The sequence below is a fragment of the Cryptomeria japonica genome, chromosome 10, assembly GCF_030272615.1.
Source record: "Cryptomeria japonica chromosome 10, Sugi_1.0, whole genome shotgun sequence".
Taxonomy (NCBI): Eukaryota; Viridiplantae; Streptophyta; class Pinopsida; order Cupressales; family Cupressaceae; genus Cryptomeria; species Cryptomeria japonica.
Genome location: NC_081414.1, coordinates 710,054,277 through 710,342,634, shown reverse-complemented (window position 1 = coordinate 710,342,634; position 288,358 = coordinate 710,054,277). Strand labels below are relative to the sequence as shown.

General features: G+C 37.0%; 2 protein-coding genes across 6 annotated transcripts; both read right to left on the bottom strand.

Annotated features, from left to right (window-relative positions):
• Window positions 1-25,492: 25,492 nt before the first annotated feature.
• Window positions 25,493-27,688, bottom strand: LOC131029283 (leucoanthocyanidin reductase). Its single transcript, XM_057959707.2, has 5 exons — window positions 27,345-27,688; window positions 26,705-26,839; window positions 26,381-26,618; window positions 26,032-26,235; window positions 25,493-25,860 (listed from the first exon to the last, which is right to left on the bottom strand). Exons 1-5 carry the CDS (start codon window positions 27,645-27,647, stop codon window positions 25,694-25,696), a joined length of 1,047 nt encoding a protein of 348 aa, XP_057815690.1. The 5' UTR covers window positions 27,648-27,688; the 3' UTR covers window positions 25,493-25,693.
• Window positions 27,689-124,026: 96,338 nt separating this feature from the next.
• LOC131029311 (peptidyl-prolyl cis-trans isomerase ppi1) lies at window positions 124,027-272,444 on the bottom strand. 5 transcript variants are annotated; one of them, XM_057959748.2, is made up of 9 exons: window positions 272,094-272,444; window positions 270,087-270,127; window positions 252,151-252,207; window positions 217,751-217,848; window positions 217,193-217,301; window positions 216,844-216,915; window positions 162,797-162,913; window positions 124,350-124,487; window positions 124,027-124,120 (listed from the first exon to the last, which is right to left on the bottom strand). In XM_057959748.2, exons 1-8 carry the CDS (start codon window positions 272,236-272,238, stop codon window positions 124,371-124,373), a joined length of 756 nt encoding a protein of 251 aa, XP_057815731.2. In that variant the 5' UTR covers window positions 272,239-272,444; the 3' UTR covers window positions 124,027-124,120; window positions 124,350-124,370. The 5 variants fall into 5 exon arrangements, with proteins under 5 accessions (XP_057815731.2, XP_057815732.2, XP_057815735.1 ...); XM_057959749.2 differs by lacking the exon at window positions 124,027-124,120 and having other exon boundaries at window positions 124,326-124,487; window positions 217,217-217,301; XM_057959751.2 differs by lacking the exons at window positions 124,027-124,120; window positions 124,350-124,487 and adding an exon at window positions 150,819-150,964.
• Between the last annotated feature and the right edge of the window lie 15,914 nt (window positions 272,445-288,358).

The following is a 288,358-nucleotide window of genomic DNA, read 5'->3' as shown; positions in this document are numbered from 1 at the left end:
ATGCTTCTATTTTTTCCCCCCACTTGGTCGAATGCTCGGGGTCATATCCTATCAACATCGTACCTTGAGTACCTTAAGTGCTAAAACTTGTCAAACTTTGATGGCACCTAAATCAGAATCAGTGGCACTCACAAACAATCACTTTGAACCTACAAGGCCATGAGAGGGGTCCCTAAAAAATCGTATCTCAATTTTTTAATTTTCCCTATGGTTTTATTAGGGCAACATTTTTCGGTTGGCAAAAAATTGTTAGTCTCATTCAATCAAATGTTGTCGCTTGGCCAATTTCTCATTCTTCTCATCATGATAATGAACCATTGGCTCTGACATGTCCAGTTAGGCATTATTACCCTATGCATGCTCCTATTCTTCCCTCCCACTTGGTCGAATGCTCAGGGTCATACCCTACCGACGTTGTCCCTTGAGCACCCTAAGTGCTAAAAATTGTCAAACTTTGACGAGACCTAACTCGGAATCCATGGCACCTTTAAATGATTCATTTGAACCTACGAGGCCACAAGAGGGGTCCCTACAAAATCCTATCTCAGAATCTGTGGCCCTAACTTGTTCAATAAAAAATCTAGATAAACAAGCATTACACTGTAGACACATAATGATCATCAATATTTCCATGTATTGTATACACATAATTACCATTACACTTGCATGTGACATCCATGAAGGGATATGAAAACATGGTTTTTTTCATTATCAATACAACTACACCAGTGTACTCATGTACATATACATTGTATATCATCAATATAACTAAACCAATTTTCTCATGGATATTGTATATCATCATAACAAAGTTACATCAATTCACACCCATATACAAATACAACATCCCACTTCATCTGCATCAAACATCCTCATGTCCTAAGAGAAAAGATTACGTACAGCAATGCTTACATATAAATGAAGACCAAAATAAGTACCCTTTTTATGTGAAATGAATGTGAGCTATAAGAAACAAATTATAACACTTAATACAAATTAGTTTGTCAAATTATAAATAGATCATTTGAAACATTTTTAAGACATACAAGATTGTATAATGATGAAACTTACCAGTTTCTCTACAAAGTATACAAGAATAACTTTAAAGAAAGATGCATGTTGATTAAAGCCCTTCTCACTATATTTCTTTGCATGGTTGAAGAGGATGGTAGATATGATCATTTCTAAATAGAAAAACATTCACTTGACTTAATGTTTATGCACAAAATTTAATCTCATTAATGCATAAAGGAATATGTACCATCACCAAGAGAGGGTCTATTCAATGATGAATGATCTAGCATGAACCTGTATTTTTAAGAATTGTTAGTCTACACATAAAATGCATGGATGAACATAAAGGCGTTATGATAATCACTTCAATTAAAATGCATGAAAATAAATGAAAAGGTAGGATTATATACCATAAAAATACATCCCTTCGAATTATATCAACAAAACCCACTATATTGATGCAAAAATCATAATGTGATACTATTGTATATCATCAAAAATGACTACATGAGCATAAAGGTTATGCAATAATTATATCATCAAAAATTGTCAAATAGTGTTGTCTAATAACAAAAATTGTAAATATCATCAAATGCATGATAATAAGTCGTGTTGCAAAAATATGTCCCTTCCAATTATATCGAGTGTACCCACTATGTGCATGCAAAACCCGTGTTGCCAAAAAAAATGTTCATCAATAGACCTACATTTTGAACACATCCTTAATATACACATAACAAACCTGAACATTAAGGTTTAATGATCATTGTTTGAAATGAAATGCATGATAAAAGAAATAAGGCACCATTAAAGGCCTACTACTCAAGTATGCCTAAAGGGTCATCTCTTTGCTTAAGAGTATCCAGTATTGCTTCATGATCAACAATAGTCATTGTCCATAGCTCTTTAGTCTTCAGTTTTTCTTGATGCTTCAACAACTTGACATTTGTAGATATAATAAGGTGTGAATACATTATAATTCTTTTGTGTCTCTCATAGTCTTCAAATGTAGGTATTCCATTCTTTCTAGTCATGTATGTTCGCAACCAAGTTCCAACAACAACAACTAAACTTGTAGGATATCTGAACTCATCATCATCTGTCACTAGTTGTGTTAGCTTTTGTTTTCCCTGTACACATCATGCCAACCAATATTTTGATCTCTCTTCATTCTCTTGCAGTGCAACAACTGCAAAAACATGTCCTGGTTGTACAAGATCTAATAGATGGTCATACTCAAGTGAAATTTCCATGTCATCATTTAACAAGGATATTGTTTGAGATAAAGGACTTAGATGTTGGGGAACCCACATATCAACCCACTCACTTGACTCACACTGATCCCAATCACACCGAACACAACTCTAACAAAAATAAGCCAACGCTCGTGTCCAAATGGTCAATGTACTTGCATATGAGATTTTGAAATGGATACATCTTTGAAGAATCTTTAATTGTTTTTCAATCCAATCTATCTCCGACTGTGCCCTCCTCAACCAACCAAAAGAATCTGGTCACTGGTGAATCAAGAGTACCTCCACATGACAATGTTCAACTACACCAATCAAAAATAGAATGTGCATAAAAGAAATTTGCACCTGAAATCCTCAATTTCTCTTTAACTAGAGATCTCTTCAAACATGCACCTGCTCCATCATGCTCCCCCTTCCCATGCCCTACCTCAAAAAAAACCAAATATGAGGTATATGCCTCTCTACATGCATTCTACTCATCCAATAAAACATACAGTCATTCTTGAAATGACCCGTACGGTTATCTGACCATATGATATGTCGATCAATTGCAATATATTTCTCGTGCAAGAACTCAAAAAAATTCTCGAAAGAATGTTGCACATACTCAAAGGAGTGTGATCTATCATCACTCATATAAAAATGATACTCCCTAATTATCTTCATGTCCTCTTCTATATTATTAGGAGCATGTCTATATATAATGTGCAAAAAAAATAGCAATCTAAATTGAATTGTAGGACTGAGACTATACCTCATTTTGTGGTTGCAATGTATAGGTGTCTGCAAAATCAACCACCGATACAATAGTGCCAATTGGGAAAGAGTTCTTACACATCCTGAATTGTTGATCCAACCACTGAGACCTATGGGTGTGCCTTGCATACTTGTAGAAAATATTTTCCTTAAAATCCAAAATAAAATCAGCAATACTCACTTCTCTTGAGACTAATTTGCACCTAGAACCTTCAACTCCACTCTTCAAAGTATATTTCACTATCTCATATCTTTTTTCCTCAACATAATTCTTTCCAAACTCATGTTCGCTGCCCTCATGAAAACATGAAACAAAATTTGGCAACCCACCATATTCTAAGCACTTCTCATTCAAACAATCATTTCTATAGAAATATCAGCCATCATCTCTAGGGCATAAAAATAGATCTTGCAAGTCTCTTGATGATCTCGGAAATATCATTGCACCACACTTCCATAGCATCTCATTAGTATGCATCATAGAATGAATATGACATAAAAGTTCATGGTACATTGAAAAATCCACATGGTACTTGCAACAAGTATTATGAATCTTAAGAGGAACACAATAAAATGGCTTCAAAGATTCAAAGGCCCTTTGTGATATTTGCAAAGTTGGATGTACTTCACAAAAAAAATTTTACAACATTGTTTGGATTAATTCCAAGAAATGTTTGGGATGCGGTGTGAGTCTCAGTTGTTGATTCTTAATTTCAAAACGTCCTTTACATTGGATGACACTCTAGAATTAGAGTGCCAAAATTGTTGAATCTCCTTCTTCACATTGTCATTCAACTTTATATCAATATGTGGAAGCCTCCCAACAAAATCCCATGTATCTTGTTGAAGTGGATCGTCAAGTATTTATCTTCGTGTAAGTACTCTATCCAAAGTTTTACCGTTTATGTTAAAATCAACACAAGTTTGTTTCATTTGATGAGCCTTCCTCAATTTATGGGCTACTAAGGAGGTTGTAATAACTCTTAGAGCGGCTCTCTTATCTCTTTCTTTCGTATTCTTTCCAATAGAATTGAGAGCGTCAAATAGATTTTTGGCAATAATAGAATTTCTCTCCATCTTCTTGTTCATACGAATGTTCAATTTGTTTAGCAATGGTCTCATCTTTATCATCTTTAGCAATTGAACAAAGAGTTGGCATTTCTCGGTCAATGTCTTATTTCTAAAATTTTGGTCGAAAAGTTGTATAGCCCACAACCGAATGGTTCTTGTTGACCTCTTGCCTTCAAGATTCGCAATAATGTTCTAATCGATTTCAAGTAAGCATTTTGGAGTTCTTGAAGGTCTTGGATTTGGAATTTGTCTTTCATCCATGAGAGGGTCTTCATTTCTAAATTAATTAGGTGTTACATATGGTTCCTTTGGTTGAGCAATTCCACCTTCAATGTCAAGTTTTTCCACATTTTCACCTCCAATGTCAAAATTTTCCTCATGTTCACCTCCAATGTCAAAATTATCCACATGTTCACCTCCTATGTCAAAATTTTGCACATGTTGAGAATTTTCATTGTCACTTTCAACATTTTCAACATTTTCAAAATTTTCACTTTCAAAATCTACATTTCCATTTTCAATAACTTGTGACACATTTTCAAATTCAATTTCCTCTTCACTTGAAGTAACATTACCAATATTTAACATACCCAATCTTATCCTCCTATGACCTTCTCTATCTCTTTCTCTATACACTTCAATTTGGTCATTTGAAAGTTTTCTTTTGTGTTTAGACTTCTGACGACTACTACTCCCCATTTACCTCCACAAAGATGCTCCTAAATGATTGACAATGTAAGATTTGACTTTAAGAATCTCTCAAAAGAACAAATTTGTCTCAAATTGTTTGAAAACTTGTGATCGTCGATAGAAAACAGAATATCTAGACTGTGGGCCATTGGAATCCACAAAATGGCCCACACGACTCTTTTTTATTTACAAAAATTGGATATTTGATAAAATCAGATATCCGATTTTAATGTATAAATTTGTGGTCCCAATTTTTTTCTCATTGCCACCTTTTTTTTAACTATTCCCATATTAATGGCAATGAAAGATATTGGATATCTGATAAAATTCAATATCCGATTTTATTACTCATATTTTAGAGAGAGAGAGAGAGAGGAGAGGGAAAGAGGAGAGAGAGAGAGAGAGAGAGAGAGAGAGAAAGAGAGAGAGAGAGAGATACAAAGAGAGATAGATAAAGAGAGAGAGAGAGAATATGTTGTCCTTAGGGGTCATATGGTGTCCCATGACCCCTTAGGACACAATATGACCCATAACGACACAATTTTGTGTCTTAAGGGGTCATATGGTGTCCCATGACCCCTTAGGACACCATATGACCCCTAATGACACCATATGGTGTCATAAGGGGTCCTATGGTGTCTATAGGGGTCATATGGTGTCCTATGACCCCCTAGGAAACCATATGACCCCTTAAGACACCAAATTGTGTTGTTAGGGGACATATGGTGTCCTAAAGCGTTGTAGGACACAATATGACCCTTAACGACAACATATGACCCCTTATGACACCATATTGGGTCATTATGGGTCCTATGGTATCCTAAGGGGTCATATTATGTCCTACGACCCCTTAGGACACCATATAACCCCTCACGACACAATTTGGTGTCTTAAGGGGTCATATGGTGTCCTAAGGGGTCATATTATGCCCTACAACCCCTTAGGACACCATATGACCCCTAATGACACCATATGGTGTCATAAGGGGTCATATGTTGTCCTTAGGGGTCATATGGTATCCCATGACCCCTTAGGACACAATATGACCCAAACGACATAATGGGTCATATGGTGTCCTGAGGGGTCATAATGGGTCATATGGTGTCCTAAGGGGTCATAAGGGGTCATATGGTGTCCTAAGGGGTCATAAGGGGTCATGGGATACCATATGACCCCTAAAGACAACATACAACCTTTTATGACACCATATTGGGTCGTTATGGGTCTAGTGGTGTCCATAGGGGTCAAATAGTGTCCTACGACCCCAGGGGTCAAATAGTGTCCTACGATCCCTTAGGACACCATATGACCCCTGTAGACACCCAAAATTGTCATGTCTAATTAAATAAATATTTTATTTATTTAATTATCTAAGCTTACTTCTTCTATTAATTAAATAAATCTTTATTTATTTAATTAATTCATTTATCCTCTTCTAGCCTTATTTCTCATTTAAATAAATACATTTATTTATTTAAATTATCCTTTTTCTAAATTAAATAAATATTTAATTTATTTAATTGATCCCACTTCTTCTATTAATTAATTCATTCATTAGCCTTTTCTACCCATGACACATGTCATTCATCTCTTAATTCATACACTACCTACCCCTTTCATTATTTTATTATTTTCTTTACCTACCCTCTAATCATAGCCGACCTCCTTTTACACCTCTCAATCTTATCCCTCCATTTCATATAGTGTCTTCTATATAAGGAGATGTTTCCTTCATTATCAAAGCCTAATGAGCTGATCAATCATTCTAATCAATTTATGTACTTGACTACACTACGATCCTACTTGCAACCACATTCTGTTCTTTGTTGAGTTCTTGTGCACATAAAATCTGAGAGCAAATACATCAAGCAAGATCAATGGAGATAGGAAGAATGGAGATCCAAACCCTATTGGACATGTGATGGTATAATCTTTGTGATTTCGTTTGATTTGCATTGTCTTAGGTAATCTTCATATGTTATGGTGGATCTTTGTTGTTGTTAGGCTAGGGTTTTGTGGTTGAATTCGTTTAGCCTTTCAATATCGTTATTATTGTTATCCATTTTCACCATATACATTTTGGCACGCCCGGTGGGACTCTTGTCCCTTTTGCATTTAACTTCTTTGTTGCAAATTTTGTATTTTGAAGTTGCAGATCTGACGTTTTCGACAGCATTTTGATATTTCCATGTCTGCGTACTTTCGGATCGCGTTTTTGATTTTCTGGCGCATCTGTGACATCTGGAGTCGTGTCTGTGTTATTGGCAATATTTTATTTTGTAGGTTCCAGGAAAGCGTGTCTGTGTTATAAAGTCGCGTCTGCGATGTTTTTAGCCGCGTTTGTGTCACCCAGTCGCATCTGTGTTGATGATAATCGCGTCTGTGTTTACCAGTTTCAAATTTTGGGTTTTTATTGATTCAGTTTTTCGGATTTTGTATTTAGGGTTTCAGATCTAGTTTATTTTGAGCTAACATTTTCAGATCTAGCTAACGAAATTGGTGCAGCTTGTCTTGAAGGCTAAATCGTTTGGTTGAAGGCCCCTATTTTCACAAAGTCTTTTGGGTTTAAAATTTACCTAACTTGTGTGCTTGCAAGAAGGGGTAATCATTTGAAACAATCCAAACTACTAACAACTCTTTGTTGCACGTCCTTGGCAAGGATTTTTGGATTTTTTTTCTATTGTGTGCCTTGTTTTCATAGACTAGCAAACACTTCAATTGGTGCACTAAAATTGAATCATTGTCTTTTGTGTCTTGAGCAATAGGCTCTTTTTGTTTAATCTTTAGAGGGTCTATCTTCCCATGTGGTCATTAGGACTACTAGTGAGAAGAGAACGACCCAAGTGGTAGCGAGGAAAACCCACCTCTTCCGAACCACTATAAACAAATGTATTCATGGTGAAAACTATGGATAACATGTGCTAATTAGTTCATACCAACACTATGTCTCCCCATAAACCCATTTGATCAAATTTATTTGATCAATTGTAGGGCATAACCCCTACCGGCTGGGAGCCTTCTGTATTTACAGAGCTGAAAGTGCCGCATGTATGGCCACACGAGCGGATGCCCTTACTATCACCTTTTTGTTTTAGAAGCCCAAATCCTTCTAGTTGTTGGGGCAGGAGGTCGGACCTCTGGTAGTGGCCCACACACATATGGTTCTTAGTAGAGATACAAAGTTTGCCACAAGGAGTTTTCGTGGGGACTGATGCTTGGCTGACCTGAGAAGTGAGTGCCGAGGGTGCAGCCAGTGAGGTCAAGCATCTAAGTATCCGCTCTGAATAGCATAGCCTTGGGGGTAAAACCCCATTTGGGATCAACAACTATTGTCTTGGCTAGCCATAAGAATTGTGCTTGACTTATTTTAAACATTCAAAACATTCAAGACCAAACAACAAAACATTGTGTCTTTTGTGTCTTCAAGTGTATGCAAAACATTTTTACATCAAACAACACACTTTTTTTTTTTTTTTGGAGTCATTTTGAGTCTAGACACCTGCAAACATTGAGTCCTCATCAACACTGTGTCCTCTTGTCATGAAAAACAGTCAAATAGTCAGATTTGGTCACAACAAAAATGACTTCACAGATTGGAAAAAATTGCACAAATTTTATAGAAACGCGTCTGTGTCAACATTACACTTTGCAAAAAAATCTCAGAAACGCGTCTGTGTTAAATAGAGCCATGTCTACGTCAGGAAACCGCGTCTGTGAAGTATACAGGCGCGTATGTGTTCAAATTTGAAAAATTGTTACAGTCCAGCAAACAAACATAGTCAGTTTTGGAATTCTTGAGCTTCCTAGGTCATTTCTCAAGGGTTTCATTTAGCATTCAACCTGTCTTTGGATCTCACAAAATCCATCATTGCTTCACATTTAGCTGTACATTCACACTTGTCTAAACTTGAGTCAAAAGGTCACTTGCTTGTCCTCACTATACTTTGTCAACACACTACATACAACAACACTTCGCTAAGTGGTCCCTCATCAAGGTTTCTTACCTTTGGGTCTCATTTGGTCCTACTTAGAGTCAAGGTCAACTTACCTCATCAAGAGAAACTATCCTCTCTTTGGAAGTCACACCTACTCTACTACATACATACTTGGTCTTACACTTTGGACATTTCAAGTACACTTCAGATTCATTTACATTCCATCCAACTCTTGGTCTTCCATGCTCTTTTCCATTTTCATCTAGTCACACATCTCGATCAATACATAGTTCATGGTTGAAACCCGTCTTCAAAAATGTAGGAGAGAAACTAAAGAGGCTCAAGAGTCCGTAAACATGAGTTCTTATGAGTATGATAATGATATCTCTTTCAATTCCGATCATACTACATTACCTGACATGGATGCCTATAGAAACATTCCAAATGTTGAGAACATGGACACTACAAACAACAATGCTACACACAATGACAATGTGGACAACTTTTCCGTACATTCAACAGATGTGGAATAATCCATTATGAATCCCCATTTCAATCGATTGGTTGAGGAAATAATGAGGAGGGATAGACAATACATTTTACAAATGATGGCACAAAGTGGAGCTAAGATACCTCATGATTTTGACATGTCTCAAATAATGGAAAATCGACCTTTGCAAAAACCTCACTCCAATATGGATCAAAGGAGACCTAATAGTGGAGGAAATAGAGGACCACACATGGTACCTGAATCACCATCAGCTTTGCTTCAAAAACCAGAGGTCCCACATACACATGGTCAAGCATATGATACTCACCTTCGTAGACCATTATGGAAGTCTTATGCAAACAGATATACTCAATCACATACCAATGCTAAGGATCAACCACCAAAGCAATTGGATATTCAAAGGCATGCTCAAAATTTGGACACAAGGAAACCCTGTGTCAAATTTGGGGGCAACACATTAGAACATGACATGCCTGTAGAGTATGGTATATATGCACAAAATAGATATGGTGCTCCTCAACATGAATCTATACCAAGTGGTCCATATACACAACATTACTATAGACCTCCTCCATATGAACATGTGTATGATCAATATCATCCATATATGCAACATGCTCCTCCTCCATTTGGTGCCTCAAACATAGGGTATGGTCCAAGAAGTCGATATCCACCTAAGAGCAATTTGGAGCAACAAATCAGGGACTTACAAAAGAAAATGGAGGACATAAATACACTGAAGCCAACATACACAATGAGAGACATATGTCCTTATCCATTTGACAAGAGCATTCCAATGCCTCCTTTTCCTACACACTTTGTGACGCCTAAATTTGATAAGTATAGAGAAAAAGGAAATCCTAAGGCACACATAAGACAATTTTTCACAGCTTGCATTGAGGTAGTAGCAGAAGAGACATATTTGATGAGATTATTCCCACAAAGCTTAGGTGATCAAGCTATGGAATGGTTCTCCCAACTTCCACCTGGAATTAAGTCATGGGGTGACTTAGCAGAGGCATTTATTCAACATTTCTCCTACAACATAGAGACAGACATATCAGTCACTACTTTGTGCAACACCAAGCAAAAGGAGGGAGAATCTTTTGCATCATTCTTACAAAGATGGAGAAATCTAGCCAACAGATGCTCTTGTGAAATTCCACAAAAACAAATGGTAGAAATGTTCACCCAAAATGTTAACAAAGACATTGGTTATGATCTAAGAAAATCTTGTTTGTCCACCTTCAAGGACATTATTGAAAAAGGCTTAGCAACAGAAAAGGTCCTAATTGAACAAGGAGTCATCAAGATATTCAAGGAAAACAAAGATGACTTTAAAGGAAAAGACAAGCCAAGATTTTGGAATAAAAACAAAAACATAGTCAATGATGGTGTTGTTGATGCCAACACAATGCAACCCAAATTCATCTTTTCAAGATCTAGTTCTACAAACAATCAAGTGAATACTCAAACAATTTCTAAATCACGAAGGAAGTACACCCCATTAGGAGAACCACTTGAGTCAGTTTTCAAGAAGCTACTGGCAAACAAGGTAATTACAGTTCCAGATTTTCCTCCATATGAACCAAAGGTTAAGCCAAATTGGTGGAATGATGATGAATATTGTGAATTTCATAAGAGAAAGGGTCATAAGACAAGAAATTGTCATCGACTGAAGAACATCATACAAGATCTCATTGATAGAGGTGACATTGAGATTGAGGGACACTCATCCAATCAAGAACATGAGATGTTTAAGGAACCATTCCCAAAGCATGACAAGGGAAAAGCTAAAGCCACAGATGACTAGACCAACTATACCAGAGCATCCTACAACTATGATTCAACTATCAATCACATCTTGATGAATAATTATGTCTCTACCATTATCATCAAGGACAAAGCATCTAAGAATTCTACTCGGAGACCAAAGATTGTCCTAAAAGGTGTTGGATCTTCTTCTGAACCTACCTCTGAATGTCATGTTACAACTTGTCAAGGTAAAATCACTTTGCAAGGTGCTCCAACTAAAAACACCACTTCTTCATCAACCAAACCTGAGTATGACCTTGTAGAATAGTTAGGGAAGACACCTGCGCTCATCTCCATCCTTGAGCTGTTACGCATATCTCCCATGCATAAAGCCATTCTTGACAAAATCTTGAGAGATGTTGTTGTTCCTACTGATTTGAATGTGGACCAATTTCAAGCCATGGTGGGATACCTTTCCATTCCACACTCCCTTACTTTCACAGAAGCCGATGACACCTCCGTAAGTCAGCCACATAATGCACCATTACATATTGAAGCCTTCATATACAAACATCGAATAAAAAGAGTCCTAATAGATGGAGGAGCAGGTCTAAACATTTGCACATTGAACACTATTACACAATTGGGATATTCTGATAAAGCTGTGAATTCTACAAATCAAATCACCATTAAGGCATATGATGACAAAGAGCGTTCATCCAAGGGCACAGTCACCTTACCTCTTAGAGTTGGGCCAGTTACAAAGGATGTGGTTTGTCAAGTCCTAGACCTAGATCTCACTTATAATATATTGCTAGGACATCCTTGGATTCATGAAATGAGGGCAGTCCCATCCACATATCACCAATGCATTAAGCTTCCTCATAATGGAGTGGAAGTAACAGTTAACGGTGATCCTAATCCATTCATATATTGCAATAACCTAAAATCAAAAACTGAGACCATCATTCCCAATAATCATGAAGTTGTTCCTTCATCGGCATACATTGATCCTGAGTCATTAAAACCTTCGACCTCAAAACAAGGTGAGCTTAAAACCAAGTTTCAGGACAAAGGCATGGGGGAATATACTTTGAATCAAACCATGTACCTACGACAAGTCATGAGTTCCCCAAAAGAATATGGAATACCACATCCTAACAAGCAAGTATCCATCACGATGCTCAAATGGGACCCTACTACCTTTCAAAGATGGGGTGAACTAGAAGAGGAAGATTTATACCAAATGCTTTTCAAAGACAATGAAGAGGAAACACAAGATCACATCAATTTGCCATGTGAGAAATATGGCAAAGGCTTCAAAATTCTACAAAAATTTGAGTATGATGGAAAAAGCCCTCTAGGGTTATGAAAGAAAGGCATCATTGAACCTTTACAACCTGAATTGACTTTCAAGAAGGAACGCTCGAAAGGACTTGGTTTCTTAACTTCCAAGGTCCACACCCAAAAGAAAGAGGAAGCCTTACAAATCAAAGCTATCAAAATTCAATAAGAGGATTGCTATTCCACATATTCTAATGAATGGGAATGGGGTTCAGACAAGTCTTCCAGTGACTATGAGCTCACTGAGATATTCAGAGAGCCAGATGAACCCACAAAAGAAGAGGAATTTTATAACAAATTCATAGTTGGTCAAGAAACAACCTAGGAGGATTCCACACGGTCCATGTCTCAAGGTTATAGGTTGAAATCACATAGGATGAGAACACCTGTCCCAGAATGCGCTACTAGTGATGATAATTTGGATTCGCTCACAATCAAGACTGATGAGGAGAGTGCCATCGATGACCTTGATAATTACCTTGACATACCTGAATATAACTACATCTTCACTCTTAGCTCTGCTAACTTCGAAGACATTAATGGCCTTCCCATTGTCCACCACCAACTCATTGACTGGGATCATGAAGGACCTACATAGTTTGACACATTCCAAAATGATGAAGCTTTTATAGACTATCTGGGGATACGGGCTGATCTTCCTCCTGGAGACCATAAAGCGGGATACACTATAGAACTCAATAGTGTGGCATATTTTGGTGAGGGTGTCAGACCTTCCAGTCGCAAAAATGTGAAAATAAGAACAAATCAAGGGTCTTATGGCGAAAACCACACTGTGGCGCTCTCAGACCCCAAAAAAGTAAAAAGAAAGGACATATCTAAGGGCAAAAACCTCTCTGAGGCACCTGAAGATGGAAGGCTCGACATTCTCCCAGCATCATATGAGGAAAAGTCATCCATGTTGGTAGAAGAGACTATCAAAACAAACATTGGTACAGAAGAGGTTCCACACAACATATTCCTAGCTCAATCATTGACAGAGTCCGAAAGGTCAAAATTCATAAGTTTCTTCAAAGAATGACAAATCAACTTTGCCTGGTCATACGCTGATATGCCTAGATTAGATCCAAATTTGGTAATGCATCATTTGATAGTCAAACCGGGGGCAAAAATAGTATAATAGAAATTAAGAAAAATGCATCCACAAGTGGCATTACTAGTTCTTGAGAAATTACTCGATGTCGGATTCATATGCCCAATTGATTATCCCGAATGGATCTCCAACTTGGTACCTATTAGTAAACTAGATCGTAGCATCAGAATTTGCACAGATTTCAAAGACATCAACAAAGCTGTTCCAAAGGATGACTTCCCATTGCCAAATATTGACTTGATTGTTGATCTCTCTGCAGGTCATGAAATGTTAGCATTGATGGATGGATTCTCTAGTTATAATCAAATAAAGATCGCACCCAAGGATCAACACAAAACATCATTTACTTGTCCGTGGGGAACTTTCTACTAGAATGTCATGCCTTTCAGGCTAAAGAATGCAGGTGCTACATATCAAAGAGCCATGACCACTATCTTTCATGATCTCATGCACGTAACCGTGGAAGATTATGTTGATGACCTCTTGGGCAAATCCATAGACAGAAATACACATTTGGACATACTTTCAGTCGTCTTTGATCGGTTGGAAAAATACAAAGTAAGATTAAACCCCAAGAAATGTGTCTTTGGAGTAACCTCCAGGAAGCTCCTAGGATTCATTGTATCCAAAAGGGGAATTGAAGCTGATCAAGCAAAAGTCAAGGCCATCTTGGAAATGCAACCACCAAGAAATATCAGTCAACTTCAATCCCTACAAGGCAGACTCTAGTCCATTCGAAGATTCATAGCACAACTGGCAGATAAGTGTAATCCTTTTCAACATCTACTACATAAAAACATCAAATTCGAATGGGATGATAACTGTCAACAGGCTTTCCAGATGCTCAAAGATTATCTTCTAAATCGGCCAGTTCTGATGCCACCAGTTCCAGATCAACCACTGTTACTATACATATTAGCTACTCCAATAGCACTGGGGCACTCTTAGCACAACAAATTGCTGAGGGCAAAGAAAAAGCAGTATACTATATCAGTCACACATTGGTGGGATATGAGCTAAACTACACACCAATTGAGCGTGCATGTCTCGTCGTGGTCTTTGCTTCGCAGAAATTACAACATTACATGCTCACTCATAAGACTAAGTTAGTTGCAAGGATAGACCCATTGAAATACCTTCTCAATAAAGCCACACTTACTGGGCGACTGGCCAAATGGATAATGATCCTGAGTGAATTTGACATCAAGTATGTGGACAGAAAAGCAATAAAAGGACAAGCCATTGCAGATCAATTACCAGATGCTCCCATGATAGATGATGTTCCTCTAAGTTCCAAATTTCCAGATGAATCCATTTTGACAATGTCACATGCAAAGCCATGGCAACTATACTTCAACAGCTCATACACACAGCATGGGACAGGAGCTGGCATCCTCTTTATAACTCCTCAAGGGAATTCTATACCAAAATCATACCACTTATCATTTCCTTGCACTAACAATATAGCGGAATATGAGGCATTAACAACATGATTACGAATTGCAGTTCAATGGAAGATCTAGGAACTTTGTGTTTTTGGGGACTCCCAACTTGTCATCCGTCAAGCAACTGATGATTACCAAACAAAAGATGAAAAATTAATGCCTTATAAACAAATGGTGGATGACCTGAAACAACACTTCACAAAGATAGACTTTGAGCAGATACCAAGAGAGCAGAATCGCGCCGCAAATGCCATGGCTACAATTGCTTCCCTGATTGATTTACCTCCAAACAAGACCTGCTATGAGTTCTTGGTGGATAACCTTTTGGTTCCTTCATATGAGATCATGCCTACTAAGATGATATGCATTGTCGATCCCGAATCCCAGTTATATGGTTCCATTTTCACATACCTACGTGACAATACTCTACCTCCTGATCTATCAAATAACCAACGTCGCACTTTCATTCGCCAATCTTCTTGATATGTCATTTTAGCTGATATCCTATACCGGCAAGGTCTAGATGGCACTCTTCTTAGATGTTTAGAAAGTGACGAAGCTCAAATTGCATTACGGGAAGTGCATGAAGGGATATGTGGTCCACATGCTAGTGGTCCTACCTTGGCCAAGAAACTCATCAGGACTGGATATTACTGTCCCAATATAGAAAAAGATTCATATCAGTTTGTCAAGAAATGTAAGCAATGCCAAATTCATGGAGACCTCATACATGCGCCAGCACAAGAACTTCAATCACTTGTGTCTCCTTGGCCCTTTTGTCAGTGGGGACTCGATCTCATAGGCAAGATTCACCCTCCTTCTTCCAATGGTCATAAATTCATTATCACTGCCACATAATATTTTACAAAATGGATTGAAGCCATGCCTTTCACACAAGTCATAGGAAAATAGATTGCTACATTCATCCTCAACTATATCATTTGCCGATACGGTATTCCTGTTTCCATTATCACTGATAACGGGCGTCCCTTCAAAAATCAGGATGTTTGTGAACTCTGTGACCGCTTCCATATTTCCCATCGTTTATCCACACCATATTACCCCCAGGGTAATGGCCAAGCTGAGGCATCTAACAAAACAATCCTTAAAATCCTAAAGAAGATAGCCGATGATGCTAGTCGTAATTGGCATATCCAACTTAATCCTGCACTTTGGGCCTACCACACAAATGTCCGCACACCTATAGGAGCTACACCCTATTCACTTGTCTATGGCGCTGAAGCTATCTTGCCTATTGAGGTTGAGTTACCCTCTTTATGGGTCTCTTTGCAAAAAATCATCAGTGATGAAGACTATAGGGTCTTTCGCTTACAAGAGCTAGAACTACTGGATGAATGAAGACAAACTGCTTTTAATCATCTCAAGGCTTACCAATAACGAATGAGTCATAGCTACAATCACAAGGTCAAGCCTCGCACATTTGAGGTAGGGGACTTAGTTCTCAGAGAAAATCCTAAAAATCAACAAGATAGAGAGAAGAAGGGCAAGTTCGAACCAAATTGGCTTGGTCCTTACATCATTACAGCAGCATACAGATCTGGGGCATATCAGCTCTCAACTACAGAAGGTGAACCTTTGGAGGATCCTATCAGTAGCATGAACCTTCGCCAGTTCTACACATAGCTCTTCAGAATATCCTAATTCAAAAATACAAAAAAATTAAAAAACAAAAAAATCGTTACTTGGTGAAAACCTGACAAATGAGCGCCTTGTGACACAAAAAACATTGAAAAATCGAAAAAAGTAAAGAGAAATATTTTCGTCCAATGGTGAAAACCACTTCGGTGGTGCCCTGGTCAAGTACCATGGTGAAAACTGGCTCACCAGCACCATGCGTAGAGACATTGCTCCTCCCTCCTTCAGGATTCTCTTTCATCACTTCACTTTGCACACACTCCCGACCAATTCATCCATAATAAACTTACCCATTCCCATCATGGCTTGTTATTGATCTACCCAAGATTGGTTAACCATTCATAATAAACATTCCTTTTCATCCCTTTCCATCCATAATAAATTAGATCCTATCTGTGGCTAAGGCAAATCCTACGTCTAGTGATGGGTGTGGAACTGAGACCATCACATGTTTCGAGGAGTACAGTTTCTTCTAGCTTCCTTCAGTCTATCTGCGCACAATCCACAATAAAGCAACATCTGCATTGCCAATCCGCAATAAAGTTTCATCTTCTCCGCAATAAAGTATCAGTTTCATGGATTCAGTCAGTTTCAGATGAGACACAACAACAACAATGGGTTTCAACAAATCAAATCTTTCAACAGACTCAGACAACATTATGGTTTAGTGCTATCTATCCTTTTTGTGAAAGTAAACATTGTGACCACAATCAAATAAGACTTATACAAATGACAAGAGACACTAAACTTGAGGACTACAGTGGATGTTGGTGTCGAGTCTTGGTTTTCTTTTGATTTTATCTTTTGGTGACATGTCTTTTAGCTTTTCCAGGATGTCTCTGACTAGAGATTCTATCTCCAGGATGTCTTTGACTAGAAAGGTGAGGATGGGGTATGGTCACCTATTTTTCTTTGTTGTCTGTGGATTGTCTCTTAGTAATGCTATGACTTGTCCAAGGGTATGAGGACACTAAGAGTCTAGTATGAACTGGGGCATTCCTTGTTTGTGACTGTCTTATCTCCATGCAAACAGGTACAATGACTTTCTGGGTCAAACATATGCCTCAATTGTCATAACCTACTTGTCATAATAAAGCTCAATGATGATAACACACAAGAAGCTCTTTCACTCTCATATCTTCTATCTTCCATCCCCCTTTCTTGATTGACTTCCATCATCCTTCTCGAGTCCGCATAGCCTGCTATCACATGACTGAGTATAATGACACACCAAAAATATCTGCATTGTATGTAGTTGCACCTGCATTACTGCATATAAGCATTTCATACATACATATAGATATCATAACTGCATCACATCCTGCACACAATACACGTTAGCACAATTTACATTTGCATTATCATATTTATCTGCATTACATACATTCACATTTGCATCATGCATACACATTTAAAACATAAAAGAACAAAAATATTGCATTACATTATATACATATTTGCATCCATCACATAGAAACATACATCATGAAACATCCCATCACATAGGTACACATGCATATAGTTGCCGCAAAGATGAATCATTTCATATATATATATATAGTGTCATGATACAATGATGTCAAAATCATATGGCTACAAAAGCACCCACAGGTGTCTACATCATCATACAAAAATGGTACAATACTGATACATAGGGGGCCCTCTATGGCTATGATGAACTCCCTCCCTCGGAGCCGCCTGGCCTCGATGGAATCTGAGCCCCTGAAGGACCCGCCCTAGGATCATCCTGCCTATCTCCTCTATCTGGTGGTGGTGGAGGACCCATAACCCCACCACTCGATGCCTGTCTCCTCCGGCTCCCTCCCGTAGTTGTCGTTGTACGCAATAGTCTATGGAAGCTCCTCGCCCGCTGATCTGTTGGCACTGTACCATAGTAGAGATCTCGCCAGTAGGAAATCTCCTCCCCTGCCCGCAGGACATAAGTATATCCTGCCCCTGTGTCCTCCACTGCCTGTCTCCCGGCCCTCAGTGCTATCTCAGCCTCTGTATAGCACTGAATAGCCTGATCTCTCTCCTGCTCAGTATCTCTAAGCCTCATCCTGAGCTAATCCCTCTCCCTCTCCAGCTCCTGGATCTCATCTGCCTGGCCCTGGCAGATCTCCCTCAGCTCTATAAGCTCATCCTCCTCTGGGTCAGCCCCCTCCACCTCTGCCTGTGGCTCCCCCTGTACAGGTGCCTGCCCCTGTACCTGTACTGGTGCCTGTACTGGTACTTGTCTCTGTCCCTGTCCTTGCACCTGTACTTGTCTGGGACCCTGTGCTGCTAGCACCTGTAGCGGCAATCCACCGCGACCCCTCACCACCCGAGCCTATCTCTCCTCACCACCCTCCCTCCGAGGTGCAACCCTCCTCTCTCCAACTGCTCCCCTCCTCCTCCGTCAGCCTCTGCCCCCATCACCTCCACCATCATCATCATCCCCACCCCCATCTCCCTCCAATGGTTCTCCTGGATCTGTCAAGCGTGGGAAGGGATGCTCTGCCCAGTATGCTATGTACTTGATATCCATGTCGGCATCCTCAATCTCTGGCCACATGTCCTAGGGTAGGGGCATCATCTCTACCAGCTGTGTAACTGCTTGATCATATGACAGTAAGGGCCCAAACTGTGCCTGATCTCTGACCGTCCGAGCATACATGCCTAAGCCCCGGGGCATCCTCTGAATCTTGCCAAACTATCAACCAACCCTGTCCACTAGCTGCCTCTCTAGCACATAGGGCATCCGCCCAATTAGGTACCTACTCCAAAAAGTGTAAGGCAGCTCAATTGCATCATCCTCCCACTACTCACATCCCAGATATGGCCTCCATATGACCACATCAATGTCATCTATCACTCGCCGCCAGTGCTCCAACCTACCAATCTGTGGCTGCGACGTGATCATATCATATAAATGCACAAAGCTGCGTCCATGTCCCTTGCCTCTGAAGTGTATCGGCCTCGTCACTGGTAGATGCTCATAAGCCCATACTTGCAGCAATGTCACCCCACAGCCCAATCCCACTAATCCATGATACACGAACTGATGTAGCTCATAATAGAGGTGTGCCAGCATGCACGGTCCCCAAGCATATCTGGTGTGTTGTGTCACCAATGTCTCCAGTGCTCCTCCCCAACCCATAGACAACCCCCATGTCACCCTATCTAGACACAGGAACCCACTGATCACTTCTCCTACCACTACCGGCAGCGCTAGCCCTGTGGCTGTCATAGTATCCCATGCCACATGTCCTGCCCTCATCTCCAGTCCTGGGTCCTGGAATACTCGTCTCAGGGCCTCCCTGTCTCCATCTCGATCATATGGGATCAGCTCCCCATCAATCGGTATCCTCAGTATCCTATATACATCCTCCAGGGTGACTGTCATCTCACCCATCGGCAAATGAAATGTACATGTCTCGGAGTGCCATCTCTTCGCCAGCGCAGTCAACAGTCCCATGTTCACCTAAAACTCAAGCACATATAGAACATGTCTCAATCCCATCTCCTCAATGGCAGCTCTGTCCTCGAATGACAACTCAGGTCGCAACCTCTGAGTCGATGGGAATCTCTCCCATGACTCCAACATCGGCAAATACTCCTGCAGTCAAACAAATCACTCATGTCAATCATAGTGGCATTCACTGTTCATCACAAAATGCTACTTTTTATCCAAATGCATATGGAATTTTTCACTAGTGACACTCACTGTTCATCACAAAGTGTTGCTCACATTTGCACTCCCTGTTCATCACAAAGTGTTGCTCATATTTTAGTACTCCCTGTTCATCACAAAGTACTCTATCTTGGTACTCACTGTTCATCACAAAGTGTCTTGATCTATCCTAGTCTTCCCTAGAGGACCTTCTTGAGTGTATCCTCTCAACAGCTTATCCAATCGATAGTGTATGTTCATCACAGAACTGCCGATTCGACCTAGGAGACAAATTCACTTTTTAAAACACAAACGCGCTTACCTGACATAAACGCGCTTAAAGACTGCACAGACACGCCTAAAAAACACAGACGTGCCTGACAAACATAGACGTGCCTATGCTCTGCACAGACGTGCCTGGGTGACACAGATGTGCCTTTTTGGCACAAACGCGCTTGTACATCACAGACGCGTCCGCATTTGACATAGATGCGGGTTCAAACGCAGATGCACCTGGCACAAACACAGACGCGCCTCGCGAGCACAGACGCGCCTAGACATTTTTGGACACTTTTTGGACCCTAGTCTAAGTGCATTTATTGCTCTATCTACCATACATTAATGACAAAATTAAATGCGTCAAAGTACGAGGAGGTTTGGTGGTACTTACCGGCTCTCTTGCCTCTGCTGGCCTCTGAAATCGGCGAACACGGTCGAATTTGTGAATGAAGGCCATCGCTGCTGACTGCTGCTGCTCTATTTTCGCTCTGCAATCTGCTCTCGTGGATGTGTAGATGACAATGAAGATGTATTTCCCCCCATGGTCTATCTTATAGCCTACCCTAGCCCTCGCCTTCATTTCCTGAGTCAGTCTTCATTATCCCGTGACTTTGTCACTTTATCCGGCCATTCCATTCTAGCCTTTCTTTCTTATTGAGAGATTGTCTGCAATCTTTTTAGACATTTTCATCCAATCTCTCGAGAGGGCATATCATTCCCATCCTGGGGCAACTCTGTATCAGTTCATCTTATCTTCTTTGAAACAACGCGACAAGCCGCATTGTCTCAAAGAGGGGCAAAATGTAGACACCCAAAATTGTCATGTCTAATTAAATAAATATTTTATTTATTTAATTATCTAAGCTTAATTCTTCTATTAATTAAATAAATCTTTATTTATTTAATTAATTCATTTATCCTCTTCTAGCCTTATTTCTCATTTAAATAAATACATTTATTTATTTAAATTATCCTTTTTCTAAATTAAATAATTATTTTATTTATTTAATTGATCCCACTTCTTCTATTAATTAATTCATTAGCCTTTTCTACCCATGACACATGTCATTCATCTCTTAATTCATACACTACCTACCCCTTTCATTATTTTATTATTTTCTTTACCTACCCTCTAATAATAGCCGACCTCCTTTTACACCTCTCAATCTTATCCCGCCATTTCATATAGTGTCTTCTATATAAGGAGATGCTTCCTTCATTATCAAAGCCTAATGAGCTAATCAATCATTCTAATCAATTTATGCACTTGACTACACTACGATCCTACTTGCAACCACATTCTGTTCTTTGTTGAGCTCTTGTGCACATAAAATCTGAGAGCAAATATATCAAGCAAGATCAATGGAGATAGGAAGAATGGAGATCCAAACCCTATTGGACATGTGATGGTATAATCTTTATGATTTCATTTGATTTGCATTGTCTTAAGTAATCTTCATATGTTATGGTGGATCTTTATTGTTGTTAGGCTAGGGTTTTGTGGTTGAATTCGTTTAGCCTTTCAATATCGTTATTATTGTTATCCATTTTCATTATTGTTATCCATTGTGGTCTTGTGGTGTCCATAGGGGTCAAATTGTGTCCTACGACCCCTTAGGACACCATATGACCCCTTAAGACACCAAATTATATGATTATGGGTCATATTGTGTCCTAAGGGGTTGTAGGACACCATATGACCCCTAAGGAAAACATATGACCTCTTATGACAACATATTGGGTTGTTGTGGGTCCTATGGTGTCCATAGGGGTCATATTGTGTTCACGACCCCTTAGGACACTATATGATCCCTTAGGACATAATATGACCCCTTAGAACATGGTAGGACCCATAAAGACCCAATATGGTGTCATAAGGGGCTTTATGTTGTTCTTAAGGGTCATATTCTGTCCTATTACCCCTTAGGACACCATATGACCTCTAATGACACAATTTGGTGTCTTAAGGGGTCATATGGTGTCTTAAGGGGTTGTAGGACACAATATGACCCCTATGGACACCGTAGAACCCATAAAGACCCAATATGGTGTCATAAGAGGTCGTTTATTATCTTTAGGGGTCATATGGTGTCCCATGACCCCTTAGGACACAATATGACCCATAACGACACAATTTTGTGTCTTAAGGGGTCATATGGTGTTCTAAGGGATCCTAGAACACAATATGACCCCTTAGGTCACCATATGACCCCTAACAACACCAAATGGTGTCATAAGGGGTCGTATATTGTCCTTAGGGGTCATATGGTGTCCCATGACCCCTTATGACCCCTTAGGACACCATACGACCCCTAACGACACCATATGGTGTCATAAGGGGTCCTATGTTATCTAAGGGTCATATGGTGTCCTACGACCCCTTAGGACACCATATGACCCCTTAAGACATGAAATTGTGTTGTTAGGGGTCATATGGTGTCCTATGAGGTTGTAGGACACAATATGACCCCTTAGCACACCCTATGACCCCTTAAGACACCAAATGGTGCCGTTGGGGGTCATATGGTGTCCTAAGGGGTCATAGGACATAATATGACCCCTTAGGACACTATAGGACCCATAACAATCAAATATGGTGTCATAAGGGGCTGTATGTTGTCTTTAGGGGTCATATTATGTCCTACGACCCCTTAGGACAACATATGACTCATAACGATATAATTTGGTGTCTTAAGGATTCATATGGTGTCCTAAAGGGTTGTAGGACACAATATGACCCCTATAGACACCATAGGACCAATAACGACCCAATATGGTGTCATAAGAGGTTTTATGTTGTCCTTAAGGGTCATATGGTGTCCCATGACCCCTTAGAACACAATATGACCCACAACAACACAATTTGGTGTGTTAAGGGGTCATATGGTGTCCTAAGGGATCATAAGGGGTCATGGGGCACCATATGACCCCTAAGGATAATATAAAACCCCTTATGGCACCATATGGTGTTGTTATGGGTCAAATGGTGTCCTAAGGGGTTGTAGGACATAATATGACCCCTTAGGACAACATATGACCCCTTAAGACACCAAATTGTGTTGTTAGGGGTCATATTATGTCCTAAGCTATCATAGGACACAATACGACCCCTTAGGACACCATAGGACCCATAACAACTCAATATGGTGTCATAAGAGGTTGTATGTTTTCCTTGGGAGTCATATGGTGTCCTACAACCCCTTAAGATGTCATTTGACCCCTAACAACACAATTTGGTGTCTTAAGGGATCATCTGGAGTCCTAAGAAGTTATAGGACACAATATGACCCCTATGGACACCATAAGACCCATTACAACCCAATATGGTGTCATAAGAGGTTGTATGTTGTCATTAGGGGTCAGATGGTTTTCTATGACCCCTTAGGACACCATATGACCCTTAATGACACAATTTAGTGTCTTCTGGGATCATATTGTGTCATAAGAGGTTGTATGTTGTCCTTAGGGGTCATATGGTATCCTACAACCCCTTAGGACAACATATGACCCCTAACAACATGGTTTGGTGTATTCAGGGATCATATGGTGTTCTAAGGGGTCGTAGGACACAATATGACCCCTATGTACACCATAGGACCCATAATAACCCAATATGGTGTCATAAGAGGTCGTATTTTGTCCTTACAGGTCATATGGTGTCCCATGACCCCTTAGGACATAATATGACCCATAATGACACAATTTAGTGTTTTAAGTGGTCATACATTGTCCTAAGGGGTCGTAGGACACAATATGACCCCTTAGGACACCTCGTGACCCCTAACGACACTATATGGTGTCATAAGGGGTTGTATGTTGTCTTTAGGGGTCATTTGGTATCCCTTGACCTCTTATGACCCCTTAGGAAACCATACGACACCTTATGATACCATATTCATTTGTTATGTGTCCTATGGTGTCCTAAGGGGTCACATTATGTCCTATGACCCCTTAGGACACCATAAGACCCCTAATGACATAATTTGTTGTCTTAAGGGATCATATTGTGTCCTCAGACCGCTAAGAACACCATATGACCCCTAATGACATAATTCAGTGTCTTAAGGGGTCATATGGTGTCCAGGGGTTGTAGGACACCATATGACCCCTATAGACACCATAGGACCCCTTATGACACCATATGGTGTCGTTAGGGGTCATACAGTGTCCTACGGGGTCATAAGGGGTCATGGGATACCATATTACCCCTTAAGACACAAAATTGTGTCGTTAAGGGTCATATTGTGTCCTATGGGGTCATGGGACACCATATGACCCCTAAGGACAGCATACAACCCCTTATGACACCATGTTGGGTTGTTATGGGTCCTATGGTGTCCTAAGTGGTTATATTGTGTCCAACGACCCCTTAAGACACCATATTTGGTCGTTATGGGTCTTATAGTGTCCTAAGGGATCATATTGTTTCCTACAACCCCTTAGGGTCCTACAACCCCTTAGGACACCATATGACCCCTTAAGACACCAAATTGTGTCATTATGGGTCATATTGTGTCCTTATGGGTCATATTGTGTCATATAACCCCTTTAAGACATCATATGACCCCTTAGGACACAATATGACCCCTTATGACACCATATTGGGTCGCTATGGGTCCTATGGTGTCCTAAGGGGTCATATTGTGTCCTACAACCCCTTAAGACACCATATGACCCATAACGACACAATTTTGTATCTTAATCTCTCTCTCCCCCTCTCCCCTAATCCCTCTCTCTCTCTCCACTAATTTATTCTTTGTTAGATAATAAAATGAATAGAAATTTTTTTCTCTATAAATATAACCCATATTGAATAAAAAACATTAGATATATTATAAATTATTAATTTATATTTTATTCTACATTATAATTGATATTATTTATTTCAAAATTATCATCTATAAAAACTACAATGAAAGACTACCTATACTAAATTATCTTTCCTTGCCATTAGATGGAAAAGAAAAGAATGGTGAAGGATACAGTCAATGAAATATTTTTGTATTTCTGACAACAATAATTGATTCGATCTTTAAAAAAGAGATTTTTTCATTCTAATTAAGACATTGATGAACAAACTATAAAAATAAGCTGACCTTCCTTGGATTTTTTGAGATTTTTTTGACGTTCACACTGCACTACCTAACTGTAGACACAAAACATTCCAATAACTTTATTCAATGCTCCGTGAGCTGTATTGAATAGTTGATTACACTGATATTCAAAGGTACCCATCGAAGAAATCATGGACTGTAGTGTAGAGAATCTCTGGATAAAGCTCACAAACTTCCACGTCTTTGCGCTCTTCCATTTTAAAAGTGTATTGACACCCATTAATGAAGATGTCATGTGTCAGGGAAGCCACAATGCTCTCTGGAATATTGTTGGCTGCACAGAAAAAAACCAAAAAGCAAATAAATCCACAAAAGATTGTGGAATAAATGTGTAAGCCAAATTGGTTGTTAATGGAGTTTTCTGATCTCTATCCCTTCATATTCTGTTTTTTTTAATGGTAGTAAATTAGTAATGATTATGTTGAAAGCTGGCATGGTAATATACCTTTGGCTAAGTCCAAGAGATCTTGTTCTGAGATACAAACCCGAGGAAGAGTTTTTCCAATCTTCTTCTCCCAAATTGCTGCAAGCTCATTCAGTGTGAGAAAATTCTTGGGTGGTCTGAAATGCACAATTTTGTTAACAGTCCGGACATCCTCCACAGCCTTTATGGTGTACTTTCCAATGTCTTCTCCAGTCACAAAGTATGCTGTTATCCATAGAGACTAGTAGTATTAGATTTTCAACAATTTTATATCAATATTTCGGATCACAATTTACAATCTATTAATATAATCAAAAATACATTCTATGATATTATTGTGTATCCATGTTGATAATATTTAATACTTTACCCTTGATGTTTCCATCTCCGTAGATTTCAAATTGATCTTGGGGAGGAGGAAGCTCAGAGGGATGGGTATGATAAAAGTAAGGCCACCCAGCAATGGAATTGCAGCAGATGTAAGTGTATGGAATGTTGGCTGCCTCTACTGCCCTCCTAATAAGTCTCTTTTCTTTGTAAAAGCTTAGCCCTGGCTCCACTGGATTGGCTCTGTCTATATCATGCCCAAATTCTGAAGGAAGAAACCTCTGCATCAAAGTTGCTCAACAATTCTTGTGTCAGTTACAGCTGAAAAGCATTAAAAATAAATAATGTTTGGGTCCTAAGTCCTGACCTTAACCGTGCCAATTTCTTTAATGGCGTCTACAATCTTGAGCTGATCTGTAAGTTGACCGCCCCCTACAACAGAAATAACAACATCGATGTCTTGCATGGCCTTTACCATTGAACTGTGATCGTTTAAATCTCCCTGCAGAACACCCATTATAACACAGTGTATCTTAATAAGGCCCATTACAAATTCCATAAGACCTATAACAGTGTACTTTAATAAGACCCATTACAGCACATAGTGTACGTTAAAAATCCCATTATAACATAGTGTACGTTAATAGGACCCATTATAGCACACAGAGATGTTAATAATACCCATTTCAAAATGTGTAAGACCCATTGCAACACACATTTACAATTGTAAGACAGCTCTTTATCCCAACCAAATTAGACCCTACGGAGAGTAACTGAACAACCCTTCTAAAAATTAATAAGACCCATTACAGCACACCCACTTTGTCATAGTGTACGTTGATAAGACCCATTATAATGGTCAAACCAGCAAAGCTTAATTATATATTCTAAACTCATATAATCAATCAAAACAATCTATGGCCTCTATAAAAACAATATTCTAAACAACTATACGCACTGGCCAATACTACAAAAATCATTTCTCTATGACAGAATTTGTGACATACATAGACAATGTTAACACCAGAATCTTTCAATTCATGGAGGCACTTTTCTTTGGCAGCATCAAAGGCAGTCATGGGTCTTATAAGAGCATAAGTAGGATGGCCTGCAGCTACAACTGCAAGAGCAACAAAGCGACCAATATAACCAGTGGCTCCAATCACTAGTATTTTACTACTACTAATACTTTTCTCTTCCTTCACAATATGGTCACATGAGGCCATGGTTGATACCAAATTTTCCTCCAATATTTGAGTATGAAGGCAGAGATCGAAAGAATGAGGGAATGCAGCAGCACTTGCAGCCATTTTTATTTCCAAAAAACTTAACAACTCTTACCCAACCTAGGAATTTGGAGGAAAAACGTTGGTGTGGGCAATGTACGCAAACACGCAATATATATAGACGACCGGAATGTAACGCACGTGGACGATTTGCTGTTGATCGACAGCTAGACTTAACCTTTTTAACCATATCAAACATGATCACACCTAAAATAAAAAATAGGTACCAAAAAAAAATCAAAATAGTTACAAAATGTTGGTTCGCTGGTCTCATTTTAATTCTTTATCTTAGTTTTCATACTAAGTTACAAAATGTTGGTTGGTTGGACTCCCTCGCAATTGATCTATCACTTCTATTGTTTGCACTTGTCTATCACCTTTGTGAATCTTAAATTACATTATGTTATTGTTTACTTTACATTCATATTTTCTTTGTTTCAGTTTCACATACAACTTAATGTTTTGTAGATACTATTTGATTATATGTTATTGAAGGTTAATACATTATGAAGTCAAGTTGTCCCAAGGCCTATACAACATCATAACTTTCCAATGATTTTTTTGTGTTGATAATCACATACTAGAATGAATTAACATTAGATTATCTTAAGATTTTCTAACCAACAATCATATTAAGTTTGATTTAGTTTAATTTCTTCCATCATATCTCAGCATTTTTTATAAAGTTAATTATTAACTAAAATAAATATTATTTTAATATTAAAAATAATTGAGAAAAATGTTTAAAATCTTCTTAAAATTTTAAGAAAATAAATATTTAAAATTGTTAAAATTATAAAATATCCAAAATAATTAAATAAATATTTTATATAAATTCAAATAAAAGCTCATAATATAATTATTCTACAATAATAAAATTTAATAGAATAAAATAAATTATAAATCAAGCTATTTCTAATAGCGCTATTATTATTGCTATTTCACGAAATAGACATAAGCAATAAATATAATTTCAAATTTAAACATAAATAAAATTTAAAATAGAGAAAACAACCACGCAAAGTCAAATTATATAAAATTAAAATACTAATAAATATAATAATTAAAAAATAAATAAAATTAATAATAGAAATAATAGTAGCCTTATTATATAATAGGTTTATTGTGTTAATAAATAATTAAATAAAAAAATATTAATATTTTATTTTAGTAGAATTTAAATATAAATATAATATGTATTAAAACTATAATTAATATCAAATAATGTAAACATTGGGGAGAGATTTGCACGCGGTCTGTAACTTGAGAGAAAAGGACAATTGAAGGCCAATCTTCGCACGAGCCTCGGCCCGAGCGGAGGCGGCCTTTAGGGGTAGTTTCAAGTTCGCAGTTAATGCGATTTCTCTCGCACATCGTTGTAATTCTTCTTGTTTATGGGTGATGGAAACCACTTGGACACTCATTCTTCCTCTTTGGCGGCGAAGGGTAGCGGTTCTTTCCTGCAAGCGGTTGTGGGGGTCAACTTCGCTCTTGAAGGTGTCGGCTTTGAAGGCGTCCTGTCGCCCGCGAATGGAGAGGATCCAGGAGGAACCAGAGGAAGTAAGTCATCTTCTAATGCCTCTCTTATCATTATGCCTAATTCTAAAATGAACAGTGTTGTCTGAGGAATGTAACAGACTTAGGGATCTCACCATATTTTTTGCCGTTGTCGACCCATCTAAAATCCCTGCTAGAAGTTTTTTGAATAATTGGCTTCAATCTCTGTGGGTCAATAAATTAGGGTTTCAATTTCAGTTCTATCGAATGGTTCAAAGAGGTAAAGGGCTTAAAAAAGGAAGTGCTCAAAAAAGAATTATGGACCATAGGTAAAGGGCGTTTCAGGGCTATTGGGTAGGAACCGAAAGCTATCCATGAAAAAATCCTTGCTCTTTCATGTCCTAGATGGGTCTCTGTCAAGAATGTCCCTCCCATCATGTGGAAATGGCTTCCTAAAGCCGTCGAATCAATTGGAAATATTGTGAGAATGGACAATTCCTCCACTTTGCTTCCACACATGGATGTCAGACTCCTAATTTCTATTAAACCCGGTATTGATATTCTAAATGAGATTAAATTTGAACTTGAAGAGGAAGTTTTTGTGTGCCCTATTGAACTATTGGGCGAAATTAATGCATGTTTTATTTGCAAAAAGGAAGGGCATGTTCATAAAAATTGTCATCTACTTAAGAATGGGTCTTCCAAAACTACCAATGTCAGTCCGGCCAATGGCCTTTATCTCTCCAAGGCCAATCCCCTCTAGCATTCGAACCATGCTTTCCACAATCTCGTTCAACCTTCCACTTCCCTTGAGACCACTCCTCCCTCGGACACTATCCTGACTGTTGTTAATTCCCCAACTAGGGATATGAAATGTGATAACTTTAATAGGGTTCTAGAAGGTTCCTCCTAGGAGAATATTGCTTCCAAGCTTGATTCCCTTCATGTTGCAATTAAAGTTGCATCCTAAGAGTCTCACCCCCCCTGTCTAACCTGGAGTCTAAAGGGAAGACACCGGAAGATCTTCGTTCCAAACACAAGACTATGAATGCCCAACAAATTGTTCTAGAAAAACTTAGAAACCTCAGAGAGACTCAAAAAAGAATTGAGGCTCAGATTAATGACTTTGATGTTGTGGTTATTCCTGTCATACCTGAGAATGACATTCTAACTAATGTGCTCCCCATCCCTAAGATGGTGTAGGCAAAGGTTATTAAGAAAGGGATTTTGGGGACCATCGCTTTAGAGAGGGAATCATTGCCCTTCTCGCATATTCAAGGCTTGAATCCAAACATGATTAATATCCCCCCCTCCTCTTCTCCTAGCACCTCTTCCCAGGCACTGGTTAGGGATGAGGTTGGGATTAGCTTTAGTGTTGTTCTAGAGGATGATGAGATCGATACAGAATGTGCTAAGATGGGGGACTCTGAGCATGATAGTTATGGGAAAGAAGAAGACAAGAGTCTAGCATGGGCCATTATTCCTTACTTAGGAACCTTGGAGAATATCATTTTACAGCAAGCCATGAAGGCCTACAATGTGAACCAAGCTAAATCTAAACCACACAAAAAGAAAGAAGCTAGCAAGAAGAAGTTAGCCCCGCCCTCATTAGGTGCTGAGGAAATTTTTGAGTTCAAAAGGCCAAGAGGCAGACCTAAGGGTTCAGATCTGAGTACATCTAGTCCCTCTAGTAAAAACAAGAGTTTCCCTAAATGTTATAAGTCATTTAGGGTTCCAATGGACATGTCTTCATAGTCTAGATGGAGTTAAGTTGTGTGTCATGGAATTTCAAGGGACTATAATCCCCTGACAGAAAATATGTGGTTAAGATGTTCCTTAGGCAGCACAAGGATGTGGATGTCCTCATGATATAGGAGATTAAGGTAGTCTAGTTCACTCTAGAAGTTAATCTTAAGTGTATATGGAGAGATGCCATATCATTCTCTACCAATCATCAAAAGGGTAGAGGGGAAGTGGCCATTCTACTGAGCAATAAATGGAATGGGGTTGTACATAGATGGGGCTCCTCCCCCTATAACAAGATGGTTTGGCTTGTTCTTAAGGTGTAGGATTCAGAGTTCGGGATAGGTTCTTTTTATGCCTCCAATGACTATAGAGAGAGATCAGAAATTTGGAAGTGGATGTCGCAACTAGAAGAGATTCCCTGGTTGTTTGGTGGAGATTTCAATCTGATTGAGAGATATTCATATAAACTTGGAGGGGGCAGGTTTGAATGGAAAGGGGATGAGAGGTTCTATTGGAATAGGATGATCAATCATCTTAAGCTCTTTGAGCCCCTTGCTGGGAAAAAAGATGATTTTAAGGACATCTGGTTCTCTTGGTGTAACTATCAACAAGGACACAAGAGGATCTACAATAGGTTGGACAGGTTCTATGCTAATAGAGAGGAAGTGAAATTTAAGAGGAACAATGTTGGTTGTTGTGTGAAGGTAACTCCATGCACTCTCTCTAATCATCATCCAGTGTTAGCTACCTTGACACTAGGCCTCCCTCCTTCTGTCCCCTCCCCGAGAAGCTCTAATTTTTGCCTTAATTATAATATATTGTTAGATGAGGATGTCAATCAAGCTACCTTTATCATCAAGCTCTTCAATGACTATAACAATTCTCTAACAACTGAGAGGGCTATATGGAACCAAAATGTAGTACATTGGAGAATGCTCTTCCAAACAGTGGGAAAGAAGAAGGTTAAGGATGCAAGGAGGATAGAATCTACTCTCCATGATAAGTTGGTTGTAGCTGAATCTAAAATCCAAAACAACCCCAGGAGTGACAGTGCCCGTGAGGCCTTATGGAAGGCTAAAGATACTCCCAGGAGGGTGTAGAATTACAAGATCCAAGGACTGAAAACCAAGGCTAGAATGAACTGGCTAGAACATGGTGACAAGGGTTCTAAATTTTTTTCCAGTGTTTTAAAACATAAGGAGGCTCAGGAAAGGATTGGTGGTATAAGGAACGGAGAGGTTTTCATTGAAGACTCTAGAGGAATACTTAATTCTTTTGTTAAGTTCTACTCTACCCTGTTCAAATCAAGGGATGGAGATCCCATAAAGACCCAAGTGAGAGCTAAAATAAAGTCCATTATTCTAAAAAAAGTGTGTAAATGGTATGTGGATATTCTAAGTAAGGTAATATGAGTGCAAGAAGTTAATAATGTTATTGCCACTCTAAACAATGACAGAGCCCTAGGGCCAGATGGGCTCACAGTTGACTTTTTCAAGAAATATCAGGATTGGATTAGTGAGGCTCTATGGAAAGTCTAAATAGAAGCTTTTGGGGTAGGAACGTTAGGGGAGGAAATCAAGAGTGGGCTTATTAAATTACTCCCCAAGGAGGGGGATAGGACTTTGGTCAAAAATTGGAGCCCTACCACCCTCCTTAACATTTCATATAAGATCTTAGCTAAACTATTGGCCAGAAGAGTGGAGGATATCCTACCTAAAATCATATCACATACTCAAACAGGCTTTGTAAAGGGGAGATACATTCTAGAGAACCTTCTTACTTGTTGGGAAACCATTTTTTGAGCCAAAGAGTCCAATCGGCAACCTGCCATGCCACTACTTGATTTTGAAAAGGACTATGACAAGATTGAGTGGAGTTTTGTCTTCATGATGTTAGAACGATTAGGGTTTCCTAGATATTTCTGCAGAATGATTGAGACCATGTTGACTAATGCTAATGCGAGCATCAAAATTAATGGTGTCAGATCGGATAAGATCTCTCTCTTTAGATCTATTAGATAGGGGTGCCCCTTAGCCCCTGCCTTATTTGTTATAGTTGTTGGTGCCCTACACTATATTCTAAGGGATGGGTCACTATTCAGCAGGGCGTTAGGGGTATTCCTACCTAACCAGGAGGAACATTCGAATGTAAAATTTGTCGATGATACTGCTATCATACTGAAATTGGAGGAAAATAACCTAATATCCCTAATGAACAAATTGGATATATTTTTTGTGGCCTTTGGGAGCAAGATCTCTCTGTCCAAATCAATTATGCTTGGCTAGGAAAATAGCCCTCCTCCTTGGTTTAGTAAATATTCTTTATTATGGGGGGGGTGAGTTTAAAACCAAATACTTGGGTGTTCTCTTCTCTATCAATCCCAATACTAAGGAAATGTGGCTATGGATCAAATAAAAAATAAACAAAAAGATTGGAAAATGGGATAAACACTATCTCTCATTGGCAGGCAGAATTAAGGTATGTCAGAAGATTATATCTTCTTATAATATATATTATGCATTGGCCTGATTATTTAGCAACTAGCAATGGAATCATATTCAAAAATAGGTTAGGAACTTTTTATGGTCTGATGGCAAAGGGAATAAGAAGATGTATATGGTTAAATGGAAATGGTTCTCTATGAGTAAGCTCAAGGGAGGGCTAGGTCTCAAAGATATCAGAGTGCAAGGGTTTTCCTTGGCGGCTAAATGGATCTTCAGGGCTCTAGAAGGGGAGGAGCCTAGGAAAATCCTTATTAGACACAACATCTCTCAATCTATTCCTAAACAGGGTAAAACTTGAAATCATCTGCCAATCAATGATCTAATAGCCGAGAACTTTGCATTCAAGCCCAAGGGATCTGCAGTATTCAAAACCCTATGGAAGGCATGTGAGGAGATCAGACATCTGATCTCTAATAATAGCATCATAAGCAATTATGGCAAGATCTATGAAGAACGATCAATCTAGTGGAACCTCCATCACAAGGGTAAAACCTTAGCTCTTATACATGGGTGCTTGGCAAAGTATTGGGCAGCAAGAGGCATCAAATGCTTATGTGATATCATCAAGGATGGGTATCTGATCTCATGGTTGTATATTAGTGAGAACTTTAAAATCCCTCAGTCTCAATGGAGCACATATAATATTATTTTTTCTACTCTTTCTGCCCTTGGCCTTCCTAGAGATTGGGATTGCAATGATCAGAGATGTATTATGTACAAATGGCCCAATTGTGTACATATTAGAAAAATTAAAGCCAAAGACATTTACTCTCAATTGATGGACAATAATGAGGTCTTTGACCACCTAAACACCTACTGGAACACTTCCTACAGTGAGCCCACTTCGGTAAAATCTATTAAGGTCTTCTCTAGAACAGTCCTGTCGAGCAGAAAATTAAATATTTTTTGTGGTGTCTTATATTGCATAGACTCCCTATCCCCCATTATGATGGTCTCCCTAGTCTGTGTAAATGTTGCAGGGTCCTTGAGACTGTGATGCATATTTTCTTTGACTGTTTCTTTTCTAGGGAGGTGTGGAAACTTTTTGGTGTTCATATTAATGGCAATGTCTTCAGGTTGGAATGTGTTACTAGCTATGTGTCGGCTCTACCAAAGTATGTCAATATCTTTTGTTCTCTCCTTTCCTCAACAATCCTGTGGTTTATTTGGAAAATTAGAAATAATGATGTTTTTAATGGCATTAAAAGGTTGCTTACTGAGTCTCTCAGGAGGCTCATAACCTTGAATGTTTCCATGTAGGTAACGGTGGTGATGAGGATTTCAAAGAAATTTTTTGAAAGACTCCTCAGCGATGGGCATGCATCTATGTTCACATGGGAGATATCCCATGGATTCACATGGAAGAGATGGTTAGAGGAATGAACCCAGTTTGAGACTTCCCTCAACAAATTCATGGTGAAGTTGGAGAAAAAGAGAAAGGTGTATCCCCATCCCATTTCTTCTCTTCCATTGACCACTGTCCTACCATACTACTCCTATGAAATTCCTGAAGCCATCCCCCTTGTTGGCCTAGTGCCCAGAAGACTTGTCTGGATGGACGGGCAGTGAGGGTGGACTGTGTGGGTGGAAGAAGATAATGTATCATGATTCTTGTTATTGTCTTGATCACTCTTTACTACTATTTTTTCCTTTTTGTGTCAACTCTAGATGATGTATAATAGCAGATCTATGTAGCTACTAATCTTTGTTTAGACTCTTCGAGGTTAAAACAACTTATTATCTATGATGTGTATCCTTTATCTTTAATAGAAAAAAAAATAATGTAAACATTTATATAAAGATAAACTCAATAAAATTAAATCAAGCTTGAATATTTGACTATGGTCATTGCTTTGATCTCTCCACCTTGGAATCATGTCCTCTATGTCCCCTTACTATATGCCTTTGAAGGATGATCTTTCTTGCATGGTTGTGCAAATAAGGAGGAGAGGTTTTCCTAAGCATAGTCATACCTCTCAATCCTCATCCAAGGGTTCTCCTGGTGGTTGGAAGGATCCAAGGATGGTTTAGTTTCCATCTCTTTGGTTTGTCCTTCAATATTTTGTAGAGGTTTTTGAGTGCCCTTCAAAACCCACTTATTTATTTTGACTTATTGGTTGGCTTATGTTTGTCTTTTGTTTGTGTTTTATATTTTTGCAGTATTTCATAAGTGGGCTTTGAATCCAAAAAAAAATCATTCGTACAAGTTTCAGATCCCTTCAAAACCTACTTTACTACTAATCAAAAACTCAATACTTGACAATATAATTTAAAATATTATATTTATATGGATAATGAAAAATGGCAAGCAATAAAAAAGAGCAGAAAAGATAAGATACAAAATTGCAAAAAATATAGGAGTAAATCAAGGGAAGATAAAGTAAAAATTCATTTCCCTATCTAGAATATTGACTTGTCCAATGAAGCTATCAAAGATATTAGTTTGTTGGAAGAATCTACAATGACCAATATTTGATATGAAAATGGTGAAGGAATGACTAGAAACCCAAGATAATTCTAAAATTTCTCCCTAAAGGATTTTCCATCACCATCTTTGTGTTTGAGGAGGAAAGAGATAAGGTTCTCCAGAGAGGTTTATGCAAAATGGGGAATTACCCATTATACATGTAGAAATGGTACCCAATTTTTAATCCAACCAAATTATCTTTGTATAACCGACCTATCTAGATTCGATTGTACAATCTACCAATAGAGTATTGGTTAAAAGGTTTTTTTGAAAAAATCAAACACTCCCTCGACACTGTAATGGACATTGACATCAACATAATTAACGAAGACTCGTATGTGTTCTACAACTAGACATATCCCAAGTGAGATCAAAATGTGTGTTGATGATAATTATTGTTTGCAAAAGGTTAAAATTGAAGAGTAAAAATACTATTGTTTGAATTATCATAGTTGAATGCATAATGAAAAGGATTGCAAGTGACAACCTAAACCTAAAATGATATGGAAAAACCCCTTCCCAAAGAAATCGATAAAAACATGTTCCCAATAGGAGAGATCAATCTGGAATAGAAAAAGGTAATGTGTGGATACATTAGAGAAAAAAGATAATCGGTAGGAAGAGAAAGAAAATCCTACTAAATGTACCACTGATATTTATTTGGAGGATGTTTTCACATTATCAATAAGAATGTTATGAAGGAAAACAATGTGAGATGCTACGATGGGGAGAACATATTGGAAAATAATGATGAACAATCGAATGCTTGAGGGGAGTCAAATCATGATGACCTAGATATCATTTATTAGTGATGTATTAGCCAGACCTCCTTTAGAGCTCTAATTAGATTGAAATATAGCAAGTAGTAAAGGTAGGAAAACAAGAAAGAAAAAAAATAGAAGAAGAGGCAATAGAAAAGGGTTTTACCAATATTAAAAAATTCATGACTATATCCAAGGGAGGAAATCCCTCTCTTAGATGGAAATGAAGATAACAACATGGAATTTCAAGGGCTTAAATGCCCTTAACAAATGACACTTGATTAAGTGTCACCTAGATTGGACTTTAGCAGATATTATCATGTTCCAAAAGACCAAATTAGACAACTCAAAGGCAACAATTTTTATCAAATTTTGCATATCCTGGTCAGTATGATTTTAAAATGCAAATGGTATAGCAAGTGGACTGGGTATCCTCTAGACTAATGAATATACTGTAACCAAAATACTATAATCTCATGCTACTTGAATGATCTGGAAGATATATAGCTACAATCGTAATTGTCACTTTTTTCTATTCAACATTTATGGACCAATTGAAATAGAAGATAAATTATGTACATGGAGATTAATAAATGAAAAAACTTATATTGCATGGTCCTAGGAGCAAGAAGATGTCTCCTAATACTATTCACAACACTTTTCAAACTTATTCAAAGTAAATTCACCACCTCTATCAGATCTCAATTAAACATTCTATCTTAGCATATATTTCATGCTTAACCATGGATTTAAAAGATTCAAACTTATCTGGGGCTTATAATTTTTCTCTCAAAAATGTAACCCATGTCATTCTAGAATAATCATCAACAAGAAACTTAAAGTACCTTTCACCATTGATTCCTTCCATCAAGTATGGCCCACATAGGTTAATGTGTCTCATCTCTAGAGGTTTTGCAGTGGAATACTCCTTGTTCTTGAATCTTGTCTGTCTTATTTCCAACGAAACATGGATGTAATTCTACTCTAACAAGAAAACAATTTATGATAAGATAATTGAGAATACATGAAAGGCTACAATGCACTGCATCGTCTTGCACACCTCTGTAAAACTCCACGTCATTGATCTCTCAAGCCAGACTATTTTTCTCATGAGGAAACACCTTCACTATAATAATTGGATAGAATACATAATTACATTTAATTTTTAAAAATATCATGTAATGTTTTCTATATATTAGGTTAAATAAATTAACTGATAAAGTATTATTGATAGAGATTTTAGTAATTAATTAGAAATCAATAATTATAATAAATTTATAGTGAAAAAATAAATAAGATGGATTAGATATAAAAAGATTTAGAATTACAATGAATAATAATGTATGGAGTGCTTTATATAATCATTTAAACATAGAAAATAGATAGTTTTGTTGTATTATCTATTTACAACTATAATAATCACATAAATTTACGTCAAATCTATACTTGTTTGATTGGGCATGTAATTTATGAAAATATCATGATGTGGGAAACTATTATGTAATCTAGACAAGATCAATCTAGGTGATTATGGATTGTTGTAACCTATGCCACCTCAAATTCTAATGTTCAATTTAGTGTATAAGGGATAATAGTATTGAAAAATACCTTGAGAGGACTATCATATTATAAGGTTTGTGGTATTCTAAAGCAAATTTCCCTTGAGTAATAAAGCTTTAAGTCATGGATAAATATTGAAGCCAAAATTCTAACACATATAGATGCTCTAGATGATTTTGATGCGAAATTTGGTTATGCATAATGCTCCTAATCAAATATTCTTAGAAAGAATTATATTTTAATGTGTAAAAGTTCTAGATGTTTCTTCCATACACATTGAATTCCCTTGAATATAAAGAGATGGAAACAAATCATGCAAATATTTACCAAGACAGCTCATAAAAACTATAAATATGTGAAATTTGTCAAATTTTAAAATGTAGAGGTCAATGCCATGTGGAATGTGATAAAATCTCAAATTAGGGAATAAATATTAACATGAGAAATGAGAATATGAATTTGAGTTCAATGATAAGCATAATAAATGAGTAGAAATAAATATATATATATATATATAGGAGTAAGTAAAAATAGGTATATGATAAGGTTGAATATGTGGAAGCAAGTGTAAATGGAGGTGGATAAAAAATCAATAAATGAGCCCAACTTTGTACTAGAGTGAACCATTTCTATAAAAAAAATTACTACTATTAAGATACTACATTAAAATTGCATCCAAATCCTAAATTTGAATAATCCTGGATATGAAAATCTCAAAATTACATTTTTTTGTTGAAAAACAAGATCAAATTAAACTACAATATGAACTTTAGAACTTGATTGAATAAGATTAATAAATTAAATAATATGTTATTGTGCATTCAATAAAGGCATAAAATCAACAATACCATAACTGACACCAAATTTACATAGAGAAACCATTTCAAGAAAAAAATCCCACACAAGAAAGAGGGAAAGTAAATTCTTAATTTCCAACTACGACTATATAGAGATACATTTCACTTCACTTCTCTAAGAAATCTAGCAGAACCTATTCAACTATAAAACTCAACATAAAAATAATATCCCGTAGCTCCAATTTATAGAAATTTGTGGAAGGGAAACAATTGTGGTAACCTAAAACAAGAAAAAACAACCCATGAAACCGAAGCCTGGCAAATTGGGAAACCAATAAATATTTTAATGGAATAGTTAACTTCACATGGCTCACACATGGGCATCTGTACCATAGCCAATCAAAACTATAACTCCCTAGGTGATCAATAACTTCCCACTAGCTATGACAATTCCACAAATAGACAATGCAACAATATGCACACTTGGGTGCCCCACTTAGGATAACATACAAATAAAAAAAATCCAACATGCACTTCCATGCAAGACAAGATCATGTCACTCCAAAAAAGGATGCCTAAGAAGAATATTCTTTCTTTATTCTTTGTAACCACCATCGACATGTGTTCACCTCTAAGGAATGTAATTATAATTTATCATTTCACCTAAAATGCTTTTCAAATAATGTGGAGACATAAAAATTACTTCATGAATTCAAGGCTAATACCATCGATCTTAACATTCTCTCACTTCACACTATGCATTGCAATTACATCCATGAGATACATAAAAATAATTAAGTGTAATGACCAATGCTCGTGGCTTTCCTATATTAAGAGAACTTATTTGTGATCCCTAGCTTCATAAGAGAAATTGTAACATTATTTAAAGTCTCAACTTTTTCAATCAAGACCCTACCATTCTCAATAATTTCTTGCACAAAGTGATACAAAATATCAACATTCTTATTACGAGAAAAGAAATTATAAGATTTTTGGTCAAATATATGGCACTCTAACTATCACATCTAATCCTCACAATTATATAATAAAAAGACAATTGTAAGTTGTCTTTTACTCATCCAACTCATTGAACCTCCAAACATAGTATTCACATAGCCAATAATGGATATTCAACTATCCAAGTCACCTATCCAATCTACATCAACAAAACCATGTATATCCAACAACATGACCATGTTAGACACAAAGCACCATTGAGAGGGGGAGGGGGTGAATCAGTGGTTCTTAAACTTTTCCCTTTAGCAATCCTTTGTGAGCATACCGGTTAATAGATCTAACTCGATGCAGACTTACCAGTTAGTGGGGAGACCAACACAAATTCAATCATACAGGGGACATCACATAACACCAATATATACAAGGAAAACCCAAGATGGGAAAAACCTCAGTGAGCAATGTTGTTGGAGACTACTGCTCCAATCCAGCCTCATAATGAACTTTGTTACAATGTTTTGGGAACCAACCCAAGGAGCACCAACCCCTGCATCGAGCTACAACTCAGTGTTCACAATAAAACACCAATTACAAGACTAGTTGTCCTATTACAAGTGAATCTTGCAACCATTTCATATTCCTTACTCTGTCGGTGAGATACCTTCTTTGCTACACCAACTCACTCTTTTGTTGCTCTCTTTTGTAGCTTAACTGCCTTGAAAAACTACTGGTACGCCTCTTCTCTTCTTCTCTACTGGATCTCCACCTTACTTTCTGCTCTTCACTGGTATAACACTTTGTCGGTTCTCTGTCTACCTTCTTTGCAGCCTCCTTCACTTATGCTCTGTCGGTATGGTCCCTACCAGTTCTGCTCTGCTCCTGGTTGAACACTTCAACCTGATTCTCACTCACGCTCACTCTCTTTTGAGATACTCATTGAACACTTAGTTGATTTGCTCTTACATGCAAAAGTAACACACTTCGTAGTAGCACAACATTCTTCTATACAGCAGTAGCAAACAATGTCTTTGGCCTACATATATATAGCCAGGTTTTCCCTCCAAAAGCTAATTCAAAATCTAGGCGGTTAGGTTTTCCTCATCATCCTCGAGGCAAATCAAATCCAATCAAATCTTTCTCAATCTGATCTCCCTGATGGCCAACTGTACATCTCTACTATTACCATGCCTTCTTGATCACGCCTTCTATCTTTGGCAATCTTCGTTTACCCTATCAATTGATCTCTTGGTCAAACACCAAGATTTGTCTTGTTGTTTCCTTCATCCACCTAGATCTTCTTAAGCACTCTTAGCTGGCTCGTAGTTGTCCTCCAAACATTGAGTTGCAAACCTCTGCAAGGACTTTGCAATAGGTCCCGTGATTTATGGGATCTTCCATTAATATTGACTAGCTCTACAACTACTCTGCTGGTGTACATTCCTTCTTCATCCGAATGCAGGTTCACCACCTTGACTCCATGTGGCATTCATGTCAACCATCTTCCAACTTGGCTCTTCAAGTCGGTCCAGATAGGATCATCGACCAAATCCTCTATCGGTTCCCCTTTCTTGCCGGTTTATAAACCCTATCAGTATTCCACATTCTACTGCTTAACACCTCATGTCTGCACTTGTTAAACTGTCGGTGGAACACCTAAGCCGGTCTTCAGACATGTCTATCCCAATCATGCACATTCCCACAAAGTGAGAGGACATCTGCATTTGCACCTTGCCCATATTGTTGGTGGACTTACATATCGGTAAACACTCTTTATCTATATCGGCATCTCAATCATGCCTTCTTAATCGGTTCAGTGCATATCCCTGATTTTGTGCACTTGAAGCACACTTATTCTTCCTTATCTCACAACACTATGATGCACACAATGTATAATAGGAGATAAGTTCCTCTTACCGATGGAGTGACACCTTATCTTTTGCATCCTGCAATGTACTCATGTGACTTCCCTGTTTGTGCAGCATATCTTCAGAGAGGCACATGTGATCCAGTGTGGGCACATTCATTGTCAGTCATTTCTTCATATGGTCACTACATTCTTTATCTGGTGGGAGTCTTGTTGTCCTGCAACCTTACAATATACCTATGTTCGGTTTATTCTTTCTCCTCTAGTGTTGATGTGATTTAGGTAACATTCTACCTCTTCATCACAAACAACATCCAACCACCTTGGACCTTTTGCTTGTACACTGATCATGACCTTTGCAGACTAACAACCATTCACTTGGTTGATCTGACTTCTCCATGTCAACACATCACTTACCAGTTGACATCCTTTCCTTACCGGTGATGCATTGTACTGGTACTGATCACTTTCCCAACTCATCCACACAAGTTAGGCACTAACTTGTGTACTGGTGACTCCTGGGGTACTCTTCCTTGAAAATTTTTCACATACACCTCTTCTACCAGTGGACATCTCATATCGGTTGACATCAATGACAACCCAATGCCAACAGACCAATTATCAATTCCATGATAAACCAAACAATAATCAAGAGCTCCTCACAAATATATAGATACCCTTTTAACAAAATTCCAATGCTCCAAAATACCACTTGGTTATATCTAGCCTTTTACAAACCATTGCGCACATCAAACTACCAACACTAGCATAAGGAACCCTCTACATCTCTTCAAAATCATTTCTAGAGTTGGGACAATTGTCTAAACTCAACTTCTAGTATCAATCAAATTAGTGATCAAGAAAACTAGTTTTACATCTGCCAAATGCATTTAATTGAAAGTGTCTAAAATATTTTTTACATATTTTGCATTGATTGTGATCATGAGACTTCAACATCTGACAAATTTTGCTTTATGATTTGATAAAATGTTCATGCTCTAAATAAAATCTCACACTATAGGCTGCAAAGTAGTTGGCAAAGCTTATACCAAAAGTGATGTGAGAGAGAGAATGAAAACAATACTTATGCCCATATTTCCAAAGTTATAATCTCCAATATGGATTTGAAGAGTAGTACCACTCAGAGCCCAAACACACAAAAACTAAAATCCAAATATCTTTTTTTTGGTTGGTGTTGATTGCGGACTTCCCTAAGTGCTCCTGCACCAGACACGTTGCATAGGAAAAATTTTGTGAACTTAGAAATCAAAAAATGGAGCTAGGTAATAGGATTATCCTTCTAGGTTGTAAATAAATTACAGTGAACTCCATCGCTATGTCAAGCACATGAAATCACCTATTTTTCCACCACCTCTTCTAGCACTTAGTTGGGATACTTTTCATCCTTCTCCACCAAAGGCACTCTCCTCTACTCTCCTCTCCTCCTTCATGGGATCCAGTGCACCATAGATCGACCACCTCCACCAATATCCTATAGCATCCTTTTAACACTATCTACATGCAAACACCCAGCACCCATATGTGAATATGCAATTGCATTCTCCCCTATTTTCAACCTTGCTAACAAAGGCAAACTAAACTCAAAATTTACATTATTATCTTTCACTTCCCCAAAACCCTCTTCATTGTCATCATTATCATTTTCATTCTTTTCACATTCCACCACTACAGTTACATTTTCTTCATTCTTTTTAGTTACTATTGCTACAAATTTCTTTGTTGATGCACTAAACAAGTGTTCAATCCTCTCAATCTCTTCCTCAAGCAACTCTCACTCTTCATCAAGTTCCTCATCTAATACTAGATATTTATGCATTACTGGACACTTTATCTCAATTGTATGCTCATTTGTTGCCTCCACATGCTCCAAATGATATTTCTCTACTACTACAAATTTTCCCTTTCTCATCTCCCACTCTATCTCCTTCAAGGCATCTCACACCTCATGCCTCAATTTCTACACTTCCCTGTCAAATAGAGTCATCAATCTCTTTTTTTTCTCTTCTCTGCCAAAGGGATCATCAAGACCCAACCTATCACAAACTCTCGCTTCGTCTTTCTTTTCTCCATCAATAGCTTCAAGTCTTTTCAACTCTCACCATTGCAGGACTCCACACCTGTACCAGTACTAGTCTCTCAAGCTCCTCTCAAATTCTTACCACTTCACTCCCTTCCCACTTGCAGGTCCTTACATAGACTACCTCATGTTCGATGCTTTACCTCTACACTCAAAACCTCTAGATTTGATACCAATTGATGCAAGACAAATGTCCTCTTATCTACACCTGCAAACTCAAAACAAAAACAAGCAAATATTTTCTATTTTCAAATTAATAAATGGATTGTGTCTATTTGTCCATTTGTATTTCCTTACCTATTTTCGTTGTAATTGACTTGTTAGGTATTGGTCACTAATTAGGAACCATCATATTTTATTATTGTTTCAAGAACAATGGGAATATTCTTGTCACTTTCTTTTCTATATCCTCTCTTTATTAATATTTTATACTATTGACATTCTGTTGGAAATTCCTTATTGACTAGGAACCTCTCAATGTTCTTATTTTCTTTTTTAACATTCTTCCTTCAACTCCTATTTCTATCTTTGATTCCCTAGTTCTCTCCACTTATTTTTCATGCTATAGCATTGTAAATTGCTAGTGGGCCAATTTACACCTCATGTTTGTCCCCCTACTTTAGCATGTCTCTCTCTCATCTCCTATCTAGGTTCATTTAGTTCCTTAAATCCAATTCTGATGCCATGTACACCTACTAACTGATTTCTTGGAGGGATGTCCTTCTCCATGGGGCTAAATTATGGTCCCTGACTAAGCAAGACTAGGGCGCTAGCATCCTAGTCCCCTTTAGTTAGGCCCTATTTTGAAATATGAGATGGGTCCTATCTCTCCGACAGGAAATGAAATTGGTGACTCTACATGACCGTTGGAGGTCAACCTAATCATAAATTGACCTTGAATCTCATATATAAAGACATCAATCAATTCATTTCAATCTAAATCTCCATCTCCAAGCAATCAATCGTCCTTATATTTGTGAAGCATTCATCATCAAGCATTTTTAGAGGTCTTAAGGCCTGCATAATATTCATTCATCCATTATGGATAAAAATTACATCATTTATATGCAAGCATGTGTATGTGTGATTAGATTTTTATTATGTTCATGTCATTTCATAAAACATATGTAATTACATTCAAGAAGAAAAGCATCATCATCAACAATTGCATATTTGGGGTATACCTTTCCATTAATTATTTTAGTATTTACAGTATTTCATTCAAGGTTAATTCCTAAATTGGGGTTTGACTTAGGAAAACCCCTATTATCAACCATTTTCCCCTTCTTTTTGTGTGTAGGAAATAGCTGAGAAGTTGTGATTCTCGGGATTGACATTATTTACAAAGACAAATAGGTTCCCCTTTAGACGGTGAAAAGTGTGGAGGACAAGAGAAATGGGCATTCTGGTCTTGAAAAATCAGGTTCTCCTTCTGGGAACAAGTTTGAATACTCTTATATTACTCAGATCCAGGTTCATGGCTCGATTCAATGACCATAGCTCACTGTTCACACATAATCTCTTCAATTCCAACTCATTTACCATAATTTCAGCATTTCAACAATTCAACTTAATAGAGGGTAATTTATCTTAAATTCCAGTGAATCTAATAGAATTTATCATCCCTATCCTTATTAGTTTGAGGCTAGATCTATCAAGTTCACCCCTCTTTAATGTAATGATCCCTAAGCCTAAAATTAGGTATTTTTACCTTAATGGTGGAAACCTTAATTTTTTGACATTAAATTTTGGTGAACCCAACATCTTACACCTTTATTTCTAATTTATGTTCTCAGATCTAAGTGTCTATGCAATTTAAAATTCAAAATTACATTTACAATTTTAATTTCCAATTGAGTTTCTAAAATTTAGAGGTTAAATTCACAAATACTCTAATTTTTAATTCTAAAATTAAGCTTGTTAGTTGTCTAATTTGGATTAATTGTTTCAAATCTGATTTGTGAACATTTTCAATTTTCAATTTTGCATTATAGATCTTATTTTAATCAAATTACACAAATTTAGAGGTTTAGATCACAAAAACCCTAATTTATTTTGGTTAAATTGATTTGTGGGTTGCATATTTGGTCAAATCAATTTTTTAGATCTAATTTTACAACAATGGCACTTAATAGATCTAATTTATTTGCTATTTCACATATAATTACATTTCTTTTCACTTACATTTGTCATAATCATGTATTTGATAATGGTTTCTTTCATTTCACATTGCTTCTTTTCATTCATAGCACTTTGGCATATTGCATTTTTAGGATTTCCAAATTGCTTCATTTCAACCAATTAGATATCAAAACTTTTATCCATAGTGCATATTGTTTTATGGTGATATTTTTAGGGAAATGTATTACATATGTAGATCACATTAAAGCTTTTGTAGATCCAAATCCAAGAGATGCTAATGGAAAACCTAATACTTGTACCTCACTTAGGGTATCTAATGTGAATGAAGAAAGAGATAATACTCCTATGAATGATCTCTCTAATGGAGAGAAAGCACTAAACAGCAACATGGCACCATCTTTTTCTCATACACAAACCCTAGCGCAAGGGGGTAAGATCAAAATATTGGTGTTCCCATTTCTCCAAATCCTTCTTATTCTCCTAGAGCCTATCTTAATCATCAAAACATTTGTATATAATATGATGTTATGTATTTCATTCATGATCTATCTCCCCACATAACATTAAGTAAAGATAAGGCCTTAGATGATAAGGATCTTCCTTCCCAACCTATCAAAGAGGATATGCATGATGATAGAAAGGAGAATCACCCTACACAAGATATTCCTTCTTCATCTACCTTTCCCTTTGCTCATTCTAGATATACTTACACAACAAATTTCAAATAAATTCATTATAATGTTCCTCCTCCTTCTCAATTAAGAAATTGTTATAGGAGTGGTTATTGTAGACACCTAAAATTGTCATGTCTTGATTAAATAAATATTTTATTTATTTAATTATTTTATCCTAATCCTTCTATTAATTAAATAGATTTTTATTTAATTAATTAATTCACTAAGCCTTTTCTAGCCTTTCCTTATTTAAATAAATATTTTTATTTATTTAAATTATCGTTTCCTTAAATTAAATAAATATTTTATTAATTTAATTGGTCCCACTTCCTGTATTAATTAAATGATTTTTTATTTATTTAATTAATTAATTAGATTTTTTCCTCCATGACACTTGTCATTTATCTCTTGATTTTATCCTAACTGTGAGGAATTGCATGCAAAAAATATCAATTAAATACAAATAAAGATTAAACAAAGGAATGTAAAACATAAAAATAATAACAATGAGGAGACAATTTTTAACGTGGTTCACCCAAACTCGGGCTACATTTACCAAATAGAAAGTCCAATATTATTATCTAGCAAATCGAACCAATTACAACCAGTAATTCCTTGCAAATAAATACCACTGCAAAATGCTACAAAATTCTCTACCGAAAACCCTAACCCTTAGCCATTTTATCAAGGCTTATGTCAGTTACAAAAAATAGGGTTAGAATATTTCATCCAATAGAAAAATAACTCCCAACGCCTTTATAAAATAATAAAAGTCGTTTGGGGGCTCGCAAGGCACTGCCCCTCAACCCCACCCTATATCGTGATAGGAAGCGTGCTAGGGGTGCTACCCCTTGACCCCACCTTGGGGGTGCTACCCCCAAACCCCCATTAAATAATTTCAGGGGAAACTACGTCGATAGAAGGGAAAATTTAACCTCTGAGCCTAATAAGGCTCCATATAAAAACACTAACCACCTTTCTAATATTTTATCCTTTTCCCTTCCTACCCTTTAATCCTAGTTGACCATTTATCCTTTCACCACTTAATCCTATCCCTCCATTTCTAAGGTGTCTTCTATATAAGAGGATTCCTTCATCCTTTCATAACCCTAATCTAGTAGCCTAACTAATCAGCAATCAGTCAATCTTCATGCGATCAAATGACTTCACAGCCACAATCCGTTATTTGTTGAGCTCTTGTGCACAAATAAAATTTGAAAGAAATCATATCAAACAAGATCAATGGAGATAGGAAACAATTGATATAAAACTCTACCAAGCATGTGAATGGTATAATCTTTCTATTTTATTGGGATTTGCATGTTTTAGGTTCTTAATTGGTGTATGATAGATTCTTAATTGTAGAACTAGGTTTTATGTGGTTGGATCTTTGTTGGTTTTATAATAGTTTTAATCATTCCATTTTCACCATATACAATCATAATATAATATCAAAACAAAGTTTTAGAGGACAAGGACTTGGGAAATTTGAACAAGGAATTAGAGCCCCTATAAACCCGCCTACACAAACTAGCACCGAAGGTCTAGGATTTTATCATGATTCACCTTTGGATGATCTCCTTAGAATTAAAAAAGTTAAATATTATCTTGCAAGGCATAAGACTTATCGTCCATCTAAGGGTGCTTATTCTTCAAAAATTCCTTCTTGCTTACATCATCAAACTAGTTATCATGATACCAATGATTATCCAGATTTTCAAAATGGAATGCAAGGACTCATTGATAGGGGCATAGTTAAAATCATAGATGGAAATCCTTCTTCTTCTAACAACCCTTGTCCTACATCACAAGAGATAAGACCTAATCCTATTGATGAACAAGAGAAATTAGCTACTAGAATCTTTTGGAGATTAAAGTATGATAAGAATGTGGTCTTTACTTTTATTAAAATAAATAACAAGCATAAGAAAGGTGATGAGCATTATCTTTTTCATTGTAGTTAATGTCATTCTCTTGGAAAATGTAAAGCATTTAGAATATGTGTTCAAGAACAATATGATAGGGCTCGTATAGCTCTTACAACCGATCTTGCACTCTTCCTTGGTGAAGAGGTAGTGCCTTAGCACTCCATTTATCTTCCATGTTTCTCCTTACCCTATGGCACAAGTAGTTAAGTTCACTAGGGATTTTTGTCATAAGAGGTGATTCTTTTTCAATTAAAAACATTTTGGGTCAGAAACATCATTCATTCTTGTCTCTATCTTATTTCTTTTCTCTCTAAAGTTCACTATTCTCTTTGGGGGTTGCATTTTCTATTTTTTGATATCCTTTCTTTCATGGAATGGGGTGTTTCTTATGATTAATCTCTCCTTATGGGAGTATGTGATCCTTCATCTTACTTTTTTCTTTCCTTCTCTCTTTGCAAATTACCTCTTCTTTAGAGTTGCATTTTACATATATTAATGTCTTTTCTTCAATTGAATATCCCTTCATATGATTACATTGTGCATTTGCTTATGTTTCATCTCTCCTTAGAGGTTGTGTAATTCTTCTCATTGTCCCAATATTGTGGGGGCATTTATATCTCTCTCTTATCCTTTTTAAGGATCCACTTTTCCTTTGTTGAGTGGTGTTTTCTTATGATTTGATGTCATTCCTTGTGTGATGTTGTTTGTTTGCTCAAGGATTATCTCTTCTTCAAGAGGTGTGTATCCTTGACTACAACCTATTTTTCACTTGTAAATGTATATCTATTGTAAACTCACCCCTAACATTGGGTCAAAAGTGTGTCATCCTTCATCAAGAATCCCTTTCACCTAGCAATAGGGGGAAGGTGTGCATTCTTATTATCCTTCCCTTCTTTTGGCAGAAGATGTTATGTTTATTCAAGAAAATCCTCTTGGAGGTAGATGTCTTTTCAGTAAAGATCTTGATCTGGGGAAAAGCATGGAGCTATGTCACACTTTGGGCCAACTGAGGGTAGTCTGGTCGGACTACCCTCGGGCCACATGGCGCCTGTGTGGCGCCGAAATGGCACCATGAGTCCAGCTGGACTCAGTTCAGCCAGACTCCCCTTCATTCAAATGCTCCCATTCAAAAAAAAAAATGTTATAACTAAGGTTAGTCCGGCCGAACTAGCCTATGTGTCATGTCATGTGGCACAAAAATGGTGAAAAACTCTGTATTTCTCAAACTTCTCACTTCTGCTCAACTTTTCTTCAAGCTAAATTTTTTTTTACAAAAATCTAAAAATACCATTTTGTAGAGATCGAAGTCACGAATCCGATCATATAATTTTTTTACTATTTTAATAATTTTTAATATTTTTTATTAATTAAACATTGTGAGTAGCTTTTTAATGTTAAAAAAGAGGCTGATTAGAAATTAAAAAATAAATATTGAATGAAATTAAAAAAGTTAAAAATTATTTTACACTAGATGAGAGAATCTTCTCGAAAAGGGTTTTTTTTTTTGGATAATTTTAAATTTAATAGTCAAAAGGTGACATCGAAAGAAAATTGTCAAATTTAGCTATGTTGGACTTCAAAATATTATAACGAGAAAAATATACATCAAATTTATATAAAAAAAAAAATTAACATTGCATATATATGTTCTCTATTTGGAAAAAAATCCGAAAAAAAATAAGTCCATTTTCTTTTTTTTTGGTTGCACCGACTAGAACCCCTGATTTTCAGCATTTTTCAGCAATGAAAAATTTGTCTTTGAATTTATAAAAAAAAATATCAATTTTTTTCCGAAAAAAATTTTAAAATAACAAACACAAATTTCGTTAATAATTCTACATCTGATCAATTTACATCATTTCAAAATTCAATTTAGAAATGTCACTTAAATGCTGTCGAAATTAAACAGTTTTAGTTTTGTTGGCCAGTGCCTTTATAAAAGTGTGACACAGGTTTGTGCTTTTACCCATCTCTTCTCCTCCAAGGATCCTCTTTACACTTGTTGCAAGATATATCTATTTCAACTTTCTTATCCTTGTGTAAAGCGGAAAAATCAAACCCTAGTCGTTCTCCCCTCCCCAACTCCAAGGAGAGAGAAGGGAGAGTCACTAGGGTCGATGGTTTTCACTTAGGGGAGACTTTACATTCAAAAGAGGGGTTGAAACCCACAAGATCCAATCCCATGCAATGCAAGATTGGATTCTATATGAGTTTCAAGGGTTGTGATAGCAAGGATACCCTCTATTGTAAAGAATGTAGATAGAAAGATTGAACTAGGAATGCATGTAAAGTAGGAAAGATTCGCTTATAAACAGAGATAGGGATATGGGATGAAGCTGCGGACCTGGAATTAGCAGTAAAATGTCGAGACAGTGTTGTTCTACAAATTTGAGCAAAAGTTGACAGGACGATGGCGCCCAGCGTGCACACGGTCCTCCGAAAAATCCACGAAACGAAGGTGGATCTGTTCGTCTCTACACAAGGATTCCAGATCTTCAATTACAGCCGCGTACCTGCAACCTACACACAGAAAAGAGAGGACGATTGGGGGGTTAGGGATGAGGGGTTTGCCTTTAGGTCAAACCCCGGTTTTGGAATTAACCAAGAAATGAGAATGCTGTAAATATAAATGTTTGTAATGTAAACAAGTACTGATACCTTGTTGTAAGAATCTTTGTATTCTTACATGCGAAGGTGTAATGTATGTAGTATGTTGTATGTTGTATGTGATCTCCTCTTCAATGGTTGAATCCTTGTCTTGAATGCAACACTTAGCCTTGAATGGAGACTTAGAATGCTCAATTGCTTGAAGGAATGCTTGAATGCTTGAATGCTTGAATGTTTGAATATCGTTTCCGCCTTTTTTCCATCTACCAAAATGGGAGAGGAAATGTAGTTTATATACTTGTCAATTAGGGCTGATAGACTGATTTTCTTGACCTTAGGCTGACCAGGAAATATTATTTTCCAATTTGCAAACTTAAAGACCCGAAGCCCCATAAGAGACCGGGCCCAAAATAGGGCCAGGGACCAGGGCGCTGGGCACCATGGTCCCACCTCCTGGGACAGCAGGGTGCAAGGAGGATCAGGCCAGGGTGCTGAAAAATGCAGTTTTTGGTGTCATGAACAAGTTTCGGGGTCTCCATTCAGGTTCAGTGTTGCGCCGCCATCGTGAAGACCCAAATGTAGTCGAAATTGCAAGTGTCACAATTTTAGGACACTACATTTAGCCCCCACTTTAGCGGGAGTATAAGCGTACGCTCATACTTCTGGTAAAGTACAAGGAAACAACATTGAAAAACTTTCACCACGTCAAGGAGGCAAGATACACCAAGCCCCCAATGGACTAAGGATCTTATGACTTTGATTGACAAAGTAAAAGGGAAGATCACGAGGGAGAACCATGACTGTCAGTAGTAAGGTTCCCTCACTATGAGTCATGCAAGAAAGATATCAAAAAATTTCAAGGCAAAGCTAAATTTGTCAAGAAATTTTCAAGTATCTTGAAAAGATATGAACGGGATGTATGCCCCCTACGTTAAAGAAATCGCACACGCCTCACCGGGGGTGATTGCTTTAAGGTAGTGATACATATAAGAAATGAGAAAGGAGCACGTTATCACAAGGATTTAGCCCCCAAGTGTGAGATAAGCCCAAGGATAATAGACACAAAACACAAAGCACAAGGTGACTTCGCTTTCCTCGGGGTCAGTATGTTGTATGATAATTCATGTATATCATATGTATGTATGCATAATTGTTCTTCATTCCCCAATCAAGGAAGGTCACCTAGAAGAAGGGAACACATGTGTCTTTTGAGTCAACATGAGAGAGACCAAAAGAGATCTCAATGTTTTGCATCGTCCTCAAGTAGACAACACTAAGGACAACAAATAGAAGAATGAGAATAACACATAGAAGAAGTAACAAAAGAGATCAAGAGAGGAGGAGAGAGTCTGCTATGCTAATGAAACTAGTCCAGCACGTCATCTACCCCCTGATCTTGCTGATCAATATTTCGGGAAGGCAGGAAACACACTAGAGGAGGAACATTCAACACAGCAGATGGAGCTATCACAAGATCCAAACAAGGGCTATGTTCATACCCCAAGCCATGGTGTTCTTGTCTAGGAGCTAGGATAAGTGCTTTAGAAAATTCGTTAGATAGGTGGTTATCAACATCAACATATTCATACTCACTATCAGAATGAACAGGAGTAACATTTTCATCATGAATAATATTTTCATCATGAATAACATTTTCATCTATATCATCATCAAGATTTATAAAAATAGGATCTTTAACTCGCACAGGATCAAGGCCATCATGCATCTTATGTTTAGGAGATTTTGGCTCAATCGTCGGCTGAGGAGAAAATGGAATAATATTGGCTGAAGGTGTTTTGGGGGATTGCAAAGTTTGAGAAGCAGCTACCTGAGCTCTAAGACGATGCTTTCGTCGGCATTCACGTGCAGAACGATTTCGTCTAGTCTTAGTAGGAAGTTGAGAAGATTGAGGAGGAGGAATGTTCTCATCCTTTTCACTTGGGTGTTTAGGTTGTGGTCTCTTAGGTTGCATTATAGGAGAAGAGGAAGGTCTCTTCTCTCCATAAGAGGAAGGAGGAGGAACTGCTCCATATAAAGGAGGAATATTTGGTTTAGGAAGGAGACCAAGTCCATCATGACAAGGAGGGATAGGTCTACTTTTAGGAAGTTTATTAATCATAGGCATAGTCACATCCATAGGGATGGGTTGGGAATCTTCTTGAGGAAAGACATTAGTTTTATCTTTCAAAGGAAGAACTTCCTTCTCAAGAACAATAGGAATGTCAAGTTTGGGTGTTCTAGGTTCACTTAGAGATAGGATCATATCTTTCTTCCACTTTTGATAAGATTTGAAAAGATGATCACTTCGCGGAGGAAGAGATTGGAATTGTTTAGGCCAAAAATAATCAATAGGAATGCTAGAAGTTCTTTCAGCTGGTTTAAAGAGACTATGATTGACAGTAACAACTTCACCATTATGGGGAAATTTCAAACACTTGGGAATAGGAGAAGCAATAGCTTTCATGGAAGATAGCCAAGGATAGCCTAGCTTCACATGAAATTGTTCGGACGATGGAATAATAGCAAAGTCCACATCAAGGGATTTGTTATGGACCTCAATAGGTAATGTAATAGAACCAATTGTAGGAGAAGAAAATGCATCAAATAGTTTCACAACCACATTTGTTTCGTCATAGATCACTTGATTCAGTTGCAAAGTAAAAAGAAATTCTTCAGTAATGATATTAACCATACAAGATGGATCAATAAGCACTCCACGGCAAGGTGTATTCTTGACTTTTGCAACTATATATAAAGGACCATCAGGTGCCCTGATAGTTTCACTAGAATCAAAGGTGATGGAAGGTTCTTTAGGGATTTTCTGCTGCTCTACAAAGTTAATCACATTCGGAGTCATGGACACAAGATCATCAGGTGAGACAGAGGAATCAGTAGTATCAATCGCATTAGAGGTATAAGAAGGCAATGGATCAGTAAAAATCTGAAGATTTTGGTTAGGAGGAGCTACAGATGTGTTGCCTTTATCATTCACACCAGAAACAGAGATAGTATTATTATCAATCAAATCTTGAATTTTTCCCTTTAAAGCAAAACATTTTTCAGTATCATGCCCAGGATGACGATGAAATTGACAAAAAGATTTGTTATCAAAATAGGGTGAGTTAATCTTTGCAGGATCTATTTGCCTTATAGGAGGAAGAGTAAGCACATTTTGTTCCAATAACTTATTCATAATACTATGCAATGATTCATTCAAAGGAGTGAACTTTCTTTCTTTCCTGAAAAACTTAGAAATAGGAGGCACACCTGATGCCGCATTCACATTGTTGTTGATAATGTTTTCATTGAATTTAATGGACTCTCTGTTCGGTTTAAACTTCCCAAATGGTTGTTGACTACTATCACCCTTATCACTCAGAGCCATAGGATTTGCTTGTTCCATTTGACTCACAGTCAGTTGATAATTGTGAAGAGTTGCGCACAACTGTTGGAAAGAAGTAAACTCAGAAAACAAGAGTTTTTCTCTAATATCTTTTTGTAAATTAGAAATAAAGATTCTTTGAATGTCATTGTCAGGTACTGGAAAAGAAATTTGAGCGTACAAATGCTTATATCTACCAATGAAATCAGTCACTTTTTCTTTAACACCTTGTTTACAATGCATTAAATCAATCAAAGTAACTTTAGGACTTATATTATTTTGAAATTGTTGAATAAAAGCATTTGCAAGTTGTTCGAAAGAAGTAATAGAATAGGAAGGCAATGAGCAATACCATTGTAGGGCTTTATCTCTTAATGTTCTAGTAAATAGTTTTACAAGCAACCTTTGGTCATAAGCAAAATCAGTACATATTGTTTGAAAGGTCTTAACATGTGTTAGAGGATCACCCTTACCATTATAAAGCTCCAAATGCGGAATTTCAACATGTTTAGGGGGGATAGCTCGAACAATGTCAAGAGAAAGTGGGCTCGCAACATCAAATGTGGGCACACTAAACTTAGATTGATTCATAGAGGCAATTTGTTGCTGTAAAGAAGAGACAGTTTGTGCAAGATTGTTAATGGTCACTTCAGTCGAAGAGTTCATATTAGACGTGTTAGATTGTGATGGAGGTGTTATGTTATTGAAAGAAGGTAGAGAGTAAGGTGGTGGGACACTATGATAGTTAGTCATAGGAGATGATTGGAAAGGAGGAACACTACCAGGAGGAATGGAAGGGTTAAATGAATTGCCCCCTTGCGTCATGTTCATTTGTGGAGATATAATAGGAACACTCATTGAAGGAATGAATGAAGAAGTCGGATTGAATGAAGGAAGAGGGTTGATTGAAGAAGAAGGATTGCCCCCATGACTAGTGATCATGGGAGGAATGTCTTGTATTGAAGTAGTCATTATGTTTGATGTAAAAGTAGGTATACTAGAAATGGAAGTTTTCAAAGGAATAGAATGATTAACTTGAGTAGGAGGTTGTGTATAACCTAAGGTTTCGGCACAACTTTTCATAGGCATCACATTCGAATCCACAATGTGTGCAATACCACGCAAAATATCAATTCCATTCTTATTACTTTGAACCATACGTTTTAGACCCTCAATTAATGAAAGAGCTTGACTATCAGGGTATTCTTGAGACATCCATTGTCGAAAATCATCAAATTGGTTATCCAATTTTGAAAGTTGTTCTACAGAAACCTCATGGAGAGCTTCTTCATCATTAAGAGGATTAGAGGAATTACCCATGTCCTCGTTAAAAAGGCCATTCAAATTAGGTTCCATCTCCTCGGTAATTACACCTTGGAAAGACTTAATTCTAAGGCTTCGTCTAACGGGAATAGTGTAAGTAGGGCTTATTGTTGTAAAACTCATGCACTAAAGAGAGAGAAAAGATTTTGAATTTTAGAGGTAGCAAATTTCAATAAAATCAGCCAATCTCCTAGATTTAAGCTGTTAAATGCAATCAGGACAATCTCCCGAAATTTCGGAAAAAATGTCCGAGACCGTGGCGAACGGAGTGCACACGGTCCTCGCAACTTTTTTTGAAATTTTCAGGGATGAAAGTTATGATGATTTTAAAGCTAATCTGAAAAAATTGAGTGATTTTACGATCTGTAGATAGGCCAAATTAAAGTTGCAATCTCAAAATTGAACCCTACCAAGATTGTTGAAAAATGCAAATTTTGAATTTTGAAAAAGAGGGGGAAACTGAAATTTTGAATTTTATGATTTTAGAGGGAATGCTGAAATCAATGCAAGTTTTGAAATTTAAAAGTTGACTCGATTTCATGCAAAATTCGAATTTGAAAGTGGAAATCAGAGTTGTTGCAATTAAACACTTAATTTCAAAAGTCACAAATTGTAAAGATTTGAATAAAGCACTGAAATTTTGAATGAATGCTAACACATTTTTCAGATTTAGGACTGTAAGAAACACAATTTTGATATGAATTTTAATTTCAACAATTTTTGAATGATTAGAAGCCTCAATCCAAGCAATTGCTAGACCAACTTTGACTTTAATTTTGAAAGTGTTAAAATTGATAAAATCAGCCAAAATTCTAGATTTTAGCAGAAAAATACAGTAAGATCTAGCTCCCGAAATTTTGGAAAAAATGTCGGGGACGAGGGCGCTCGGGGTGCACACGGTCCTCGCAACTTTTTTCCAAATTTTCAGGGATGAAAGATATTGTGATTTTGTTGCGGAATCCAAAATTACAGCCGATTTGGAGGCGTTTTGATTAGTGAAATTATCAGTCAAAGGTTGAATCAAGAAGGTCTTAAAAATTAGGGTTTTGACACTTAACCACTTAATTTTCAGAATTAAAGCACAAATATGAATTGACAATTTGCAATAGAAGGGTAGATCTGAAACAAGCATTAACAATTAAACATTTCACAAGTTTAATTACTTAAAAAGAAAATTTTAGGGTTTTTAAGCAATTAACCTCTAAAATTTGCAAAAGATCAAACATGGAAATGTAATTAGGAAAGAAAAATTTTCAGATCTAACCATGAATAATCAGAATGAGGATGTTCACGTCGGGTTCACCAAAATATAAAGCGGAAAAATCGAACCCTAGTCGTTCTCCCCTCCCCAACTCCAAGGAGAGAGAAGGGAGAGTCACTAGGGTCGATGGTTTTCACTTAGGGGAGACTTTACATTCAAACGAGGGGTTGAAACCCACAAGATCCAATCCCATGCAAGGCAAGATTGGATTCTATATGAGTTTCAAGGGTTGTGATAGCAAGGATACCCTCTTTTGTAAAGAATGTAGATAGAAAGATTGAACTAGGAATGCATGTAAAGTAGGAAAGATTCGCTTATAAACAGAGATAGGGATATGGGATGAAGCTGCGGACCTGGAATTAGTAGTAAAATGTCGAGACGGTGTTGTTCTGCAAATTTGAGCAAAAGTTGACAGGACGATGGTGCCCGGCATGCACACAGTCCTCCGAAAAATCCGCGAAACGAAGGTGGATCTGTTCGTCTCTGCACAAGGATTCCAGATCTTCAATTACAGCCACGTACCTACAACCTACACACAGAAAAGAGAGGATGATTGGGGGGTTAGGGATGAGGGGTTTGCCTTTAGGTCAAACCCCGATTTTGGAATTAACCAAGAAATGAGAATGTTGTAAATGTAAATGTTTGTAATGTAAACAAGTATTGATACCTTGTTGTAAGAATGTTTGTATTCTTACATGCGAAGGTGTAATGTATGTAGTATGTTGTATGTTGTATGTGATCTCCTCTTCAATGGTTGAATCCTTGTCTTGAATGCAACACTTAGCCTTGAATGGAGACTTAGAATGCTCAATTGCTTGAAGGAATGCTTGAATGCTTGAATGCTTGAATGTTTGAATATCGTTTCCACCTTTTTTCCATCTACCAAAATGGGAGAGGAAATGTAGTTTATATACTTGTCAATTAGGGCTGATAGACTGATTTTCCCGACCTTAGGCCGACCAGGAAATATTATTTTCCAATTTGCAAACTTAAAGACCCGAAGCCCCATAAGAGACCGGGTCCAAAATAGGGCCAGGGACCAGGGCGCTAGGCGCCATGGTCCCACCTCCTAGGACAGCAAGGTGCAAGGAGGATCAGGCCAGGGTGCTGAAAAATGCAGTTTTTGGTGTCATGAACAAGTTTCGAGGTCTCCATTCAGGTTCAGTGTTGTGCCACCATCGTGAAGACCCAAATGTAGTCGAAATTGCAAGTGTCACAATTTTAGGACGCTACACCTTGCTTATAATAGTATTCCCTCTTTAGCTTGGATTTATGAACATTGTTGCCTAAAAGGATATCTCCTTAGTGTTGAAGGTGGGTATCCTTATTTCTAGCTTCCTTAAGACATCAACATAGGGCTATGTTGACATCTTAAGGGGGAAGCATACATATCGCCCTCTTTCTACCATATTGTACTATATTTTTTGCATGTCTTAAATGAGGTGTATGTCATTGAAACTTGAGAAAACAAAATCTTACATGAGATGCTTCATGCCCAAAACTAGATGTAGCATTGATATATGTCTTAGATGGGGTGTACATTTATGAAACTAGAGAAAAAAACCTCTTACATGGGATGCCCTTGAAACCAGACATATATTTATCTTAAATAAGGTTTTAGATTCTCAAAACTAGAGAAAACAAACTCTTATACGAGATGTTCTTGAAACCAGGCATTCACCCCTTAGCATTTTGGTGTAGGAGCACCTACCTACGAAGACATGGACCAAGAACAAGATGATTTTCTATTAGCCTAGAAGGAATGTAATAAGACCCTATGGGTCCTTTTTGTAATTCAATGTCCTAGGAGTGTGACAAGTTTGTCCATGTTTGGGTCAAATTGCCATCTAGGGTCTTGTAGAACAAATTGAGTCAATAAGGGTCACAATAGTCTAAATTGAAGGATCAAGACACCCCAAGTCTATTTGAGTCATTTTTTGTGTTTTATAATAAAATGTAATCATTTTGGGGGACTATGATAGTCAGGAGTCTAAGTTGGTTGAATTATGCAAAAGTTGTCATTTTGTCAATTTGTTGTCATGACAATTTTGCATCTTTTGTAATTCGTGATTCTCCAACGGTCAGTTTCAATTTGAAAAATAGTTGGAGGGGGTTGTGGTCATTTGGGAAATACCTTTAAAGGCCCCAAACACTAAAGGATATATGTTGGTTGATTTGGAAAGAAATTTGAAGCATCAAGAACTGTTGGAAACTCGGAAAACCATCTATTTTTGTTGATTGCATAATGAAGGTGGATTGGTAAGAATGCTCATGACATAGAACTTGCAACTAGATTGTTTTATCTTTGTTTTTCATTTGGTGTTAAGTCTTGAAGTGGTCGTTTCTCCATTCTACAAGGAAATATTTACTAGGTAGCTTAAAACCCTTAAACCCCTAGGGTTTGACTGCAATAATGGGTTTTGACCTGTCAATCCTTAACTAAACACTCTATCGTTATAGGAGATGATAGGCCACTATATCATATGTCAGTTTAAAAATCCATTAAGGGAAAACAACAAGGAGAAGAGAATGGAGAACTAACCCTAGGTCTGGCATCCCTATGTGACAGGCCAGTTTGATGAGTTTGGTGCGTGAGAATTTAGTGGTAGAGCACTGGAAAAGGGGTTTGAATGTGGTAGAAGAGTACTTTGGAGGTTTATATGGTATTTCATGGTCAATGATGATCACCCATTAGAAGAACCAAACCATTTTGTGGAAGGTGTTAAGTCAAATAGGTCTAATAGCCCTATTAGGTCTGTTAGCACAGTATTGGTTGGAATATTTGCAAGTTGGTCTGGTACCGAAAATGGAGATAATGTTGAGAACTCCCAAAAGGGTATTTGAAAATATAATTTTTTTTCCTAGAACCTTAGGGTGTCAAAAGTTATCACCGGATTCCTTCAAATGGAGGCCTAATTGCAACCGGTTCTGTTTGTGGGCAAGTGAGACAAAATTGGTGTTCTGGTGGGTCTAAACCATGAAATCTGGTTTCATTTGTGTTAAGGTGATGTGAGAACACCCCTCCAAGTTTTTTTTTATGGGATTGGTCAAGCGGGCCTTTCAAACCCCTAAAGCTTAGTAGTAGCCCACTTGTGTATGCAAGGGCCTATGTAGTTACACAAGACTTGAGAGTGTTAGTTGTTTGTAAGTGGACATAGTGGAGCCTTTGGGTTTTCGAAGATTTTTTTTAGTGTCATTGAACCAATGCTTGACCCGGTGTTGTGTAAGGATCTTTGGAATGAGGGATTTTGGTTGAGTTTGTGAGCCTTAGCGATTGGTTGGTTTAAGGTTATCCTTCTAGTATGTTGCCTCCTCATCATATTGGTATCAGAGCAGGATTTTGAAGATCACTTGGGTGGTGTGGTCTTAGTGTAAGTCAGAGGAAGAGATTGAAATAGGGGCTGATAAAATGCCTCCTCAGAGTATGTCACAAGATGCGGTGAAGAAGTTGATTGAAGAGATGCTTGAGTCCAAGCTTGAAGAATTTAAAAAGACTAGGGATAAAGAAGATGGAAGTGACACTGATGAAGAAGGGGATAAAGAAGATAGGGAATCCTCTAAGAGGGTAGAGGAGATACCTGCAGATCAGAAGGCATTTGTAGATGCCTTGAGGTTAGTTAATAGGGACACCATTAATGGGTTGCCTATATATAGTGGAAGTATGGAAGCAGAAGAGGTGATAGATTGGATTGAGGCATTGACTAGTCATTTTGAGTACAAGGAAATCCCTGAAGATAAGAGAGTTAAGTTGGCAAAAGAAAGTTTGAAGGGGTCTTCTCATACATGGTGGAACTATGTACAAGGGGAGAGAGGTAAGGAGGGAAAAAGTATGATAACCTCCTGGGAAAGGATGAAAGCTAAAGTCAAGGAAGAATTCATGTCGATTGACTATAAAGTGCAGATGTATAGAAAATTGCAAAACCTCAGATAGAGAGACCTCGATGTGAATGCATATACCAAGGAGTTTCATAAACTCAGTCTTAGATCAAAGAGAAAAGAAGAGGAGTCAAAGAAAGTGGCCAGGTACTTGAATAGCCTAAGAATGAACATCCTAGATGAGATCAACATCTTGGCACCGGAGACAGTGAACAAGTGTTTTCAATTGGCCCTAAGGGCAGAAGAGAAACTAAAGAGAAGAAGTGAGTAGGGTAATAGAGGTAAAGGAGGGAGAAGTTTTAGAGGAAGAGGTAGTTTTGGAGGAACAAGTCCTAACCAAAGGTCTGGTGGTGAGTTTAGCCAAGGAGAGAAAGTTGGGGACTCAAGTAGCAGAGGAGGCTACCATGGGAGAAAACCTAATGGAAGAGGTGGGACAAATGGATCAGGGAGAGGATCCAAGTTCTCCAGTATGAGATGCTATAAATGCAATCAGATGGGGCACCTGACCTACAATTGTCCAGAGAAGGCCTCAACTTCTCATGGTGGTGAGAGGAGAACCACTTTAAATCAAGAAGATGCAAGGAATGTGACATCTCCTAAAGTAAATTTGACATCAGAGCTGGGACAAAACTTGATGATCAAAAGGACACTGCTAAAGGAACCGGTGAAGACTAAGCCACCACAAAGAAAGGCTTTGTTTAGAGTCAACTGCAAGATTGAAGGTAAGGTTTGTAAATTCAGGGTCTACTGATAACATTGTATCTTTAGAAGAAGTAAACAATTTGAACTTGGAGAGAATTCCCCTTAGTTGTCCATATAGGGTCAGTTGGTTGAACAAGGGGCAGAACATACTCATCAATGAACAAGCATGGGTAGAGTTCAGTATTGGGGGGTATAAGGATAAAATTTTGTGTGACATCCTTCCAATGGATTCTTTCTATCTTTTGCTTGGCAGACCATGGCAGTTTGATAGAAAGGCTCATCATGATGGAGAAAAGAATGCTTACTCTTTTTAAAAGGATGGTGTGACCTTTAGGATATAGTCAGTGGTAGAAAGGGATCCATGGCATGTAGGATCTAGTGTGATGATGGTGGGACAAAAAGAGTTCCTAAATACACTAAAGGAGGAAGGTGGGGTAGGCTTTGCTTTGATTTTGAAGCCCAAGGAAGAAAGGAAGAAGGGTGTGAGTGAGGTAGGACCTAAGGAGGTCAGGGAACTGCTAGACTGGTACAAAGGAGTGGTTGCGGAAGACATACCTGATTCCCTGACACCTATCAAAGATATTAGTCATCAAATTGACCTCATATCAGGAGTAGTACTTCCTAACAAGGTGGCATATTAATGGTCCCACAGTAGAATGAAGAGATAGCAAGGAAAATCCAAGAGCTCCTAGATAAAGGGTTGGTAAGAAAGAGCCTTAGCCCGTGTGCAGTACCTACTGTTTTAGCCCCAAAGAAGGATGGGAAATGGAGGCTTTGTACTGATTCTAGGGCTATCAATAGGATAACCATCAGATATAGGTTTCCTATTCCTAGGATAGAGGACCTAATGGATTATTTAAGGGGAGCTACCTATTTCTCCAAGAATGACCTCAAGAGTGGGTACAATCAGATAAGGATAAGAGAGGGGGATGAATGGAAGACTACATTTAAAACTAATGAAGGGTTGTATGAGTGGCTTGTGATGCCTTTTGGTCTTACAAATGCCCCTCACCTTTATACGACTAATGAATGAAGTGTTGCAGGATTTTATAGGGAAATTTGTGGTAGTATACCTTGATGACATATTGGTGTTCAGTAACAGCAAGGAGGAGCACTTGAAACACTTGGAGATAGTCTTGAAGCGGCTGCAGGAGTATAAGTTGACAATAAATTTAGAAAAGTGAGTTCATGAAGCAGGAGTTTGTGTACTTGGGCTTTTTCATCTCTAAGGGTGACTTGAAGATGGATTCTTCCAAGGTAGAGGCTATTTTGAACTAGCCTACACCTAAGACAGCAGGAGAGGTAAGAAGTTTTCCTGGTTTGGCAACATTTTATAGGAAATTCATTAGGAATTATAGTGATATTTTTGCACCTATGTTAGAAACCATCAAGGATGGTGGTAAGGTGAAGTTTGTGTGGACCAAAGAAGAAAATAAGAGTTTTGAGTGTTTAAAATAGAAGGTTGCCAAGTACCCAGTCCTAGTATTGTTTGATTTCAGTAAGGTCTTCACCATTTAATGTGATTGAAGTGGATTGGCTATAGGAGCACTATTGAGACAAGAGGGGAGACCGGTGGCCTTTTTCAATGAGAAAATAAATGAAGACAAGAGGAATTATTCCTCATATGATTTAGAATTGTATGCCATGGCACAAGCTCTAAAAAAATGGAGGCACTACTTACTTCCTAAGGAATTTATTGTGTATACTGACAATCATGCTCTTAGTTTTTTGAATGGACAAGAGAAGCTCAGTCATAGGCATATGAAATGGGTTGAAAGTCTTCAAGAATATACCTTCATCATCAAGCACAAGAAAGGGGTAGCCAATAAGGTTGCAGATGCTCTAAGTAGGAGGGTGTTGACAGTGCAAGAAGTGCAGTTGTAGAGTATGGGTGTTGAAGCACTCAAAGGATTGTATGAAGAGGACCAAGATTTCAAGGAGGTATATAAGGTGTGTTGTGAGTTTGTAAATGCTTTTCATGGAGAATTTTATGACTACACCTTGCAGGATGGTCTTTTATTCAAGGGGTATCAGTTATGTATCCCTAGGTGTTCAATGAGGGATAATGTAGTAAAGGAGAAACATAGTGGTGGTTTAGGAGGTCACTTTGGGCTAAATAAGACTTTGGACCTAGCTAGGAGATTTAACTTTTGGCCAAGATGCAGACTGATATCAGAAAGTTTGTGGAGAGTTGTATTGTGTGTCAGAGAGCAAAGGGTGTCTCAAGCAATGTAGGGTTGTACCAACCTTTGCCTATACCAAGTAGACCATGGGAAAGTTTGAGTATGGACTTTGTGATGGGATTACCCAAGACAAAGACAGGTCATGATAGTGTGTTTGTTGTGGTAGACAGGTTCAACAAAATGGCTCACTTTATTCCTTGTAAAACCACAAATGATGCTAGCTCTATTGCAGGATTGTTCTTCAAAGAGATTGTTAGAATCCATGGGTTGCCTTTGAGTATTGTTACTGACCGGGACAGTAAGTTTGTAGGGGATTTTTGGAGAACCTTGTGGAAAAGGTTGGGTACACATTTGTCTTTTAGCTCAGCCTATCACCCTTGGGCTGATGGCCAAACTAAGGTTGTGAATAGGTCATTGGGAAATATTCTTAGATGTTTGACAAAGGATCATGGAAGTAGTTGGGATGTGGTGATACCTCAGCCAAAGTATGCCTATATTGATTCAACAAAAAGAAGTACAAGTCTGAGCCCTTTTGAGATTGTGGCTGGTAGTCATCCAAGAGGATTTTTTGAATTGAGAGATGTCCAGGGGTTGGACAAGAGGAGCGGATATGTTGATGAATTTGTAGAGGCTATGAAATAGGTGCACCAACAAGTCAGAGATACCTTATAGAAGAATAGTCAAAAGGTTAAAGAAAGAGTGAATCAGAGAAGGAGAGATGTGCAGTACCAAGTGGGTGACATGGTCATGTTTCATCTTAGCAAGGATAGGTTTCCCAAGGGAAGCCATAGCTAGTTGATGATGAGAAGGATTGGACCTTGCAAAATTTTGGATAAATATGGTCCTAATGCTTACAAAATGGAACTCCTTGATGATATTTCTATTTCACCTATATTTAATGTTTTTGATCTCACCTTGTATAGGAGTCCTACTGCAAGAGAAAGTACAGGTGAATTTGTTCAGGAAAATGGGGAATGGATAAAATATTTACCACCTAAGGAACCACCTAAGATGGAGTGCATTTTGGATAGCAAGGAAGCCAAGAAAACAAGGTACAAAACCTATTGTGACAACTTAGTTAAATGGTAGGGCCTTCCTAACTCATGAGCTACATGGATGCCAGAAGAAGATATCAAAAAGCAGGGTGGTGATTTACAGCAGTTGGTCTCTAAGAGGACTTGAGAAAATTTCACTCAAGGAGTATGGTGCAGGATCACCTACCTACGAAGACATGAACCAAGAACAAGATGGTTTTCTATTAGCCTAGAAGGAATGTAATAAGACCCTATGGGTCCTTTTTTTAATTAAATGTCCTAGGAGTGTGACAAGTTTGTCCATGTTTGGGTCAAATTGTCATCTAGGATCTTGGAGAGCAAATTGAGTCAATAAGGGTCACAATGGTCTAAATTGAGGGATCAAGTCACCCCAAGTCTATTTGAGTCATTTTTTATGTTTTAGAATCAAATGTAATCATTTTGAGGGACTATGATAGTCAGGAGTCTAAGTTGGTTGAATTATGCAAAAGTTGTCATTTTGTCAATTTGTTGTCATGACAATTTTGCATCTTTTATAATTTGTGATTCTCCAATGGTCAGTTTTAATTTCAAAACTAGTTGAAGGGGGTTGTGTTCATTTGGGAAACACCTTTAAAGGCCCCAAACACTGAAGGATGTATGTTGATTGATTTGGAAATAAATTTGAAGCATCAAGAATTGTTGGAAACTTGAAAAACCGTTTAATTTATGTTGGTTGCATACTGAAGGTGGATTGGTAAGAATTCTCATGACATAGATCCTGCAACTAGATTGTTTTATCTTTTTTTTTCATTCGGTGTGAAGTCTTGAAGTGATCTCTGCTCCATTCTACAAGCAAATCTTTGTCAGGAAGCCTAAAACCCTTAAATCCCTAGGGTTTGACTGCAATAATGGGTTTTGGCCTATCAATCCTTAACTGAACACTTTGTCATTATAGGAGATGATAAGCCATTATATCATATGTCATGATAGGCCACTACATCATATGTAAGTTCCAAAAGCCACTAAGGGAAAATAGCAGGGCGAAGAGAATGGAGAACTAACCCTAGGCCTGGCATCCCTATGTGACAGACCGGTTTGATGAGCATGGTGCATGAGAATTGAGTGGTAGAGCACTAGAAAAGGGGTTTGAATGTGGTAGAAGAGTACTTTGGAGGTTTATATGAAATTTAATGGTCAGTGATGATAACCCATTAGAAGAACCAAACCAGTTTGTGGAAGGTGTTCAGTCAAATAGGTCTAAGAGGTCTGTTAGCACAGTATTGGTTGGAATATCTGCAAGTTGGTCCATTATCAAAAACAAAGGTATTGTTGAGAACTCCCAAATGGGTATCTGAAAACATAATTTTTTTTCCTAGAACCTTAGGGTGTCAAAATTTATCACCCGATTCCTTCAAATGGAGGCCTAATTGCAACCGGTTCTATTTGTGGGCAAGTGAAACAAAATTGGTGTTCTAGTGGGTCTAAACCATGAAATCTAGTTTCATTTGTGTTAAGGTGATTTGAGAAAACCCCTCCAAGGGTTTTTGTATGGGATTGGCCAAGTGGGCCTTTCAAACCCCTAAAGTCTAGTAGTAGCCCACTTATGTATGCAAGGGCATGTGTAGTCACACAAGACTTGAGAGTGTTAGTTATTTGTAAGTGGACATAGTGAATCCTTTGGGTCTTCCAAGGTGTTTTTTAGTGTCATTAAACCAATGCTTGACTTGGTGTTGTGTAAGGATCTTTGGAATGAGGGATTTTTGTTGAGTTTGTGAGCCTTAGCGATTGGTTGGTTCAAGGTTATCCTTCTGGTATGTTGCATCCTCATCACATTTGCATTTTCATTACATGTCTTAAACAATTTGTAGCACACTTTAAGCCAATGAAAATAAATTATTATATGGGGTTCTATAGATGACTTAAAACTAGATATCACTTTCACACACGCATGAGGATGAATGGAACTAGCAAAACATAGCTAGACTATTCCTACTCTCCTCCTCAATATGGATCACCTAGAAAAACACATAGATGGAATGTGTATCCATGTCCTCTCTCATTCTTATTCTCATGGATCACCTAGAAAAACATGTATCTAGAATGTGTATCCATGCATTCTCCTCATTCTTCTCATGAATTCATAGCTTTTCTATTTGTAGTTCATTGATGAAGCATGCTTTTCTCTTTTATATCATCACTTGTGTTCTTGAGATGGAATTTTTGAAGAATGATATTTGTTTGAGACATTTTGATATTGAGGTCTCTTCGGCTAGTTGACTTGAGGTCTTGTTTTTGGTTTTTATCTTTTTGTGTGTCCTTTTGCCTTTTGTCTTTCTTTATCTTTGTTTCCCTTTTTATTTTTTTCTTGTTATGTGTGTCCTTGCATGCATTTGAGTGAGATAAGATCATAAGATTGGGGGCTTGGTTCCTTGAAATTAGTGATGTCTTATACTCCTTGTGATTATGCTCCTAGTTGCTCCTCTCTTTCATCTCTTTCATCTACTTTACTGCAAGTATTTGCATATCCTCATACTCTTGTTAAAGTGGGGGCTAAATGTAGCATCGTAAATTTTCACCGAGCTAATTTACACCTCATTATTGTGCCCCTACTTTAGCACGTCTCCCTCTTATCTCCTATCTGGGCCTATTCGATACCCTAAATCCAATTTTGATGCTGTGTACACCTACCAACTGATTTCCTGGAGGGATGTCCTTCTCCCTAGGGCTAAATTATGGTCCCAAACTAAGGAGGACCAAGGCACTAGCGCCCTAGTCCCCCTTAGTTAGGCCCCATTTTGAAATATGAGATGGGTCATATCTCTTCAGCAGGAAATAAAATTGGTGGCTCTACATGACCTTTGGAGGTCAGCCTAATAGATAAATTGACCTAGAATCTCATATATAAAGACATCAATCAATTCATTTGAAATCTAAGTCTCCAGCTCCAAGAATCAAGCATCCTTACATTAATGAATCATTCATCATCAAGCATTTTCAGAGGTCTTTAGGGCTGCATATGCTTCATTCAACCATTATGGATCAAAATTACATCATTCATATGCAAGCATGTGTGTGTGATTAGGGTTTTTTCATGTTCACAACAATTCATACAACATATATGATTACATTCAAGAAGAAAATAATCATCATCAACAATTATAGATCTGAGGTATACCTTTCCATTATTTATTTTAATATTTGTCATATTTCATTCAAGGTTAATTCCTAAACTGGGGTTTGACTTAGGAAAACCCCTATTCCCAACCATTTCCCCCTTCTTTTTGTGTGTAGGAAATAGGCATGAAGTTGTGATTCTCAAGATCAACATTATTTATAGAGACAAACAGGTTCCCCTTTGGACGGAGAAAAGTGTGAACGACCCAAGCGATGGGCATTATGGTCTTGACAAATTAGTAGCTCCTTCTAAGAACAAGTCTGAATACTCTTATATTACTCAGATCCAATTTTGTGGCTTGATCTAACAACTGTAGCTCACTGTTCATATATTATCTCTTCAATTCTAGCTCATTTACCCTAATTTCAACAATTCAACTTAAAAGAGGGTAATTAATCCTAGATCCCTATGATTCTAATAGAATTTCTCAACCTTGTTCTTGTTGTTTGAGGCTAGATCTATAAGGGTCACCTCTCTTTAATTTATTGGTCCCTAAGCCTAAAATTAGTGGCTTTAACCTTAATGGTGGAAACCCGAATTTTTGACCATTACACATACCTTTCCTCTATCAAGTCCCAACCAAGAACTAAGAACTTCATCAAAGGTTCCCATGGTTCCAAGAACCATGGTAACCTTTGATGATTCATTTTTTTTTTTTTTCAGTGCATGTCCTTGCATTCTCTCTCCACCACCTACTACTTTAGTTTTTATTTTTTCAAAGAAAAAATTGGGGAGCAGGAACCTTGTCTCTAAGGGTTTTCATAGTTATTGGAACCATGGGAAACTTTGACAACTATCTTTTTTTTCTTTTTATCAGCCACTCTCACCTTATCTTTGCTCTATTGGGCATCAAACCTCAAACCTATCATGTATCACTTGTTATCAGACCTTGATAAGAGCATGTTTGATTCCAATGACCCAACGAGACAATTCTTTGTTGGAGATCAAGAATTGTACATACACCTTGATGCATTCCAACAAGGAAGGGTAGAATTAGGGACACCAAAATTTTGACCTTAGATGAAGGGTCAAGCCTCATGGAAATGAAGAATGGATGCAATGTAAGAAGGTATGTGAAACCTCCAAATTTTAATGGAAGGATTTCAATGATTGAAAAGAGTGAAGGGAAAGAATCAAGAGTTAGGGAATGGAAAGAAATCTTACCTCTTCCAAAATGGGATGAAGGTAAGGGGAATCCAAAATATCAAACTTTTATAAAAAAAAAGGAATTTTTAAAGAACTTGGACTATCCCATTGACCACAAGTTACACAATATAATGAGTTCAACTTAGTCTATATTGTTTTAAATTGTAGTTGTAGGGAAATCATTTTCTTTCTCCTTATGCATTAGAGAATTCATTCTAGACATGTCCATATTTTTAACAATATAAACACCATATCTCTTTAGATTTATTTCCTTTTTCTCTATCCATGTTATCACTCTGTAGTGTCAATTGTTCTACTACCTCCTATAATTTGTCAAGGGCCTCTTTCTATGCATCTTTATCTGGTTTGCAACATGATTAGGCCTCAATGTGGTAGGCCATAGTGACAGAATCCATATATGTGTCAAAAATTCTTACATCCAATACCACTTTGATATCTTTCTATAGTCCAGAGACAATCCAACCAATCTTTTTGTGTTCAATAAAAGGATCTTCTAGTTTCTAGCATACCTCCAATAGTTTATCATATGCTTTTTATGGACTCATCTTCTTTCTAAACTAGGTCCCTCATTTTTCTTACACTCTATAGAGATTTCCAGAGTATCAAAATTTGTTAGGAAGTCCTTCTTGACTTCTTTCTAGTGTTTCACATGCTTGGGATATGTCCTTTATACTAGTCTAGTGTGTCTTTTACTAAGGAAGTCACAAATTCTATTAACTTAACCTTGTCCTCTTCATTATCTTGTCTTTCCCAAAGTTATTCTAATAAAAATATATTCTTTGTTGCTTCTATAGTGTCATTCATAAACACTTGTAGTTTAATAGATGACTCCATTTTGGTTCCTTCTTCTCTATTTTTAGTCTCTAAAGTGGTGGGCTACATGTTTTCTCTTTTTGATGCTTTGCACTATGTGGGTCTTATTTATCTACCCTTATCTCTTGCTAATTTAAACTTAAAGTATTATTTTCTTCTCAGTCTACTACCTTGTCTTCTCTCTTACTTGTCTTTTCTTTTTTTGGTACTCCCTCCACTAAAATTCTAATAATCTTATATGACATTGGGGATGGATCCTAGTTTAGAGGTTGAAGCAATCACGGTGGGAGAGTCCTCAAGGAGAACAATTTGAACTGTGCAACAAGAGTAAACAAAAAAGAAGCAACACAATGTGCTAGAGGTAATTCAAAATCAAAATTATATTATATCATGGAATTCAAGTACAAATTGGGTCGGCAACATATGGGCTATCAGATTCAGCACACGGGCCTAATTACAAACATGCTCAAAATATTGTATCTGAGCTCAAGCAAGAATGTGAGCCAACTCCAGATATCCTAATCTTCTATATTCTATCATCTCTAAATATTTGTATTCCCTATAGTTAATTACATCGATTTATATGATATTCAGGGCTTTAGGATGATCCGCATCAGCCCAAGATGAAATAAAACGCCAATGAAGAAAGATGTATGTGAAGAACATCTAAGTCAATCTCTGCCAAAAGGATTCCTTTGGAAACAATATGGAATGAAGTGCGGACCTAGGGGAAGGTTGGCCACAAACCAAGGAACATTGGAGGATATGAAATTAGGCTCCGCAAGCTATAAAATTGATTCACAAGATTGTCCATTAGTAATAGGTCCAAGTGCCTTCGGTGCACAGGCCAGAAAATTGCCCCACATTCTAGAAGTGATAACTTGCCCAAAAAAATCCAAACAACTCGTGGACCTAGGATAAGATAGATGAACATATTCACAAATAAAATATAGCTCCGCAAGATTCGGTGAGCAAATATGGCAAAATGCAAAATGAAATGCTAAAACTACAAAGCCAAACTAAGCAGAGAACAAACTAAAATTAAAAAGTTTTTGGCTGGTACAAGATTTCCAAGAACCAGGGATGCTCCTATTGGATATTGGTTGATATGTTATCATTGATGTGTTGTCGTTGATGTCAACATATATGGAGATTATTGATGAAGAGATTGTTGGAAAGTTTTTTGTGCAGTTGGATTGGATGAGTTGGTTTAGCCTGTGTATTACAGATGAGCCGATGCGGTTTAAAGGGTTTCTCATATGTTTTCTATAGATGGTTCATCCCCATTTGCAAAGGTCCGCATCATGCTTTGATAGAGTTATGAGATCCAGTATTCACGACATTATGCAGTTGCTCATATTATCTGGTATTCTGGTTTGTGCTTTGTATTTGACTGGAATTGATATATCTTTGGTTGTGGATGTGTGGAATGTGTTATGGATGTTAATGTGTGTCCTCAGTTAGCTTGGTTCATGATTTGGATATCCACAAGTGAATCTTTCAAGTTGACAGACAGTTATGTTGATGTTATTGAGCTTCGTTAGAAAGATGATGATGATTCTGGTGATCTGAGTTGTTGCGGTTGTTGTGATGAAATTCATGTTGCTTGTGAATATATTTTAATCGTTTTCTATGCATATTGGTGGTCTGCATTGATTATTACGTGCATTATTGAATATTTTCCTTGTCTGGTGACATTCTTTGTCTTATGCAATATTCCTGGTGGTTGTAGTGTGTTGCAGATGATCGAGGCGGGATTGTTGGAGGTGTTGTGTGTTTGTAGTATTGATTTGGGTCCAGACTGTGTCTTAGCCAGCATTGTTTTGGTCCACATGTATTGTTGTAGCATGAGAGGATATTATTTTGTAATTTGTATTGAGGGTTTAGCCGACCTTGAAATATAGGTTGAAGGGTTTGTATAAATATATGTAATAATCATGTAAGATGAGTGTCTATGAGTGGTTTCATTGTATATGCGAGTGAATGATCAAGTTAGAAATGTGAAAAAGTAATTTGATCTTTTGCAAGTGTGAAAGAGAAGAGAAGTTTTGCAAAGCAGACTGTGTTCTTAATCAAAACTGTACTCAAGTGTATGGAGATACTATTTTCACAATTCATATGATCCAGATTGTAGTCCAAATATTTTTGTAAGTTAGTGAGACTTCCTATCCTATAAGGTATCGATCCTTCCCTTAAGGTTGTAGTCTTTTTGGGTTTCTTATTTTGAGTAGTGAGCTCTAGGCAGTGTGTCTAAATGCATATGCATATATTCACATTTACTCCTAATAGGGTATTATCTCATTGTGGGTATGTTCCCACCGTGTTTTTTCCCTTAACTAGGTTTTCCATGTCAAAAATCTTGGTGTTATGTGTGTTATTGATGTGGTGTTGATTAATCCTTTGTGTTAATTACCATATGTATTTTATGGTTTAAGTTGTTGTATTTTTTTGTGCAAACTAATTCACCCCCCCTCTTAGTTTGTTGCATTGTTGCCAGCAATTGGTATAAGAGCTAGATCCTTTGAAAGAAGCTTGACCGCTTGAGGAGATCCAAGATGGCAACCTTTTCTTTCAAAAAGGATAGTCTGAGATTTGATGGAACAAAATACACTCTCTGAAAGAGCCAAATGTAAGTACATTTGAGATGCATTGAAGAAGAGTATTGGAACATCACTAACAATGTCTATAATGTTCCACAAAATGGCCCTACTACTCCGGATAAGTTAAAGGAATTAGAATACAATATTAGAGCCAAGGAAGCATTATTGAGTGCCTTGTTAGATTATGAAATGACTAATGTGATGGATCTTGAAATCGCTCATGAGATTTGGGTAAATTTGGAGACCTTGCATGAAGGTGATAGTCATGTGAAAGTTGCTAAGTTGCGGAATTTGAAAGGAAAGTATGAGAACCTGAAGATGGGTGAATATGAGAATATTACTTCTTTTATGCAGAAAGTGAATGATCGTGTGTGGAATCAGATGTGTCGGTGGAGTCCTTGAAGAGTCTGAAATTGTTAATAAAGTGTTGAGATCCTTTCCCCCTACTTACAAGCATAAAGCTACTGTTATTGATGAGATACGGACTGTGACAAATGTGACAAGAGATATGTTGGCTAGGAAGCTTGCTTCTTTTGAGTTGAGTGAGTTTGGATAGCCTCTTCCTAAGACTGTATCTTCCTTCAAAGCTACTATTTATGGGAAACAGGGATATGATGTAGGAGAAAGTTATACAAGAGTATATGAGAAAGAGATGAAAAAGATGGAAGATGAAGAAAGAGAGTTTGAGGAGCTTGTAACACTTATTGCCAAAATATTTCCAAAAGGTTTTGGTAAGTATGAAGGGAAATTACCTCTTAAATTTTTTTGATGTAATAAGATAGGAGGTTTCGCATCAAGGTGCCCAGAAAGGGAGAGAAATCCTCATAAGCCATTTAAGCCATATAATCCTAAATATTAGAAGAAGTGTTATTATGTTGCTGATGAAGGTGTGATAGATGATGAATTGGATAAGGGTAATTTAGGAGATGAATTTGAGTTCATTTCTATCAAGGAAGATGATCCTATAACTACAGATTCTACAAGATGCACTAATGAAGAGAAAGATTTAGCTGCTAAAGATGAGGAGAAAGATGAATGGGTAATTGACAGTGGTTTCTCTCATCATATGACAGGTGATAAGAGTAAATTTGTGAACTTGGAAAGGTATGATGGTGGTATAGTAAGATTTGGAAATAACGAATCTTATGTAATCCATGGTAGAGGTTATATTTCTCTTGATGGTAAGAATAATATTGATGATGTGTTGTATGTTGAAGGTTTAAAGAATAAGCTTTGGATTGTTGTTCAAATGGTTGATAAGGGATATAACTTGCAATTCAAGAATGGCAAATGTGAGATCTTGAGTAGATCTGGAACTAAGATTGCATCAGGTACAAAGACTAAAGGTAATATCTTTCACTTGAATGCCTGTGGTACAAGTTGTCTAATTGCTCAGATTGATAAAAGTTGGTTATGACATAAAAGGATGTGTCATGTACATTTTGACTGCATGGTTAAGATAAGTTCTACTCAGACAATAAGAGATCTAGTGGAGTTAATAAAGCCTTCTAATCTGGTATGTAAGGAATGTCTATTAGGGAAGCAGACAAGAGTTACTTATAAGAGAAAATAGTATAATTCTAATGGATCTTGTGCATACTAATCTATGTGGTCCTTCTAGAGTGAGAACCTTGCAGGGTGATAAGTATTTCATGTTGTTGATTGATGGCTATTCAATAATGATGTGGGTTACTTTCTTCAGGGAGAAGTCTGAAGCATTGGAGAAGTTCAAGATTTTCAAAGCTAGAATTGAAACTGAGACTGGAATGAAACTGAACTTTCTAAGATCTAATAGAGGTGGAGAATTCACTTCCAGTGAGTTTAATGCATATTGTAAAGCAAATGATGTTAAGAGACAGTTGTCTAGTCCTAGGACACCGCAATAGAATGGTGTTGTGTAGAGGAAGAATAGAACAATTCAAGAAGTTGCTAGAACCATGATGATTGAAGGAAATGTCTCACATATATTTTGGAGAGAAGCTATGAGTACTATTTTATACACTCTTAACCGAATAAATGTCAAAGGTTATACTAGTAAGACTCCTTACGAGTTATGTTTTGGTCATGCCCCTACCGTTAGATATTTCAGAATTTTTGGTAGTAAATGCTATATCAAAAGAGATGAATATCTTCGAAAGTTTGATATTATATGTGATGAAGGAATCTTTCTTGGTTATTCTACTAAAAGTAAAGCCTATCAATGTTATAATAAAAGATTGAGAAATATGGTTGAAAGTGCTAATGTGAACATTCATGAAGGTGATATAAGACATATTGGATCCTCTGGATATGACTCTAATGATCAGGATGCTAGTTCAGATAAAGGAAAGCAAATATAAAACCTAAGTCAAGTTCAAGTTGATCCGGAAAAGACATAGAATCAAGGAGAAATTGTAGATGTTAATGCAAAATAAAGAGTCCAAGAACCTAGAATTCAAGAAAATCCTAAAACTCCCAAGTATGTAAGATTGAATCATTTAGAAAATTAGATTATTGGTGATAAGAATAAAGGTGTGATGACTAGAAGAAGACTTGTTGAAGAAATTTGTTTGATTTCTAAGATTGAGCCTTATAATGTTGATGAAGCTTGCAAAGATGAAAATTGGATTAAAGCTATGGAAGAAGAATTGAATCAGATTGAGAAGAATAATACATGGGTTCTTGTTCCTAGACCTAAGGGTAAAAATGTAATTGGAACTAAATTGGTATTCTAGAATAAGTTGAATGAACAGGGTGAAGTTGTTCGAAATAAAGCTAGACTTGTTTGTAAAGGTTATTCACAGATGGAAGGAATTGATTATGAGGAGATTTTTGCTCAAGTGGCTAGAATTGAAGCTGTTAGATTATTTTTCACCTATGTTGCTTACAAAGATTTCAAGGTTTATCAGATGGATGTCAATTCAGCCTTTATTAATGGAGAATTGGAAGAAAAAGTCTACATTGAGCAACCAGATGGATTTCAGTGGACAAATGAAAAGGACATGGTTTTATGGTTGAAGAAAGCATTGTATGGATTGAAGCAAGCCTCTAGAGCCTAGTATGCCAGATTGCATAAGTATTTGATGAATCTTGGATTCAATAAAGGGACTACAGATAGTAATCTTTATTTCAAGATTGATCAAAATGATATTTTGATTGTTGGAGTTTTTGTTGATGACATTATCTTTGTAGGAAATGACTGCCTATGTAAGAAATTTGCTAAAGAGATGTAAAATGAATTTGAGATGTCTATGATAGGTGAAATGAAATTCTTTTTGGGATTACAAATTACTCAGTTAGACAAAGGTATTTTCATATCTCAGTCTAAGTATGTGAAGGAACTACTGAAGAAATTTGGTTTTGAGGATTTCAAACCTGTTGGTACACCTATGGTGACCAGATGTAAGTTGATAAAGGATGATGACTCTCTGAAAGCTAATCAGACTAGATATAAATATATGATTGGTGATTTGTTGTTTTTGACATAGACTAGACCTGATATAATGATTGGTGTGTGTCATGTTGCTAGATTTCAAGCTGATCCTAAGGAATCACATGTTACTTCTATAAAAAGGATATTCAGATATTTGAAAGGAACGGTTAGTTTTGGTTTGTGGTATTCTAAGAATGATGACTTTACTTTGAGTACTTTTATAGATACTAATTGGGAAAGTGATGTTGATGAACAGAAGAGCACTACTAGTGGTGCATTCTTTTTGGGTAAGAAGTTAGTTTCTTGGGCAACTAAGAAGCAGAATGTTATTTCATTATCTATTATTGAAGATGAATACATTGTTGCTACTAGCAAATGTACTCAGGTAATTTGGATGAAGTGGATGTTGAAGGATATAAGAGTTATTTATGATGAGCCTATTGCTATATACTATGCCAATTCAAGTGCTATCAATATTTCAAAGAATACATTGTTGCATTCCAAGACAAAGCATATATCAATCAAGTTTCATTTTTTGAGAGAGAAGGCGAATGAGAAAGAAGTCAAATTGGAATATGTATCTACAAAGGAACGGATTATAGATATCTTTACAAAGTTTAGTGTCATAAAATTGTGACCCTAGCAATTTTTTACTACATTAGGGTCCTCACGCACATGAGATTGAATCCTCTAGCCTGATCAGTAATCAGATATTGCTCAACCCTCAGAAATAGCTTCTTTCTTGGCCTCTGCATCACCCTGCCTGCACTCTTCCCTTGAGAAAGGGGTAGGACAAGGGCATGGCGCCACTGTCCCCCCAGGAAAGGGGCATGGTGCCCCTATCCCTACCCTATTTTGGGGTAGGATCCTTCCTAGGGTTGCATTGTTGGTTGTGCATTGACCAGGAAACTCCCCCGATGTCGACTCGTGACAAAAATCAAATCCAATAACATGTATTTAAGGGGCATTTGTCCTCTCATTTGCATAAGGGGGAACTTTGATAAGGTCATGTTGCATAAGTGATCAAGCATTCAAGAGTCTTCAAGCATTCTTTTCCAGCATTGAGCATTCTCAACTCTCCCTTCAAGGCTAGGTGGTGCATTCAAGTCAAGCATTAAACCATTGAAGAGGAGATTGATTACAACATTCAATTCCACACAATAATTTCTATCAACACTGGTACCACAACCTCCCTTGAGGCGATTTACAATTCATCTTTCATTTACATCCACTTGCAAGTGTTTTATTTCATTACTTGGTTAATTCCAAAACTGGGGTTTGACCTAAAGGCAAACCCCCAATCCCAACCCATTTTCCTCTCTTTTCTGTGTGTAGGTTGTAGGTGCATAGCTGTACTTTTAGATTCGGACTCCATTTGTAGAGGCAAAAAAACCCTTTTCATTTTGCGGATTTTTCGAAGGACCGTCTATGTTCCCGCCATGGTCCAGGAAAATTTTCCTCAAATTCACAGGGTGACTTCATCTCGACATATTATTGTCAGATCCAAGTGCATAGCTTCATCCCATATTCTGATCTCAAGTTATAATCAGTTCTTTGTCACTTTTGCACTACATAATTCAATCAATTCCTATACATTTCAAATAAGGAAGAGGGGATCAACTTATCATTCCCATTTCATTCAGAATTCAATCTATCATATTCTTGTGGAGAGATTGAATCTAGTGAATCCTCCTCTCCTCTTCTAAATTTAATTTGATGAAAAGTGTTTGAAGGGTAATCAATAGTGAAACTCTCATCTCCCTTTGAGGGAAAGGGTAGTTTTCCTCTTGATCTCATCATTCACCATTTTTTCCACATTACATTTTGGTGAACCCGACGTCTTGCATGCTTTCTTTTAAGAAAAATTGCATACTTTTCATTTACAAGTTTCACATTTCTACAAACTTAGTGGTTAAATCATTGAAAACCCTAGTTTTTAAATTTAAAATTGAACTTGTAATTTGTAAAAAATTGCTTGTAGTTATCTTAGATCTGAAAATTGTTTTTATTATCAAATTCAATTTCCTCATTATCTTGTTCAATTTTGTAATTAAAATTTATAAAATTAAGAGGTTACTTGGTCAAACCCTAATTTTCAAACATCATCTTGAATTTGTGCAAAAACTGGATTTCCATTTAATTTTCAGATCTCTGATTGTTCTCAGATTTGTCTTCAATCCTACAATTCAAATTTTCAATTTCCCCCCTTTTTCCCAAAATTCAAATTTTAGAATTAAGTGGTTAGGTCATAAAACCCTAATTTTCAAATTTAATTGGATTTTGTGCAAATTTCAAATCAATTTCATTCCAATTAAGATTTCTAAACATTTTTCAAGGTGTCCCTATCCATTAGGTTTGACCTTTTTCAAATTTGCAATTCAATTCCTCTTTTTCTTCAAAACCCTAATAGGGTCCTATTTTCACATTTGCGCCTTCATTTCGCCCATCTAGAGTTCGTAAAATTTATCAATTTTTTGGTGTTAGCTTTAAAATCATCGTAATATCCATCCCTGAAAAATTTCAAAAAAAGTTGGTCGGACCATGTGCGTTCCCGCCACGGTCCTTGGCATTTTTCTCAAAATTTTGGGAGACTATTATGACTGTATTTAATAGCTTAAATCTAGAAGATTGGCCAATTTTGTCAATTTTTTATCCCTCTAGAATAGGAAATACCTTTAAAATTCAACATTTAAAATTTCAAGAATTTTTTTTAAATTAAGAGGTCAATTATAGTCTTCCCTAATTTTAAAATTAAGTGGTGTTCCCTTGGCCCTAATTTTAAAATTTCAATTTCCTTTCATTTTTGCAAATTGTGTCATCCTCTTCCCCTAACAATGTTCAAATTGTGTAATCATTATCTTCTTAAATTTTGCATTAATCAATTTTGTAAGCTTTGTTCCAAAATTCAAAATTCAAATTTTCCCTCTAGTGCATGAGTTTTACCACTATTAGTCCTACCTATCCTATCCCTGTTAGATGAAGCATTAGAATTAAGGCTTCACAAGGTTTAATTACCAAGTAAATGGAGCCTAATTTGGGTGACTTCTTTAATGAGGATCATGCTAATTATTCCCATCCTAATCATGTCCCTATTCACCCCATTAATGAATCTCATGATGAAGAAGAAGCTTTAACCAGGGTTTCTTTAGATCAACTTTCCACATTGGACAATCAATTTGATAACTTTCAATAATGGATGTCCCAAGAATACCCTAATAGTGAAGATCTTCCATTAATTGAAGGCCTTAAGTGCATGGTTCAAAGTGATAAGAATGGAATTGATATATTGCATGGAATCGCACATATTGTTGATTCTAATGTCATGCCTATCAAGAGTTGTATTGAAACCCTAGATTATTCACAGCCTTCAACACATGTCAATCCTTTTATTCCTTTGACTACTCTTATGACTAGTATTCCTACTTTTACTTCCAACATCATGGCTACTTCAACTCAAGGTGTCATTCCTACAAATATTGGTCATGGGGGAAATCCCTCTTCTTCATTTAATCCTCCATCTTTACCTGTCTTCCATAAGTATTCCTATTATCCCTCAACCAATCAATGTGACACAAGGGGGCAATTCCTTCAACAACTTTGTTCCTCCTTAGAGTGTCCCTGTTCCTACCCAATCATCACCTACGCCTACTTATCATAATGTCCCACCACCTTATTCTCAGTCCATGTCTTCATTCAATAACATCACACCACCTTCTCAATCAACTATGTCTAACATCCATTCTTCTACTGAAATGACAATCAACAATCTTGCTCAAAATTTATCTTCCTTACAACAACAAATTGCTTCTGTGAGTCAATCCAAGTTTAGTGTACCCACCTTTGATGTTGCGATCCCACATTCTCCTGATATTGTTAAAGTTGTGCCACCTAAATATGTCGATATCCCTCAATTAAAAATTTGTAATGGAAAAGATGATCCTCTTACACGTATCAAAACATTTCAAACCTTGTGTACTGATTTTGCTTATGATCAAAGATTGCTTGCAAAATTGTTTACAAGAACACTAAGAGATAAGGCTTTACAATGGTATTTCTCTTTGCCTTCTTGTTCAGTCACTTATTTTCAATAATTAGCAAATTCTTTCATCCAACAATTTCAAAACAACATTGTTCCTAAAATCACTTTGACTGATTTAATGCATTATAAACAAGGTGTTAAAGAAAAAGTGACTGATTTCATTGGTAGATATAATAATTTGTGTGCTCAAATTTCTTTTCATGTACTTGATAATGATATTCAAAGAATTTTCATTTCTAATTTACAAAAAGATATCAGGGAAAAGCTTCTTTTGTCTGAGTTTACTTCCTTCCCACAGTTGTGCGCAACACTCCACAACTATCAACTAGTTGTGAGTCAAATGGAGTAATCTACTCCTATGGCTCCAAGTGATAAGGGGTAGAGTGCTCAACAACAATTTACGAATTTCAAACCAAAAAAAATCTTCATCAAGTTTGATGATACAATCAACAACCACAATGTGAATGCTACAATAGTTGTGCCTTCTATTTCTAAACTTTTCCAAAGAGAAAGACAATTTACTTCTTTGAATGAATATTTACATAGTATTATGTCTCAGTTGTTGCATTGAATGTTATCAAACTTCCTCCTATAAAAAAAATTGATCCTTCTAAACTTGCATCCCCTTATTTTGATAACAATTCCTTTTGCCAATCTCATCGTCAGCATAGTCATGATACTGAGAAATGTTTCGCATTGAAATATAAGATTCAAGACTTGATTGATAACAATACTATATCGGTGGCAGGTGTGAATGATAAAGGGAATAAATCAGTAGCTCGTCCTAATCAAAATCTTAATATTTTCACTTATCCCTTGCCTTCTCATACCTCTAACGTTATTGAGATTGTGCCTAATTCTCTCTCTTATGAAGAATTCACTTCTATGGCTCCAAACTTGGTTAATATGGTAGAACACAAGATATTCTCTAAGGATCCTTGTATTACATTTGACCCTAGCGAGAGTTGCAAAGGTTAAGGATATCCCTTGTCATGGTGCCCTTATTGATTCCTCTTGCATCGTTAATGTCATAACTAAAGAGTATCTTTTCACTTTACGATTGCATAAAACAATATATGATGCTTCTAATGTGGTTGTGAAGTTATTTGATATATTATCTTTTCCTACCATTGGTTCTATCACCCTTCCTATTGAAGTCCATACTAAATCCATGGATGTTGACTTTGTTATCATACCTTCTTCTGAGCAATTCCACGTGAAGTTGGGCTATCCTTGGGTATCTTCCATGCATGAAGGCTATTGCTTCTCCAATCCACAAGTGTCAAAAATTTCCTCACAATGGAGAAATCATAACCGTGAACCATATCTTATTTCGTCCATCCGAAAGATGCCCTAGTGTTCCTATTGATCTCTTTTGGCCTAAACAACTTCAATCTCTTCCATCAAGGAGCGATGCTCTTTTTCAATCTTATCAAAAATGGAAGAACGGTATGTGATTTTATCCTTAATTCAACCTAGATCCTCAACACTTGACATTCCTACTATTCTTGAAGATAAGGTCCTTCCCCTCACAGACATAACTAATCTCCCTCCTAAGGAATATTGTCCACCTATACCTATGGATGTGACTTTACCTTCTCTTAAGGAGAACAACAATATTCTTCCTAAGGTTAGACCTATACCTCCTCTCATGATGGACCTGGTCTTCTTCCTACGCCTAATATTCCCCCTTTCTATGGCGCAGTTCCACCTCCTTCCTCTTATCAAGAGAAGAGCCCTTCTTCTCCTATTGTTCAACCAAAAAGACCTCAACCTAAACCTTCCACTATCAAGGCGAGAAACATTCCTACTTGTTCAAGTGTTCCTCCTCCCTCTCAGCCTTCCACTAAGACTCAAAGGAATCGTTGTGCGAGAAAATGTCGACGAAGACATCATGTTCGAGCTCATGAAGCTATCTCTCAAAATACTCAATCTCCTCAAACTTCGACAGTTGACATGATTCCCTTTTCTCCTATGCAAGATGTTCAACCAACATCTCCAAATCACAAGTTGCACAAAACATGTGATGGTTTTACTAATATTCATGTTCTTTCTCCTCTTTCTCTAAACTTTGATGAAGAAATGGGTGAAAATGTTATTCATAATGGCAATACAACTCCTAATGCTTCTAATAGTGAGTATGAGTATGTTGATGTGGGCAAGCATTTATCAACTGAGTTTTCACAAACCCTAATCCTAGCTCCTAGAAACCAACAAAGTGACTTACAACATGAGCATAGTCCTTTTTTGGATCTTGTGATAGCTTCATCTGTTGTGCTCGATGTCTCTCCTCTAGCATGATGCTCACCTTACCAAAATAGTGATTAGAAAGATCAGGGGGCGGATGTCATGCTAGATTAGAAACATTAGCACTATAGATCTTTCTCTCTCTCCTTTCTTTCTCTTGTGTGACCATTATTCTATATGTCTCCCTATTCTTCTTTCTCTTGTGTGACCATTCTTCTATATGTCTCTACTTGGGGACGATGCAAAGCATTAAGATCTTTTCTTGGTCTCTTTCATGTTGACTCATTAAAAATCCTCTCTTCCCTTTCTTCTAAGGTAGTGTCCTTCTTTGGGGAATGAATATTATTATATGCGTATACATGATATACATGATTTTTCATACAACATATTGATTCCGAGGAAAGGGACACTACCTCATGTTTTGTGTTCATTATCCTTGGGTTTATTCCTCGATTGGGGACTAAATCCTTGCGATAATGTGCTCCCTCCTTCCTTCTCTCTTGGGTGTATCCTACCTTAAATCAATCACTCCCGATAAGGCATGTGCGATCACTTTAGTGTGGGGGCATACACTCCACTCATATTATCCTTCTTTGATACTTAGAATTTACTTAGTGAACTTTGTTTCGCTTTGTAATCTTTGGTATCCTTGATTTCATGACTCATAGTGAAGGGAACTTTTCTACTTCCAGTCATAGTTCTCCCCTTCTTGATCTTCCCTTTTACTTTTTCAATCGAATTCATAAGATCCTAAGTCCACTGGGGGCTTGGTGCATCTTGCCTCCTTGACGTGGTAAAAGTCTTTCAATCTTGTTTCCTTGTACTTTACTGGCAATATTGACATATGCTTATACTCTCACTAAAGTGGGGGCTAAATGTAATGTCATAAAATTATGACCCTAGCAATTTTTGACTACATTAGGGTGTCCTCATGCATGCAAGATCAAATCCTCTAGCCTAATCGAAGACCGGAGATTTCTCAACCCTCAAAAACAACTTCTTTCTTGCCCTCTGCATCAACTCATCCGCACTCTGCCCTGGAGAAAGGGGTAGGACAAGGGTGTGGTGCCACTATGTCCTCTTGGACAAGGGCATGGAACCCTTGTCCTCCTAGGTTAGGGGTGTGTCGCCCCTATCCCTGCCCTATTTTGGGGCAGGACCCTTTTTAGGGTTGCACTGTTGGTTGTGCATTGAGTAGGAAACTCCCCCAACGTCAGCCTGTGATGAAAATCAAATCCAGTAACATGTATTTAAGGGGAATTTTCCCTCTCATTTTCATAAGGGGGAATTTTGATAAGGTCATGTTGCATAAGCGATCAAGAATTCTTTTCCAGCATTGAGCATTCTCAAGTCTCCCTTCAAGGCTAGGTGTTGCATTCAAGTTAAGGATTCAACCATTGAAGAGGAGATTGATTACAACATTCAATTCCACACAAGAATTTCTATCAACATTGCTACCACAACCTCCCTTCAGGTGATTTACAATTGAGTCTTTCATTTACATCCACTTGCAAGTACTTTCTTTCATTACTTGGTTAATTCCAAAACTAGAGTTTGACCTAAAGCCAAACCCCCAATCCCAACCCATTTTCCTCTCTATCTATGTGTAGGTTGCAGGTGCACAGGTGTACTTTCATATTCGGGCTCCATTTGCAAAGGCAGAAACAACCTTTTCATTTTGCAGATTTTTTGGAGGACCGTGTATGTTCCCGCCACGGTCTGGGAAAAGTTTCCTAAAATTCATAGGGAGACTTCATCTAGACATATTATTTCCATATCTAGGTGCACAGCTTCATCCCATATTCCAATCTCAAGTTATAATCAGTTCTTTGTCACTTTTGCACAACATAATTCAATCAATTCCTTTACATTTCAAATAAGGAAGAGGGGATCAACTTATCATTCCTATCTTATTTAGAATTCAATCTATCATCTTCTTGTGGAGAGATTGAATCTAGTGAATCCTCTTCTCCTCTTCCAAATGTAATTTGGTGAAAAGTGTTTCAAGGGTAATCAATAGTGAAACTCTCATCTCTCTTTGAGGGAAAGGGTAGTTTTCCTCTTGATCTCCTCATTCACCATTTTTTCCACATTACACAAAGCATTTGCCTAAAGATACTTTTGAGTATCTCTTAGAGAAATTAGAGGTAATTTCCCCTCCTGATGAGAACTAAGGTGTATGGATTTGCATCAATCCGGTGAATTTCACAAAGATATTTTTTTGCTCTGGATTGATGAGTGTGGCTGCTACTCATGAGGAGTAGTCAGTGTCAATGTTGGTAGTCTAGATGTTCATATTTTTTGGGAGAGAAGCCTAATTCCTGAACTTTTGTCATTTATGTCAAAGGAGGAGAGAAGCATGTGAAAAACCCTGAAATATTTTGAGTTGAGCTAATCCTTGTGATTTTGAGGGTGATTGTTGAGAGTTGATTTCTTTCTTTGCATTGATTGTTTTTTACATTCATGTGTTGCCATCAATGGAAAAGTGGAAGATTTTTGGACATTGGTTGATATGTTGTCATTGATGTCAACATATATGGAGATTGTTAATGAAGAGATTGCAAAAAAAATTATGTAGTTGGATTGGATGAGTTGGTTTAGCTTGTGTATTATAGATGAGCTAATGTGGTTTAAATTATTTCTGGTATGTTGTTTGTAGGTGGTTCATCCCCATTTGCAAAGGTTTGTATGATGGTTTGATCAAGTTATGAGATACACTATTGATGATGTTATGCAGTAGTTTATGTTATCTAGTATTCTGGTTTATGCATCGTATTGCTCTGAAATTGATATATCTTTGGTTGTGGATCTATGGAATGTGTTCTAGATGTTGATGTGTTTCCTCGGTTAACTTGGTTCATGATTTGGATGTCCACAATTGAATCTTATAGGTTGACAATTAGTTATGTTGATGTTCTTGAGCTCCAGTAGAAAGATGATGATGATTCTAGTGATCCGAGTTGTTGTGATGCAATTCACGTTGCTTGTAAATGTCTTTTGATCATGTTCTATACATATTGGTGGTTTGCATTGATTATTGTGTGCATTATTGAAGATTTTCCTTGTCTGGTGATGTTTTTAGTGTTATGTGATATTCCTGGTGGTTGTAGCATGTTGTGAATGATCGAGGCATGATTGTTGGAGGTGTTGCATATTTGTGGTATTGATTTGGGTCCAGGCTATTTCTTATCCAACATTGTTTTGGTCTGCATGTATTGTTGTAGTGTGAGAGGATATTATTTTGTAGTTTGTATTGAGGGTTTATTCATTTGAAATATAGGTTGAAGGGTTTGTATATAAATATATGTAATAATCATGTAAGATGTATGTCTATGAGTGTCTACATTGTATATGTGAGTGAATGATCGAGTTGGATGTGCAAACAAGTGATTTGATCCTTCGGAAGTGTGAAGGAGAAGAGCAGTGTTGCAGAGCAGACTATGTGCTTAACTAGAACTATACTCAAGCATATGGATATGTTATTTTCATAGTTCATATGATCTGGATTGTAGTTCAAATGTTTTTGTAAGTCAATGAGACTTCTTGTAAGGTAATGAGTTTTCCCTTAAGGTTGTAGCCTTTTTTAGTTTCTTATTTTGAGAAGTGAGATCTAGGCAATGTGCTTGAATGCATGTGTATTCACATTGTAATATTCGCATTTACTCCTAACAGGGTATTATCCCATTGAAGGTAGGTTCCCACCGTGGTTTTCCCTTAACCAGGTTTTCCATGTCAAAAATCTTGGTATTATATGTGTTATTGATGTGGTGTTGATTAATCCTTTAACTGTTAATAATCAAATCTATTTTATGGTTTAAGTTGTTGTAGTTTTTGGTGCTAATTGATTCACCCCCCCCCCAACTCAGTTTCCTACATTGTTGCCAACAACTCCTGCATCAGACATCTGGGATTGATAAAAAGTTAGTCCCTCACTTTGTGAGGGCTAGGGTAAAACCAAGACAGTCTACCTCATCTTGATAAATCCATGATGAGTCTTCAACTGGTTTTCCCTTCCACTTCACAAGATACTCTATTTACTCCTTGCCTCAGGTGCTACGCCCAATTTTGTTATCCAAAATCTCTTCAATCTGATCTGGTGCCCTCTAGGGCATCTACTTCTCCAATTTTTTTGTGTTGTCCTCACTGAACTCTACCTCATGATACTGATGTAGGTCTGCCATGTTGAAAATAGGTGAAATAACCAAGGTATCAGGTAATTCCACATCATATGCATTTTTAGAACTAAATTTCCTTAAGATCTTACAAGGTCCAAACTGATGGTATGATGAAAGAATAAGTATCTGGTAGAATACTGAGAGGGGGCTGAATTAGTATATTGAAAAACTGATACAAAGTTCCCAAGATCAAACTCAATCAAACAAAGTAAACATATCTCAGTCAAGATCAATATTCTTAGGAATACTTGACATTAACTGGTTTAACTATTATGACAACTTTTAATAGTAAACACCTTCAATCTTGTAAACATCAACAATGCTTAATCTTAACTCAACATATTCATCTCTCAATGCTTCTACTTAACATGCCTTATCAGAAATTAACCAAATCAACAAATAAGATCACAACCACAAAAGCATTCACCACTTGACACAAATGTTTATATGTGGAAAACCCAAATAGGTAAAAACCACGGTGAGATGCGACTCACAAGGATAGCTATCTGAACTCTTTCGAAGTTTGCCCTGTTAGGAGCCAAAGCCTGTTACAGCTTTACAATAAGTCATGTTAAGAACTAATTCTGGTTAGGAATCACCCGGTTAAGGGATTTACAAATATGCCTTGTTAGAAGCACAATACCCTGTTAGGAGTAACCTCGCTGGAGGATTTAAGAATCCAAGCTAATGGACGAACTTGTTAGAGGATTTAATGAGTAACCAAGCTTGTTAGAGCTTACCCGGTTAAGGGATTTTACTTTTGTTGTAATTGTTAGAAAACAACAAGTTTTCTTGATCTGTCTGAGTAGCACTACATTTGCTTGATCAGATCCTTCTAAGCTTCAATCTTCCTTCACTCAAAAATGGAGATCCATTCACTGGTTGGGCAACCACACACTCAACATGTTTTCTACCAATCTTTCCAACAACCTTTACAAATAACTTCATCAACCTTAAATACAAATCAATTAGGTCGATAACACAACAAAAACCTAATTCTCATCATTGAGATTACAAACAAGTCGGTTCAATCTTGACCGTTAGAAATCATGACAATCTCTTCACATTCTTCAAGACAATTCCAACCGCTCCATGATCACCTCTCCATAGGACATTGTAACTAATCCCACACTGTGTATTAAATGCAATCCTCTTTTCTCCTTCCCTAGACAATAAGAAAACACGCCAAACCAATTTGAATTTATCCTCATAGAATGATCACACGTGTCTCCATCATTACCTCTCATTAGATAATAAACCAACAAACTTGATCAGTTAGGGTTTAACAGCTGATAGGGTTTATCGGTTACATTACATAGAAAGGTTTTATCCTTTACACCGATTCACCAGTTCAACTCACAAACTTTACATACCGATTAAAACATCATCTACAACTCTCTTCTTACTGGTTACTAGCCAATATCAAAAACAACAATATCAGCAATAACATGAATACCTTTCACCGGTTCAATTGACATCAATGACAACATATCATTAATGCAATCTCTATGCAAAATGCTAATAAACTCAAAATGCCAACACAAACTTCCTCATATTCAACTTATTATAGGTACCAACTAGAAATCTTTATTTTCTCAAACACACCATCACGTCATATCTAATTTTAAATTCTTTGTGTCTCTTCTTTTCATCTTCCTTCTCCTTACACTTATTGTACATGTCCTCCAGATGTTATTTGACCTGACTATGTATTGTCTTCATATGTTCTACAAATACTTTTTCTTTTGTACTCCTTTAATCCTCGTTGCTAATATCATTTAACTCTAATATGACTCTAGGGTGTATTCCGATAACAATCTCAAAAGGTGTTTTTCTGGTACTCTTGTTCACTGAATTGTTGTAGGCAAATTAAGTTTGTGCAAGAACCAAGTCCCAATTTCCGGTTTTCTCTCCAACTAAGTATCTCAACAAATTTCCCAAACTCTTATTTACTACTTTTTTCTGTCCATAAGTCTGTGGGTGAAAAGTAGAATTGAATTTCACGTATGTCTTCATCTTCTTCCAAAGTGTTCTCCAAAAAGATCCAACAAATTTAGTGTCTCTGTCAGAAACTATGCTCTTAGGTAATTCATGTAGTCTCACCACTTCCTCAAAAAATAAGTCAGCTATATGCACTACATCGATTGTCTTTTTATAGGGTATGAAATGCGTCATCTTTGATAATCTATCCACCACCACAAATATAGTCATTCCCTCTATGTTTCTTAGGAAATCCAAGTATGAAATCCATGATTATATCCTCCCAAGGTCTCTCTGGAACTGTCAAAGGTTTATATAATCCAACATTCTAACTGCTACCTTTTGCAAGTTGACAAATTCTACAACTCTGAACAAATTTCCTAATATCCTTATGAATCTAAGGCCAAAAGTAATTCTCACTAACGAAGGCTATTGTCTTATCAACACCAAAGTGTCCTGCTAATCCTCCACTATGATTTTCTTTTATCAGGTTTTCCCTCATAGAGCTCTTAGGTATACACAATTGATTTCCTCTGAACAACTTCTCATCTTGAATGAAATAATCTAGCCACTTATTCCTATCCACTGCAAGAGGTTCTATGCAAGCTCTCCAAGGTTCTGCAAAACCAGGATCATTCTCATACAAGTTCTTCAATTCCTCAAAACTCAATACTTCTAATCTTTTCCAACAAGTTTCTCCTTCTACTCACGGCATCAACAACTCTATTTCACTTACCACTTCTATGCTTCAAAACAAAGGTATAACTCTACAAGAAGCCCATCCATATCATGTGTCTTTGATTCAAATTACCTTGACTATTCAGATATTGCAAGGCTTGATGATTAGTATACAACATAAACTCCTTAGTCAGCAAATAATGTCTCCACTCCTTTAATGCTTGAATTATTGCATAAAACTATTGATCATACACAAAATATCTTCTTCTTGCATCATTTAATTTTTCACTAAAATAAGCTACTACTCTTCCCTCTTGACTTAACACTGCTCCAATTGCATTCCCACTTGCATCACAATCCACTTGAAATAGCTTGTGAAAATCCGATAAAGCCAACACAGGTTGTTATGTCACTTTCCACTTCAACTCAAAACTCTTATTTGCTCCAGATGTCCACTTGAAATCCTTCCTATCTCCTCTCATTGTTTCAATCATAGGGATACAAATTGAATTGAAACTTCTAATGAACTTCCGATAGAAACTAGCTAATCCATGAAATGATCTTACCTCCCCAATGCTTTTCAATGTAGGCCAATCAATAATTTCTCTTACCTTCTCAGGATCCATCTTCAATCCATCCACAGATATTACAAACCCCAAATAGACTAACTCTTCCTTCATGAAACCGCACTTCTTAATATTTATCAGCAACTTCTCTTCTCTCAATCTCCGTAAAACTTGTCTCAAATGCAACATATGTTCTTCCTTTGTCTTACTAAAAATCAAGATATCATCTAAGTACACAATAACAAACTTACCCAAGAATTTTTTCAATACCTCGTGCATCAACCTCACGAAAGTACTCGGTGCATTATTCAGTCCAAAAGGAATCACCAACCATTCATACAATCATTCATTTATCTTGAATGTTGTCTTCCACTAATCCCCTTCTCTGATTCTAATCTGATGGTATCCAGTTTTCAAGTCTATCTTTTGTATAATATTTGGCTCCACTTAGACAATCCATTATGTCATCCATCCTAGGCAAAGGAAATTTGTACTTTATAGTGATCTTGTTTATTGCTCTAGAGTCAATACACATCCTCCATCCTCCATTATTCTTAGGTGTTAATATTGTTGAAACTGCACAAGGGTATCAAACTTTCTTTGATCAAACCTTTCCTCAATAACTCCTACACTTATGTATTCAATTTCTCATTCTCTGTTGGTGTCATCCGGTGTGCTGCTTTATTAGGCAAACTAGCTCCAGGAATCGGGTCCATGCAATGACTGATAATTCTCACGGGTGGTAATTCATCAGGGACATTGTCTGAAATGATTTCCTCATATTCTATCAGCAACTCTTTTATCTACTCCAGTTGTTCTTCTTCATGCTTCGGATTTTTAGTCTTCTTAGGAACTAAAGCAAAACACATATTCTCATGTCTTATCCCATCCAATAATTTCCTTCCATCTACCAAACAAATTTGAGCATTAGTACAAACTTCACTCTTCAAAGGTTATTCCAAAGGAAAGAAGGTTTATTTCATCCAATTTGCAACAATAGTGTAGATATTCTTCCTTCCATCATGCATTTCTTGTCTATCATATTGCCAAGGTCTACACAACAAGATATGACATGCATCCATAGGCATAATATCACACAAAACTTCATCATGATAAGATCCAATCTTTAATTTCACCAAACATTGTTCACTTTCTAATACCTTTATCATCTTGAATCCATGCTATCTGATAAGGATTAGGGTTCTTCAATCTCTCCAAATTCACCTTATTCACCATCTCCTCCAAAACAAGGTTATTTGTGCTACCACTGTCAATTACAACTTTACACCAGTTACCGGCTACTTTGCATCTCATCTTGAATAAATTCTTCCTCTATAAGGATTCTTGCTCTCCTCCGATATGGTGCAATGCTCTTCTCATCATCAGAAACTCTCCATCCTCCAGTCTATTAGCTGATCTGGTAGGTTCTTCTTCTGCCATTGTTTTTCTTCCACTGTTCTTTGTCTTCTTGCATTCAAAAGAACGATGTCCTTCTCCTTTGTATTAAAAGAAATTTCCTCTAAACACTCTCTTTTCTTGTCTTCTATCATTTTTTCCATAACCCTAATCCTGATAACCATTATTTTATTTTCTCTAGTAAAAATTTGTGTCATCCCTCTGGTATGAACTACCATATCTCTACTAACTTCCTTGTCTTTATTCTGATCTACACAGGGTCCTCTTCCTCCAATATAGGATCTTCCTCCCTAAATCTTCCACCTCTACCTCTTTGCTTCTGCCTTTTATTTAACGTATCCTCTGCCTTTAGGGCATACTGGTAAGCTTCCTCAACACTCTGCAATTTTATCAAACTAAGTTCATCTTGTATAGACATCTGCAACCCATTCAAATATCTAGAAACTTGTTCAATCTCATCATCAGTGTGTCAGAATTTGGTATTCAGCTTGTAGAATGCTTTAGTATATTCCTTCATACTAGATTCCTTTTGCTTCAGGTTCTGCAACTTTCGAAACATATTCACTTGATAATTGGCAGGCATGTATTTTGATTTTAACTTGCTAACCATTCACTCCCAATATCTAATCTTTTCTTTACCTCTTCTCTGTCTATCTACCTGCAAATGTTCCCACCAAAGAGACACGTCCTTTCAACTTATTACAAGAATATTTCACCTTCCTACGGTGTTCTCAAAATCAAAATACTTTTCCATCTTCACGAACCAGTCAAGCAATTCATCTGAATCTAACTTGCCATCATAATCTGGTGGATTAAAATGGGGTTTGGTATTCACTCTAGTCAAGACTTTTAGAAATCTCTCTTCCTTTGGATCGATTGTCGGTTGATTTTCTCTTTCTTCTCTCACCTCTACTTCCTCTTCATCATTGCTCACATCCTCAACATGTCAACCTCTTCTCTGGACTATTTCAACAGCTTCCAATCAAACTACAATTCCTCTCAACATTTCCATCACAGCAGGGTCTGCAATTCCTCTCAATAGGTAGATGAACATGTCCACAAACAAAATCTAGCTCCGCAAGATCTGGTAAGCAAATGTGGCAAAACGCATAATGAAATGTTGAAACTGCAAAGCCAAACTAAGTAGAGAACAAACTAAAATAAAAATATTTTTGGTTGATGCAAGATTGCTAAGAACTAGGGATGCTCCTCCATTAGAGGTTGTGACTCTTTATAACATGCTTTTATCTTTTTATTTTTTGATGGCTTATCATTAGTTAGTGAAATAATTATTCTCCCCAACTATATCTAATGTTCTTTTATTTCTCTATTTCTTCCTACCTTAATTTCTTTATACATATATTAACTAATTACTCCAAGTATTCTTCTTCAATGGACAAGACCTTCTTCAAAGTTTTAAAAAATTTGAGAAATCAATCATCCAACATAAATTATAGGTTTGATAGATTCATTTTGATTTTTTAACTTTTGGCAGGTTGTAGTAGGGATGAAACCTCTACGCTACTACAATCTCTTAATAACATTTTACATTCTCCTTAGTCATTTATTCTCTTCTCCAAACTAGTTAAAAGTTGTCCTACCTTATCCAATTGTCAATTTGATTTTTCCATGGTATTTTATTCTTCTTCTTTTTTTCCTTTCTTGCAACACCAACCTTGTAATGAGCATGTGATTATAATGAGAGCGGGGGAATCAGTATAATGCAAATTTTAGCAATTTAAAACTTTATCAATCACAATAATATCATTTACTCAACATCAATAATCATGCACATAAGAAGAAAATAATAACACATGATATTTACATGGAAACCCTTAAGAGAGAAAACCATAGCTTAATAATTATTTTATGAATCTTCTTTTAACAAATTTTGTATGGACCAACCTACAAAAGGCACCAACCCCTCATTCAATTTGTGAGCACCAACTCACTAGAGTCACAAACCCCACATTCAATTTGTGAGGACCATCCCACTAGAGTCACCAACCCCTCATTCAATATTTTGTAAGAACCAACCTACTAGAGACATCGATCCTCGCACGTGAGAACCCACTCAATAAGGGACTCCAATATCTTCCAATGACAGCAACCAACTTACCAATCTCTTAGGATAGAAGGATACATCCTTTGAAGTACAATATGATATAAGGCTCCATCCTTCGAAATACAATATGATACATTTATGCAAACTACCTCTTCAAATATTCTCCATGAATCTTATTATACCCTTGTTGAAGTCTTCACAATACTCTTTCAAAAATCATGCATAAGTTCATTCCAATGTCTTAACAAAATGAGATCCAAAGAATCTCATTAATTTACTCATATGTATGTGTGTGTGTGTGTTATACACACACACACGCATTGTGTGTGTGTACATAGATAAATATGTGTATACATATATATGAATATGTGTATATACACACACACACACACATATGCATCTATATGTATATACACATATACCCATATATGTATGTGTACATGTACATGTACATATACATATATGTATGTATGTATGTATGTATGTATACATGTATACATATATACATATACATATACATATATCACATACAAGTGCAATGATCTTACTCTAGGATCAATTTTCACTTGGGAGACTATTTGTGTGCAATTTGATCGGTCTCCAAGTGGGACATTGTTGGTATGTGATAATTGATCACGTTGTCAGGCTTAAATTTTGGTGGTTTTGACAACAATGTTTTCACCTGAAATCAATTAATGGTGGGGTAAAAGTGGGGGAAAGCACCATCAACCAAGGGCTTGAGAGTAATGCCCTAGAAACAAAATTTTCTCATTATTTAATAAAGGAGTTAGTTGTAAACTTTGTATATAAACTGACCTTTGTAAACCATCAAAAAGGTTTGATAAATAAGCAACAATGGAATGTGAAAAGTTGAGAGATTTGGGGTAGAGTGAGTGCATTGATATAGCACACAACAGTGGTTTTTGCTACAATATTTTAATGTGTTCTTTGTTGGATAAAAGAGGAAAGTGGATGGTTGGTTCTTTGTGGATGTGGTCCACATTGGGTGAACCATGTCAAAACTATGTATTGTTTATCACTTGTTATTTTGCATTCTATTATGCATTAAAACTGATATTTTTGTTGCCCTAATTTGTCTCAATCCTAATATCTTCAACAACCTTTTGAGGTAAATATTCATGATATTGACTATGCAGTGGAAGGACTGTTCATTTATAACTCTAAAATAGTTTAAATGAATTGTTCTAAACTATATCACATATATAAGACAGTGTTGTATTCCATTTCTCCATAATGAAAATGGAACCAATATATAATGGGTAAGGAAATATTATTACACATAGATCATCAACCATTACAACATTTCCAACATAAAATATAATCCAACAATCATATCCCTACAATTACATAGGCTTTACCCTAAAGATTTATCTCATTATTATGTTAAGTGTTATGTGACTAATAAGGTGGTTGATATTCTTTCAATACTAGTTCTTCTCTTATCAATGAGTACATACTCATTATTGCAACCATGTGCATTAAATAGATTCATAATATTTTGAATGGTATGCTCAAGATGAATATGTACAAAAATATATATTACAAAACTAAGAGGGGTAAAATGGTTGATTTTGAATCAAACCTAGAGTACACCCCCGAGGATGCTCTCCTTCACACAGTAAGTTATGTGTGTTTGAAGCTAAAAGGTTAATATTCATGAACAAGGTGCTAGACACACATATACACTAAGAGCGGGGCAGTGATTCAGTATATGCCAAAACTTAACTTCAAATCCAATTCATCATTAGCAGCATTTTCAAATCTTACCCTAACATTAAAGCAACCAACTAAATGATAAACATAAAGACACATTAATACAAGAGAATGCCAGATATACATGGAAACTCAAAAGAATGGCTACTTGGATCTACTATACAAATCCAGCCTTGCAAAGAAACATGTAACTTACAAATGTTTATGGGCACCAACCCACTGGAGACACCAATCCCCTAATAAAAGAATTGAGCACCAACTAAGATTATGAGGCACCAACCTACAAAAGACACCAATCCCCTAATAAAAAAAATTGAGCACCAACTCATATTATGCCGGACTGACCTCAATTACAATAGTAAAATACAAAAGATAAATTGTGTTGACATTCCAAAATCATAGTACATCATTATAACTTTTCTTATACAAAACCCCCTGACATTGTGCATAAGATATGCAACATAGCTCGCACACTTCATTACATACAATTTGCACAACTTTTGCAACCTCTCCATCACACTCTCTCAACAGACAATAAGGAATGGAATAGGATCAATAAAGTGTGTGTGTAGACACACACACACACACACACACACACACATATATATATATATATAATTGATCCTATTCCATTCCATATGTGTGTGTGTGTATTCATATATACACACAGATATGTGTAGGTACACACACATATATATGTATATATACATATGTAAATACATGTGTGTGTATACATATGTACATATGTATATATGTACACACACACACACATGTATATATACACGTACACACAAACACACACACCCACACACCCACATGTATACATATACATATGCATGCATGTATGTATGTATGTATAGATATGTACATATGTATCTATATGTATATATGTATCTACATGTATATATGTATATGTATGTATATATATACATGTATGTATATGTGTACATATGTATGTATACATATACAAGCATACATATATACATATCCATACATTACATATATACATATAAATACATATATATGCATATACATACATATACATACATGCATATTGATGCTCTGCAAAAAGGACTAGAAAATCTGTTTGATGGCAACACACACAAGAGCACAAGAAACAAACGTTAGTGTTAGCAACAAAAGATTATCCTAAACAGGCATATCAAGAGAGATATTAAGCATGAAATAGAAAGCATATAAACATAGAATAAAATAGCTAATCAAGATGCTTATAGTTGCTCCTCCCTTGTTCCTCTCCTCTCCAAGTCCCAAATGAGTGTAGCTCTCAGCTTTTAGCACTAGCCATGGATGCCATATGGAGATTCAAGATAGTTGAATATGATAAGCAAATGCTATGCAAGTGTAGATAGTGATGCTATGAGAAAGCTCTATGCTAATGCCAGTATAACAACAATACTCTAATGCTTCCTCTCTTTTTTTGCTTGAGGAGAAGGGTTCTATTTATAGAAGAAATGGGGAAATGAAGGGTTAAGATTGAATGGTTTAATCAAGGGCCAAGTTTGAAAGTTGGGGATCCATGTGTACAATTGGCACCAATAAAATGGTGACAAGTGTCAACATAAGATTGGGTTGAGAGAAGAGGTTGGAGGCATTAAAGGCCTGAGAAGACCTCATGGTTATCTAGAGGCTAAGGGTCAAGTCCAAATTAAGATTACCCACTGGATTAAGAGTTAATCCAAGGATAAACCTTTGTGCAAATGTTTAAGAGATAATCATGGTCAAAGCATTAATGGCCTGATGAGACCTTTGGGTTGGGTAGAGGTTGAGTCAAAACAAATGTTTTAACCATGTGGGAGGGTTTGAGATAACCATTAATGGTTATTGGAGACTTTGGGGATTAAGTGGTTGAAGGTTGAAAGCCTTCAATGGTTATCAAAGACTTTGAGCCATTTAGTGGTTGAAGGTTGAAAGCCTTTAATGGTTATCAAAGACTTTGAGGGTTTGAGAAGTGACTTCCCTTTTGCTTAGGAATGTGACAAAGTTTAGAGAAGGGGTTAGGTTATTTAGAAGTGATTAGAAAATTCTAGAAGGGGTTTAGGCATGCAAGTGGATTTTGTAAGAAAATGCAAGTGGGAGAAATTTTGGTATTTTCAATTAAAATAAAATCATTTATTTCAATTAAATGGTGTAATTTGCATTTGGATAAATATTCAAATAAATATTAATTTATTTAAATGAGAAAAATGAAGATAAAGCATTAAAATGCTTGAAGACTTTGAGGGAAACCATTAAAGGCTTGAAGACTTTAAGGAAAACTATTAAAGTCTTAAGAAGACTATAGAAGGAAGCCATCAAGTTTGAAGACTTTAAAGCCATCAAGTTTGAATACTTTAAGGGAAACCATTAAAGGTTTCAAGTGGGTGAGGATAAATAGGATTTTAAATAAATAATTTATTTAAAATAGTTGTGCAACTTGCTTTTGTAGGAAAATACAAGTGGGTGGAGGATAAAGGTGATTTTAAATAAATTATTTATTTAAAATAATTGTGCAACTTGCATTTGTAGGAAAATACAAGTGGGTGGAGGATAAAGGTGATTTAAATAAATGTTAATTTATTTAAATATGAGAGGTGGGATTTTGGGGGATTTAAATAAATATTAATTTATTTAAATGTGAGAGAAGATTTAATTAAACAAATATGATTTATTTATTTAATTAATGGTTTGAATTTGGTTAAGTGAATTAAATCAAATAAATTGAATAATTTATTTAATTAATAGGAGAAGAGGGTTAAGATGAATTAATTAAATATTAATTTAATTAATTATTAATTGATGGTTAAATAATCAAATAAATACTAAGTATTCATTTAATTAAGTGGACAGATTTATGTGACTACATTTGCCCCTCTTTGAGACGGTGTGGTTTATCGCGTCGTTTCAAAGAAAGAAAAATAGGTGTGAAGAAATGCCCCATAAAATGTAAATTTAATGGGTGGTATGCCCCCTCGAGAGATGGGCCAAATTTTTTTTGAAAAATCGAGCGATCTCTCGAAAAAGAATGAAAAGTGGAGGAGAGGTAGAATAGAAGAAATTAGAACTAATGATGAAAGAATGGGAGAAAATGGAGTGAATATGAAGAAACAACAAGCCAGTGGGTACCCTGAGGTCATGTAAGAGATACATAGCAGATGTAGTGTGGGGTTTGGATTGATGCTATACAATTGATCAAAATTGGTTAGACAATCTAGTGCAATCGGTTTAATTGCCCTGGTCAAGTCAAAGCGTGACAGTTGATGTCAGTTGGTCGCTTGGACATGATAAAGTCTAAGTAAGTGAATCAAAGTGACCTGATGTGACTTAGACAATTGATGTAATTGTCCGATGAAGTCAAGGTATATGAAGCAAAATACTCGTTGAGACGTAGACAATTGATGTAATTGTCTGTTGGATTGTGTTTGATTGGTTGATCAATTGATAGTGTGTGCGTGGGATGGATGATTGTGGTGAATCATAGCAACCCCGTTGAGACTAGGTCATTATGATAAATGTCTGATGTAGTCTAGGATTACCATGATCGATTACCTGTTGAGATCCGAAGATACTTGATCAGAGTATCTGTTGATAGTCTAGGTGTGTGGGAGTCGATGTATCTATGTAGACAGAGTAACTAGCTTAATTTTGTAGATGAGTGAGGATGGGAAGCGATGAAGGGATTAGGATGATGTTGACGATCAAGATAGGAAGGGTGAGGGGGGATTTGATGTTAGATAGAAGATATGGAGGACTAGGACCAAGTCCTATGGAAGAAGATGAGTAAAATAGAGTATGCATTATTATGACTATGTATGCATGATATGCAGCTATTATGAATGTAGGGATGGGTGGAATGCAACGAAATGCAATATATACAGATGAGATGGAATGACGATCCATGGTGCTTTATTTTTCATCATTGAGCTTTAAAATGTTGTAAGAAAATACAAGCAACTTGACATAAAGATTCAAGATGACCAGAGTATTTCTTACATGGATTTTGATATAGCAAGTTAATACAAGCAACTTGATATAATGGATCAAGTTGACCTGAGTATTGCTTGCGGAACAGACAAGGATTATCTCCTTTCATGCATGACTTGGATCGTCCTCCTTGATCTTAGGCTGATCAAATCCCGAGACAAGTGCATACCATAATAAGAGATAAAACCTTTATCCAGTTTGGATGAGGTAGGAGGAACCAAAGAAAGAGCATTGTTCCTGCAAACAAACAGTATATACATAAAGAATAAAGAATATGGATCCTTGGTAATGGTTCATGCTCATATGGTCGAGGTATATGCTGTAGTCAGCAAGCCGTAGTGATCTATGACTGTATTTTTGCCTATGATCACATAGCTTAGTGAACTTCCCATGTAGACACCATTAGTACATGCCCCAGAACTTCATCGGAAGTAATGCGCAAACGATACAAAACAATGCTGAAAGATCCTAATATAAATTACTAGACCATAAATCAACCAAGTATTTGATAGTGTAAACAGAATTTTCTTGTCAAAGAAAATGTCATCTTGTCTTTGTTTTTGTAAGGAAGGATGCATCCTTGTTGAAGACAGTTTTGAGTGTTGATGTTGTTTGGTTGTGTGGTTGATTGGTAAATGGTCATTGTGTGAGTAGTTTGTCAATGTTTATTTTGGTATCTGCATGGATGGGTATGTACAAGGTGTTGCCATGTTTTTGTGTGATTTTTCAATGGTTTTGTCGATGTTTTTGGATTTTGAATTGTTTTGAATGTTTTTGGTATTTTTGCGAGATATTTTTGAATGTTTTTGGATTTTTGATGATTGTTTGAATGAAGAACTTAATGAATCATAAGACAATGTAGAATCCACTTCCATCAATAGGTTAAAGGCATTGCCCCTAGTTTTAGACATGACTATGAAAAAGCGGGATGCAAGATGTATGGAGTACTATCATAATTGTAGAGGAATAACAAGCCATGTTTTTTTGGATGGATGGATGTATGTATGAAGTAGATGTGATGACAACAAGTCTGAAAGACAATGGAGCCATAGCCTTTACGAGTGGCGCCTGTTTGCCAAGTTTTCACCACCGTACTTACCCAAGGTGCCACCGGAGTGGTTGTTCACCATTTGGATGTATGATTTTTCTTTACTTTTTTGAATGTTTTTGTATTTCTTCAGGACATTTTTCTAAATGTTTTTGGTATTTTCTGGTATGCAGGGGAGCCTGATGCTCTGTTCAGCTTAGGTATAAAACCGTTTGAGGTGCATGCTGTTGATTGGATCTGCAAGCGGTTCTCCTTCTGATGTAGCCAACTGATATGCCCCGGACCCGAACACAGCAGTGACAACATATGGGCCCAGCCAGTTTGATTCAAACTTGCCCTGATGTTCTCGGTTTGGTTGGTTGCGAGGATTCTCTCGTAGAACAAGATCACCTACCTCAAATGTACGAGGTCTAACTCAGTGATTGTAGCTTCTGCTCATGCGCTGCTGATAGGCTTTGAGGTGATTGTATGCAACTTGTCGTTTCTCATCAAGTAACTCTAAGTCCTGAAGACGGGATACTCTGTAGGCTTCATCATCGATGAGATTGTGCAAGGAAACCTGCAATGATGGTATCTCGACCTCAATAGGCAAGATAGCTTCTGCACCATAGACCAATGAATAAGGAGTTGCACCTGTAGGGGTTCGAATGCTAGTTCGATATGCCCATAGCGCTGGATTTAGTTGAACATGCCAATCACGGCCAGCATCATTGACTGTCTTCTTTAGGATCCTCAATATGTTTTTATTGGATGCTTCGGCCTGACCATTGCCTTGTGGGTAATAGGGAGTGGAAAAGCGGTGTTGGATATGAAATTTCTCACAAAGTTCACGGACATCCTGATTTTTGAAAGGAAGACCTTTATCTGTGATGATGGACATGGGCACACCATACCGGCAGATGATGTAGTTGAGGATGAATGAGGCGATCTGCTTGTCGGTGACTTGGGTAAGTGGAACAGCTTCGATCCACTTTGTGAAATATTTGGTGGCGGTAATAATGAATTTATGGCCATTGGATGAAGATGGATGGATTTTACCCACAAGGTCAAGGCCCCATTGACAGAAAGGCCATGGTGTTGTGATTGGTTGCAATTCCTGGGCTAGTGCATGTATCAGGTCGCCATGAACTTGACATTTCTTGCATTTTCTGACAAAGTAGTAGGAATCTTTTTCCATAGATGGCCAATAATATCCAGCTCGCAGGAGTTTCTTGGCGAGTGATGTACCACTTGAATGAGTCCAGCAAATTCCTTCATGTACCTCTTCCAAAGCCTTTGTTATCTCACCTTGTTCTAGACATCGAAGGAGAGTACCATCAAGACCGTGTCGGTATAGGGTTTCGGCAATAATGGTATATCGAGCAGTTTGGCGAATGAAGGTTTTTCGTTGGTTATTCGATTGGTTGGGAGGAAGGGTATGATCGTGAAGATAGGTGTAGAACTCACCGTACCATGGGGATTCAGAACCGACAAGGTGACATATCATCTTAGATTCAGGGATATCATAAGCGAGGATCCAAAGCTGTTCTACCAAGAACTCGTAGCGTGTTGAATTCTGTGGAAGATCTAGTAGAGATGCGATGGTAGCCATGGCGTCAGCAGCTCGATTCTGATCTCTTGGTATCTCCTCAAAAGTGATAGTAGTAAATGATGCCTTTAGATTGTCCACCATTTGCTTATATGGCATGAGTTTATCATCCTTGGTCTGATATTCATCTATTGCTTGTCGAATGACTAGTTGGGAATCGCCATATACTTGCAGTTCTTGTAATTTCCATTGTACGGCTAACCTGAGTCCTGTGATCATGGCCTTATACTCTGCTATGTTGTTTGTGCATGGAAATGTGAGCCTGTAAGACTTCGGGATGCTATCACCCTGAGGTGTGATAAACAAAATGCCTGCCCCCGAGCCGTGCCTAGTGTATGAACCATCAAAATATAGTTTCCATGGTTGTGTTGTTGTGATCATGAATATCTCTTCATCTGGAAAATTGGAAATGAGAGGATGATTGCCTATGAGTGGTGCATCGGCCAACTGATCTGCAATGACCTGCCCTTTGATAGCTTTACGGTCCACATACTCGATGTCAAATTCACTTAGAATCATCACCCATTTGGCTAAGCGACCTATCAATGCTGCTTTGCTGAGTAAATACTTGAGTGGATCAATCTTTGCAATGAGTTGTACTTTGTGTGTTAACAGATAGTGCCTCAGTTTGGTGGTTGCTAAGATTACTGCTAGGCAAGCTCGCTCAATAGGCGTGTAATTGAGTTCATAGCCCACCAGTGTGCGAGAGATGTAGTAAACAGCACACTCTTTTCCTTCTGCATTATGTTGTGCCAGTAGTACACCCAATGCTGTACTGGTTACTGAGATATAGAGTAACAACGGTCTACTTGGATATGGTGGGATCAGCAATGGTGGATTCATGAGATAGTTTTTAAGTGTCTGAAATGCTTGCTGGCATCGGGCATCCCACTGAAAGCGGATGTTCTTGTGTAGTAGGTGTGTAAATGGGTGACACTTATCAGCCAGTTGTGCAATGAATCTTCGGATGGATTGAAGTCATCCTTGTAGTGTCCTTAGCTTACTGATATTCTTGGGAGGTGGCATGTCCATGATTGCTTTTACCTTTGCTGGGTCGACCTCAATACCTTTGCTTGAGACAATGTATCCTAGAAGCTTCCTGGAGGTTACTCCAAAGACACATTTCTTTGGGTTGAGTCGAACATGATATTGTTCCAATCTATCAAAGATTCTCTCTAATATGTCCAAATGACCTTCTCTAGTGAGTGATTTTGCTAGTAAGTCATCCACATAATCTTCCATCATAGTATGCATCATGTCATGGAAGATGGTGGTCATTGCTCTTTGATAGGTCACTCCTGCATTCTTTAGACCGAAAGGCATTACATTTCAGCAATATGTGCCCCATGGACATGTGAAGGTTGTCTTATGTTGGTCCTCTGGTGCAATCTTTATTTGATTGTATCCTGAAAAGCCATCCATGAGTGAAAGCATGGCATGTCCTGTTGTCAGATCCACTATGATGTCGATATTTGGTAAGGGGAAGTCATCCTTAGGACATGCCTTATTCAGATCTCTGAAGTCAGTACAAATGCGGATGCCCCCTTTTGGTTTGCCGACAGGCACAATATTGGAAATCCATTCTGCATAATCAATTGGTCTAATGAAACCAACATCTAGGAGTTTCTTGAGTTCTGTTTTGACTAGCACTGCAATCTGAGGATGCATCTTACGAAGCTTCTGCTTGACAGGTTTGGCTCCTTCTGCTACGGTGAGGTGATGCATGACTAAATTAGGGTCAAGCCCAGGCATGTCTGCATATGACCATGCAAAGTTGATCTGACGCTTCTGGAAGAACTCTATAAATTTAGGCTGTTCCTCTGGAGTGAGAAGAGATGCCAGATGTATGAGATGAGGATTTTCAGGAGTCCCCACATTGTACTCTTTGGTTTCCTCGATGAGAATTGTTGATCATTCCTGTTGTGTATTATCAGGGAGAATGTCAAACCCTTCATCCTCAGGTGCCTCAAAGAGGTTTTCACCATTGGATACGCTCTTTCTTTTTACTTTTGTCGGATCAAACAGTGCCACAGTGTGGTTTTCACTGGAAGATCCATGTTTTAGTGTTATATTTTTGCAGCTGAAAGGTTTGGCATCCGCCCCAAAGTATGTTGCGCTATTAAGTTCAATGGCAAATCCAGCTTTGTGATCCCCGCTTGGTAGGTTATCCCTTAATTCCAAAAAGTCAATGATGGCCTCATCGTTTTGGAAGAAGTCAAGACATGGGGGATTTGGTTGGTTCCATTCGATGAGTTCAGGGTGGATAATGGGCATTACTTCATCGATTAGGTTAAGTGCATTAGATGTATCAGTGAGGGTTAAGACGTTATGGTGAAGGTCGTTGATGGTACTTTCCCCATCAGAATCAGGCATAGAATGAGACATAGGGTCTGTGGAAGATGTTTCCAGTTCAGGAACCCAAGTGGTCTTTATCCGTGTTTCTCTGTAAACAGAGATATCTTTGCGTGGTGGAGGTGGTGATGTGTCTTCCTCATCTGAAGTGTTAAGCTGTACCGAATCAAATTCCCATTCATGTGAGTCGGTCTCTGAATCACTTTCCAGCATCTGATTACTATACCATACTGGGATGTCCTTTGAGTTAAATACTGCAGGTGTGATTGGTTGATGTACCTTTGTAATGATCGGTGTTGTAGGAAGGTCGATGGGGATTAAAGGATCTGGTAAGGGGAGTATTGGTAATGTTGACTCAGTGGCTTCTGCTAGAACTATTGGTGTCATAGATGTTGCTGCGAGTGCTGATACAGTTACTACTGCTAATGGTGCGACTGATGAGATGACGAGTTCGTTTGATGGGATGAGTGGCATTGGTGATAGTTGTGTTGGGGTTTTGAGCCTCAGTGGGGCTGTTGGGATGGTGCTTGAGGGTGCTTTGATTATGAAAGGTGCCCGCTTTGCAGTAGGTGGACAAAATGGTTTGCTGGGTTTTCCTTTGAACTTGAGTTTAGGAAAGATCTCTTTTTCAAAGCCGAGGCCTGTATTACCTTTGGGCTTGAAATCCGACAGCAGGGGTTCATGTCGTCCTTGTTTGCAATATCCCAAAGCACTTTGACCATCATACCCCATTCTTTGCATAATGAGGAGACCTTTGCCATATTGTTCTATAGGAAGTGTAACTCATGGTTTATCAGTGGTGATGGGATCTTTATAGATCCATTCCGCCAGGTCCTCATCTTGTGTTTCTTCCTCTTGACTCTTTCCAAGAACGAAAGGTGTCAAAGCACATGCTGGTATGTTTAGTGGTTGTTGGAGTAACTATTGTGGTTTACCATGTGTTCTAGGAGAAGTGGGCATCTATCCCACACAAAAGAGTTGACTCAAGTTGTATTCCCCGGGACCTTCCTCTGCTATTTTCATCTTAAGCTTTTCTTGCTTTGGTATAGTGGTATTCGAACTGGAAAGAGAGGCTGGACTTATATATGATGTGGAGGAAATGGCTTCTCTATTATTAGGAACAGTAATCTCTGGTTGATGGCTGATATTATGGCAAAATGCAAAGGGGTTTGCATCGCCCAGAATTGTGATCTCTACACCGTTATGTGGGAACTTGATACATTGATGGTAGGTAGATGGAACGGCTTGCATGGCATGTATCCAAGGTCTCCCTAATAATAGATTGTATGGCAGAGGAAGGTCCAGAACCTGACAGATGATGTGCTTTACCATAGGGCCCACGTGGATTGGTAGTACCACAGCTCCTTTGGATGAACGCTCTGCATCGTCATAGGCTTTGATTGTGATCTTCTTACGAGGATCCACTGATTATACTGCATAGCCCAATGCTATGACCAACTATAGTGTACAAATATTCAGGCCTGCTCCATTATCGATCAAGACTCGCTTGATCCTGTGTTGGTTGATAAAGCCTTCAATGTGTAGCGAAGCGTTATGCGGTTGTTGGAAGGAAGAGTTGTCACTTTCGGAAAAAGTGAGACAAGGTGATGACTTTAGACTTCCAACCATTGCTTGAAATTGGTCTGTATTCAGGTTTGCAGGGACTGACGCCTCTTGGAGTGCTTGATCCAAGATAGTTTTATGAGATGGCAATAGACGCAAAAGCTCTAAAATGGATATAAGCGTAGGGGTTTTTTTCTAATTGTTCCACAAGATTGTACTGCTTTGGGATGGAGGTGGTGCCTTGTGGAGCTGCCTTTATGGTAACTTTGCCGCGGCGTGTAACAACATTGCAATTTGAATTGGTATTTTTGAAGGTTATGGTTGCAACTTGTTCACTGGCGTCATACAGATGATTTACAGTGTAATTATACGCAGCCTGTGTATAATCAGTGGTATCAGTGCCTCGCCTAGAAGTGGAAGGACCCCTTTGATCTTGTGATGGAAGTGGATTTTTGAACATCAGATGATCATTATTTGTTGTTTTTGGGTCATGTCCTTCAATTTCAATTTCTCCTCGATCAATAAGATCCTGAATGAGATCTTTCAATCGGTGACAATTACTTGTCTTGTGTCCTCTCCCTTGATGGAATTCACAGTGTTCAGTATCTCTCCACCATACTGATTTGACCTGAGGCTCATAGTTTGATAGCTTAGGCAGAGTGACCAAATTTTGAGAAATGAGTTGTCACAATACTGTTTCAATGGGTTCCCCTAAGGGAGTGTACGTGCGTTTTTGTTTTTGCTGACGAGGTCTTGGTTCATCGTGAGATGTGATGCGACCTTGATTAGAAGGAACATTTGTGTTGTTTTGAGGTGGAGGATTTTGTCCTGCAAACCGAACCACAAGTTGTGCATTTTGGATAGTTCGGGCATCCACAACCCCATCGTTGACGACATTCTTGTTTTTATTCCAGAAGTTTGGTTTATCGCTGTTGAAGCATGGGCGAGGACCATCTTTTGGTTCATTAAAGATTTTGATGAGTCCTTTCTTGATAAGTGCCCTTTCACACTTCAAACCCTTGGTGATCATATCATTAAAAGAGTCTGTGTCTTTGACATCCAGGTGAAATTCCATTTCTTCATTTAAGTTGGAAATGAATATTTCCACTAGTTCTCGTTCAGGTAACTGAAGAGAATGTCTGCTAGACATTTGGTGCCATCGTTGCAGGAATACTGAGAATAGTTCACCTGGTTTTTGTTTGGTGTTGCACAGATCAGCCATGGTGATGTCACGTTCAATGTTATGAGAGTAATGAGCTAGAAACTTCTGGATGAGTTCCTCAAATGTTCTAATGCCACCTGGTAGTCGGGAAAACCATGATGTGGTTGTTCCTCCCAAGCTTTGGGGAAAAAGGCGCGTTAGGTATGTGTCTTCATATGCTACTTCGAGACAAGCGGAATGAAATTCTCGGACATGATCGCAGGGATCCCCCTTTCCTCTATATTTTTCAAATTTGGGTGTTTCGAATCCTCATGGAAATGGTGGCATGTAAAGATTCCTATCAAAAGGATAGGGACAGATGTCATTGAGTGAGAATTGGTTAGTCTTGACACCACTATGAAGTTGCTGGGCGAGATTCTCGACTTGTTGCAGCAACATCTCCATTTCATTTGGAGGAGGAGGTGGTGGGTTACCTCGAGGAATGTCATATCTGATGGGATCTCTACCTCTTTCCTCTTCATGGCGACTTTGTCTTTCTGATGCTTGTCTTAATTGGGCAAGATCAAAGTCAGAGGGGAGTTTTTCTCCTTCTTGAGCGAGTCTTAAGAAGTGAGCATCCGCATTGCTCCTAAGTATTTCGTCAAAAAGTCTATTAAAGAGAGGGTTATGCTGAGCCCTTTCTATTGTTGCAGGAGTGGGAGTACTTGGGTTTTCATCATCTGCATTTCCTCCAAGTGCTTCTTGAAATTCATTGAGATTTTCCTCTTCTTCTTCTTCCCTTTCTATCTCTCGTTGCCTTGACTGTGGTTGGGTTTGAGCCATTTTGCTTGCAAGCTTTTGTTGAAGTTGATTGAAGATGATGATGAGTTGTTTGATGAAATGAAAGATTGATGGTTGGTGATTTGTGTTGCATGTAGATCTCTAGCACTTTTAAGGTAGATGTAACCAAAATTCCTTCTTTGAATTGCTTGTTTGTTTGATAAGTTTTGATGTGATAAGGTGTAGAGAAATCTGAGATGTGTTACAGATTTAACTACCTATAATGAGAGGATTCACTTATGAACTAGTTTTAACCTATGTAGATGTGTCTCTTAGGATGAGCTTATCCTAGATGTAGAAACAATCTAAAAAGTGATGTGATGTGTTTGATTTCAAGCAATATCTAAAAGAGAACTTGGGACAAGAACCGCTTAATGTTTTGAGAGTTGGGACGGATTGATGATGAAGTGATGATGTATGAGTGAGATGATGGATGAAAATGTTTTCAACTTCAATAAAAACTTTGTGTTATAAATGGGACAAACTCTATCTCTTCCCTTTCGGGTGTTGGTGGTATTTCTCGAGCTGTGTTGTATGTGATACAGACGTTTGGGAAGAAGTTGGGATTAATCTTTCCTCCTTGGTTTTTGTGATAACTCAGAGCTCTATATTGCATAAAAGCTCTGCGGTTCAATGATTCGGAATCAAATTCGTTTGTTTTGCCTTGAAGATAGAGACACATGTGACGCAAGAAAACTCTATGGGAGACAAAGATTTGTCTATTGATATAAAAGAATTTCCTTCTTTTGATCAAAGCCTTTGAGCTCAATGGTCTTCTTTTCAAGTTGATATTCTGATGACGCTTCTTCTTTCGCAAGATGTGAAGAATGGTCATAAAATTTGACTCTTTGTTGTTTGTACCTTGTTTTTGATGTTTTTGGTTGTTTTGACAGATGTTTGGTTGGATAAATACTTTGTTTTTGGGAAGTGATTTTCTGATTTTTCTTTGACAAGAAAACAAAGCAAGCACACAAACACAAGAATGTTGCCCCAAAGGCACAAATGAGTATGGGTCTAGATCAACCCGATCCTTGGACTTTTATATAACCCTTCCTTTAGATGTATTTTAAGGTGTATTTCCAAAGCCTGAAGTCGGCTCAATTTGCACTTGGTCTTTAAAATGAACACACTTCAAACACTTTTTATCCCTAAGGTCAAATGGCCAGTTGTGATAAATTTAGCCCACATCTTGATATTTCTTCGACTTTGGTACTACATACCTTATGAATCCCGCCTTGGCAGGTAAGGATGTGATATACTAAGTCTTGCATGAGCATAACAAATAGATGATCCCTATGATGGGGGAGTCACCACTTTTATCAAGCCACAAGTGACTTTTCAAAAAGCTATGTTTCTACTCAAGGAAAGATGTATGGTGAGTATCTTGGGAGCAAAACCATCTATTCTCTTGCACTAAATTATATCGCAAATATCCTCAATCAATAGAACGGGTGGACTACTACTTAAAGGTGTTTAGTCATGTTCGATGTTTTTGGACATAAGTTCATTCTGCAGTGACTCACTTAAGAGCCTTGTAACTGGTGGTGGGGCCCATTTGTCCTTTCGGCCAGTTACACTGTAGGAACAGCTATACCCAAGGCTACAGCTTTCGCTCACACCTGATTTCTATAACGGCTCGAAGGATTTACCGCTCAAGGTCATTCCCAAGAGTGATGTGTCTCTTGGCAGGCCTCTCTTAAAAAGATAAAATTTTGAGTGTTAGTAACACTTTTCTCTTGCACCTAGGACCACGAAAGCCAAGGGAGAGGATAGTGTGTGTTAGAAGTAGGACCACTCAACCAACTCTTTGCACAAGCGTGCCAAACACGTAAAACACTTGTTCTTTTTAATCCAGCATTTGCAAATGTGATCTAACTATTTGGAGATGTTGCTCCAACAGTCATGGTGTTCTTTTTAACTCCAAAAAGCAATGTGTTTTGTATTCTAGAATTTGAAATCATGGTCAACGTAATGAAAACACGTTTGCTTGAAGGAAAAATCGCTTTGCAAAAAATTTTGAAACAAGTTGATTGTTCTTTATACTTGTCCAAAAATTGAAGTGTGGATTGTGATTTTTATCTTGATGCAAGAAATAAAATTTGCCTTGTTGATTTTAAGCACCAAAACGAAGTTTGTTTCCTAACTTGCAAAAAAATAAAGTTGTTTTTGTATAAGTTTGTGGTTCTTTTTACCTTGGAACAATGAAATTCTTTTTAAGAGCCCCAAACAAATGTGTGATTCTTTTTTTTAAAAGCCCAAATTTGAAATGTGAAGTTAATTTTAAACCAAAATAAAAAGTGAATTCATTTTTAAAACCAACTTCAAAAACAAGTTAGTAAAAAATATAAATCTACTTTTTAATCTAATTTAAATCTGCACAAAAGAGAAAAATAGTTAGTAAAATCCGCCTATTTGGTGGGCTTCTACAAGCCTAATTTGTTTTTGTTTGTTTTTTTTGTTTTTTTTGGTTACAAGGTGATTTGTACAACATTTTGTTACAATAGCGCTAGTCTGCGTTTGAACAGAGGCGCTATTTAACACAAACACACTAAAAGAAAGGGAAAGACAGAGAAGGCAAAAGCACTGAAACAGGGTGAATAGCGCCAAAATAATGTCAAACGCACCAAAACAATGTCAAAAGCGCAACCTGTGTGACATTTTCAACATTCAAACATGTTATTGGTTAAAAAATAAAAATAAAAAATTGATCTTTTTGGTGTTTGGATTCACGTCAGGTTCACCAAATGATGCTCTGCAAAAAGGATTAGAAAATCTGTTTGATGGCAACACACACAAGAGCACAAGAAACAAACATTAGTGTTAGCAACAAAAGATTATCCTAAACAGGCATATCAAGAGAGATATTAAGCATGAAATAGAAAGCATATAAACATAGAATAAAATAGCTAATCAAGATGTTCATAGTTGCTCCTCCCTTGTTCCTCTCCTCTCCAGGTCCCAAATGAGTGTAGCTCTCAGCTTTTAGCAGTAGCCATGGATGCCATATGGAGATTCAAGATAGTTGAATATGATAAGCAAATGCTATGCAAGTGTAGATAGTGATGCTATGAGAAAGCTCTATGCTAATGTCAGTATAACAACAATACTCTAATGCTTCCTCTCTTTTTTTGCTTGAGGAGAAGGGTTCTATTTATAGAAGAAATGGGGAAATGAAGGGTTAAGATTGAATGGTTTAATCAAGGGCCAAGTTTGAAAGTTGGGGATCCATGCGCACAATTGGCACCAATAAAATGGTGACAAGTGTCAACATAGGATTGGGTTGAGAGAAGAGGTTGGAGGCATTAAAGGCCTGAGAAGACCTCATGGTTATCTAGAGGCTAAGGGTCAAGTCCAAATTAAGATTACCCACTGGATTAAGAGTTAATCCAAGGATAAACCTTTGTGCAAATGTTTAAGAGATAATCATGGTCAAAGCATTAATGGCCTGATGAGACCTTTGGGTTGGGTAGAGGTTGAGTCAAAACAAATGTTTTAACCATGTGGGAGGGTTTGAGGTAACCATTAATGGTTATTGGAGACTTTGGGGATTAAGTGGTTGAAGGTTGAAAGCCTTCAATGGTTATCAAAGACTTTGAGCCATTTAGTGGTTGAAGGTTGAAAGCCTTTAATGGTTATCAAAGACTTTGAGGGTTTGAGAAGTGACTTCCCTTTTGCTTAGGAATGTGACAAAGTTTAGATAAGGGGTTAGGTTATTTAGAAGTGATTAGAAAATTCTAGAAGGGGTTTAGGCATGCAAGTGGATTTTGTAGGAAAATGCAAGTGGGAGAAATTTTGGTATTTTCAATTAAAATAAAATCATTTATTTCAATTAAATGGTGTAATTTGCATTTGGATAAATATTCAAATAAATATTAATTTATTTAAATGAGAAAAATGAAGATAAAGCATTAAAATGCTTGAAGACTTTGAGGAAAACCATTAAAGGCTTGAAGACTTTAAGGAAAACTATTAAAGTCTTAAGAAGACTATAGAAGGAAGCCATCAAGTTTGAAGACTTTAAAGCCATCAAGTTTGAATACTTTAAGGGAAACCATTAAAGGTTTCAAGTGGGTGAGGATAAATAGGATTTTAAATAAATAATTTATTTAAAATAGTTGTGCAACTTGCTTTTGTAGGAAAATACAAGTGGGTGGAGGATAAAGGTGATTTTAAATAAATTATTTATTTAAAATAATTGTGCAACTTGCATTTGTAGGAAAATACAAGTGGATGGAGGATAAAGGTGATTTAAATAAATGTTAATTTATTTAAATGTGAGAGGTGGGATTTTGGGGGATTTAAATAAATATTAATTTATTTAAATGTGAGAGAAGATTCAATTAAACAAATATGATTTATTTATTTAATTAATGGTCTGAATTTGGTTAAGTGAATTAAATCAAATAAATTGAATAATTTATTTAATTAATAGGAGAAGAGGGTTAAGATGAATTAATTAAATATTAATTTAATTAATTATTAATTGATGGTTAAATAATCAAATAAATACTAAGTATTCATTTAATTAAGTGGACAGATTTATGTGACTACACACACACACACACACACACACACACATGTGTGTGTGTGTGTGTGTTGTGTGTATCTGTATGTGTATGTACGTATGTATGTATGTATTGTAGTGCCCCTCCATGCTTTACTTTAGATACATGCTACTTTGACTATGCTTGAGTTATTTTTTGTGGTTCATTTTAGCGATCTATATGAATGATTACATTCATGTGATCCTTGTTGTTAGACTATGTTATGTTACTTATCTATTTCAGGACATGATTATTGATATATTTCATTGAGTTGGATATTGATGTTAGATTGAGATACTTATGACATGGATTGTATTTTGAAGATTCATTATGATACATTATGTGATGTAAATTTATATTCTGATGATATCATTTGATGATGTGAGATTCTATGCATGGTTTGCTTGGGGTTTAGGGTGATAGGAATGATTTTGTATTACTCACTAATGAGCTCCATACAATGTCTCAACTTCCTATCACTAGTAGGGGATTAGACATTTATATGTATATGTGTATGTGTATGCTTGTATACAACATGTTTTGGTGCAGGTTTGCAAATACTAGACATCGACTCCACCTGGTTCCACAGGTTTGAGCATGTCTTTATAATTCCCAATGGTGATAAAAGGAGATAGTGCAAGGCCCAAATTATACCTAACCCTAGCCATTGTCCTAGTCTAGGGACAATTATCTACTTTTTATTTTTTATTTCATCCCATCAAATTTGTCATGTGGACAATATTTGATTATCCAATTCTTAGTGGTGAGTCTAGTTTAGATGTTAGCACTATTTCATAATTTGTTTGAGTGGGACGCATTTTATGTGTTGTAAATTTAGTTAATGATTAACTAAGGTTATTGTGACTTTAAAAGTAATTTTGATTTTTTAATTTATTTATTGTTGATTATTTATTTATTGTTGTTTATGATTTATTGTTTATTGTTTAATTTATTTAATGTTTATTATTTTATTGTTTATTATGTATTGTTGTGATTTACTATTTATTATTTAATGTTTATTATTTATTGCTTAATGTTTATTATTTATTGTTTATTGTTTATTGTTTATTGTTTATTGTTTATTGTTTATTGTTTATTATGCAAGTGGATATTTTATTATTTATTTATTTTTCTTTGAGGTGGAACTAGTTGTCTTATTTTATGGATAATTATATTTTAATTGTTTATTTACTTATTTATTCTATTTCTAATTTTTGAGGAATTAACTTTTTATAGAAGATTTGTGATTGGTTATTATTATTTGTTAATATTATTTAATTGTTTATTATATTTTATTGAATATTTTTAGGTTTGGGGTTTTTTCTTTTTGTGTGCTTTATTTAGGAAATTGTGTTTTATCTATTGGGATTGATTGGAAGGTTATATGGATGATTTTCTTTTGAAGTTTTGGGAGAATATTTGAGGATAGGAATTTACAGTTTCAGATTTTCTTTCAAGTGAGATTCGAATTTCTTGAGCTTAATTGTTTGAAGACTTGGTTGTTGGTTTGAAAATATTTTGTGTTTAGAATTTGTCATTGACATTCTCTTCTCACTTTCTTTTTCTTTCACATGTTTTCAAGTAGGTATTTGCTTTACTCTTGATTTATGTAATTTGATTTTAAAAGATTATTAGGGGGAATTGGGGTTTGATTGAATTATAATTATTATCTGTGTTTGTATTCTATTTGTTATAATTTGCAATATTTTTGGTTTGCATGGAAGTCATAATTTAGTTTTGTAAACTAAGCTTGTTTTTGTGTCTATGTTGGTTCTTTTATTTTTGGATTGAATTTTTACCTGAATCTTAGGTGATAGGTTAGCTAGGTGCACTTATGGGGAGTGGCTGCCAGGGTAACCCATAGGTGAGTTTAGTAATAAGTGATAACAATAATACATTTTGGGTTGGGTTACAAACTAACAAGATAATTATGTGCCTCACTCATGTCTCGTGTGCTCGTATAAGTAGAGGGTGAGATTGGGAAGGCCTGTCCAATTGAGATGTTGAGCTAGCAAGCATGTCTATTTGTTGAGATGTTGAGCTGGCAAGCCTGTCTATCTATTGAGATGTTGAGCTGGCTAGATCATGCATTACCTTGTCTTCATGATAGGAATGTATGGTTCCACATGAGTTGTTGAAACTATGTGATGATACTCTTCCCTTTGTGTGTCCTAGTTGTCTATTGTGATAGACTTACGTGAAAACCCTCTAGGAGTTATTTGAGATGCCTTTTGATGGTTTTGTGTGTTACCCTTACTTACATTCCATACATTGTTATGGTATCTTTTGTCTTTTGCAAGTGTGTATGTTCAGTTTGTCATCCCTAGCCTATTTGTTTTCTTTTGGGGCCTTGTATCTATCTCCTAGCATGGGGGGTGGGCCTACGGATTCCACATGGTTGGGTGGTGATTCTTTTTCCACCTATTGGGAATATTCCAGAGGACTTGCATGTGAGAAGATAAGTGGACCTATACCTTATGTTTTAGAGTCTTCACATATTGGTTATGAGATGGTCTACCATTTTGATGTAAATTGTAATGTATTTTCTAGAATGTTGTAAGAGACATGTAATTTGCATAGTTGTAATTGTATTCAACAGTTGTCATTGGTATTTCATAGAAAAGGATGGAAAATATTCTTGTGTATCAATGGATTTTTTGTGTGTTATGGGTTTATATGCTTTGCATGTGTTCATACTATTAATATTGCTTATCATAGGAATCTTCCTTTTGGTGTTTTAAAATGTACATAGAATAGATAATTATTTGTTAAGTTAAAAATTTTAAAATAAAGAAAAAAAAAATTATTCGCATTGTAAATTGGATTATTAGTTGTTTATTTTCTGAGCTAGCACAAGCGATGTGTGTGCGTACATACATATATACCTATATACACATACATACATACATATGTGTGTATGTGTACACATATACATCTTGGTAAACAGATTTGTCACTATTATTGATTCTCCAAATTTGACCATGTTCACTCGAAGAGCGGTGATAATCGTTCCAACAATTGGAGAGATTATGGTGAAACCACAATCTTCCTCTGTGTTTGAGAGGGGAAGCTCCCTCATATGATGGGTTTTTTTGGTATTTTTGTGTACTTTTAACCCGAAAGTACATAAAGGAGAAAACATAAAACTAAAGAAAGATAAATAAAGAAAACCCTAACAGTAGACATACGTATACCATTTGAGATTCACTATGAATAACAATTACAAAGAGGTTTTAGAACAAAATATGTTTTAGATATCCAATGATGATGAAAGAAAGACAACTAACCTCAACATACGAAAAAATAATTTGTACTAACACATACAATTCAAGATACCAAGAAATGATGTGTTTCATCAATTACATATATTTTGGAATTAAAAATCAATGGATTTCATCAATGCACAAAAGGATTATCAATTTTAACATATGATAAATGCATAATCATAACACATAAACACATCCAATACCTACGAATCAAATGAATTCTTTCTTATTCTTTTGAAAATATACAATTCCAAAAGCTTTGAGCACAAAATGTGAAAACCAAAAGTTCTCTAGAGTCTCTTCCCTCTATAAGAGTCCCCCTTTTACAATGCAAAAAACCTTGTATTTATAGGCTTGAGAGAATAACTACCTCGCAACTACTTAGCCTAACCTCTTAGGATAACAACCTAAGTAAACACTTAGAATAACTACCTAAGACAACCATTTAGCATTACTACCTTAGGTACAAACTTAGGATAACTACCTAAGGTATTACTTCTAGTAACTTCCTTTTTGGAGACAAGTTAGGATTAACCTAACTTTTAGAGAAATTAAGCCCAAAAGGTAACATTAATTACAATGGGTTCAACATAAGTCACTTTTACAAAAAGGTAAGTGGAAACACTTGTTGAAAGAATGAGTAAGTCATCGATTTAGTTGAAGTGAGCACCATGTCATCCTGCAATCACAAACAACTTGGTCTTCAAGGAAAATTGCTCTAATTCCAACTTGCAAAGTTGTTCCTTTATATGCAATGAAATATCCACCTTTTGTAGTTAGCCATATATCACCACCAAGAAGATTGAAACATATAGAAAAATCCATTCGAATTATCATCACAACTCTTAAAGCTAATATCCCAAAAAGATTCACAAATGATACACCTTTAACAAAAGCTACTCAAACCATTCTTCAATCTCCGAAATACTTTTGAGATGTCACATTTTCTAACTTCATTACAAGTCCTTGCAACTCCGGCTCTACCTTTTTCATTTGTTCCATAAAGAACCACAACTTGCAAACAGGAATGTTATTTCATTGGAATCTCTATAATGATAGCCCACCTATCAACAATGAGAAAACCTCGCAATAACTAGCTCCTCTCATGATCATTTTCTGTAGCATGAAGTCAACAACTTTTAGAAAGTTATCCTCACCTTAGGATTTTATCCTATCCACGTATACAAATTCATGCAAACTTGCCAACTTGTCACTATGGTGGCCAATAAATAATTATTTTCCCTATCTTTTGCAACATTAAGTAGATGAGTTGAATTTGGAAATACCCTACTCCAATTTCCTAAAGCCTTTTCAATAAATTGATTTTGAGTATTTCCAGCAACCATTGTAGATCATAAGAAGGCATATCTTGTATTTACTTGTTTCATTAGATGACATCTATTTGAGGCATGATTTTCAAATCTTGATATGTTGAGCTTGTGATTTACATCATGAAAGCAGTTCCAACTTTGATATCTGACAAAAATCCCCACTTCATTGTGTTGTGATTAATGTTCAAAATTTGTTTCATTCAGGCAATGAGTTGCTACACGTTCAAGATACCTGGTGTTGACATGAAAAGAATTGATATATTACACGTATCTACCTTTTTCCTTTACAATTACCGTTCCTACCATTACCCACTTAGCCCTACCACTTCTACATGTTTTTTGTGTAAATAGTGACATTACCAAGCTAATTAATTAAGAAATTTTACTTGTTTGTCTCACCTCGTGCGATTAAGAATAATGCGTATAAGACAATTTTCTTACGCATATGACACATTTATCACTCTTGTCCCATCCACATGAAATATCATGGACACAAATCCTCCATGTAAACACAAATCCTACCTTCATTAGAGTCCACATAAGGGATCATGTATACTTCCAAGCTTTTTTGGATTCACAATAATTGTACTGTGATTATCGAAGGGCCATTTCATCCCTTATTCCTCTCTAGCTAACTTCTTAGTCCTTTTAAGATCCTCGTGCTATATTGTACAAAATACATCAAATCCAACTTCAAATCTACAAACATGTTCTCAACTACCTTTCCACAACATTGAAAAAGCGTCTTAGAGTTTTCTTTAGTTCCACGATTTTATCATGTTACCTTGACTATACTTTATTTATTCTTCTCTTCATAAATATGTGGAGCGGCCTTTCCAAGATCACGACTGGGCTTACAATGGATGAATCTCACTCTGTGGAGTTTGGCTTCATCGTCTACCAATTGTATTTGCTTGAAAGTTTCTTGGCTATGTTAATGGACATCTATATTCAAATCTCCTGTATTGCTGCAGATAGAAAGGATGATAGTCCCGTAAACCGTTGCAGTCAGCCGTCAATTTCCCGCGCATGAGCGAAATCAAATTCAAATAACTATTTTCCGCGCTCCGGAAATTTGAATGGAATAAAAGATAGACTCAGCGAATTGAAGGGAAGTGATCTGATAGACATGTTTGCAAAACGTGGAAGCATAGACAAGGCACTGAATTGTTTGATCGAATGCCTCAAAGAAATGTGAGCGCCGGTCTCATTGAATGCCATGGTTGCAGGATATACGCAAAATGGATTTGTTGGAAAGGCTTCAGGAACGTTCATTTAAATGTAATGGGCCCCGGACTACGTAACCTTTCCCTGCACCCTCTCTACCTATGCCAAAATGGGAACTTTGCAACTTCCAGGCGATATGAATCAGGACCAAAATATCCGCAAGTTAGGGTGAATATCCACATGGATGGTCTTGTATTTGTGTGGAATTAGGTTTTGCAGTCCCATTTTTAGGGTTTGGAAGGTCGCCCATCATTCAACTTGCTTATAGGGCAAGTAACATCTTCTCGTCTCTCATCTTCTCTTTCTAACATTCTTTCCTTCCATCTAGAAATTTGATCACCTTGGATGCCTCAGTTAGGTTGAAAAACTCCGAGATAGGGAAATATTGTCCTAGTGCACAATGTTCCATGACATTTAAGTTGGTTGTAAAACCTAGTATTGCAAATAAGATATTTTTAAATGATAACAAACTCATTCATCAATGTCATCAACCTTGACTCAACTTTTTTAACCATACCATTAAAAGTCATCCCTCTGAATTGTGAATAAACATAAAATAGTGAAATAAGGTCAATGGGTTGTTTTAGTAAAAGCATCATTTAGGCTAACTCTAAACTTGTCCCATATGTAGTATTTACCCAGGGCCTTCATGAGTTTCTCATTGCTCATGATGGCCTTGATGAGTTCTTTGAGTAGCTAGTACTCTAAAGGTATTGTGGATCATTGATTTATGTTCTCTAGCACTTTTTGTTTCTTCTAAGATGGTATGTAAGTCTTATCATTTTTGGTCTAGATTAAAAGTTTGAGTAAGATAGATGAATATGAGATGACATATGTTCTTTGGTTCTAACAGTTACGTGTGGTATAGTGTAGAACCTTTTTGGGGATAACTGGAATGTGCATCGACATGGTGTGAATCTTTACATGTCTCCTTTGCCTTTCGCATGTGTCTCATGAATCGTTTTGGGATCGATAGTGCATATACATGCTACATTTTTATAGGCTGACCCTATAGAGGATATTGAAGATCTAGTTGATATATAAAGGATATATTAATTGAGTAATGAAAAGGATTAAAAGGATGATGGATATGTATGTGTGAGTATAATGTGAGTGTAAGGTGATGTGAAGTTACACATAGGTCCAAATGTGGTATAGTGCAATAATAAAGTTTGGATTAGATAAGTATTAAGATATGAATTGTTATCCGCATATTGGTAGATGGCATTCCCTTGTAGTTCAATCTCTTATCTTTATTGTATTTGGACAACTGTTTCGTATCTTGCTTTGAAGAAGTGGTCTTTAGTTGTGCAATTCTTTTGTATCTTTCCCTAAGGCTGTGTTTCTTATCCTGCAAGTCCGAAGTAGTGAGCTCCCTGGCCTATGGCCTAAATATTTGTAAACAAATTTATTACATATACTATGAATGTTATTCTCACTGTATTTTTTCCCAGTTTGGTTTTACAACATAAAAATCCTAGTGCTCTTGGATGGACATATACTTGTTTTAGTTATTTACTTTTATGCATGTGTGATTACTATTGTTTTGAAGACTTAGGGGAGAGAATGACTTAATCTAATCAAGTTTTATTATATGCTTATTCATCCCCCCTCTCATCATCCGATAGTGTTCAACATAGAAAAACACTATTTGTGGGCTGAAAATGTCATTTATGCCCTAACAATGATCAAAATGGGCATAATCAGTAGGCTTGTTATATGGATATAGATATCTTAAAGATTTATAATTTTAAAAAAAGGGTTCAATTGAATTCCTGGATCAAAAGAACTATAGGTCTACAAGTTGGGCTCCCACATCAAAAATGGAAGAAAATTTAAAGCACATAAAGATTTTAACAAGAGAGTTACACTTGTTGAGCAACTTATGATACATGTTATGACACATCATAAAGAATATTTTTATATAGATAATGGAGCAAAAATGGAACATCCAAGTTGGTAAGTGGATAATGATAACTAAAAGGAATCTATTATTTTTAGCTCGTGGACTTATCTTGGGGATTGAGCATTAGATTTTTACCTAGGGTTTGGGTGCTACAATTTGGATATTTTCAACTAATGATTTCCTTATATCATTTGATGGTTTCGTCTATTTCTTCTCCATGTTATTGTTTCTTAAGATGGAGGTTTCACAATTATTTTTTGTAGGTACTATTATGCTTCCAAATTTGATCAAATATCTTGTTGGTACTCTTCTTAAGTCTTCAAGTGTACAAGTGTTTTGTTCCCATTTATTACTAAATAATACATTATTTTTCTTCATAATGTGGTTTTTTTCTCTTGGAAGAGTTTTTCCCATGTAAATCACTATGTTATGGTATATTGCTTGTCTTTATCATTAGAAAAATCAACCATGAAGATCAATTTATTTCCTACGTAACCCCCTCAAACAAAAGAATGCATGAAACTATACAAATAATAAAATACAAATATTGAAGATCCTCGTCACAAGATAACACAAGATATGCTTGTGAAAGCCCATAGATATACCTTGTCAAAACATAAGGGATAACCGAGCTAGGGATAGTTAGAATCCTTGGATACTTACTAGGATCATGTATTGGACACACAAAATATGGCTTCTAAGTCTTGCAAGATCCTTAGATACTTGCTAGGAGCCATGTTGACAAGGAGTCGTGATGAATAGCAAGTTGTGTTATGCTAGGTGACTCATGCACAAGAAAAAACATGGTGTGTGATCGAAGTGTACAAAATAATCTCATGGTGTGTGCACAAAGTGAAACACATAACGTAGTGTATGCCGCCATCTTAAAGTAATTGTGTATGTGAAATAGGAGCAATTTTTTAAGGTAGCATATATCCAAAGACAATAGTGAAATGTACCCAAACATAGGCAAGTCAAAATTGATAGCGACAAAACATGCAAGAGCACAAAAGGGATCCACATAGAAAATCTATGTACTAAGATTATATACTAGAATATATTAAAAAAATTATTTTTATAACGGAAATCAATTACATCAATATAAATCACATAAAGAATAACCAATTTTTAAAAAAAAAAATTACATCAAAAAATACCTCTACACAGTTGAGATATTTCCCTCTAAAGTTTGTCTCTTGAATTGAAAATGTAGATGTAGGGGGTGAATTTTCTTGAATGGTGGCTTAGTGCTACCATAAATGAGTGGCACTATTTAAGATTTTCCAAGGAAACATGAGCAAATAAAAACAAACAACAAAATGTAAATTGTTGGTAAATGGAGAGATAATCATGCATTGGGAATTGACATGCATATATAAAGAGAATGAGAGAATTTGAATTCTTAGTTTTGGAGGAAAAAATAGGTAAACCTACTAACCTCACTAACTACCTATATCTTGTCACATAATCAAGCCACCTAAGCATATGATTGATACATCAACACACTAGTGGTGGAGGTGGTTCCCTAATGTTAGTGTAGCAATGACACAATAGAGTAAAACATGTGGAAATCTAGTGGTAGCATGAAGGTTTAGTGGCAAGGTTTCTATGGAAACAACTAAGTAGAGGGTAAAATAGATTAGACAGGCTTGGGTGGTGAATTACTAGTCATTGGTAAAGATTTACTAAAATTTTACTATCAAAATGTAGGGGTCAACAATTTCCATAAGATCTACTAAAGTGTCAAAAAGGGGGCAATGGGGCTAACTACTCTTAACACTGGTTACTATTAGTAGGGGGCTTAACACCCAAATACCTCATGCTTTGATAAACACTACAAGAACTTTTAAAAAAATCTCATTGAAAAAGTGTTTTATCTATTATCAATTTTTAAATTTTAAAAATAATAAATACATAATTTTTTTATTTTTAAATATGCAAACTTATGTACAATAAATGCATAGGTAGGCCACATGACTTCCCTAAGCAAAAAAAATCATTTTCTTGCAATTCCTCCAAATCAAAGAAATTTATACTAAATTGTAAATTTTGGTGTTGTTCAATTTTAATGTATTGTTTATTTTGCTTAAAATTATTTTTTGTTTAATAAGTATTTGATTTATTATTTATAAAAAATAATATTACAAATATTCATAAAAAATGTGGGGGGATAAAAAATCATACCCCTGAAGTCCAAATGAGGCTATCACCTACTTATATATATATATATATATATATATGCAAAGGCAAGAGAGCAAATACAACCAAAAACTACCTTTTTTGAAGAAGAAGAAGATTTTTTGGAGTCCTAATTGGATGAAACAAAAGATTTTTAGTTTCTTAATTACTTTGGATGCAACAATGGAATTTTCATTGTCACAAGAACTACCCAAATGAATTGTTTGAGGTGAAACTTCAAATAAATTTCTTACTCCTTAGTGAATATGACTCGGAAGAACCACAAATCAACAAGGCTTTCATACCATGTTGATTTGTGGTTCTTCCAAGAGAATTTTATTACTCCTTAGTGGATATGACTCAAAAGAACCACAAATCAACAAGGCTTTAATACCATGTTAAATTCAATGGGAGTCCAATTACATGAGATTGGATTTAGGTGAATAAATAATGTTATAATAGTAAAAAACATAGAGGAAATGAGGGTTGCAATATGCAATATAAAATGCTATTCGAAATTTGAGTAAATTAATAATCAAACCAACTCATCACATGGATGGATTAAGTACATATAATAGGTCTCTTGAATGCATGACTCAATGGTTTAATAATCAAAGTGGTCATTAATTTAATTGCTAATTAGTAGATTAGTTAACTCAATATGACTAAGCTAAAGGTAACCTTGATTGAACAAAGGTGGCAGCCAAATATTGTTAATCAAGAATTGATGAGGCAATGATGAGATTTATGTTCCTAGGTGAGAATAAATATATTTTCCTAATAACTAGGTATAATTATTATGTACAATATCACACTTTAAATAGAAACAAACTCAAGCTGAAGTATGAATATTAAAAAAACACTTACAAATCATTATATTGTAATAATTATATAGACAAAAAATAGACACAATAAATATGCACTTGAAAATTAAAATTTTAAGATAAATAATTGAAACTATTAATTTCTAATATAATATCTCCACTTTTTTAAGCAAATATATAATGAACCAATTGTATATAATTTAATTAACATAAGAAATTATTTTTCCTCACGCAATTGTTCCATTTGGCAAAGTACCTTAAAAGTATATAGCTTACCACAATCTAAGGAGTAGTCGAGTAATGTATCATGTGATGAAATGTATCCTTCAAAATGAACTTATATCAATTAAATTATCTCCCAAAAGACCTCCTTTATATGTTACCATTTTTAATGTCAAACTTTCACATGTGCTTTCCTTTGATCAATTGATTGCCCAGATTTGAGAGGTTTTAAAAAATTATTATTTGATCATTTGGTATTAAGAATAAAAAATAAAGTTGCATCAATAACTATTTTTTTAATTAAAAAGTAAAGGATTGAAGAGTTTCTTTTGCATTGTCATCATATAAATATATATACTATGATTTTTTTCATGTCATTTTAATGTCAAACATGAATTTATAGGTCTATCTCATTACAAAAATCATCCAGAGCAAAATCCCATTGTCATTTTTTTAAAATATCACAACATTCAAGAAAATTATAACATAAACTTATTCTCAACAAAATTAATTAAAATAAAATTATACAACCTTCTCCCTTAATTCATTAAAATAAATCCTTCAAACTTAAAAAAGAACACAACATACAAAACAATATTTGCATAAAATTACCATGAATTTTATAGTATCCAGTATTAAGATTCTTTTGAATTCACTATAAATATTTTTCATTCAACTTTTTCCATCCATGATCTATCATAATTTGAAACATTGAATAAAGAAAATATAGAAAACAAATCCAAAAACAATCTCATTATACCTAGATATTTGTACATGACAATTTTTTTCCCAAAAAAAACAGTATAAAAAATATCTATATAAAACAATACTCTAATACTACAACAATAGTATAATGTACAGAAAAAGAAGCTCAAGTGAAAAAACACGTTCCTTATCAAGCACATATGATAGGGGAATATATATTTGTATACACAGAAATCTGTATTCAATATATAGGAAAATGATTTATTTTTGTGATCATCTATCCATTCACGGACAGCCCAGGCCATGTCCTTCATACCCACGGATGAGGGGAGTGATGCTTGGGAACATTAACCAAAACATACTTCATCTTAGCTGTTAGATGCAAAATAGTCACGCAGTCTTTAGATGAAATTTTATATCTCCTATATCATTACCAATATGCACTTCTATATTATTAGCAATTCTGAATGGATTGCAGTCAATCTCATGCGTTAAAATTTAAAAACAATGAGAGACGAGAAAACTTTAATTGCCCAACATGTTAGTGAAACATTACTGTGGGGGAAATAAATCTGAAAAGTGAAAGAGTGTAGCTAGGTACCATGGTGCGAGTAGGCAATCCTCATCTGAAAGGTGTAAATATGATTTCTAGGTTTGCTCTCGAACCTGTTAACCATCGCCTCATCGTCGTCTCCACCTCTGCTAAATAAACCAATCGCCATCGCCATAATGCCTTTGCCTGCAAAACCATAGTGATACTATTAATTGTCTTTACTCTCATAAATGTAGCTATACTCAAACATGCTTCTGATCCATTCAAATTTCCAGAGAGCGGCAAATAGTTATTTGAATTTGATTTCGTTCATGCGCAGGAAATTGACGGCTAAGCATTCATGGCTTACTGCAACAATTTGCGAGACTGTTTAGGACAACGGAAAAAGAGTTGATCGAAGCAGCAAAGTTAATGGGTCCCAAACCAGCCACCTAAGCGGGTCAGTGCTTAGAGTGTGTTGGTTAAGCCAAGCCGTGCTGGAGAGCTTTCTAAATTTCTTTCAACAAAGCTATTTTGTGCATATCCTATGACAATAGAATTTTGTTTGAGCCTCGGGTAGTCATAATAACTACCTTCTTTTAGCAATCCGCAGTTCAAGTATCATCCACAACATATATCGGCAACTTTGTTAATTAGTTACGCAAAACACTGATGCTCCTTCCATTTTCTTTTATTTCGGCATTTTGGCAAAGTGAAATAACTTAGCGAAAATGACCTTTTAATGAAGAATTAAATGATTCTTCACTCTTTGTATCGGTGTTCTTCAAAACATGAACAACTTGTCGATATTACTTCATTTATCCTTCGCAATCTTCACTCCATCGGTGACTTTTGAAAGTGCCACAAGTCACCGATCGCTTAAGCAGCTAGGTAAAGAGGTCGATTGATATTCGGTATTACAAACACTTGTTATTTTATAGAAGATGACATTCATATCGGTAAAGAGATACCTCAGGCCATTTCGACAATTACCTTGAAAGGTTGAAACAAGCATTAATATTGCTATTGATAGCGATTGATATTGATTTTCACATAATTTTATGTTTGTGATCATATGAGAATGTAATAAATTTCTCTTGTCAATGCCTCAAAATCATTGGAGTCATTTCTTGATATGAAAAATGAGTATCGTCCATCAACTTTGTTTTGCCAGTTAGAAAACCAGAATTAGATTACTCTGATTTTTACATAATTTTGATATTTTTGATTAAGTGAAAAGAAGGTTTTGAAGGGGCCCTGAAACCCTTTACATCAAATTATAAAATAGATAAAGCATTGAAAGCCCAGCTAGATAGAACAACCAAAAAAATAGGGACTGCCCTTAAAGACAGTAGGCAACCCATACAAAGAAAGGACCAGTAAAACCAGCCCAAACAACCAACTACAAGGGCCCTCAAGATTTGCAATTAGCCTTGTGGGAACGAAGAGTCATATCAAAAGAAGGCTTGGACGTCTTTGAATGCTTCCCCTTTATAGTAATCCAACCATCTTCAATTTTAGTTGCCGAAACTAACCAATCTAAAGGGCCCAGCACCGATCTTTTCGGACTGGAAAAAGGAGTGTCAAAAGAGGGAGCAACAACCGTCACGGGCACAGGATCACAACTAGTAGATGGGTCAGAAGTTGTGCCAACACCCTGTGAAGCAGTCGGCGGGGTAAGAGATACCATTTCGGACACAGGACCACAACTAGCAGGTGGGGCAAAAGTTGTGTCAACACATGGTGAAACTGACGAGGTAAGAGAGCAATCTATTTTCAGTAGAGGGGACAATAGCTCATCATGTATTACAGCATCTTTAATCTGAGAAGCATCCTTAGTGGCATCCGAAGAATCTTTCATTGTCAATAAGGAATCTGATCCAGCCAAAGTAGAAACCCCAGCAACCAACAATTCTGTAGGAGGGTCGAGAGATTTCCTAACTGTATAATGCCAGTGAGAGGCCCCCGACCACCATTAGGCCAAATAATTTTTCTTCTCAAGCCCACAATTCCCTGCTGCATGGCCAGTTTTGAAGCATCTACGATACCTAAAAGGAATACCCCCATAATCCAAGGTTTCGACCCAGCTACCAAAACAGGAGTTAATGGCGATTTCTACTGGCAGCCCCTTAGAAATATCTAGCTCAACCAAAATGCGAGCAAAAGTAGTCATAGGAGTCATTATCCACCATAATGAAGCTCCCAATAGCATCACTAATTTCCTCAAAGAAAGAATCAGCCCACAAGTGTAGAGGAAGGTAAGGAAACCTAACCCAGACTGGAATTTTGTTGAACATCTCTGAAAGGGGGTTAAAATCAGAGTGCCAAGGTTTGGTCAAAAGCAACATATTATCTTTCTCATAGAAAAAACTTTCACATGATATTTTTCTTCTGTCATTAGCATCCTCAAATTTATCAACAAAGAAACCTTTAGTCATAGGGAATATGTGAACTATACCATAAATGAGGGGATCCCAATGCTGGGAAATCCATTTATGCAACTCTGGGAGGCTGGGTCAGATGCCCTTGAATCTACAGATAGTGCTATGCTCCGTGAAGACCTTAACATTATTCTCTATTTCCTATTCAGACTCCTTATTCGCATTAACAGAAAAGGCACAGGAGATAGGGATAAACCCTCTGCCAACCCTTATGCATGAAGAAGGAACCCTAACAGATTTTAGATTAGAGTCAAGGCTAGGGCCCCCAGTGGCCTCTGATGCCCATGAAGGACCATTGACAGCAGCCCTAACCGTTTCAGCGGGGTCATCGGCAGGGGGGCGTGCAGGGGAGCAGGCGGGAGAACCAATCGATAGTTGAGATTTCAAAATCTCCATCGCACGCATTGTCTCCTCGTATTTAGTATGTTATCTCCCACATAATTTTGATGTTTGTGATCATATGAGAATGTAATAAATTTCTCTTGCCAATGCCTCAAAATCATTGGAGTCATTTCTTGATATGAAAAATGAGTATCGTCCATCACCTTTGTTTTGCCAGTTACAAAACCAAAATTAGATTACTCTAAGGGCTTCGACTGGAATGGAGGATAGCCCCTCTTTGAACTATTATACCTTCCAAAGTAAATTGAATCAATTACGACCATCTGAATCTTCATGAAGACAATGAAAACCATGTGAAACACATGCGAGTATCTTTTGACAACTATAATTAACAAGTGAAAGTTTTCAATGGTCAATGATGTTTATCATTCTGACACAAAAAGTTTAAATTTGACAAGTTTAAAATTGGGGCTAACAAATGTATATGTATATGTATATGTATATGTGTGTGTGTGTGTGTGTATACATACGTACGTATGTATGTATGTATGTGTGTGTGTGTATATATGTGTGTGTGTGTGTGTGTGTGTATCTCACACACACACACACACACACACACACATACATACATACATGTATATGTATACACACACACACATACATATCTCCAAACACTTCCTCTAATTGTTGCACGTTGCAATTCTCTGGCACATTCATACAAAAAACTTTCACAATCAACTAGCTAACACTATGAACACATACATACACACACACACACACACACACACACACACACACACACACACACACACACACACACACACACACACACACACACACACACATACATATATATATATATATATATAAGCCTAAATGTTACACCAATAGTGGGAACACAATATGTGTTGCCCAACATAAATTCAACCGGTCCCATACTATCTCCAGACACTTCCTCTAATTGTTGCACATTGCAATTCTCTGGCACATTCATACAAAAAACTTTCACAATCAACTAGCTAGCACTATGAACACTCTATCAACTCTAACTTTGTGTTCACTTGACCAAAACCTCTAAAATTATGGAATAGCATACTTCATGTCCAACACTAGTTTACTTTCAAACCGCAAGCAATAACTCTCAACCACAATAAAATGTTGAACCATAAACCATGATAATACAACTAGTGTGCACATTGTCTCTGAGCTACAAACCTCAAAACATATCGCTGATACTTCTAAACCTCCACAAATATGCTAGACAATTAAGAACAACTGCTACTGGAACATTATGATAACATTAAGTGAGCTATCCAACAATAATTGACTTTGTCCATCACTATTATCAAATACTCTATCATAACCCAAACTCCGTGACATCAATGGAAACATTAATAGAACGTTTGACTCGCACCTTTGACATCAATGATAACACTACCCAACACAAGGCTCATAACTCAAGAGTTGGATAAATTAAAGTACGACAATTGTGAATATTGATTGCTATAAAAAATATAAGTAGATGCATCAAATTTTGTTGGTGTAAATAATTATTCATCATGGATATTATTACACCTTACTTAAGTTTACTTAGGATAATGCATTTCATAGTAGTTTGGGTATGAGACACTTGGGTGTTTGTGCCACATTGGGATAGTGTGTGTAGGAGAATTTCCACCTTTTATGGTGTGATCTTGTTACTACTTTATCATATCCAGTTATTGTGGAGTGATAATTTCCACCTTCGGTGGGTGATCCACCTCATGTGGAATATTTTATTGTTTCTCCTACCTACCACACCTATTTTCTACCTACCCTTGTTTCTTATTGAGCCACATGTCATGTTTGTGTGCTCACATGTCCATTTAGCCTTGCCTATATATGCAGGCTCATTTTCATTGTATGTTACTATTGAATTATTGATCTTTTGATCATCTATCTATTGATGAGAATACAGCTTATTCTTGTCCTATATCTTGTCTCTCTATTTTGTACTTTTCATTGAGCTCTTGATCTTGGCAAAATCTCACATGGTATCAAAGCCATTAGATCGTCATTGATTAGTCCTTGAGAGGCAATATTGTAACGTCAAAAGGTGGATCTGAGGAGCAGCGTCTTTTGGAGACGCCCTAAAGCAGATCCAACCTCACCATTGCGTCTGGGTGGTCATTTCCATGAATTTTGAGTATAAATTCGGCCTATTTTGGTGAAAATCAAATTTCGGGCTTAGAGAAAAAAATTTGCCCAATTTGGGCGGTACAGTACAGACTTTTGGAAAAAATAATTCTGCAAAAGAATCCTTTTATTATTTGCAAAAAAAAGGAAAGGCACCCACCCCCGACACCCGTACTTCTTTGTCAATAGGGTCTGCAGATTTTGTCGGATTTTGAACCTACCGATCGTACCCGTACATCTTCTCTGGTCGTTGACTATCGGCCGAGTCTCCTCATCCTCCGTTGGCAGCTTCTCCAGCCCGGGCCATATTCCTGTAGGCCTTCGTGCTACTCCGACCCCGTGAGGCCCCTGCAGCTTACTTCTCCGGCAACGAACTTCATTGCCGATAGTTGGCTCCGCTTTCTCGATTGACCTCTGACAGCTCTTCCGCTTCCCTTCACCCAGCCTGTCGTGATGCGTGCCTGTCGTTTGTCGACACGAGCGTTGCCTGCCTACCAAGCGACTGGTCCATGCGGCCCCTCCGTCGATCCCTGCCCCACGGCCCCTGCCACGTGGCACCACACGGACCCGCTCGCGAACCCCGCCACTTGTGCCACATCATCCTGCACGCAGATTGGTCGTACATTCCATGTCATTTTCGTACTACACAGTCATCATTGGTCATACAAACACATCATTTTTTCAGCCAATCAGATTTTGCCACGTCAGTAGTCTGTACCGTACAAACACCCAGTTAGTAGGGAAGGCGAAGTTCTGGCGATGGTCATACGGCCATCAAATTTAACCTCGTTCTTTGCTGACGTCATCATTTTTTAAAAAATTTGGCAGGCCCCCTCTGTTGAGCTTTTCGATTTTGCAGTCCAACTTTGGAATATCTTGTTCATTTTTGCTCCTTTTTTGGTGCAATTTTTTTTTTGAAATGGGCTAGAATTTCGTGTACTTTCTTGTGGTGGCATTATTTTCTGATTTTGATGGATAGAGTTTTTAGAAATCTCAATTTTTGGTGACTGTACCTGTCCAATCCCCGTTTCTGCAACTTCTGGGACTCCGTTTGGGCTCATATGAACTCCTTTTCAAGTGTCATTTTTTTTGAAAGTGCATAATTTGTCTACTCTCATAATATGCTATCAAATTGCAGCAATTTTGGGTAGAAATTGTACTTTCAAAATATGGTCTTTTTTGGCCAATTTGGCACTTGTATTGCATGGATCTATCTTGTTGGTATTTTTCATTGTAGTTCTAAACCTATTGGGGCAGTTGTAAAACAAATTAGAAGGCCACCTTGTCATTGTTTGCAAGTGGCCTATTGTACACGCACTACATATAAAGTGCCAAAATCATCATTTTGAGGGGGTACTTTGATTGATTGAATTTGGGGGGTGTATCTTGTGTTTTTGTGCTCTTGTGTTCCTTCCTTTTTTTTTCTATGGGTTCTTCCAAGTTTCCTCTCTTAACACCTCATAATTATGCTACTTGGAAAATTGATGCATGGAGTAAACTTATGGAAAAAGAACTAACTCATTATATTGATGGAACTATTGTTGCTCCCGCTGATCCTAAGGGTGATCATGTTGGTCACTTGGATTGGCTCACTAAAAATATTATGGCAATTGGTACCTTAAGAAAGTATGTATCAAAGGATCTAATTTTTCATATTGAGAAATGTACTTTGTTCAAGGATGCTTGGCCAAAGTTTCAAGACTTGTATGGTCAAGTTGATGAGGATTAGGAGATATCAAATTGATAGTGATCTCACCATGTTAGATCCTAGAACTTTGATATTATACAAGATTATGTCACTAAGGCAAAAGAGTTGAGGCCACAACTCAAGGATTGTGGCATTCATAAGAAGGATACTCAATTGATCTTCAATTTGATGGGCAAGCTTCCACAAGAATATGCAGCATTTGTTTTTAGTTTCCAAACCCATAGGATGACAATGGGTTCAAGCTACACAATGCCTACATTTGATGTTTTCGATGAAATGTTGATGATGGAACAAACTAAGTTGATAAGCATGGGCATTATTAAGACTTCTAAGTCTCGATCATTAGTGGCAAATCAAGGGAACAAAGGAAATCAAGGAAAGGACAACTCAAACAAGAAGAAATGGCAATCAAAGCCTAAGGACAAAGCATCACCTTCTCCACAATAAGGAGATTCATCCTCTTCCAAGAGGGACAATTCACCAAAGAGGGAGAGATCTACTTGTTGCAATTGTAAAAAGTTTGGTCATGAGGAGCGTCGTTGCCATTCTAAGAAGATTGATGAGCTCTCACACATCCTCAAAAAGCACAACATTGATTTGCCTAATGCCTACAATAAGGATGATTCATCAACTTCCACTTCCACACATTCAAAAGGAAAAGGGCAAGCATTCATGGCTTCTTCAAGTGGGAAGACTCACTCTTTTGGAACAAGAAAAGGAAAAGATCTTTGTGCTACTACAAGTCATGATTCAAGGAGATGGCTTCTAGATTCAGGGGCTTCTCATCATATGGCATCTTCACAGTCTATGTTCTCTACATTTGAGCCTTGCACCATGCCGCAAATTTTGATGGGAAATCATACATACATGGATGTGATTTGGAAAGGATCTATTGCCATTGGGGATAACTCCTTCAATGATGTGTTGTGTGTACCCCATTTGACAAACAATCTTCTTTCCATCTATCAAATCACACATGACGCAACTAAGAGAATTGGGGAGTTCACACCTGAGTCAGTTTTCATTAGAGACTTGGAGACTAGAGCTATCATTGCGACTGGGGTATTTAATCATGCATCTCGATTATACTCCTTTTTCAGATTTTGTTGATGATGATGATTTCACATATGATGATTCTACACATGACGATCACACTTCTTGTGATGATTCACATTTTGAGAACTTTGGGTATTTGAACTTGGGGATTCTCACATGTAACCCCATTCTTGAGCCTTGTGTTTCATCTCCTCCTATTGATATTAAATCACCTATTGCACCTGATGATGCGGATATTGCGACATTTTTTCCTTCATGTGATTCAGTGCAGTAGGATATTCATTATCTTCCAGCTTCAGATTCAGGGGATGATTACTTGACAGACATTGTAGGTTTGTTTGTGGAATCCTACATTGCAAATTTGGGAGACATCATTGATGATATTCATCTTCTCTTTGATGAATATGATCCTTCTTTGATTGTTGCAAGGGAACACTCTGACCCTCTTGTTCATTCTCTGCATGATCATTCTTTCGAGGTTGACATGATTGTGGATACTTATGTACAACAGTTGGAGGAGGTCTCTTTATCCTTAGAGGAGACATGTGAGTCTTTGTATATTGTTCTACATTCATCTCCATTAAATCTTGGAGTGCCTTTTTCAGCAGTGTGGAGCAGTTCACCACCTTTGGAGGGGGTACATTTCAGCATCGACATGGGGACACTTGAGCAGTTTTTAGAGACTTCATTCATCATGAATTTTTTTCATACATATTCCCTTCATGAATGGGGAGACTTCATGGACACACCTTTGGTTTTGTTTCTTCCTAAGGGTAGGAATGTTGTTCAACGTTCATGGAGCTGTTTCTTCATTCATCCTCGAGCTTCTATCATTGGTGCAGATTCTACATTGAGGGGGGGCTACCTAGCTTCTCTTCTTCTCTCATATGGGGGAGACTTTTTCCTCACATTGGGTTTTGTTCCTCACATGCTTATATGAGAATTCTCTTGTATAGCTTTCATCTCTCTTTTGGGGGACGGTTTTTTCCCATTAGGATTTTCTCTCTTTCCCTGCTTTGTGAGAGATTTCATTGCATTGGTTTGCTTTGCATTTGCATTTTTACATGGGTACCTAATATGACCTCGTAGTTGGGACCCATCTTGCTTTGCTTAGTTGAACTGTAGACTTAAGTGCATTCCCCTAAGTTGCACTTAAGCGGGGGTGTTGGTGTAAATAATTATTCATCATAGATATTATTACACCTTACTTAAGTTTACTTAAGATGATGCATTTCATAGTACTTTGGGTATGAGACACTTGGGTGTTTGTGCCACATTGGGATAGTGTGTGTAGGAGAATTTCCACCTTTTATGGTGTGATCTTGTTACTACTTTATCATATCCACTAATTGTGGAGTGATAATTCCACCTTCGATGTGTGATACACCTCATGTGGAATATTTTATTGTTTCTCCTACCTACCACACCTATTTCCTACCTACCCTTGTTTCTTGTTGAGCCACATGTCATGTTTGTGTGCTCACATATCCATTTAGCCTTGCCTATATATGTAGGCTTATTTTGATTGTATGTAACTATTGAATTATTGATCTTTTGATCATGTATCTATTGATGAGAATACAATTTATTATTGTCCTATATCTTGTCTCTCTATTTTGTATTTTTCATTGAGCTCTTGATCTTGGCAAAATCTCACAAATTTAATTAGGAATTATAAATGAACTAAAATAAGAAAGCTAGGAAATTATTAAATTGGGTTGTACAAACTACTACTCATGCCTACAAGATTAAAATAGAGAATCCCAAATGGTTTTTTGGGTAATCTTCCAATGTACAAGCATGTACACAATTACCTTTGCATTATAGTGAATTAATTTAGTAAGATGTGTGTTTTCTTTGCATGCAAGAAAATATTAACAAGGAATAGTATAAAAAAATTATTCTTCAATAATGTTTGGGTTTATATTGTACATTCAAAGAGAACCATGATAGATTGAGACTCATTTCTCAAGATACTTTTTCTTTGCATAATAGGAGAATATGGTTACATAGAAAATGTTTGTAATGTCCCTACTAGTTAGAGATCATTGTCCTGCAAAACAAATTGTTAGAACACAACAAAAATATATAAACAACTAATCTACTTTGAAATTAAAGTTCCATTACTTAATTAACACTAATCTAAATTTAAAAAGGATACGAGTGCAGCACTGGGACATATCCTTAGGCGGCTGTGAAGCTCGCCTTCTTGGAACCCATCTTTTTTCCAAGCCATATCACGAAATCAAAGTTTAATTCGATTCCTGTCTTGGATGTATTTTCTTACACCCAAGCCATCCAGGAAATTGAAGGTTAATTCGATTCCTGTCTTGGATGCAATTTCTTACACCCAAGCCATCCAAGCAATCGAACGTTAATTTGATTCCTGTCTTGGATGTAATTTCTTACACCCAAGCCATACCAAGGAAGACCATCATATATGATCAATTCCTTGCCTTAGATGATGCATCTCATCATCCAAGTCTACCAGAGAGAACCGGCCGGATCCGTCTCTTCTTCGATGAACTTTGTCAACCAAGCCATACATATATGCACATAGATATTCAATATATACTACCTACCAAGGATTATCATAATCTTTAATTAGGCTAAGGGAATTTCCTCCCAATAGCCTCCATCATATAGCCACATTATTGTCATTCATATATCAATTTTTTTTTATTATCATTTATTAATTTATAAACTATGCCTGCCTCTACATATTTATTAAATTCTATTATTGATCCTACATATATCCTACATACATACATATATATATTGGTACATATACATGAGACAATATTATGTTAAGACTATTAACTCTGTCAAAGAGATTCGTGATATATCGCATATGACAGATCCATTATAAACATATGTGTGTGTGTGGCACACACGTCCACACACATATATATTCCTATGGCATACAACTATCCTCTTACCTTTTTCTCAGTCTGTTGGGGTCGCCTCCCTTCCCCCAACAGAATGAATTCAATCTTCTTTAAATATCCTTTGCACGAAATGGTTGTAACTTATGGTGAATAGTTATAATCTTTGTCAGTGATTATACTTCTTTAATATCACACCTCTCCATAGCAAATCGATTTGACTTAATCTTGTTAATTTAGTCAATATTTCAATCCCCTTGCTTAAGTACACATCATTACCATCCAGCTCATCGTCTGCTCCTTAACTCGATATTACTTAATATGGTTGTAACATTTGTTTACAGTATTAATATAAATCCTCTATTAATGTCAGGAGGTCTTCTGTGGCTATTTTCCTATTTAATTGCTCCGCTATTATTCATAAAGCAATGATTCCCCTATCTGATTTTATTCTGCGTAACCTAAAAAGTGTCGTAGGTAAGTGCCTGACTGTAGCAGATAAGAAATATGGATACCGTTCATAAAACCATCCTTTTTTCCTTCCTCCTTGGAAAGAATTTGAATCATCTTAATGTATGATAAGGAATAGTGTCTAAAGAGACATGTCTCTTGTCTTTTTGTAATCGCTTCTCTTATCTATCCTTGATCGCACCATTTCATTAACTTTATGATAATCGATTAGATTTGCATCCCTTCATTATGTAATTGATTAGCCTTTAAATCCAAATAGGTTAATAAACACTAGATGCTTTATCGCACCATTTAGTTGTTTGTCGGTTAGATAGTTTATATGAATTATGTGGTGACTGAATATTTTCCTGATCGGACTTATGTGTAATGGCATTTGATGAATACTTGAGAATGGCCAATAATATTTCTGAAGATTATTATTTCGACAACATAGGAAATGATATGCCTTAAAATTGTGTTATGTGTGAATGAAGACAAGAAGTTACGTGGCTCAGTGTGTGATTCGTATTTCACTTCAGAAGAGTTTGAAGGACTTTATATTGTTGCTAGGGAGACCATTCTGACATGTGTCAGATCTGGTCTGCCATAAAGATTACCATTTGATATGCTAGACACTTAAAACAGCAACTGCAGTCAAGCTCAAGGAACCAGTGAGTTGGGGAATTTTTATTTGTGTTTTCTTGGGTCCTCCCATTATCTTCAGCTACCAGCCATTAAGAAGGGAGAAGTGGGGCCCACAAGGGAAAGCCCCCAAATGTAAATATCAGCTCCAGGGATTAAAAATATAAATAATCAGAAAATAGTCCCTGTATGAGGTATATAGCATCTGAATTATATGTGAATTGTTTCATGCATCTGAAATCAGTCAAAAGGCTTTCTATATAAGGAATTGGTTATATATATATATATATATATATATATATATCTTTTAATTATATTATTATGTATTATTGAATATATAAATTATGTTCATAATATATAGTATTTAAATTATGTTCATAATATAATATTAATTTATTTTTAAGAATTGGTTATATATATATATATATGTGTGTGTGTGTGTGTGTGTGTGTGTGTGTGTGTCTTTTAATTATATTATTATGTATTATTGAATATATAAATTATGTTCATAATATATAGTATTTAAATTATGTTCATAATATAATATTAATTTATTTTTATTTGTAAATATTTCAAGGATATTATTAGTAATAAATATTAATTAAATAATAATATTTAATTAATCAATTTTAAATTATCATTCATTGGTAATTATTATATTAATTAATAATAATTTCTTCATTTAAGGTGTCTCTCTCCATATATATATAACGATCAAGGAGGGGACATGACAATGTTCCACTATATTCTATCCTCAAATAGAAGATTTAAATATATAGATTTAGTGTAATTCTTACATGGCTATAATTATTTATTTGCAAAAGGTTGGGATCAAAAATTGACATAAACTTATCACTCCTATAATAAACCAATCCAATCATCTATAAAATTATCACCTTTGAGACATATTTTGAGTCTTTATCCCTAGTCCATTTTATGATCCATTAAAATAGTCGAATGAGCAATTTGAAGTCAAGGATTTCATAATGCTCAAAGCCAACAATTTTATAAACAATGTCTGAAAAATGCACTTCTATATGCAAGAAAGACTCAAGAAGTCTCAAGACAAAAATAAGTGTCATTATCGTCAACATGGAGTGGATCACAAATTTCAAGATATTGACAAGGTATGGGTGTATTTCAGTAAAAAGAGGCTCCAAAGACCAATAAATAATATTAAACCTATTAAGTTATACTCATTTTCATAGTGTTGAGAATGAGGGATAACATATGTTAATTCTTGACCTACCCCTTATATGAGAATGTATTTAGTCATCAATGTAGAGAATCTTCATTTATTTGAACCTTTTATGTTATGAAGAAGATGTGTTTCCTTCAATGGATGACTTGAATCTAGTAGACAAGAAGAGCTAGAAGGTGAGGAGAATAAAGAGAAGTGAGCATGAAGTGTAGCTAGTTGATTTGAGAGACTAGTTGCCATTATAAAGAAAAAGGTGTCATATAAATGATGTGAGGTAGAAATTTGAAATTGGCAAGTCCTTGAGATTTTAGAGAACAAATGCCTCCTTATACAGGATGTATGATCCAAAAAAGAGTCAAAAAAGTTGGATCATGAAGCTAAAGAGTCATTTTTGGTCTAGGGAGATGTCTTTAAACCATGAGGGAAAAACATTTATCTTTTTGTGGTGAGTTTCATGAATCAAGTGTTCACTTTTGTGAAATTCATGCTAGTGGCGGTCCCCAAAAGCATTATACTTGAGGGACAAGTTGTTTATATTTGGGGTAGGGGCTAAGCCCTTAGTTAGAATAGAATGATTTGGATCAAAGGTGTAGGTCTCTAAAATGATGGATTCTATATTTTTTGACAAGCAAAATCACCTAATGAAAGTGGTGAAAGTTATTTGTTTAAAATAATATTTAAAATGCCATATAGTAGAAATGGTGAATTCTCTAGTGAAGTTAGGGTTGAAGAATTTTTTAGAAGTTTCTTCACATTTTTTACATTAAATCTTATCTTTGGTAGCAAGAAAAGATGTGAGGAGTGTTAATATGCTTTGTAACGGATGTATAATGTTAGACACAATGCACCACTAAGAGGGGGGTGAATCAGTGGTTCTCAAACTTTTCCCTTTAGCTATCCTATGTGAGCATATCGATTAATGGATCTAACTCAAAACAGACTTACTAGTTAGTGGAGAGATCAACAAAAATACAATCACACATAAAGGGATGTCCCATAACACCAGTATGTACGAGGAAAACCCAAGATGGGAAAAACCTCGGTGAGCAATGCTGCTAGAGTCTACTACTCCAATCCAGCCTCACAAAGAAACAATGTTACACAATTTAGGGCACCAACCCAAGGAGCTACAACCCCTGATTTAGGGCACCAACCCCTAACTTGTTTATGGGCTACAACCCAGAGGAACTTCAATCCCTGCACCGAGCTACAACTCAGTGATCACTATATCTTATAATCAAAAATACAAAGGGAGAAATCTAGTTACAAGTGAATCTTGTAACATCTCAATACAAACTTCCATGTCAGTAAGGTATCTCCTCTGCCTTACCAGTTCTCTACTCACTCTAACTAAATCTTCACCAACTCAGTCACTAGCTTGTCGGATCTTCTCTTTCACTCATTACTCTCTTCTTCTCACTGCTGCTACTTACCGGTTCACTTCTCTCTCACCCGATTCTTACTTTGTTCAGTTACTCTGTTGCTCTCCCCCGGTACTACACTCAATCGGTTTTATGCTTGCCTTCTCTACAATGTTTTCCTTCTTCTCTGCCAGTATGAACAATACTGGTTCTGCACTTCTACCAGTTGAACTCTTCAACCTGGTTCTCCCTCACACTCAATCTTTTAGTTGTCTTCTTGATGAGCACTTCAATGATGCAGCAACACAGTCTTCTTCTCTTTAGCAGCAGCACTAACAATGTCTTTTGCCCGCACATTTATAGCATGGTTTTCTCGCCAAAAGCTAATTCAAAATCTAGGCAGTTAGGGTTTCCTCATCATCCTCGAGGAAAACCAAATCCAATCAGATATTGCCCGATCTGATCTCCCTGACAGTCAACTGTACACTTTCGTCATTAACGTGCCTTCTTGATCACACCTTCCATCTTTGGCAATCTGCAATCAGTATGTCAGCACGCCTCAGTCAATCGCCATAAATGGCTCAGTTGTTCCCTTCACCTACTCAAATCCGCACAATCAATGTCCTGGGTCTCGAGCCGCACAACTCTGCAACTCTACCTCGAGCTTTGCAGTCACCATTAAAGTCGAACCAATCACAACTGCCTCACCGACCTCACTTCACCAACCTGTGCATGTTTCATCTGCCACTTCATGCAAGTTTGCCACTTCATCTTCACTTGGAATCACTGTCGGTATCCACCTCATCACATTGTTCTGTCAATTCATGCCTAAACACCGAACACACACATAAGTCGGTATGCCCATACCGGTTTACCAACCCTACCAGCACAAACCAGCTTGCTCGTTGTCCTTCTTGTCATGAACTTTTCAAATATGTCGTTGTAACCCTTGTGTCTGCACTTCACCGCTTTGTCAGTATCTCACACTCTATTGGTTACCTCATCATGTCTGCAAAGTGTTGAACTGTCGGTGGAACACTCAAGCTGGTCTCCAGACATATCAATCCAAAACATGCACATTCTCATCAGGTAGAAGTCTTTTGCACCTACACCTTGTCCATATTATCGGTGGGCAACAAACTTTCCTCCTTGTCAGTGAGACACATTGATGACACCAAGTCATCACACTCCAATTGTTCTGTATCAACCTTCCTTCAGTATCCTGGTATCCCATGTATATTCCTGCAGACTCACCAGCATTCTTCTCCATCAAATCGGTTCTACTCTCATCTTCCACTTGTACAACCGGTCTCTGCATTCACTCACCTGCCTATCTCAGGGAATCATTCTATCGGTACAAGTGTGGCTTTACTGAGGAGAGGATACATCATCCACATGACATATGTCATCCTGCACACAGAGGGAACATACTTTGTCAACCTATCACCTAGCCTGGGAAAACTTCTTCATCTGGTGGGAGACCTGCAAGTTATCCTTACAGTAGCAATCTGGTGGCCTGCTCATACTTCTCCTCTGGGGTTGATGTGACCCCAAATAGTATTCTGCCACTTCATCATAATCAATGCTCATCGTGTAATGTCTTCATCTTGGTTGTATGCAACACCATATTAACAACCCTTTTTGCAGAGTGGTCACATTTCTGCACATCTAGCATACCGATACACCTCGATTCTTCCTTCTGCATGAGGACGGTTACCTAGTTGTCACCAATGACAACACATCAATTCTTCTCCCTTACCGGTCCATCTTCTATACCGGTTGGCATCAAACTATAATGCCATCAACCTCTTGTTCACTAGCTGACATCAATGTCAGTGATACTAGTAACATCCTATACCAGTTGACATCAATGACAACACAATGCCAACATATAAAGGGTTGGTCTTCTTGAAAGCTTCTATTTTTATTCATAATAACTATTGGAAGTAGAAATACATGTTTTTGTAGTGTAAGAACATATTGTAGGTATGTTTTTTAGCTATTTTCTACATGAGGATAACTAGGTCTAGTCTTTGAGGTTTTGCATGCACTTTTATAGATTGAAAGATAGTGGATCAGGAGTTGCATGCTTGTTCTTACAAGAGTTTTTCACATTTAAAATTTTCTTAAAGGTATATTTTGTGTTCCAATTACTATCTTATGTTTCTTTGTAGCTATATTCCTTTGTTTTTGCATTTTATATATTGTTGATGATCATATGAACAGAATTTACTGTTAATTAAGTCCCCATATTTTTATAGGAAATAGTGTGTTGAAAGGTGTCTTCTATGGTTAACACAAAATTTGATGCCAATGACTTCTAGGAGGGTATCTATAGTAGTTTATAGAACAAGAACATATCCAAATTATAAATATCCATATTCCTAATCTAGTTAATTAGAATAAAACTTTGTCCAATCCATTTTATGGGCAATTGATTCCAAATTATTTCACATATTCTTCACACTTGGGAAATCAAAATATCTCATTGAGAAGCATTATCATAAAGCATATGCACTCTAGCATCATCATTACATCAATGATTATATTAACATTTGACATCACAACCACCTCACATATTGCTCAATGTCTTTGATTGTGTATCATCGTAAATAGGGTTTGAGTTATTGTCTACGAAACCATAGAACTTTCGCTTACATACAACACATCTCATTGTATTTTAAAAAAACCCATGTTTCAAATGTAAGTGTTAAAGTTAGAAATAAAATGTAGAAAATTACACCAAGATAGAATATTCCTATGGAGAGACAAAGATTCCTTCAATGAAACTACCAGTACATACTAATCTCCTAACACTTCATATTTATAATTCAAATTCATCACAATTTCGCTAAATATCTAAACACTTCATATATGATTATAATAATTGAGTATTGAATTAAATAAAACAAAACAAAGAACTAAACATTTCTAACCCTTTTCAATTTACTATTTACATTTATCGATCTCAACTTTAATTAGTTTAAAATGCTTTCATTCGTCACTTGTTCACCCAGCCAAACATTTATTTTCAAAGGAAAAAATATTATAAATGCAAATGGTTTTTACCATGATAACATTTGGTAAACAAAAAAAAAGACAGCAATAAAATGGTTCCTCCCGCTTTGCCCAACGGATCCTCCCCTACGGTTACTGCTCTACCCAATGGCTCCTCCCTTGCGGCTTCTACTCAGCATTCCTCTGCAGTGGTGCCTCGGTCTGTTGTTGGTGGGATCGATGATTTTCCCCCACTCGTTGCTTCCAGTGCTGGTATCGTGGATTCTATGTCTGCTACATTTTCTACTGTTGCGGAAGGTCCTCCTACGGTTCTGGGTTCTGATGTCGAGGGTTGGGTGCTAAGATCCCTATTGGTGATTTTGTTCCTCCCAAACCTGGTGTCTATGATCCATTTCTGGATTTGGATGACCTTGAGGCTGTTGTTGGTGCTATTGACGACCTTTATGCGGGTGATAATGCTCTGCCCAAACCCTTTGCTGGGAAGTGTAGCTTTGCTCGTGTGGCTCGATCTCCAACCTTCTAAGGGGGGTCGTCCTCTTCCTTATGCCAAGACCTCTCCTATTGTGGTATGTGGTCGAGAGGTTGTAGAGAATGTTGATTTCTATCAATGCAACGCTTTGGTGTACAGATTTGTTGGGTTTTGGCCTTCTCTTCCGAACCTTCATCGTTGGATCAGTGATTCTCAGAAGCCTCTTGTTGCTCATGGCATTGAGCTTTTCCCTTGTGCTAAAGGCTTTTTCATTGCTTCCTTTACCTCTACTCATGCTTGTGATACAATTTTGGGAAAGTTGTGGACTTGGGGGGATCACTCTCTCTCTATTAAGCCCTCGACTCATTCCTTCAACCCCCTTATTGAATCTCTCTTTGTTCGTCTGGTTTGGGTTCACCTCCCCAATCTCCCTCTCCATTTCTGGGAGCCCTCTTGTTTTGAGGCCATCGGTAACTCCATTGGCAGCTTCTCGAAGGTTGATGATGCCACGTTCTCCATGGGTCATTCTACCTTTGCTTGCCTATTAATTGATGTCGTCATATCTCTGTCCCTCACTAGGGATGTGGTTCTAATGGTTGGGGATAGGCCTTGGAATCAACCACTGGATTATGAAGGCCTCCCCTTTCGCTATTGAAGGTGCTTCTTAATGGGTCACCTTGCTTCAGACTATTCTCTCTCTCATCATAGAGGTGTTGCTACTTGGTGGAAGGATGCTACGGAAGATCACTTGACAATTAATGCTTCAGACTCTATTTTGATTGATTCCTCTCAAGACGAGGTGCCCCTTAGTGTCGATGAAGCTTTTGGTGATGATATTGTTCATGTGGACTCTTCTGCCCCCTTGGCTCCTCCTTTTGTTGCTCCTACTCCACACCTTTGCACTTCTCTTAGCGATTCGGCTCTTGTTGTTCTGTAACAGCAGTCTGGCAACAACTTTGTCCCTCATGATAGTGTTGCCTAGACGGTTGTTTGTCATAGGCAGTGTTGGATCTCAAATCAATAGAATGGATAGGTTCTAAGGAAATGCCAACTCCTATGATCAAACCCTCCAATTTGACTTGGCCAACTTATAGAGTGAACCTATTTGGTTACTAACTCCCTCACTTTAGGCTCTGCAAGACCTCAATGGGTATACCTATTCACCAGTGGCTTTTGATGACTAATGCTTTTTATAGCAGATTGAGTATCTTGATATAAATTCTTCCGTATTTCAGAATGGCATAGGTTCCTAGGATAGGTGATTTTAGATGAGCTCAAGATTGTTGTTGTGGAAGCTATTCGATCTTTGTACTTGAAATTTATATGTATGTATACTATTGATAATTGGTTCTATGAATCCTACTTACTTATCCTATAGTTTTAATGCAAAGATAATTAATATGGTAAAGGTTGTGTTTTGTGAATGATCAGTGTCTTTCTTGTTATTTGGGCTACAGAGTCTTATATTTCTCTAGGACTTAATGTATGATTCGTGAGACAGTTTTTAAACCTACCCCCTTTGGTAAATCTGTCAGTTATTGTTTCTTATGAGATCTGCTAAATATTTATATCATAAACCACCTAAATGAATTTAACCCTAACCTTAAGGGACCATTCAAGGAAGAACTACAAGGAACAATTACAATCCATGAGTAGATCTTTTTAATCCAAATTTATAACATAGGAACATAGACTTCGTTGTAAGAATACGAATAACCTTATCTCCTTTAGATAATATCACAAACAACTACCTATGGAAATTGAGATAATCCACAACACATATGCAAAAGAAAATGACTAATTCTACTGAAAACTTCAAAATGGTACAATAGTATGCCGAAGGCTATAGGATCTGCCCAGTATCTAATATTCTAATAATGTCTTTATTTTACAGAATTTGCTTATATAAGAATGTGAAAAACACCTATTCTATAAGAAGTTGTGTCCCTTTATCATTTACAATCTGATTAAAATTGCTTAACAAAGTGAAAATTAAAAAGATTAAGCATGTCAAGATGATTAATATAACTGTCATTCTTATAGCATCTAGCGGCCACACTCTTCCTCTTCATATCTGTCTCCAATGAAAAGAGATCAAACATTGTCTAGTTAACATGTGGGGCTACATCTTCATCCTGGTTAAATCTAGCCATGGCTTTCTCCTTAATTCATGCAAATTCTTTTTGTCATTGCTCTAATGGAGTTAGTTCACCTTCCCTGTAGACAACTAGTATTGTTGCAACATAGTCCTCATCCAATATTTGGAGGTCTTTATTCAGTGTGTCTGTATATTTGTCATGCTCTACCAGGTATTGGTCCCCTTGAACTCTTTCTTCCGTAGTCATGGCCTCGTTATCTTTCAATACATCTTGCAATCTTGCCCTTAATCTCTCATGCTCTTTTAGAGCTTTCACAGTCCATGTGTATACTTTCCAATATTGGTTAGCATGTGGCAACATAGCTTTGAACCTGTGCTCAATGACATCATCTACCAATTTGTTCATCTTCTGTTGGGCATTGGTCAATTGCTTTGCTAACTTTTCAGCCTTTATCCTCCAATAGGCAGCATCTAATATAGCATCTAAGACCCTTAGGTCAGGTTGAAAACCCATATATGGTTCATATCCCCCCATAATAGGAGTATTTTACGACAATTGTCCTTGTAGCCTCTGGATTTCTTCAATAGCCTTCTCATACAAGCCTTTGTAAGTGTTGTTCTCCTTGACCAAAAACTTTGTTTGCTCCTGATTCAATTTTGCTACATCCACATTCAACTTGGCTATGATTCTAGGATCAGTTTTCCCAACCTGCTGGATCATCAGGTGGCCAAAAACTTGATTTGTATCAACAAGTATGGGTCTCTTCTTCTTCGGATACAAGGCCCATATTATGAGAGCCTTTTGATCTGTATCATAGCCTGAGCCCATAAAGATCTTGTCTATCTCCTCTCGTATGATCTTCTTGTTGGGATATTGCTTCTTGAGGAAACCGTCAAACAGTAATGCAGACCTCATGTCGCACCCTAAGTAGATTAGCACATTAGCATCCTTGAGTAGCTGCCTTCCTTTCTCATGTGTCATTTCTCTCTTAGCAAGGTCCACCTCTTCTTGTAACCTTTGGGCTTGTTCCTCCTCTGTTTTCTCTTTCATAGTATTCATAATTTGTATTCCTTTATGCTAGTATAAAAATGTGTCGAACTCTCTAGAGGAAATGAAATCATCATCAACAATGAAACCTTCATGTTCAAATATCCTTATATCTCCAACATCTTGGACATTATATTGTCCCGTCATCAAATCCATCTGCACACCACCCTCAAATCTAGGAGGATATTCTTCTCTAGGGGAGTCAATTGGAATAACATTAGAGATGGATTGAGGAGACAATTGAGCTAAGGGCTTTGTATCCCTGACAGTTTTGATATGCCCCCCATAGACATAGGCAGGCACTCCCTCAAGCAACTCTAGCTCATGCTCTATAAGTTTGTTTGTTGTGTCTAAGGAATCTTTGATGTTTTGAAGCATGTCCTCATTTACTCTCCCTCAGAAGAGTTTCCATTTGTAGGCTTGTAACACTCGCTCATACTTAGCTCTTTTTTCATTAGCTTCTTCCCTTTTCATGTTTCTAATGAAATCATCAGGTATGAGTGACACATGCTCTCCAGCCTTAAGTTTCTGGGATGACCTTGTTGCCCCTATGTATCCCTCGGTATCAAAGTTTGGCCTGGGGTCACCTTCCACCATCTTATAATAATTCAATTTATTTTGCAGCAAACCATAGCTCTTTGAACTTTTGGCAATGAAATCTAAAAATACCAGTAATCCAGGCACAATGGATTGTTTTCCATGGTCAGTCAAGTGTTGGGCACTTACTATTGACAACTGCCTGACAATCTCTAAGCATGCTACTCTGTTAGGCACGGTGATAGGCAATACATATGGTGTTCCCTCAAATCCATGCACTCTTATTTGAGTGCAATCTGAAAAGCAGTAAAAATCTCCCCAGTTGTGCTCAATTGCGATATCTTTGCCATAATCTTTTGGCCTTAAGAATATCTGAATTTCAGGAGACAAGGCATGATCACACGGGTATCCCAACAATATGTATAGTGTCTTAACAAAGTACTCCTCGAAATGCTAGTACTGGTTGTTGTATCTTTGGTCCCATGAAGATATCCATGGTTGCACATGCTTCCTTATCCCAGTCTTATCATATGCCCTAAAGCATAACTCATCTAGCCATAGCCCTTTGTCTTGTCAAACATACAACAACATGTGCATAAGAACGTAATAGTACTTGAAATGCACAATAATCACATCTCCTTTTAATTTTTCTAGTCCATGATTGATGGCATCAACAAGATAAGTAGTAAAATCAAATAATCGGGGATCTTTAGATTGCAAATCTGCACAGATGACCATGGCCGCTATATCCATCAAGGGATGAGCCTCTATTCCCAAAACCTGAGCAGCGCAGTAGTATGTATACTTGAAGTAAGGATGAAACGAATTGACATCATAGGGGGCTTTGTCATCTTTACCAAATGGTACTATCGACCCTGCAACCCTGGGTCTATGGATAGGGACTCTCCACCTCTTATAGATGTCCTCAAGGTTGAAGTACTCTTGTGCCAATTTCTTAGTATCAATTTTCTCTTCGAACCCCTAATCCAGATTAAACACAGTATCAACAATTTCCCTAGTGATTGATAGTATCGATTCCCCCCTATAATCATATATAGTTTTGGTCTTGGGGTCATAATTGTTAGCTAGGGATTTCATAAGTTCAACATTAACAAAGACATTAGCTACAGCTAGTTTTCCCAAATTTAGTCCCCATAAATTGTTCACGGGTTCAGGTGCGTTCCTTCTGACATACTCAAAAATAAACAACTCATGGCCTCTTATCTCCCTCCATATATCTCCAAGATGCTCAAATCTGTCTTCTAAACCCTTCTCATCAGCCTTAACCTTTTTAGACCTAAGGCTTGATGAGGGACATTGATCAATCAAATCTTGGGCCAGTGAACGCCCTTCCCTCTTTTGTCTCTTAGGTTTATCATCTATAGATTGGGTTTCCTTTTCTTTCCTAACCTTGATGGCTTTTGAAGATGACGGCTTCATTTTAATTACAGGGTTCTGAGGGTGAAGAACTTACTTGAATTCTGAGGGCTTCTCTTGTGAATCCAATTCTAAATTGTTTGGTTCTAAATCGCTCTCTGTGAATTCTCTTAGGCACTATCAGCAACATATCCTTCTTCGTCGATTTATTGAACATTTATGGTGAACTCACCAGTTTCCAATTAAGCAACAGTCACATAGGTATTTTTTTTGAATTTATGGTGATGTGACTTTACTGAGATTTGTTTTGATCTTCGCAACAAGAGGTAATCATTTATCTACCAGTGTTTCAAATTTTCCATCGACGCTTATTTAATATTACACCTATGTTGTACTTCGATAAAATCATATGTCTCAATGGCTTTGCCTCATATTTCCCCGAAACATCATATTCCATCGACATCATTCTTTACTTCGGTGAAATTGACATCATCGTCGGCACATCTCTTGGTCTCATCGATATCCTCATTTCATCGAAGCCTTGCTTTAAGTGTCTGTATCGGTGTAATGTTTTATCAGTTCATCGAAATCTTGCTTTTCGATGAAAATCCTTTTATCGCTAAGTCCCTCCATTGTCTTATCGACGTTATAATTCCATCGAAACAGTTCTTCATTATCTGGCCTTTGTACTAGCATCGATGAAATTTCCCCTTTCGGTAAAAGAAGAATACTCTCCTTCGACTTCTTATGTTCGGCCGATAACAAGTCATCGATGGCAATTTCTCATGTTTCATCGATCCTTTATTTTTTTCAATGGGAAAGTTATTTTCGGTCAGCGTCTTTTGTGCCTCTTCGATACCCTCCTTTCCTCGAAATAGCTTCGTCGATAAAGTATACATTGGTTTCTTCGATATTACTCTTTCGACCAAACTTCCTCCCTCGGTGAGCCGTTCACATGTCTCATTGATGTTGTAGTTTCATCGATACCCCTTCATTTTATCGATGGGACCACTTCTGATTTCCTCGATGTACTTTCTGTCGATGGAACTAATGTTTTCAGTGAGTCTCTTTGGAGATCCATCGCAGCCAAGGTTTATTCGATAAGTCACTTTATCGATACAATATTGGTAGGTCTCTTTCATAGAATCATTTCAGTTAGACTGGGTGTTTCGGTGAACGATGGACACCTATTACCGACAGCTTTAGTTTAGGCGATGGCTTAAGGATTTTTGGTATCAATGGGAATCAGGGACATATTTAGCCTTTTATTATTCTTTTCAAAATCATCTTAGCTCCCTCTAAAACCATGGATTTTTTACATTTTTAAATCTAATGCTCAACAGGCAGAAGGGAAATTCTACCCACCTTTCCCAAGCCCCCCATTATCAAGTTTTGGGTATTCCTCCCTACTCTTAAGTTGGGTTGGGTTGTTGTCGGTTTGACAGGTTTGTTTGGCATGTCCGACTTTCTTCTTTTGGGGTTTGCACCACTACTTGGTCTATTTAAAATTGATAGTCTCTGGCTATGTAAAGGGTCAGCGCCCTAGTTAACACTGCTTTTTTAATCAAAAACATTTGGTAAACGTCCTCCAACAAAATGTGCACACAAATTGCCTTTAATTCTTTTTTCAAATTCGAACTCAAATGATTTGTTTTGTATGCAACTAAAGTCTTATTTTTTTATATATTAAAGAGGACTATTTGGTTATCTTACCAAAATTTATCATTTGCTTACCCATCCCACTTTTTCTTTTAACTTAAATTAGTTGAATCGAGGATAAATTTAAGTTTATAGTATGAAAGGAGTTCAACCATGAATGTTATATGGCATCACTTTGACTTGGATAAGGTTAACCAAAAATGCATACATTCTTATTTTATTATATGTTTATTTATTTATTTATATTTATTTTATTGTGAATATATTATCTTTCTTTATTTATTTTATTAATGTTTATTTCATTTTTAAATATCTTATTTAAATTTAACTTTTTTAGAAGATTGGTTTTTGTTTTTATTTTTTTTAAATATTTATGCTTACAATTTTATTTTTATAATTCAATTTTTTTCCTTAAATTAATAATTTTAATTATATATCTTTTAAATATCATTTTGTATATCGAAATACTTGTAGTTGACTATCTAAAGTTGTGTATTTAAAGACAAGTGTTAGGATATTAGTGGTCATCAAAATTTATTATCAAAAATTATAATCTAAAGATTAAGAGGAGTCAATTCAGAGCATATTAAAATGTAATATCAAAAACATTAACCAACCATATGCAACAACACTCACAAACACTACAGGTATTTACATTTTCTATCTCATGTTTCTTCAAACTTATCACATCAACAAACAAGGCCCGACTACCATCATGGAAGTCAAGAACATTTCCCTAAGTTTGTATTAGACACCTAATTTTCCTTCTTAGAACTAACTTCGTCTTAGATAGATGTATCAAAAGCCAACAAGTGTAGAGGACAAAACCATACTAGGAGGATATAGCCACACTAGGAAAGCTAGAATGTATGTAGAAGTTCATCTCAAAAAGGAGAAGCATCAATATCAATTTGTCTCTATTGTTAATAGATCATTTCAATATCAAATGTAAATACCACATCAATCTGAACACATCAACCAATTCTAATGGCAAATTTTTAGCTCTATTGAAATAAATAAACAAATGTTCATTCATAATTTTTAGCTATCAATCACATCTCTTAATTTAAATGAAAATATTAAAATCAATTATATATCATTAATTAGATCTCCCAAATTTGTGTAGGGTTTTTTATTTTCCCTATAGGTGTACATCATGAATGTACACTACAAGAGATGAAAAGTGCACAATTCTCGTTTTTCCCCATTTGTTGTATGATTGGTTTAGGACTTCCCTTTATAAATATGGTTTCTAAATATTTTGATCATTTCTATCCTTATATAGCCTCTTTTAAATCATACTATTTATCCAATTTCAGACTTCACTCCCATGCCACATCATGTCATGTTCCTAACCATTTTTCTATCACAAACACTAGTATTTGTGCTCTCATCCTCCTAAACAAGAGTGCACAAGAACATTCCCTCTCACTCAAACCTAGCCCTAATTCACCTCTAATGACTAGAAACAACTAGAGAATATCATACGGGTTTATAAAAAGGATATTTTAAAGAAAAAGAATACAAATATTCTAGGGCATAGGAATGAGCACTTACACACCTCACTCAAGCACTCTAGAAAGTTACCATGATATATAAGACTATTAGAACTTATAATATTAGAACTTCATTCTCTACTTTATACACTACCCTTCCACATGTACACCTATCCTATCAGATAGTAAAGCTTCAAGAATAAAATTGTTTAACTAGCCTTAAGATTTGACTAAGGTGAATCTTAAAAATAGTCCCTAAGAGCCCATTTTTCTCTTTGAAGAAGGTTATAATTTAAATGCATCCCATAGAGCATGACCACATGTGTACATACACTATTATGTCCAATGAACAAGACCATGCCCCTAAAGACAATATTGTGCCCCTTGCGACACTATGAACACTTCAAGACATCACTAATATCATCAATACTAGAAGCTTCTAGAAAAAAAATCAGTATGTTAGGGCCTCCTCCACTTAAATCTCAACCTTCTTAAACCTCCATACATAATCAATTTCACTTCTAATATCACATTCCATTTCTTCTCCTGTTACAAATGAATTTCAACTCTTAATATTTAATCATTTTCAATAAACCCACATTTAATAAGTAAATAAATTCACAATTATAGTTAAATTTAAAAATTCTCTAATTAAGTATCTACTTTTAGTTACAACACAATATAATGGATGTGTGTCTTATCTCCTTTTCTCCAAAAGCACCTAAAAGCAATTTACAAGAAACCCAATAATTAGTTTCTAATTATAATAAAAAAAAAATTATAAAGTGGAAGGTATATTTTTTTAAACCTAAAAAATATATTAGTGTTGGTATTTAAATAGTAGGTTCTTAGTTGTTTTGGGAGTATCATAATGTCAATATTGGTATCATATGTCATCTTATGCATGATATGTGTATCTATGTGGGATGAGTTGTTAAGTAAATGTATGTTTGTTGGATTTTACAATAAGCAAAAATTAGTTAGCCAACACCTACTACCAAGCAATAATTACAACACTAAAGACCAAATAATAGGATAAAAAAATGATCCACATTGACCAAGAAAGAAAATAAACCACTTGAAAGAGATCCAAGAAAGTGGGAGTGAAATAAATCTAGTTGAGTATATGTATAATAATGCAAACTACAAGAAAGGTTGACTACTCAACCACTAAGTGTAACTTCTAGGAAATGAGTACACAAATATACAAAAAGGGAAAGTGCAACTCCTATAGGAGAGGAAGGGAGAGAGAGGGAGATAGAGCTATTAGTCTTGATCACCATTATTAAGCCTAGTAAACAATACTGCATAAATAAGATAAACTACGTGTAAAAGAACACCTAATAAACTAATGAAAAGGAACAAAACCTAGACACCTCTTAAATGTAGGTTAAGTTACTGAATAGATGGCTTGATAGATGAAGCCTAATGAGATATCCATGTACATATAAATTGCCCCATAGAAAACCCCTATGTATGAAAAGATAAACAAGCCCCCAAATATATATATATATATATATATATATATATAGAGAGAGAGAGAGAGAGAGAGGGGGGGGGGGGGGGGGGCATTACCCCCAAAATATAGCCATATGAGAAAGGAAGACCATACAATCTTCCCCAAATATAATAAACTTCAAATATTACTTCAAGGTCGATGCATCCACAAAGAAGAAATAATGTAGATGTACAATGTCACATGTTTGTTGTACTAGGTTCCTTTGCACTTAACAATGTACCTTCATTTTTTAACGAAACTCCATGCTAACAAGCTTTTGAATTCCCACTACAAAGGTAGACCTGAGAGTGGAAATAGAATGAAGATCTTTGTAAATGCTAAAATATCTTCAACTTAGTACTTAGATATGCTTTAAAATTAACTAGGAGCTCTAAGTCTAATTATAGAAGATGACAACATGAAAACATTAAAAGGAGGTGAGGGCAAGAAGCTTTATGTGTACCCTCATTACATACAAACAAAAAATGATCCCCAAAGAAGAAAGAGAAGAAAACATGAATCCTTACACAAAGGCCATATAAGGTATTTTTGTGTGCAAAGATACTTTCCCAAAGAAAATAGTAAAGAACCCCCAAAAGTGATAGTGGTGGCTTGCCAAAATATGTAACCCCTTGCATTGGTGTTAAATAAATGGAATTGAATTTTAATAAAAATAAACTATTTGTATTGTCAACAATTGAACACCCTTGCAATTTCACACTACAAAACACCTCTACTTACCTTGAGATTGGAAAATAATTTAATTGTCACATACTGGTATCAAAATATCCTTATGCTAGCGAAAATTAGTCTGATTTTGAATTTTTGGGTCTAATTTTCCAAACCAATAGTGTCATGCGCAGACATCTACACGAGTTCCAGGGTGTGAACCCTTGGTTTCCTTGTGTTGTGCAACACAATGCTCAAGTTTACGACATGGTTTAACCGCCTCTCATGGATTCATTAAATCTCGTCATTGTATCAAGCATTAACAAGTCGATCTTTTGGTGCAAGGGCAATCGTGTTTCTAACAATTTATTCAAGACGAGACTCTAAAGAACAATCATGTTGTAAGTTATGAGTCTATTCTAGGAATCTCTAAAAGCTTCTAGGTGGATTTTCTTGAATAGATTGTCTCTTTCTCACTATCAGTAATATATGGTACTAGAATTTGGATATTATTGATATCATCAAATTATAGTTGATCTATTTTATTTTCTCTAGAGTTACATATTTTATAATAAATCTTTTACCATTATCATTTTCTTTATCAAAACACCAATCTAGTTGTTTGTGGAGGTTAGAAGACCAAAATGGGGGTTTGATAAAGGCAAGCTCCTAAATAGCCAACCCAAATTGTGACAAAATTGGTGATATTAACCCTCAAGTTTGTCATTTCATTTGATTGCAATGGTGTATGTATGTATGTATGTATGTATGTATGTATGTATGTATGTACGTATGTGTGTATGTATGTATGTATGTGTGTGTGTGTGTCTGTGTGTATGTGTGTATATCTGTATGTGCGTATGTGTGCATGTGTCTATGTCTATGTGTGCATGTGTATGTGTGTGTCACTCAATTTATCCATGGTAATTCGATCTTGTGATTGCTTGAATGGCCTCCTTTGTTATCAGTAGGTCTTATCCAAGTATAGATTTCCATTATTGATCCTACTCAAGGATATGCTAATCCATCCTTCTTTTACAAAGTTAGGGAAATCCTTCCACTCATCTAATCTTTATTTACCCACTTGTTAATATTGTAGCAAATACTTTATTCCTCCTGGTTGAATGAGGGTTTGTTAGAATGTTTCAAACCCTATGTGGTCAGTCTTTATCAATGGCACATGTATGTATTTGCACACATCCTCTATATATATGATGTATACTAGCATGTTGGAGTAAATTTTGTTTGTGTCCACTTCCATCACCTTATATGAGAGTTTTTTCATATTTAGGCTAGGGCTTTTGGGAGGTATCAATGAGGATTTCTTCAACCATTATTATAAGTTATGTGGTGGAAGCTAGGTCATGGGTGTAGAACCCACCGTATACTGAGGAGCGAGGAGATGAATTAGTATCCCTTAAAACTTAAACTTTTCACAACCAATTTTGATTCAAATCCTTAAAGCATATTTAAAAGATAAAGCAAACAATACAAGTGCACAAGAGAACACCAGATATATGTGGAAAAACCCACACAAGAAAAAACACAGTGAGAAAAGGTGCTTGAATCTACTGTCCAAATCCAACCTCACAAATAGAAACAAGATTTACAATTTGTTTTATGGGATGGGCCCAAAGGAAGCACACACTCCATAAAGTTTTATGGTTACACGTAGGAAAGCCCGCTACCCTTGAAATCCATCGAACTTACAAAGACTTGTTGAAAAGGTTTGCTGCCTCAAAGCAAGATACAATGAAGAAAAACAACTTGAATCACAATTACCTTTGGCTTACTACCTCCAGTTTTCTATCACCACTTCAACTACCTTTGGCTCACTACCTCCAACAAACTGAAATCACTTATGTGAATATAGCAGCCTTTGGCTCACTACCTTTAGCATATTGTTGATAATCCACTTTGAATGCTTGCATCAACACTACTCTCCAACAAATGATCTTCAAAATATATGCTTTGTAACCTTCAATAATCCTTCACCAACTTGGCCAATGATGAAAAACATGAAACATATCGGCCCAAAAACACCTTTGTGGAGAAAAGAAACCCACTGCAATCTTTTATGGAAGATAAATGGGACAAAAATCATCTTTACAACTCGTCTTCAAGCAAGCACATCCATTCAAGCATCAACACAAATCACTCCAAGTCGGCAACCAAGTAACATGTAGATCAAACGTGTAGCTCTTTACTAGTCAACCAAAAAGCACACTTGCCAAGAGAAATTACACATTGCAATTCACATCAAGACTTAGCTCAACCTAAAAAAATCTTACCACATTCTCCAAGGCTGGCCCAAACACTCAAATACATGGTGCACATGAGAGATCATGCCTTGTAGGCCAAACAATCACAAATTTCTCAAAATGCCCACAATAGACAACATGTTGCTCTATAGAAAACAAAATTTCATGTGTGGACCACATAGAGATGTTCCATGAATGTTCAACAACATTCCCATACACTCCTTTCAAACTATCACACCAATTAAATTGGCAAAAGCAAGCAGATACATAACAATTCATTATGGGTAAGCTAGTAAACACAATCTTGAGATAGAACATTAACAATCATACTTATGGTGCATTTAACACTTGAAACTAGCAGAGAGACATTACACAGACAACATAAGCATGTCCACCAAACCGTAAGAGCAAACATGTGAATGCAAAGAAATGAAAAGCATTTCCTAGACTGTTTCTAACATACAACCAAACTGTCCACATACTACAATTACAAGAAACATGTGGTAACTTTTGTGTCCTGAAATGAGAAATATACATTGTCCACAACACATACAAGCTAATTTTTGAACCACAAGTCCCTATCCTCAAATGCGGAGAAATGTGGAGCATTCTCTTGAGCAATTTCTAGCATAACTTCTTGCATTCTTATTCTTTCAACAATATGCGAAGACTAGAACTTCTTTGTAACATCAGTCCCAATTGCTTATTTAGCAGCAATAAAAGAGATAGGACAACAATTTACAATAGGCTCATGACCATCGGCATCATATCCAATTCACCATCATGCTTCTAATCCTCGTTTGAGTACTTCTAATCATCACCTTAATACTTCTAATTCTCATCTTAATATGTCATCATGATACCTACATTGTTAACCTTTGTTGACATCAATGACCAACAAACAATCATGTGTGGACATCAATGACAATCATATGCAACAATGGGAGCAAGGATAAGACTTTCATTGTATCAAGCTTGAGCTATGCAAGGGAGAAAGTGATGGTAAAAGTGAAAACCACAAGTGCAAAGTGATGATGATGTGTGATTGTATTCGTAACTAGTAGTGGGGAGCACATTAGTATAGCCATTTACTATCTTCTCGCACTTTTCTATTTGTTGGCTTTCAACAACGTTTTGGCGAGTTAATTTACTTTTTCCATATAATATACCTGGTGTACAATTATAATACAAATAATTTATGAGTTTATCTCTTCTATACTATTGATTGATGGTAAAGTTATTGTCTTGCACCATATACATAACAGTGTAAAAATTCATCATCAAGTCTTTTAGTCCCAGTGCTCCAAAATCTAATATATCAATGATGTATCATGGCACCAACCATCTAACATTTAATATTCCTTGTTTCTTAAACTTATTATTGTAGAGTAACACCATGTCATTTTTGTTTATGGTTTAAACTTATGTCATGCCAATACTTTGGTCAATTACATTCTATATTTTGATAGTATAGTACAAATACTTTATTTTCATCTAATTTTTCCAGTTCTTCTATCCATGTCATAACTAGAATGGAGTGAACTTTTTAGATCCTTTAAAAGTACTTTTGTATCCTCATATATTACCAATATCTTAACATCCCAATCAGTTCTATTACTATTACACATTTTGGTTAACATAGTACCTATCATCTTGTTGAGGGTATGGCTCCAATCACCCAAGGATGGTAGGGAGTGCTTTTCGTGTGTGTTATCATGAAACGTTTAACAACTCTACAATCAATTTATTTACAAAATGTTTCCCTCGATCACTAGTAATACTAATTGGGCAATCAAATCTTGTAATTATATTCTCATAGAGAAATTTTGTTGCATTATTTGTGGTACAATCTCTTGTGGGTTCTTCTTTCAATTTTGGCAAGTAATCCACTATATTATAATGACCCTGACTTTTGAATATTTTATTGATGGGATTATTGGTCCTAAAAAGTCTATGGCCTGCTTTTAAATGGAACTTGACCTAGGACTTGTCGCAAGGGTATTTCGTCTCTTCTATTTTCCCTCCCTCTGACATATGTCATAGTTTTTGGCATATTTCTTTGCATCCTTGTGAAGTATTGGCCACTAGAGTCATACTAGCTTTACTTCTTTGTGCTAGCTTTTCCTAAGTTATGACCATTGGATATTCCTTCATAAGCTTCCCTAAGTATTTCCTCTCACCCATTCTCATACACTACTCTCTAAAAATATTATATCTCCCTATTTTGTGTAATTATCCTTTAATCAATGTGTAGGGTAGAGATTTTCACAAAAGTGCCTTGTCCCATAATAATATGTATAGTAGAAATTCTCTTGTAAACAGTAATGTTGCCACATCATGGAGTTCCTAAGGTACCATAGTTACTCTAAACAGGTTTATGTTACGGGGATCTTCCTCTTAGCAAGCTTGTTCTTCTCTAGTTTCAATTTTGGAGAGGTATTTAGGGCCTCAAGATTATTTCTTCTTGGTTTTAGCATAATGTTCGAATCAAACTCCTGAGATAGTAGCAACCATCTACATATTCTTCCCTAGGTTATTAGTCTATTCAATAGATACTTCAATGGCTCATGATAGGTGTAGAATGTGAATGGTGTAGAATAAAAAGTGTCTAAATTTTGTACGACATTACAATTGTAAGGGCATCTCTTTTTGTTTCCTACTTGCAAATGCTAAAGGGTGGTCTTTGTTTCCTATAGGGTTTTCTATAACTACTCCTATGACTATTCCACATGGATCCACGTGGACATGGAAAGGGGATGTCCAATCTATGAAGATAAGGATAGGTGCTACAATATTTTGCTCAAATGTGTCAAATAGCTCTTTTTTATTCAATAGCTTTGTTTAATTTCTTCTTTCATAATTATTTTGAAGGGGCTACAATTGCCACATATCCTCTAATGAATTTGTAGTGATATCATGTATATCCTAAAATGGTTTTCACTTGTGTACTTTAGCAGTTGTAGTGTCATGATGAGTGCAACTTTTAAGGGATCTACCATCAACCTTTCCTTGCAAATGATATGGCCTAGAAGTGTGTCAAAAGGTACTGCAAGGATGCATTTCTTTATTTTAAGGGAAATTTGTAAACTTTTACATCTTTCCAACATTATGCAAAGTATTTGTATATGATCTTTTTTCTAATCCATAGACTATTCAGTCATCCAACTATGCCTTCAAAAAATCATGTATAAATCCTTGAATGAATTAGGCATATTTGATTAAAGATTGTTGGAGCATTCTTTAGCCCAAAATGAATTACTATGTACATGTATGAGCCTTAACTTAGTAGCAAAAGTGGTCTCAGATTGATCTTCCTCCTTAATCTTTACCTAGTGGTATCCGAAAAATATATTTGTAAAAGAGAGAATTTATTTGCCTACCATTGACTCTAATTTTCCCTCTATAAAAGGTGTAGAAAAGGGTTCATGCATACATGCTTTGTTAAGTTCTTTAAAATCCACACAAATTCTTATTTCCCCTATTTTCTTATTTTGTATGACCATACTAGCTTGATAATTCTTGCATTTAGCATTTTATCCACTTCTACTTTGACATTATTTTTCATATTTGGATTTAGTTGGTAGGGTCTTTTCTTCTACACTTTTTCCCATTCCTTTAATTTTATTCTAATTACCCCTACTTATTTGGTCCCTTTTAAGTCATTAAATGTTAGAGGAAAGAGATTCTCATAGTCATAATATTTTGTCCACCTACATCACTACCTTACCATCCCAATAATCCCTAATGTTTACTAATTTGGGATGGCTTGTGATAGCTATATTTTCCTCCCTTATCTTTAAGGGTTGGTTATAAATTCATTCCATATCCTCTACGTAGGATTTTTTTTTCTCCTTGATTTAAATAAATATTAAATTTTGGGTTTTCTTCTTCGCTTTCCTAATGTGTTGTATAACACCATTTCCTTGGATATTGGTTTTCCTTTTTCATCCACTCAATCTAATTTGCTCCATTTTTAGTAATCTAGTATAGATGTCTTCATTTGTATCATAGAAGGAAAATGTATGTTGCCTTTTGGAGATCTCCCTAGTATTTTGTTTTATATTATTTATTCTTGTTCTTCGTTTTTGTTCAATATATCAGGTTTGTGCTACTTATGTCATGGTCCATTATATGCATGCATGCATGTATGCGTGTATGTGTGTGTATGTATGTATGTATGTATGTATGTGTGTATGTGTATGTATGTGTGTATGTGTATGTATGTGTGTATGTGTGTGTTTATGTATCATAGAAGGAAAATGTATGTTGGAAGTCATCTTGGAGATCTCCCTAGTATTTTGTTTTATGTTATTCATTCTTGTTCAATATATTAGGTTGCGTGTGTGTGTAGATCTCCCTACTATTTTGTTTTGTGTTCTCTATTCTTGTTCAATATTGTGCGTGTGCATGTACATGTGTGTGTGCACATGTGTGTGTGTGTGTGTGCGTGTGTGTGTAGCCTCCCACCCACTCCAACTATCGAGTCCCCCCCCCCTCCCGCTCAGCTCGTTCATTGGCCTAACTCGACCAAGTGTAGGTTGTGTGCTCCCAATGACCTGTCTCAGTGCAGAGTCCATCGCCCTCTAAATAACATGAGAGGATCCTTTTCATATCCCCTTCTTTCAATAAGTACCTTGTTTGTATCAAAATTTTAAATGCATTCCTTTTGGGAATATTGTTTTATTGGGTCTTCCTCCAACATGTGATATAGCATATTAGGTTATATTGGAATGAGTCTAACCAAAAATCTTCTTTGTCAAAAATTCACTCCATATCCTCTACGTAGGTATTGAGATCTTCAATTCCTAAATATAAGCAGCTTCACGTGTGAGATACCCCTTGAAATGTGGCCTATTTTTCGTGATATATGGGGAGTGAATATAAGGTTATCTTTTGCTTCATTTTCATTATTATGTGGTACGTTACTCAAGATTGTGATAAGTTGTGATAGGTTTTTTGATTGACTGTGTACTATAAATACCCTTTGGAACCCATGTATTTTTTGGGATGTTAATTTTGGTTCTTCTTGGCCAAGCATTTAGAACTTCTTCATTGTCAAAACTTTAATTATCACTTTGAACCTCTTTCTCCCCTTCTAAGTTTGGTTCTTCTATTAGTCTCATTTTGGACAACTTGCCTATAGGGTATAGAAGTCTAAGGTTTTCTTTCTCATTTCCTTTCTAAACTATTTCTTCTATATACAAATTATCTATTTCCACTCCTAAGGGTATGTGGACTATCCTATTTTCATTTGCAAAGGATAGTTCTTCTCTTAAATCCACCATTCCATTTGAGTTAGTGAAGCATTGTAAAAGTAGTAATATGGGCTTCAGGACATTGGTCTATGTTTCTTTCATGAAAACTGTCTCGAAGTCTATGATTTGTTTTATCTCAGATTGGAGCTTTGGGACATTGGTCTTTGCCCTTCTCCTCTACCACTTTCAATCAGATCCCATTGTTGTCCCTAATGCCCAAGTCCCGGTCCCTAAAAAGCCTAAATGTTGACCCTTTCGAGCCTAAGTGTTGACACTATCGCCTTCACCTTCGCAATCCCCGACCCTAAAGTCCAAATCCAAAGAAACACCTTTAGTATGAAGTTTGTCGGACTTTGGCCTTCAAGCTTCCCCTTTACCCTTTTCCCATTTCGAAATGCAAAAGAAGTCATCCCCAAAGCCCAATGCCCTAAGCTCCTTTTAAGAAATTCCTCAAGTCTTTTCCATTGAGCTTCAACTTTCAAGCTTCCTCCTTACCTTCTTTCTCCTTTGGCATGTGTTATGAGTCATTTTGGATCCCCAATCCTCGACTCATCCCTTTCACTCTACTCTCCAAATCTTCTCATCAATCAATCGAGCTTTCACTTAACTTCTTACCATCCTTATAGAAAAGTAGAGGCCTAAGGTGGAAATTATTAATGAGTTTAAAGGGTAGACACTACTTTATTTAGTTACTGCCATTAATTTAAATTAATCTAATTGACCTCTTTGTATTTTGTTAGATAAAATGTGCTTAAAATTTGTAATACTCGTGGGCCCAAAATTGTTTTTATACCATTGATTTCTTTTGAGATCAACAATTGAAAGCAACTCTTCTCATCAAACAATCGAGCTTTCACTTAACTTCTTACCATCCTTATAGAAAAGTTGAGGCCTAAGGTGGAAATTATTAATGAGTTTAAAGGGTAGACACTACTTTATTTAGTTACTGCCATTAATTTAAATTAATCTAATTGACCTCTTTGTATTTTGTTAGATAAAATGTGCTTAAAATTTGTAATACTCATGGGCCCAAAATTGTTTTTATACCATTGATTTCTTTTGAGATCAACAATTGAAAGCAACTCATCCCCCATTAGCATTACAACTTGTAGGTACAATTTACCTCATGGAATGCAATGATGGTCATTAGATTATATTTTGAATGAATGGTTGCAACTAAATATTGCTGATAAAACCCTAAAGTAACTAATAATTATGATGTATTCTTGGCGAATTAATTTAATTTTTTACAATAAATTATAATTTTTTGGTGAATCTGATCCAATCATGTATCAAATATTTTGGCGAATCTTTGAGTTCAAAAATTTAATAAAATAAACTCTCTAGCGATTTAAATAATACTAAAATAAAATTTTGTAAAACTGTGGCGATTTAGATCACCTTAAAACTTGAACTATTAGCCAAATTTTGATTTCCAAATTTTAAAAAATTGCCAATTGGTGCAAATTAGCCACTAAAAAATTGCCAATCCTTTCATTCCTTCCCAAAAACCTGATCTTCATGTTGACAACATCATATCCTTTGTTGATGTCACCCACCCTTCAAGGCATCATCATGAGATCAAAAATTATCTGATAAATCATCCAAAAGGTGTCCCCAAATTCCAACTTGAAGTAATTTGGACAAAAATTGGCCAAGTTATGGCCAATGGGAACTTTCATAGGTCCCATGAACCTTGTCGAGCCCCAACACATTTCTCGAAACTTCAGGAGCTGCCAACGATGCTCTCGATTCCTACTTCATCCTCAATCCCTAATAGAGAAACAAAGGTGGCTTGACGGAGGTAAAAATGACCAAGGCAAAATGGTTGAAGCTTCCCATGGTTGTTAGAATTCCCAATGAACCCTCAACTAGCAACAATGTAAAATTGACTAAGGGAGAAGCATCACAGGTTTCGATGGACTTCCAAGTAATGGAAAGGAATTGCTCTAGCACTTCGAAAGAACTTGTGAAATATAAATGTGCATATGCCGAGTAATTTCAGATTTGATTATTTTATATAAGATCACCACTTGTTTATAACTTTGAAAGGTTGTTTGTCATGGTTTTGAATTTGATAATGTCAGAGGGTGAATATGCCATGGAAATAAGAAATACAATACAAGAATTCAAGGTCAAAAATAAAATATAATAATGAAAGGTGGGCTAATTGGAAAGTAATAGAATCAACTTCATTGAACTCCTATCAAGATAAGTTTTGGAGTTGAAACCCAGTGCTGATTTTAATTAAATCTGAAACTACATAGGGATGCAAACATAAACAAGGCGGCTTTATTTGAATGCTATGGAAACCACTACTCTCAAGACAAGAATGGAAATACCTCGAGGATGGGAAGAGAAGAATGTGTTCCCAAATGATGGGAAAAAAAGGAACAATTTGCATGGTTTCCATGCCAACATCACAAAAATAGTGGCGACAGAAAAATTAAGCGTGTGCACTTTCCTAGAACAAATTCCTAAGGGAATTGGAAAATGTGCTCTAAGAACAATCAAGGACTAATAAACATTATTATGTTACTCAAGTTCATAACACAGAGACCTTGAAATATCAGGATTTAGTTTTATTTTTTTCTCCGTTTTTATGTATTATTATTGATCTCACGTAGGCACAGGACACACCATTCTTCTTATTTCTAGTTTTACATCAATCTGTAGTCTCATACAATATAACAGAAACAGTACAAACTCACAAAACAATATCCGCCAAAAGGCTAGTAAATATAGAAGTACACTCAACTGAAGAATCAAACTAAGGAAAAAGGATTGGAACTTTCAGTATATTTTCCTTTGAAAATACAGTACATTTTAATATCGATACAATATACATGAAAAGGTTACTCTAGCTTTACCCTGTACTCCACTGGTGTTTTAAGTATACGCATCACAGTGCCACTGGGATGATCTTCCTGGTATGTAGGTAGAGCCACAATTTTCTGAAGCACTGCTAAACTTGCTTCATCGAATATCTGCCAGTAGCAAGCCATCATATAAAAAGTTAAAACAAAGAAAATCATCTCCAAAGATAGATACTTTTCAACAACATGGCTTTATTGAACTTATACAGGTTTGAATTCTCCCTCAAAAATTGTATAACCAAAATCATTACCAGTGTTACACTTTCAAAAGACATCTGCATGTTTATGCTGAAAAACATTAGATAAATGAGTCCTGAATAGTCATGTTCTTGGAATTGATTCCACTTCTTAGATAGCCTAGTAAGAAAATATTTATTAGACCTTTATTATATTGACACAAGTGTCCACGTTAAGGAAAGTACTCCCATAAATCAACTGGTCCTGAGATGGACAAACCAGAGATAATGCTACAGAACTTCATTCAATATACCGATGTATCCTTTGGAGCACTCTTAGCATAACAAGCCAAGCTAATATCGATGCCAACATTGTCCATCCAACCAATGTCTCAAGGCTCTAGTTCAAGTTCGCAATGGGTAACAATAAAATTAAGAAGTTGAAAAAAATTCATGATTAAACTCACCTTATATAAATTATTATTTTTTAAATATAAGTAATATATCTACAAAATTTATTTTTTTATATATTGTATATTTAAATTATTTTATATAAAATAATACTATATTAAATTTAAATAAATTATATGAAATTTAAAATATTAATAAGTTTAAATTTTTAATTTTAAATTTGTTAATTTTAATATAAAACAATATCATATTTGTTTAATTGAATTTAATTATTTTAATTTAATTTGCTAAATTTTATATATTTATAATTCAAAAACTAAATTAAACATTCTAAAATATGAAATTTCAATTTACTAATTGTTTTTATATTAATAAGCAGTAAACCAAGGGTGTTGACCCTGTATACAAACTGCTGCCTGTAGGCAGCAAATAAAAGGTGCTGACCCTTTACAAACTCAGGATGAACAGGCCATAACAGCAGGAGGGAAGACCACTGTTACAACAAAGGCCGAACAAAGCTTCAACAGCACACCAGCAGAAAGTTAGGATCTCAACTCAAGAATGAGAAGAAACACCCACAACTGAACATGGGAGAATTTGGGAGGTGGAAGAATTACCTTTTGGCCTACAACAAACAACAGTCCAAGCAATACTACCATTACGATTATCATTACCAATGGGATCAAGGGAGAAAAGCCCCCAAGATTGTTTGTCAACACTTGGACCAAACTATTGTTGTAGATCAGGGGTAGATTGTTTCTGCAAAAAAGGAGCAACGGGAGTAAGAACCTCAGGTCCAACCGAAGCCACATCAGTAGGAGGGAGACCAAGGGAGGCAACAGGCCACAATAGCAATAACAGGCACAACCTCATCCTAGGATGAATCGTCATCAGCATGAGGAGTCTGCAGAATCAGAAGCATCGAAAATCAAATGATCAACATTCGCATCTTTCCACCAAGTAGCAATAACCTAACGGCACAAGAGAGAACAATCCATAGCCAAGTGACCCATTGAGAAGCATCTATGACAACGAAAGGGGAGGCCCTCATAATCCAACAATTGAGTCCATGGCCTATCCCCAACCATAAGAACCACATCCCCAAGGAGAGGCATAGAGATGTCAATGTCGATAAGAATGCGAGCAAAAGTAGAATGACCCATGAAGGACATGGTCTCATCCACCTTCAAGAAGCGTCCAATAGAATTGTCAATGGCCTCATAACAAGAATGCTCCAAAAAATGAAGAGGAAGATTGGGAAGATGAACCCACAGTTATTAAATGTTATATTAAAATATAAAATAAAATAAAATACTCAATAAAAAAATTAAATTTAAACATAATAAATATTGTTAAAAAAAATTAATGTAAATAAAAGAGTACATAATTTTTATAAATGCCCATTATTAAAATTCAAAATACATATGTAAAATTTTATAAAAGAAAGAAAAGAGCTAAATTAAAATAACCTAAAGAAAAGAAAAGGTAAACCAACAACCATAAAAATGGAATCCATGTGTATTTCATGGGAGTAATTGAAGAAAGGAGGTTGACTTGCAAAAAAATCAGGAAAATGTCGTCTATAGTTGACATCACGCCTGCTTTTGGTGCTCTAGTCTCGCATGAATCTCGGATTGTTAAATGAATGAATGTTTTTAATAATGTCCACGAGGCCAAACAGCCTATGGGACCCACGAATAGCCAACAAGGAAGTAAGAAGGAAAAGCCCAAACCAAAAATTCCTGGCAACACCACACAAGCTAAATCTCTTTTTCCTTTTGCATCTTGAATCTTCTACTATGTATCTTGATCATGAAATCTGCAACTTTTTTTATCTTCTCTTCTTCAAATAGATTATTCACAGTGTTCACATTTAATGTCTCAATGTTAGTAATGGAAGAGACATGTAAAATGTTATCTAATTTGGGAGTCATTCTGACTATCAACGTATTTAGTAAATAGTCATTATCCTATCAACCCCCCATCAAAAGTTTCAAATTATTAATTATGGACATGTATTTAAGTACCATCTTGTACGCCATTAGAAACAAGCAACAATTTCTTTTTATGTATAATATCTATGTTACTTTTTATATATGTACCATATCTGCCTCTAGACTAGGCGAATCCAAGTTCGATTTGAATCGGATCCATGATCAAGTCCTATTTGTCTACGTATATGAGCAAGATGCAGGAGTGAAGCTTTGGGTTCATCTAGGAAAAACCCAAGCAAACTTGGCACGATATGTCATGAAAATGTGTAGTTTTGAAGGTCTTCATTTGTGCTTGGTGGTTGGAGTTTTGCTCCTTGACCCTACCATATATAGTGACAAGAAATTACCTGGACCCTGTTAAGGGTGCTACCCCCACAAAGCAATCGCACCTTGACATGCAATTGGTGCACCAAAGAGTTGTGGAAAGCTTTGTTGGGTGAAAATTTTGTAAACTGGGGAAGTTCACAAAATTGTGGTTTCAGCCACAGTGTGTGAGAATGAATATCTCCTAATTATAAGTGAAGGCTCCCCCTTTGACATACTACTCTCTCTACTTGAAACATAAATTTAATTATGAATACTATTCTAAATTTGGGTGGTACATCATCTTATTCTCTCTTTAGAATAGATGTTATTCTTTCCTCTTTTTTCAGAAAAGAATTTACAATCTGGAGCAATAATGATTAATAAACTTCAAAGTTACAAAGAAAATAACTTAGAGCATGCGAATGAAAAATATAAATAAAGAAGCAAAGTTTTCGTAAAGGCACAAAGTCCTTTGTTGCTTCTCCGGGACGAGAAAACAGTGTTCAAGCTCAAAGTCTTGTAATCATTATAATCCTATCAACCTTTTACAAATGAGTTCTGTATTCTACGGTATATACTAAGATAACATAGTAAAGCACAAAATCTTTATCTTGATATCCTATTACAATTTTGATAATCTTTTCACAAAATAACGAAAGGAGCTCAAAGTCTTCAAATCATTACCTCTTGTACTAATTACTAATTCTATTTAACAAGAACTGAAATGTAACACAAAGTTTACAAACTGACACTTATTCTACTCTTTAATACTACTTCAACACAATGCTTTTATTTTTTCAAAACAAGATTTTATCACAAGAATGACGTAAGAACACTCTCACCATCAATCACAATGTATTCAACACAAAGTCTGAATGCCAAAGATGTCTTCTTATTTGATCAAATTTGCAAAATAACAATACACACTCAAAGTTTCACTTTTGCTCCACTTCGGCAAAATTTTGTTGCATAAGATTAAAGATGAAAATTACAATGGGCACCCTCATATATATAGGAGAGGGGCAATGAGTAAAATGAGGAAAAAACTCAACTAACTATGACTAAGTCAAAAGTAAAGTTCAATTTGACTTGGGAGTTGTGGAATCCTACATGCAAAATTGTATATACAAAATAACACCTTAAGTGTCAATTGGAATTACAAGAGGACAGTAAACTAGAAATGCATAAAAATGACTGTGTCTGGATCTCCATCTTGAACATCATCATCTCCATTTTTCTTTAGGAAATCTTCATATTATTGCAAGGTATCCTGTATTTCAGAGTCATCTGGTCGTTATGTGTAGAATCTGGCATCTAGAATGGAGTGTAGCATTGATTTGAAGAATTATCAAAGTTGGACAAAAAAGACCAAAAAAATGCAAATAGGGATTACTTTGGTGTAATTTAGGTTTATAAACTCTATTTACACCAAAAGGGAGACTTTGGTGCAATTCGGGTTTATAAACCCGATTTACACCAAGAGGGTGACTTTGGTGCAATTCGGGTTTATAAACCCAATTTGCACAAAAAAGGATGACTTTGGTGCATTTCGGGTTTATAAACCTGATTTGCACCAAAAAATAAAAACTAACCCCTAAAAAGACAATTTATCAATCTTTTAGATTGACAAATTGAGATTCAAATCAAGATGATCCAATAAAAATCTATATTCTGCAATTCATGAGCTAAACTCTCAATTTTATTTGCTCTCTATATCTCTATGCTATGGAAATTGCATTAAAATTTGAGAAACGTGATATTCTTGTCACTTTTTCTACATTTTTTTATGTTTTTTAATTTGATATTTTTCCCCATTAAATTCATTTTTTTTTTTTAAATCTTATACTTTTTGGTTTGCCAATTTTTTTCCTGAAATATTTTTGTTACTAACTCCATCCATTGTTTCCTTGGCATTTGTATTCAAAAATGAGAAAACAAAGAGTTTAAGGCTCTAACATAGTAAATCAATCATTCATCTTCAACACATCACTATTACATTTAACGCCTTTATATATCCATACAACCTTCAACTACCCAAAAACTAACAACTAACTAATAACAAGTCTCTACTAACAAATGTGATTATAATCACTTAGATTAGTATTTATTATTCAATAATCTATGTTAAGTACTAATTTCTAACACTTCATTCCGGCATCCTTAACAGATTTTGAAGAACTTTTTGCAACATCCATCCAATCACCCCCAACCAAATCACTACTCCCAGTAGTTGGTCCATAAGCATTGGATTCAATTTGAACTTCCAGCAGAAAAACATTTAATTTGTCAGTAGTACGAGAAGATAATGTTCGACAAACATTAATAATTTTATTTGACCTACATGATGATAACAAATAAGCATATAGATCTTTAATATGGAATTGTTCCTTTGACTTGATGATTCTGCAAACCAGTCCTAATATGAAATAAAAGAGAACCTTCAACAAACTCAACCTTAACCAAATCATATCATTTATTAAGCGATTCTGCTTTCTAAGAGATATAAGAAGTTTTACCTTGGTCAAATCGTTCCTATTTATTTTGTAGGGACATTTATATATAGAGTGATATAAAAGAATTTTAGGAAATTTTGATCTCTTCCACAATAACTAAAGTAACAAAGTTACAAAATGTAGTAGTGTGCCACACAATGAGAAACATTCGAGGTGTTTAATAAAGGGGCTGCATTCCCTACGAGAGGCCACTAGAAGAGTTCTAAATTTAGAGGATTCAATGACCAAAAATAAATTCTACTCCAAGATTGCACCATTGATGTCGAATAAGAAGCATAAACAAAATAAATTCTACTCCAAGATTGCACCATTGATGTCGAATAAGAAGCATAAACATAAGAGCTTCCCTCAACCTAAGGCACTACCCTCAAAACTAAACAAATATGAGGAAACCAAGAATGAACTTTAAAAGAAAAAACTCTTCTCTTGTAGAGAGCCACAAAATCTTGAACATAGATACTTGGGTAAAGGACAAATACAATACATTGTAGCATCAAATAAAGCTTCAAAGTCAGAGGACGAACCTAAGGTATTCAAATATTTTGTCGATCATATTGCCAAAAGGGTAGAACACATAGTCACAAACAGGGAAAACTTTAAGAAACCCCTCCCTTGGACAAGGTGTAAAAACCTGGCGAAAGTTGTATAATTCCCGAGGAAATTTTTAATTTTACTGGCAAATTTTTGTGGTTTACGGAGAAAAATAATAATCTCCATTGGCGAATTAGTCGTGATCGCTCAAAGTTTGTGAAAAATCCTGGCGAATTGTAATGCTTTTAAAACCCCAAAAATATTTGCATGGGCGAATTGCAATGTTTTTAAAACCAGAAAAATATTTGCATTGGCGATTTCAACCTATTTTCAAACCATTAAAAAAAAATATTGGCGATTTCAACCTATTTTCAAACCATAGAAATAAAATATTGGCGATATCAAGCTATTTTCAAACCATAAAAAAAAAATATTGGCGATTTCAAGATATTAACTTTAAGTCATTAAAACACATGGCACACAGTCGTCAACTCTCTACCTAGAAGATTGCCCATTAGGGCATCTCACGACCTAGCGACAAGCCCTTACAACTCTCTCTATCTCCAACTCGCAAGCTGAAAATGCTAAGCCTTCGTAACCTCAAGATCTAGCGACTGAGGGAAACTGAACTGCCACTCGCCAATTCTCGACCACAAAATGTTAAGTCCTTGTCACCACAGCGACTTGGAGATAGTGGTAACTTTAACCCTTGTCGCGTACTCGCCAACATAAAATTGTTTTTCTCTTAACCGCTAGCACTTCACTCGCAAGCTCGCGGCTTAATCAGGTCTTCAGACATTTAACTTCGCAAGCTGGCGATAACCATAAAACTTAACCACAAATTGTCTAGTCGCTAGCTCGCAACGTAAAAATGCTAACATTAAACATACATGAGAGCTAGCGACAACTGTATGAAATGAGTTACTTGCTAACTCTCGCAGCTATAATGTATGACATCAGACCAACTCGAGACCTCGCGACCAAAGCAATTTCATTAACAATCTCCAGCTCGCTAACATAAAATGCTAACACCCAAAAAGCTAGAGACCTTGCAATGTAAACCCAAACCAGCTTGTCGCTAGCTCTTGGCTTGATCACGTCTTCGGACATTTTACCTCGCGAGCTAGCGATAACCATAAAACTTAACCACAAACTATCTGGTCGCTAGCTCGCGACAACTGTGGTGGCAAGCTAATATGTACGAGGAATTTTTAAGCCTTGGATGCCGACTCATTCCTGAGGGACTAGTTTGAAGGTTTCTCCTAAGTCGAGGTTGATTAGACAAGCGAGGACGACGGTTTCAGAGGCATAAAAGGATTGGATAGCTTCTGAGTTAGAGATGGGAGATTACGGATTTCTCTGAGAAATAAAAAGTTGCTTGTTGTCAGGGATTTTGAAGCAGAATTTGTATAATCAAGGAGGAATAAAATCAGAACAAAATCGTTCACATAAGATGAGCCTTAGCAAGATGCAGTGGATTTTATAGGCATGACTTCTAGAGTCTAGAGTCATGTTGAAAAGCACCAAAATAATGATTTTTCACATGAATGAGCATCGCCAGATGAAGTGCTAAAAAGTTATAAATACAATGGAGTGGTGACTTAATTGGTAGAAGAGAAAAGAAACCTTTTTCATTTTTTGAGAGTGGTTTTTTCCTCAGAAAGGAAGATAATGTTTGAGCAGGATCGTGCATGGAGTTGTTGTGTGCTCTGTGATACCGGATGGGTGTTTTTTTGTTTTCTCTTGTGTGAGTTTGTTTATTGTCAGAGGTGTTGTGAAAGTGAGAAGGATTACCAGAGGGGGTGTGAAAGCCTTTTATTATTAAGAAAGGCCACACATGGCACATCCTCTGCTTCTACTCTGCCACAAGATGGCAGGGGGTTTGAAGAAGGAGCCCGCATGGGAATGAAAGAAGGATTTGTTTGGGTGGCGAGTGGCAGCCAGTCATCTTTGTGACGACATGGAAGCTGCGACCCCTCCCCAGCATATTATGTTTACCCTAAAGCTCATGTTTCCACTTTCCCTGATCCTGGGCATGAAGGCTCGAGCTCCTCTTTCCATTGTCTCTGTTCCTGGGCATGAAGGCTTCCTCCTCTATTTGGAAACGATCTGTTGGACAGAACGTAACATCTCACATTCCATCCGAAGGCATCAAGGTGATAATAGCATGGCTCAAGCAGTTTTGCAAGTTGTATAGTCATTGGGGTTCCTTTTCTGGTTCCAATAGTGATTCTAGACTCTAGGTGAAGGGAGCAAGTTGTATATTGTATAGTCATTTACAAAGCAAATGAAAAGCATTTAGTGTCAAGTTTTGTGCAGGTTCTTGAAGGAGTTATATATAAATTTATTTTGTGTATAATTCTATCTCTTTCAAATGATCAGAATCATGAGATTTAACTTTTTTCATTTGTTGCATTGTTATGGTGTATGTAATTTTTCATTTAATACTTACTAATCCTGTTATGCCCAGGAATGCAAAATTTTTGTTAGTCTGGAATCATAATAAGGATTCACCTCATTGTAATTGGTGGGCGGATCATAGACATAGTCATAGAACACCTCCATATATATTACATAAACATCCATAGCATATAAAATCATAAGAGTATTAAGAATGAAAGTATTAAACACCACAATAGATAGGAATACAACATAATTAGTAAAACATCAAGACAACAGACCAGTGCCTTATCCTAGGGCATAGAGTCACTTACAATTCAAAGACAACCTGATAATAAACTTAAATAAGATTCATTTGCAGATAAATAGGAATGAAATTATGAATAATGCCATTACATACACAACCCAGATTCATATGTAAACTGAAAAACCCTTGACCATTCAATTCACAATGAAAACATAAATTCAACACAAAGACAATTATGTGAAGATCCCAAACTACAAATGATATTGATATTATATTCATACTGATATCAAAAAGTAAATTCACAATGCAATTCAACTATGCACTTATCAAATTCTTGAACAGTTGAGCTCTTATAACTATATAAGAGTTTTCAAGTTCAACATCAATAAAAGTGGCCAACTGGCCATCCCTCTCTACCGATCAAAAAGAAAAAGTGGCCATCCCTCTCAAATTAATCTTGGAATCCTTTTATAAGATGAGGATTCAACAAGCTTAGGATTACTGTGAGGAATCTTGGGTAGCAACCTCAACCTTAGATTTCTTCTTTGGCTTTAGCATGGCTTACCACCTGTCCACCTCTTTGTCTGTTGGCCAACTGAATGCCTTTACCTCTTCCAACTTTGCAAATGAATATGTCCATCTGGCATCTGTAACTGACCTGGACTCAACAATAAACTTTGCATGGTCAACCTCAACCTTGAACAATGAATCAAGCATACCGTTAAGGAAATCAGCATCAACCTATTCATTTACATGCTTGATTATTTCTTCTTGCTCCAGAATCAAATCAAATTCGCTGGTCCAATCAGAAACTGATTTCAAATCTCCATTACTACCATAAATTGAAGGCACCAATTTACTATAACCTTGCCCAAATGTCTGCAATTTTTCATTTATAAGCACATCCTTCCCTATGAAAAATGCATAAGTTGCATTCATTACCTTCACCATCCCTTCAGTGTCACTGATCTTGGGAGGGAACTCGTCACTATACATCATTGCAGTATCTAGCTTATCCATTAATCTGCTTCTTCTTGACCAAACATTGAACAAAGGTCCAAGAAAAGCGATAGCCTCAGAGGATGTTTTACTTGCCTCTTTCAAAGAAATGTGCAAATCATGCACTACCATCAATTTTCCTTTCAATACATTAATCCTTTGTTTCAGATTCCTAACACAACAGAGATAGCCTTGACATTTTGTTCCTTTTCAATCTTTTCAATTTTCCCTGTGTATTCCTCCATTTTTGTTGGTCACATCAGCTAGTATTTCTTGTACTTGTTCTATAATCTGTATTGGAGGGGGCTCATTTGCAATTTTTTCTTTCAACTCCACTAACTCTTCCTCCAAAGCGCCCTTCTTCATAAGTGTCTCTTCATATGTTTTAGACAATGCAATCAATTGGGTATATGTTTCTGTGTATCTTCTTGACAAATCCTCTATTTTTGATAAATTCATGAAAGAAACTTGAGTCAAAAATGAGGCAATCTTCGTGTCAGTTGTGTTCTGCAAGTTCCAGATCATTCTGTCAGCTTTCTTTTCTACTTGGATATTTAGAAGGTGGGGCTTTTGAGTGGAAGGGGCCAAAGACCAAGCAGCAAGTGTCTTTGACTTAGGATTAAATCCTGATCCTCTTATTACATCTCCAATTTCAAATTCAGTTTTAAACATTGGGTCCTCTTGCTTCCTAATCTGATCAATAATAAAAATAGATTGGATATCACTATCAAGCATCATACTCATACCAGTACTCTTAATCAATTGTCTTGCTTGTTCCACAAATATTTGCTCCCTGTCAGGATCATATTCCTGCAGTGCGTTGATGATCTCCTGTTTCTTTTCTTCATTTGCTTCCTCTATGATCAGATTTTGTCTTAATTGTTTTCGTTTCAACCTTGTCAAAAAACTCTTAAATTCATCTGACTTAATAAAGTCATCATCTTTCATGAACTCATTTGACAACATCACACACACATCAAAACCTTGAGCAAGGGCTTCATTTGTTTCTCCCTGTTCTTCATTCTGTCCTGCTTCTCTGAGATGTGTCCTTATTTGATGAAAGTATTGTCCTTGTTCTGTAACAATTGCTCTAGCAGGGTCTCTCCTCACAATTGTACCGACCTCATTGGTTTTTTGTTTCTTTGCAGCTGGCACTCGGGTAGATTGAACTTCATCCCCACTCTCTACATCATCAGCATACACACTAAGTGGCCTCTTGCCATGTGAAGAATGTCCATCTTGGGGGTCTTGCTGCTGAGCAACCACTTCTAGAATTTGAGGCATTTGTTCCATCAGAGTTTCATATAAACTCAACATTTTGTTAATCCTCTCCAGGTGCGGGCTATCAGGGCAAAAACCTGAGAAACTAGGGTCACTAGCCTTCAATTCTGCTTCAACTCTCATCAATTTTTTCCATTTTCTTCTCCTTTCTTGTACTTCATCTTTTCTCAGCAAATTTCTAACCACATCTTCATCATCCCATGGTTCATGGTCCTTTATTGTGGCCCAAGGTGTCATTTTTGGCAATGCAAGTTTAATAAATTGTTCAGGATCGCAGAATCTAGACACAGCATTAACCAACCTATATTGTTTAAGGAAAATGTTTACTTCATCAAAGGAACTCGTACCAATGGTAAAATCAGACGCAACCCAAAGCCTAGGAAGAAGAGAACCCTTCCTGTGTCTTTCAAGGTATTCTTTTTCAACTAGGGTAAATTGCCAGATAAACTCCATAAAAGCAATCCTAATTGGAACAAATTTTGGTAAAATATGGGGAGGTTGAACACACCCATAGACTCTGATCACAATAAAGTTATCAAAAAAATAAAAGTCCCCCCAGTTATGTGAAATAGACCAGTTTGGAACATACTGGTAAGCTCTCAAAACTCTCCTAACATTAATTGACAATCGTTCCCTATTTATTCCTAGCATTTCCATAATTGGCAAAACAATCCAATTTTCAAAGAAAAGGAAAGAAGAATGGGGAGAACTACTACCCCAAACTTGGGTCCATCTTTGTATTGGCATTAAGACACCCAATTCTTCTTTGAAAAGCTCCAATTCTTTATCCATGAACTCAACATTATAGAACAAGATTAAATGCATTAGTAATGAATAATGCTTGAATGTAGGGCTGGGTCCACCACTCTGAATTTCAACTAGAGCATTATGAATGTGTTCAACCACATAGCCCACATAATCGTGATCTTTGTTAACATCTGGGTGTTGAATGTCCATGGCCATCATCAGTAATTCAGCTGACACTGTTGAATCTCCATCAAAACCCAACACTATGCATAATCCATAGATTCTACAATGCATATAATGGTGGAACGGTGTGATGTCAAATGGTGGTTCGATACTCTCTGGAATTATAACCGGCTTCCTATTCACCCTAGGCATGTATTTGGGCATTGCATGCTTCTTGATAACACCTTTGTATTTGTCATAATCCTCTGCAATCCGCTCCAAATCTATATTTGTACATGCAGCACCAGTAATCTGGAAAGCTTCAACAAAGCTAGCTCTGTTAATTGAAACTAGGGCAGACTGGTTCTTTCTATTGATTACCCTAGATACTGGGCAATAGCGTTTGGCCAACTCTTTGATCAAATCCACATCAACATACACATCTGGCACAATTAACTTTGCCATATTTAAATCCCAAGGGTTTGACATCGAGACACCCTTAACCCTATTATTCCAAAAATAATGAAACAGAGCAGAACCAGTCATATTAAGCGTGGTAGGGTTTCTGCATTGGCTCCATAAATCTCTCCATGCCAAATCATGTGTATTCAAAGCAACGGAAGTCCCTGGCATCAAATCTACAAATTCTTCTTTGTATTTCTTAACCATCTTTTCCTGAGTGGCACTGGCCTTGGAACCTCTAGGTCCTCCTGCTCCACTTGTCATGGGCTTGGGCTTGGGCTTGGGCTTGGGCTTGGAACCTCCAGTTCCACTCGTCACCTGACTCATTTTAGCTGCAGGAGAAAAACTTGTTCTTAACCAATTTTCTAAAATTTTCCGACACCCAACTCTCTGAATTCTCCAACGTTGTTGCAGAGCTCAATTCACTGGATTGCCTCGAAGATAGAATGCATTAATGCAATTATACAAAATCTCGGATCGATCATGCAATTTATGGTATTTGGGCGCCGTCACTTCTCTCAAGTCTCAAGTCTCATTAATTGCCAAACTTGCATGAACTAGCTACTGTGGCATTAATTCAAACTTCAAAGCTGAAGTACTCAAGCGAAATTTGAATTCATGCCCTTCTATTTGATTGGCGATTGCCATTCAAAACTTTTACAGAACCTGGCAAACAAGTCCACGTGTTAGCGAGTTAGCGACAATGCTACCAAATCCTCTTAATCGCAAGCTCGCAACCCCTTTTACGAATCCTCAAAGAATCTCGCGAGTGAGCAACAACCATTGATCTTCATCAAGCCCTTCAGTCGCAACCTCGCAACAACATTTGTAATATTCTCTCTTTACCTGCAAGCTGGCGACCACTACAAATCTAACAAAACCACTTATTTCATCGCAAGCTCGCAACTAGAAACTTAACTTGACTTCAACCCTTGCGATCCCGCGACAACAAGACACTTAACCGCCATCGCATGCTCGCAACACTTTTTGACTTAAGATTTACAAACCCGCGAGCATGCGATGACCACAAAATCAGACCAAAACATACCTGTCGCCAAATCGTAACTTAAAATGCTAAACAACTTCAAAACCTGTGAGCAAGCGACGAAACCAACTAAGTTGTGATACCAACCACATCGCATGATCGCAAATTAAAATGACTTAACCGTGAACACCTTGCGATAACATAAAATCACACCCAGTCGCAACCTCGCAACATAAAATGGTATTTGGGCGTCGTCACTTCTCTCAAGTCTCATTAATATTAATTGCCACACTTGCATGAACTAGCAGTAGCTACTGTGGCATTTGATTGGCGATTGCCATTCAAAACTTTTACAGAACCCAGCAAACAAGTCCACGTGTCAATCCCCATCTTTAATCGCACACTCGCAACCGGTTATAACAATTTGGAAAGGAACCGGTGAGTTAGTGACAATGCTATCAAATCCTCTTCATTGCAAGCTCGCAACCCCTTTTATGAATCCTCAAAGAAGCTCGCGAGTGAGCAATAGCCGTTGATCTTCATCAAGCCCTTCAGTCGCAACCTCGCAACAACATTTGTAATATTCTTTCTTTACCTACGAGCTAGCGACCACTACAAATCTAACAAAATAACTTATTTCATCACAAGCTCGCAACTAGAAACTTCACTTGACTTAAACCCTTGCGATCCCGCGACAACAAGGCACTTAACCACCATCGCATGCTCGCAACACTTTTTGACTTAAGACTTACAAACCCGCGAGCATGCGATGACCACAAAATCAGACCAAAATTTACCTGTCGCTAGATCGCAACTTAAAATGCTAAACAACTTCAAAACCTGCGAGCAAGCGACGAAACCAACTAAGCTGCGATACCAACCACATCGCATGATCGCAAATTAAAATGACTTAACCACAAACACCTCATGACCTTGCGACAACATAAAATCACACCCAGTCGCAACCTCACAACATAAAATGGTCAAGTGCAAAACATCTTGTGAGGTAGCGACAACTAAAATCTCCCAGTACTCGCAAGCTCGCGACTTAAACTGACTTGATGATAAAGGACCTGCGAGATAGCGATAACCATAAAATCTCAAAACTTTTTATCTCTTGACCGCAGCAACCCAACGAGTACCAACAAAAATCGATGCTTTATGTTAATTTACCGTCATTAACAGGTGCAAGCAGTGGCACACAGACCATTAATGACTTAGTACTTACTCGCTAACTCTCACGGCTATAATGCATGGCATCAAACCAATTCGAGACATCGCGACCAAAGCAATTTCATTAACAATCTCCAGCTCGCTAACATAAAATGCTAACACTCAAAAAACTAGAGACCTCGCGATTTAAACCCAAACCAACACTCGCTAACTCGCCACTTAAATTGTTAAACATGAAATTTATCTGCGAGTTAGAGATGAAACATTAAACATGTCTGACCAACCGTTTGACCACACTTGACGTTGACATGGACAAATAAAGAGAGGACAACTCAGATTTTCAACGCACGACAACTTCGGTTTACTAGCCAACTAAGAGAAAAAACAAACACAAAACCCTAATCGCCATGAACATCATGTTAAACATTTAATGTAGAACAGTAGAAAGGTTCTAGCAGTAACAGTTATGCAATATGAATAATTTTATGGATCTTGTTACACAAATTGTTGCATTTCATGTTCAACATAATGTGGAACCAAATACCAATTTACTAATAATTCAATTGTTTGCTAATAATTCAAATTCACAATTAAAAATATGAAATAAGTATCTGTTCTGATTCACAAATTCAAGGAATACAATATCAAAAATCATCAATGACAACTATAGTATTGCAATTTTGCAAATTGAAATTGTAATATGACTCTAAGAACTGTAATATAATTATAAATACCTATAAACTGACTGCTATTTCGCTTCAGTGACTCACTCCAAGGCTTCTATATCCCAAATGGACTCAAGATCCGGAAACTGAATAGTACTAACAAGTTCATCTTCATTCTGAGTCGGTTATTCAAAAATGTCTTCGTCTTTATGCTGACTCTGAGTCTGCGATCCATCATATTCATTTGTCTCAGCACTAACACTAGCAGTAGCACCACCAGCTTTTAAAGTGTTGCACACCCCTCGTCTTTCACGCATGGAATTCCAAATTGCCAGTGCCCTATCATATGGAAAATCTCTAACATTATACTGGGTTAACAAACAACCTCAAGCAAGTTTCCAAATTCTTGTCTAATTTGTTTCTGATCTTTGATCTCAAAAGCCCTAATGCACTGAAAACTTTCTCATCTTCCACCGACCCCAATATCATTGTTTGACATAAATCAGCAAGTTTCAAATATTTTGGTATTGCAATACGCAATGCTTCACTTTGATCTATCCTTTTCCAAAACCTTGTGATTGATCCAACTTCAAATGGATTCTCCAAGTTAACCAACTGCTTTTTCATAACCAATGCAAACTGTTTACATTGTTTTCTAAGATGATCTGAATTTAAAATTCCTTCTATTGGTTGTCCATTGCAATATGCATCTTTTGAAAATGTCAATATCATTTCCTCTAGTTTTTTATGAAACATCTTTGCGTCATTTGGATTATCTCCAATTGAATGCCAAAACTGAGGATACACACAACCCATGGCTTCAAGTATTTCTTCTCGAGGGAATCTTCACGAATCTTAGTTGAAAGTTCATATGCAATAGACTTCAAATTATCACTAACAGATTTAACAATCCTGTCAAAATCTTCCTTTTTAGCTGGTAGTGCTCTGCCTCGCTTGCCCGTCTTAGATTGGTGCATTGGTATCTGAAATCCCTTTACAAAGACACATAACTCATTTTTTGTATTGAACTATAAAAAAATTTCAGCATGATTCAAATCTGTAATTATCTGCCACCTAAAAAAATTTGGGCTTCGCCCTGTTAGATCTGAATATAGACCATCCAGGCTCAAGCATATCATTTTACATAGAGTGCTATACTCATTGATATACATAGTTCTGTCTTGGGCTTTCTTAACAAGTTTGTTCATTGAATCCAACATGGGGAGAAGACTAGCTAAAGTTAACAGAGCCTCTATATCACTTAACTTATATAAGAGATCAGGAGCTTTGTCTACTGTGAGGCGTTGCTCATACATTAGTCCGATCAAGGATTGATATTCTGTTAGAACTCATTCCGCTGGTCCATGCAAGGAGATCCATCTGGTCTCAACATCCCTGAGAAGCTTGTTTCCTCCTGTTACTCCCTCAACAAAAATCTGAAATTCTGCAAAACGTTTAGGACTTCGGCAGAAGTATGAGTGGAGCTTGTGGACCAGATCTTCAACTTTTGACACTGTAGGGAAATTGCTTACAATTCTATATGCTAAATTCATTCGATGGGCCATGCACTGAATGCCAACCATGTATGGTGCAATACTAGTTTGTAATCTTGCGCAAAGACCGGTCCTTTGACCTTGCATTACTGCAGCTCCAACACGCACCAACTTCTTGGCAATTGTCAAGTCATCCATACCAGCAATTTCATTCAAAGCTTTCTTAACTTCCAAATATAAATTTTCTGTTGTTGAATTGCCCCTCATTTTACGAACACAGAGTAGATGAGCTCGGTGGACATGTTCTTTTACGGTATACACATGCATACAAACCCAAGCAGTGTTATCTACCGCAGTAACTTCATCTATGGATAATGAAATGAAATTTGGCTCTTTTGCACTCTTGTAAATTTTGCTTTTCCACTTCAGCGAGACAGTTTGCCATTTCCCATCTAGCGTTTATTGACCAATGTGACATAGGATAGTGAGGAACATTCAAAAAAGATACTAAATTCTGGGAAATCTTTCATAGGACGCCCTCTCGACATAATATGAAAAACAACACTCATTTGAACAATCTTTGCCAAGTTTGCATCTTTCGCTACATGTTCAAGCCCAGTCTTGATTGTATTTCCAAATCCACTATTACCAATCAGTGTCGTTTTGTGGTTATGCTCTTCATATTCTGCGGCATACTTAACATGAAGACATTCTTCCTTTGATTTCCATCTTACTACTTGTGTTTCCTTTCCGTATATGATCTGTTTTTCATAAACCTTACCAATATGCTTTTCTATGGTGTCAAGCTTTAACTGCATCTTCTTCTCTCTTTTAGTTTTCCAACTACAAATCTTACACCTGCATTCTGTTGGTTGTTCATCATTGTTTGGGACCGGTCCAATGAATGGGTACTTTGCTACCCAATCAATCTTAAAACTCCTTGTCATCTCCCACTCTCGCCCCAGTTTTACTTTCCTTTTTCTTTTCTTCCTACCAACATCATCTTCAGTACTAGCATTTGCATCCAAGTGAATTATCTCATTGTGTGTATCCCTTAGAACATCTTCTGTCGTGTCGGTATTGTCATCCTCATTTGATGCATTTAACTCAATGACAATCCCACCTTGCGGTGGTGGTGAGCTATTGTGAATGGCTCCTGCAACTGCAGAAGTTGATGGACCAGAAATTTTGCCAATTCCAAAGACAGACTTTATGGTAGTATCTTTAAGTTTATGTTTTGGGCATTTTGATGGCCTCTCAATCCCTTCAGTTTCACCGCCCTGAGGAGTCTTACCCTTGTCTGACATCCCAATCCCTTCACCACCCTGAGGAGTCTCACCCATGTCTGACTGTGACATCTTGAGTCTTGACCTCTCACTACGAATTAAAAGTTAAAACTAATACTACCAAGTATGAAGAAATGATTACTCACCTTTATGCCTTCTCAATTCTCTGAATCAGGAATCAAGAATGCCTGGGCCTGTGTTGCAGGATTGTAACTCTGGCCCTCCGCCCTACAATGAACTCCGACTTTCCAACTCAATTTGTGGAATGCGAATCGAGACTTGAGAGCTCCCAATTTACTAATCAGACACAAACAAATTGTAAGAAAGAGTGTAAGAAAGTGTATTTATAGCAATCCATGATTGCATTTTTGGCGAATTGCGCAGGGCCCGGGCGTCGCAATTGCCAATAAACATTTGATTTAATTGCATTTTTGGCAAATTGCGCAGGCGTGCAATGAACATTTAATTCAAGCGGGGCGAAATGGGTCCTCGAATGCTTATAATGTTTTAATTGATATTGGCGAATTTGGCCGACGCGTGCAATGAACATTTAATTTACCATTGGCGAATTAGGTCCTGGGTACGTGGTCGTTTTACTATTGCTGGCGAATAACAGAGGTGATCTAATACCCACGTCTGAGTGATTCCAGGCGAATATTACGGGCATGCACGTCGACGGTGTGTGGTCAATGGCGAAGCCAGATTCTACAGTGTGTCGTTAACCCCGAAATTCCGGGCAATTTGACCACGATGTTGCCCCAGACTATTCGCGCGGAATTCGCCAATTGGCGAAGATTCGCCAATAAAAAACTCTCTCGTCACAAAGGAGAATACACTTGTCATTCTCTCAAGAGCCCCAAAAATATCCTATTTAGAGTTCGTAGAGTGCTAGTAGGGCAAAGGATGATCATTCTCATTGATGGTGGAGCTACCCACAACTTCATCGATGAAGGGTTGGTGATGAAGAGGGGATTGAAGACAAAAGAAATTGAAGGTTTCAAAGTGATAGTGGCTAATGAATTCACCATTCCATGTACCAAGGTAATCAAGCAGCTCAATATAACCCTCAAAGATCATAAGGTGTGTGATGACTTTTATATGGTTGGTTTAGGAGATACTAATACAATTTTGGGAAAAATGGTTGCATTCTCTAAGGAAGAATTCAAAGAAGTACCAAACCATGGAGCTTAAGTTCACAATAGATGGAAAGAATATTGTCGTAAGAGGGATCTTAAATACAATTCCATAGGTGAAGACAACAAAAAGGATAGAGAGAATATTTTGTAGAGGCAAAATCAAGTGCATAGCAAGTTGCTTGATTCTTCCCAAAAAGTTTGCATCAGGCAAGACAAGTACTTATCACATTGATATTTAAAAAAATTTGGATAAACATGGTCTAGTTTTTACTGATATGCTTGATTTTGACTGTTGATCATTAGAGAAACCCTCTTGACATGGTCCACTCCCTCTGAATCAATATGACCAAGATCTTTGGAAATCAAATAAAGCAAGTCCTCTAGCTGCTCCTTCTGAATGTTATTTCATCCTCTTCGAAGAAACGTTTTCAATCATCAACCCAGTCCCATGACTGCAAGCATCAAGTTCTTTCTCCCTTGAATGCAATCTCTTATGCTTCTTGATCCGTCCTGAAAGCATTTCAGAGAGATTACAAATAGTTCATAAAACTAAACTATCCCGAAGGGAAATACCAATGATAGAAGCATACAAGATTTACTATCCCAATGTTGTAGAATGAATTAATATCTGAAAAAAATTCATGAACATTATTCAAGGGTATGAAATACTTCTGTTATTGTCAAATATTGCAGCCCTCGGGCAACTTCTTCCACTAAACTCAAATTTCCAATTTCAAAATTCACAACACCTGCTTCCTCTACTCTGATGGAATCTTCAGAGGTACAAACTCCTTATGATCTCCATGGAACACCACGGAGGTCCTTCTCATCATACGAGCTCCCCCCGGGCTTCAACGTAAGATTTCTGGCATCTTCTTCTTCAGAAGACTGCTTTCTTTTATTGCTGTCAATCGATGGATACAAACTAACACTTAAATTTCCTGAAGGAGCTGCAATATTATGAATACTGGAATTCCTCTTGCCAAACCTATTTTCCTCAATAGGCTTTGCTTTGAACATTACACTATCCTAGTCGCAAGCATTCACATTCCACCCTACGCTACACACGTGGCCATTGTAACTCTCTCCACTTCTCGGCTGAAGAAACTGATCGATGTTGTCAACGAGTGGACTCGCAGTCACAAAAGGCTCGCCTGTGAGGGCAAATACGGGCCCATCATCAGTACAAGAGATTTTGATTCAACATTACGTGTCGACAAGGCAGCTCAAACTATTACAATCGACCCTAGCGTTATTTTCCAAGACAGCCGCCAAGGCCGACCGCGACTTCTTGGGATGGCGTATCAACCACTGGATCGATCAGCACGGGAGCCCATGGCGGTGGTCTGGTTGGAAAAAGGTCCTGTCATTAATGAATATGTGGTGGGGATGGGACTTGTTGTTCCTGCGTCTGCTTCAGAAGGGTACGCTAAAGTTATTGAGCTTAAAGAAGGGGACAAAGATTTGAAAGCCGCCAGATTTTCCTTGCCAACTCGATGCGCCATCTCGTAGATCACCTTTTAAGCTGGGAAATCTCACATTCTAGGTCTCAAACAATCCGCACACTGTGTATAAGCACGTGCTCACCAATGCTGCCCAAAAACTGCAAATATTACAAATAATACTTACTGCAGATTATAAGCCTCCCAAAAAGGCTTGAGCTCTCCCAATAGGTATTAAACTTTGATACCAGCAGCAATGAAGAAGATTTGATGCAATAATTTTGACAAACCTCCACCTCTAAATGTATTATCGCAAGAGGAAAATCTCCAGACCTCAATAAAGACTCTCTGATTAGTATGTCTCACGCCATTAATCACATCTAAAGCTAGTTCCAATCCACTGTCCGAACACCACAATTCAGGTGAAACAGTTCAATATGCACGATGTTAAGTCTAGAGGTCTCACGCCAACGTGAGCACTTTGCGTACCCAAAATCACTTACCCCACAGCAACGACCAGAAATATTCACCAATAATATAATTTCTTGAGCAATCTTACAGGCCGGCAGGAAAGCCTACTCTGATACCATGTTTTTATGTGCTCGTTTAACCACGGGCACTGATTTGCCCTCCCAGCCATAGACAATTCACAATTGTCTCCCCCGAGCACTTGGTATTTATTTTAATCTGCATATTTTGTTATATTATTCTATCCTATGAACGAGATCACATATCTCATTATGTATAGGTGAGAGGTGTCTTTACACTAAGGGTTGCCACTCTTCCAAGTGGCACCAATTATTATATTATTAATATAATATAATAATTATACATTATAATTATATTATCGTACAACAATAATATAAATATAATCACAACCTTTGTCATATCAATGTCGACTTGAGGATTTCGACCACAGCTACAATAAAATCAACAGCATGAATCAGGTATTTAGTAAACAACCCAGAAAAGTTATGCTAGTGTTCTTTGAAGATATCTTGATATATAACAAAACTCAGGAGAAGCATTTGGAACATCTAGATACAATTCTGGGTATTTTGGGGTAGAACTCATTATTTGCATAGTTGCTCAAAAGGGAGTTTGGTTGGAGGAGATCCTATATTTGGGACATGTCATAAGTGCCAACGATGTTCATGTAGATCAACAAAAGATCCAAACAATTCTAGATCGGCCACCGCCAACTAATTGACACGAGTGAAAGGATTCTTGAGATTATGTTGTCACTACACAATGTTTGTAAAAGGATTCTCTCAAGTGGTTCTTCTTTTGACTAATTTGACAAAGGGAGCTTTTCTGCAGATTCAAAGTGCTCAAAAACTTTTGATAAGTTTAAGGAGGCAATGAGCTCATGCCATGTACTTACTATTCTTGATTTTTCATTGCCTTTTGTTGTTGAATGTGATGCATCTGGAGAAGGTATAGGGCTGTCCTAATCCGAAAGGGGCATCCAATTGCATTTGAGAGAAAAAAATTAAGTCAAATAGAAAGAGGTTGTTCCATTTATAATAAGGAGATGTTGGCAATTATGCATGCATTGGAAAATTTTAGAGAATACTTGGTTTGTGGAAGATTTGTGGTGAATACTAATCATGATAGTCTTAGATTCTTTTTGAACCAACAAAACTTGAATGATTTCCAACAAAAGTGGGTGAGCAAGTTGCAAGCTTATGACTTTGACAAACAATACATGGAAGGTAAGAAAAATGTGGTGGCTCATGCACTTTCTAGAAGACCTGTCATAAGTTCAAATTCCATTATTTCAATTGATTGAAAAATCTCTTATTATTGAGTATGTTAAAAATAAATTTGTTAATGACATAATTGATGTAATTGTGAAAGATGACAGATATAATGTGGTTGAAGGGCTGATCCTCTACAAAAGAAAATATTTTTCGTGAATGAGTCTAAAATCAAGGTAAAGATTTTGAAAGCCTTTCATGATATTCCTCTAGCAAGACATCAAGGGTATTACAAGACATACAGGCAGATCCGTGAGAGGTTTGTGTAGAAGGGATTGAAGGAAGGTGTTCATAAGAATATCAGAGAGTGCATGACTTGCCGACAAAACAAGAGAAAACATTTTTTTCCAACAGACCTCCTTCAACTACTACTGATTCATGAGCCAAAAAGGGAGAGCTTATCCATGGACTGCATCACAGGATTAGCCAAGGTACAAGGTAGAGAATGCATTTGTCTCATGGTTGATAGATTGACAAAGTATGCACATGTTGTTGTTATTACTTCAGATATAACGGCACCACAAGTAGCAAATACATTCTTCAATAAGATGTTTAGATTGAATGATTTGCCTAAGAGCATCGTCAATGACAAGAACAGTAGATTTCTTAGTTCTTTTTTGCCAAGAATTGTTTCAATTGACAGGTACAAAACTCAACTAGAACTAGTTATCATCCCCAAACTAATGGTCAAACTAAGATAGTGAATAAGTGGATTGAGGGGTACTTAAGAAACTGATTCAGATCAGCAGACAGCATGGATCAAGTGGTTGCACTTGGGTGAATATTGCTACAATACCTTGCACCACATGTCCATCACAATGCCACCTTTTAAAGCTCTTTATAATTATGATGCACTATGTTTTACTGATCTATTGCTTTTGAATAGCAGAGCACCCACAACAGGTGACTAGATTACTTGAAGTCTAAGAGATATTGAGGGCCCTAAAAGACCATTTGCAGCTAGCATGGAATCAGCAAAAGACTTATACAGATCACAAAAGAACAAAGAAATCTTTTGAGGTAAAAAACTTGATTCTCTTGAGATTGCAACCAGATAGGCAGACTTCTAATATGAAGAACGGAGTTGAAAAGCTCAAACCCTGATACTATGGACCTTACAGAATTGTGAAGAGGATCAATGAATTGACCTACGAGTTAGAGTTTCCACAGAACAATCAGATTCATAATGTTTTCCATGTGTCTTTCTTGAAGAAAAGCCTTGGTCAACATATCATGCCTTCAACAGAGTTGCCACCCTTAGACTATCAAGGTAAGTTGATTTTGATTCAAAAAGAGGTGATGGATACCAAAGTCAAGAACTTGAGGAACAAGACCACCACAAAATATCTAATTAAGTGGAAAACCTACCAATTGAAGATGCCACTTGGGAAGGACCTGAGATACTCGAGCATCCCAATTCGCATTGCTTGAGGACAAGCAATCTTGGAGAGGGAAGAATTATCATGCCCCTTTTCTAAAATTCCAAAGAAAAACTGGAGCAAACACAAGGGCATGTCGAGGATCGGGGATCAAAGCAATTACTTGACACATGCCAAGGAAATGTCAGGGATCAGGGATAGAAGCTACTACTTGGCATATGCCAAGGAAACATTGAGGATCGAGGATCGAGGATTGAAGGCGCTATGCATGTTGGATTATTGTCATTGACGTCAGGGGCTAATCAATGGAGCAGAGTTATGAGATTCATTTGAGCAGACCTCTGTCTTATATGAGCAGATCTATAGAGTTTGAAATGAGCAGACTTGTAGAAGAGAAGAGATGCTATAAATAAATAAAAAGCAGAAAATAAATAAATAAGGAGCAGCAAACATATCATGAAGGCCGACCAGAATAATTCACATGCTGGCCAAACCATCTTTTGTTTTAGTGAAACAAATTAAATAATTTTAGGGCTAACCCTCCTCGTTAAGTTAGGCACCCATTGCTGGGAGGTACTTTTTAAATTAAATAAAAAATGTATTGTCTTGGGGCTGACCCCCTTGGGCTAAGTGCCCACCTTGGTAAAAAGAAATTAAGCAATAAAAAATATATAAAATGCTAATAGGGGCAACCTCATGGATTGTGGCACCCATTTTTGGGGAAATAAATTTAAATTAAATATTTATTACCTGCTCTTCTGGCTGACCTGTTTTGAAGCAAAGCAACCATTGGTGAAGAGGTATATGGAGGGGTACAAATAAAAGGTTTGTTAGAGGCTTAAAAAACAGCAATTCATTGAATATCTTTAGTATGTTTAGAGCAGGTCTACTGCAGAAAAGAGCAGATTTATGAGCAAAAATCAGACACATATTTGGAGCAGACCTAATGCAGATTTTTGTGAACATACATTGTAGATCTGAGAGCAAACATTGAAGATCATATTGCAGATCTCAGGAGAGGTATATTGTAGACTAGAGATCAAAATTCTAAGGCAGATTTTGATGAAATTGTGTGCAGTTTTGAAGGTGATCTGGAGCAGATCTAAAACAATTTTATTGCATTGCATTTCAAAGGTTGGTGCCTCCTACTTTGCGAGATCAGGAGGTTGGTGCCTCTCGCTCAAAGAGATTGATGCTCACTGGAGGGAAATGCTCTCTCGTGTGGGTTGGTACCCACAAAAGTTTGTAAAAAGATATATATAAAAGCAATATTTTGCCGTTGTTTTCTCCCACAAGGGTTGACACGTAAAATCGTGTGTGCATCTTGTGTTCTACACTGTTATATCATACTTGTGCAGATACATTTGATTATTGCTTTATGATTGACAAAGTTTAAATAGTGAAAATTGTCGTATACCGATCCCCCCTCCCTCTCAGTATAAGTGTGTGTGCTTTCTTCAATGTAACATGTGCCAAAGTGGTAGAAGGATACAGAAAGCTCCAAAACTCCAACAATGAGAAACAGGCAAGGTTTTTGTCGAGGCAAGGAACAGGACACAACCTAGTATAGGGGTAGGAGAAACTTTAAAACTCCGAATTGAAATTCTATAATGCCTTCAGGGCCAACCTAATATGTAACATGTAAAATTCAAATTTGTTCCTTGGCACCAATGTGGGTTAGGCCGATTTGTTTTATCTTTTAGGTGTGCAACATATAGAACTTGGAAAATATTTCATTTCGAGATTATCCATTATTACACCATTTTTATCTTCTTGAGCACTTTGTGTTTGAGATTTCTGTTATGGACGAAAACCCATAAGAGATTGTGATTAATGGACGAAAACTGATAGGAGATTGGTTACTAGAATCAGGGATGAAAACCCTCTGTTTCTTGAGGGCATTGTCACTCAAGGACTGCATTGGAGCTTCACGGATTTGCAAAAAAGTTAATATGTTCAATGTGTGAATTGTATGTTGCAGATTTGTGGTAATTGTTGTTGTATCTATTGTAGATTGTCATAACAATCCATCTTGCTATAGAAATCAAAATTATGTCAATATAAAGTTGTGGGAAATTTTTAAGTTACTCATGCAGTTGTCTATGTTTATTTGGTGGTGTTTATCATTTGGGTTCCCAAATCCGATATTATCTATGAAAAATATAAAAGATATAGGGCATTACAGCTAGCAAGTGTCTATACTTCACAAAAAAAGGAAATTAGCATCTCAACATACCATCATAATTCAAAACAAGGAAGACAGGTGCTCCCCAAGAGGATGCACTATGTCTAATCAAACCTTTCTCCAACAGCTTAATAAGTCATACTTTTAATTCTTAAAGGTTTAAGACATTCATCGACTATGGAACCCTTGAAATTACTAGAGATTATTTAATACTTTTGCAATAAAGTTACTTCAGTGACTAAACTTAGACTAGTTTATTAATTATTTCTATTAAATGTTTGCTATTTTTAGAGTAATTGCCATGCATTGTTTTTATTTTCACTCTGAACTCATATAAAGAGATACTCATTAATGTAATCAATCATCAAATCTAATAGAATTAGTTTGTATTCTACTCATTTTCGTAACATGGTATCAAGGCATGAGGTCATGTGAATTACAGCAAAAGGTAAAAATCGCAGGCTGTTCTTGGAATAATTTGCGGCTTATTGTTTAGGAAATTGTTTACGAAATTGCATGCTATTAAGTAGTCTAATATTACATCACAATAATACAAGGAAACCCTCTATGCTCGAGGCATCATCCTCCTCAAACAGAAAACTCAAAGCTTGACCCTGAACCACAGAAAATGTTGGATTTCATTCCTTCTACATACATAAAACTTTCAATATAGACATAAAATTTCCTCTAACTCTCAGAAAACTTAAACACCATACCCTGTTTTATATTTCAACTCAAGAAAACATAATAGATGTTTACAAGAGAAATCAAAGGGGTTCAAGTTGCAAGCTTGATGTGCTCCTTGATGTTTTCTGGTTGTTTTGGACGTGTAAATTTAGTAATTTACCCTGCAAGCTCTAAACCATTTCCCACAAGGATGAAAGCATATTGTGATTCATGTAATTGATTTGTAAAATGAAAATATAGATGTGAAATAATGGTTGTGACCTTGTGAAACATGGAAACAACCCCGAAGTGTGGGACCTTGCCCAAGGGGTTAAATCTCTGGAGAAGGCCAAGTTCCTTCTCATTAGGGTGCAATTGTTGAACCAACCTGTTGTGACATTTTCACACATCGAATGGGGACCCCACACTTTTTTTCTGCTTTCTAGGTTAGTTGTAGCATCTTTAGCTATTAGCCCTTGCTTGGAAAAGGTAGTATCTTAGGTGGCCAGGAGGTAATCAAGTCTCTTTCTTTGAGTTGGAGTGAGGTCTGTTAGTTTTCAAGGCTTAGGAAATGAATGATTCACGATGATCATTCCATTTGATCATCATCTTTTGCTTGCAAAATCAGAGTTAAGGTGCAAATTTGGCTAAGGCAAGTTGGATCTAGAGGTCAATATTCCAAGGAAAGGAAAAGCTGGAAGTTCAAATTGTGATGAGAAGCTTGGACCAAAAGGCATTAAGACAGCAAAGGTTGCCATTTTGGAGGACTTACATTGATCCCTCCAAAGAGTGACTTCAGCATTTTTACTTCCAATGAAGCGTCAAATGTGCGACTTAAGGATTGGGTTATTTCCTTTGACCCCCTAAAAGTGCTACTTAAGGATATCATTTTCTTTGCCACCTGAAACCAATGCAAATCACGTCTCTCCCAGACCTGAAACCTATCAAATCAGGCATATAAAATGAGAAATCAGACATAAATCAGAGTAAAGATCAGATGCTTCCAAGATCAGAAAATTCATTTTTGGATTTAGAGAGGGTAATGGAAAGCTTGACTAAGTACTTTTTACAATGTTTTGATTTAAGTTTTGTTTGTTTCCAGTTTTGATGCAAGGGGGATGAACATGTAAAGGAATGTGAGGAAGATCAATGCATTCAAGGCAAGAAGGAAGCATCAAGCACAAACATCACAAGATCTACATCAAATGCAGCACTAAGGCAGAATTCCAAAACAAGAAGATGAAGGGTGAAATTATCAAGAAGAGATATGCCTCGTTCATCCACACACTTGTGATTAGTTACAAAGATCAAGCATGCTAAGGTGGCGCCAAGTCATCACTTAGCCAATCATATCATTCCAAGTAGACATGTCCAAATTCAATGTACCTAACTCATCTAACAAAGAGATAACTACCACATGTGCGCACAAAGTCCAATGCACCTAACATCGTCATCTATCGGTTAATTATTCAAGGAAGGACATGTGTGTCCCATCAAATGTAATTTTGTCATTGGTCAACCATTAAATGCTTTGTAATGGGTGTAACAAACCCTAATTAGGGTTTCTATCCTTTAATCTGGGCCATTGATTGTGAAACAATTTGAGCCACTCAATTGTAACGAGAGCACTATATTAGGCTCCTCTCTTTCATTTGTGACAGTTAATAGTTAATAGTGAGTAGTCAATAGTTCATAGCAAATAATTCGAGTAGAGTAGGAAGAGAAGGCAAAGATTGTTGCCAAGACTTTGTTGTAAGAAGCATGTAAACTTCATTGAAGATATGGTGAAATTCATATGTTGATTCAGCAATTTGCATTGTCTCTACTTCTCGTTTAAATTTCATGTTGTCCAAATGAATCGAAGAACTTTGTGTATGACAAATGGAGAAATTCATACATCCATACTACTAACACGTTGCCGATGGTAAAGTGTCTTGCGTAGTCAATTGGATCCATATTAGCTAGGTTTAACTTCAATTATCACTCTTTCGTTGATATGCTTCACCTTGAGGGTATCTATGCTTGTAGTGATGATTTGAAAATCATTAAGCTATCCTTAGAAGATTGCACTAGCTTTGTGGAGATGTTCGTTGCATGTCAAAGCAAAGCTAAGTTGAGTTCCACCAAAGATTGTCCATCGCTCTTGCATTCCTAGGATTAAACTAGCTCTCTCAACCCTTTATCCTTTTTCCTTTCTTTCAAATCAAATCAATTCCCACTCAAGTCCACCTTGTGATTCCATCAATATCACATCATAACAATTGAGGCTATCCAACAGCATGTCAAGACCTGACATTTGGAACCTTGAAGTCATCCCATTTGATCACGTAGTTTAGCATTTGGGGAGTCTTTGTCAAAAGAGGATAGAATAATTAGTATTTTATTCTATGTCGCATAGTGCATAAAAACACCATCAACACAACCCAACACTTTGAATTCTACTTGTAGAGCTATTCTAACAACTTGCAAAGAAAAAGGGAAGAAGGAAATACTAAAATGAAAGGAGGTGATGCACCAAGATAAGAGATGTTCCTCTCCCCACCACAAAATGACACAAAGGATCAATTGAAATACCCTAGAGATGCACAAACTTCAATTGCACGAATGACCCTAAACTCATATATGGAGGTTAGAATTTGTTGAATGTCAAAAGGGGAGAATGTTTCCCACAAGTCACACTCAAAAAGCAAGTTAACACAACATATGTGAGAGAAAGCCACAAAACACACTTATCATGAAGGTAAGAAAACATACACAACATGCATAAGTCGAAAAGAAGGATGAGTTCAATTCATTCTCAAGCCAAGGACAAACTTATAGTTACAGAAATACAAGAAAATATACAAATCTTCAAGGGAAGTGAAAGAACAGAAAGTAGCTCAAGCTAGCAAGGAGAGAACCCTTTACAATGAGGCTTAACAACCTATATATAGCAAACTACTCGCAAAGAAGAGACCAATGATCAACAAGGGGAATCCCTGAACCTGGCGTATACAAGAGAATGTTAGTCTGAGAGGGTAGGGAAGCGCATGGATCTGACATGGTTGTGCATGAAAGAAACCCATCCACACCCTGACAAAGTAATCCCAAAAAGAAAAGTAATTCTAGAAGGTGGATTGCCCAAAATTCCAAAGTCAGAGCATGCAAACCTAACATGAAGGCCATCAAGTAACCATAAATAGGCATGGCCCTGGACTCCACTTGATGGCAATCCTACAAAAAACATTAAAAGCGGCCATGTAGCTCCATGAATGAAAGTAGACAAGCCGCAAGAGTTGGTGGAGCATTAGGAGTCTTGAGTGTTGAAAACGCCATCTAGCAATGTTGTAGTCATCGGAGATCGGATATCGGGCCCTTAGGAAATTGTTGCAAAGGATGAGTCGAGGACCCCGAAGTCCGAAGGGATGAGAGGGAGGAGATAGGAGGACCTCGGATTTTGGGGTTCAAGGACAAAGGATACTGTTGACGTGGCGAAAAATGTGTTGCTTTCGATCAACACAGAATAGAATGTTGAGTATATCCTATTCTCTCTTAAATAAGAGAATCCCTAGTGTTGTCGAGGCTGATCACGAGAAATAACCTCAAGGTTCCAATAGTCAGGTCTTGACTGCTCAAGATAACTCGATGGTTGATGTGTTTTGTTGGTAAACACGAGGGGACTTACTGTTAGTTGTAATTAGGGTGAAGTGCAGATTCCAATTGCCTAAGGCAACATTGGAATCCGCCCTTTAGGGCTGGGCCCTCTTTTCCTTCACAGGCCACTCTTAGGGTTGGGCCCTTCTCCTCCCACACGCCACTCTTAGGGCTGGGCCCTCTCTCTCACGCCAACCCCAAATAGGGCAGACCCTATCCTCACGCCACTTGATGTGGCTTTATAAACATGCTAAGAAATAAATAATAAATAAAGCTATTTTATGCTAAGCCGACTTTAGAGGTTTATACCTAGAGGAAGATATATATATGAGTTCATCAAATGAAGTAAAGTAATTCATATCACACAAACAATGCGATTTGCTCTGCTCCTAAATGTGATCTGCCCTCTTACACTTGGCAAATTTGCTCCTTGGTGAACTGCAAGAACATTTAGCTACATGCTGCTTCAGTCTATCGAAGTTATCTTCTGCTGGTGGATGTCTTGATCATCTACAACTAGGGCATCACTCTACATCACCTTGGCAACTTGTTGTTTGGACAGCAATCAGAGATAAGTGTTGTAATCAGAATATTGTATTTGAAGCATAATCAGATCTGAGGATCTTTCTTGCTGGGTTTTTCCTCCTAGGAGGTTTTCCCAGGGTACTTGTGTGTTGTGTGTTCATTTTGTTCATTTCTTTACTTTTACTTAATTCTGGAAATTCCTAAGTACTAACAGCAATTCATATAATCTGGAAATTAAGTTAAATTCCTATTTTCTGAGTATTGAATTAATCTAAAATACTAAAGTTAACATGGTATCAGAGCTATAGACTAGATCAACTTTCAGATTACAGAATTTAGTACTCTTTTACTTCCAGATTATTGTCTCATTCTCAAGTCAGGTCAATGGGGCTAAAAATTGAAGATAGGCTTGATGGAAAACTCAACTTTGCTGCATGGAAGGTTTAAATCATGGTTGCTCTAGAGGAAGAAGATCTTCTTCACTTCATAGAAGCGAAAGAGCTAACTGAACCTACGGATGCAGCTGAGCTAAAGCAATTCAAAAGGGACGTTGTCAAGGCCAGAAAGCTTCTTATTGATTCAGTTAAAGACCACCTAGTCACCTCCATTGCCTCATTCACTACTGCAAGAGAAATATTCAGTCATCTACAAGGTACCTATGAAATTAACAACCTGTTGTGACCATTTCACACATCGCCCCATGCAAATGGGGACCCCCTCTTTTTGCTTTCGTTTTGCCTGTTCTTCTCTCTACTTTTTTTAGGGTTTTGATTAAGTGAGTGAGTTGTCTGGACTAGGGTTAGGCCTTAGAGGTTTCTATTCGGTATTTTCAAACCAAGTCCAGTCAAATTTTGAAAGAGTATTAAGCATCCTCCCGAGAATTGCAATTTTTGAAATAGGATGAGTCTGTCAGGAAGTTAGATAGGTCTCAGGTTAGGTCCAGTCAGGATTTTGAGGGCAAATTCAAAGCTATGTCTAAGTGTTAGCATTTTAATGATGGAATTGTGCATTTTGTCTGGGTAATTTTTGACCAAATTTTTGATGGCTTGATAACCGATTCCTGGCCTTGGAAATGACCTAATTATGCCTTGTCAAGTGACTGAAGACCTAAACTGTGGATATTTTGGCTTATAGAGGTAAAATCGCTCCTGTCCCTCTCCCAGGGACCTAGGCGAAAATGATATTTGGTGCATCTTGGTTATTGACTTGTTTTAATTGTTTTGTGCGGGGTCGCCAGGGGATATGATCGGATGTGAATTGAAGATTTTGAAGATTTTGAAGACTCAAAAATGACAAGTTTTTCAGGTTTAAGGTGAATTCGCTCTTGTCCTTCACTGAAGGACCAAGGCGAAATGGTTTAATTAGATCATTTTTGGCCTTGGTTGATCGAACTGAAGCATCAAGGACGCAAGGAAGGATGAAGTGAATGTAATTGAATATCCAGACTTAGTCAAAAAGCAGTGAAAGGTTGAAATCTTTGTCTAAAGGACAAGTTCGCTCCTGTCCCTCTCCAAGGGACCAGAGCGATTTTCTTCAAACACACCCTTTTGGGACCTTTCAGGATTTGGGCTCTCGTTCACGGATGGCGCAAAGATGATATCTTCCCCAACAAAAGAGATTTCGATGTAAAAGGTGAAAAGATTTGGCCTTGAGGACAAAGGGCGCTCCTGTCCCTCACTGAAGGACCGGAGCTTGAATTCCAAATTTGCATTATCCTTGCAAGATCTAAGTGATTTCGTGATTTGAAGAGGACAATGGAAGTATGGTTTGCTCGTTGAATATAACTTGAATGGGCCACAATGGAGAAAATCAACCTAAGTAACTAAAGCGCTCCTGTCCCTCTCCCAAGGACCAGAGCGATTTTCTCACAAGGCAAATTTTTGGCAAAGGTAAAGCGAGTTTCAAGTTTGACATGAATGAAGGAAGGCATAATCGATCTATTGAAGATAATTTTGAAAGTTTGCAAAACATAAGTGAGCTCATGATGGCCAAGGCGCTCCTGTCCCTCACCAAGGGACCAGGGTGAAAAACACATTATCAAGTCTTCCCCTCCAAATTTAGACGAATCCAAACCAAGGCATAAGATTGGAATGATATTTAAGGTGCTTCAAGGAAGAACGAAGTTGCAAAGACCACAAAACTTGATGAAAAATGGCTAGGGCGCTCCTGTCCCTCACAAAGGGACCAGAGCGAAATCTTCAAATTCGCCTAAAAGCCTAACATTTTGGAATGCTACTTTCGTTTCCAACACTCAAGATAGAATAGGGAGTGATATTCTACGTTTAGAAAGTGATTTAAAGATGATACGATCAAGGGTTTGTACCAAGAACTAAAAGGCGCTCTTGTCCTTCACTCAAGGACCAAGGCGATTTTCATAAAAACAATCATTCCCTTCCAAAACCACGTCAAGGCAAGATTATACAAGATGGGAAATGCCTTTCAAAGGACGATGAACAAGGAATTGACCCCAAAAATCAACAATCCTAGGCTCAAATATAAAAATTGCTCCTGTCCTTCACTGGAGGACCAGGGCGAAAATCTTAAGAGGAACTCATTTTGTCTTAAGAAAGCAAGATGAACATGCATAGAACGAACAAAGAAGATCATTGATTGCCCTGCAACATGAATTGGCGATTGGAAAAGACAAGGACCAAGGACAAAAGGTAAGATCGCTCCTGTCCCTCACCAAGGGACCAGGGCGAAAATGTTTTAATGCAAACTCCTTCCAAAGAAGGAATGAATTAAATTCAATGTTCCAAACAAGAGTGCCATTTTTGAGCGTCAAGGAGGGGATTTTGAACATGAAAAGCAAGAAATACAAAGCCAAAAATGTATGGGCGCTCCTGTCCCTCTCCAAGGGACCAAAGCGATGTTGTTGATATCCCTTATTCTTCCCATGCTTAGGCGCCAATATCCTTCAAATTGCATTAAATGCCAAATTCGCTAAAAAAAAAACTTGAAATATTTTAATTAAATTGGCATTTAATAAGAGCGCATGGGCATTTAATAATTAATTTAAGCCTTTTAAAAAATCAAAATTTTTAATTATAAAGGCATTTTAAATTAATTATTATTAAATTAAATTTAAAATAGAGCGCTTGGGGACATTATTTTAATGTTTTTTGCAAAGTCGTCCCCTTCTTTTATTTAATTTTTATTTATTTTTGGCCTATTTTCCAAGTCGGCCTATGGGCAATTGCAATGATGAGCGCCTATATAGTTGTGGTGTTTTGAAGCATTTTAATCCATCATTCAATCATTTATTCAAATGCGATTTGGAGAAGCAAAGGAGTGTGAAATCTGGTCCAAGAAGGAGTGCGAACTTTGTTAGAGGTGGAGCAAATTTTCCTCAAGGCGTTTAAGACCAAAAGGTGGTGGAATTGAGGCACGTGAGGACTAAAGAGGAAGCGCATTTTGCTAAAAGACTTCGACCCACATTTTGCCTAGCAAACTTGCCTATTTTTTTGCATCATTTTTCTTAGAATTAGTCCTCAAGTGGAGGTATGGTGAGATCTTCCTAGTCTTAATTTTGAAACATGTTGAAATTTTGAATTTCAAATTGCATAGTTATATTTAGGAAATGATAATTCAAAGATTTATCATGAAGTTTCCTAGATTTAAAACTTAAATCTAGTCTATATTTCTACGTTGCAAAGTATATTGCTCATTATGAAATGTTGTGTAGGTATCAAGATGGCGACCCCGAAGACAGGAGCATCCACTAGTCGTCCAGCTCTCATGAAGGAAGATCAAAGGAATGAAGAATTGGAGACCAAGATCGTGTCAAAATGGAGCAACATTGGAGATACCAACTTGGGAAACTTCAGTGTGAAGAAGTTTCGAGGGGTCCCTTACATTGGAAAGCCATCACCTGTCGCAAGGAGAATAATTGAAAGTGGCATTATCAAGGCGGCCGGTTTCCCTCCAGCAGTCCAGTGCCATGAGCTGATGATCAAGTGTGCCCGCCATTATGACCCACAATCCAGATCAATCGTGTCCAAGGAAGGAAACACTTTGGCGTACCTTTCAGAAGAGGCTATCAGTGAAGCTCTCCATCTGCCAGAACATAAAGATATGATTTACAAAAGCTTGGAAGGAGCTAGGTCCATGTACGAAGATGATCCAGACACTTGATTGAGCATCATCAATAAGAATTGGTTACTCAAAAGTCGTCCTCGCCTGAGCAAGATTCCCAACACACCACATAGGATCGACTTCCAGGAGGAGTATAGAGATTTGATAACTTTACTCAATCGAGTTATAGGGGCTCCTCAAGCCTTCTATTTTGAGAAGTGGATGTTCTACTTCATCCAAGTGATAGTTCAAGGGAAAGGAACAATTCATTGGGCTAGAATTATTAGCCATTGCTTGGACGTGCAGTTGAGAAGACTGAAGGCTACCAAGTCATTCCACATGAGCTCGTACATCATATATGCCTTGATCAGGAGTTTTGAATATGCAGGACTACCTCACAGAGGAGTGATCGGAAGAGGACCAGGGGAAGTCAGAGTTTGTGAATCTTATGTTCATTTGCATCATCCACCTGGAAGTAACTACAAGTTAGTTAATGATACCTTCACGATGAACATCACCAGGACATTGCAAGGTGGGATTCACAATCGGATATCTCAAGATGCACAAGAGCTTGTGAAGAGGTATGGTGCTTGGTTTATCCAATTCCAGAAGTTTACATATATTAGAGTTCATGGGTGTCCTTCACCGCCATATATGTTGCCAAGATATCCGACAGACAGAATAGTGTTACTGGAGGTGACTAGGCAGTTGGCATCTTATGCAAAGGCATTTAGACACAGGCATGGAAATGGAATTCCTGTGCCTATCATCCTGGGGAATTCAGTTGAGGTATGTCCTAATGCTCTAGCCATGGATGATGCAGAGAAAGAATTGGCCTTATATTCATTTTCATTCTTTGCCTTGAGAGAGAACTTTGATCCTTATGGGTATATAGAAGAAACAGTTGGTAGAAAGTACAAGCACGAATTTCAGATAGAAGACTTTTTGATGAATCTCTCAAGTGATTTAGAGGTGAAAAGAAAGATGCATTCCAGATTACCTTTAGATCTCATCAGGAAATGCAAAGTTTACAGAGTGGCCGATCAAGCCCAGGACAGTGGCAGACATCTCCAATCATCTTATGACCGAGAGGACAAAATAGTGAAGATAGATTGGAACGAGCCTAAGATTACAGACTTGAGGACTTTGATGGCTCCGGTTTTGTCATGTACTCGCAAATGGGTTGATATACAACATCAAAAGTTGAGAGAACAGAACACACCGATGACTTTTACCTTGGAGGAAAGGCCAGGGGAAGGAGGAGCAAGCACAAGCGAAGGCAATCCTCATCCTAAGAGCACAAATGAAGACAATCCTCACCCTAGATGCGTAAGTGAAGGCAATCCTCATCCTAGAAGCGCGAAGAGGAAAGAAACACCTGAGAAAAGGGAACCCTCCAAGAAGAAGCAAGAGGCCCATCGAGATCACTCATCTGGCACATCCTCTTGACATGAAAAAAGGACAAGTCAAGGACAAGAGAAGAGGGTACTTGAAGTTGAGGAATCTATGGAATCGATGGTCCAGAATGATAAACATGAAGAAAGGCAAGCACCTCAACGTTCATCAAGTCAATCTCCCCAAGTTAATGAGCTACATGAAGACAAGAATGATGATGAAGTGACATCTCCTCTCCGAGAAGAGGGATCAGTGCCTAAAGAAATACAAGTTAGAGAGACAAGGTCCGCCATTCCAGATTGGTTAAAGGAGAGGCTAACAAGGGTGATTGTGATCGAAGATGAAGATAATGTAATTGATTTAGAAAGCCTTGTTGGAAATTCTCAGGAAGTGACAGAGAGAAGGAAGGCTACCAAAATGTCCAAAATGATCAGAGATGAGACAGGATCCAAGAAATTGCAGATAGCTACACCAGCAGTGGACAAATATGAAGGTGAAATCCTTGCAGAAGAGTATGATGTAGAAACATTTGAGCTTGGTCCACTCACAGCCAAGCAGACACTAGATGAGGCCACTGATTCATTCGAGGCACTTAAAGACAAGCTTAAAGAAGAAATGGAAAAGAATAGAAAGCTTGAGCGAGAGGTCGGTGCTTGGAGAGGCTATTTTAGCCATCTCAATCAGCCTTTGGGACGTCAGGATCCAGCATTATCTCCTGTGCAAGCACTTCCCCTTGAATCAGTTGGTGAGGCAGAAAGAGTTAAGAGCTTGGTTCAGCTTATGAGCTCTTGGATTGACAAATCCCATACCGTTGCCATTGAGTTCGCAACAAGAATGATGCAGACTACACATCGAGCTATCCAGGTCCTTGAGATCATTCACAACTTAATGATAACAGTAGCCGCCTTTGCCCACACTAGAGATGTTATCATTCTTGTTCTGCAAGTAATCAGGCAAACACCAAGAAAGATTTTAGCACAAGAAAAGATAATGGATGGAGGAGCTCATAATTTACTCCAGTGGTCAACTCTACTTCAGATGAAGGAAGTTCTTTTCGAAGACATTAGTACCAAATGCAATCAAGTTGAGGAGGTCATCCATCCAATTCAGGACAAGGTGTTTGAGGTGTTATGTTCTATTCTTGGCAGAAGGATTGAAGATGAGACAGATGTGAATCTTCAAGAGTTGGAAGAGAAGGTCAAGGTCATCTTTTGCAAAGATGAGAATGTTATCACAGATGAGCAAAGAAATCAAATGTTCGCCACTATGCTCCTGATTGAAAAAATCAAAGAACTCGAGCCTGGATGGGATGCAGTTCTTCTCAAGGCTTTTGATCAGGTCATCCACTTGGAGGAACGAATGAGGAATCTTCCAAAGATTCCTATTGCTGAGATCGAAGGAATTGTGTCTAGATTCACTGCATATGCTAAGAAGGAGCATTGGAAAGGGAACAAGGTTATAGAAGAAAGGTTGTTATAGATGATGTGGCACCTTAATTATCATTGGTCTATGTTTCCTAGATTTTTGTGCCAATTAAGTATTTGGCTATGCATTTAATATTGTTCAATAAATGGGGAACTTTTGTAATAAAACCCTAATTAGGGTTTAGGTATCGAAATCTCAACCGTTGATCTTCTTTTGATCTGGGTCGTTCATTGTAATTGAGGATGCTATATATACCCTCATTCATTTTCATTTTGTAATTAGAAATAAGAGAGAGATAGAGAATAGCAGTTAGAAGATTAGAGCTTTTGAGAAGAAAGTTATTTTGTAGCAAGATTGAGCATTGAAGAAAGAATTTCAAGCAATTGTTGTCTATGTTGGCTTTGAGATCAATAAAATATTGAAGTTATGGTGTTTTATTGCAATTCTCATGGTTATCTTCATGGTTGTTTACTTTCTTGAATCATTCTCAGTCGAAATAGTGTTTAAATTTGAAGGACTAAGTGTTGAGTTTGATCTTTGGTGAGATTCACATTCCAAACCACTAGCTTCTTACTGATTGTAAGGACGTCTTGTGTGGTCAACTAGAGATATTTGGATTACTTAAACCTTCAATCATCATTGAACTATTGATATGTACCTTCATGGTAGTGTCTATGATTCTTGATGATTTGAAAATCAATAATCACCTTAGAAGATCACATCAATCTCAGTAGAGTTGTAATTCCTTGGCAATACTGAAATTGGTCGAATCTTACCAAGTCTAGCCTACATTGAGTCATTCTTAGGATTAGATTAGGATTCATCTCTTGCAAACCCTACCTTTTGATCTTTTTGAGAACTTGTTAGTTTTAGGAAAATCTGTTCCTGAACGGAAACGTAAGGCCCCTTGATGAAACAGTATTCACAACGACCACTAGTGCTTATCCACACGTAGAGACCCTACATTACAGAACCTTGGAGTCATCCTGATTGATCCTTCTTCGCGACATCTTCAGCAATCAGAGGCTTTATTCAAGAGAGGATAAGGTACCCTTGGGTATTTTATTTTGTGTTAGGCAGTGTACAAAACACACGTCAACACAACTTCAGTAGGGCAATTACTTTCAGGCAGCAATTACTTAATGTCAAAATGTCAAAAGAAGATTCTGCTATGTCTTATTTTATGAGGATTTCAGAACTAAAGAATCAGCTAGGTACTATTGGACATAACATGGAAGACAAGGATCTTGTTATGATTGTCCTAAATGGTCTACCACACTCATGGGAGTCCTTTATTCAAACCATAAGTGGTAGAACTGAGTTACCCACCCTTAATCGCATTAAGAATGATTGCATTCAAGAAGAGTCGCGTCTTATCACAAGGGGGCAATTCAAAAGTCCTCAAGTAGATGATCATCACATGCTTGCAGCCCAATGCAAGAAAGGTGGAAATTGGAAGAAATATTATCCCAAGAGGAATAGAGATTTCTAACCACCTAGTTCTCAGCATTCTTGGAAGAAGCCAAGAGATATCTCTCGTGTTCGATGTTTCAGATGTGACAAATTTGGCCACTATGCTAAAGAATGTCAGAATGATCCTACGCAAGGAGAAGCCAACCTAAATGAAGTCTCAGAACAAAATGATGACTTCTTATTCATCTCTGCCCTATCAAACAACATACCCACAGACAGTAACACATGGCCGATTGACAGTGATGCTTCCAGACACATTATAGGTTACCGTGATCACCTCTCAGACTTAGCAGAAAAGGATACCAGTCTACATGTGGTAATTGGTGACGATGCTTCATATTCGGTAAGAGGTTCTGGCACTACTTCTTTAAATTTAGACTCTAGCATTTCACTTCACCTTAGTGATGTCTTGTTTGTTCCTGGAATTAAAAGAAACTTAATATCCATTTCTTCTCTAGAAGATAAAGGTTATCAAATTGCATTTTCTGAGGGAAAAGTACTTGCTTGGCCTAAGAAATCTAGTTTTAAATCTGCTCGTGTAATAGGTAATAGATATGATAGTTTATATAAGCTCTCTGCTAACCCTATTCAAGCCCTCATTAATGAGGCTCCCGAATCCTGTGAGCTATGGCATAGAAGACTTGGACACTTACACTATCAAGCTCTTCCCTCCCTTGGAAAGTTGGTCAAAGGTATGCCTAAACTCAGTCAAATTCGTGATGATACATGCAAAGGTTGTGCCTTAGGTAAAAAATGTTAAAAGCCCTTTTCATAAAAGTGAAAGTAGAGCTAAAGATAAACTAGAACTTGTTCACTCTGATTTATGTGGTCCCATGTTTATAGCATCTGCTAGTGGATTTCTTTATTATGTAATCTTCATAGATGATTTCACTAGGAAATCTTGGATCTACTTCTTGAAATCTAAAGAATCTGATGAAGTCTTAAGTAGATTTAAAGAGTTTAAGGCATTGGCTGAAAACACCTCTGGTAAAAGAATTAAATGTTTAAGATATGACAATGGCGATGAGTATACCTCTGGTGGCTTTCATAATTTTTGTGTTGAGTCAGGAATTAAGAGCGAGTTATGTGTTCCATACAACCCTTAGCAAAATGGAGTTGCTGAAAGGGAGAATAGAACAATGTTGAGGCTGCAAAGGCTATGATTCATGATCAAGATCTGCAGACCTTTCTATGGGTTGAGGCTTCTAGAAAAACGGTATATATATTCCGAATAGATGTCCTCACCGTGTTCTAAAGAATATGATTCCTGAAGAAGCCTTCACAGGATCCAAACCTGACATCAGTCACTTAAGAATTTTTGGAAGTCCTGTGTATGTTCATGTGCCCAAAGAAAAACGAACCAAGTTGGAGCCCTCCTGAAAGAAAGGCATGCTAGTTGGATACAGTGAATCATCCAAGGCCTTCAGAATCTATATTCCAAGTCAAAGGTATGTTGAAGTAAGTAGGGATGTTACTTTTGAAGAAGATATTGCCTTTAAGAAATCAAAAGGGTCTCTTGTTAGTGATGAAGTTAATGACAATCAACATATGAATGTTGATACTAACCCTGAGATTTAGAGGGAGCCTGTTGAACCTCCACCTCAAGAAGAGCGTAATGATCCACCGGAGCCAATGAATCCCACTGATATTCCTAGTGACATCGTTGTTAGCAAAAAGAAGCCACTTTGGGTAGGAAACACCATTCAAAAAGCTGAAAGATTTGCTGCTCCCAGTGGGACTTTTCGAGAAACCAAGAGACCTCAAGTATTGTCCAACTACGTTGCATTGATGAGCAATCTCATTGAGTCTGAGCTATGCAATGTTGAAGAAGCCTTGAACCATCATGCCTGGAAGCTTGCTATGGATGAAGAGTATTAGTCAATCATTAAGAATGATGTTTGGGGCATTGTGCCCAGACCCAAAGGTAAATCTGTTGTTTCCTCTCAATTGCTATTCAAAATTAAACATAATGCTGATGGTAGTATTGAAAAAAAATATAAGGCTAGATTTGTAGCTCGTGGTTTTTCTCAAAAGGAAGGCATGGACTATGAAGAAACATTTGCTCCTGTTGCTAGATATACCTCTATTAGAACCATAATAGCTATTACTGTAGCTAGAGGTTGGAAGCTACATCAAATGGATGTTAAGACTGCCTTCCTTAATGGTGTCATTGAGGAAGAAGTCTATATTGAACAACCTGAGGGTTATGAGATTCAGGATAGAGAAACTCATGTGTACAGATTGAAGAAAGCTTTATATGGCCTCAAACAGGCCCCTCGTGCTTGGTATGAAAAAATTGATAAGTACTTGTTAAGTTTAAGATTTTGTAAAAATGATGTTGACTCTAACATCTACTTTAAGATATCTAATGATGAAATGCTAATTCTAGTTCTATATGTGGATGATTTATTTCTTACTGGTAAAGATGAACTTATCATTAGATGTAAGAAAGAATTAGCTTCAAAATTTGAAATGAAAGACTTAGGTCTAATGCATTATTTCCTAGGTCTAGAAGTATAGCAAAGATCTAACAAAAATTTTCTAAGTATTTGATATTTTGAAAAGATTTAGAATGATGGATTGTAAACCTATGTCTACTCCTATGGAATCTAACTTAAAGAAGCTAAGTGTTTCTGCAGCTAACTTTGATTTTGCAAATCCATCAGAGTACAGGCAGTTGATTGGATCATTGATGTATCTAGTTAACACTAGACCAGACATATGTTATGCAGTGAATGCGCTCAGCCAGTTCATGAGCTTGCCCAAACATGTTCATCTTGTTGCAGCCAAGCACATCCTAAGATACTTACGAGGCACAGTTGGTTATGGGCTGAAGTATCCACTTAACACTTCAATAACCTTGGAAGGTTACTCAGATGCAGATTGGGCTGGAAGTGTCAAAGACAGGAAAAGCACTTCTGGCATTTATTTTAGCTTAGGATCCGTTGCGATCTCTTGGGCTTGCAGAAAACAATCCTCTGTTGCACTAAGTACTGTTGAAGCCAAGTATATTGCAGCAAGTGTTGCTTCTAGAGAAACTGTGTGGCTTTGTAAGCTTCTTGCTAGGTTGTTTGGACAACCTTGGGTACCTACAGTTATACACTGTGATAATCAGAGTTGTATCAAGATGTATGTCAATCCAATGTTTCATGACAGGTCAAAACATGTGAAAACTCATTACCACTTCATTCGAGATATGGTGCAAAGACATGCTATTCAGCTGAAGTATGTCAGCACTGATGATCAGGTTGCAAATATCTTCACCAAGCCTCTATCCAAGGTGAAGTTTGTGTACTTCAAGGATAGGCTCGGGATATCAGAAAATGAGACCTTGGTTGAGAGGGAGTCTCTTCCCCAATGATGCATTGTGTTGCATCAACCACCCTCTACGGGCAATGTAAAGTAGTAGTCTTCTCGAGGAGAAGAATCATTGTTACCATCCTCTGCAGGCAATGTAAGATGGTAGAAAAAAATCCTCACCACCCTCTGCGAGCAATGTAAGGTGGCTTCAGTCTTTGCTTGTGTGCAAGATGAAAAGATCTTTTGTTATGTAATTCCAATCTTTGCTTGTGTGCAAGATGGAAGACCTTTGATTATGTAATTCCACTCTATGCTTGTGTGCAAGATGGAAGTCTACTTATGTTCTGATTATGTAATCCATTCTTTGCTTGTGTGCAAGATGGAAGATAGCAATATTCTGATTATATTCTCTTCTCCCTAATTAAGAGGGAGTGTTAGTTGTAATTAGGGTGAAGAGGAGATTCCAATTGCCTAAGGCAACATTGGAATCCACCCTTTAGGGCTGGGCCCTCTTTTCCTTCACACGCCACTCTTAGGGTTGGGCCCTTCTCCTCCCACACGCCACTCTTAGGGCTGGGCCCTCTCTCTCATGCCAACCCCAAATAGGGCAGACCCTATCCTCACGCCACTTGATGTGGCTTTATAAACATGCTAAGAAATAAATAATAAAAAGTTATTTTATGCTAAGATGACTTTGGAGATTTATACCTAGAGGAAGATATATATATGAGTTCATCAAATGAAGTAAAGTAATTCATATCACAGAAACAATGCGATCTGCCCTCCTACACTTGGCGAATCTGCTCCTTGGTGAACTGCAAGAACATTTAGCTACATGCTGCTTCAGTCTATCGAAGTTATCTTCTGCTGGTGGATGTCTTGATCATCTACAACTAGAGCATCACTCTACATCACCTTGGCAACTTGCTATTTGGACAGAAACCAGAGATAAGTGTTGTAATCAAAATATTGTATTTGAAGCATAATCAAATCTGAGGATCTTTCTGATTGGGTTTTTCCTCCTAGGAGGTTTTCCCAGGGTACTTGTGTGTTGTGTGTTCATTTTGTTCATTTCTTTACTTTTACTTAATTCTGGAAATTCCTAAGTACTAACAGGAATTCATATAATCTGGAAATTAAGTTAAATTCCTATTTTCTGAGAATTGAATTAATCTAAAAGACTAAAGTTAACACTTACGCATGCTACAAGTTGGTCTGCATCTGGCGATGCTTTGATTCTCAGAATGGGGGAAATAAAAGCAAAAGGATTAAAGTTTAGGGATCCTAAGGACAATGATAGTAACAATTGATGTTGTGGGTAGACAAACTTCAAATAAACTAGATCCTGCTTAGCCAAAGATGTACTCGCAACTCCATAGGAATAGTGCAAGCTCCAAGGAAATAAAAGGGTTTTTAGACAATGGATATTCATTCAGACACCCAATTCTAGCGCAATCTAAGATAAACACCCATAGTTGAACTAAGAATAATATTGAGTTCAAACTAACCATGCATTGAGACCTACAGTTTGCAAGCCTCCAATGGTATGAACCTGAAATCAAATCAAATACCCTCACACTTCACCATTAAAAACATTGAACATTAGCTAATTTGATGGAAAGAAACCATGTCAACAGAAGAAAACAAATGGTGAAACACCATGCTTCAATTTTTATTCACTTGCTTCAACTGTCATTACAACAATTTATGTCCAACAATTTCTACTATATTTTACTTCTACTCCTAATTCTAATTGCTAACCTGTAAAAATCCTAACTGTTCTAACCCCTTACAATGAGTCATTGGCCTTTTATAGATTTTCCATTTGGCATCAATGGCTGGAATTTTACCCATCCATTGGTTGTGATCTGCCTTATAGAAGCTCTGACAACTTTCTAGTTAATGATTTCAAGTAATTTTCAACCACCTCCAACTACCTGCAACTGGTTTCAATTAATCTTACTAGAAGACAAAGTTTCACTAGGCTCGAAGCACAAAAAGGGGAAATCTAGTAGCTAGGAAATAACTGACTTGTGTCCCCCTATTGAATTACATTAAAAGGGGCCCACAAGTAGTCATCTTACAATAAAAAAATTGCTTTTAAAAACAAATTCATTTTCTATAATTTCCAGCAATTTATTTATGATTCTCCATACTCCTGTAGCATTTTGTGCAAGCACTTGCCTTCAATCTTGCGCTCTGGCATTCAACTTGTTGCTAGTGGTGGTGGTGAGAGTCCTTGCCTATCCAATCCTGTCACTTTGTCCTTGGGCTCCATTCGCGAGTGTCCTTAGGATGCTAGCTATGGAATTCTTTCTATGGCTTTGTCCTAGGGAACCCTCCGGCATCTCCAAATGGTTTCCTTCATTGTGTCCTCCATCCTGCATGAATACAAAGGTCAAGGATTAATCATTATCTCATACTTCACTCATTCCCCAAAAAATTTGAATACCACTATGCCTAAGAACATCTTAGGGCTTTGCAAAAGTGAGGAGTTGCATTGGTTAGGAATGAACACCTTCGGAGTGAATACTTATCACTTGAACTTGACTGACCACAAAGGTCATTGTTAAATCCTAACGTTCAATGAGGAGGTTGGGCTCTTACCCAAGCGCATGAAGGGTAATAAGAAACCAAGGCCCATGGTCCTCCTCCAGGATACAGCACCCTATATAGTTATCATCCCCCAAGCTCAAGAAGCTAATTCAATGCTTCATTCACAACTAGGACTGACTGGAAGGGTTGATTGGCCCAAACTTTGGCCTTTGGAGGGGCCATAAAGACCATTAGAAACCATGCTTACTTTCCCACTCTAAACAAACACAGAAGCCTGAAAGACATGCACAAAACCCACCAAAAAGTTCGGCATTCTTAAGGCCTTTTCAAGCCAAAAGTCAAAAAGAACAGTGAAATCTTTATGCCCCTAAAAACTTTGGGGTTATTTTCAGTAAAAGCAAGGGCAATAGCAAGTTGAAGACCCTAAAAATGCCGAAGTTCACTCAAATTTCCACCAACTTCGATGTTTTCTTTGGGATTTTCAAGCATACTAGCAAGTTGGAGACTTCAGAAACATTGAACTTCTTTCAAGCTAGACGAATTTTGGTATTTAGTTTGGCATTATCAAGGGTGATAGCAGGTTTTTTGGTTCTAATAATGTCGAACTTTGTCCCCAAACATTAACCAACTTTGGTGAAAACTTTAGGTTTGGCAAATGTTAAAGGATGATTTTGGCCTTAAAAAGTCTGAAGTTCTTTCTAAGAACAGCCCAAACCTTGACTTAGCTAAGAGAATGAGGTTGCCCTTCAAAAAACTCCCACGTTTGGTCTTGATTTCAGCTCTAGCCTCTGGTTCATGAACATGAGGAGAGGTTTTAATGCTTTGCTTTTCTTTACTCTTTCAGTCCATTCTTTTCAAACACACCTATTTAATGGTGCCATCCAACCTTATGAAGGTTCTCTTTGTCATAACCCTCTTTTTAGACTTCGATAAAACTTATAATTAATATTATTTATTATTATTATTATTACAATTATTATTACTACTACTATTATTAATATTAATATTAATTTTATGAGCAATGTTAGTTGGAGATGAAAATTGAATAAGGATAGAATTAGTTTAAAAAGAAGACTTAAATAGTTGTGACACACTCGTGAGGTCATAATTTACTTGGAAATTGTTTATTTCCTCAATATTCTAATTGAGCACATGGTGTAGGAGAAATAAGAAGATTCTAGAAAAGAAATTTTCAAATTCAAAATATTAAGGAATAAATATTATATTTAGCAAATATATGACATAGGAATTACAAAATTATTCTATGATAAGAATAATTATATTCATGGTTTTTTAATGACAAATGATTTACAAAATTCATTCTTGATAAAATGGAGGAAAATTCAAATTCAAAATTTGAATGCATGGGTCAAGTGTAACCCCCACTATGACAAAAATCATTTTGCATGAAATTAATTTAGAAATTACTTATTTTCTCAATATGTTATTTAGCACATGTTGTAGGAGGAAATGAGAGGTTTCTAGAAGAGAATCTCAAATTCAAATTTTTGCATGTAACCCCCACTATGACAATTAATCATTTTGCATGGAATTATTTTGATCTTTTGGTAGTGGAAAATGGTTCTCTTTTCTATATATTGACTACTAGATTTTCGAAAAAGGTGAGTTCATTTTTGTTTCTATGTGATGAAATAGGTCTTTGAATTGTTAAGAAATTAGTTTCAAATTTATGTTAGTTCTAGGAAGAATTTTGTAGGAATATTGCAAGATTTTCTTTACTTTGAGGATTTGGAGAAGATCTTCACCAAGCTACAAGCAATGATTGAGGAAGGATAGCGGGAAACAGAGGGTGAATCATCAACAAAGTCTTCATTCGACATGTAGAAATCAGGTTCCCCTCTTCTGTATTCACTTGCATGTTTTTTGAAAAAAAAAAAAAAAGGGGGAGGGATTTTTATTTTGCATGCATGTTATAATTTTTTGGGGAAAAATTTATAGGATTAAAGTATTTTTAAAAGATATAGTTATTTTGTTTAATTCCGATAGAAGATGGGTTAAATAGAATAGTAGTTTCATTTCTCAAAAAAAAAAGAGCATTTTCACTTTGTTTTCAAATTTTTGATAGAAAAATGGATGGGTATATGTTTATGCCTTATCAAATACTTGCGTATTTCTTCTTTCTTTTGAACTCATAAATTAGTTGTTTTCTTCAAAAGGGGTATATTCCAATGAACATATTGCTTAGATTCATATTTGTGGGAAATTCTCATTTCTTCATTAACCAATTATTTATTATTTTGAGGGTTTTAAAAATAGATATAAATTTTTGTTGGTTAAGAATAAATTTAAGTATATAAATAAATTAAAAATTAAAAAAAATATTTATTTTGTTGAATTAAAATCACATTCTAAAGTTGATTGTAGATTTTTTAAGTTATTCATTTAAGATTGAGTTTAACTTATATTTTAATAATATATATATATATTCTAAATGATCAAAATTAAATTAAATAAATTTACTTTAAAATAATGATATTAATATGAAATGAATTATTATGTTTTTAAAAGAATTAATTAATTCAATTTAAATTCAATTTTAAAAAATAAAAATCAATAAATAAATAATATAAAATAAAGTAGTTTGAATTTCAAAATGGGCGGGAAAGGATTAGTAACACACATGGCCGCATTGATTGCTCTTTAAATAGAAACTATCCAGCATGCATAGCAAACAGCTTGCATGGCTTATTGGTGGAAAGGCAAAATAGTTGATGGGTGGTTAGGGGTTCGAGTCCTCCCCCAACCAAACAACTTTTTAATGCAGATCCTTTTCATTTAATTAAATATAATTTATTTATGTTACTGAATTGTGATTATTAAAAAAAAAATTATTCTTGTAGTTAAGAATAATTGAAATTAATTATATTATAAAAATAATTCATTTGTATTTTGGAATTATTAATTAAAAATTGTTTTATTTACAATATAGTTTATAATTAATATTTAGGTTATTCAAATAGTTGAATTGATTTATATTTTAAGTTGTTAAATTAATTAAATCTATTTGTATCATTAAAATTAAATTGTACATTTGATAGTTAAAAATTATTATATTGATTAAATTAATTACATTATTAAAATTTATCTTCTAAGGTTACAAAAAAAAAAAATTCTTGCTGAAATAATAAATTTGTTATTTAAAAAATGAATTTGTCTCATATTGGAGTTTAATTGAGTTGCAAATATGGACTTTTCCTATAGCAGATATCTTATTTCTTTAATGATGGGGAAAGAGCTCCTTTGGTTTCTAAATGGTTAAAAATTGCAAGAAGCTAGTGGATAATTAACAGATGAAATTGAGATGGATAACCAAACATCAAGAGATCCACAACCTTGAAATAGTTTTTCTTAGGATAACAGTTAAATCTCCTTATTAGATAAATTAGTTTGAATTATGAAAACAAATGAATGGGGAAATGATATTGCATTCATAAAGCACCTTGGAAAGCTTTTGCACAAGTTAAAATAAATGAAATTATTTCAATACATGGATTCTTTCACCAAGTATTACTATGTTAACCTCAAATAATTCTAGTAGTAAATCATCCCCTCAAGATATTCAATAAATTTCAATTAGTGTAAAGTATTAAGGATAAAAGGATTTACCTCCCAAGTAAATGTGTTTAGATACGTAATTACCTTTTGTACTTCAAGTAATATGAACTAATTCAAAAGTTGAATATTAGATTGTTCTTTATGCAAAGTTAGATTTTAAGATTTAGAGTAAACAAGGCATTTGAATAGTCCAAACTACTAATAGTTAAAAACATTTATCTTCTAATAGGAGAAGTTTCATTTACCTTGCAAGTAATTAGTATAGATAAATTTAATTAACATTTAAACTTAGAGGTAAATTTCATAGTTAAATCTTCATACAATCTAAATGGTGTTATCTATATTGGAGGAATATTAGTATTAATTAGGATGTAAAGAAATTTTATTGAAATCAAAATAGTTTTCAGCAAATGGAAATAGAACAAAAATTGTAATCTTTTTACAAGATATGAACCTCAAAATTTAGTGAATGTCTAAGGAAACTTAACTTTGAAGATGGAATAAGTCACAATTTGTTATTGAATTCTTACCTCAAAATGAGTTTCAAGAAAACTATCCTATCATCACTTAGAGAATTAGATTGAAGTAAAGCCTTAGCTCACTTCTGAGATTTTGAAATTGATGAGATAAAGTTGACATTATTTCAGGTGGAAGGAATAGGTAGTTGTCTCCTTATAGTCTTGCAAAAGATTTAGCATTATTTCAAAAGCAACTAGAAGTAGATTGATTAGAATTATCGCGGAGCTTTATTTCAAATTGGCAAGCAATTAGACTCTCTTCTAACCTTTTTCCAAATTTGGTAGTTAAAAGTAATGTGGTTATTTTGAAATACGCTTCCAAAATCTTGCTATTTAATCATTTAATTTTCTTTCAAGAAATTTAGTACCTCTCAAGTATTAGGACTCTTATTTAAAGTAAGGTTATCATTTGTAGAGAATAATTAAAGATTTAAAATTCATGTTACTTCAAGTGGAATACTTAGTTGGTTTATCGATAACATGGTTATTTTCAAGCTTATTATTAAATAGTTTTTCCCTTCAAACAAATAAGTGTTAAATCCATTTCCAAAGTCTTTCTACATGATCATTTAATTTTCTTTAAGCAATTTAGTACCCTTTCAAGCATTAGGATTTCTTTTTTTCAAGAGTAATGGTTTGATTCAAAACAAATATCTCTTACGAGTAATTCAAATCTTTTCAAAAGTTATAATTTACAAGTATCATAATTCCCAAACAATTAGTACTTCATGTATTTAGTTTAAGTTTTCAGAGTTTTAATTATTATCGTAGTTTTTCCTTCAAAGAAAATACTTTTCCCAAGTAGTTGATTTGTTTATGTTCTTTTCAATTACCTAAAATTTATATTTTAGCTTTTAATTTTCAAGCATAATTCCTTGTATATAAATATTTATTTTTCATCAATATATTTTTTCATTTAAGATTAATGAATTCAAAGTTAAATTCCTAGTTAGATAACTAAACAAGAGGAGTTGAAACCAAAAAACTAGCAGTGTTCGATATCTATGGTGCCTTTGGGTCACGCTTACGAGTAATTACGTCGTGTTGAACTACTGCACTTAACGCCTAATAAAGTTGCAACAACGGCGTTTGTGGCATTGTCCCTATAAACCGTCGAGGAGAAATAAGGATCATTTGGAAGTTAAAATCCAAGGGGCAGGTAAACCCCCTTGGATCGATAACCTAAAAAGATTGCTCAGTTAAACCTTAGAAAACCCCATTAGAGTTTGGTTGCATGTGATGTTTGGAATTTATTTATCTTGATGATTTTCAACGAATGATAATGGGTCAAGGGTGACGCAGTTGATAGGAAATAGGACTTAGATGTTTTAGGCCACAAGCAGAGGGCCACCTTGAGCCTTTTTGCTATAAAGCTATCATCGTGGGTACCAACCGCAAAGATACTGTCTGGGACATTGACCCTAGAAAGGGTTGCGTACCCACCAAAACAGTTTACATTAAACCCTAGTTAGAAACCAGAACTACATACTTTACGCCTTGATCCCATGCTGAAACGGGTATGTAGGCAGTCTAGGGACAGAGTTGTCCCTTGTACTCAGGCGTTCGGGGATGGGGATTAGGATTTGGTTTTCGGTGAATAGTTGGTTCTCGAAGCTCCTTGGTATTTTAATCAATGGTGCAAATACTAATTGAAAGGTTAAAATTAATTCAATGCATACTCGGAAGGAATCTCGTATGGATTTGCTTGACTTCCCGAGGCTTTAGGCCGAATTCCGAGGCAGAACTCAAGCTTTTTATATAATTAATTTTTATATACTCCTAAAAACGATGACCTTGATGCATTCCTAGTAGGGGAATGTAGTCTTTAGAGGGTGCCTCAAAACTCGGATGGTCTCGATGAGTCTAAAGTCTCTGGCCAAAGCATATCCTATGCTTATGAATAGATTCCTACCCATTTGGGTAGATGCCTAACCTGTATGGTTAGATGTCTAGTCCCGTATGGATAGATGCCTAACCCGTATGGTTAGATGCCCAACCCGTATGGTTAGATGCCCATCCCGATTGGATGGATGCCTATCCCGATTGGATAGATATACCTGAGTATGTGATTGAATCAAACACAATTAAGAATAAGTAAGAATAAGAAATCAATATTTATATAGAAAAAAAAAAAAAATCAGTTGAAATTTTGGGTTAAGTTAAGTGGGTTATTACACTATTTGATGCCTTTGACTAAAATTAATCTCCCTCTAGCCTAAACTTCGGACTCCCTAACCTACACACAAAGGCCTATGGTGAACAACCTACATTTCGGTACTTTTTTTCGGGGTTCTCAAGTCAATGGACCTACAAACACCGAAGTTTTGTTATGAACAGAGAGATTTGGCATATTTTTTGGACATAACAAGGGGTTTAGCAAGTTTTTAAATCCTGAAAACACCGAACTTTTTGGAGGCAAAAACCTGAAACTTTGTTCAAATTGGTTAAGTTCGATATCATTGTAGAGGTTGGCAAGCAGTTTGAAATGCCAAAAGTCCAAATTTTTCTAAGAACAACCTGAACCTTCGATTCATTATCTCCCTTAGGGATACTTCCCTCTATCTCATCTTCCATTTTCGGGCATTCTCCATCAATGGCTAAGATATTAACCCATGTCTGATGAGCTCTTCATACATTCCGCCCTCATCGATCATCTCTTCTTAAATCAGAACATTTGTGTCCATATGTGGAAGAAAACGCGGTTGATTGGTGACCAAGATATGTGTTTTCCCCCCTAAACTCATACTTAATACATGCATTGAAAACCTTAAGGCCAACATGTGCACACCTGGACCAGAATATACGGCCCTTGCAATAGAAACCCTTTGCTTTTGTCCAACACAAATTTTAACTCCTCTCTCATAGGCTAGTAGAGAGAACAAGGAAGGGGGGTCCCTGTCAGAGACGGGAATAGTGTGCCAAGCACAACAGATACCTCTTCCCAAAAAGAAAGGGGTAGACTGGTTCCCCGAATCCCGAAATCTGACAACGAAAGGAAGGCCAAGTTTTGAGTTTCGAGTTTCGAGTTTCGAGTTTCGAGTTTCCAGTTTCCAGTTTCGAGTTTCGAGTTTCGAGGAGACAAAATACCTCTTCCCAAAAAGGGAAAGGGTAGACTGGTTCCCCGAATCCTAAAATCCGGCAAGGAAGGGAAGGCCAAGTTTCGGGGTTCGAGGAGACAAGATACCTCTTCCCAAACAGGGAAGGGGTAGACTGGTTAGCCGAATCCTAAAATCCAACAAGGAAGGGAAGGCCAAGTTTTGGGGTTCGAGGAGATTGGATACCTCTTCCCAAAAAGGGAAGGGGTAGACTAGTTCCCCGAATCCTGAAATCCGACAAGGGAAGGTTCGGGTTCGGGGAGACATGATACCTCTTCCCAAAAAGGGAAGGGTTAGTCTAGTTCCCTGAATCTCGAAATCCAGCAAGGAAGGGAAGGTCAGGTTTTGAGGTTTGGGGAGAAGGGATACCTCTTCCCAAAAAGGGAAGGGGTAGACTTGTTCCCCGAATCCCAAATCCGACACGGAAGGGAAGGTTGGGTTTCAAGGTTCGGGGAGACAAGATACCTCTTCCCAAAAAGGGAAGGGGTAGACTGGTTCCCTAAATCCTGAAATCTGGCAAGGAAAGGAAGGTTGGGGTTCGAGGAGACAAGATACCTCTTCTCAAAAAGGGAAGGGGTAGACTACTTCCCTGAATCCCGAAATCCGACAAAGAAGGGATGGTCGGATTTTGGGGTTCGCAGAGACAGGATACCTCTTTCCAAAAAGAGAAGGGATAGATTGGTTCCCCGAATCCCGAAATCCGGAAATCTTAAGAAGGAGAAGAGAAGGAGAAAGGACCAATGGACTCCAAGGTACGAAGGAAGATGCAAGGGTGAAGGAATAAGGCCTAAAGTCTACCTCATGACAAGAGAACACTTTAAACATTTCCTTGATTTCTTGACTTGGCACTCAATCAACTAGGGCGGCACTAGTTCATGGAGCATATCTTTTATTGGTTCTTACTGATGGACCAAGGATGTCATAAAATGACAACAGTTACTAATTTCTTTTTTTTAATAGTTGTGCTACCACCATCACCAAAATCCAGAAGAAAAAAAATTGTAGAGCTACCAAAACCACATCTCCAAATCCATCCTTGAAGCTTGGAGCAGCACAAGTTGATAATTTTGGACTGCCAACCCTAGAGTCAAACCCTTTTCCCTATAATTTTGTGGGAACTTCAGGACACCCCCTTTTCACATCCCCACATTTACTAACTAGGCCAAGGCCTAGTGCATGCTTGAAAGCCTTCCTCATGTGACAGATCCCTATGAGTTGTCCCTTGAAAATGTTGTTACAAGATCATAAGTCTATCTATCATAAATGATATTTTTTGCTAAAATTTATTAGTTTGATAACGTGATTATTTTCAGGGTATACAACAAAGCTAGCTGGTTAATAGCAAAGAACCACAGTATACCCATTTTCAGATCAAGTTTGGAAATGTTTTCCTGTACCATACAATTGGATGTTTGGAATAGTTACCGTGAAATTCCAGCATGCAGATGAGGAATGTCTCCCAATCCCCATACCCACACCTTCTAGCAATTATATTTTTTGCTTAGTATAGTCATATCCTTAATCATTTACTCATGTACGCCAATTTAAATGGCATCCCCATTCTAGTACTGATAGCCCCACTTCTGCAGGTGACAATGATTTTTGGTTAATACCATCATTAAGTCTGCTATCTTGGTATAGAGAAGCATCATATATTTATCATTTACTCATGTACACCAATTTAAATGGCATCCCCATACCAGTACTGATAGTCCCACTTCTGCAGGGTGACAATATTTTTGGTTAATACTATCATAAAGTCTGCTATCTTGGTATAGAGAAGCATTCTATATTTTTGCATTGTGTGCAGTTCTCTAGATGGGAAGTTCCATAATTGAACATGCTGTAAAGGGAAAGAAAAGAAGAGTATACTTTACCTTATAGCAACAAATTTCTAAATATTCTTAACATAGTTATCACCTTGTATTAAAATTAAAAAAAAACTTCTCAATTTACCTTAGATGGTGCTCAAATGTTAGTTTTGTATCTAGACATTTAGTTTTCATGTAAATGAATTTTTTGACAGTAACAACATATCTATGAAGCATGTGAAATTGTGAAAAGAAACTAACCGTTCCCCAAACATTGAAACTTTTGTCCCACTCATGATGGTCCTCAAGGTTGAAGAAGAATTCACTCGTGCCCTATAGGTGTTGAAACTTGAATTAATAAGCAAATATCCCAAAATAAACAACATTATGAGCAAAATTTTACACAACCACAATAATTTATAACTTGAAAAGAAAGTAGACCCCTTTTAAGATAAAGAATCTCAAATCTTCTCTACAAGGAGCGAGTAACTCATTATTTATTTTGCCAAATGTCATAGTTTTGAACAAGTCCATTGTTTCAACCAATATAAATTAGATGTGACCATGTACTTATAAAATGATGATGGATCTAATGGTATGGAATACAAACCGTAATCAGAGCAACTGTACCAACATTGTTATGCAACACTGGCTCTGTAGGTAAAACAATGCTTTGTTGTCGGCCACATGAATATAATCCACCTTGTACAAGTGCATACCTACAATTTGAGCTTGCTCCATTAGTTAAAAGAACCAAATATAGTAAATGAAGCACAGAATAGTTAATGATTGATTCAATCAAGGAATTATTTACCCCACCCTATGTCAATTCAAGTGTGCATAAGTTATTATCAATGCTTTGCAACTAAATCTAATCATAATCCAGGCCACTTCAAAGGAAAACGCATCCCATAAAACTTCAAAGAAAAAAATTATTGATAGCCCAGAGGTTTGAAAGGTAACGAAGTTCCGGTATCATCAATGAGATTTTCATCAGAAAAATTAATTTTTACACAACAGCAATTCACATCTTTAAAAAACATACATGTCAAATATTTAAGAAAGTCTGGTTTCTGTTTCTGTGACAAAAGAAAAAAATCAGATATAAGGCTTCCAGAAACTCTTAACCTTAGTTTTATTTTCTTTTAAGAAAGAAATTTCAGCCTACCCTCTTCTCGTCCCTTTTCTATCATGATCTACTGTCTCTCCTGAAGGCTCTACACGGTAGAAACCGCATCCATCAAATAGGCCTTCTCTTGCAAGACTCTGTCAATGAAAAGAAAATGACCATTGGCATTGCAATTTGAGAACTATTGATGCTTTTTTTTCAAATACTAGCACCAACAATATGTGAACTTAAACTACCTCAAATTTCCATTTAGGTACAGATAACAGTTCTTTCATCATAATGTAACAACAAAACAATTATTTTTTCTCTTCTTGCATTACACATCTCTATGTTTAAGACAGACAAGACAATGAATCAAAGTGATTAGCAATATTGTATAATATGGTAATGACATTAATTTTAGGCATATGTTAATAAAAAAATTTGCTGCACAAATAGTTATCCTAAAGAACTGGCTTTCTCAGTTCTGATTAATAATTCCATGAAAATCAAACTTACTTCATTTTGTGGTGGAAAGGTACAATACGCCAACAAGTAGTTGTCAGGTTCCTGTTAATTGTTTCTATTACTTCTTGCCAAGTTTAGCAACCAACAGGCCAAGCTTTTTTTATTTTTCCACAATTGGTCACAAGTTTCCAAGTGACTTCATTGAACAAATGGGAATTTTTGTCTATCAAATCGACAATGTTTGAGAACTAAACCAAGAACCACAACTTCGCATTAAAATGATAATTTGTTGTATATTAATTGCAAAGGAGATGAAGGCTCCTTATATAGAGATTACAAGAGGATCTTTCCATAACAGAAACGATCTAGAATGGAAACACGAAAGACAGAAAGGAAACTTCCTAAAACTAACTAAAGACAAAAGACATAAAAGGAAGTTTCTAAATACTAACTAAATGACTATGATAACCATTATAGAAATATTACAATATTATTTTTTATACCCTCCCTTAATGGTCATTCTATAACTACCCTACAGAAGACTTAACATAATCTGCATGACATTTGGCCACGAATGCAAAGAAGGCTGCCCCCTTCTCCTCAAAACGCTCTGCGACATGAGCCTGCAGAAGAGACCCCCCTTGATTGGACTTCTAATCAACCAGCCGCTTTCTACAAAACTTCTTCATGTGACCAAGATTACCACTTGCCATTGAACCTCTAAATGCCTTATTTATTAACCACAACTCTAATTGCAAACCTTAGATGCCTTATTTATTAACCACAACTCTGATAATTGAAATATATGGGTTGTCTTTCAAAACTATCACAGAATTGGTATGACATTCTGTGGACATTGGCATTGAAATTATGAGAAATAAAGAATAATTGCATCGTCACAATATTTTAGATATTGATGAATTTTGGTTGTCAAAAGGTAATGAATAAACTAGAATGTTAGTTGTTAAGATCAAATTTGAAAAGGGTAAGTTGATTTACATATTATGTCACCCTATGTATTATCAGTCTAAATATATGATGATACAATGATTATCAAATATACTGGCATTAATAAGTGTAGCATATCCTTTGCTTGGGTTATACAGTGGCATTAGGTTACTTTCAACCATGCATGACTAGCCATCATTTGTGTCTAACATGAAATTATGATGCATAGAAAATTAAACATGGTGTTGATTGCTATTAAGTCTATAATTGTTACTTATTAAACTTCATCTAGTTGGACATAATCATGAGCTATGATATTATGGATTTGCACAATATAGTAATTAAATAAAGAGTATTATTATTATAAAATCATGAGAATATCTTAATATGAAGACTTAACGAATATAGTGTTTTCACTCATTGGAAGCATGATGTTGGTAATAATCACTTAGGAATTTTATTATTACTGATGTATGCCTCCACATAGTTGGATAACCCACTATGGTACATACATGACAACCTTATCTTGAAGACAATAGTTTTAAAGACTATGAAAAACAATTTATGATATACACTTTGTTTAATAAATCCAAGTATAGGATTTGTGGATGAGCTTAGACCCAGTTCTCTAAATTGGAAATTTTATCAAGAACATTTTATGATATGGAGGGTATCCTACCATGTTGGTATTTGCAACTACAAGAATCATTAGTTGTGTGTCAAGTAAAAAATTATCTAATTTGAGATTATACGAATAATGGGTTACCTAATAGGTAATTGAAACCAAGACATCAAGAATATCATTACTTCTAATTTTATGAAATGTATATCCTTATATGAAGATATTGTTCAAGAAGTGAACTTGTAAAATATCTTTCATTCTATTGTCACCTACTTCTAACTACTGACTACTGTAGACATTAATGAAGTCTAACAACCTAACTTGACCATTAAAAATATAAGGAATTATTATTCTAACACCCTCCCTTAATGGTCAATCGATCAAAAACACCAAATTGCCCCCTAAATTTTACAAACTTATCCAAGCTTAGAGACTTGGTGAGAATCTCCACAGTCTGATCCATTGTCGGAACATACTGCAACTGAACTGATCTGTCTTCTACTAGCTTGTGGATGTAATGACAATGAAGCTCGACATGCTTGGTACGTTCATGGAAGACTAGATTTTTGGCCAATTTGAGCACCCCTTGATTATCAGTATACAAGGGAGAAGGACCTGCTTGCGGCATCTGCATGTCAAAAAGCATCCTCCAGAGCCAAACTGCCTCACATGCAGCCTTGACTGTTCCCCGATATTCAGCTTTGGTCGAGGAAAGAGCCATTGCTTGTTGCTTCTTGCTGCTCCAAGTGATGGCACCTGTACCCAAACTGAATACATACCCAGAAGTGGATTTTCTGTCATCCACTGATCCTGCCAAATCTGAGTCAGTATAACCAATCAGCTTTGGATCGTTGCACCTGCTATACAGAATGCCATAGTCTGAAGTGCCTTTCAATTTCACATATCGCAGCACTCGCTTTGTTGCAATCCAATGATCAGCTTTTGGGGCTCTCATGAAGCGAGAGATGTAGCTGACAACAAAACAGATGTCAAGTCTAGTGGCAGAGAGATAGATGAGGTTGTCTACTAGTTGCCTAAATTCGGTCTCATCTACTAAAAGTGATTCAGACTTGGTTGATAGCTTCAACCCTTTCTCCATAGGTGTAGAAGCAGGTTTACAATCCTGCATTCGAAACTTGTCAAGCAAAGTGCGAGCATACTTGGACTGTGAAATAAAGAGATTGTCACCACTCTGCCACACTTTGACACCTAAGCAATAATGGAGAAGCCCCAAATCTGTCATGTCAAAAGCTTGGCACAAGTCCTGTTTGATGGCTGTAATCAAATGTGTTGAATTGCCAATAATGATCAAGTCATCCACGTAGACAACAAGAAAAAGGATATCATCACCAGAGAATTTGACATACAGATTAGTGTCAAAGGGACTGGGCTGAAAACCATGTTCAACCAAATACTGATCAATCTTGAAGTACCCAACCCGAGGGGCTTGCTTCAGGCCATATAGGCCTTTTACCAATCTACAAACCTGATGTTCCTTACGAGGAACCTTGAAGCCAGGAGGTTGAGTCAGATAAACTTCTTCTTGAAACTCACCGTTGAGAAATGCACTCTTAACATCCATCTGGTGAAGTTTCCATCCAAATTGAGCTGCAATGGCAAGAAGAAGACGAATTGTACTCATCTTGGCAGTAGGAGCAAAAGTCTCCTCGTAGTCAATGCCCTCCCGTTATGCAAAACCCCGAGCAACCAATCTGGCCTTGTACTTATCCAAAGTACCATCTGCATGATACTTGACTTTGTAAACCCATTTACAGCTGATAGGTTTCTTCCCAGGAGGCAAATCAGAAAGAACCCAAGTGTTATTCTTCAGAAGACTATGGTATTTTGTCTCCATAGCCTTTTCCCACTCAAGAATGCCTCTAGCCTCGTAATATGTCTAGGGCTCATGGATGTTGTGGATGTTGGCCACAAGTGCAAGGTTCACTGTATTTTGTTGCTTTCTCTTGCGACGAACTGATCTATCCTCAAGAAGCTCATCATCATGAAGATCTCCTATTGTCTTGGCCCGCCATTTAGGCCTGAGGGTAGAAGTACCAACATCTGGCATTAGAGGAACAACCGAACAACATCCCCTGGAGTTTCCAGAACAAAGTCATCTAGATGCAAATCTTGTGACAAATCAAGTGGTGCTTTGATGCTTTGAAGCCCTCCCATCATGGGAACCAAGAGGAAGACGAACACCAACATCAGGAGTCTTCATAGACTGAGTCGCAGGACTAGGAGTAGAAGGCATAAATGAACTAGTAGTCTCATCAACCACAACATCACGACTGAAAATAAGACGATCTGCCTCCACATCAATCAACCTATAGGCCTTGTGGTTGTCGTTGTAACCAATAAACAAAAGTGTTTGGCTCTTTGAATCTAGCTTAGCAAGTTTGGCGTCTGGAATCCATACATGAGCGGTAGAACCGAAGACTTTCAAATGGCCCACTTTAGCCTTGCGTCCAGACCAAGCTTCTTCAGGAGTCATCTTCTTAACGGCATGTGTAGGTGACCAATTCAAGAGATAGACTGCATTGTAAACTGATTCAGCCCAATATTTCTTAGGAACATTGTCATGCTCTATCATAGAATGAGCCATTTCGGTAATGGTGCGATTCCTACGGTCAACTACACCATTCTATTGAGGGGTGTATGGTGTGATGAGTTGGCGCTTAATGCCATGTGTAGCACAAAATGTAGAGAAGTCATTGGAACAAAACTCCCCCCCATCATCTGACCTTAGAGTGACAATCTGAGAACCGGATTCTTTCTCAACTAAGGCCTTAAACTGCTGAAATGTACTGAACACATCTGATTTATTTTTTAGAAAATACACCCAGATTTTACGACTGAAATCGTCAACAAAAAACAAGTACCTGCAACTAGTAACAAATGGAGTGTTCATTGGCCCACATGCATCAGCGTGAACCAACTGAAGGACCTTGGAGGCTCGCCAAGAATCACCATCTGTGAATGGTGTCCAATGTTGCTTGCCAACTTGACAAGTTGCACAAACTCCATGATTTCGGGGTTGGATCTCAAGTAGACCAGCAACCAAACTCTCTCGATATAACTGATAGAGATAGTGCACATTTAAGTGCCCATAACATTGATGCCAAAGTGTTTTGATGGATGTACTCCGAGCAACCAGAGCGTGCTCCTGAGAATCGCCAGAATCAGCAAGTCTATACAAACCATGATCCTCAAGTCCCATAGCGATTGTAGTTCGAGTCTCCCTATCAACAATGCTACAGATGGACGAACTGAAGATAACATCTAATTGAGGAGAATGCCTCATGATCTGACTGGCGGAGAGGAGATTATGTTCCATGCCTTGAACATAGTAGACATCAAGAAAAAGTAAATTTCTACCTCCTGGGTGAATCTAGACAGTGCCCTTACCAGCAACTGTGCACTCTTCTCCTCCTCCAAAGATTACTGAATCCGAGAATGGTTCAAATTTCGTGAACCAATCCCGACGATGAGTAAAATGTCGCGAAGCCCCTAAATCAGTATACCAGACAGAAGAGTGTACTGGATCTGTTGTTCTCTTGGCCATAAAAGCATAGAAAGCAGATTCATTTTGCTCAGAGTGCTTTGCAACATTTGCCTTTTGTTGAGACCCTTCCTGCTTCTTTTGTTCAGAAGCCAATCGAATTCGACACTTGGCCTTCATGTGACCAAAATTATGACAATAATTGCACTGAACGTTCTTCTTCTTCTTGCTGTCCTAAGAAGAACCAGAGCCTTTCAACTGAGAAGATGGAATCTTCCCTTTGTTCTTCGCAGAAGATTTGGTGGAGAATGCTTGCTCGGTGGAGGTGGAACTAGTACAGATTCCAAACTACTCTCACCACTGATCTTGTTGTAAAAGCTTGTTACAAAGATCGAAAAACTTCAAATTAACGTCAGTGGAAGTGATATCGATGAAACGCTCATAAGATTTGGGCAAACTTTTTAGTGTGATGACGAACATGTCCTCTTCCTCCATTGTGCGACCAATCGCCTCAAGTTGATCACGGATATCCTTGATCTTTGTCAAGTGATCCTGCAGAGGTGTCCTCTCGTCCATCATAATCGAAAAAAGCATGTTCTTTAGAAAGAATGCTCTGCTCTTGTCAAAGGTTTCATGGAGAATCTTCAAATGATCCCATCTCCTTCACAGTTTTGCCGAACGGTACCTGAGGTAGTTGCTCGTCAATGACGGAGAGTTTAATCAACATGACATCTTCGCGGTTGCGCTCATCCCATTTGTCCTGATCTTTTCCGACAGTGGTTGGATGTTGAGACGTGCCCAGAACAACTGCATCAAGACAACGATATTCAAACCAGCAGATGAAAACAGAGGGTTTTTAAAAATTCTGCAAGACGAATTCGAAGGCAGAAACTAAAACCCTAGCATGGTTTTCGAGGCAAAAAAAATTCGGAAGACCCAAACAAATCAGATGAAGACCCAGATGAAGTTTCAAAAAACCCACCAAGAATCTGCAATCAAAATGAAATTTCGACTTGAACAGAAGGGTCAAAACCCTAGTCAAATGTGCAAAAACCCTAGGCGAAAAAAACTACAAACCCAGAAAATATTAATGGCCGCTGGAAATAAATGAGAATTTTAAAAAAAAAAAACCTTAGGCGCGAAAACACGAACCCTGGAAAAATTGCATCCAAAAAATGGCAGAAATTTGAGAAAATAATCTGCAGTAAATCGCGAAATTCACAGACTACCAAAAACACTAGCCAGCGACTACAGAAGTCGCGAAAAACACAGAAAAAAAACATGCGGGAAAATCGGATTTTTTAGTAAAAATTGCACAAAACAAATTTGACGCCGCCGAAAAACAGAATAACACGAAAAATATCGCGCAATATTTGCAAAAAAAATCACAAAAATGAAAAAACGACCTTCGCGCGCAAGTTTGGGTGCGAAAATCGCAATTTGTAGGTCACGAAAACCAAAAAGAAACACAGAAAAACGGTGACACAATAGAAGAAAATCACGAACAGAAAAAGAAGAGACACGGGTAGTGCAAAAATGCCCTCGAACGGACCCGCAAACCCACGAAAACAAACAGCGCTCAAGAAGAACAGAAACCCTAGACAAGTTTTAGGAAAATTTCGAAAAAATTAATGGCCACAAAATTTTCGAAAAAATTTCATAACCTAGGGCTCCGATACCATGTTCAGGAAGTGAATTGGTAAAATATATTTCATTCTATTAAATGAAGAAAACATACAATATATAGAAGTTACAAAAATACTGTAGATATTTAATGTCACCTACTTCTAACTACTGACTATTGTAGACATTAATGAAGTCTAACAACCTAACTTGACCATTAACAATATAAGGAATTATTATTCTAACAGATATGTTGGGCATAATGTTGCCAATTGTCTCAAGACCATAAGAGTCAAATATTGATCATGCTTAATGCAAGTTGTAAACATTGATAGATGCCTTTCAAGGTTCAAAAGGATTTTGTGTCATTTTAGAATGATGTTATATATTATTATGATACATGATATTATCAAACCATATAGAAGTGGGACCCAACTAGGAGCCTTATTGAGACCTTTGCATTATTTTGCATCATTCTGATATTACGATTACATGAAGTTGATTGACCTCTTACTTGTACCATGAGCTTGATAAGATGACTATCGAGGGAACTAAGGAGGGGTAGTATAGGTGAGTTGATTAATGTTATGTTAAGTAGGAGTTATGGACAAGGAAAGATACACCTATGATGTAGGTCCTATGAGGTTTCAAATACTTGCGATATTGGAAATAATAGATACAATGTTATATTGAGAATATAAGATGTATATATTGACCCCTTGAGTAAAAGAACCTCCATACTAAACCTGTTATCTCAAGTTGGTTTATGAATAATAATGGAGGACTATGGATCAAACCTCGATATCCTTTTAGAGAAAGCATTATAGTAACAGTTACTAAATTATTAACTTATTTATGAATTTCTATCTAATGGTAAGGGGTATTAATGGAAAGAAAATATTGTTGAAACATTGATTATGGGGAATTTGAGCATAGGCATCCATTGAGAAAATCTTGTAGGAGAACTACGTGTGACTTTGACCCGTTTGGAAGCGGGAATGTAGGTGGTCCTTGGGTGAAGAATGCCCTTGTGACCTCAAGTCCGTGGGGGTAGGGTCTAAGGGGGGGAAACTCCAAGGTTTGGGGTTGTTCCTAACTTGATGACCTTTCCTCTTTAGTAGGCTTCAAATGAGGCCGAATAGGCATTAGAAGATTATGAAGGAGTTAAGAAAGCCTTATAACTTGTACTTAATATATATCGTGTTTTTGGATGCTAAGTCGATTAAGCGTAAGGGTAGACCACCTCATGGTCAGTTTGTTTATCTATTGTGTAGAGGCAATCTTATGTTGGATTCAAGTGATCTTATGTGGTTGCGTAATTTAAACCTAGACCTATAAGACTTGTGTATATTCCTAGATTAGTCAATTATGATCTCTTTGTTCTGAATTGGGAACCTCTCTTCCAGTTATAGTGCTAGGCCATGTATAGGTGTTGACTTTTATGGCTACAGATGGAGTAAGGACCCTATGAGGGCATAGGTAGAGGTTGTATACCTCATTGTATAGGCTACCCTTCTCCATCTGAGGTGATAACCAATGGAAATCCTATGGTCTGCATAAGATAAGCTTATCCGCTTGAGATTGACAGTAGTCAAGGAGCGTAATATGCCAGTAGACTAGCAGCCGTACCCCCTAGTTAGTGGTTGGTTATGGCCAGTTGCATGCAGCCGAGGGATACCCGGCTTGGATCTAGGGTTTTGGACAAATTCCGCCAAGAGCATGTGTGTCTTGGCGACAGCAACATGTCGATGATAGATGTCCTTGTTGCTTAGTCGTCCGATCGACTGCAGGGAAGAGAATTTCTAATGAAGAATAGGTAGGTAAAAATTGACCAAACCTTGTATAGTTTGGGCATATATTTATGTGGAAGTAGTATACTTGACTTGTTATGATGAGGATAGACACCCGGTGTAGTATGGGATACATCAAACCTTGTTCCCACTTACTCGTTGGTGCAAAAGACTGGAAAAAAGAATGTGACCCATGGTGTAATGCGCAATACACCGACATTTCTTTTATCTAGGATGCACTATGGGCAAGTGGTAGCTAGTAGTTAAAGATATGTCAATTATTCGTTGTGTAAATTCTAGTCACTAGATATGAAATGCCTACTGAAGCTAGTCACTATCTACGAGAGATTTATATTGAAGCTAGTCCCTATGAGTATGTGACATAAGCCAGAGCTAGTCATCACGTGTGTGAGGTGTACGAGCTAGTCCCGTGTGTTAATGAGGGTGTGCTCAAATCACTCTCTATGAACTTGGAATTTTGGAGTGGAATGACTCCCAAAGTAATTGTGTATGTTTCAACGTTACTTGTTATCAATTCATTATTGCTACTGGGATAGTTTTGACAATAGTCCAGGTTTAAAGAGAGATCAAGGATCTTATACAGGAGGAGAGTATGAACTTCCTCTAACCTTTGGGGACGAGCCACGAAGCCTCTGACTTCCCGTGAAGGGACACATAGGCAAGGTCATCTAGAATGAACCTTGGAGGCTTAGGTTAGGTCTAATAGGGATCTTGACCTCAAGAGCTTACCACCTTTGAATACAAGCATAAGTGGTGGCATAGAATTGTCATCAATATGGCAATTGAAGAAATTAAGAAGATGACGTTTCTAAGTTAGAACAAGAAGCTTGGCTTATTAAGTTGATACTTTTGAAAAAAAAAATAATTGTAGTGTCCAAAGGTGGATATCACAGAAATATATCAATAGTAGAGCGATGATGGTAATCGCCAACCATAAAATATCAATTAGGTATTCTTTTGTCATCACCTAAAGAATAAAGCTTAGCTAATGCAGCGATTAGTTAAGAAAGAAAGGTGTGATCAGCAAAGGATAAATAATCATTTGTCAATGGGTGTGATTTGTTAAGGATGATGAAGAATTACAACCATTCGCCTTCATATCCCCTTGAAGCATATTAAAGAAACAACAATACCATTCCAATCATCATCAAATCAAATCAAAGGAATAATGCAAGTAATTTACACTCATCAAGAGGAAGATTGAGCATGACTGCCTATGACAACAGATTGGTATGACGTATGTCACTTATTGCTAAGTGAATATTTGCAATTATATGATATGGAACGTTAAGAATAAAGAACAAATATCTATAATATGAGACATTTATTTATAAATGCATATTAGGGAATATTGTCAATAATTTGGAAATCAGATTTATAGTTAATTTCTTATACATTCATAATACTTGAAAGACCAATAAATTAAACAACCTAGTCCTTGATCTTTTGCTAATTCCTTCATGAGGATAGGTTAGTTTGTGTAGGGAGAGGTAGAGTAATTCCTCACAAGACGAGTAAGTACCAAGATGGGGTATGGACAGATGTTCCTGAAACCTTCAGGGAGAAGTCCCAAGATGGGGTATGGACATGCATTCTTGAAACCTTGAGAGAGCTTGCTTGTAGATTGGTTTCCAAGCACCCTAGCACAAAATTTCCCCATCCTTCGTTAGGGTTAGCGAAGTAATAAGAATAAACCCTAAATATAATTGGTTATTAATTGTATTATGAAGAATTTGTTGTTCTCTAATCTCACACGTTTAATTTCAGGCCTAATAATATTTAGTGATATTTATTAATTAATAGTAAACTGGCAGCCTCCTAGTAGGGGACATTATAGGAGTTTTATCCACGTTTTATTGTGTCTATAAAAACTCGCGAGTAAACTTGTAAAAACTCAAACAACAAGAAAAATAGAGTACTCAGCAACTCAAAGAGTTTGCAAACTATGTATTCTAGTATCTGTGTCCATCTAGCCATCTATATATATATGTGTGTGTGTGTGTGTATTTTTATCCAACTATAGATGTATGTATGTATGTATGTATAGATATGTATACACTTAATATTAATTACTAGAAGGTGTTTAAATTTTAGGTTATTACTATAATAAATAAATATAAATATATATATATATATAATCGCCAACATGGGTGTATTAAAGAATATATATTCACAATTCACACTAATCTTCTTGGTACTAAACATATAGACTAACAGTTTAACTATTGACCTTTTTCTGTCAACTTGGAATCCAATCTGAGAAAAGCTTTCCTGCATAACCTTTGTGTTATGCATATTCCTTGTTGATAGTCTGCAGAGGGATCTTTTTTCTCTTTTCACCTATTCAGGCTCCATGTTCTTCTTTTGGGTTGACCGGCCTAGGTAGCCAGATCACTTAAAACTTCACCAGATTGAGGGTCTTGAATTCATGGCAGGACCAACCCCTTTTTACCCACTACCGGCTAGCAGAGGTTGTTATCACGAGGTCGCATTGGACGAGAACGCTTTCCTTTTTTGGTTCCCTGTTCTACTATTCCATTTTTCACGCGACCACGCGACATGCAATGGGTTATTTTCAGTTAAGGTGTCAAAGGAAGATGATGGTGCTTTTTGATCTTGCCGAAAAGCATTCTCTTGGCGACAATGCGAGACCCTTCCACTTTCTGCACGTACACAACATGAGATGGTGGGCCCGACTTTTCCAGGAAAGGGCTCGATATCCACAGTGCTGCTTTGTTGAGATCAACGATTCTGAGCACCGCGCGATTTCACGATTACTTCAATATGCGCGACGGAGCTAACTCCGCAATGCCGTTGCAGATGTGTCGGTGGTGACGTGTTCTTCATACCAAGCTGGAGGCCGCCGAATGATCTATACGTCAGGTGGGCCCGATGTTCCCATATTTGTTCACCACCTTAATGGAGAGGCATATTTGTTTGATCCAACAGACACGATCATCGCGCGATTGCGCGATTGATTGAACATGCACCTAAAGCTAGCTTTGCAATGCCACGAGTCGATGTGATAGTTTTAATGTCTTGGCGACAATATGGTTTTTTTAGCATAGCTTGCCGCCATGATGCAAGGGTTATTTTGTCTAGCCAAAAGGCCATGTCTTGGCGAAGCCATAAGGGATGTGGACCCGACCCGCCACGTCATATATCTGGGGTCGTCAGATTTTCACTTAAGCTCAAATCAACGACCGTGTTTTAAAGCTCAGTTGGGCTCTTTTTAACGCTATGTGGCGAGATCTCATGCGTCCATATGCACACGAGATCTCTCAATCGACGGCTGACATTCAAACTTGCGGAGGCCGTTAGAATTCAATTGATCTACAAGGAGGTGGTTGCCGACTCGATGGTCGAGACAGGTTTTTTGCTCAGTCAGTGCCCCAAATCGGATCTGTTTTACTTCCAACCATCGGAGATTTTCACCATTACTCCAGAAGCGACCCTGCAAGTCGATTCTAGACACCACTCATGCCTCTTCGAGGCATTATGAAGACTTCTTGGGTGTGACAAAGATTTCTCAAACGCCATCCATGCTGATTTCTCCTAATTTTCAGGAGATGATTGTCCCTCCCACGCCTCTGCAGCCGATTTTAGACAAAATCCATGCTCATTCATTGCGGATCATAGACTTTTCTGCCCGAGAGTGTACTCAACCATGCTTACATGCAAGGGTTGCTTCATCAGCAAAGTAGTTTTGCTTCCTCCCAAACGATTAGACACTCACAAAGGAGATTTTGCACGCTGCAGATCAGATCAATCGATCTGATTTTCTTCTCCCCTCTGCCTTTTTGTAACCTACTATCTTGAGCTCGATCTGAATTATGCCTGAACTATAAAGGCAAATCTGTAATATTTTCTTGAGATCTTCTTCCTTTCTTTTTTGCAGAATTCTTATGTCTCTCTACACTCGTAAAAATTTGCCTTGCCTTCCATTAATAGAATTGCTTGCCTTACCTCGTTTCCGTTTGAGCAAATGTGTGTATTTCTCTTACCTCTTTGTTTGAATGCATATTTTTCTTGTTTCCTTTGCATAATGACTGTGTTGATCCCTCTTTGAATGTCATCTATGGACTAGCTTCAGTCCCCCTTGCCATTTTCCTGGGATTCCAACCTTCACTTATGCAGATAGGGAGCTGATTTAGGTAGAAACTAGTGTGTATCTTTGAGCAGTTTTATTAATGTTTTGTGCAGTTGCAGGTAGGGAGATCACATTCAGTCTAGGTGCAAAACAAATTTCCCGTGTTTCTAGTATCCCTTGCTTCTACATTTTCCCTGTCAGATCAGTAAATTAGTTTTACCAGTGTTGGGTTGGTCCAACATTTTTGCATCAGATTAAAAGGAAGTCGGCCTTCTCCGAAAATTCAACCTCGCTTTTGCAAGTCCCGCACTTGGGAGGTTGTTTCCATGTTGCACAAGGTTGATGATTAAGGAGTTCATCAAGCGGGATCAACTTTTGTGACAACAATAACCTTTCTCATGGACAAAACCACAAAGCCCACAACACCTTGCAATCGATGAGTTGATCAGGTGTACTTATCATCAGCAAGCTAAAATAGGTGCCTTTGGAAGATGTGACAGCTTGTTGAGTTTCATGACAAAATGGCTTGAATTGAAGCATAATGCCCATTGAATAACTTGGTTTCTTGTTAATGTCCTCAATAGTTGATACCTTACACTGACACTCTATCCAAATGTATGAGCATGTAATGTCCCCTACTAGGAGTAAGCCTGTTTCCCATAATTGAACCATACATCACCAAACTCATCATGCCTTTAATCCGATTATTGAAACTAGAGAACAATTAATTATTCATAATACAATCAATAATAATTATATTCAGAGCCCATTCTTACTTCTTCCTAACCTAACAAAGGACGGGGATTTAATGTCATAGGGTGCTTGGAAACCAATCTACGAGTAGGGTCCCTCAAGGTTTCAGGACTCCATCCATACCCCATCTTGGGCTTACCTATCTTTTGAGGATTTACTCCACCTCTCCCTACACACACCAACCTATCCTCTAGCAGGCAATAGCAAATGATTAAAGTCTAGGCCACTGATATAATAGTCTTTCGTGTACTATAAATATATATGAAATTAAGTATGATCGACATAAATATTGTAGTCTATATTAATATTACTATTAAAATCTGCATAAGAACATTATCAGGCTTCATTTATTAAGCATACATATTAAGCACAGCCCCATGCATACCACCAAGAACAAGGATGTTACTGCCTGTAATTTAATAACAGTTCTGATCTGATCTGATCAATGGTGATGTCACTCGATGCTTTTGATTCCCTTCCTTTATATCTCTCAATTTGAAAGAGAGGTCACACCTCTTCATCATGTATGCCTTTTGGCAAGAGACACACCCTTTCACTATTAGCACCCTTTGAAAGAGTGCAACTCTTCATTATTTCGGCCCTTTGAAAAGGACACAACCATTCACAATCAGATCTGCACCTCTTATTTATATCAGATCTGCACTTCTGATTCCCAAATTATCCCCCCTTCAAATGAGTCCTCTTCTCCCTTTTATACCTCATATTTGGGGGGATCACAACTTATCATTTCATGCCTCTTGATCATCCATTAACTTTAATCAAATTTTAATTATATTAATTATATTCTTTTATAATTTAATTTAATTTTTATTTTTATTCTTTTGTATTTTAATTTTATTATTATTATTATTTATTATTAAATTATATTTCAAAGTGAGGACATTATAGTCCGCCCCACCTAAGATTGTTTGTCCTCAAGCAATGATCATAGAGTGTTCAAAATGTTCTCCATCATTTTATTCTTCTCTTGAAGTACCCTTTTATAAATCTTCAATTTACTTCAGATTTCCTTTTATCATTTATCTTCTTTAATGTTTGCACATTAATTACATTTCATATACTCTTACTAAGTCTTCTTTTATATCCGCATTACACTACTTCAATAAAGCTGCAGTCTTTTGCTTATCTAAGGCTTTTGGGATATTAGCCTTTTTATCTTTTAACTCACATCATACTACTTATTTACCTCTTCATAAGTCTGCAATGATCTTCATAGAATCTTCTTGATGTGTTTTTTAGCACAATCGAACACAAAATAAAATACCAAGGTATCTTATCCTTTCTTGAATAAAGTCTCTCAAATTCTATGCTTCACGATCAAATGAGATAACTCCAAGGTTTCTACTGTCGGGTCTTTACTTGTAGATAAGCTCAATGGTTGATGTGATTGCTGGTAATCCAAGGGGACTTACGTTGAATACTTGAATGTTGAATGTTTGGACGTTGCTGGAACTTAAATTCTAACTACTTGCTTAGAGAATAAAAGAGCAAAAGGGATAGGATTTAAGAAGACTACACTACTCATAAGAATGCAAGAGACAATGAACGATTAGATGAAATTCAACTAAGCTTTGTTTCACCATCAACGAACAACTCCACAAAGTTTGCGTGATCTCCTAAGGTAGGCACGTGATGTTCTAATCACTAATAACAAGGATACCATCAAGGTGATGCATATCAAGATATGAATAGCAATTGAAGTTAAGCTCATTTAAAGATTCCAGTTGACCACACAAGGCAAACTTACAATCAGCAAATCGCTAGTGGTATGGATATATGGATTTCATTATTAATCATTCACAATTCTTTTCATTCATCTAATCAACATGAAAGCAAATGAGAAGTAGAAACCATGTAAATTGTTGAAACAACACATTTCACCATATTTTCAATGAAAAGACCATATCCATTTACAAGCCTTAGCAACAATTTCTACTTCTCCTATTCTATTCTAACAACTTGCTATCTAATATCTATCAACTATTCACTATTGTTGAACTATTAACTATTCCTCAACTATTAACCTTTACAAATGAGAGAGAAAAGCCTTTTATAGTGCTCCGTTTACAAATGAATGGCCTGGATTGAATCCATATCAATGGACAAGATTGAGAGATAGAAAACCCTAATTAGGGTTTGTTACAATAAACATCCTTCTAGCCAACGAGAAAATTACATTTGATTCGATACATGTTCTTTGAATTTCGACCAATAGATAGTGAGGGTAGGTACACTTGAGTTTGTGCCTCCATGGGTGAGTCAAGTGCATCACATCTAGACATCTTCACTTGGAACCCTTTGATTGGTTGGATGATGATTGGGATGCCTCCTCAATTTGCAGTGTAGATTTGATACTCTATCATGAATGGATGTTGATGCCTTTTAAGTAGTATCTCATGATACTCAACATAATCAAGCTTCAGCAATGATGATGATGAAGGCATGTTCCCAAATTATATCATGTTGTCCAAGCTAATCTTCTGACTTTGATTAACTCTTCTGAAACTATCCTCTTGAATGCCTCAATGCTGAAAGCCATGAAGGAGCAAGGTGTATATGTTGACTTCTTCTTAGTCTTGAATCATGATATTGCTTTGGAATGAACCCTTGATGTCACAATCGCTTCTTCATTCCTTTGGAATTGCCTCTTTGTAATTCCCTTCAAGTTGTTGATTCTTTCATCCACATCTACAATGTGTGAATCATGTTCTTGTATTAGTGAATCCTTCCCACGTCGTTGGCGTGTCCCTTGTGAAGTTATCTTAATCAGAGAAACGGGACTCACCCAGAATCGCCGAGTTTGGGCCATTTCCGAGTCGAGTGAGGGTCACCGAGTCTAGTGGGCCCGAACTCGAGCTCGGATGAGTTTTGCCCCAAAAAGCGCCATAAGCCAAAATCGCTTGAAATCGCCAAGTTTGGCGAGTCCCGACTCCCAAACTCGATCGGCGTAAGGCAACTTAAAGACACAAAAATAAACATGTTTTAAAATGTTTTTATCTGGTTTTTTTTGTTTAGATTTTGCTTTGCCCCTAAAAGTGAACTTCATTTCATTCATTTGGCAAAATAGGAGGAAAGTGAGTTGTGAAGAGAAACAAGGGTTCGTTGAACAAAAACCAGCAAGGAGGAAGCTCAAGATTTCATCCATACATCACATCGGGGTTGCATTATACTTTCATTTGGTGCATCAAGAGTTGCAGAGAAAGAGTTTGCAGCTCATTTCAAGCTTGTTGTAAGAGGTAAGATTGATTTTTTGAGTTTTTTTTGTTTCTTGTAAGCAAAAATTTCATTTTCTATTCATTTCATTTGAAGCTTTTACATTTTCTTCCAAAATCTAATGTATGTAGGGTTTGTAAATTTCTTTTAAAAAAAAAGTAGGCTTTCAAATTTTGATCAAACCCTACATTTCTTTTTTTTTAAATTACAAACCCTACCTTAGTTTTTCTGAAAAAATTGTACAATGAATGCACAAATTCTCAAATATTAATTATTTCTGTATTTGTAATAATGTTTTATTGCAGCAACCTTGACTTTCTTATTTGCCTCAATTTTCACATTACAATCATACAATGTCTGCTTCTAGACCCCCACTTAGAAAGGACCCCGCTTGGAAATTTCATGAAGATTTTCCTAGGCAAAATAAAGGATAGACAAAGTGTAAATATTGCAAAACAATATTCCATGGAGGCTATATAGATTGAAATAACATATTGTTGGCGTACGTGTCCATGATGTCAACCCATGCCCAAAAGTAACTATTGAGGCTACACGTGAGTGCTATGTGGCAGTTGAAGCACTTGAACAAAAGAAAGAAATGGCGAAGAAGCAAAAGGATAATTTGGCAGCCATTGGTTTAGCTTGTGTTGGAGGGCCTTCTTCCATGCCTCCATATCGTCCCACTCCAAGTGCTAGGGCTTCTGCTTCCGCTAGTACTATTGCTCATGGTCCTGGCACTACCAGTGGTAGTGGGAGTGTTAGCATGGGTCCTAGAATTCGTAAATCTAGACTGGAATCCTACTTTGAGCCTCGCACTACTCCTAGGTCCCAACAATCGCTTGAGAGCATGGGGCGGAACAAGTAGGTCCCAACAATCGCTTGAGAGCATGGGGTGGAACAAGGAGGTCCATGATGCCGCTAAAATGGCAGTTGACAGGTTTTCGGTCTACTGCAGTGTTCCATTCTTTGCAGCCACATGAATATTTTTTGTTTGATTGTTTTAATATTTATAGTTTGGTTTTTTGTTGTACATAATACATACTTAACTTATCTCATTTAATTTATTTGTGACAAGTTTCCTTATTGGCAGGAAATGGTTGATGCCCTTACCATATGCGGGGCGGGGTTCAAAGCCCCTTCTAAATCTGACTTAAGGGGACCAATTTTGACAGATTTAGTGCGTGATGTGAAGAGGGAATTAGAGGATCAACGCAAGATATGGAGTAGGACAGGTTGCACCATCATGACTGATGGTTGGACAAATAGGAGAAATAGAACTCTCCTTAATTTTCTTGTTTCTTCCGCAGGTGATTGATTAATTTTAATTTCATTTAGTCATTAATTTTTTATTTTTTTTTATTTAATGGTTTATTGAATGATCATTGATCTTGCTTTATTTTTAATTTCAGGGGACACTATTTTCATCAAGTCCATTGATGCCTCCGCACAGTGTAAAATGTCACATTCCTATGTGAGAAAATAGAGGAGGTGACACATGAGGTGGGTGAGGAGAACGTGGTGCAAGTAGTCACCGACAATGCAGCAAATTATGTTGCTGCAAATAGACTTTTGACGGAGAGGCACCCATCTATAGTTTGGACTCCATGTGTCACCCATTGCATTGACCTCATGTTGGAGGATATTGGAAAACTCCCATGGATCAGGAGATGTGTAGAAAGGGCAAGAAATATTTACAAATTTGTATATAATCATTCATGGGTGTTAGCTCTTATGAGGCAATACACAAAGCAAAGGGAGTTAGCTCGTCCTAGAATCACCAGATTTGGCACTAACTTCATTACATTACAGTCCATGCTTTGTTGTAAGGTGGCCTTGAGACGTATGATTGTTGGTGACGAGTGGGCTTCCTCATCCTATGCTACTACTGTTGTCGGGATAGATAAGGGAGGCTTTTGGACCCCTTGTGATGAGATTGTGAACGTAATTTTTTTATAGATTCTACAAGTTAAGTTTATGATTTATTCATCATTTTCTCTTATTTGATCATTTTTATAAATTACACAATATTTGCAATTTTGCAGTTTGTTAAGCCCCTTGGTGGTTCTCTTGCGAGTTGTGGATGGGGAAAAGCCTGCAATGGGCTACATATATGAGGGCATGGATAGGGCCAAGGAGGCCATCAAATCCGTCTATGGAGGAGATGAGAGCAGGTATCATCCCATTTGGGATATCATTGATAAGAGATGGCATAACCAGCTTCACAAGCCCATCCATGCAGCAGCATATCATCTGAATCTGGCATTCCATTTCAGCCCTACTTTCAAGGCGGATGAGGAGGTTCTTAGTGGGCTATACTCAATCATGGAGAAGATGGCACCTACTAGTTGTACTCGAACCAAACTTATGCGAGAGATACAGTTCTCTAATGCTCAAGGGGAGAACTTCTCTTGTACTATCTGCAAAAAAAGGACAGCTATGATGCCAGGTAAAAATACATTCTAAGGCATAATTTTAATTTTATTAAATATTGTTAAATAAGAATCGAGAGTGAGACAATTTTTTTATTTTTCTCATTTCAAATTTAGATAATTGGTGGAGCTTTTTTGGCCCAAAAACACCAAATATTCAGAAGTTGGCCATTCGCATTTTGAGCCAACCATGCAGTGCATCTGGTTGTGAGCGCAATTGGAGTATGTTTGAGCACATACACTCCAAGAGGCACAATAGATTATCGTGGAGAAGATGAACGATCTTGTCTTTGTTCACTACAACCTCCGCCTCAGAATGAAAAGGAATGCATAGGCTGACATCTCCCCTATAATTCTAAAGGAGGTTGATTCTGAAGTCGAGTGGACCACTGAGACAGAACTTGTCTTTAGTGACAACGACATTGATTGGGTCGACCAGGCAGATATAGAGGCTGAGGTTGTAGCCATGGTAGAGGAGCAAAGAGCACGAGCAGAGACAACAGAGCCAGAAGCAGACAATGACACAGATATTCCTGATGTTGGTGAGGATGGCATGGTGTCACGAGGAGAGGCTATGGCTGCCGAATCATCCGGGACCTAGCTTAGATACCTTTGTAGGGGGTCAGGGTCGGGGGATGCAAGCTCCTCTGAGCCATAGGCTTGCAGTTGTTTTTACTTTTGGTATTTGTATAGAACATTTGATCATATAATGGCATGGGATTTTTATTCCACGAGTTTTGTAATATTGTATACATTTGACAATATTTATATATCTACGTTTGTTATTTCCTTCAGCTACAATTTCCGTTTATGCTTATGTGATTGATGTATACTTGTGTACGTAATCAAATTAGCTTCTATTTGATGATTTTATTGTGTCTTTAAGGTGTATTTAATAAAGGATGCATGAAACAAGTTTTAAATCTTTAAAAATATCTAAATTGCTTGAGTTTTTCACTTTGCTGAGTCCAAGTAAGTGTGAGCCAAGTTTTGACTCGCGAGTCTGAGTCTCGAGTCAATTCGGCCTTGCCGAGTCCGAGCCGACCTCGAGTCCCATGTCTTTGATCTTAATGCATCGAACCTAAAGGACAAAAGATTTTATATCAAAACATTAAGCAATTAATGAGAATAATACTTTAGCAAATCACTCTTCCTAAAACCCCTCCCAATCTGGAAATCACATTGAAAAATCAGAAAATGCAAATCTGGAAATGCTCCTTGACTGAATTTTAACTTTACATCAGGTCTGATAAATTCATATTAGGTCTGATTTTAATGACCTAACTCAGGTCTGCACCAAATTAGCTCCACCTGAAGAGGTTCGCATCAGCCTTGGGCTGGAAACCAGTGAAAAACAATGCCTTAACTTGCTTCACATTAATCCTCATATCAAGTGCGCTTCAGTTCTTATTTCGAATTGGCTACAATCACGCATAAATTTGTCTTTCAATGAAAGTGAATCGCTGCTTTAGAGGAAGATCGCCGCTTATGAAGATAAAAAAAATCGCTTGAGGTGATGACCAAACAAAGTGATCATCAATTCCCTTTTATAGGATATGATAACAAGAAGCTGACTTGTCATTGCTTTTAAATTTTGAATTAAAAAGGAAATTGTTTCTTCATAACTGGGCCCCTCTTTACAAGCTGGTCAAACTTCTGTCTTCCTTCTTTAATGTGTGGGCCCCCCTTTTTCTTTCTTGCTGGCGCTAGTGATTTCTTCGTGCCTTACCTTTGAGTGGGCCCTTCTATTTCATCTTTGTTGGCGCCACATCAACCTTATGCTTTTCCATCGGGTGCTTTAAATAAGGTATCACCAGCTTTATTTATTTATTTTTTAAACAAAACATTCCTTTGTTAAGGTGTGGGCCCTCCTTGATCCTAGGTGGCGCCAATGGTTTTCGTTTTGCCTTTACAGTGGTTTTTGGAGTCAAAGTAGGGTCAGCCTCATCTTTGAGTGGGCCCCGATTTCTTCCTTGTTGACGCCACATATTCTATTCACTTCCGTTGGAGACTTTGGTCTTAAGCAAGCATGCAACAGTGGAGAGGATGTGTGGAAGGTCGGTGGGGAGCGAAGTTACAAGTCTCGGACTCGCCTCGAACTCAACAAGCTGATTTTTTACTCGGACTCAGACTCGGCGCCCGGACTCGGCCGAGCCTCGGCAAATTGAAAAACCCAAGAAATTCAAAGATTTTTAACGATTTTAAACTTCTTTCATGCATTTTTTAATAAATAAACATTAAAGACACAATAATCTCATCAAATAGAAGCATATACACAAGTTTACATTGATCACATAAGTATAAATGCAAATTTTAGGCTTGCGCTAAAGGAAATAAGCTAAACTAAATAACACATTAGAAATATAGATAGTGTCAAATGTCTACAAAATTCATGGAATATGAAATCCATGTCATCAAAAGTTCAAAACATATATCAAGTTCAACATAAAAGCTAGAGCCTAGAAGTCTAAGGCTCATAGGAGCCAATATCAATGATCATTGATCTCTCGACCCCGCAATCATCCTACGTGTGCGCCTAAGATAGGTCCTGGAACATTCTGTAGCCATGATATTTGCATGTCTCAAGCTCAGACTCAGCCTTAGTGACATCAACATCCTCGTCCACTATTATTATATGGAGCCTAATCAGACTCGAAGGTTAAATTTTCCCCACTTTTATTGGTGCAGTTTCCCCCCAAATTATTCAATGGGGGTTTGGAGGCAGCACCCCCAAGATGGGGTCAAGGGGCAGCGCCCCCGAAAGCTCAAACGACTTTTATTTCATTCCTCTATTTAATCTTTATTTGCATTTAATTCATGCTTTCTACATGCAATTCCTAAGAATCATAACATTCACATCATCCTTGGACATATTCACCTTTAATTCCACTTAAAACAAACTCTTTAATTTTCTTTTGCTTTTTTATTGTTCCCTAGGCGGCAGAGTCCAAGCCTCGAGACTCGGCGAGTCTACCAAGACCCAGCCAATGAAAGGAGGTAGATGGAGGACGGTGTTGTGACCACATCACACGTCACCCCATCAAGATGGCCACCCCTCTTTTTTTTCAGGTTTTAGGAGTAGTCTCTCTCTCTCTCTCTGCTCTTTTCTAGTGGGTGGAGTATGATAAGTCATCAAAATGAAGGGTTCAGCATAGATCAAGTCAAGCTAAGTTAGATGAAGAAGTCGTCATTGCTCTGAAATTTATCATTTAGGTCTCATCCCTCCAAAGGTCCAAGAGCGAATTTCTTACATAGATATTCTTGAGAGGCCGAACTGATGATGCCTTCATGCGAAGGAAGTTTGTAAGCCTTGGATGATGGTGAGTTTCATGGTCATAGGAGCCTTGTCCTTAGGAGGGTTGGTGAGCGAATTTTGTCTATCAAACTTTGTCCTTGCCTACGACGGTGAGCAAAATCTTCATCTTGATTCTTGTCCTTACCTTGGTCTTGGAGCGAAGTTTGTTTTAGGTCCTATCCCTAGAGGGATCATAGAGCGAAATTCTCCTTAGAGATAGTGAGCGAGCTGCACTTTAAGTCTTGTCTTTGGGTCGATCATAGAGCGAAAACCTCATCAAAGGCTAGAAGTGAGCTTCTTCGTACTTGCATCAGCTTGGACCGAATCATTCTAGTTGGTCATGTCCTTAGAATGTATTTTGGAGCGATCAGTTTGATGTTTTCTCCTCGCTAATCATAGATTGAGCTTAAGTATGTGTCTTGGATCAAGCTTTGTCCTCACCTTGGACTAAGAGCGAAAACCTTATTTATGCCTTGCCTTCATCAAGGTCATGGAGCGAATTTGATCAATTGAGTTTGTCTTTAGAAGGGTCCAAGAGTGATTTGAATTTTGTCCTTAGCAAGGTCGGAGAGCGAAATCCATACTATAGGTCTTGTCCTTAGAGAGGACACAAAGCGAAATGCATTTTAGGGTTTGTCCTTAGGCCGGTCATAGAGCGAACTACCTGTTTAGACCTTGATCGCTCAAATAAAAGGAAGCAATTTAACAAATACGTATCTTGCAAAGGATAACGAGCGAAATATGTTATTTAGGTCCTATCCTCATGAAGGTCTTAGAGCGAAATGTGTTATTTGTCTTGTCCTTAGGCCAGTCATGGAGCGAATTCAAACATTAGAGGGCTTGTCCTTAGAAAGGACATAGAGCGAACCCCTTGTCTTGATCACCAAGTAAATGAAGCAAGTTGATAAGAATGTACCTTTCAAGAGGCTGGCCAACGAACTTCATATAGGTCCTCTCCCTAGGATGGACAAGGAGCGAAAATTACATTATGAGTCATGTCCTCTCAAAGGACGATGAGTGAATTTCTAGGCCTATCCTTGGCAAGGACACAGAGCAAATTTGGACACATTGACATGTACCTTGACCGAATTCCCAAGTGAAATCACATGAAACAAGTATTTTGGGCACCAAAAGAATTTTAAAATTTGAATTGATTGAAATCTAGCAAATTGATAGGCGAAGTTCATCATTTGTTCAGCAAGGAAGAATGTCATATAACGAATTCATCCTTAATCAGTCCAGATTTATCTTTAGCTATCAGGGTTGCATTCATTAGCTAGTGTTAGTCCTTGGTTGGAAATCATCAAATCACAGGTGAGGACTGCATTTAAAATTGAAATTCAGGTCTGATTAAGAGTAGGAACTTAGAATTCATCTAATGGATTTCATGTAAGATTCAATTCATGTTCAAGAAGATAGGCCTCAATGCATTAATCAAAATACTAACTTGATCGCCTCTCATGGGTAAATCATGGCAGCACCTAAGGCAAGTGGATCGTCATCAAGGCAAGCTCTCATCAAGGAAGATCAAAGGAGCGATGATTTGGAGACCAAGATCACGTCCCGGTGGAGCAATATTGGAGATACAAACCTTGGCAACTTCAACGTGAGGAAGTTACGTGAGGCACCATACATTGGCAAACCATCACCTATAGCCAAGAGGATAATAGAGAGTGGCATTATCAAGGCAGCCGGCTTCCCTCCTGCAGTTAGATGTCATGAATTGATGATCGAGTGCGCAAAGCATTATGATTCACACTCGAGGACGATCGTGGCCAAAGATGGAACTGTTCTTGCCTACTTATCAAAAAGAGCCATAAGTGAAGCTTTCCATCTACCAAAACAAAGAGATATGATCTATAGAAGCCTTGAAGAAGTGAAATCGATTTATGAAGATGATCCTGATGCATGCCTATCAATTATCAATAGGGATTGGTTGCAAAAGAGTAGACCCCGTCTTAACAAGATTCCTAAAGGGCTGCACCAAATTGATTTCCAAGAAGAGTTTAGAGATTTGATCACCTTGCTTGGTCAAGTTGTAGGAGCTCCTCAGGCCTTTTGCTTTGACAAGTGGATGTTCTTTTTCATTCAAATAATCATTGAAGGGAAAGGAATGATCAATTGGGCAAGGATCATTAGTAATTGCCTAGATGTACAATTGAGAAGGTTAATTCCGACCAAGTCATTCCACATCAGCTCATATATCATATATTCTCTAGCAAGGAGTTATGAATATGCAGGGCTACCACATAGAGGTCGAGTTGGAAGAGGGCCCGGATAAATAAGGGTTTGTGATTCCTATGAGATATTGCACCATCCACCTAAGAAACACTATAAGTTGGTCAATGATACTTTCATGATGCACATCACCAGGACTCTACAAGGCGGGATTCATCAAAGATTGTCTCAAGATGCACAAGACTTAGACAAACAATATGGGGCATGGTTTATTCAATTTCCCAAATTCACGTATATAAGGATCCAAGGATGCCCTTCTCCTCCTTATATGTTGCCACGTTATCCAATGGAAAAGATAGTACTTCTTGAGGTGGCAAGGCAACTGTTAGCATGTACCAAATCCTTGAGTTACAAACATGGAGCTGTCATTAGTGTCACTAATTCCATCACAATTGGGAATTCAGTAGAAGTTTGCCCTTCACTCCAAATAGCTTAAAGTGTCCAGCCAAGGTTATCTCTCTATTTGTCTACACCATTTGCTTTTAGAGATAAATTTGATCCTCATGGTAATGTAGAAGAAATGGCTGGAAGGAAATATAGGCATGTGTCTCAAGTAGAAGATTTTTGGATAAACGAACAAGATGATTTGAGATAAAGAAGAAAATGCACTCTCGGATGCCCCTTGACCTCATCAGGAAATGCAAGATCTATAGAGTGGCCGATCAAGCACAAGACAAAAGGAGATACATACAATCTACCTATGAGAAAGAAGATAAGAGGAATAAAGATAAATTGGGATGAAAAGGAAGTCACAGATTTAAGAGAACTGATAAATCCAATTTTGACTTGCACACGAAGATAGGTAGATATTCAACATCAGAAATTGAAGGAGCAAGATGTAACGATGACATTCAATTTGGAGACAAGAACAGAAGAAGAAGAAAGAGCAAGTGTAAGTGAGAACACTTCACACTCAAAAGAAACAAAGAGAAAGAATGAGCAAGGAAAGAAGGAGAGACTTCCAGGAAGAAACAAAAGATGACTTCTGATCAACCTCCTAGTGTTTCCTCTACACATGAGAAAGAAAATCAAGGCGGAGATCAAAGAATGAATGAAGGCATGGTCCACGAAGTTGATGAATCAATGGAGTCTACAATTCAAAATGACAAGTATGATAGGCAAGATCAAGGAAGAGTGCCTCAGGAATCATCACATCCATCCCTTCATATCCAGATTTGTGATGATGAAGAACAAGAAGGAGATAATGAAGTAACTTCCCCTCCTAGGAATAAGCCTCTACCTGAAGAAGTCCAAGTAAAAGAAGGAAAATCCTCTATTCCTAAAGGGCTCAAAGAAAGACTCACCAAAGAAGTGAGAGGAAGAAGAAGAAGAACAAGCATTTGATTTAGAAAGTCTTCTAAATGGATCTCAGGTAGTCATCGACAAAGAGAAAGCTCCAAAAATGTCAAGAATAATAAGAGATGATGTAGGCTCCACGAAGATAGAGAATGCCACTCCCGCCGTAGATAAATAGGAGGATGAGATCATGGCAGAAGATTATGATTTGGAGACATTCGACCTAGGACCACTCACTTCCCAGCAAGCCATGGAAGAAGCAACTGAATCAGTGAAGGCAGTAAATGAGAAGCTAAAGTCTGAAATAGAGAAGAACAAAAGAATAGAAAAGGAAGTACGTGCATGGAGGAGCTATGTTCAACAGTTTCAATAGCCTTTGAGACATCAAAGTCCAACAACCACACCACCTCCCTTGCTTCCCGCAGAATCAGTTGATCACATGGAGAAAATGAGAAATTCAGCGCAACTTCTAGAGGCATGGATTACCAAATCCTTCAAAATGGCTAATGAGTTTGTAAGGAATATGATGAAAATACTTGGTAGAGCCATTCGAGTTCTTGAGATAGTTCATAACCTCATGGTAACAGTCGATGCTTTCGCCCATACTAAGGACGTCATCATATCGGTTTTGCAAGCAATAAGGAAAGCACCTAGACAGATGCTGACACAAGAAGGAATAATTAGAAAAGAATCAACTCCTAATCTGTTACAGTGGTCAACCTTGCTTCAAATAAAGAAACTCCTCTTCAAAGATGTGAGCAACAAATGTAATCAAGTTGAAGATACCATCTATCCTATTTAAGACAAGATAATTGAAGTGATATGTATCATTCTTCACAAGAGGGTGGAAATTGAAACAGACGTGGACATTCAGGAACTAGAAGGCAAGATAAAGGTTATCTTTCAAGGAGAAAATGGACCGATCACAGAAAAACAATTAGATCTTATGCATACCACTATGTTTCATATTGATATGACAAAAGAACTTGAGCATGGATGGGAGGTCACACTTCTTGCAGCCTTTGATGAGGTGATTCACCTAGAGGAATGTATGAAGAATCTACCTGAGATTCCGATTTCTGAAATTGAAAGCACAACATCCAGATTCATTGAATATGCCAGAAAGGAGAAAGAGAAAGGAAACAAAATTCTAGAAGAAAGTTTGTTATGATCTCATTTGGCATGTCGCGTTCCTATTGGAGGATGCTTCCTCGGGTTCCGTGTCAGCATGTGTTATTTTCTCATTGGTTGATTCATGGTGATAATTATCCATATAGGGTTTTTATTTATGTCAAACCCTAATTAGGGTTTAGGTGGCAAGATCTTGGCCCTTGATCTCCATTCGATCTTGGCCCTTCATTGTATTTGGAAGCTCTATATAAGCTCCACTCATTTCATTTGTAAAGGTTAATAGTTGATAGCAATAGCTAATAGTGAATTGATAGTGATTTTGATAGAATAGAAGAGAGAGTAATAGTGGCAAGAGAAAGATTTGAAGAATTGTTGTCATTTGGCCATTGGATCAATAAAACATTGAAGTTATGGTGTTTTGCTTAATCCTTGAAGCTTATTGCATGGTTCTTCTATCTTCTCAAAGCTAAATCTTTGGATGATAGTTTTAGTATTAGATTTCATGAAGGAATGTTGCCTTTGATATATTGTGAAACCCGTTATCCATACCACTAGCTTTCTTGTTGATTGTAAGCGAGCCTTGTGTGGTCATCTAGAATATTTGAAAGTGTTTAAGTTCAATTATTGCTCAATCATTGATATGCATTCAACTGATTGTGTATATGGTTAGCAGTGATTTGAAAATCTTCAAACATCCTTAGAAGATTGCACTAGTTCTAGTTGAGTTGTTCATGTATGGTGATACTATGACTAGTTGAGTTTCACTTGTGTCATCTCCTCATCCATTCATGCTAGAGTAGCTTAGAATTCCCTCTAAACCCTCATCTTTTGCCTTTTTTGATAATCATTTAGTAGCTCCAGGAAACAACCTCATTGCATACCATTCGCCAATCAATTGTTAAATCTTTTCAAACCATAAATGCCCCTAGATGAAACAGCAATCACAATGACCAACTAGGCTTATCCACACGTAGTGACCCTACATACAGAACCTTGGAGTCTTTTTTGGGTGAACCTTAAGCAAATCTTCTGCATCCAAATGATTTTGTTCAAGAGAAGATAAGATACTTTGGTATTTTATTTTGAGTTGCATGTGCCTAATCAACACATCAACAGATAGGTAGGTAGAAAGGGAGATTAGGATGAGGGAAGTAAAGGAGACAGAGGATAGGAAGGTAGGTGGGTAGAGATGAAAGGAAGGAAGGGTGTAGGGATGGAATGTTAGGAAGGTGAGGTAGAAAGGGAGGTATAAGGAATATGAAGGATGGAGGTGATGAAGAATGTGGAAGGTAAGAAGGAGATGAAGGTGTTGGGGAAGATAGGTGAAGGTAAGAAGGAAGATGAAAGGAAGATGGAGGATGGAAGGGATAAAAGGTGAAGGGATGAAGGATAAAGGGCTAAGTGGAAGGCTAAGGTGCGATGTAGTGGGGAAGGATGGGTGAAGGAGGTGTCGGGTTTTGGAGGGTGATAACGAAAGCTATAAAGGATAGAGGGAAGTGTAAGGTGAAGAAAAGGATGATGAAGGTAGGAGGAAGGATGGAGATGGATGGAAGGAAGAGGGTAGAGAAAGGCATGAAGTATGTCATGGCTAGGTAAGGTGAAAGGATATGCATATGCAATGGAGGATATGGGATGGACGGAAGGATGGAAGTGGATGGACGGAAGGATGGAGAGGCAGACTCCCTCATATGGAGATTTTATATTGATATCCCAAGTTTCAATTTTTCCCACATCCCTTACCTATCAGTTATCATTTTCATTGAGATACAGACTTGCTTGAGGATCATTCAATTAGCCCGAACCGTTATCATGGAATTCATGCCTAGACACGACCTAGAAATTGTATTGCATTCTCTCTCAAGAGGTTAAAAGCTCCAAAACTACTACTAACCCAAGCGACTAAACTAAGACAACTACTCCAAAAAGCAAAAAAGTAGGGGTCGCCATTTACAACAGGGTGATGTGTGAAAACGTTACAACAGATCGTCCCTTTGAGATGGTGTATAAGTTTTGTCTAAATTCTTTACATTTGCATAATCCCACACCATTCGTCTTCATGTTCAATCCCTACATATATATAAGCCTTTTAAATTCACATCATACTACTTATTTACTTATTCACAAGTCTGCAATGATCTTCATAAAATCCTCCCTTTGAGACTAGTGTATGAATTTTATCTGACTTCTTTTCATTTACATAGTCCCACATCTTTCTTCTTCATTTTCAATATATGCTTACAAGATATGTATTTTCATTCCAAAAAAATATGCCTCTTCACATCTAATAGATATATCCAAACTGGTCACGCTCCTTTAAGAACAAATTATTTCTTTTTATAATTATCATAAATCGCACCTCTTAAAAATAATCACTAAACAAACTGCTGCATAGTAGTGGCTATAAAAAATCATGTCGTCTATTATAACGAGTCACACCTTTGGATGAGGATGGGCCTTTAACTATAATTTGTTTTATAAACTATGGTAACTAACTTTGGTGAGTCAACCAGCATCCTCAGAAAACTAAGTCTTTGCATACCACTTTAAATCACATCTTGTTTATTGTTGCTTCCATTATTTGTGTGATCGTTGTAATCTGGTAGAGTATATCAATTTGTCTAATGAACTATTGTTTATCTTCTAATCACTACAGTCTGAGAAGACATAATCTCACTGTTTACATTATTCTTCCATGTGTAATCGTTGCAAGCTGATCATGTTCCCATCTTAAACAAGGGCAATCCAATATCCTTCTACCACTAAACACATCTTAATATGGGGTCACTTATCTTCCATACTAAATCGCTGTAGACCATCACAAAAATGATTCCCAATATGAAATGGCTTTGCAAACACCCATGGAATAACCATGCTGGAAACACATCAGGTATGAACCGAACACAAAGCATACACATGAAAACATGAAACATGCACATGGATTTACGCAAACACAGAGCATAAACATAAAAATATGAAGCATACACATGAATATATGCAAACACAAAACATACACGTGAATAACAATATTGTTAAATTCCTTCTCATTGACTAGAATGATTCATTGATTCATCTTTACCTTATAGGATGGCAAGATCAAAACTCTGATACCATTTGTAATGTCCCCTACTAGGAGTAAGTCTTAATCATAATTAAGCCATATATCACCACATTTACCATGCCTTTAATCCGACTATTGAAACTAACATTTAATTATTCATAATACTGATACAATCAATAACTATTATGTTTAGGCCTCATCCTTACGGACGCAACTATTGTGGCTCCAAAACATTGCATGTTATTGATTCTTTCGAAAAATCACAGCCGTCAGTTTTGTGATTAACCGTTAACATTGCATCCGTAACTGCGTGTTATGCGCATTTCTGTAGTACGTTAGGTCGATTTTGGAGCCAGAATAGCCGCAGCCCATCCTTACATCTTCCTAACCCTAATGGAGGATAGGGATTAACTGTCATAGGGTGCTTGGAAACCAGTCTACAAGTAGGCTCCCTCAAGAATTTAGGACTCCATCGATACCCCATCTTGGGCTTACCTATCTTGCGAGGATTTACTCCACCTCTCCCTACGCGTACCAACCTATCCTCTCACAGGGAATAGCGAATGATTAAAGTCTAGGCCATTAATATAATAGTCTTTCATGTACTATGAATGTATATGAAATTAAGTATGACTGTCATACATATTGCAGTCTATATTAATATTACTATTAAATTCTGCATAAGAACATTATCAGGCTTCATATATTAAGCACATCCCCATGCATACCACTAAGAACAAGGATGTTACTGCTTGTAACTTAATAGCAGCTCTGATCTGATCTGATCGATGGTGATGTCACTGGATGCTTTTGATTCCCTTCCTTTATATCTCTCAATCTGAGGGAGAGGTCACACCTCTTCATCATGTATACCCTTTGGCAAGAAACACACCCTTTCACTATTAGCACCCTTTGAAAGAGTGCAACTCTTCATTATTTCTGCCCTTTAAAAGGGAGACAACCTTTCACAATCAGATCTGCACTTCTTATATAAATCAGATCTGCACTTCTGATTCCCAAATTATCCCCGCTTCAAATGAGTCCTCTTCTCCCTTTTTTACCTCATATTTGGGGGAGTCCCAACTTATCATTTCATGCCTTTTGATCATTCATTAACTTTAATCAAATTTGAATTATATTTAATTATATTTTTTTATATTTTAATTTAATTTTTATTTTTATTCTTTTGTATTTTAATTTTATTATTATTAATTATTATTAAATTATATTTCAAAGTGGGGACATTACAAAGCATGTACAATGAGTACACATTTATATAACTCTCTACTGCTAGGATGTTAATTGACTTCTCATCTATTAGTAATTTAATATAGATCTGATATGCACTGAGAGGTATCCAAAAGTCTCAAGTTGCCAATCCCTATGTCCTTACACTTACACATTTGCAACGTGAGTCTTTTGCATACATTTCAGTTCATATGAGATCTATATTAAGATGGACCTGTGCTATGTCTTATCTATTTATTACTATTTAAGAGTTACATATTTGTACAAGAGTCAACCATCAATATTCCATGCAAATGCATGCATATATGCACACAACCATCTACAACAGTAATCCAAGATAAAGTGATGTAGAATGTCCCTCTCAGTGCGAATCATTAGACCTAACAGGATAAGCCAGTAATCTAATTTGAGAAAATTTCACAATAAATGGATCATAAAATAAAGCAAAATTTGGAGTGCGAGATGGGCATAACAATAGACCTAAGTATGATGCAATGCAACCTTGACTTGCTACCTCAAACTAGATGTAGCATGCCCCAAACCCATTTATAATTGAATTCAATCCTAACATGTTGGAGCATATGAGCATCCATGTATCATTTTGAAGATTGTAATGTTCCCAACATGTGATTACCTGAATTTTGCCCTAAATTAGTAATTCCACATTATAGTTTATCAATTTTTCAATATATAAGAGTAACTTCATCTAGTCATTCAATAAACTTAGGAATAGACAAATAAATACAATGATTAATAACAAGTATATTACATAGAATGATAAGTATGTCTTTCTACCCATGTTCAAAACTTCTTTCATAGTTTAGCTTGGTAGGAAAGCCTCGTGAGGGTGCCTGTAAACTGCTCAACCCAACTAAGCCCAAGAGCGCACAGCGTCCCGCTATGACGACTCACCTCTTGGCCCACAAGAGACAGGAATGTCCCACTATGACAATTCCATCCTTTCGGGTGGCCTACTTAACTTGGGAGAACCGATAGCGTACTTCCTCCATTCATTCCTTTGATTGATTACGAGATAAGACATACGCACATATAAATAATCTAAGAAAATATAATCAAAGTAATTTATTCATAATAATATATATATTTATAGTTCATTTTTTTTATAAATATATATAAATATAATCATATTGATCTTATTTCAAGTATATATGTATGTATATTAAGCGAATATCAATCTTACTAAAAGCATTATCATGTATAAATCTATTATCCTTATTCTGATTTGAATATATATATATATATATAAATTAATTAATTAATTATATTATATAAACAATTATTAATGTATTTGCTAGTTACCTATTGTATAAATTATTATTACACCGCTGCCTAAAAACATTAGTTGTTAGTATAGTTGTGGCTGTAAAGGCAGACAGATCTGCCACTGTATATGAAATTAAATATGACTCTCATACGTATTGCAGTCTATATTAATAATACTATTAAATTCTGCATAAAAACATTATCAGGCTTCATATATTAAGCATACATATTAAACACATCCATATGCATACCACCAAGAACAAGGATGTTACTGCCTGTAACTTAATAAAGTTCTGATTTCATCTAATCAATAGTGATCAATACTTCCCAATAAAAATTGGTGACTACCTTTCCAGTTCTAGTTTGACCGAACTGCTTTTCCCTTAAGCATTTGATGCCTTCCTTTTGTCATTATTTTCCCCTTAAAGTAGGACCCAATGGCTGTCTTAAAAGCCACGTGCCATGCCTATGGTGGAGTCTCTTCCCAAAGTTCATGCCCAGCCAGCAATTCATATTTTAATTTAGTTAGTAGTTATTATTTATTACAATTGGCAGTTTTCATTATTAGTAATAATTCTGATTTGATTGATTGTTAATTATAAATTGTTTATCTATTGTTTATTAATACATACAAGTAATATATATGTAATATAATTAAGGGAAATAAATAGATAATGATAGGCTCTGAAATATGTTTATATATTGATTAGTTGTTTAAAAGATTCATACCTGTTTTTAATTTGAATAAATCGATACATCAATATAATCAGATACAATTTATTGTTTACAATATAGGGGATATGACAAAGATTGATCATAACCAAAGAAACATTAGAACTAGAAACTGCCAGTGAGCTTCTATCCTTGACTATGCATCATTTCAAAACTTAAGAATAAATTTGTAGACATTATCTAAAGTTTAACTCTTAAATCTAGTATGTCTTGTCTTACTATAATGCAAGGTTGACTTCCCTGTTAATGATTAGTGCTTTATAAGCCATCATAGGCAAAAGCTAACCCAGAAATATACAGCTCTAGGAATTCAAATTGTATTTTCTGCTTTTAATGCTTTAATATTAACAATTAGAGAATATATGATGCAAAATTGACAAACAAGTGGTTAATGATAAATGGCAGTTAACTTCCTTCTAGATCCCAAACTATAATCTCTACTAATCCGAGCATTGTTGCTTTCATTTGTAGAAAACTCATTTCAAATTTTTAGTCTTTTGAAGAGAACAGACCTTTTGATTACTGTGATAAATCAGAAGATTTTATTGGCTGTGATTTCTATAACTTCTTGACACTTTTGCAAAAAGAATCTTTCACGTCATGTTACTGTCTGCTGGCATGCAAGTCTTGAATTTATTAATGCAGTAAATTTGTCAGAAATATAAGCATCTAACCATACAAACTTCTATCAAGTTTACCTTCATATACTCTACAGTTTTGGGTGCAGCATCTTGCCTGAGAAAAACCCTAATATCCTGCAGTAAACAAGCAGATTTTATAATTATAGCATTCAAAATTGTCACTTTCAATGAGATAAAGTATTCAGTTAATTACATCAAAATACACACTTGAGTACATTACATGATTTTAGATTATTACAACAACCATGTATTTTACATATGTAAATCATTCGGCTCCATCTATAAAATCATCGTAGTGAAATCCTAGTAAAGAAAAACTGCTATGCAGCTCTAGGCAATAAGATTGTTACTAGATGATCAAACATGATAATTTAAAACAAAGCATAGGGAGATAGTTGATCTCCAACTTATATGTTATATGTTTGAGTTGCATAAGTCACTTGTAATCATGGCATAGGAGTGGCTAGGTGGGATGACTCCAAGACACATACAAGGAAGATGATAAAGGGGGTAGTGGTCAATGATACATTTTGGTCAAATGCAACATACATCACATTTATCGTCTCCTATGCTTTTACCATCATCAAATATGAGGTATCTGATAGTCCCAAACTTTGAGATATTTATTAAGGCACAAATACTATGCTAGGCCGAGTGAAAGCCATGATTCATTACAAAGACCATATCCTATTGTTCTACCTCAAGCATGCTTGGCCCATCCATCAGCAGAAGTGGGAGAACCTGAACACCCATTACATATGGCCACATATGTAGTAAATCCAAAATTATTTATGGGGAAGCTTAGCAGAGTTGTTCCAATTGATAATGGGATTTGTCAAGACAGGAGTTGTTAAGGCCCTCAAGAAAATGTATAGCATGGAGGAAACTACAATGAGAAAAGTTTAGTGAATCGAATTTGTTGAACATGATGCCTACAAGAGTTTAGCAAAGAATCATTGCCAGTATAACAAAAGAGTAATCCAAGACGGAGGCTTCAAGGCAAAGGTGATCAAGTTAGAGAGATGATGCAATTTGGGAATATCTCCTACCACCACCTCAATCACATAAGGCACTTGGAAATGTTGAGTATCATGAGATATTGCCTAAATCACAAACTCTTGTGATGAGTTACAACGAGCAAGTAGCTAAGGTGGCGCCCAGTCATCACCAACTCACCTTCACACTTCATTCCAATTCAAGGCGTCCAAATTTAATGCACCTGGCTCATCCAACAGGCAGATAACTACCACATGTGGGCACAAAGTTCGAGATACCTAACCCCATCATTCATTGGTTAAACATTCAAGCAAGGACATGTGTCCTATATTTTGTAATTTTATCATTGGTCAAGCATTAAATGCTATGTAATGGGTGTAACAAACCTTAATTAGAGTTTCTATCTTTCAATCTTGGCCATTGATGTGGATTTGATCCTAGCCATTCAACTGCAATGAGAACACTATACAAGGCTCCAATTCCTCATTTGTAAAGGTTAATAGTCAATAGTCAATAATTCGAAAGCAGACAATAATTAAATAGTAGCTAGAGTAGAGTAGGAGGGGAAGGCAGAAATTGTTGTCAAGCGTGTAAATAAACATCTTTTTCATTGAATTTATGGTGGAATGTGTTGTTTCTTCTACATAATTGCATGGTTTCTTGTTATATACTCATGACAAATGGTGTTGATTAGATCAATAGAAGCTATTGTAGATGATTAGTAATGAAGTTTGCATGTTCATACTACTAGTATTTTGCTGATTGTGAAGTATCTTGCATGGTCAACTGAACTCTTTATAAACTTAACTTCGATTGTTATTTGCTCATTGATATGCATCCCTTTATGTTCATGATGATTTGAATATCATTAGACTACCTTAGAAGATCACACTAAACTTTGTGAAGTTGTTGCTTTGCATGGCAAAGCAAAGTCTACTAGAATTTCACTAAGTCATTCATAGTCTCTTACATTCTAAGATTAGAGTAGCTTCCTAAACCCTATCTCTTGTCTTTTAGCATTCAAACATTTGAGTATCAACGTAAGTCCCCCTTGTGATTCTAGCAAATCACATCACAATCACTATGTCTATCCATGTATAAAGCCAATACCAAACTATCGGAACCTTGGAGTACTCTTGTTTGATCACATTGTTTAGCATCCAAAAGGTCTTTGTTCGAGAGTATAGAATACTTCGTATTTTTTATGTGTTGCATAGTGCATAAAAACACATCAACAGTCCTATTGACGGGTGTTTTATGACAACACTAACACAAAATAAAGTTTCCAAAGGTCACTTTGTCCTCTCTTGAGCAAAATCTCGTGTATGCCAAGATTGTGAAAGATCATACAATGATTCCAAGGTTCCAACTGCGGACTTGCGACTTTGTGATAGATATAGGCTCGTTTCGCTTTGATGTTTGTTGGTAATCCAAAGGGACTTACGTCCAGTGAACGAGACTTAAACAAATTTGAAACTTCAAGGAGGTCTTGTGGATGATTTAGCAATAGATAGCTCTTTTTGGAAATGTTTCTCAATGAAATGTACAGAAATTAAATAGGAAGGGTTTAGGGAGATTCTAATTTAAACTAAAGAAGTCACAAGATAACACAAGCTCGAGTGAAATCAACCACACTTTGTTTTGCCAACATTAGACAACTACGCAAAGAGAGGTGCAATCTTCAAAGGTTGTGCTTAAGATTTTCAAATCGCCCATGAATACCATCAAGATGAACAATATTCATTCGAGGATTGAAGTTAAACATACACATTCAAAAAGGCTCAATCCAACCTTACACTGCAAGCAGAAATCATCTACTTACAAAAGGTACGAGCGTAAGATTTCACCATGACAATGCTATTGATCTCATTCATCTAAGTACTTGAAAGCAAATCCAATCTAAGCAAGGAAGATGAAACCATGCAAGCTTCAAATAACACAATTGAACACCAAAATCCAATGTTTCACTCTTCTTATCTCAATAACTTATAGCAACAATCTCATACAATTCTCCCTCTACAAATGAAGGCATGAACCCATTTTATAGGCCCCAAAATGAAAATCGACAACCCAAATTACATTAAGATCAATGGCTAAGATTCGCCCACGCAAAACAAAAATTAGGGTTTGACCAAGAAAGACTAAAAAAATAGCACCAAGTAGTGGGCATGGTCATGAATGAAGAATCTTGCCCACTTTGCATTAAATGCCCACTAACTCCCAAATATGGCATCCACCAAGCAATAAATGACCCATCATGACATCATGCATTTAATAGATTCTCGTCCAAACTAGGACGACCCTTATCCCTTTCATTGATGGCAAATGAGATGAATGGTTACAACGGCTTCCAGCTCACCTACGGAGACACTTGGCACAGTCTTCGGTTTGAATTCCAGCATGGCAATATCCTTTTCACACTTGAAGAAAAAACTTCTCCCATCTTGGCACAACTTCTTGAGTCTTCCGCATTGTGTTGGAGAACAAGGAAACATTTACCAAATGTTCCCTCGAGAAGGATTCTATAAAGAAGAATTCATGCAGCCTATCCTTCAACTTGTCCACTATCATCTCTTCATCAATTAATCTTCTGGTAAACAATGCCTCCACTACATTGAGGAATTCCTCCTGAACCTTTTTGACCGATGCTCTCAATAATGTTGACTCCCTATTGGACCTCTCAAAGAATTCCTTTCCAGTGCTTACTGCATAAAACCATCGAGGGAAATCATATGCCTTGTTTTTGTTAAGATATAGCCCTCATGAATCTAACTAATGGTAAATCGGTTATTATCTGGAGAGTGATATATTAACAGAGCATACAGTTTGGAAATTAAACATAAACAAACTAATTGTTATGAATGGTTGCCTCAGTAGGGACATGTCCATACGTGGCAACTGCCACATAGGGACATGTCCCTACGTAAGCAACCTTTCAAAATCGTTGTCATTATTCTTCGATCCATATTTCACAACATGGTATCAGAGCCAGCATATTAAGAGAATAAATTAGACAGCCATATTACTCATAAGCATTTATCGGAAGTAAATAACAAATCAACGTAGAGGCTATATACGCAGAGGATATATCCGACTAAGAAAATATTCAAAATGTCAAGTAATATGAGAGTGGAAGATAGACTCGAAGGAGCCTCCAACTTCATTTCCTGGAAGATACGAATCATTGCCATTCTTGAAGAACTAGAATTAGAGTCTTACATAGAAGAAAATCTAGACATGCCAAATGATGAACCAGAGAAATCTACCTGGAAAAGGCGTAATAATAAAGCAAAGAAAATAATTATTGACTCAGTCAAAGATCATATTCTTCCATCTATAGCCAAACTGCCTAAAGCATATGAAGTATTTAAAACCATTAAAAATACATATGAAGTTAACAATGTGAGCAAAATGTTAACCTTGAAACAACAACTTTTAAACATAAAGATGAATAAAGATGATACAATATCTACATACTTTTCAAGGATATCTGAAGTAAAAGACCAATTACAAACTATTGGAAATGAGGTAGATGATCAAGAAATCTCTCTCATAGCCCTAAGAGGATTACCAATTTCATAGGAATCCTACATTCAATGTATTAGCAGAACACCTCCCTTACCCAAATTTGAACAACTTAAGAATGAGTGCATTCAAGAGGAATCTCGACTAATCTCAAGAGGATTAGGGACAAATAAAGAAGGAGAAATCCAAGCACTTAATACAAATACCTTCAACAAAAAGAAAAAGTTCTCCAAACGGAAGAGAGGAAATAAAAACCATCAGAAAAGAGATATGTCTAAAATTCAGTGTTACAAATGCGACAAATATGGGCACACTCACAGGAATTGTCCAGAAAGGAAGAAAACACAAGCTAGTCTAGCCGAAGTCAAAGGAAGAAACTCACTTTTCTTCTTAGCCCTATCAAGCGAAATAAATACAAATAAAAACACTTGGATCGTAGACAGTGGAGCATCAAGGCATATAACTGGATTCAGAAATCAGTTTGAAACACTTAACGGGCACTCAAGTGAAGAGGTTACTATTGGAGATAACTCCACATATCTTGTGAAAGGAATTGGGACCTGTACTATCAAACTAAGAAATGGAGTATCTCTACAATTAAAGGATGTTCTGTTTGTACCTGGAATAAAAAGAAATCTAGTCTCAATCTCAGGCCTAGCTGATCAAGGATATCGGGTTACCTTCAATGAAGATAAAGTTCTACTCTGGCCTAAAAATACAAATATCAAAAATGCCATAACAGTAGGTTCAAGAGATGGTAGCCTATACAAACTATGCAGTGATCAAAAGAAAGCACTAAATCTTGAAGTTTCAAATAATAATGAATTATGGCACAAAAGATTAGGACACCTAAGATATAGTACTCTATACAACATAAAGAAGATTACTTCAGGACTGCCCCAACTAAAATCTGAACACACAAGCATTTGCAAAGGATGTGCCTTGGGAAAGAATGTGAAAGTTTCTTTTCCCTCAAGCAAGCACAAATCAAAAGTTATTTTAGAACTAATTCACTCAAACCTATGCGGTCCCATGTCAACACCATCCCTAACTGGATCCTTATAATACATAATCTTTGTTGACAACTACTCTCGAAAAACATGGATATATTTTCTAAAGTGCAAAGACTCAAATGAAGTACTATCTAAGTTCAAAGAATTCAAGGCACTAGTAGAAAACCAGTCAGGGAAGACAATTAAGGTGTTAAGATCCGACAATGGGGGAGAATATACATCTGACAACTTCAAAGACTTTTGTAGTTCTGTTGGGATTAAGAGGGAGTATACTATACCATATAATCCACAACAGAATGGAGTAGCAGAAAGAAAGAACAAAACCATAATTGAAGCAGCAAAAGCCATGATGCATCACCAAAACTTACAAGCTTCATTATGGGCAGAAGCTTCAAATACAGCAGTCTACATTCAAAACAGATGTCCGCACTCAGTTCTAGAAAATATAACTCCTGAAGAAGCTTTTACAGGGAACAAACCAGACTTAAGTCATTTAAGGATATTTGGCTGTCCTGTATATATACATGTTCCTAAAGAAAAGAGGACAAAACTAGAACCATCCGGAAAAAGAGGTATCTTCATTGGCTATAGTGAAAATACTAAAGGATATCGCATTTACATTCCAGGGAAAATATCTGTTCAAATAAGTAGAGATGTAAAGTTTGAAGAAAACACTACACTCAAAGAACCTGAGGATGATAACATTACTAAAGAAGAAGAAGATCACATAACTGAGATTGAGAGGGAGAATATCATAGAAAATTCCAAACCTTCAGACACTGAGAGGGAGGACATCATAAGAGCTTCTGAACCTCTTGTTGATGAAAATATTGAAACACTCAATAACAAGAAAAGACCTCTATGGGCAAGGAAAATGATTGAAGAGAATAATGTAGAACCAAATGAAATTTCCAAAGAAAATAAGAGAACAAGAACTCTAAAATGTTATGCTGCACTTCTAACCGAACTCACAAATTCTGAACCAACAAATGTCAGAGAAGCCTTATCAAAAGGCTTGGAAAGATGCTATGGTTGAAGAATATCAATCTATACTAAAGAATGATGTTTGGGATATAGTGCCTAGACCAAAAGACAAATCAGTTGTCTCATCCAAGTGGTTATTCAAGATCAAATATGCATCTAATGGCAGCATTGAAAAACATAAAGCTCGCTTTGTGGCCAGGGGATTCTCTCAGAAAGCAGGAATTGATTATGAAGAGACATTTGCCCCAGTTGCCCGGTATACGTCAGTAAGAACAATCTTTGCAATTGCAGCATCCAAAGGATGCAAAATTCACCAAATGGACGTGAAGACTGCCTTCCTAAATGGTTCAATTGAAGAAGAAGTATATATAGAACAACCAGAAGGATTCACCATATATGATAAAAATTGCTATGTTTGTAAACTAAAGAAAGCTCTCTATGGGTTAAAACAAGCACCTAGGGCCTGGTATGCAAGGATAGACAACTATCTCTCCAAACTAGGGTACTCCAAGAACCTAGCAGATCCCAACATCTACTTCAAGGCTTCAAATGGCAATATGATTATATTGGTCCTTTACGTGGATGATCTTTTGATAACAAGAGAGGATAATCTCATTGAGAAATGTAAGCAAGATCTGGCAGCAGAATTCGATATGAAGGATCTAGGGCTTCTACATTATTTTCTGGGATTAGAAGTATGGCAGAAGAAAAACTACATCTTCCTAAATCAAGGAAAGTACACCACAGATATTCTAACTAGATTTGGGATGATGGGGTGTAAGCCATTAGCTACACCAATGGAAACTAATTTGCACAAGCTGAAAATTGAGGCAGAAGATTCAGAACCTATAGATCCCACACTCTACAAACAAATCGTCAGTTCACTCATGTATTTGGTAAATACTCGTCCTGATATCTGCTATGCTACAAATGTATTAAGTCACTTCATGTGTGAACCTAAGAAGATACATCTAATGGCTGCTAAACACATTCTAAGATATTTACGAGGCACAATCGCACTTGGCTTAAAGTATGAAAATGTTGAGATTCAACTTGAAGGATATTCTGATTTTGATTGGGTCGGAAGTACCACTGACCGTAAAAGTACTACAGGGTGTTGCTTCAGTCTTGGTTCTGCTATGATATCTTGGTTCAGCAGAAAACAGTCAGCAGTTGCACAAAGCTCCACCAAAGCAGAATATATGGCAGCCTCCATGGGAGCTCGTGAAGCGGTATGGCTAAGAAAGTTATTATTTGGATTATTTGGAAAAACTCTGAATTCAACAATAATTCACTATGATAATCAGAGTTGTATCAAGCTCTCAGTAAATCCAATTTTTCACAATCGATCCAAACATAGTGAGATCCCTTATCACTACATAAGAGATATGGTAGATCGAAACGTCATAAAACTAGTGTACATCAGTACTGAAGAACAAAATGCTGATATCTTCACCAAGCCACTTGCAAGATTGAAGATAGAATACTTCAGAAGTAAACTTGGTATGACTAGATTATAATTGAGATTATTAGGATGAAATTCCTACCATGTGTAATTTGTTCATGAATAAATAAATAAAATGTATATTGCAATATTCTAACTGTGTTCAAGAAGATGACGATCTTCTTATGTTTAAGGTTACTATTTCAAGGTGATGATCTTGACAATAGTTGACCAAGTGTCAAGATTGACTACGTTAAGTTGTTGTCCCGGACTGTGCCGGATATCTTGATCCTAAAGTATGTGATCATCTCATGATTGACTTCTTAAGTGATTGTCCCGGACTGAGCCGGATATCATGATATTGAGTTTATTGTCATGACAAGACTATATTAAATGTTGTCCCGAATTGTGTCAGAAGTCATGACAGAATATGCTCCCAAGAAAATTACTTAGATCCACTCCTGCTAAGAGGGAGTGTTAAGATATAGCCCTCATGAATCTAACTAATGGTAAATCGGTTATTATCTGGAGAGTGATATATTAACAGAGCATACAGTTTGGAAATTAAACATAAACAAACTAATTGTTATGAACGGTTGCCTCCGTAGGGACATGTCCATACGTGGCAACTACCACGTATGGACATGTCCCTACGTAGGCAACCGTTCCTCTTGTATTTAAACCAGATTCAATGATGGAGACGATCAATAACTCACGGCAATCAGTCTTCCAGAATCGCTGTCATTATTCTTCGATCCATATTTCACAACAGTTTTCCCTGATGACCTTCCCATCAATTAATGTTTGCCTAGAAGTCTCCATTAGTGCCTCAAGGCATGGAATTGTCAAGTCTTGATAAATATGCACATCTTCCCATGAATTGTCCACGCTCTCCAAGCTGCTTAGGATAGCCAAGATTCTCCAGTAGAAATGAGCCAAGTCCTCAATAAATTTACAAGCTGAAGTGAAGACATCCTCCACCCATTCCTTAGAGCATTGAGCCATTTCCTTATTTCTTCAATCCCATCCACGAATTCCTTCGAAAGAGAAGAGGAAGGAACAAAAGCCTGATCTTCCTCTCTGAATGGACGCATCAAGTGTCGCACATATTCACACAAGGCTTTGTTTTCACTCTTCAACTTTCTGCTTTTCTCTTCTACTCTCTTCATTTGCTCCTTCAATGCCAAGGAAGACTCATCAAAATCTTCTACCACTTGTGCCTTGGAGGCACGCCCTAGGTCGATTGCTGTAACATTATACTTATTAGGAGTAATCTCATTCCTGTCCTTGTCGACTCTGGATACTGCTAGGTGTAACGTCCTAGATCCTGATTCATCTCTTGTAACCTTGGAAAATTTCTTCGCCACTTTCTTCCCTATTGGCTTGTTTCTCTCGTTCAGAACTTCTTCAAGTTTCAGTGCAAGATCCATCTCTTCCTCCTGCTCTTTCCTCATTCTCTCTTTCAGCCAATCTGGAGCAACTGCTTGTTAATCCTGCATTCCTAGTTGTACCTGTTTTTGTGAAATTTCCTCAAAACTTCCTTAGCCTCCCATGTTTGTTTCATTGAAACAATCCTAGACTTATTCTAGATTCGAAGGGAGTTCCTGTCTTTGATTCTTCTACTAAATAGGCCTCTAAGAGGCACTAACACTGAGAATATCCTGTACTTGTGAAATGTCCCGATCATCCTCCTACGGCTGATTTCCTGTGACTTATTATATGAACACTTCAACGTCGTGCATGCTTGAGGAGCTAACAAGCAACTGTGCTTCTTCCATCCTTGGCCTCTTCAGCTATGTTTCTTCCTGCTAAACTTCCTTTCTTTTCCTTGCCTATGAATTCCCAGGAATGCTTTTCTCCTTCCCACGTCCTATTCTTTCCTATGAAATTTCCTCTTCTCCAACCTAGGCTCCTATGATCCTTCAGTTGCCTCGTCATGGGATTCCAAGAATCCCATCAGAATGTCAGTCAAGCGGGTATTCTTTGCTTTCAACTTTAAGATGTGTTGTTCAACCCAGTACCTAGTGAACTTCAAAACTAACCTGCTTGGGACATCTAAATCATCAACTTTTGGTTCTGACCAATTAGGCGCCTGAATTGGCTTATCCTTCTCCTTTTCATACTCCGACTGAACAGTATTCACATCCTCCTCTATTTGATCTGGAACTTGTATGACTTCACAAATTCTTATCAACTTAAGAGGCAACCTGGAAAACATCCTCCTTTTGATTTCAAAGTCATCCTTGGTGTTAGCCCAATAATCCTCTGTCGAATCTTGTGTTTGTGCCTTACGCCAGTAACCATCCTTATTTTGTCATAGGGATCAAAGAATGTCCTTGCGCTATAGGTGGTAGAATATTACTTCATCTAATAACTTCTTTGTTGCCGCCAATGATGGAACACATTTCTACATAATCCCCCACGACAATTTGAAATTTGAGCCCCAATTTCTTCTTCTTCTTCTGAACTTTGTCATAGGTGGTCGGTTGTCTAGTAATTTCTAATAGCCCCATCTTGTCCATTGGATATCTTGGAAGTTTATATGGCTGGGCAAAGAATCCTTGGATCCGGATGTAAGTAAATTTTGGAAATTGGATGTACCATGCCCCATACTTCTTTACTACATTGCTTGCTTCTTGAGACAACCTTGTGTGAAGTCCTCCTTGCAAGAATCTAGTAATATGCATAGTAAAGGTGTTGCTTGCTTTCTTGAAAGAAATAGGATCATATAAGTGTAATTGTGGATAGCACTCATGGACCTTCAGCTGCCCTAGACCGCATCCCATGGGTCCTTTGCCTGGTAACCCGCTAAATTTGCCCATTCTAGCCAAAAGGTGGACAACATACGAGCTCATGTAGAAAGATTGATGTTGCTTTAAATTCCTCAGCTACTCATCCAAGCGGTTGCTAATTATTTTTGCCCAATCTACCACCTTTATGCCTTCCATTACTTCTCCAATGAAGTAAAACATCCAATATTCAAATATGTAAGCCTATGGACATCCCATGACCCAGCTCATCATCATAACAAGGTAAGCATATTCTTGCTTGAAATCCATGCTAGTGAGCTACTTCGGCAACTTTCAAATGTGAGGTTTTGGCTTTTGCATCCATATTTTATTGATGATTCCAGTGCATCTCTCAACGCTAGAATCATAAATCAAGGTCGCCCTTTCTTTGGTCTTATACATCATGGACTGGAATGCAAGAATTCCAAAAGTTTCAACAATTGATTCAACAGTAAGATTTGCCAAGAGTTTTCCATCAAGTGCCAGAATCGCTCTTCTTTCAGCGTTGTAATGCTTTGCACATTCCATAATCAGCTCGAGGCACTAGATGGTAGGAGGGAAGCTGGCAGCTACTCCAATTCCACTTCTAACTATCTTTCTGGCAATAGCTGATGGAGGATGTCTGTCTATTCCAAATACTCTCTTTCTAAATTCTCCCAACTTGAAAGTTCCCAAGATGGTATTGTTGACTTCTCTCCATTTTGAAATGATTTTTGTCTTTGGGAGAAATCCTCTCTGCTCGTTCTTGCTCTGTGCGTATCAGGAAGTATTTGCCGCCTTGCTAGATTCTGCCATTCCTACAAAATACAATAATTAACATTAAATTCCTGACAAGAAAATTCTAGAAATCCATCGAGGGAACAATCCCATGCTATCAATTCCAGACTTGGAATAAATAAAACCCTCTGAAATAAGAACTTATAGATAATAATAAAAACTTCGCCCTAGCTCTTCTTCACTTTGCTCTTGCTTCAATTTCTCCAAAACTCATTGTGAAGAATAAATTCCAAATCCTTTCTTTAATAGAAGTCGTCCACTAAGTTGCTAAGTTGGCGAGGAGATAAATTTAGAAGTTGTAATTAATTCATTTCAATCATGCGTCAAGTTTCCTTAATGAGAAGGAGACAACTCGCCATTCCAGTGGACCCCACCGTCACTCTTGAGTTCAAAAATAGGAACTATTATAATTTTCCAAGTTATGCTTCTTTAATACGGAATATTCCTTTTGCATGTTGCCAACTCATCTTTTACAAGATTCTTTCCATCCTAGGTGTACAAGGGATATTTTGGAAGATTTTCTTGCCTTGGAAGAATTTTAACAATTTTTTCCATTTCTAAAGAAATCCTAAATGCCTGTCAATCTTGGAGAAAGAAAATTCCTTCCCTTGTGAAATTTTGCCTTGGAGGAATTTTGTGTATGATCATGTGTACTTTGTTTTGCAGGGAGAATTTCCTGACATTCAATCACTTTTTCCACATCCAAGGAATCTTGTCTTGTTTGGAGTCCAAAGGAAGAGAAATCTCAACACTTAGTCAATTTTTCAATTTCCTAGAATTCTTCATTACTTGCGCGCATTTGACTAGCAAAGGAGGAATTTGTATTGGCAGGAACAATCCTCCATGACTATGAGTTTGCGCCATCCCTCTATCCTTGAGCACAATTAGAGTGAAGTGGAGGAATTTCCTAGAAATGGAAAATTCCTCCTTGTCTTGGTTTTGGCACCTTTCATCTTCCTTGAATGCATTTTGGATGAGGTGGAGGAATTTTGTGAAAGTGGAAAATTCCTCCTTGACCTATGTTTTGCGCCCTCCACTTGACTTAAAGAGCATTTGGGAGGTAGTGGAGGAATTTCTTCCTCAAGGAAGAATCCTCCTTAACATGAAATTTGTGCCCACCACCTTGCCTTGAGCGCCATTGAGGGGTAGAGGAGGAATTTTGAGGAATTTGGAAAATCCTCCTTGTCTGTTTGGATTTTGCACCCAGAAATAGACTTTTCATGCCTTGTCATCTTGGGAAAGAATTCTAGACTCTACCTGTTTTTCAACTTTTTTCGGATTTACAACTTGGATATTCAAGAATGTTCTGTCGTCAATGCCTTGCCAGTTGCTAAAGATAGACCTGCCAAAAATAGACTTACTAAAAATAGTAAGTTCTTCCCATCATCGAATTAGGGCAAATCAGGGCACAAGAACATTGACTAGAAATAGACTTACTAAAAATAAACACTGCTAAAAATAGTAAGTTTGTTTAAACACAAAATTAGGCCAATCCGGGATGCAGTGGAACTTACTAAAAATAGTAAGTCCTCAGAATTCACTCAAATTGCACTGGTAGCTTCCTTGAAGGGCTTTCACTTCATTGCTTCATTCAAATTTCTCAAAACCCTAAGCTATTGACCTCATCTCTAAGTCTGAAAGGTAAAAACCCTAAAATACACAATACAAGCTTCTAGACTTAGCCAAATTTCTCCAAAACACTTGGGGACCTGAGGAGATTGAAGAAATTGCTGCCAAACTACCCAAAACACCACAACCAAAAGACCAAGTGGACCAAAAATGTAGGGCGTCCCCATTTGGAATAGGATGATGTGTGATTAGGTCACAACAAGTCCCATTGTAGGAGCCACTTACATCTAACAATTCCAATGATAGTAGTAATTCACAACATTTCCATTTGATGATGACACCAATTACTAAGCTCATTGTTCAATGCAGCTTTGATTTTCTTGTTTTTTCATTCTAAGTTTGTACTTTGTATTGGATCAATAGATTGTCATTGTGAATTCAGAATTTCACATTTACTATTAGTCTGTTTGTATTAATCATAATCATTATGATTATGTCATTCAATGTTGGATCATGGATCAAATTTTCAAGTTACTTCTAGAAATTTTAACTTTCTTAGTTTGTTTAAATATTTTGCCCCTATTTTAATATTCAAATATTATTTTTTATATATATTTTAATAGCCATTCCCCACTGTTCCCGAAACTCAGAAAATATTTCATTCTCCTGAAACCTGTCCCCATCCCCAAAATTCAGATAAACATTGAATATTATGTTATATTATAGGGTTATACCTTCGACACTGAGACATAACTGCTTAAAATGTTGCCATTAGTGTTGTTGCTTGCCAATACCTACCTTCCATGAGCCAAAAATATATTGATCCTTCTCAGTTTTCCCCAAGTGACCCACGTTCCTGTAAGAGCAACCCTCAAATAGTAGAGATAAGGGAATGAAACTTCTAAAATGGATCTACTATTGCCTCCTCCACACTCAAATTGTAGAAATAATTGGTAAAACTAATATAACTGAGAAGATAGCTGAGGAAATAATTGCTATAAGAAATACCATGATGTGGCAAAGCATGCATAAAATTGCTCAAACAATTGGCATTAATTTTGATACATTGATGTCAACTGACACATTTCTTCTTAATGAAGAAATGATTGAGATGGATGCAAACATAAAGATTTAAGAATTTTAAAATCTAGAATTTACTAAAGGATGTGCTCATTTGATTGTTTGTCCATGACAAGATTCTGTGTCTGATCTGCAACAAATTCAAAATTGAGATTCCTAAGGACATTGGATACCCCCATCTATGTCCTCTTATTTCAGATGATGAATATGTAAGGCAAGGACGGGATTCAGGTTGAAAGCTCCTCTAATGAGGAGAAAAAGGGTCATTTCCCAAATTTTGTCTTTTGAGGTGGTAGCTTAAGCATGGCAGTCGGTCTATACTCTATAGTATATAGTACATACATCTGTACATGCTGTGGTTCTCTGTTATATAGAGTTTATAGTCTTTCTTTTTATATGGGATTTATTCTCCTTTTCGTGGTATAGAAGAATCTATGTTCTTGAACACTCTGAGGCCTAACATGATAGAATACAGAGGGAGGCTATTTGAATCTGCTTGAATTCTGTCAGCTTTCTATTCTATGAACAGATTTAGGATTGATTCGCTACTTCCATCGATCTCTAAGCAGATTCAAAATCATATATGTGTTGAGATTCTTGAGAATGAATCGATATTCCTGCCACAATAGAAAAAAACCCAAGCGCAACCACTGACACCCCCACTTTCCCTCCGTCCACTACCTGATTTCATTTCTATAGCAGGGTAGGCCCACTGACTTTGCTTAAATTTCCACCTGCTGCCCTCGTCTCCCAAGTTGCATTACCATTCAAAATATTCTCTCAGAGCCTATCTATAATGGGGGATCCATATATCTATAGGGCCAGGGTATGCCATGATTACTTGTTTATTCCTATTACACCATGATTGCTTTCTATTCCCACAGTGGTAGATCTGAACCTGCTTTAGTATTCCCTGTTCCCTGCTTGACTTCCCAATTACAGATACTGTCCAGGATTATAAAGAGAAAAGCCTCCCCCTTCTTTGTACTGTTATCACTCCAAATTTCTTGAGGTTGCTATAGAAAATTTTACTGCTCACTCCAAATATTTTGAGGTTGTTATAGAGAATTTTACTGTTATCGCTCCAAATTTCTGTTATTGAGCCTACTTATGATGCTACCTAATGATTAATAAAACAATTTCACACAATTTCAGACTATACTGTCAGTAGTTGCCAGGCAATTCAGTACCCCTGGGATACTCCATATTGCTTTGAAAGGAACGTTGTAATGCAGTCTGTTTCTCTACGATCTCAATGCATTTCAGAGTAAATAGATGATTTGCAGCTCAAGAAGTTTGATTCTCTCTCCGTTTGGAAAGGTAAATGTTTCAGTTTCAAAAATGATGGCTAAATCCTCACATTTGTGTTGTCCCAATTGCCCTCGGTTCATAAACTCTCTACCATATTCTTGATGGAAGCTTTTCTGTGAGATTCAATAGGCAGAATTAAAGACTTTGCTGTAGAATCTTTTATCTATAACTAGTTATGAAAAGATGTATAAGAATTATATTTCAAATGAAACTTTGGCAAATTAATAATATTAAATATAGCAAAATTGCAAATACTAAATACTAAGATTTCTTGACTACTAAATAAAACTTGACAAACGAAATTGCCAAATTGGAGATTTCTATTATAGTGAAAATATGATTTATAATCATGATTCATCATTGGCTTATTACTTGCTTAGAATTAGTTTGATTGGTCTTTGGGGGCAACACAAAAACGAGGTTGAGGGTAGCACCCCTAGCAGGGGTCTACGTAAGAGAGAGAGATGTAGAGATAGGTTTAGATCTTGGGGGAAAGAGATGAAAGTGAGATAGAGCAAAAGAATACTGATAAGAGATTGCTGATTACTGAAATTTGACTAAGTCTAAAAAATTTTAAATCTTCTAAAACCTAGAATCTGCATTATAACTCCTAGAGATCCAAAACCACTCTCAAACATCCTACCAATATATACATGAAATATAACTTTACGCTAGGTTGCCGATTCGAAGTCGGGTTCAAGTTCGGGTTCGAAGAACCAGTACACCAGTATAGCCAAATTTTGAAAGGGGTTTGGGTTCGTTTTGGGTTCCTTAGTACAAAAACATGTGTTATATATATATAAAAATGAATTAAGATCAGAATGTCACATAATATCATATGAACAACAAAAACACCATAAAGTATAAACTTTTAATCATAGCATCATATACTTCAAGTTCAACATCAAAGTATTAAAATGATAATATCAAGTTCAAGTATCATTGTTTCAAAATTCAACTTGCAACAATTGGAACTTTATACTAAATTTACTTCAAATAGTTTAAATCATCTAATCTTCTTCTTCTTCTTCTTCTTCTTCTTTTCTTCTTCTTCTTCAACGACATTAGTTGATTCACCAATACTGCCAAGGCCAATGGGATCAGCTGCACCAATAACATTCTCGATGTCCAAGTCCTCCAATGAAGTAACTACAAGCTGAGAAGTGGAAGCATCCAAGTCCGTATGCTCTGCATTCCCACATCTTTGAATCCCCTTCTTTGTATTCATTCAGCTTGTGTGAAAGGACACGCAAGTCGGAATGCACATATACTAAGTTCTCCACTATTTTTTATTGCAACCTATTGCGCTTTACCAATCGATCAAGCTTCACAATCAATCTTCCAACTCCCTCTTGCTCAACCAAACTTTTGTTCAATCACCTATTTGCTCCAGCTCAAGAGAAAACAATCTATTTACACACCAAATGAGACATGAAACCCAGCATAAGTTATTATAAAAGGACTTTTTAGGGTTTTGGATGTCAAAAAATTATTAAATTTGCAACAACAAAAAAAGTGCTTTTTAGCAGACTTTTCCACTTGGTTCACTCATGGTCTGTCAGAATTCAGCTTGGTCCGCCCGGATTTGAACCTGGTCCGACCAGTTCAAACCTGGCCCTGTGGACACGGACCCATAGGCGAACCGGACTTGGACCAGGACCCAGGTGGAACCATACCAGGACCAGGGGCCTAAACCAGCAAACCAGACATCCTAGACTTTAAGTATAAGTCACATTGACTTATACTTAAATGTTATATTTCATGTATATATATCTAATGAAGAGAATGAGATTGGCTTGAAGACAAGGGTGCCATTTTCACAATTTTTCCACCGTTCTTGCTTAGGATTCGAATTTCTAAGTTGGGGTTATGGGAGACTCCTATATGTCCCCAAGACTCTCGTGGGACACGTAGACATCTCCAAGGAATCTTGGAGACGCTAAGACATCTCTGCGTCTCTGGCGGCGCATATGCGGCAGTGACTCGAGATGCCACATCCCTGTCCCCACATCCCAAAGACGTGGGGTTCGGGGAGGGGGGGAGGCACATCCCCATGGAACACTGCTAAAAATTCTTCATAGAAGTTAATAAAGAAAAATTAGTTGTGGTGACACATATCTCAAACATATTTGAATTAAGATTCATGTTGCTTAGTAGTTTTAAATTATATGAACTCTGCAATAATTAAGTGTCTATTCACTTCATACAATTAGAGAGTAAGATCAACTTCCTATCCAGTTTCAAACAATACTACAATAGACATCCAAGAGATACAAAATGCTAACAACCCACACCTAGATAGTATCGATCCATTTCTACAATATAGATTAATTCATTTATTCAATTTAATTTGTTTATTGGGTGCACTTCAGGTCCATGCATACTTGCATTTACTCACTCTTTACAAGCGACAAATACTGTAATACGTTTCATATCTCAGTAGACACTGATCCTCGAGATGGTCATTTAAATCATAGCCTTTTTTATATTGTAAATAATTCATACCCCATAACGAGTTGAAAACACCAACACCTCTGAACGAGTCACTGCAGTACAATTTGAAACACATGGAATCAGCATCAGATGAAGATCTCATTTAATTTGGCTAGAGAATCCCTATGAGAGATGACATTCTAATGCTACCCAATGCTCCATAACTTCTGATTCTGTTTAAAGAAGCTTCCCACTAGATAACATAAATGATAGGATCAGTGAAAAATAAAATATGAACAATAAAAAGAAATTACACACAAATATATTTTTTTACTTCAAACTGATTTATTCAGTTACAATAACAAATGATTCTAAAGGAGGATCCATCCAAATTTGGTCAGAATTATTAGCGTTTGACCTTATAAGAATTCTTGTGAAATCAAATTCCACAGATCATGGCATTACGTGATTCTTTAAAGGTTATCCATTGTAGTAATGACACCTCAATCTTGACCACATATGCTTCAGATATGGATGTAAAGAATAATCTATTCTGTGAATTTGAACTTCCATCCCTCTAATTTGTTAAAATTATAGAGTTGACAAATTGATAGAATGCATTCACATGGAGTATCATACCAATGGGCATTACGGGCAGAATAATTGTAAGTAAGATAATGTCCTTGATGCTTTATACTAACATTTTATTCAGTTAATTAGACAGACATAAATTATTAACCTCTGCAGTATAAATTAAGCGTGAAGATATTTATTTTGGCAGGAATCAATTGTCAGTAATCTATCACCAAACAGGACAAAAGCACGGGGAAATAGAAAAACTACAGCTAAAATAACAGAAATGATGCTTATGAAAGTCTAATAGCATCTAAGGGGGATGAAATAAAATGCTTAATGCATTGCGTTCTCATCATGAACACCAAAGTTCAAATCTCCGAAGTGGGGCATGTAAGGTGAAATTCTAAGAGGTGACTCTTGACTTTCCATTATTTGGCTTCTAGTAGTAATTTATAAGCTGTTGCCCTTAAGAAGCTAAGTAGTTGTATCAGTTGACTGGGACGCTCATTTGAGTTATATTTATAGACTATCAGAAATATTTATTTTTTAAAAGTCTAAAAGCCTATATGTGTAGACAAAGATTTATGAAAAGAGATTCAAGTGGTTGTCGAGTAATGATAAAAAGACGCATTCAGGGAGTGACTCGAGATTAAAAACTCACGTCGCAATAAGGCAACCCACAACAGGGTAGGTGTAAATAACAAATCCAGGACTGGGACCTGTTGATCCTTCGAACCAATCTGGGCCCAAATATGTTCCCAGTTATCCTTAAACACTACCCCGCACTTGTGCACTAAGGTGCTAGACAATTAAAGTTCAGTTGTAATGTTATATAAACTATCAAGGACACAATCTGCCTCTTACACTACTGAAATTCAATTGATAATATTGTACATATCAGTGCTTAGCTTGCAGAATTAGGTTAACCATTATTTCCTGTCTTTCATTTGTTGAGTATAAGGCAAATGGGGGGATGGGGGATGTGAGCAAAAGGAAAAATGTTCTTTCCCTTGTGACCTGCAGATAATAATTATGTTGCTTTTAATAATATGGAGAAGAAAAGGCCCTAAATTTAATGGTACCTAACCACTATAAAATGATTTTCCATAAATTATCCGCACCTACTTTGACCTATTAATGAGCATGCTTAAGAACAAAGGGTGATGAAGAAATCATTAAAGAAAAACACTCATTCACAATCGCATAGTCAAGCATTTCCAGCAAATCTATATACTAATAATAACCCCCCAAGTGGATAAATAATCTCGAAGTGATATTACATGGATTCAACTAAAATGTATACAACCCGCAACCAAAATTCGTATTATCTTTAAAACCCACATGTTTTTGTGAGAATAGAAACCAAGCCTAGCCTTCCCTTCCCAAACCCTTCAGAGAAATATCAGTTGAAATGGACAATTATTACACCAGACCAGAATTTAAAACTGCATAATATTGATAACTTTCAAAATTCAAATATAATTCTAATAATGCTCGACACACCTGGATTTTGTTGATTGGGTTTGAAAGGACCCTCAGAGTAGCCCTCAAATGCTGTGTTTCGCGAGAACGTTGCCGAAGCATTTAACAAAAATTGAATGGCCAAAATGCTAAAAATCGATACTATTTTTTTATTTATAGGATTCATTATATCTGCTAGTACGTATGATTTCTATTGCGTTTACGTTATGATGGCCAGTTTACAGTAAGGTCTAGATTCATTATAGAAAGCTCGAAAGAGCTTGGAGTGCATACACCGTCCGTTCAGCAGTTATTTCAGCCTCTTCGGAGAATTTTCAGTTTTTAAACAAACCGTTCGCAGCCGTTGTGCAAAGTTGCCTTTGATGTGTTCTCTTTGACTATAATTATGTGTAGAAAAAAGAACAGTGTGACAAAGTAAATAGACAAATAAATAAATCATTGTTGTATTATTAATGTTTTTAATGACTTAATGTGAAATTTGCATATTCATGTTAATGTTAACCAATGAATGACTTCATATTCTTTTGATCTCCTATTATTAATATTTTGCTCAAACAACTAGTATATGTTGTCAACCTTCAAACTATTTTTCAGATATCTTAATAAGGCGTGCATTCCATACAAAAGTGGCGTTCTGTTCTATTACCTCCTTATTGTAAAATATGCAAACTCTTTCTTCCCAAGTTTCCTTGGATATTTTTCACCTACCAATCTCACGCCTAAGATGATGCGATCACATCATGAATTGTGCAACTAATGACCTCACTTTCCTTTTAATAGCTTCATTTAAACATGCTTTTGACCATGATCCTTAGCTCTCTTTGATGTCATATGCTTTTTTCTATCCAGTCTGTTTTGTCCACATGGCATTTCTAAATTTTTCAATCACATAACGTTTTATTATCATTGTTTTACATTCAAAAAGGATGTGATAATTTAATCATATGTTAACAAGTGTCACGTGGCAAATCTTAATATATATTTAAAAATTAGAAAAAAAAAAAAAGTATTAATAGTAAATAAATGAAAATTAATTATTAACTAATTTAATATTCAATAATTTAAAATTATATCTCAATAATAAATATTAATTATAAATACATAATAAATTTATTAACATGTAATAAATATGTTATATAGGAAAGTTCTACTAATCTCCAAGGCAAATAGAATAAATTGGTGTGTGGCAAAGGCGCAATTATACTATGAAGCTTGCATACCAAATATTGAACTAGAGACATGAATCAAAGGATTGGCCTATCAAATTGTGTCGAAATAAGGCAGTCCTCCCTAAAGCCAGGGCCTTCGCATGGACGGTTATGCATAAGCGAATACTTACAAGCGACAAATTACATTCAGTTAGAATTGTTGGACCAAATTGTTGTCCAATGTGTAAATCAATTGAGGAGAGCACAATACATCTTTTGCTTGGTTGTGAGGTAGATTTACAATGTTGGAATTGATTAATGGAGAAGTCGCAATGGCATGGAGCAAGACAAGGAGACCTATATAACTCCCTAAAGGCTAGTTGAGCTTGATAGCTACATCATTTTGGAAAAACATCTAGATTGTTTCCCCTTCAATTTTTCTATGGCCACTATGGAAAGAGTGCAATAAGTGTATATTCCAAGGGGAGGAGAGGTCACTAGAGCATATCATATCTAGCATTGAGGCTAGTATAGTGAAAGTTTTGAATGTTTGTGCCCCACATCAAAGGAAGCTTGTCTTCATAAAGTCATTAAAAGAATTGAAAATTCTAAAGCACTATGTTAACTCTACTCTCCACTCAGAGGATAGGTGGAAGGTTCAAGATGGATATGCCCTCCTAGTGGTCGCCTGAAGCTAAATTTTGATGGGGCCTCTTGTGGGAACCTAAGTAAATTCAGAGTTGGTTGTACTATCAAATAAGAGGGAGGTAAAATGGTGTGGGGTTTATCTGGGAGGTTGGGTGATGGTACTAATAGTGAGGGGAAGTTGGCTTCCTTAGACATTGGGTTGAGCCTTTGTATCTCCAAAGGAATATTAGCAATCAAAATTGAAGGGGCTTTGTAGGTATGTGTGAATGTGATCAAAGAAAAATCATTCTACAATTGGAGCCTTCAAGGGTGGATAAAACAAATATGTAATAATTTGGAAAAGCTCAATTTCTTCTCGATAAAACATGCATTTCAAGAAGCTAATAAAGTTGGGGATTTATTGGCTAACACGGCAATTGATGGCAATAGGGATGAGATAATCTCCAATGTTCCATTGCTTTGGGTGGATATGGATATACTGCTACATTTAGATTGCAACAATATGTAGCCCCGCACTTTGTAGATAGCCTTTGTAATATTTCCATGAATGAATAAAAATAGAGATGGCCCCCTCTAGCAGCACGCACGCACGTGCACACACACGCATATATATACATAGATATATATACATGCATACATGCATATACATACATACATATACATATATACATGTATGTATGTATGTATGTATGTATGTATGTATGTATGTATATGTGTGTGTGCCAATATCTAAAAAGCCGAAAAAACAAAGGATTAATTTTTTGAGATGGCTCATTCATTGAGGAAGGGAAAATACGGAAGTTATTCCATTGCTTGGACTAGAAAATTTTCGTTCTGGGGAACTCTAGGAAAACCTAACTAATTAGTATCAAGATCCTATCCACTTCCACTGCATATTTCTGGTCGAGAAACTCCAACCATTCTTGACTACATGTCCCCACCCGCCGCCTGTAGCTATTCCCAGCCCACCTTGCTGGGGAATGGATCGTATATCCACCCCGACCGGAATGGATGATAACCAACCCAATAGCAGCATGAGGGAAGGATGCTTTCCAATATCACGAGGTACACAGCTTCTCAGCCCGATTACAAGCTTGACCGACTAAGCAATAATGACTTATTTTCTTTCATTGAGCTAGGGAAGGAGCCACAAAGGTATTTAAATTAAATGTCATAGAAGGAGGGGAAATAACCTCTAAACAAGCTGGGGAACAAGCCACTCAACAAGTAACTGCTCTTTTTTATTTCAATTGCAAATAGTTGGGTTTTAACGCTCGACCATAAGGGAGAGGAATGGAGTCACTCAATAAAAACCAAAGGAAGAGGGGAATAAATATGAGTGATAACCTTCTAGCAAGTGATTGAGGGAACCCACCCTGCTTCAAGGATTGGATAAGTATTGAATGTCACATAGATAGGAAGGAAGAGACAAGAGGGTTTCTCAGTAGCAACTAGCTAAGAGGTTCATTTCCCCTACTAACAAATGCAGCTAATGATTCCCACCCTGGATTAATTAGCCTACTAGAATAAGCATTGGTCGAGTGGATCTTATCTCCGGCCTACTATATATGTATGTATATATATGATACACACACACACACACACACACACACACATATACATATGTATACATATACATGTGTATATATATGTATATACATATGTATATGTATATGTATACATATGTATACATATATACATATACATATACATATGTATACACATGTATATGTATATATAGGTATACATATGTATACATATGTATACATATATATACCTGTATATATGTATATGTATATATGTGTGTGTGTGTGTGTACATATATATATGCACATGCACACACACACACACACACACACACACACACACACACACACAAACAAATATATATATATATATATATATATGTATGTATGTATGTATGTATGTATACACACACACACACACACATACCTATATATATATATATGCACACACACACACACACACACACACACACACACACACACACACACACACACACACACATATGTATATGTATATATATATGTATACATATGTATACCTATATATATGTATGTGTGTGTGTGTGTGTACATATATGTATGTACACACACACACACACACACACATATATATGTAATACATATATGTATGTATATATACATACATTTATGTTTATATATACATACATGTATGTATATATATATATACATACATATATGTATGTATGTACATGTATGAATGTGTATGTGTGTGTGTGTGCCTACATATATGTATGTATATATTTATACATATATGTGTTGGCATAGCTGATGGAGATGATGATGAGATGAGAAGATGACGGGTACAGTTGTTGTTGACAAAGTTATTATTGTCTAACTGATTCCACTACCAGTTAGGCTATACTGATAGGTCTAGATTACTGAGATGACTAAAACAACATGGTTGCCATCAATGACAACACAAATAAAGTCATCAATCAACCTATTACAACTATATCATCATCATCAAGCCAATAATCTCCATCAACTTTACCGGTCATCTTCTCATCATCATCTCCATCAGTAAAGAGGGAGAAGAAAGGAGATAAAAGGGGGAGAAGAAAAGTAAATAGGGAGAACATAAAAGAGCAAAAAGAGAAGAACCGATGAAGAGAGAAGTACAACAGTCATAACAGTTAGAGTTCCAATTTTGCATGATGAGCTTTTGGTGTTGCCATCAATGCTAAAGGGGGAGATTGTTGGCATAGCTAATGGATATGATGATGAGATGAGAAGATGATCGGTAAAGTTGTTGTTGGCAAAGTTATTGTTGGCATAACTGATGGAGATGATGATGAGAAGATGACTGGTAAAGTTGATGGATATTTTTGGCTTGATGATGATGATATAGTTATAATAGGTTGATTGATGACTTTATTTGTGTTGTCATTGATGGCAACCATGTTGTTTTAATCATCTAAGTCATCTAGACCTACCAATAGTGGAATCAGTTAGACAACAAAATTGCTAAGTTGTTGTCAACTAGTAAACAGGAATAGAGCGATGATCAAGTGATCGGTACAGACGATTGGAGAAGATTCGGGTATTGCGGTTCAAAATATATGTTCAAAACATTAGCATGATTCTATGATTGAAATCGCATCAAGTTTGGTGAACCGGAAAGCACATTTATAATTGACTACTATGAACTTTGTGAAGAAGAATGAATACCACTATCAAATCTTTAATCAGTAATGATTTAAGGTTTGGCGGTGGGTCTTATCATGTTCATAAATTAGTGATGATGTGTCATAATCCATGTGTAATGATAAGATGGTATTTGAGTGCATACAAGGATCAAATTTCTTGGGAAACAACAAAGTGCATAGAAGAATGAAACAAGGGTTTGATTGCTTATCAAATCGATGTGTGGTGATCATTCAACGGCGAAAATCATCTAGAAATTTGTTGAAATGATCTATAATATATTTTGGCAAAGTTTTTTGCTGCGCTAAATGTAAATTCATTGTATTTTGATGTAATTAGGGCTTTTGTAGCCGCCCTAACTAAAAAGTGTATTTAGGACTAGTTGGACAAGGGTTTTAGTGTCGGTGGTTTGAGAAGAAGGTATTGCCTAACCAGATTGAAGTGTCTACATGTGTGTAGCAGAGTTGCATTGAAAAGGATATGTACTAGCAAGGAAGGAAGTGTTGTAATAAGATAATTTGTCATGTTGTTCCCTAACAGTTGCAGCAGTTTGAAATCCCTTAACCAGTTAGATCCTAACAGGTCTTATATTTTAAATCCCTTCACCGAGTGCCTCATTAATTTGAGTTTGGAATCCTCCAATAAGGTTACTCTTAACATGGTATAGCTCCTAACAGGGCTAAGGCAAAATCCCTTGATCGAGTGACTCCTAACAAGGTCTACTCTTAACCAGGCATATTGTAAGCTCTTAACCGGGCGCATTCCAAAATAGCATAAATATATTGTGGGTGTTAATTCCCACCGTGGTTTTCTCAATTGGGTTTCCACATGAAAAATCTTTGTGTCCATGTGGTAGATGCATTGTTGAATTGTGCATTTGATATCTTTACTTTGTTTGCATATTAATGAACACTTGAGTGAATGGTTTGTTAAATCTGCTTTGAAGGTTGTTTGAGTAGTTACCGGTACAGTTTGGTGAAGAGTTGCAGATTTGTTTTAATACTGATTCACCCCCCCTCTCAGTATTAACCGGATCCTCATAATAACAATATGTATATGTATGTATACATACATATATGTATATACACATGTATACATATATTTATATAGACATTACATATACATATATATGTATATATACATGTATATATACATATATGTATACATATGTATACATACATACATACATACACACATACATACATATATGTATGTATGTACATATATGTATGTGTACATGCATATATATACATATATATCCACACACATATGTGTGTGCATACATACATATATATGTATACTTATATGTACACATATGTATACATATGCATATACATATATGTGTATATTATATATATGTAAATACATAATGTGTGTGTATATGTATGTATGTATGTATGTATGTATGTATATGTGTGTGTGTGTGCGCGCGCACGCATATATATACACACACATGTGTGTGTGTGTACATATATATGTGTGTGTATACATATACATATATATACATATATGTGTGTGTGTGTATACACACATACATGTATGTGTATATGTATGTGTGTGTGTATACACACATACATATGTATATGTATGTGTGTGTGTGTGCATGCGCGTGCATACACACACACACACACGTGTGTGTGTGTGCATGCATACATACATACATACATAGATACATACACACAAATGTGTATGTATTTATGTATATGCGTATATGTATACATACATGCATACTCGTGTGTGTGTGTGTATATGTATGTATGTATGTTATGTATGTATGTATGGGCTATCCCACAATAATGGTTCCCACTTTTGCCAATGAAGAAAATTGGCATAGGCGGGGTTTTTTTGTTTGTTTGTTTTTTTGTTGGGGGGGGTTCGAATGAACTAGGGGTGTTCGAGCGAACCCCTCCCCACATAGGGTTCGATAGAACCTGCCATTCGACATGGGTTTGATCGAACCCCAGGTGACTTTGGGGGTTCAATCGAACCCATTAAATTTTTTATTTTTAACGGTTTCAATCAAACCCCTAGGTCGATCGAACCCACTTTTAAATTTATTTTTTTAAATTGCTATAAAAACCGAAAATGGCAGTTTAACTGTCATTTTCAAGTTTGGAGTTTTTTGTGTCCAGAGGGGGTTAGAGCGTGTATATGGTGAAAATGGATAACAATAATAACAATATTGAAAGGCTAAATGAATTCAACCACAAAATCCTAGCCTAACAATCAACAAAGATCCACCATAACATATGAAGATTACCTAAGACAATGCAAATCACATGAAATCACAAAGATTTTACCATCACATGTCCAATAGGGTTTTGATCTCCATTCTTCCTATCTCCATTGATCTTGCTTGATATATTTGCTCTCAGATTTTATATGCACAAGAGCTCAACAAAGAACGGAATGTGGTTGCAAGTAGGATCGTAGTGTAGTCAAGTCCTTAAGATGATTCATTAGGATGATTTATTAGGGTCTGATAATGAAGAAGGCATCTCTTTAAATAGAAGACACAATATGAAATGGAGGGATAAGATTGAGAGGTGTAAAAGAAGGTCGGCTAAGATTAGAGGGTAGGTAGAAGAAATAATAAAAATAATGAGAGAGGTAGGTAGTGTATGAATTAAGAGATGAATGACATGTGTCATAAGTAGAAAAGGCTAATGAATTAATTAATTAAATAGATTTATTTAATTAATAGAAGAAGTGGGATCAATTAAATAAATAAGATATTTATTTAATTTAGGAAAATGATAATTTAAATAAATAAATGTATTTATTTAAATGAGAAATAAGGCTAGAAGAGGATAAATGAATTAATTAAATAAATAAGGATTTATTTAATTAATAGAAGAATTAGGCTTAGATAATTAAATAAATAAAATATTTATTTAATTAGACATGACAATTTTAGGTGTCTACATTTTGCCCCTCTTTGAGACAATGCGGCTTGTCGTGTTATTTCAAAGAAGATAAGATGAACTGATACAGAGTTGCCCCAGAATGGGAATGATATGCCCCCTCGAGAGATTGGATGAAAATGTCTGAAAAGATTGCAGACAATCTCTCGATAAGAAAGAAAGGCTAGAATGGACTGACCAGATAAAGTGACAAAGTCACGGGATAATGAAGACTGACTCGGGAAATGAAGGCGAGGGCTAGGGTAGGCTATAAGATAAGCCACGGGGGAAATACATCCTCATTATCATCTACGCATCCACAAGAGCATATTGTAGAGCGAAGATAGAGCAGGAGCAGTCAGCAGCGATGGCCTTGGTTCACAGATTCGACCGCGTTCGTCGATTCCAGAGGCCAGCAGAGGCAGGAGAGCCGGTAAGTACCGCCAAACCTCCTCGTACTTTGATGCATTTAATTTTGTCATTAATGCATGTCGAATAGGGCAATAAATGCACTTAGACTAGGGTCCAAAAAATGTCAAAAAACGTCCAGGCGCTTCTGCGTTGGTGCCAGGCACGTCTATGTCTGCTGAGCGCGTCTGTGTTTGTGCCAGGCACGTTTGTGTCTGGACCCGCATTTGTGCTGAATGCGGCCGCGTCTGTGCTGTTCAAGCGCGTTTGTGCCAAGAAGGCACGTCTGTGTCAAATAGGCGCGTCTATGCAGAGTATAGGCACGTCTGTGTCCGGCAGGCGCGTCTGTGTCAGACAAGCGCGTCTGTGCAGTCTTTAAAAGCGTTTGCGTCATGTAAGCGCGTTTGCGTTTTGAAAAGCATGAATTTGCATCTTCTAGGTCAAATTGACAGTTCTGTGATGAACATACGCTGTCGATTGGATAAGCTGCTGAGAGGATACACTCAAGCAGGTCCTCTAGGAAGACTAGGATAGATCAAGGCACTTTGTGATGAACAGTGAGTACCAAGATAGAGTACATTGTGATAAACAGGGAGTACTGAAATATGAGCAGCACTTTGTGACGAACAGGGAGTGCAAATGTGAGTAACACTTTGTGATGAACAGGAGTGTCACACACGCAGTACTTTGTGATGAACAGTGAGTACCATTAGGATAAATAGCAACACTTTGTGATGAACAGTGAGTGTCACTAGGGTAGATAGCCATATGCATTTAGATAGCGAGTAGCATTTTGTGATAAACAGTGAATGCCACTATAACTGACATGATTGAGTTGTTTGACTGCAGGAGTATTTGCCTATGCTAGAGTCACAGGAGAGATTCCCGTCGACGCAGAGGTTGCGACCTGAGTTGTCGTTTCAGGATAGAGCTGCCATCGAGGAGATGGGTCTAAGACATATATTGTATGTGCCTGAGTTTCGGGCAAACATGGGTTTGTTGACTGCGCTGGCTGAGAGATGGCACTCTAAGACGTGCACATTCCATTTGCCGATGGGTGAGATGACAGTCACCCTTGAGGATGTATATAGGATTCTGCGGGTGTCGATCGATGGGGAGTTGATCCCATACGATCGAGATGGTGACAGAGAGGCATTGAGACGGGTGTTTCAGGACCCTAGATTGGAGATGAGGGCAGGACACGTGGCCTGGGATACCATGACAGCCACAGGTTTAGCATTGCCAGTGGTGATCGGAGGAGCTATCAGTGGTTTCCTGTGTCCAGATAGGGCGACACGGGGACTGGCTGTAGGCTGGGGGGAGCACTGGAGATGCTGATGACACAGCATACCAGATATGCCTGGGGACCATGTGTGCTGGCACACTTGTACTATGAGCTGCATCAGTTTGTGTATCATCAATCAGTTGGATTGGGCTGCGGGGTGACACTATTGCAGGTTTGGGCTTATGAGCATCTGCCAGTGACGAGGCCGATACATTTCAGAGGCCGGGGACATGGACGCAGTTTTGTGCACCTGTATGATATGATCACCTCGCAGCCACGGATTGGCAGGCTAGAGTACTGGCGACGAGTGCTAGATGATATTGATGAGGTCATATGGCGACCTTATCTGGGCTGTGAGCAGTGGGAGGATGACATCGTGGAGCTGCCCTGCACCTTCCCGAGCAGGTACCTAATTGGGCGGACGCCCTATATGCTGGAGAGGCAGCTGGTGGATAGGATTGGCCGACAGTTTGGCCGGATTCAGAGGATGCCTCGGGGATCAGGCATGTATGCCCGCACTGTCAAAGATCAGGCACAGTTTGGGCCGCTACTATCGTATGATCAGGCAGTGACTCAGCTGGTGGAGATGATACCTCTTCCTTGGGACATGTGGCCTGAGATTGAGGATGTCGGGATGGATGTAGAGTATACAGCGTATTGGGCAGAGCATCCATTCCCACGATTGACAAATCCAGGGGAGCTATTGGATGGAGATGGAGGTGGGGATGATGATGATGATGGTGGAGGTGATGGGGGTAGAGGCCGATGGCGGCGAAGGGGAGTAGTTGTGGAGAGGCGAGTTGCACCTCGGAGAGAGGGTGGGGAGGAGAGACCGGCTCAGGTGGTGAGGGGTCGCGGTGGATTGCCCTTACAGGTACCAGCAGCACAGGGTCCCAGGTAGGTACAGAGACAGGGACAGGTACAAGGATAGGTGCCAGCACAGGCATAGGAGCAGGGACGGAGACAGGTACAGGCACAGAGGCATGTACAGAGACAGGTACCCGTACAAGCACCAGTACAGGTACAGGGGCAGGCACCCGCAGAGGGAGAGCCACAGGCAGAGGTAGAGGGGGCTGACCCAGAGGAGGATGAGCTAATTGAGCTCAGGGAGATCTGTCAGGGCCAGGCAGATGAGATACAGGAGCTGGAGAGGGAGAGGGATCGGCTTAGGACGAGGCTCAGAGATACTGAGTGGGAGAGAGATCAGGCCATCCAGCGCTATACCGAGGCTGAGACAGCACTGAGGGCAGGGAGACAGGCGGCGGAGGACACAGGGGCAGGATATGCATATGTCCTGCGGGCCGGAGAGGAGATAGGGTACTGGAGGGACCTCTACTACGGTGCAGTGCCAGCAGATCAGCGGGCGAGGAGCTTCCATAGACCGTCGCGTACAACGACAGCTACGGGAGGGAGTCGGAGGAGGCAGGCATCTAGTGGTGGGGTCATGGGTCCTCCACCACCACCAGATAGAGGGGGCAGGCGGGATGATCCTAGGGCGGGTCCTTCAGGGGCTCAGATTCCATCGAGGCCAGGCGGCTCCGAGGGAGGGAGTTCATCATAGCCTTAGAGGGCTCCCTTTGTATCAGTTCTGTACCATTTTTGTATTGTAGACACCTGCGGGTGATTGTAGCCATATGATTTTGACATCATTGTATCATGACACTTTTGATTATATATATGAGATGATTCATCTTTGCGGCAGCTATATGCATGTGTACCTATGTGATGAGATGTTCTTATGTGATGCTTATGATATGGATGCAAATATGTATGTAATGCAATATTTTTGTTCTTTTATGGTTTATATGTGTATGCATGATGCAAATGTGAATGTAAGTAATGCAGATGAATATGCAAATGGAAATGTAAATTGTGCTAACAAGTGTTGTGTGCAGCATGTGATACAGTTGTGATATCTTTATGTATGTATGAAATGCTTATATGTGGTAATGTAGGTGCAGCTACATGTAATGCAAATGTTTTTGGTGTGTCATTATACTCAGTCATGTGATAGCAGGCTAAGCGGACTCGAGAAGGATGATGGAAGTCAATCAAGAAAGGGGGGATGAAAGACAGAAGATATGAAAGTGAAAGAGCTTCTTGTGCATTATCATCATTGAGCTTTATTATGGCAAGTAGGTTATGACAATCGAGGCATATGTTCGACCCAGAAAGTCATTGTACCTGTTTGCATGGAGATAAGACAGTCACAAACAAGGAATGCCCCAGTTCACACTAGACTCACAGTGTCCTCATATCCTTGGACAAGTCATAGCATTACTAAGAGACAATCCACAGACAGCAAGCACAAATAGGTGACGATACCCCATCCTTGCCTTTCTAGTCAAAGACATCCTGGAGATAGAATCTCTAGTCAAAGACATCCCAGAAAAGCTAAAAGACATGTCACCAAAAGATAAAATCAAAAGAAAACCAAGACTCGACACCAACATCCACTGTAGTCCTCAAGTTTAGTGTCTCTTGTCACTTGTATAAGTCGTATTTGATTGTGGTCACAATGTTTATTTTCACAGAAAGGATAGATAGCACTGAACCATAATGTTGTCTGAGTCTGCTGAAAGATTTGATTTGTTGAAGCCCATTGTTGCTGTTGTGTCTCGTTTGAAAATGACTAAATCCATGAAACTGATACTTTATTGCGGATCTGCGATGCAAATGTTGCTTTATTGCGGATTGTGCGCGAATAGACTGAAGAAAGCTGGAAGAAACTGTACTCCTCGAAACCTGTGATGTTCTCAGTTCCACACCCATTACTAGACGTAGGATTTGCCTTAGCCACAGATAGGATCTGATTTATTATGGATGGAAAGGGAGGTGAAAAGGGAGGTTTATTATGAATGGCTAACCAATCTTGGGTAGATCAATAACAAGCCATGATGGGAATGGGTAAGTTTATTATGAATGAATAGGTTGTGAGTGTGTGCAAAGTGAAGTGATGAAAGAGAATCCTGAAGGAGGAAGGAGCAATGTCTCTACGCATGGCGCTGGTGACCCAGTTTTCAACATGGTACTTGCCTAGGGCGCCACCAAAGTGGTTTTCACCGTTCGACGAAATTATTTCTCTTTACTTTTTTCCATTTTTCAATTTTTTTTGTGTCACAAGGCGCCTGTTTGCCAGGTTTTCACCAAGTAACGATTTTTTATTTTTATAATTTTTTTTGTATTTTTGAAATTTTTTGATTTTTTTGTATTTTTTGAATTAGGATACTCTGAAGAGCTATGTGTAGAACCTGCGAAGGTGCATGCTGTTGATAGGATCCTCCAAAGGTTCACCTTTTGTAGTTGAGAGCTGATATGCCCCAGAGCCATATACTGCTGTGATGATGTAAGGACCAAGCCAGTTTTGTTCAAACTTGCCCTTCTTCTCTCTGTCTTGCTGATTCTTGGGGTTTTCTCTGAGAACCAAGTCACCTACCTCAAATGTGCGAAGCTTGACCTTGTGATTGTAGCTGCGACTCATTCGTTGTTGGTAAGCCTTGAGATGATTAAAAGCAGTTTGTCTCCGTTCATCTAGCAGTTCCAGTTCTTGTAAGCGAGAGACCCTGTAATCTTCATCAGTGATGATGTTTTGCAAAGAGACCCGTAAAGAGGGTAACTCGACCTCAATAGACAAGATGGCTTCAGAACCATAGACTAGTGAATAGGGTGTAGCTCCTGTAGGTGTACGGACGCTTGTGCGGTAGGCCCAAAGTGTAGGATTAAGTTGAATATGCCAATTACGATCAGCATCGTCGACTGTTTTCTTGAGGATTTTAAGGATTGTTTTGTTAGATGCCTCAGCTTGGCCATTACCTTAGGGGTAATATGGTGTGGAGAAACGATGGGAGATATGGAAGCGGTCACAGAGTTCGCGAACATCCTGATTTTTGAAGGGACGCCCGTTATCAGTGATAATGGAAACAGGAATACCGTATCGGCAAATGATATAGTTAAGGATGAATGTAGCAATCTGTTTTCCAGTAACTTATGTGAGAGGCACGACTTCAATCCATTTTGTGAAATATTTTGTGGCTGTGATAATGAATCTATGACCATTAGAGGAAGGAGGGTGAATCTTGCCTATGAGATCGAGTCCCCACTAACAAAAGGGCCAAGGAGACGCAAGTGGTTGTAGTTCTTGTGCTGGCGCATGTATGAGGTCTCCATGAATTTGACATTGCTTACATTTCTTGACAAACTGATATGAGTCTTTTTCCATATTGGGCCAATAATATCCAGTCCTGATGAGTTTCTTGGCCAAGGTAGGACCACTAGCATGTGGACCACATATCCCTTCATGCACCTCACGTAACGCAATCTGAGCTTCATCGCTTTCTAGACATCTAAGAAGAGTGCCATCTAGACCTCGCCGGTATAGGATATCAGCTAAAATGACATATCGAGAGGATTGGTGAATGAAGGTGCGGCGTTGGTTATTTGATAGATCAGGAGGTAGGATATTGTTGCGAAGGTATGTGAAGATGGAACCATATAACTGGGATTCAGGACCAACAACACATATCATCTCAGTAGGCATTATCTCATATGAAGGGACCAAAAGGTTATCCACCAAGAACTCATAGCGGGTCTCGTTTGGAGGTAAATCAATCAATGAAGCAATTGTAGCCATGGCATCTGCGGCGCGATTCTGCTCTCTTGGTATCTGCTCAAAGTCTATCTTTGTAAAGTGTTATTTCAGATCATCCACCATTTGTTTATAAGGCATTAACTTTTCATCTTTTGTTTGATAATCACCAGTTGCTTGACGGATAACAAGTTGGGAGTCTCCAAAAACACAAAGTTCTTGGATCTTCCATTGAACTGCAATTCGTAATCCTGTTGTTAATGCCTCATATTCCGCTATATTGTTAGTGCAAGGAAATGATAAGCGGTATGATTTTGGTATAGAATCCCCTTGAGGAGTTATAAAGAGGATGCCAGCTCCTGCCCCATGCTGTGTGTATGAGTCATCGAAGTACAGTTGCCATGGCTTTGCATGTGACACTGTTAAAATGGATTCATCTGGAAAGTCTGAACTTAGAGGAACATCATCTATCATGGGAGCATCTGCTAATTGATTTGCGATGGCTTGTCCTTTTATTGCTTTTCTGTCCACATACTCGATGTCGAATTCACTCAGTATCATTACCCATTTGGCCAGTCGCCCAGTAAGCGTTGCCTTATTGAGAAGGTATTTTAACGGATCTATCCTTGCAACCAACTTAGTTTTATGAGTGAGCATGTAATGTCGTAATTTCTGTGAAGCAAAGACCATGGCGAGATATGCGCACTCAATTGGTGTGTAGTTTAGCTCGTATCCCACCAATGTGCGACTGATATAGTTGTAGACACCCAAAAATGGTCAACGCTTGCGGAATCATACTTTAACATTTGCGCATTGCCTCATTTTAGGTTTTTGCGTTGCATTAACATTTCTCCTATGTCACGCACTTGATTTTTATCATTTGCGAGCATCGAGTCATTCTTCTACATTCTTCAATCATCTCGTCTTCGAATTTGGTCTTGTTGACAACACTATCCAGTCATGATTTTGATCGATTTTATCTTGTTGCATCAATGTGCGTGTTAATTTGTCATCATTTTGGACATCGTCAATCCTAATTAGGGTTTTGTCCTCTTTTTAATCTTGTCATCATGCGATCGATTTGTCATCGTTCGTTGTTACTGTTCGATCTTGTCATCTTGCGATCAATTTGTCATCGATCGTGGTCATTATCAATCTTGTCATCTTGCAATCCATTTTGTCATCGATTCTTGTCTTCTTGTCGATTTTGTCATTTTGCAATCATATCGTTATCGATCATTGTCTGTCTCAATTATGTCAATTTGGATCAATTTGTCATTGTTCCTCGTCAATTGGCGCATTTCTCAATCAAATCATTTTGTCGCATTGGTCATTTATCAATTCAAAATCATGACATTAATTATCTTCAATCAAGACCTAATTGCCATTTTTCGCATTTCTAATTCGTCTTCTAGGGTTTTATGATTTGGTCATTTAACCTAATTTGCCATTTCTTCCTCTAGGATTACTAAATTATTTATTAATCCTAAGTCTGCTTATTACAATTAAATCTTTATTTAATTGGCTAATTATTCCTCTTTGTGAATTGATTAATAAATGAAAAATTATTAATTAATTCACTAATTCACTAAATCCTATTTTTCATCAATTTCTAATTCCAATTTCCTAATTGGTCATCAATTTCAATTTCCTAATTTTCAAATTTCTAATTATTTTTCCCTCCTATTTCATCTCCTAATTCTATGGGAGTGGCATTTCAATTTGTCATGAAATTGTCATAATTTGTCATATTGATTTGCAATTTCTATTTGAATTGCATCATGCTAATCTTGTCATTTATCCAATTCTTCTATAAATTGGATAATTTTCTTCAATCAAACCCTTCTAATAACCCTTCGAATCCTTGACCCTTCAATCACTTCATGAATCTCGAATTTTTACCGAACTTTCGTTTCTAGTACTCTTGAGCCTTTTTGCTTTCAATTGTGTGAGCACTTGTAGGTGAGATCCACAAAATTATTGAAGAGGAAAGAACAACAATGGAGCCGCATGGAAGGAGTATTCAATCTTGAATCTGGTTTGCATAATGTTTTCTTTTGAATGCTTCATTTTCATACCTTCATTGAATGTGCTTTAGAATTAGGTTCATTTCAATGA

Bases quoted from the DNA above. Each gene is read 5' to 3' on its own strand.
- LOC131029311 (XM_057959748.2), bottom strand. From the start codon at position 272,238: ATGAATCCTATAAATAAAAAAATAGTATCGATTTTTAGCATTTTGGCC. The intron at 270,128-272,093 runs GTGTGTCGAGCA...ATTGTACTGCAG, and splicing joins ACCCAATCAACAAAATCCAG to TGACTCGTTCAGAGGTGTTG. The intron at 217,302-217,750 runs GTAGGCTGAAAT...CTCAAATTGTAG, and splicing joins AGAAAAGGGACGAGAAGAGG to GTATGCACTTGTACAAGGTG.
- LOC131029283 (XM_057959707.2), bottom strand. From the start codon at position 27,647: ATGGCTGCAAGTGCTGCTGCATTCCCTCATTCTTTCGATCTCTGCCTT. The intron at 26,840-27,344 runs GTATGTCACAAA...GGTGTTCTGCAG, and splicing joins CTGGTGTTAACATTGTCTAT to GGAGATTTAAACGATCACAG. The intron at 26,619-26,704 runs GTCAGGACTTAG...ACTTTGATGCAG, and splicing joins AAGAAATTGGCACGGTTAAG to AGGTTTCTTCCTTCAGAATT.